Here is a 250,611-nt window from a genome sequence, read left to right on the forward strand (position 1 = left end):
GCGGGATAATGGATACCTGACCAGTTAGCTGGTAATATAGTATAAGCTTTGGTTCCACAAACCCAATGATGGCCTATTAAGGCCGGGAAGGGTCGATTGCATCCATATGTTACATAGGTATCTGCAAATGAGGAGAAATATCCTCCGAAGGGCACAGGTAATCCTCCTTACGAGGAGTGGTAATATTTGTATGGCATTGGAAGATTGTATTATTTTTACTAAGATTACTGTAGGGGGAACATGAGATTGATTTTTCTGTTTGATCCCAGGTTGAGAAAAAAATTCATATCCCCATACCCAGCCCGGCACTCTTTAGTTTTGTTTGAATAATTCCATACACCATTTGCCACAATATGCTGAAGGCAACGGCTTTTTCCCAGATCCAGCCCTGCCCCATTACACACCCAGCACCAATGACCTTTTCCCTCCACCACACTTATCTATTTAGATACATTTATTCCCACTGCTTCCCAAGTGTCATTGCTGTTCCATGTTTTGTTAAATGGACGAGGTCCTCCAGTAAGGTCTGGGGAATTCAGTGGGATAGCCAGGACAGGAACACCAGCTTGAGAGTGGGCTGGGATGTGGCTGCAGACCCAGCATTTAGAAATATTAAGGGTCTGAGCTATCCACACTTGCTGCTGGATAAAAGAATTGTCATTGTGGGCTCCCCAGATCTTAAGATACCAGCAGCCGAGGAACAGGCGCCACCAGAGATGCATGTTGGAGGCAAGGCCCTTCTGGTTCTGACAACCTCAACTGAGGGAACTGCAGTCACAGTTTTATGTCCACCAGGCAGCAGGCACTAGGCTCACTACTGCTGCTTCTTGGGCCTTGCTTTAGGTCGTCATCTGCTTCTGGCAACCCTTACGAGAGCGTAGATTGTAAGGTATTGCAGGCTGTTCCTCTACGTCTTCTTCTGGGGTCAAAACTGACTCTGCGCAGTCCTGAGGTGTTGATTGGTTCACCGGGGAGGGTGTCTTCTTACCCTGTGAAGCACGTATCTACGCTGCAATGCCAGATAGCTTAACAGCTGTCTGGATAGTAAGCAGTACCTGATGAGGACCCTTCCACCGAGGTTCCAAGGCGTGTTTTCGATGGTGATGCCGTACGTAGACCCAGTCACCTGGCTCAAGGTTGTGGCAGGCGTCAGAGGTGGGTTCCGTCGGCCAGGCGGCTCGAACCTGTGAATGGAAGTGACTTACAGCTTGCATTAATCCCTTGCAATATTGAAGGAGCGTACTGTGAGTCGAGTTCAAGTCTGGGACTGGAGTAATGGTAGCCACAGTTCGCATAGGGCGTCCCATAACGATTTCAAAAGGACTCAGTTTATGCCTTTGGGATGGAGTGGATCGCATTTCCATAAGGGCTAGTGGTAAAGCTGCTGGCCAGCTTAACCCTGTGGAGTCACAAATCTTAGCAAGTTTATTCTTAAGTACACCATTTCGCCTTTCCACAGCACCTGCACTTTGTGAGTGGTAGGGATAGTGCAGCAGGTGTGTGACATGTAATATACGATCCAGGTGTTGAACAATTTGCCCGGTAAAGTGTGTACCCCGGTCACTGGATAGAGTGACAGGAATTCCCTTGGCAGGCATAATATGGTTTAACAAACATTTAGCAACGGACAGTGAGTCAGCCTTGCGACAAGGAAAGGCTTCAATCCAACCAGAAAATAAACATACCATAACCAAAATAAATTCAAATCGTTGACACTTAGGCATTTGTAAAAAATCAAGTTGCCAATGCAAGAAGGGTGCTTGGGGCAAGCCCCGGAATCCCTGAGCCACATTTACAGGTTTACCAATATTGTGGCTTTGGCAAGTGGCGCAGGCGGCACAATGGCAGGCTGCAAAAGAGCTGAAATGGGGAGCCCACCATCCCACCTTAGTTAGAGCAGAGACCATTCCCTCCTTTCCGACATGCAAAACACTGTAGCAGGGCGGCCAGCGATGGGTAGAATGAAAAGGGGGCTACAAAGGTACTAGTGGGCTAACGCCAAAGGGAATCAGGATGTAGAGAGCAACCCTGGGCAACCCAGGAGTCTTTTTTGGTTTCTGGGGCAGAGTCCTGGAGCAGGGTGAGGTCAGTGAGGGACGGTGGTGGTATAGAAACAGAGAGGGAACCTAGAAATGCATCTGGGGAATGTTCTATGGCAGCAGCATGTTTAGCAGAGGCATCAGCAAATGCGTTACCCTTAGCAACATCAGCATCTGCCATCGAGTGGCCAGGGCACTTAACAATAGCCAGGGCAGAGGGAAGTAAAACTGCATACAGGAGAGCAGCGATATAGGGGCCGTTCTTAATACGGGTACCAGCAGATGTAAGGAAACCCCGAGCTTGCCAGAGGGTACCAAAGTCATGTACAACCCCAAAAGCATAGCGGGAGTCAGTGTAAATGGTGGCGGAGCGTCCCTCCGCCAAAAATCAGGCACGGGTGAGGGCAACTAATACAGCAACTTGTGCTGAGGTTGCAGAAGATAAAGGTGCAGCTTCTAGGGTTTCAGAGAGTGACACTACAGTGTATCCTGCAAGGAGACGACCTTGGTTGTCTCGAAAACAGGAACCATCAGTAAACAAAACAAGGTCAGAGTTAGGGAGAGGGACATCAGAAAGGTCAGAGAGCGGGAGGGTGATAGCAGAGACAGTTGCAAGGCAGTCATGAGGATCACCGTCATTAGACAAAGGAAGGAGAGTGGCAGGATTTAACTGAGAACAGCGCTTTATAGTGATATATGAGGCCGACAGCAGTAGAAGTTCATACCTGGTAAGGCGAGCGGAGGAGAGGTGGCTTGTATTGCATTGTAACAACAGAGTTTCTACAGAGTGAGGGACCATAAGAGTAAGGGGGGAGCGAAGGACAAGGGATTCAGACATTTCGACTAAGCGTGCTGCAGCAGCCACAGCACACAGGCAGGGGGGCAGGCCTTGGGCCACAGGGTCCAAAGTGGCAGAGGAATAAGCTACTGGGTGATTCCTGCCTCCGTGCACCTGAGTGAGAACTCCAAGTGCACATCCAGATTGTTCATGGCAGAAAAGGATAAAAGGCTTAGAATAGTCTGGCAGCCTTAAAGTGGGGGCAGAAGCCAAACCTTGTTTGAGGGAAACAAAGGCAGAGTCTGCTTCAGGTGGCCATGGCATGGGATTAGGCACAGAGAGTCGAGTGAGTTCCTGTAGAGGTTTTGCAAGGGAGGCATTTTGGGGAATCCACTGCCTGCAAAATCCAGCCATGCCCAAAAATTTTCGGACCTGGCGTGGAGTGCAGGGTCGGGGAAAGCTAAGGATAGCCTGGACGTGGGTGGGAGAAAGCGTACAGGAACCCTGGGAGAGGAGAAAACCAAGGTATGTGACAGAGGTTTGACAGAGCTGTAGTTTAGAGCGAGAAGCCTTGTGACCTTTGTTTGCTACGGCAGTAAGGAGCACTAAAGAATCAGTTTCTGAGGCAGATAACGAGAGGGAACATAGGAGCAGATCATCTACATATTGGACTAGAGTGGACCCAGATGGGAAAACAAGGTCAGCTAGGTCTCGGGCTAATGCCTGGGAGAAATAAGATATACCGTATACCCCTGAGGGAGCGTGGTCCATGTATATTGCTGTCCCCTGTAGGAAAAGGCAAAGAGGTACTGGGAATCAGGGTGAACCAGAACAGAAAAGAAAGCAGAACACAAATCAACAACAGTAAAATGAGTTGCAGCTGGTGGGATAGAAGCCAGGATCGTTGCTGGGTTTAGGACAACAGGAAAAACGGGTATGACAATACGATTAATGGATCGAAGGTCCTGAACAAATCACCATGATTTGCCATCAGCTTTTCGAATGGGGAGGATAGGAGTGTTACAGGGACTGGAACAGGGAACAATAATGCCTTGCTCCTGCAGGCATTATGACCGGAGCAATGCCAGCCTCTGCCTCAGGGTTTAAAGGGTACTGGCACAGGCGAGGCAGGGGTTTGGAAGAGTCAACAGTAATGCAGACAGGATCAATATTTAAGCGGCCCACCTCAGAGGGATGGGTTGGCCACAGAGAGGATGGGACCTGTGAAATTAGGTGCTCAAGGGACGGGAACAGTGGGCAACAAGGGACCGGAGTAGAAAGGGACATTTCAGACAGCAGGGAGGCTACAGAATCACTCAGGGAAGACTGGGGAATTTGTAAATAGACCCCATCCAGGGAACAGTATATGGTGCAGCCAAGCTTACATAACAGATCCCGACCCAAAAGGTTTACCGGAGTGGAATCAGAGAGAAGGAAGGCATGATCCGCAGAAAGGGGACCAACCTGGACCGGTAGAGGTTTTGAAAGGGGATAAGGGGTTGGGACTCCCGTAATGCCCACAGTGGACATGGTTTTTCCAGAGCGGGGAACCTCAGGCAGGTCGGTAGTACGAACTGCAGAGAGTGAAGCTCCCGTATCAACAAGGGAGAGAAAGATCATTGATAGTTAAACACACACTCACCCGTGGGAGTGAGAGGTAGTAAAGGGGCTAAAATTTCCTGAGGTTCCCCGGTGTCCCGTCATTGTTGTGGGGCAAAGTAAGGCTGGGGGCTGACTAGCTGTGCTGGCAGGGAGTTTAACTGGTTGTTCACAGAGTGACATTGGAAGAATGGACACTCATTCTTCCAGTGTCACGGCTGTTTACAGTAATTACAAACATCCCCATAACCCAAAAATCCAGTCCCCTCCCACGACCACGTCCCCGTCCCTGGTATTTTCCCCGTCCCTGGTACTGTTTGCCCTGCCCTGAATAATGCTGTATTTGCCAGGCCATTAACTGCTGAGCTGATTGCTCTTCCTTTCCTTTTAAAGTACGTTGGCAGTGCTCTGCCACTGTTTGCAATTTGTCCATGGTTTCGGTCTCGCATCCAACACTTATTCGTTTTAGCAGATTGCAAATAGCAGGCAAGAGGCCATTAACAAATGCACTAGCCAGGGCACCCTGTCCATTTGTATCTGGTTGCTGTATACCAGAATGTTGCAGAAAAATGTCAGTTAGCCAGGTGCGATAGTCACCCGGGTTTTCTCCCTGTCGTTGTTTACAGCTATTTATGGCCGTCCAGTTGGTTTTAGGAGTCCATACCCGAGGGATGGCTTCAAATAGATTTTTAGCTCGTTCCTTACACTTTTTTCGGTATTCAGCATTAGGACTAGTGTCTGGCAAAGTAGAGTGGCGGTCAGCAGCGAGTCAATCTGCTGCTGTGAGCCATTTTTCATGCTCACTAGGGGCTGTTACAAGTAGCTTGCACAGCTGCAGGAGGTCTGCCTCAGAGGGTTCATAGGTATCACACACTAACAAAAATTCCTCTGCAAATTTGGTAGGATTTTCTCGGGGCTTTGGAAAGCCTTTTATAATTGAAAGGAGCTCAGTTCGAGTCCAGGGTTTATAGCTTCAAGTGGAACCCCCGTCCTGGCCCCCAGTATGCAGGATTCAGAGGGGAGCCTGGATATTTTTAAGGCCCAAGCTTTTATGAGGCAGAGTGAGTCCAGAGGAATGGGCCTCGGCAGTACCGGATGATCCGGACAGGTCTGAACTGGAGATCTCTGGGAATTGTTCCTGATCTGGGAGATCTGGTAACAGTTGTTCCTGAGCTGGGGGCGTGGGTGGCCATCTATTGATTCGATGCAAGGCTGCCAGGCCAATTAATGCGTCTTCTTCATCCTTGTCCCCGGAATCTAAAAAGGGTTTTTCTTCGTGTTTTCCCACCCGGAGACAGGAGTATGAAGGGGGGTCTTCTTGCAGAACAGGGTAAAGGGGAGCACTCGGTCTAGTGGTGGGAGAGGAGGTTTCCAATAAAGATTTTAACTTATTTGAGTCTTTGAGAGAGGCGAGTTTCGATTCTGTCCATCTACGATTTGCCTCTTCCCACCATTGCATGAAACAATCGACCTCTCCTTTTGCCAATTTAGTTTTAGATTGTCTGAGTTTGTCTTTTAAGACATCTACTCGATCCTTATCCCAAGATCCTAACAGTGGCCACTGAGTTTTGGGATCTCCCTGAGTTAGCCTAGACCATTTTTCCAGAAACTTACAGAAGCCCAGATCCTTCCTAAAATACATAAAATGAGCCGGAGTTCCTTTAGGGAACTGCCCTGGCTTAGATGTCTGGTTACCCATACAGGAGGACTTCACACACCAATCACACAAGAAGGAAATTAGGGTTCGTCAAAGCGATGCCCAGTGCAACACACAAAAGGAGCCCACAGGCTACTGCCTCAATCGCCCTTGCTTTCACACTAAGGGTTTTACCCAAGGTGCGGTGCGGCTGCGATTGTGCAGATTTCACTCACTCAGACCGCGGGGACAGGAACCCCTTGGTCGGCCAATCCCTGGACGGAGACAGCACCCAGACTCAAACACTCCACACGAGGATGGATAGACACAGACAGGACAGTCCTCAGTCCGGACAAAACACAGAAATAATTACCTGACCAGATTCCTGATGTCAGATCCCGGGATCCCTACCAGAACAGAGTGGGAACCAACAGGTTCGATGGCGTAGACTTCACTGTGGTCATACGCCTTTCCGTTCTAGTGGAGGACCGCTTGGGCCAAGTGCCCAGGTGCCGGCTGCACGGTCGTCCTACAAAAACAGTCAGGAATCACACAGCCCCTGTGAAGACGGTTGCCATCTCGGTGGGACCTCCAAATTGTCAAAGTTAGAATCAGGACTCACAATTTGTCAGACCACTCTGTTTATTAGCACAGCGCTCCGCCAATAACATTCAGAATATGTGAGTGTCCATGCAAGGCCCAAACAGTCTTATTTATATAGATAAAAGAGCGGGAATTAGACAAAGGGACAAAGAAAGCAAAACAGTAAAATTCACCTGGGGCGCAGCATGCATATCCTATTTCCTTACTAACTGTTATCTATCTAAGGCTAATGCTTCACCAACTGCCCTTAAACGGTGCAATTGTTCTATGTGAATGTCTGTATTCCTGACACCTGGTTGCAACATTCCAACAATTTTGCTTAAAGGTACAGACAACATTTCTTTAATCCTTTCTATTCTTACTATATAATTCATTCTACTTTCACAGCTACAACCAACCCAGGTTAAAAAGAGTTGTTAGCATATAGATGCCATTAGTGTATCAAAAGACCTATAGTTAGAGCTGGTAAATGAAGAGGTCCACATCATCACCACCCAATGTTCTGGGTCATATAAAGACCAGCTGACAACCATGAAGAAGTGCAAGCTGAAGTGGTACAGCCATGTAACAAGATCTGGCCTGTCCAATATCATCCTTCAAGGGACAGTACAGGGGAAGAGAAGAAGAAGTAAACAGAAGCAGCGATGGACTGACAACATAAAAGAAGCAAAGAATCCTGTGGCACCTTATAATCTAACAGACGTATTGGAGCATGAGCTTTCGTGGGTGAAGAGACGCAAGCACTGACATGCAATCGTTGGGGGTGGGGGAGGGATGACAATTGGTTGATTGCTCATCAGTGATGGTGCCCTAACAACCAATGCAGTTATGGGAGTGATGATGAAAATTTTATAAATGAAGTTTGTTGAAAAAATGACCTGTTTGCAAAAACAAAATTTTGGTAAGAACTTCCTGATAGTTTTGAAATTTGGGAGCTTTTGGAAAAAACTGTGCTAAACATGTTGAAAAACTTTCATAAGCATTTTGATATTTACTGAAAACCCAGATACTGGTTATCATAACCTTAGTCCCAGATTTGGACCTTAGCGTCCAAAATATGGGGGTTAGCATGAAAACCGCCAAGCTTAGTTACCAGCTTGGACCTGGTACTTGCTGCCACCACCCAAAAAATTAGAGTGTTTTGGGGCACTCTAGTCCCCCTGAAAAACCTTCCCTGGGGACCCCAAGACCCAAATCCCTTGAGTCTCACAACAAAGGGAAATAATCCTTTTTCCCTTCCCCCCTCCAGGTGCTCCTGGAGAGATACACAGACACCAGCTCTGTGAATCCAAACAAAGTGACTCCCCCTCTCCGTTCCCAGTCCTGGAAACAAAAGCACTTTCCTCTTCACCCAGAGGAAATGCAAAATCAGGCTAGCAAATCCAACACACACAGATCTCCCCCTGATTTCTTCCTCCCACCAATTCCCTGGTGAGTACTGTGGCCTGTAGGGGGTTTATGGTTCCTCGACCCACCTGGTGCCCCAGGTAAGTCACTCTGTTTTGGCCTATTTGACACTTTTTGGCCTTAACAGTTAGTCCTGCCTGCCTGATGCGCTCAAAGACCTTTTGCAGGTGTAGTAGGTGTTCGGGCCAGGAGTCTGAAAAAATGGCCACATTATCGAGGTAGGCAACTGCAAATTCTCCCAGTCCAGCTAGTAGACCATCTACCAGCCTCTGGAAGGTGGCGGGTGCATTTCGAAGGCCAAAAGGAAGGACATTGAATTCATACACCCCCGCATGGGTGACGAATGCTGACCTCTCCTTGGCAGGTTTATCTAGCGGTACTTGCCAGTACCCCTTGGTTAAGTCTATCGTAGAGATGAACTGGGCACGTCCCAACTTCTTCAATAGCTCATCGGTACGTGGCATTGGATAGTTGTCCGGACGAGTTACAGCATTTAGCTTACGGTAGTCCACGCAAAAGCGTATTTCCCCATCTGGTTTGGGTACCAGAACCACTGGAGATGCCCATGCACTGGTAGATGAGCGGATTATACCCATCTGTAGCATGTTTTGGATTTCCCGTTTTATAGCAGCTTGGGCATGAGGAGACACTCGGTAGGGTGGGGTTCTGATTGGGTGAGCATTACCTGTATTAATGGAGTGGTATGCCCGTTCAGTCCGTCCTGGGGTGGCTGAGAACAATGGGGCGAAGCTAGTGCACAGCTCCTTGATTTGTTGCCGCTGCAGACGTTCCAGGGTGGTTGAGAGGTTCACCTCTTTTACGCCACCGTCTTTTTTCCCGTTGTAGTAGACACCGTCAGGCCACTCAGCATTATCTCCCTGGACTGTAAACTGACAAACCTGTAAGTTTCTGGAATAGAAAGGCTTGAGAGAATTAACATGGTACACTTTAGGCTTTAGTGAGGAATTGGGAAATGCTATGAGGTAGTTTACAGCTTCCAGGCGCTCTTGGACCGTGAATGGCCCTTCCCATGATGCTTCCATTTTATGGGCCTGTTGCGCCTTTAAGACCATAACCTGGTCTCCTACCTTGAAGGACCGATTTTTGGCATGTCTGTTATACCAGGCCTTTTGCTTTTCTTGAGCATCCTTTAGGTTCTCTTTAGCAAGGGCTAAAGAGTGTTGGAGGGTGCTTTGTAGGTTGCTTACAAAGTCCAGAATGTTAGTTTCTGGAGAAGGCGTAAACCCCTCCCATTGCTGCTTCACCAACTGTAATGGCCCCTTAACCTCGTGACCATACACAAGTTCAAATGGTGAAAACCCTAAACTGGGATGTGGTACAGCCCTGTAGGCAAACAGCAACTGCTGCAACACTAGGTCCCAATTATTGGAGAATTCGTTGATGAATTTTTGTATCATGGCCCCCAAAGTTCCATTGAACCTTTTCACCAGGCCATTGGTTTGATGGTGGTACGGGGTGGCAACCAAGTGATTCACCCCATGAGTTTTCCACAGTTTTTTCATGGTCCCTGCCAGGAAATTAGACCCTGAATCTGTAAGGATGTCGGAGGGCCAACCTACCCTGGCAAAGATGTCTGTTAAGGCCAGGCACACAGTGTTAGCCCTGGTGCTGCCTAGAGCTACTGCTTCTGGCCATCGGGTAGCAAAGTTTACTAAAGTCAGTACGTACTGCTTTCCTCTGGGCGTCTTTTTGGGAAAGGGCCCAGAATATTCACAGCTACTTGCTGAAATGGGACCTCAATTATGGGGAGTGGCTGGAGAGGGGCCTTGACCTGGTCTTGAGGCTTTTCCACTCTTTGGCATACCTTACAAGACTGGACATACTTGGCAACGTCCTTGCCCATCCCCTCCCAGTGGAAGGACTTCCCCAACCGGTCCTTGGTTCTGTTCACCCCAGCATGGCCACTGGGATGATCATGGGCTAAGCTTAAGAGCTTCCCCCGGTACTTAGTTGGAACCACCAACTGTTTTTGCGGCTGCCATTCTTCCCGGTGTCCACCAGAAAGAATTTCCTTGTATAAAAGTCCTTGGTCTATAACAAACCGGGATCGATTAGAAGAGCTGAGAGGCGGTGGGGTGCTGCGTGCCGCCGCCCAAGCTTTCTGAAGGCTGTCATCCGCTTCCTGCTCAGCCTGGAACTGTTCCCTTGAGGCTGGGGTCACCAGTTCTTCCTCAGACTGTGGACTTGGGCTTGGTCCCTCTGGAAGCGATGTAGGTGATGGGGTTGTTTCCGTTGCTGGTGAACCGCTCTCCGCTGGTGCACCTGAGGGTATTTTAGGCTCTGGCTGAGCCTTTTGGGTATGGTTGTTTTTTGCTTCTGCCAGTTTTGGCTCGCTGGCGCCCTCTGGCGTTGAGTTTGAAGATGTGGTTGCACTTGCTGGTGCTGGTTGCTGTTCCAGTTCCGGGCCTGGGACTGGAGATGCTGTGGCTGTTTCAGTGGTAGGCATGGAATCCGGGTCAACTACCTCTGTCTGGGTCTCTGGTAACACAGACGGGGCCTCTGTGGACGGCTCAGGAACAGGAATGGGTCTGGAAGCTTGCCTGGTTTGGCTACGTGTAACCATTCCCACTCTCTTGGCCTGCTTCACCTGGTTGGCCAAGTCTTCCCCCAGTAGCATGGGGATAGGATAATTGTCATAGACTGCAAAAGTCCACATTCCTGACCAGCCTTTGTACTGGACAGGCAGTTGAGCTGTAGGCAAGTCTACAGCTTGTGACATGAAGGGGTAAATTGTAACTTTGGCCTTTGGGTTGATGAATTTGGGGTCAACGAAGGATTGGTGGATAGCTGACACTTGTGCCCCCGTGTCTTTCCACGCAGTAACCTTCTTTCCGCCCACTCTCAAATTTTCCCTTCGCTCCAAGGGTATTTGAGAGGCATCCGGGCCTGGGGATTTTTGGTGTGATGGTGGTGTAATGAATTGCACTCGCATGGTGTTCTTGGGACACTTGGCCTTGATATGTCCCAGTTCATTACACTTAAAGCATCTTCCATCTGATGGGTCACTGGGCCGAGGTGAGTTACTGGAGACTGGTGAGGTTGAAGGGTAGGGTATCTGTGGCTTTACTTGGGTGGTATGTGGGGTCTTTGGCTGTCCTCGGTTGTAGGGTTTATGGTCTGTGTGCCCCCTGGGGTAATCGTTCCCCTTGACAGTAGCTTTCTTGCTTTCTGCCAGTTCCATCCATTTGGCTCCAATCTCCCCCGCCTCAGCGATATCTTTGGGATTTCCATCTTGTATGTACCGTGTGATGTCTTCAGGAACACCATCCAAGAACTGCTCCATTTGTATGAGGAGGTTCAGTTCTTCCAAGGTTTGAATGTTGTTTCCTGTTATCCAGGCCTCATAGTTTTTTGCAATGTAGTAGGCGTGTTTGGGAAATGACACCTCGGGTTTCCACTTTTGGGTTCTGAAGCGCCGACGGGCATGATCTGGGGTTATCCCCATTCGGTATCTGGCCTTGGTTTGAAAAAGTTTATAGTCATTCATTTGCAGCTTAGGCATTTCAGCTGCCACCTCTGCTAAAGGTCCACTGAGCTGTGACCTCAATTCTACCATGTACTGGTCTTCGGGGATGTTGTACCCAAGACAGGCTCTTTCAAAATTTTCCAAGAAGGCCTCGGTGTCATCACCTGCCTTGTAGGTGGGAAATTTCCTGTGCTGTGGAGCAATATTTGGCGCCGGGTTGTTAGGGTTGGCTGGCACAGGCAGCCCAGCTTTTGCCAACTCCAGTTCATGTTTTCTCTGTTTTCCCTTCTCTTCATTCTCTTTTTGTTGTTTTTCCAGTTTTCGGTGGTGGGCCGCCTCCTCTTCTTCTTGCTTCCTTCTGTGGGCCAACTCTTCTTCTGCTTGTTTCCTTCGGTAGGCTACCTCTTCTTCTTCTAGTTTTCTTTTGTGTGCTGCCTCTTGGGCTGCCTGTTCTCTTTGGAAGGCTGCCAGTTTGATGCTTTCTTCCTTTTCTTTCATCTCCATCTCTTTCTGTTTTATTTCCAGTTGTCGCCTGTGTTCAGCTTCTTTGAGTTGCTCTTCGGCCTCAATTTTTGCCTTAGAAGTCATGATTCCTGTTTTCTTGTGTTGGGGTGCCCTCCAGTGTTTATCTTCTGAACTGCAGGCTCTCTGTTGCCTCCTGAAGTCTGCCTAGCAACAGTGCTTTTTTCCTTTTCTCTCTCTAGCTAATGTTCAATGAAAGGAAACCAGAAAAACTACTTTATTTGCATGCATATAAGTGCTGGTACTTGCCTCCTAATGGGAGGGCTATTGCATGACAAAAGACCCTCAACAGTCTCTTAATGGCTTCTCGCTTAACATGCAAGCCACAAACTGCCAGAGAGAGCAGAAAAAAAATTCTCTCTGGTTCCCTTTTAAAACCAAACTGTTTCTCTCTGCTAAAAAGCCCTTAGCAGAGAAAAGAAAAATATAATATTCCTACTGGCTTCTGGATTCTGTCTATATCCCACCTGCTGCCACTATGTAATAACCTTAGTCCCAGATTTGGACCTTAGCGTCCAAAATATGGGGGTTAGCATGAAAACCTCCAAGCTTAGTTACCAGCTTGGACCTGGTACCTGCTGCCACCACCCAAAAAATTAGAGTGTTTTGGGGCACTCTGGTCCCTCTGAAAAACCTTCCCTGGGGACCCCAAGACCCAAATCCCTTGAGTCTCACAACAAAGGGAAATAATCCTTTTTCTCTTCCCCCCTCCAGGTGCTCCTGGAGAGATACACAGACACAAGCTCTGTGAAACTACACAGAGAGACTCCCCCCTCTCTGTTCCCAATCCTGAAAACAAAAAGTACTTTCCTATTCCCCCAGAGGGAATGCAAAGTCAGGCTAGCAATTCAACACACAGATCTCCCCTTGATTTCTTCCTCCCACCATTTCCCTGGTGAGTACAGACTCAATTTCCCTGAAGTAAAGAAAAACTCCAACAGGTCTTAAAAGAAAGCTTTATATAAAAAGAAAGAAAAATACAAATGGGCTCTCTGTATTAAGATGATACAATACAGGGTCAATTGCTTAAAAGAATATTGAATAAACAGCCTTATTCAAAAAGAATACAAATCAAAGCACTCCAGCACTTATATTTATGCAAATACCAAAGAAAAGAAACCATAGAACTTACTATCTGATCTCTTTGTCCTTACACTTAGAAACAGAAGACTAGAAAGTAGAAAGTACTTCTTCAAAGCTCAGAGAAAGCAGGCAGACTCACAAAAGACTTAGACACTCAATTCCCTCCACCCAAAGTTGAAAAAATCCGGTTTCCTGATTGGTCCTCTGGTCAGGTGCTTCAGGTGAAAGAGACATTAACCCTTAGCTATCTGTTTATGACAAGTACAGACTCAATTTCCCTGAAGTAAAGAAAAACTCCAACAGGTCTTAAAAGAAAGCTTTATATAAAAAAGAAAGAAAATACATACAAATGGTCTCTCTGTATTAAGGTGACAAAATACAGGGTCAATTGCTTAAAAGAATATTGAATAAACAGCCTTATTCAAAAAGAATACAAATCAAAGCACTCCAGCACTTATATTCATGCAAATACCAAAGAAAAGAAACCATATAACTTACTATCTGATCTCTTTGTCCTTACACTTAGAAACAGAAGATTAGAAAGCAGAACTACTTCTCCAAAGCTCAGAGAAAGCAGGCAGACAGACAAAGACCTCAGACACAAAATTCCCTCCACCCAAAGTTGAAAAATCCGGTTTCCTGATTGGTCCTCTGGTCAGGTGCTTCAGGTGAAAGAGACATTAACCCTTAGCTATCTGTTTATGACACTGGTAAACAAAATTGATAACCATTTCTGATCTTAAGACCACCTCAATGCCCACTGGCAGACATTCCATTATACTGTAACTCGTATCAGGCCTGACACATTCACTTCCCCAACACACCATTGTCATAATATGCATCTAAAAAGGTGTCATGTAAGGAAATGTATGTAAACTGGTGACATTCTAGTCCCAAAAAGAGTGTGTCATCAGTACAAATTGTATAGAGAAAGTTGTGTGTGTGTTGGAAATAAGGTATTAAAATATGTTTGGAGGCAGTGCTTACATCAAGCCTACCCTAGAGAAAGGAATGCGGATTCCCCCTTTGACTGGCTTGATTGCAGGCAAAGGACAATGAAAGCACTTATACATAAGGTAAACAAAGCAATCAAGCTAAGGGGCAGCTTAGTGAGCACACCAGGGGACATGGTCTGCACCCTGAGAATCCTTCCTGGCTCTTGATGCCAAGACAATGGACTCTGGGTAATATAAAAGGAGCAAACAGACACTAGTCATCCATCACTGATGACCTGTGTATGGCACCACTCAAGTCTGTGAAAGTTGGATTCCCTAGCCTGGAGAGCTAGAGATGCTAGTAACTTGATGTGAATAAGAAAAACTGCTTAAGCAAAGACTATAACTTGCTAAAATTAAGTTTTAATCCCTGGAAAGCATATTTTATTTGTAACAGTACCTGTATTTTTCCTATAGCTTAGTATCACTTAAATCTGTTTTTTGTAATAACAAAACTTCTTTTTATGTTATTACAAAACTAGCTCAGAGCTGTGTATTAAAGTGAAGTGTGAGTCTTCAACAAACCAGACAGGCTGATGTGTGCTCAGTCTCTTTGGAGGCAGCAAACTTAATTTGAGAGTGTACAGTGATAGGGACAGGACACTGCAGGGAGATGTCTCTGGGGAACTTGGAAACTAGGGTGCATTGATTGTTACCAGCAAGGCAAGGTTTAGACTTGAATAGTTTGCTGGCAAGGCAGACAGGCTGGTGTGCCAGGGAAGCCGACACACAGCTTAGCATCAGCAAAGCTCTCAGTTGCTGAGGCAGAGGTGCAACACAGTGGCTTATAGTTCTGGGTGTCCTGAGCTGACCACAAAGCTTTGACAAACATTTAAATTTTAGAAAAAAAGTTTTAAAATTCTCAAAACTACTTTTGGCCAGGGTCCTAGTGGGGAGCCAGCTGTGGTCACTCAGTTAGGATGAATGGCAAAGAACAGGGCAGCCAAACCCCAGAGAGCTGGTGGATATTTCAATACTTAGATTCACCAAACCAGCATAATGAGTGGGGTCCCACAGAGATTGGTTCTGTTCAATATCTTCATCAATAATTTAGATAATGGCAGAGAGAATACACTTATAAAGTTTGTGGACGATAGCAAGCTGTGAGGGGTTGCAAGTGCTTTGGAGGGTAAGATTAAAATTCAAAGTGATCTGGACAAACTGGAGAAATGATCTGAAGCAAATAGGATGAAATTCAATAAGGACAAATGCAGATTACTCCACTTAGGAAGGAACAATGAGTTGCACACATACAAAATGGGAAATGACTGCCTAGGAAGGAGTACCGCGGAAAGGGATCAGGGTGTCACAGTGGATCACAAGCTAAGTATGAGTCAACAATGTAACGCTGTTGCAAAAAAAAAAAAAAAGTGAACATTCTGGGATGTATTTAGCACGAGTGTTGTAAGCAAGACACGAGAAGTAATTCTTCTGCTCTACTCTGCGTTGATTAGGCCGCAACTGGAGTACTGTGTCCAATTCTGGGTACCACATTTCAGGAAAGATGTGGACAAATTGGAGAAAGTCCATAGAAGAGCAACAAAAATGATTAAAGGTCTAGAAAACATGACCTATGAGGGAAGATTGAAAAATTGGGTTTGTTTAGTCTGGAGAAGAGAAGACTGAGAGGGGACATAACCTTTTATGTACTTGAAAACTGTTACAAGGAGGAGAGAAAAAAATTGTTAACCTCAGAGGATAGAGCAAGAAGCAACGGGCTTAAATTGCAGCAAGGGCAGTTTAGGTTGGACATTAGGGAAAACTTCCCAACTGTCAGAGTGGTTAAGCACTGGAATAAACTGCCTAGGGAGGTTGTGGAATCTCCATCTGTGATGTTATGAGCATAATATAAAATCTCATTGAAAGGTGACAGGGCCAGAAAGAATTAATTAACTCACCTCACCGACTGACCTGACCCATGGGTGAACCTTAAGAACTGATTAGCAAGATATGTAAATGAATAGAGCTTTGAAATGCAAGTCTGCATTGTTAGAGGTAGAAGGGGAGGTGTTTGCTCAGGTCTTGGGATGCCAGCAAACAAGTCTTGTCTATTGCTATAGTTTTAATTCAAAGATCAAAAAAGGAATATTAGCATTTAAGATGATACTTGAGTAAAATAGTATTATGGTCTATGTGTCTCTTTGAAGGTTGTGGTAACCTGTATCTGAACTGTTTAATGGATAAATTACTCTGTGCTAATTGCCAGGATGTTTGGGAGAAGGAGTTAAGCCTATTGTTTTCTCAGGCCAAAAGACTGCTGGAAATCTATAAGAAGCCTGGGACACGATCCTTCATCATCTCAGATCTGCTTTGGGTTTCAAGTGGGGGAAACCTTAAGCCACAAGGATTGAGATCCCCAGTCATTGACTGGAGCCACCCTGAATATAGACATTGGACTATAACCTCTGGACTATTTCTAAAAGGATTTTTGGCTACTACAAGCTCACCTCTACAATGTATCTGAACCTCAAGAATTGAATTCAAGTCTGTATGTATATTGATCTTTTAACCAACACTCTCTCTCTTTTCTTTTCTAATAAATTTTAGCTTAGTTAATAAGAATTGGCTATAGCATGTATTTTGGGTAAGATCTAAGTTATAATTGGACCTGGGTATGTGGCTGATCCTTTGGGATTGGAAGAACCTTTTCTTTTATATGATGAGATAAGATTTTCAGGAATCATCATCATATCTGACAGGTGTGTCTGGACGGAGGCCTGAGGCTGGGCACTTTAAGGGAACTGCAAGGTTTGGACTTCTAAGTAACCAGTGAGGTACTATAAAAGCTGTTTTGTGCTGGCTTGGTAAATCAAAGTATTGGAATAACCACCAGCATTTGGGGTTTGTCTGTCCCGTTTTGTTTGCAGTTCACCCTGATTGAGTGACCTCAGCTGGCTCCCATGGGCAGCACCGTCACACCATCATTGGGGACTTTTAAAAGCAGGTTGGACAAACTCCTGTCAGGGATGGTCTAGATAATGCTTAATTCTGCCTGGAGTGCAGGGAGCTGGACTAGATGGCCTCTCAAGGTCCCTTCCAGTTCTATGATAAAACAGCTTCTTTGTTACCTTTCTGGTTACTCAGAAGTCCAAACAACACAGTTCCCTTAAAGTGATCCAGCCTCAGGCCTCCATCTAGGTACCCACATCAAATATGATGAAAATTTTTGTAAAGCTTATTTCATCAGATAAAGGAAAAGGTTCTACCAATCCCAAAGGATGGGACACATTACCTCCCAGATTAATGAATGTTTCAGATCTTACCCAAATACACACTACAACCAGTTCTTAACTAAAATCTAAAGGTTTATTTATAAAAAGCAAGGTGAGAGTTAAAATTGCTTAAAGGAATCAGTTACTTACAGTAATGGCAAAGTTCTTGGCTCAGGTTTGTAGCAGTGATGAAAAACTACTGATTTAAGTCAAGACTCTAGATTACATCCACAGCTTGGATGGGTCATTCAGTCCATTGTTCAGAGCTTCAGTTTGAAGCAAAGTTCCTCCAGAGGTAAGAAGCAGGATTAAAGATGAAATGGAGAAGATGCAGCTGTCTTTCATAGTCTCTTGCCATGCAGCCTGTGCTTCCTCTGTTTCAAACACAAGCTGCCCAGCACATGATTGGAAACCTTAGAGTTCTCTCCATAGGCATTTCCCTGCATATCTTGCTGAGTCATAAGGTATATCTGCCTTCTTTCAATGGGTTAATTGTACAGCTGATGGCCTTTAATGGGTCATCCAGCAGGCTAGGCAGTGCTGATGCCAAACTGTCTGAGGGTGTCACCCAGTGGCATAACATCAGTTTGAAATACAGACATATCTATAACTCATAATACAAAGGTGATACAAACAAACAAGATCGTATCTGGCAAATCATGACACTTTTGCAGATATCTTACACGGCATATCTGGCTGGGCATTACCCCAGGAGCCAACATTTGAAATCCAGGTATAGAGCCAATACTTACAACTTTAAATATAAAAATGATACAGCATCCAGATATCCTAATCATAACCAGCAAATCATAACCTTTTTATAGACATCTTACTCAACAACCTTTGTACAATATTTGCTGCAAATATATAATAGTAGTCGCAACAATGATCTGTGGTCATATTTAAATCACTATTACTACAAAGGGTCCTTTTTAAACACTTCAAAATGAAACAACTTCAAAATTTTAAAAATTTTAACTAATACCTTCTTATTTTGCATCCCTATGACAGCATTCACCATTGAGGGGGTAGAAGTCCTTGAAAACCTACTAGATAGACCATAATTTCAGGTCTTTGAGAAGAAAATCCTGGAAACTTGTGGCTGCAACCCACACAGTTTGAGGGTGCTGAGCCACCAGCTTCCAGTATCCTCCCCCCATGAGTGGGTGGATGTAGGGTAAATCTTCAGGGCAGAGTTAACTTGGGTGATTGGCACTCAAGGCTGAGTACTTGGGTTAGACTAGCCCAGGTGTGAGCAGTCACACCTGAGTTATTGGGGCCTACATGGTGCAGCTCCCTTGTGTATGTTACTAGAACTTCTGGTGTATGTTTACACTGGAGTGCAAGCCCACTAGTTAGTAGAACTTGAGTTGGCAGACAATGGGTTTATTAACCTAGGATTTGAACACCTACACATTTGTAGCCCCAGATTATGAATCTTTGAACCTTTGGTCCCAACCTCCACTGCATTATGCAGGCCCAAGTCCAGCCACCATATCCCAGACTTCCTAGTGCCATCTCAGAGAAAGAGCATAAGAAAGGCCATACTGGGTCAGACCAAAGATCCATCCAGCCCAGTATCCCGTCTATCAACAGTGACCAATGCCAGGTGCCCCAGAGGGAGTGAACCTAACAGATAATGATCAAGTGATCTCTCTCCTGCCATCCATCTCCATCCTCTGACAAACAGAAGCTAGGGACACCATTCCTTACCCATCCTGGCTAATAGCCATTAATTGACTTAACCTCCATGAATTTATCTAGTTCTCTTTTAAACCCTGTTATAGTCCTAGCCTTAACAACCTCCTCAGGCAAGGAGTTCCACAGGTTGACTGTGTGCTGTGTGAAGAAGAACTTCCTTTGATTTGTTTTAAACGTGGTGCCCATTAATTTCATTTGGTGGCCCCTAGTTCTTGTATTATTGGAACAAATAACTTTTCCTTATTCACTTTTTCCAAACCACTCATGATTTTATATACCTCTATCATATCCCCCCTTAGTCTCCTCTTTTCCAAGCTCAAGAGTCCTACCCTCTTTATTCCCTTCTCACATGAGACCTGTTCCAAACCCCTAATCATTTTAGTTGCCCTTCACTGAACCTTTTCTAAGGGCAGTATATCTTTTTTGAGATGAGGAGAGCATATCTGTACACAGTATTCAAGATGTCGGCGTACCATGGATTTATATGAGGGCAATAAGATATTCTCCATCTCATTCTCTATCCCTTTAATGATTCCTAACATCCAATTTGCTTTTTTGACTGCCACTGCACGGACATCTTCAGAGAACTATCCACGATGACTCCAAGATCTCTTTCCTGGTTAGTTGTAGCAAAATTAGCCCCCATCATATTGCATATATAGTTGGGGTTATTTTTTTCCAATGTGCATTACTTTACATTTATCCACATTAAATTTAATTTTCCATTTTGTTGCCCAGTTACTTAGTTTTGTGAGATCTTTTTGAAGTTCTTCACAGCATGCTTTGGTCTTAACTATCTTGAGCAGTTTAGTATCATCAGCAAACTTTGCCACCTCACTGTTTACCCCTTTCTCCAAATCATTTATGAATAAGTTGAATAGGATTGGTGCTAGGACTGACACTTGGGAAACACCACTAGTTACCCCTCTTCATTCTGAGAATTTACCATTTATTCCTACCCTTTGTTCCCTGTCTTAGCCAGCCACCCAAGAGACAAATTTCCACCCCGCACTAGCTCTCTCCCCCCGCCCAAGTCAGGAATTATAGGGCAGCCTCCTGCTCTGGCTGTGAGCTCCAGGTCTGGACATGGCCAGGCATGCGTTGTCTGCTGCAGGCAGTCCAGGGCATGCTGCAGCCTGGAGTGCATGCTCATCCCTCCCACCCCATAGGTGATATGTAGCTATGGCTAGTGAGAGGACATGTGCCCCCTCCCATTTCTCCAGATGTCTCAGGCACAGACATCCAGAAGTGAGGAGGCAGTGCTCCCCCAGGAGTGGTACTCACAGTCTTCTCCTTTTCTTCCCCCCTGCACCATCCCCTTATCCTTTCCCTACTGTCCCCTTCCCTATTCCCCATCCCCTTCTCTTCCTCCTACTCTATCCCATCCCTCTTTTCCCACTGCCTCACCCTGCCCCTGCCCCCCACAGGCACTCATTATACAGAAACAGGTCCCAGCACAGGTAGAAGATGATGACAGCAGGCACTAGGACCCAGGAGACAGCATCCCAGAGCTACCAGCTCAGCCAGGTAGAGGCACCAAGTGAGCTGGTGCAGCATGGGAAGGACAGAACCTTCTCCCCCTGCAGCTGAACAGAGCAAGCCCTGCTCAGGGGTGGGGGAAAGTATGGGGGCAACACCCCCCAAATTACACCCTTGGCTAGCATGGATTGATGACCAGCACTTCCCCCCACCCTGGCAACCCTACAATGTATCCTGCAGCACAGAGGGAGAAAACAGCAGGCTGCCAGCTGACTTCTTCCCCCACCACAGCCTGCTTCACCTTCCCTACTGGCAGGAAGCATTCCAGCAGGGCTCTGTGGTGCCCTCTCCCCCTCAGCAGGCCTGACCACTGCCAGGACCCAGAAGCAGAAAACTTCAAATGTTTTTTAGCATTCAGGTAGGCCACAGTTGTGTGCTAATGGGCCCACGGGTTGACCACCACATGCTGCATTCCTTCCAACCTCTTCATCTATTTTCTTAGGCTACTTCCCCACGGCCCCAGTACCTTCTTAAACCTTGCCTCAGGGCTTCAGCTTGCAGCTACCAGCTCTTCCCTAGGTCCCCTGGTCCCTGCTAGCAGCACTGCTCTGTCTAGCCTGCTGGCTTTCTTCTACCTGCAAGAGTTTCAGGGAGCAACTGAACCTGCCCTACCCTGTAGCTCTTCTGATATGGGCCTGCCTAGCTCTGACTGGCTGCTCCTCACAGCCCCTCTCCTATTGGCTGCTGTCTGTACAGCCTCCCTAGGGCTCCATTAACCCATTACAGGCCAATATGGGGTGGACACCCCATCACAGAGTACCTGCCTAAGTGAAAGCAGAACCTGGGCTTTAGCTTACAGCCCCAGCTGAGCCCACCAGCTCAGGTTGAAACCACCATCCAACCTGGGTCAGAGTTTTTTGTGTGTAGATGGGAGTGGGGTTAGGGCAATACCTAAGTAAGAGCCTGGGTTAAGTCTGCAGTGAAATGTTTCTTTATCTACATTCATTTAGTATGCGTTTTAATTGGAACCCATCTAAATGTAATCCACACACCTCCTGGGTGTGGTGTTCTGTCCCCTTTAGTGGCACTGAGACCACTTCGAGATTAATGAGTCTGCTACAGCCTTAGCTAAGGGCCATGTGGCTTTTAACTCATGCAGTAGAGGCTTATTCAGTTAGCGTTACAGATCCCAGGTTCAATCCCCTTTGCCAGCAATCAGGGTCTGGCGATGTTACAGAAACATGAACCAACCAGTATAGTACAGAAATTAGTTTTGTCAAGTGGCTTTCTAACGAATAAACACTGAGTGGTTTTTAGCTATAAACCCGCACCACATATGCCCATTCTAATGACTATAGTTTTATAGAGATTTTTGTTTTTTTGTTCATTATCATTTAAAATAATGATCCTATATCCGTTCAGAGAAATAACCTCCCACTACTAGACCCAGACTTGGGTCACAGCAAGAACAACATCCTTCCAAGCTGGGAACTGGCAGCAACTATTTTTAGTTTTGCCATCTTCAAGGAAGATGTACCAAAATGAACAAAATTATAAGATGGGTACACTGAAGGAAATTGGTGGTAAAGCAAATTTACAACACATTTTCTTTTTCACTTCAGTAAAAGTTACTCAAATTAATCTGTAGGAACTGGGAAGCAGCCAGTCACTCAGTCATTCTGTATGTGCACTAATGCAGGAAATTTGACCAGGGTCTGCTTCTTCTCAAAGCAAGCTACCCATTAGGCTCTGGTGTAATCACAATTTCTTATGAACAAAAGTATAATGACAGGTCATTAGTAGACCAGGCATTTTATGTACTCTTTCATTTTGGAGCATTTCTTTGCTATTGAGGTAATGCAATATCTTTTTAAAAAACATAAATAGAGACGTCAAAAAGTAAAGAGAACGTTTATAGCTCTGCAGGGGAAAGAAAAACACTTCCCAGTTTTAAAAAAACGTTCAGGTTTTCTAAACTTCATGGGTGAAATCTTGGCCCTACTGAAGTCAACGAAACTCCCACTGACTTTAGTGGGGGCCAAGTTCACCCTGTTTTATGTATTTTAAATGTACAAAGCTTGATCCTTTCAAAGATTATCAGCAGACAGAAGAAACCACAAAACTGCACAAATCTAGAGAGGGACAGTACACACGTAAATTGAATGTTTAGATACAAAAATTTCCATGGGCAATTTTTGAAATACTGTTTGAAAATGCAGCCTTACACCAATTTTCCTCTTGAAAATGCATAGAGTTAAACTTGATCTCATCTGCACAGTTCCTACAGTATAGTATGTATTTCTTTGGGAATGTGGCTTTCCATGTGTTATACCCTTTCATTGCCTGAAGTCTGTCTGCAATCAGTTTTTGCTTGAAAAGGGACTACAGGACTGAGTCCCTATAATACATGACTGCATAGTAGAATGATTTATTCCATATGTATTATCATTCCATATTTATTCCATATGTATTATCAGACAATAATTATGGATGTTAAGTTTGGAAACATTTGGGGGAATGTAATGTAATCAATATGTAATTGATTTGCCAAAACACACTAGATAGATAGATGTGTGTGTAGAAATTATGCAGAGTTTGACGATATGACGTGCATCTTGCATGGGGAGGCAACATCATGAAAGACATATTAAAAAATCAGTTGTGATGTTCTGAACAAATACTTCAGCATAAAAAGACTACAGCTGGCAATCTCTAATCATATTAAAAGTATAAAATAAAAATGTCACAATGAAATGTATCAACTGACGAGAAACATCATTCCCAGAAAATTTAGAAATTTGATCTTTTGTGCAGATTCCTAATGAAAGCACATTTTGTCATCCCAGAATGTCTTGTGAAATGGGAATTCCAGTTTCCGATCAGCTCTAATAGACAGACAGAGAAGTATAATTGTGGTGGAATTCACTTCTGCAAGCGGCCTGACATACACCCCAGTTTTCAGCTTCTCCCTGAGAGTGGAAGGAATGGGATGTGTTAGGGTATGGCCAAACTTGCAGCCATTCAGCGCTGCCGCGGGAGTGCTCCCATGGCAGTGCTTTGAAGTGCGAGTGTGGTCGCGGGGCCAGCGCTGGGAGAGAGCTCTCCCAGCGCTGCAGGTACTCCACCTCCCCGTGGGGATTAGCTCCCAGCTCTGGGGCAGTGTTTACACTGGCACTTTGCAGCGTTGTAACTTGCTGCGCTTGGGGGGGTGTTTTTTCACACCCCTGAGCAAGAAAGTTGCAGTGCTGTAAAGCGCCAGTGTAGCCAAGACCTTAGTTAATTGGAGGCATTGCTTGTTGCTGTAAGTACAGTAAGCCATGTTTTCATTTACACTAAAGCCCCTTTAAACCATCCTGGCCGTATAAAGGGGACATAAAAGGGGGAACATACAATTCACTTTCACTGTGAGGTGCCCTTTACACTGCCAGAGGAGCGTAATCGTGAATTAATGTAAATGTGAATGTGTCCCAGTGACTCTTATTCAGTGGTGTCCCTGGGTCCTGAGAAGTGAAAGCCGGCACATTTTTATACAAATAAATAAATGCAGGACTCAAGGACAACGGGCCACTCTGCCTCAAATGGGCACTTACAACATGGGTAATGTTCTGCATTTTTAGGTTTTACTGATTTTCACTGATAAATTACCAGGTTTTTAATGAAAGGAGTTCAGTTTTTATGGATTTACCCTCATTTCTCAATCGACTCCATTTTTGGAGGGCACTTATTTCTGTTAAACATTAACACTTAACGTGATTGTTGTGTCCTGCAGCTCTGAGATTGAAGCGGTTCCACAGTGTAAAACACAGAACACGCACATGCTGGAGGTCAGAAAATCAAATAATGTTAATATGCTATGATTGGCTCATGTGGAGATGCAGGATGCCTATTTCTTTGTGTCCATTTAGTGCAGCACTGAATCTAAACAATCAATCCTCCACAGATAGAGATAAGGTAAGAAGGTAAACATGGGGTGAAAGCACAAGTATACCAACAAGAAAATCAGTGCTTAGAAATTTTCAAGAGAAGTAAAGATGGGAGTGAAGAGGATGCATTGCACTGCAATGAGGCCAGTGCTTGTGCTGACGGAATAAAGGAGCATGTCCAAATTGATGGAAATGTGCTGTCTAGTCTGATTTTTGAGAAATCTGGTGCTTTGAACCATCCAATTCTTGACCCTTTGTTTCATTTTTTTATTTCAAAGCAAATAAACCTGCATTGTTTTGTGACATTCATCCCCTTTGCTGACATCTCTTTTGTTGATGCAGCAATAACTGACATATAATATGTGGAGATATACACCTATCTCAGGGAACTGGAAGGGACCTTGAAAGGTCATTGAGTCCAGCCCCCTGCCTTCACTAGGCAAGACTGATTTTGCTCCAAATTCCTGAGTAGCCCCCTCAGGGATTGAGCTCATAGCCCGGGGTTTAGCAGACCAATGCTCAAACCCCTGAGCTATCCCTCCTCCCCTATGTACCAGCTAACTAGGGAAAATGTGACCACAGCTAACACATTTTTTGCTTCCTACATGGCTAAATTCGCATGGGAGATTCAATTCAACCTGCTCATCTGATTAGCGTTGCACTGTCAGCAGCAACTGCTACATAAGAAATGAAAGACGTGAAATCTTGCATCATTGGATTTGGGGTCATTTTCAAGCATGTGAACAAATTGAAGGCTTTGTTTTACACAGTGCAAAATGAGTGCGGAGCCGATTGCCGATTATCTGTGCCTGTCATGCCACATCAGTGGATGAGTTTGTACTTCGTTGCCTATCATGTAAATAACACCTGGACTGTGCTAATGCATCTTCTAGATCCTTCTGAGTTTGTTGGTTCTAAAGCAGAAACTCTGAAGAGACTGGCAAATAACCAAAATGACCGCCAGATTCTGCACGCCAAGATAATGTTCATTGCTGAAAACTTGGAATCACTGTGTGACACACACAAGATACTGGAGTTTTCTCCAACTACTGCCAACATGTTTACCAATATAGACATTTACCTGATCCTGACAACCAAAATCTCATCTGAATTGAGCACAAAAGCTGCAGGAGAAACATACAGTCAGAAAACCCAGCTTCTTTCTGGAAATCCTTCCCACCCTGGAACATGAGAAAACCAAAAAAGCGGTAAAATCCTTCAACACAATGCTCAGCGAGAAATGGAAGACAATTGTGGCCCATAATTGAACCCTGTCACGTTTGGTCCTGAAGATTCTTTTTGGAATGTTAGCCAGGTGTTGCACCCCTTTCTCACATTGAATTTTGCAGCAGACTATGACCGTTATGCTACAGTGTTTCAATCATTTACCACTAGAGATGAAATTTCAAATCTGAAGGGAGAATTTACTACTTACATGAACATGCCTAACCTTGACAAGGTGAAAGCGGATGTACTGGCTTTTTGGGACAGTCATCAGGACACACTTCCCAACTTCAGCAAAGTGGCAGGGTGAGCTTTGAGTGTACCCCCAGGATCTATTGATGCAGAGCGCTTATTTTCAAAGTTGGACTACCTTCAAGACAGCAAGAGGCTCAACATGAATGAGGACAGGTTGAAGAAAATTATGCCAGTGTACGCAAACCAGGATTTCTGGAAAAACTACTAACTGTGAGAGAGACAAATTTGTACATAAAAAAGTTACAATTATACTACAGTAAAATGTGTATATTATGAAAGTTATTTGTTTTTCTCTTTTCCCAATTTTTAAAATTATTTTAACCTGATTTTTTTCTGGTTTTAATTTGTAAAATAAACACTGAAAACATCCTGGAATTTGCAAATAAAAACTGAAAACGTGGAACACTAAATATGTGCTAAGTATCAAGAGGTAACCGAGTTAGTCTGCATCCACAGAAACAACAAGGAGTCTGGTGGCACCTTAAAGACTAACAGATTTATTTGGGCAGAAGCTTTCGTGGGAAAAAAACCACACTTTATCAGATGATAAATATGTGCTAACTACAAATGCTAAACAATTTGTTCCAGCTTGCATTTTGCTGTGACTGTAGGAGTACTTTTCCCAGACCTGAAGGAGAGTTCCGGCTGGTTTGAAAGTTCATCTCTCTCACCAGCAGAAGCTGGTCCATTAAAAGATATTCCCTCACTCACATTGTCTCTCTAATATCCTGGGACCAACTCAACTACAACTACACTGAATTCAAGGACAAACAAGCCTTTTCATTTCAAAATGACCTGAGAGAACTGTGTAATTTCCCAATTACTATTAGTAGGTCTTTGGGGATGTGATGCAGGATATAATGATGCTGTTCACCCACGAAGTGCCTGGAGCCAAGGCAGGAGCAGGACTGGAACAAGAAGGCAAAGAACTCTCACAGCCATGGGAAAAAACTTAGAGCAGCTGCTGAACTGCTGTTGCTGCTGGGCTTAAAAGTCAGTCAGCTGACTCTTCCAACCAACCAGATGGCATAGCCAATCAGACAGCCTATTACAGGCTAACTGCATTCATCAGGTTTCCTGGAGACCAGCTCTGCTGTGGGCCCTGATTCCTGACAGTACCTTACTCCCAGGAGTGCTGTCTTGGGGGGCACAGGTGGGGGAACAGTTGCTCACTGTACTTCTGATCGAACTCTTGCAATATTTCTGGGATGTAGATGTTCTCTACTGGGTCTCAAAACCACTCTACCAGACTGTAGCCTTTCCAGTCTACCAGGTACAGGAGCCTTTACCCAGTTCACTGAGAGGCAAGGATTTGGTGCAGCAAGCACTCTTCCCATCCATCGACTGATATGGTTACAGTGGTGGGTGGGAGTGGTTTGAGTATGGGGTTCTTGGTGTAGGAATTTAAAAGTGAAGAGTGAAACATGGGGTGGATCTTCAGGGACTCAGGCAGCTGTAACTTAAAGGCCACTGAATTCACCCATTTGATCATTTTGAAGGAGTCCAGGTATTGGTAATCTAGTGTGGCAGATGGGCAACTCAATTTAAGCTGCTGGACAAAGAGTCATACCTTGTCCCCTATGGCCAGACTGGGGATCGCCTGACAGTCTTGGTCTACATGCTGTTTATAGGCTTCTTTAGTGGGCTCCAGATGTTCTTTGAGCTCCTGGTGCACCTGGTATAGGTGAGAGGCTGAATCTGCAGTGGCTGCTACTGGGGAACTCGGTCTGGGTAAAATCCATAGTTTTCAAAGAAGGGGCTATGTTGGGCTGAGTCATAGATTGCATTGTAATATGTAAATTTTCTGTAGCACAGCAGGATAAACCCAGGGGCGGCTCTAGGTATTTTGCCGCCCCAAGCACGGCAGGCAGGCTTCCTTCAGCGGCTTGCCTGCAGGAGATCCCCGGTCTCGCGGATTCGGCAACATGCCTGCGGGAGGTCTGCCAAAGACGCGGGACCAGCGGACCCTCCGCAGGTGTGCTTCCAAAGGCAACCAGCCTGCCGCCCTCATGGCGACTGGCAGAATGCCCCCTGCGGCTTGCCGCCCCAGGCGTGCCCTTGGCATGCTGGTGCCTGGAGCTGCCCCTGGATAAACCATTCATCCTGGTGGTAGCTCAAAAAGAAGCTAAGATACTGCTCCAAGAGTTGATTGACCCTCTCAGTTTGCCCATTAGTCTGTAGGTGGTAGGCAGATGAGACAAAGCAGGTGGATGAGGTGAGGAAATTGATGCCATGAAGTCTGAGAAATTCCTGCCAGAATGTGGAGATGAAATGAGGACCCCAGTCTGATACAATGACCATCAATAACCTGTGGTAGTGGAAGAACAAGGTGGGCGAGGTATTATCTTTTTTTGGATGAACTTCTGTTGGTGAGAGAGACGAGCTTAAACAGAGTTCTTTTTCAGGTCAATGGAAGACATTTTCCAGGAAGAGCTGAGCCATCTCCCATGCGGTATGAACAGTATGGCACAGGATGAAGTGCACCATCTTTGTTAGGAGGTTGAAGGCAACCAGGATTATTGAGAGGTTCTGTGATCATGGCAGTTCTACAAAGAAGTCCATTGATATAGTATAGTGGCTCTCAACCTTCCTAGACTACTGTGCCCCTTTCAGGAGTCTGATTTATCTTGCGTATACCCAAGTTTCACCTCACTTAAAAACTACTTGCTTACAAAATCAGACATAAAAATACAAAAATGTCACAGCCCACTATTACTGAAAAATTGCTTACTTTCTCATTTTTACCATGTAATTATAAAATAAGTCAATTGGAATATACATATTGTACTCACATTTCAGTGTATAGTATATAGAGCATTATAAACAAGTCATTGTCTATATGAAATTTTAGTTTGTACTGACTTTGCTAGTGCTTTGTATGTAGCCTGTTGTAAAACTAGGCAAATATCTAGATTAGTTGATGTACCCCCTGGAAGACCTTTGCGTACCACTGGTTGAGAACCAGTGATATAGTAGACTCTGGCTGCAGAGGCATGGGCAGAGGCTGACTGAGATTCTGGGGTCTTGATCATGGGTTCTTGGTATAGGTGCAGAAATTGTTGTACCTTATATAATTCTTGATGTAAGCTCATAGGCCTGGACACCAAAAGCTCCTTACAACTAGATTCCAGGTCTTGAAATGTCCTGCAAGTGATGGATTATGGCATAGTTTCAATACCTGGAGTCTCGTTTGTCCTTCTGAAACATGAACACAATCTTTGCAATAGAAGAAGCTACTCTGGAATTGAAACTTGGCATAGGCAGCATGTATAATAGGCCAGGGGAGGCTAAACCTCCTCTGAAATAGCTGCCTCCAACCCACCGCTGGATGCCTGGGCTGTGGTGGCCCTGCCTGCGCTCCGCCTCTTCCAGTCCCTGCTTCACTCCTTCCCAGAGGCCCCCACTGTCTGCCGCTGCCTGGCTGAATCTCTTCTCTCCTCCACTCCATTCCGCCCTCTCAGGAGGGCCCTGCCACTCACCATGTCCCTCCTCTTCTCGCCATGTCTCACCACTCCTCCAAACACCCCTCCCTGCGAGGCCCCCTACCCGCCACATCCCTCCTCTCCTTCAACCCCTCTCCACCATGAGGTCCCCACTGCCCACTGCTTGCCACATTCTTGTGGGTGGTGGGGGCCTTGTGGGGGAGGGGGTGAAGGAGAGGAGGGACACGGAGAGTGGCAGGGTGGAGAGCAGGGAGATTGCTGAGCGGGAGTGGGACTGGGGCCTGGGGCAGAACAAGGGTGGAGTGTGGGCGGGCTGCAGGCAGAAGACGCAGGACAGGGAACTAGACTCCTTCAAGGGAAGCTTCACCGATCACACATGGAACTTGGAGTCTGGTCAGGTACCTGCATTGTTCAGGGTGTGGCCGATCTGGGTTTTAAATGGGTCATCGGGGAGCAGATTGCAGATGGAGGATAATAGACTGCTGTCAATCATCCCATTGACAAAATTGGACTCCTTGAGCACAAGGGTTCTTTGCCAGGTTTGAGATATTCATCTTTGCAGCATAGGGCATAATGCTTGCTGTTTCTTGTCCCTGGGCTATAAGTTACAACAAAGTTGAAGAAAGCAAAAAAGAGAGACCAGCATATCTGGAATTGGTTAAGGCATCTAGCAGTCCATAGGTACTTCAGATTCTTATGGTCCACCAGGAGTTAGACCAGGAAGTGGGTTCCTTCAAAGAGGTGTGAGCACTCCTCGAAAGCCATCCTGATAGCCAGTAATTCCTGGTTCCAAATAGCATAATTGTTTCCCCACCAGGGTTAGCTTCTGAGAATAAAAAGCACTGGGGTGGAGTTGGTTGAGGGGACCCATGTGTTGAGATAGTACTGCACCTATGAAAAAATTCAAGGCATCCATCTTGATTGTAAATAGTTTATTAGGATCTGGGTGAATCAGGATGAGTGCTGTGGTGAATGCCTTCTTGAGTTGATTAATGGCCGATGGAAGTTCTATGGACCAGGCAAACTAGGCCCTCTTTTGAAGGAGCACTCTTATGGGTGCAACTTAACTCGAGAATCCTTTTATAAATCACTTTTAGAAATCTGTGAACCTGAGTAATTGCTGCACTCATTATACGTCCTTGGGTATAGCCCAGTCAGATATTGTCACAACATTAGGCAGGTCCTTGATGAACCTCTCAGGTGAGATGATATATCCCAAGAATTCCACTGCGTTCTTATTAAACTCACATTTCTTGAGCTTCATGTAGAGCTGATTCTGGAGGAGTCTCTCCAAGACAGAATGCATGTGATTGTGGAGGTCCTGATTGTTGGAGAAAATGAGATTGTCCATGTAAATGATGACAAATTTGTCCAGTATGTCCCTAAAGATGCCATTTATGAAATGCTGGAACATTGCCAAGATGTTGCACAACCGAAATGGTCTGACCAAATTCTCAAAGTGACCATACCTGGTACAGAGGGTGGTTTTCCATTTGTCTTCTTCCTGCCTCCTCACCAAATTACAAGCTCCATAGAGGTCCAACTTTGTGAAGACCTTGGACAGTGGAGTCTTTTAAACAGCTCATTAATAAGCAGTGAGGGGTACCAGTTTCAGATTTTAATCTTGCTCAGAGCTCTGTAGTCCACACGAGGCCAGAGAGAGCTGTCTTTCTTCACCACAAAGACTGAGGAGGGCCCCTTCTGCCTCTTTCCTTAAGATAGATCCAGAATGCCTGTAATTTGGATTCAGAGAGAGTTGTAAATGAATGAAAAGGGAACCTCTGGCTGGAGGTTGATGGGGCAGTCATAGCTGTGATAAGGCTGTAAAGTGTTGTCTTTCTTTTTGTTGAACACGTCGACATAGTGTTGATATGGAATAGGAATCCCTGGAGCTGTTGAGGAGGTCATGGGAGTTGCCAGGGTCACCTTTGCTGCTTTCATCATGGCTCTGAATTCTCTAGAGGACCAAGTAAGCAACAGAGGGTTGCCAGTCCCAGGGCAGCTTTTGGGAAACAGGATTATCAGCAAGATGGGGAGTAGAAGTGATCACCATCAGATGAGCGGGTCATGGGCACAGAGCAAGGGGATGTCCAGGATAACTGATGATGGTGAATTAGCCCAAACTGGAGGACTTTTGGGTGGCCTTGCAGGCTAGTTATCTCTAAGGGAACTATGTGGTGCATGATTGGTCCTGATGAAAGGAGTGACCCATCTATGGACTCCACTAACTCAGGGGAATCCTTGTGCTGGCTGAGAGTCGTGTGTGCTTTGGTGAACTCCAGGTCCATGAAATAGCTCAAGGCACCCAAGCTCATCAGTGCCCACCCTCTGAACTGTTTCATGCTCGTTTATTTTTTTTCTGTATTGCAGTGTTCGAAATTGGGTACAATAGTCTGATTTCAGTTGGATAGTTCCCTACAATAGATTATACTAGAATTTGATTTTAGGCATCAAGCTATTCCAATACACTTTACAAAGTATGAATTAGAAATCCGTAGACCTGTGACTATGTAGGCAAACTGATCAGCCGTTATGGACTTCACAGTACCTATGGCCTTGAACATTCAAACCTGGTTTTCTGAAGGAATAAACATAGGTCAGGAAAATGAGGTTATCCTCTCCTCATTTTAAAATGCGCCATGGGTTCTTTAAATATCTGGAAGAATATCAGATATATACCAAAGGGACTTCACTTTAATGTCTCATTCAGAGAATGTGTTCAATTAGTTTGAGCAAGATCCCTTTCTAAAAATAAAATATTTAAGCTGATAATAGAGGCATTAATCTGAAGAGTTGCTTATTCAGTTACCGAAATGCCCATAAATCATCCGCCTATTAAAAGCAAAATGTTTTATTTAGCTCCAAAGTAGCCTTACATAACCTTTACTCCCCAACCTTCGTGAAAGGAAAACAGTATGCTTGTGAAATATGTTTTCCAAGAGCTTAAAGCAGTATGGGGTTGAAAATATAACAGCTTAAACCTCAGGCTTTTCCACAAGTGTTGTGCTCTGGGCTACAATTCAACTTTTCAACTTTACAAATAAACATTAAAAAATCCTTAGAGTTACTCAGACACAAGCTAGAATGTTTGGATGACATGAATCAATATTGGATATTATAATACACAGGGAAGCATTTTGAACACAATTTATGGTACTTTTCAGCGAAGCAATACAGAGAATGGGCAGAAGAATGATTTGGTGAAGTTTTTGGTGAAAGACAGAAGGTCTGGGGATAATAGAGTTATTTTTTTCTCTCTGTTTTTAGGAAATAGATTTCTTAAGATTCTGAAGCTATTAAAACAGAGTTGCACATACTTCTTCGTAATTATTTGGGTCAAATTTATATTAAGGCTACATTTATAAAGAATTTACAAATGCTTAAGAATGAGTAATAGATATTACAAGCATGATACAGCTATAAATCGTATAGATCAGTGGTTTTCAAACTGTGATCCGTGGACTACCAGTGGTCCACGAGCTCCATTCAGTGGTCCGCGGACACTGCTCTACAGCCAAAATGCTTCTGAAATAAATGCAGTCCAACTTTACTAATTCTGGGTCACTGAGAATGAAAATGATGCTTAAAATTGTTGACTGGCTCTAGTTTTCAAGATATGCTATTGGGTCAGTATATACGACCCTTGACTTGAGAATGGCGGAGGATAAGTGAGTTATAAAGGGAAGGGATCTCAATTTAAACCAGAAATGACTGAAATACATCTTTGACTGGATCTATAAATAAATCTATGACTGGATTTGGATAGTACTTGCTTTTTAGGCAAAACAATGAATGATGCAATCTGAAGCTGGTATTGTGTCATACATGATATGAATTGCATCATGTTATTCCTAGAAGTCATGGATGATGCAATCATAACGAAGCTTACGTCACTCTGCTGAACAAATTGCCCTATATCAGCTCTAGAAATCATACAGTGTCGTGCTCTCTTATTTGTCAGTGTTTGATTTTGCAAAGGGACACATTTCTGTTTAGCCAAAGTGAGCAGAGATGCCTCGTACTTGTGTGAACAGTGCAGATAACTTCTGCTATGTTTGTGGTGAAGTCGCTTTTGCATCACGAAAGCGAAGTATAACCACTATGGTTAAGAAAGCTTATCACCTGTATTTTGGCTGCAAAATTGGAGATCAGGACAAGAGGTGGGCCCCACACATATGCTGCAACACTTGTGCAACAAATCTTGGCCAGTGGTTGAACAGGAAAAGGAAATCTATGCCTTTTGAAGTGACAATGATTTGGAGAGAGCCAACAGATCATACCAGCAATTGTTAGTTCTGCATGGTGCCTCCAGTTGGGAAAGGTGTGTCAAAGAAGAAAAAGTGGACTGTGCATTATCCAAACATTCCATCAGCTATACACCCAGTACCCCACGGAGAAGGACTGCCGGTTCCTGATGCACCAGAATCATTCTCACTTGAGTCAGATGAGGAAGAGGAAGAGGATGGAACTTCTGGTCCTGAACCATCAATGTCACAAGGACCACATTTTCTCCCATCCTCCTCCTCTGAACCACACCTCATAACACAAGGTGAACTGAACGACCTTGTCAGGGATTTGGAACTACCCAAGAGTAAGGCAGAGCTGTTGGGCTCCAGACTACAGCAGTGGAATCTCCTGGCAGGCTATCAGGGCAAATGGAGCCCATCAATGCTTGCAGACTATTGCTGGACAGTGACAAGAGATGCTCCATTTAATGAATACAAGAGACAAGCCAAGAAGCGCTGAGTAGACACTGAAGAGGACTAAACTATGTACATAATAGTTTTTTGCCTTTTGTTTTCATAATAAATTTTATTTATATAAGCCTTTTGCTGATTTTTAAAGTGTTACATAAACAGGACAGGCGAAATATTATCATGTAAAGCAACCATAAATACATGAAAAGATCTAGGTTTACAATTTGATTAAAACTCTACTATCTACACAATATACATAGACATAAAGTGTAAAAACTTAAACTATCTTAGAAACAGTAGCCAATCAGTTGTTTTAATTGTCATATTTGAATTCAGCACATCAAAATACATAATAAATATCACATTTTATCTCTGAAGCAGACGACTTCTCAAAAATTGTAGACCAGTGGGATAGTTCTCTCTAAGGTGCACGCCTGGGCAGCCGCACACAACAATGAAGGACCACCCACGTAATTAGTGCAGCCATGCAGGCGTAGCTCCACAAATTAGGTGCCTGGACCCTGGAGAAGATGCACATATTAGCTGAGGTAGTGGCCTTGGGGGGAATAGGAGGTAGGTGGGAGGGGGCAGTGGGACGAGAAGAGGGGGTGGGGGGAATTTGGGACCTGCAGGGCTGCGGCGGCCAGAGAAAGAGGCGACTTTCCCCAGCCCCAGCTCCGGGGCTGCCAGGGAGAGACCCCCTCTCGTTCCCAGCCCCAGCTCTATGGCTGCTGTGGTGGGGGAGAGAGGGCACATCCATTACATTAGAAAGGTAAGACTACTGATATTAAAATATGAGTTGTGTGCTTTTATTTGTAGAACAAATTTTTTTTATTATTTTTAAGGGGTTTTTTTATATAGCACTTTTATCCAAAGTGCTTTTCAATAGTTAGCTAATTAACTACATTTGGAAAGATCATTAAGTGGTCCACGGAGATCCTCAGCAATTTTCAAGTGGTCCATGAAAAAAAAGTTTGAGAACCACTGGTATAGATAGTTTAAAAGCACATCAGTGAAAACCATAGTTCTAAACAACTTGTTTACCTGTTGGATTCTATTGATTTGCTATTTATTAAGATACCTATTAATCATGAATCTATTTTACAACCCTTCCCGTTGCTAACTCTGGCTTTTATACTGGGGAAATTTTTCAGACACATCAGATATAGAACATAAATTCCACAGACATGATACTATGAGTGTTCAGAATGAGCAATCTGGAAGTGGAGTTAGATCATGATAGGAAAGACACTTTATTCCAGGGCAAATATTATTTTGTTTGACGTTTTTGTGTGAAAGAAATTGCCACAGACCTGACTGGCCAGCCAGGGGGTGCTCACTCACTGGCCTGCCTCTTCTGGACCCACACAGTGGGCCTGGATGCTTTTAAACTTCCCTTGAGTTTGGGTATGCTTGAAAATCTGGCCCTTTCTTTGGCCTTTAGGCTCACTCGCTGGGCATGGAAGTGAGACCCTGCAGGCCAACTGCTCTAGACCCTGAGACTAGAGCTGAACTTGCCCGAGACACCTGAGTAACGTAAGCGCAACCTCCCAAGAGCTTCACCCTTATGGGCACTCTGATGTATAATTTATCCCTTCAGGGACATGGGCTAATTGAAGCTAACAGACTCAGACTTTGCAGAAGGATTTATAAGACGGTCATTCTTTACTTTAGCCATCACAAGAAGTATATAGATCTGTGCAAAATAAGAATCATCTACACACTGTACCTTGCCTCCGTTTCCTCACCAGCCTTGGTGCTCTTTCAGATTTGGTCAGAGTGCTCTAGAGAGCCCAGGAGCCTGCCACTTCCTGCTGAGAAATGGATGGGTCTCCCTTTGGACCCTATTAGTGCTCCTCTTTATAATCCAGAGGGATCCCTGTTGTGTAATTTGAGACTCTCCTCTCTTTACTTGGAGCCTCTGGGGTGCTCCCCGCCAAATCATTAGTCCTCTTGAACCTCACAAAGAAATATTGCACACACACTGGGCAAACTAGTCTTCTTATCCCACCTAATACGGAACCTTTCATTACTCTCCGTCTCCTTGTATTATTTATGAGGACTAGCCTCCTCAGCTTTATCCCCTTTCCATCCTGGCAATACCTTATGTGTACATTAGGTATTAGCTGCATACACTGCTTTTCTTCGTGCTGAGATTAGCATTTACATAAATTATTATAAAAGAGCTGCTGTCTGTGCCTGATGAACAGCAGGGATTTTTCAAGTCTCACTGCTAGGGCAGGCAGGGGATTCATATCTTTCATTGGGAGAAAAGACTGATATATGCTGAGCACATTGCACCCAGCCCTAATAAAATTATAAAGATGGCTCTACAGAAAAAGATCTCTAAGAAGAAAATTCCTTACTCCCCAAAATGGAAACCAATTGATCCTTCCATATACTGTAAATAAAGCAGCCTGTGTGTAGTTTAGAAGAGCTGTTTAGAGACATGCAATGTACAGCTGACGTCAATCACAGAATGGTTGAGGCTTAACTAAATTTAATTAAAGGCATTCCCTTACTAAGGTTGGGACACCCAAACATTTTATTCATACCAGAGATTTTATTTCTCTGACTTCAATTTGTTTCTTTTTAGTGAAAAGAAAATGTTACCTTAAGAAGATTTTTTTTTAAAGTGTGCTTTCAGAAGTTGTCTTCTGAAGTCTGTAGCACTGATTTTACAACAACAGCTGGGGAATGGCAAATGATCTATAAATTATAGGATATGTTATTGGTCAACTGAAAAAATACAGGTGCCTTTTTTTTGTAGGCAGCTGGAGAGCTGAACAGCTGCAACAAGAGCTATGAAAAATATACCACATCCTTGATCTTTTTCTACATATTTATAAGGGCCATGGGCCCAGATCCTGGGATGTGATCCTGCAAGCACTAAAGCTCAAACGGTCTCCTTGGAGCTAAGGTCTGGTTTAACAAGAGAGTCTATAATAAACTAACTTGTGTGCATGTGTGACACTGCCTTCTTTGAAAGATGGTAGAGCTGACTCTATAAAACTGTTCTGTTTGTTTAGGTAGGTATTGGAGCTGTTCCTTTAGCTTAATCATGAAGAAACCTATTTTTATTTTTTATATTTTTGCACAAGTTCAAATCCTGTGATTTCCCCTGGATGATGTTCGTAGCTGTGGATCATGAGTATATAAAACACTCTAGAATTCAAAGGATAATTGAAGTTTTCAGATGAGATTGTCTAGTCCTTATTTGAAACACGGAAGCAAAAGATAGCTAGTAGGAAGTTTTCAAGATAATTGGTTACTCACTCCAAATTTACTAACCAGCGAGGAGGAAAGGAATGACTTCAATATTCAAAAATCATATAGTGCATAAAAGCTGGTTGAAAAATGAAACATTTTCTGGAACAATGTATTCTTTTTTTCAATCAATTTAAAATTCCAAAAAAAAATTCTGTTGAAGTTTTGAATTTCAACTTTTTTTAAAACCAGGTAGGACCAAATAGCACAACATTTCCCACAGAAAAAATTGTACCCTCCTCCCACCTCATCCTCACACCTCTTTTTTTTGGTCAAAATTAAAAATCTTCACCAAAAAAATTATCAAAATTGCAAGTTGAGAATTTCTGATCAGCTCCAATTTGTAATTACATGCTATTTTTAATACCACCCTTTTATTTCTAAAATATTAGCTGTAATACCATCTCAATGCAAGATGTTATGAAAGAAGAACACTATAAAAAATAGCTACTGAAGAGACATTGGATATGAGAAAGTTAGAAAATTAATCTTTTTATTCTTTCACTTCCACTCTAATGAAACCCGCCAGAATTGGAAGTCTTTGGGGGATGTTTCCAGACCACTTAACATAGTAGCCACATTGATTTTCCTCCAACTTTTACACTGTTTTTCCATTTAGTAACATAGTCTTGTGTGGCCCAAATCCTCAAACAAATTTAGGCATCTAACTCCAATTGATTTCAGATTCTTGAAGGATAATTCAAATCATCATAAGATTCCAGTTCCTTCTTATTTTCCCATAGTCTTTAGATCATTAGATAGTTTGTGAATCTCTCAAACCTTCAGTCCTTAGGCCTGGTCTACACTGGGGAGAGAGGGGAAGAAGGATTGATCTAAGATACACAACTTCAACTACGAGAATAAAATAGCTGAAGTCGACATATCTTGGATCAAATTAAAATTACTTACTTCGCATTCTCATGGCATGGGATTGATGGCCATGGCTCTCCCATCGACTTTGCTTCCACCTCTCACACTGCTGGAGGTCGGCAGTCGATGGGATAGCGATCTGATCGATTTATCGCGTCTACACTACACACGATAAATCAATCCCCGATAGATCAATTGCTACCCACCAATCCAGCGGGTAGTGTAGATGTACCCTAAGACTTGCAAGAATTTCACAGAAGTAGAACCAGGCTCCTCCCCTCATTTTGCTGACCTTGCGTCTCGTGCTTGTAAAACTCCTTGCCCATCTTGGTGCTGAACTTGAGTGTGATGTGGCATCAGAATTTACCCATTTAATATGACATGTGGTGATATCAGTACATTTATAGCCTTGTAAAAAAGTTAAGAATGAAGACTATGTAAAAGTGAATTTAAAAAGAGAAGAAAGGTTTACTTCAGTTGCAATGAAAAAAACAAAATGCACTTGTATGGAGCCCATCATAGAAGGGGGAAGGAGGAAGCTTTACAATAAAATGGGATTAAGATCATCAGCATTTTAAAAACAGCCCAAAGCAAAGGCAAACGGATATTTCCTGAGGCTATTTTTAAAAACTGTAGCAAGGTGTGCACTATGAAGAGAGGAAGTTCCATAGTCGTGCAACCCAGTTAAAGGCCTTCCAGATTCTGTACACTGACTGGTTGCATTATTATTTTGTTACCTTGGTTGGAATTAGTTCAGGCTGGACTTGCTATTTTAATTATTCTTCATAGATTATGTAGTTTTAAATAGGGTTGGTCAGAAATATTTTGCTGAAAATGCTTTGACCAACAAAAATGGCTTTTTGAATTACTTTGAAAGATTTTCCATTTGAAATTTTCCAATTTTTCAGCAAAACAAAAATTAAAAAAAACCATTTAATCTTTAATCCAAAAGTTTCAATCCCTTAAAAAACAAAACATTTTCCAGTTTCTTTTTTTCCTGCCTCTCTCCCTTTTTGCCCTCACTACCACCTTACGGTGGAACAAACGAGGGAAGGGAAATAAAAAATGAAAACCAAACATATTTCATTTTTAGCAATTGTTGAAAAAAATTCTGCAGAAAATTTCAAACAAAATGATTTCCCCTCCTGAAAATACTTACCACTTTTCAATCAGCCATAGGGTAAAGCAGTTAGAGCTCTGCAATAAGCACTCTGTACAAACTGAAATAAATACAATCAAAATTAAGTGATGGGACTAAAATGTGGCATTCCATAAAACTTTGTTTTGTTTTTTACATGTCCCTTTGATACAGGGGGAAAATCTTTTGTTATTCTCCAAAATAATTCTTACAACAGTTTTAAAATCCAAACTGATGCACTGAGCACCCCAAACACAACAAACTATGGATGCTGGAACTATTGCAGGTATGGGAGTAGGTATATGACATGAGTATGTATGTCCCTTCTGTTGCCCTCCTGCAGGCTCTATTCTTGATTCCAATCCCTTGCCAGCTCACAAGAGCAATGTTCTTCTGTGTTGGAATTTTAACACCTGAATGGGTTCAACACTTGACAAAACAGACCTGATCCTGCAGCAGACCCTGAACATGTTCAAAAGTTTTGTCCACCCTCAGCTTTCTAATCACTGCAGCCTTCACTCTCAAAGCCTGATATATCTTTTCAGACCTAGCATACTGCTCGGGGGGGGGGGGCAGAGGGGGAATTTAAAGGATGTCAGATTTTGCACCTATTAACCTTACTATTGTCTCTTTAATAGAAATGTAATTTTGAGTGACGCAAAGGGGTTTGAATTTAAACTATTTCCCTTTTAGGCATCATCTTTTATTCTGTCTTCATGATACATTAATGAAATGTATACAAACAGGTATAAGAGTCAGAGAATGCTGGTTATAATATCTCCCTCTGCTTTCCCTGATCTTTGCTGAACGGTGTGTGTGTACAGCTGGCTGGAATCCTGACTTGTCAATTACAGCAAAGAAAGCTTTATCCTTTACGTACCCTGAAAAGGGGCCACACACATAAAATGGAGAATTTGGGTTTATGGTTGTTACAAGACAGAGCTTATGTCACTTTCTCCCACCACCCTTATCACTACTGTAGAATAATGCAATAAAGAAACATTTTGTAAACATTTCACATGGTCAAAGGAGCTGCATATGAACAAACAGATCAACAGGGCATGTAAAACTACTGTTGTTTTTTTTTAGTAAAACAAATCAAAAGATTTCAATTGTAACTGTAATTGTATGGGTCAAAGAAAAACAACAAAAACTGGATAAAAACTCATGCATCCTTCCCAAGCAAAAAATGGATAATATTTCAAAGATAGAGAAACCCTTTGTGAAATTAGAAATCTTTGGACTATCAGCTATTTAATGTTTTCCCTGAGCAATAAGGATCTTCAGAAGGCAACCAGTAAAGTAATAGATCCTACTCTGACTGTAGGCAAATTTCATAAGCACTAAAGCAATTTACTCCAGAATTATTTCAGTAAATATCATGCAAGCACTTACCATATACTGCAAAGATTTTAGGATCAACAAAAGCATGCATAATATTATATAATGGCAGTAGGTCCAATTATTAGAATGATCGGGCCTCATCTGGCCTCTTTTGGCAATATGATATGCATAATATGGCATGTTAACACTAGGCTCCTTGGCAGCTCTTAAAAGATGAGATAATACAGCTGGCAGCCTGAAATGGGAACAGCTGGGAGAAGAATACATGGTTTCTACGTATTAAAACATTTGACATGTGGTATCTAAAGGGAACAATGTTTGTTTTAGAGCTAATAAATAACTCTCAAATCATGACAACTTGTAATGACAGCTTTTATTATGGTCTGCTTAATCCTTAAATTCAGCTTTGTCCTTTTGGACCATCTGCTGTTAATTTTTTTAAAAAAATTATTATTTATTTACTTTTAGCATCATGCACTTCCATCTGAGATTTTACCCAGGACCTTGTGTGCATGGATTTATAGAGCACTCCCCCAAACCACATTCGATTGATGCTGGCATATGTGCAGATCTGGTTAGATGCATTTTTCCTCAAGCATTCAAGTATAGAAGCATGGGGAAAATGCCACTTTTCCCCACTGAATGAATGTGCTCTATTTCCATTAGTGTAATTATAAGTCTCTGTCTGCACAAACTTCTAATAAGCAGATGTCAGTTTCCCAACAATGATTTTCCTGGCAGTATCCAGGCAAGGAGCTGGTATATTTCTTGAAGGCACTCCTGTTTTGTGTACATGTAGTGTTATTGTTTATGCCATGAGACTGTTGATGACTGATGTCATGCTCAGCTTTTGGTACATCTTCCAGACATAGTAGCAATACATGCTTGTGTGCATAACGCATACCAAACAGTGTCACCAGGACTGGAAAAATAAAATGGGGTGGGGGGAAGCCAGTGAAAACAAGAAAATTTAGCATAAACTCCATCCCTAAAGACTGCTTACACAACACTATGTAGAGAATGAAAGAGATAGATGGGATGGAAATTACCATAAATGCTGTGGTGCTTCTGGTGTGTGTCAGTAGATTTCTTGTTGAGAAAAAAAAAGACAATTTTGCAATGTGATAAGCTGTATTCTTGTGGGTATTGAGAACCTGAGGGTAAGAGAAGGAGCTATTTGAAACTGAAGTTTAACATACTGATGATCCTTAGGCCAGGTCTGCTCTAAAAAGTTAGGTTGACCCTAGGTTGTAAAATCCACCCTCCTGAGCAACATAGTTAAACCAACCTAACCCCATCTTAGGCCTGGTCTACACTACGCGTTTAAACCGATTTTAGCAGAGTTAAACTGATTTAACGCTGTACCTGTCCACACAACGAGGCCCTTTATATCGATATAAAGGGCTCTTTAAATTGGTTTCTGTACTCCTCCCCAGCAAGAGGAGTAGCGCTAAAATCGGTATTACCATATCGGATTAGGGTTAGTGTGGCAGCAAATCGACAGTATTGGCCTCCGGGCGGTATCCCACAGTGCACCATTGTGACCGCTCTGGACAGCAATCTCAACTCGGATTCACTGGCCAGGTATACAGGAAAAGCCCCACAAACTTTTGAATTTCATTTCCTGTTTGGCCAGCGTGGAGCTCTGATCAGCACAGGTGACCATGCGGAGCTCATCAGCACAGGTAACAATGCAGTCTCCTGAGAATCGAAAAAGAGCTCCAGCATGGACCGCACGGGAGATACTGGATTTGATCACTATATGGGGAGAGGATTCTGTGCTAACAGAACTACGTTCCAAAAGACGAAATGAAAAAATATTTGAAAAAATTTCCAAGGCTATGATGGAGAAAGGCCACACCAGGGACTCGGTGCAGTGCAGAGTGAAAACTAAGGAGCTCAGACAAGCCTACCAAGAAACCAAAGAAGCAAACGGAAGGTCCGGAGCAGGGCCGAAAACATGCCGCTTCTACGCTGAGCTTCATGCAATTCTAGGGGGGTCTGCCACCCTGGATTCTGAGGTGGGGGTGGTAATCTCAGCCATGGCTGAGGATTCTGTGGACGGGGAAGATGAGGAGGAGGAAGAGGAGGACAAGCTTGCAGAGAGCACACAGCACTCCATTCTCCCCAACAGCCAGGAGCTTTCTCTCACCCAGATCTCTCACCTCCAAGGCTAGTGGCTTGGGAGGGCTTTCTCTCACCTCCGAGCCCTCCCAAGGCACTAGCCCAGACAGTGAAGCCATGGAAGTGACTTCTAGTGAGTGCACCTTTGTAAATATAAAACATGGTTTAAAAGCAAGCTTTTTTAAATGATTGATTTGCCCTGAGGACTTGGGATGCATTCGCGGCCAGTACAGCTATTGGAAAAGTTTGTTAACATGTCTGGGGATGGAGCGGAAATCCTCCAGGGACATCTCCATGAAGCTCTCCTGGAGGTACTCCAAAAGCCTTTGCAGAAGGTTTCTGGGCAAGGCAGCCTTATTCTGTCCACCATGGTAGGACACTTGACCACGCCAGGCATGTAGCAAGTAATCTGGTATCATTGCATGACAAAGCCTAGCTGCATATGGTCCCAGTGATTGCTGGAATTCAAGAAACATCCGTTCTTTATCTCGCTGTGTTATCCTAGGAGAGTGATATCGTTCATGGTTGAAATTCAGGAATTTAAGTAAGGGGACAGAGATGGCCACTCCTACTGGGCTGTTTGCCTGTTGCTTAAAAGAAATCCTTCCTTGCAGGTAGCCAAACTGGGGGAGGGGAGGAGGGGAATAGCACTGAGCTTTTTCGAGTTTGGCTATCAGGGATCTTCCCTGCTACCAGCCACGCGGTGCGGGGGGGGGGGTGATCAGCAGTGATCTTCCATGATACCAGCCATGCGGTGGGGGGAGGGGTAAAGTGATCATCCCACAGAACTGGAGGGGGGGTGGCTTCTGCTGCTGCATGTTAACAGGAAAGAAGCATCACTGAATGGGATTTGTTTGGTATTTGGGAAAGGAGGGCACTGTGTATATGAAGGCTGCAGAAGCCGAAAGACAATGGCTTACCATGGCCGCATGCAAGCTGAATTCTGATGCCCGGGCCTGCGTCTGTGAGATCTGTAACACCAGAGCCGCAGGCACTCAATATTAAGATGCAAAATATGACCTTGTAGTGAAATCACATATGCTATGTAAGGTGAATAGTGTTGTTCACTGTGAAAGAGTATAACCATTGTTCTGTAAAATGTATCTTTTAAAATACTTCTCTCCCTTTTTTCCCTTCCTCATGCAGCTGCAAATTTTCAAGCCTCCCTACTCCATCCCGAAGGCTATCTCAGATAAGGCGGAGGAAAAAAAAGACGTGAGACGAAATGTTCTCGGAAATCATGGAAGTAACCCGCAATGAAAGAGCTCATCTGAATGAGTGGAAGGACGTCGTATCAAATTACAGGAAAGATGCCAGTGAACGTGAGGACAGGAGGGACCAACGTGAGGAGAAGAGAGACGCTCGAGATGAGAGGTGGCGGCAGGAAGATCAGCGGTGGCGGGATGCAACGCTGGGGCTGCTGCGTGATCAAACTGACATCCTCCGACATCTGGTGGATCTTCAGGAACAGCAGCAGGGTCACAGAGTGCCGCTGCAGCCCCTGTGTAACAACTCTCACCACTCACCATGTTCTATATGTTCCTCACCCAGACGTGTAAGAACGCGTGGGGGAAGGCTTCGTGCACCCGCCCACTCCACTCCCGTGGACAGCCCAACCAAAAGGCTGTCATTACATTGAAATGTTTTTAGTAGCCTTTTCCTTCCCTCCTATCCTCCTCCGAAACCACACCCGGGATACCTTGTCATTTCTCTCCCTCTTTTTATAATGACTTTTTAATAAAGAATACATGATTTTTAAACGATAGTGACTTTATTTCCTTAAGCAAGCTGTAATTGAAGGGGGAGGGTGGGTTGCTTACAGGGAATGAGTCAATCAAGGGTGGGGGGTTCATCAAGGGGAAACAAACACAACAGTCACACAGTACCCTGGCCCGTGATGAAACTCATTTTCAAAGCTTCTCTGATGCACACCGCTTCGTGGTGTGCTCTTCTAATCGCCCTGGTGTCTGGCTGTGCATAATCAGCGACCAGGTGATTTGTCTCAGCCTCCCACCCCGCCATAAAGGTCTCCCCCTTACTCTCACAGAGATTGTGGAGCACACAGCAAGCAGCAATAACAAAGGGGACATTGGTTTGGCTGAGGTCTGAGCGAGTCAGTAATGTGCACCAGCGCGTCTTTAAACAGCCAAATGCGCATTCTACCACCATTCTGCACTTGCTCAGCCTGTAGTTGAACAGCTCCTGACTACCGTCCAGGCTGCCTGTGTATGGCTTCATGAGCCATGGCATCAAGGGGTAGGCTAGGTCCCCCAGAATAACTATAGGCATTTCAACATCCCCAATGGTTATTTTCTGGTCTGGGAAGTAATTCCCTTGCGGCAGCTGTTTAAACAGAGTAGTGTTCCTGAAGACGCGAGTGTCATGAACCCTTCCTGGCCATCCCACGTGGATGTTGGTGAAATGTCCCTTGTGATCCACCAGTGCTTGCAGCACCACTGAAAAGTACCCCTTGCGGTTTATGTACTGGGTGCCCTGGTGCTCCGGTGCCAAGATAGGGACATGGGTTCCATCTATCGCTCCCCCACAGTTAGGGAATCCCATTGCAGCAAAGCCATCCACTATGACCTGCACATTTCCCAGAGTCACAACCTTTCGTAGCAGAAGCTTAATGATTGCTTTGGCTACTTGCATCACAGCAGCCCCCACAGTAGATTTGCCCACTCCAAATTGATTCCGGACTGACCGGTAGCTGTCTGGCGTTGCAAGCTTCCAGAGGGCTATTGCCACTCGCTTCTCAACTGTGAGGGCTGCTCTCAGCTTGGTATTATGGCGTTTCAGGGCAGGGAAAGCAAGTCAAATAGTTCCATGAAAGTGCCCTTACGCATGCAAAAGTTTCGCAGCCACTGCGAATCATCCCAAACCTGCAAAACTATGCGGTCCCACCAGTCTGTGCTTGTTTCCCGGGCCCCAAATCGGCTTTCAATAGCTAGAACCTGCCCCATTACCAGCAGGATCTCCAAAGCGCAGGGGCCCGCGGTTTGAGAGAATTCTGTGTCCATGTCCTCATCACTCTCATTCCCGCTCTGCCATAGCCGCCGCCTCCTCGCCTGGCTTTGCAGATCCTGGTTCAGCATAGACTGCACGAGAATGCACGAGGTGTTTACAACGTCCACGATTGCAGTATTGATCTGAGCAGGGTCCATGCTTGCCGTGCTATGGCATCTGCACAGTTCACCCAGGAAAAAAGGCGTGAAACGGTTGTCTGCTGCTTTCAGGGAGGGAGGGGTGAGGCTGTACCCAGAGCTACCCGCGACAATGATTTTTGCCCCATCAGGCACTGGGATCTCAACCCAGAATTCCAAGGGGAGGGGGAGACTGCGGGAACTATGAGATAGCTATGGGATAGCTGCCCACAGTGCAACGCTCCAGAAATCGACACTAGCCTCGGACCAGGGACGCACACCGCTGAATTAATGTGCTTGGTGTGGCCGCATGCACTCGACTTTATACAATCTGTTTTACAAAACCGGTTTATGTAAAATCGGAATAATCCCGTAGTGCAGACGTACCCTCAGACAGTACTAGGTTGATAGAAGAATTCTTCTGTGAAGCTAGCTACTGCCTCTCAGGGCTGGTCTACACTTGGGTGGGGGGAGGGATCGATCTAAGATACACAACTTCACCTACGTGAATAGCATAACTGAAGTCAAAATATCTTAGATCGAGTTAGCTACCATCTTCACAGTGCAGGATCGACGTCCACGGCTCCCCCTGTCGACTCCGCTACCACCGTTCGCATTGGTGGAGTTCCGGAGTTGACAGGAGCTCATTCGGGATCGATATATCACATCTAGATGAGACGTGATATATCGATCCCTGAGAAATCGATTGCTACCCACCAATACGGCCAGTAGTGAAGACGTACCCTCAGAGAGGTGGACTAACTATGCCAATGGGAGAACCCCTGCCATCAGTGTAGGTAGTGTCTACAGTGAAGCACTACTGTGGCATAGGTGCTGGTGCTGGGGGGACTCCCTGGCTTGAAGTGGTTTCCATTATATACATGGTTTACAATTTGGTCAATGTCTCAGCACCCCTACTATACAAATTGTTCCAGCGCACAACTATGCAGCTGTAATGTTTCAAGTATAGACAAGTCCCAAGTCATTTTTGACACTCTTGTGTAGGAGTAGGAATCCCTGATGCAGTTGCCACATTCCAACTGGAGTAATTAAATTCCCTGTCCCTAGAAGGAAGGAGGGTGGACTTATGATTGAGGCACAAGACTGAGGAAACTTGGTACAGTTAATTGCTCTTTCACAGGCTACCTGTGTGGCCTTGAACAAGTCACTTAGGCTATGTCTATACTACGTGCCTTTTAGCAGCACTGCTGTCGGTGAGCAGTGTGGCTGCTCTTGGTCGGCAAGAGAGAGCTCTCCCAGTCCCACCGACGAAGTGCTGTTCACACAGGCGCTTTTTGTCAGTAAAACTTTTGTTGGTTGGGATGTGTGTTTCTTTCACATCCCTGAACAATGAAAGTTGTACTGATGGAAGTGCAGTGTGGACATAGCTTAATCTCTCTATGCCTCAGCTTCCTCCACTGGACAATGAGGGTGAAAACTTATATCACAGTTGTAGTAACTCCCATCTCATGGATGGTGCGAAATTACATGGGCTCATGTTTGTATATCTACTGTGCACCTCAGAAGGAAAGTGCTTCAGTACATAAGTGCAAAGTATTATTTCTTATTTATAAAATTCTTCTTGCAGTTTGAAACAAATTTAGACCACTTCTTATCCAAAAAAACTATTAGTGCTTCAGAATGGCTGCTATGTTTCTTCCCCAAGGTGCTCTGTGATCCTTCAGTACAGTTTATAGACAAGAAACTATTTAGAGATGAGCCTAAATTAAAATCCATATAAAAACATGTGATGGTTTGTTGGGCAGGGATTGGATGAGGCAGTTTTTGAAATCTGAACTAAGACCTGCATGTGAATATTGCACCTGGCTCAAGCAACCACCTTAATCCAAATACTCCTGAATTGTAGGTATTCTATCTAGGGCTGCATTTTGCATCTGGTAGTAGCTTGGGTTGCCATATGCCTAGATTCCACCAGCATCGTCCCTTTTTTGGGAGTAGCCGTCCTGGGAAAACCGTAAGTCTTATCGGGACATTAAAAGTCCCATTTTTTGTCACCCGAGACCCCTTTTGGGTTGCTGCTGGGTGATCTCCTCTTCCTCCTCCTCCCTGGTGCTGCTGCTCCTCCTCCCTCTCAGCTGTTCTGCAGCTCCCCAGCAGGAGCTGTTAAGCAGCTGCTGCTGTTTCCTCCCTGACCAACAAGCTGCTGAGGGCAGTGTAAAGAGCTCAAGGCAGCACATCCACAGCACCCTGCTCCTCACTATGGTGGCAGCTGTTCCTGGCCAGCAGGCCCCCTAGTCCCTCTCCCAGAAGTCATCTCCTTCCCCCTCAGCCCCAACCCCTGTGCTCCCTATCCCCAGCTCAGGGATGTCCTGGTTTTTTGTACCATCGGGAGAGCAACCCTCATAGTAGTGCACTGTGTTTCATCCTCTTTACACTCACTTCCACTACCTCCCCAACTGCCTTAATTTAATCCTCACTTCCTTTCATTAACTTCTCCATGGTCTTTTTCTTTCAGGTGGAAACTCACCCCAGTGCAGAGGGCCCATGGCACATAAGTCCCATGTTAGGTGCTTCTAGTGGCATGGACGTCCTAGGAACCTCACCATCACGGGTGGATAAGTTTATGTTAGGGGAGGACTTTTGATTTTTTCACTATTCTCCATCTGTAGCAGATAGACGTAGACTGTGGTTAAGGAGCTAGTCTGGGGATCAGAATTCAGTTCCTGGCTTTACTACAGACTTTGTGTGACTCCCCTTTGTCCCTCAGGGTCCCTATCTGTAACATGAGTTAATAAGCTTCCTATCCCAAATGACTGTTGTGAGGATAAATCCATTCATATAAGTACCTAGACAGACAGAATGTTCAGATACAAGGTTTATTGGTGAGCCAAACACTTGTGTCCACAGAAAAGGGATTTTATCCACTGTATGGTAAAGTACAAACTTGACTTAACAATAAACATTCTTTAACTTCCCTTGGGAAAGTGCTTAAGGCTCTCAGGTAACGGTAAAGCTCTTTTGTTTTCTATGTATTAGCTACAAAGAAAGAAACAGCAGCTGGAATGTAGCTATATTTCATATAACAAAGATGGGGTGTTTGGGGTTTTTTACCTTTTAATTGATTTCCTTTGCATTACTCATGTTGCGTGGTACATCTTGCAGCAGCCGGTCCATGAAAGCTAAGTATAACAGATGAAAACAGTTCTGTCTAGTGAGCATGTATTTATTCTTCACTGATGATGAACTAAATATAACCAGGGAGAATAATTAGAGCTATGGGTGCACCTCACACTACAGATTTCACAGCACTTCGCCAGATAGTGATCAAAATGAATCAGAAAAAATTCTTTAAAAATGCTTCTGTGATGTGTAACCCAGACTGGCTGGTAATTCTAAATCTTTTTAGAAACAGACTTAAAGTAGGCCACTTATACTAGTCAGGAAAAATCAGTGTTTACATAAAAAGCCTTCAAGTAAATATAGTAGAGTAAAAAACAAACCCTCTTTTCAACTGGGGCAGATTAGACTGGGAAGCCTGCCAGGTTACGTACCAAATGCACTTCCATCTGCTATGAGAAGTTCCAAACCCACCTCAGCTTGATTACATTCGACCCACACTGGAATAGTTCAGCATGGAAACTGAAGTACTGCACCCTGGAAGGCACTTAAATCAGCTAGTGCATGGTTTCCCAATAGCATTCTCTAGTCATCACAAGTAGACAGCAAACACATTATTCCTGTGCTAGTGTAAGCTTCTCCATTCAGAGCACGCCAACACCTTTGATATGGGAAATTGTCTCACAGACATGACTAGGCATGCCTCAATATCCTATTAAGAAATGCCATACTGAAAGAGAACAATTGTTCACCTAGTTCTGTGGCCTGTCTCCCATAGAAGCCGGTGCCAGCTACTTCTGGATAAGGTATAATACCTTCAGAGTTATAATGTCAGTCAGGATTCTCAACCTAGGGGTTATGGAAGTTATCAAGGGGTTGCAAACACCTTGCCCTTCACATATTGCTAAATTGGAGAGGTCTGGGTGAGGGTGCTGGTATGAAGATGCTGGGATGATCTAGTTGGGGAATTGGTCCTGCTTTGAGAGGGGGTTGGACTAGATGACCTCTTGAGGTCCCTTCCAGCCCTGATATTCTATGATTCTATGTGGGATATTAGGAAAAACTTTTTCACTCAGAGAGTGGTGAAGCACTGGAATGGGTTACTTAGAGAGGTGGTGGAATCTCCTTCCTTAGAGGTTTTTAAGGTCACGCTTGACAAAGCCCTGGCTGGGATGATTTAGTTGGGAATTGGTCCTGCTTTGAGCAGGGGTTTGGACTAGATGACCTCCTGAGGTCCCTTCCAGCCCTGATATTCTAAGAAAGGGATCCATTATAGAAAAGTTGAGAATCATTGACATAGGTAATCACCTTTAGTAATTATTGAGAATTTATAATATAACTATGTGCAAGGGTGCCGTTTAGGGGGGACAGGGGAGGGGCTAGTGCCCCTGCCGACTTTCATACCTGTGGTCTGCTCACAGCGCATGCCCTAGACTGATAGGTGTTGGAACTAGGAGTGCTGGAGATGCTGTCACACCTTCTGGCTTGAAGTGATTTCCATCACATACAGTAGAACCTCAGAGTTACGAACACCTCGGGAGTGGAAGGTGTTCAGAACTCTGAAATGTTTGTAATGCTGAACAAAATGTGATGGATGCTCTTTCAAACGTTTACAACTGAACATTGACTTTATACAGCTTTGAAACTTTACCTATGAAGAAAAATGCTGCGTTCAATCATAATTTAAATGAAACAAGCACAGAAAAAGTTTTCTTACCTTGCCAAATCTTTTAAAACTTTCCCTTTATTTTTTAAGCAGTTTACATTTAACAGTAATGTATTTGCTTTTTGGTGTGGGCGGGAGGGAGGGAGTGTCTCTGCTGCTGCCTGATTGTGTACTTCTGGTTCTAAATGAGGCGTGTGGTTGATTGGTCAATTCATAATTCTGATGTTCATAATTGTGAGGTTCTACTGTACAAGGTTTACAGTTTGGTTCAGTGTCTCTCCGCACCCCCACTATACAAATTGTTCCAGCACCCCTGCCTAGCCCCAGATGGAGCTCTCAACTGCAACACAGCTTGAGTGTGATATGTGATGAATTCTGTGCTGCTCCCAGCTTCTGCCTTTGGGGCAGGGTGTTTATAAATAGAGGCAGGGTGATTAAGATAATAAAAGGCTTGTCATTAAATTAAGGATTTTTAGATGATCCTGAAAGCATTGCCAGACACTCCAGTTGAGAGATAGGAAACAAAGGGTAGGAATAAACAATGAGACTGGAGAAAGGTAAATAGTGGTGTTCCCCAGGGGTCTCTATTGGGACAAGTGCTGTTCAACATATTCATAAATGATCTGGAAAAAGTGTAAATAGTGAGGTGGCAAAATTTGCAGTTGATACAAAATTACTCAAGATAATTAAGTCTAAAGCTGACTGCAAAGAGTTAGAAACAAAACTGGGTGACTGGGCAACAAAATGGCAGATGAAATTCAATGTTGATAAATGCAAAGTAATGCACATGGCAAAATCTAATCCCAACTATACATACAAAATGATGAGGTCTCAATTAACTATTACCCATCAAGACAGAGATTGTGGATAGTTCTCTGAAAACATCTGCTCAATGCACAGCAGCAGTCAAAAAAGCGACCAGAATGGTGGGAAGCATTAGAAAAGGGATTGATAATAAAACAGAAAGTATGTTGCCTCTGTATAAATCCATGGCACACCCACATTTTGAATACTGCATGCAGATTTGGTCGCCCTATCTCAAAAAAGATATTAGAAAAGTTACAGAAAAGAGCAACAAAAATGATGAGTGGTATGGAATACCTTCCATATGAGAAGAGCTTAAAGACTGGGACTTTTTACCTTGGAAAAGATGGCGAAAGGGAGATAAGATAGAGGTATATAACATCATGAATGGTGTGGAAAAATTGAATAAGGAAATATTATTTATTCCTTCACACTACACAAGAACTAGGGGTCACCCAATGAAATTAATAGGCAGCAGTTTAAAAAAAACAACAAAAGAAAGTATATCTTCACAGTCAACCTGTGGAACTTTTTGCCAACAGATGTTGTGAAGGCCAACACTATAACAGGGCTTCAGTAAAAACTAGATAAGTTCATGGAGGATAGGTCCATCAATGGTATTAGTCAGGCTGGGCAGGGATGCAATACCATGTTCTGCGTGTCCCTTAGCCTCCGTTTGCCAGAAGCTGGGAATAGGCGACAGGGGATGGATCACTCAATGATTATCTGTTCTTTTCATCCTCTCTGAAGCACCTGGCATTGGTTGCTGTTGGAAGACAGGATACTGGGCTAGATGGACCTTTGGTCTTACCCAGTATGACTGATGTATATAGAACACAGATGTATCTGCCCCCTGCTGTAACCCACTAGACTGCACTCCCCTCCCAGAGATGAAATAGAACCCAGGGGTCCTGATGGGGTCTCTATCTCTCTCCAGATTTAGTAACAAAGTAAGAATATACATTAAAATTTTAAACCTAACCAGTGTCCCTTAAGTGACTTGCCACAAGATGTCAGAACATGCTAGTATTAGAGCTGAGTGGGTCTAATATTTAATTCTCTTTCTTTTATATAGGGATTAGATATAGTGCTCCTGTCAGCTAATTGCTAAGTTATCTGCCAAAAAACTAGAGTTTTCAAGTGCCTAAGTAGTCCCTGGAATCACAGTTAAAATTGCTCCCCCCACCAAAACCAGAAATGGCGCCCCTGACTATGTGCAGGCAAGGTTGAAATCAAATGGCAGCCTCTTAGGGATCTTTCCCTGAGAATTTAACTCAGTCCAGTCTCACCCAGTCAAGCCTCATTATTAATTTGATTTTGTCAAATTCAGTTTCTCTTTAGTCATCTTTGGGCATTATTTTGGAAGCCAGTATCTTGCGGCAAGCACTGTAGATGATGGGCAGCCAGTGGAAACTTGTGAGTCCTCTTCTCCCTTCAGTCAACTCTTGTCTCATCCTGATTTGTTTCTATGGCCTGGTCTTACTTCCTTGTGATTGGTATGAGTCCAGGACTAGGCTTGTTCCTTGGCTATGTTACATCCTTGCCTCTTGTGAAGCATTACGATGAACCTTGTCTCTTCTGGGAATATGTTTATAATCCTTTTCAAGTCAGGAAAAACTCCTGTCTTCCTCTCTACTAACCCCTTCTACTCAACAATCTACACAGATAGATTGCTTCTCGGTACAACAGCATATCTTTTTGACCTTTCCTTTCTTCTAATTACTTGAACCTTGCCTCAGCTCCAGAACTTTCAGCTATGCTTCCTGATCTGCCCACATTCGAGATGTAAAAAAAAAAAGAAAAAAAGAAAAGCATCTAAAATGGGCTATTCGACCACAGCTATTTACCTCACCTTGCCTCCAAGCCATCACCACCTGCCTCCTCAAAACAATCTACTCACTTCTCAAGAAATGTGTGGGGTGAGGGGGAAGGTTTCCATCCTTCCATAGGCAGGTTGTTGGAATAGTGGGAAAGCCTAGAAGGCCCACTTGTGTCTCAGGGCCCTGTTATCTGCAAAGTAAAGATGTCAGCTAATATTTTCAGAAGTAACTAGTGATTTTGAGTGCTTCCATTTTTGGGTACCCAACTTGAGATACCTTAAAGAGGCCTGGTTTTCAGAAAGTTGTATCCACCTTCTGAAAATCACATCCCTTAAAGTTTTCTCAAGTCAGGCAACGAAAAACTGAAGAATCCCAAATCACTAATCACTTTTGAAGACTGTGGCCATGTTGGTTCACATGTAAGAAGCTCCCTGTATTCTAACTCTCTCTGTTCCTGTGAGCTTATATCAAGAGCTGTGTCCCCATACCCCTTTGGGGTGGGGCAAAGGTGTTGTGGCCCTGCGGTTAAGTCTACCTGCCTGTCCTTAGCCTCAGAACAGTACAGCTCAATATTCAGAGTCAATACAGTTGCCCTTAATATCAGAGCAGTATGGCCCAATGGCCAGAGTCAATATGGTCACCCTCGCCGTCAGGGCAGCATGGCTTAATGGCTGGAGTCAATATAATCACCTTCTTCCTCAGGCTGCATGACCTAGGGTCCCCAGTCAGTATGGCTGACCTCCTCAGCACAGTTGTGCTGCCTAGTGGCCAGAGTCAATAAGGTTGCCCTCCTTAGCTGGCCTATGCAGCCTCATAGTCAGAGTAGGGGAAGTGGGTCACCACCTGGGCAGGAGGGGGAGCAACTAGGGTAAGGGGACCCAGGCCCTCCATCTCCACAAGGTCCCAGTTACTTCCTACCGTAATCCCAAATGCTGCAGTCTGAACATCTCTGGGGTTTCCAGGTTCCTCAGGCAGCACTGCTCCCAGCAGCTCTGACCTCCCTTGGATGTCCGCAAATATCCAGGTGTCTGCCTGGGTCTCAGCACCTCTGGCTTCCATGGTCTGCAGTTCTGACTTCTCCTGGGCTGGAGCCTGCAAGGTATATCCTTCCTCTCCAGCAGTCAGCCTAGAATGAGCTGGGCTGCTCCCTTTTATACTGAAGCAGCAGCTGGAGCTTGCCCAGCAGGAGCAAGGGGGCATGGTTTCTGCTGCCAGGAGTGCTGGCTTAATCCCTTCATCTCCAGTGCAGGGCAAGTATACACTGTCACAAGCTGTTAATATTCCTTGCCATTCTTAGGAAGGAGAGGATGGTCTTGTGGCCCTCAGGAGATCTGGGATCAATTCTCAGTTCTGCCAGGGACTTCATCTGTGATCATGGATATCTTGCTGAATTTCTTTGTGCTTCAGTTGCTCAGCTATAAACTGAGCACAATACTTCCCTGTGTAAGAGGCATAGTGTGAAGTTCTCAGATAGACAGGCCAGTCAGCCTCATGTCTGTCCCTGGAAAAATCATGGAGCAGGTCCTCAAGGAATCAGTTTTGAAACACTTAGAGGAAAGGAAAGTGATCAGGAACAGTCAGCATGGATTCACTAAGGGCAAGTCATGCTTGACTAACCTAATTGCCTTCTGTGGATGAGGGGAAAGCAGTGGATGTTTTATTCTTTGACTTTAACAAAGGTTTTGATATCATCGCCCACAGTATTCTTGCCAGAAGGTTAAAGAAGTATGGGCTGGATGAATGGACTATAAGGCATATAAAGAGTTGGCCAGATCATTGGGCTCAACAGGTAGTGATCAATGGCTCCATGTCTAGTTGGCAGGCAGTATCAAGCGGAGTGGCCCAAGGGTTGGTCCTGGGGCCGGTTTTGTTCAATACCTTCATTAATGATCTGTAGGATGGCGTGGATTACACCCTCAGCAAGTTTTCAGATGACACTAAACTGAGAGGAGTGGTAAAGGATAGGGATAGGATACAGAGGGACCTAGACAAATTAGAGGATTGGGCCAAAAGAAATCTGATGAGGTTCAACAAGGACAAGTGCAGAGTCCTGCACTTAGGACAGAAGAATCTCATGCACTGCTACAGACTAGGGACTGAGTGGCTAGGCAGCAGTTCTGCAGAAAAGGACTTAGGGGTTACAGCGGACGAGAAGCTGTATATGAGTCTACAGTGTGCTCTTGTTGCCAAGAAGGCTAACGGCATTTTGGGCTGTATAAGTAGGGGCATTGCCAGCAGATTGAGGGAAATGATCATTCCCCTCTATTCAGCATTGGTGAGGCCTCATCTGGAGTACTGTGTCCAGTTTTGGGCCCCATACTACAAGAAGGATGTGGAAAAATTGAAAAGTCCAGTGGAGGGCAACAAAAATGATTATGGGGCTGGAGCATATGACTTACGAGGAGATGCTGAGGAAACTGGGTTTATTTAGTCTGCAGAAGAGAAGAATGAGGGGAGATTTGACAGCTGCTTTCAACTATCTGAATGTAATTGGAATGTATTTTTCTTCAAGCTCAGGCGATATTTTTTAGCAAAGAATTAGTCAATTTTTGCATTGATGGTATTTGTGTGGCTTCTAATATTTGCAGCATGGGCAGACAAATTCAGCTTCCCCTCACTTTTCCCATTGTATTAGTGTCCCAGGAACAATATGAAACCAAAGAACGAGGATATGCAAGAACCAGAATCACACAAATAGTTCTTCACTCTTTTCTATACTGTACAAACATTTGCCACTAAGTCTGCTACTTTTTGGCAGGCATATACTGAAAAAATATCAGTTTGTAACCTACAGACAGAAGTTCCTCTTCACTATACATCACAAGACCATAGATGGAGAGTTTCATATAGTTCATATCAATTTGCAAAGAGGGCTAGGATCAGACCAGTGCTATGAAATATCTCAGGGGCTTAATCCTTCATCTCTTGGTTCCTAACCTGGATATTCACATTGGTGGTATTTATTTCAACAACTTTGGAAATACGTGGTACTGTAGTTGAAAGCCTCCATTCAATTATAGATGCCTGACTTCCTGAAATGTCACTGGACAATATCACAAACTAGCCATATTTTGCCATATCATTGCTAGAATAAGAATTACTCAAATATCAGCTACTGGTAAAACCAAAATTGAGGTCCAGAGGAAGTCAAACAGGTTTCAGCCTTTCTGGAGCTTCCCCACAATAGTCATATCATATTTTGTGTTAAAATGTGGTAGTAACCAGTGAAAACATTGCACTAGAAACTGCTTTCTAAAACCCCCTAGGACTTCGCAATTGTCAGAGTGCAGCACATTATGACCATGTCCAAATTCATGCCAATAGCAACAAGACAACTTTTCTGACATTAAAAGAAGAGACTGGAGCTAAAGCAGAATCTCTGCTAGGGCCTCATACTGTAAAGCCTATGGAACATAGCTGAGTAATTCTCTTTCCAATCAGTAGAGGGCAGTGATACACAAGCACATTAACTATTTGTTCCTTATAATATCACCTAACTCCATGGTAGGGATTATGGTAGGGCAGACCCACCACAGAAAGAAGAATCCCTGGTGTCAATCATGACATGAGCTCAGACTAGATATCATGGCAGCTGACTGCCCAACGTCTAACTAACTCCTGGCAAACTTGGATCACCAACATGGTAGCATGTAACAGAGTCACTAGCCAACTGGACCAGTTCCACAATCACATCCTTAGCTGCACATGTGACATATGAGACATTGAAATGAACATGGGTGGCTAGTGTGTGTGTATTCTGGGTCTAACGTGTCTAGAGTGTATATGTCCTGGTTCTGAAGCTAGTTTTGCATACAAAGCAGATAAGCTTTATAAAATATCTGTTCCTCTTCCTGGTGTGTTTTTATTGGGGGAAATCTTAATAAAGGCCACTTATATGTTGTTGCACAATAATTATTTCACGAACACGTGAAACCTCTTCTCTTCTCACTCAGAAATATGCTTTGACACTTTATTAATTAGATGCAAAGAAATGGAGCCAGGTAAACAAAGGTGCACCTGTGGACTTGACCTGGTGGTTCATTTTTCTTACTGGCCATTTTAGAACTATTCCAAAATATTACTTGAACCAGGCAGCTGAAAGTCTCAAGTGGCTATCACAGCTTCTGCTTCAATATGATGCCAATATTTTGTTGAGCCTAAAGCTTCAGCCTTGTTGATACAATTTTGATGAAGTGGAATAGCGGAATCCTCAGTGTCTGAGCTTACCAGCTGCATGGAACAAATGTATATCATTACATTCTATTTTAATGTTTATTAGCACAATCTGTGTTGAAATGATGTCATATCAATGGCCAACTTGTTAACAGTGAGAGTTTTGGGGCATGACATTATTCACCCGGAAGAGTTTTGCTGTTGACTTCACATGTAGGAAGTGTCCCACTCCAAAAAATGGATTTAATGGTATGTGCTCCCGTTTAACACACCAGGGATAGGATTACAATGGAAACAATTGTGTTGTGCAGGCTTCTTTGCTATGCTTCAGATTATTCAGATGAAGTGACAGTGTTTTATCTGGCTGAGGTTGTGTACAGTCCCTGGGTTTTTTAATCTGTCCCAGGGAGGATTGGTCCTGAGCAAAGTCCCAGGAGTCTGTTTTTAAAACACAACAGCTATCCTCACATGTCAGATAGTTTGGTGATGAGGGGATACAAGAACCTATATAGAATGCTCCCCTTCTTGCATAGGGAGAAGGTAACTTACAAGTTTCCTTTCTCACTTCATTAGTGTCCCTCCCCTGCAAATCTAAAACCCAGCATTGATACTGAACCCTAGAAGTGAGGTGCTAACAGGGCTGGCTCCAGGCCCCAGTGCACCAAGAGCATGCTTGGGGCGGCATGCCGCAGGGGGTGCTCTGCTGGTTGCCAGGAGGGCGGCAGGCGGCTCCGGTGGACCTCCCGCAGGCGTCCCTGCAGAGGGTCCACCGGTCCTGTGGCTCCAGTGGACCTGCCGGGAGGAACACCTGCGGGAGATCCACCAGAGACGTGGGACCGGCGAGCGGCAGAGCGATCCCCGCAGCATGCCGCCATGCTTGGGGTGGCGAAATGGCTACAGCCAGCCTTGGGTGCTAAGGCTAAAAATCAAACGTACATCTCCAACTTCATGACAGGGGAAAGCTCTTCTAAGCCGACAGGCCACTCCCAACCATTTACTTTTCACTTGTTAACGTGTTGTGTTAAAAATCACGAGACACTGCCAGGCCACTGAATATAGAGCTCCTACCTCTCAACAGGCAGCCACTCGGGGTGGCTCCCAGCGCTGCTGGCTCCCAGCGCTGCATTAGTCACAGTTCTTATTATGCCAAACCCTGTGGGAGTAGCGGCAGCACAAACCCTTTGTGCAGCTGACACTGTGCTGCGGGTTCAGGCTGATCAACAAAATGACAGATTTTACTGAGCTCCAGTCTGATGTGATTTGAACTTCTCAAAATTGTTGAATGCAAATCAGGGTCACACAGAGGTCATCTGGTGCCCTAGATAGCTCATCCCTGCACTGGTGACTTCTTTCCTGCTCCAGACCCTAGAAACAGACAAGATTCAAAATTCAGTTGTCCGTTTCAATCAAATTCTACATGAATATGTGCTTCAAAGGGATGAGGGAGATGTGAAATGTCAGAGCAAAAGGAAATATTTCAGATCTCGTCTGATCACTGGAAGTAGAAACCAGTGTTAACTAAACCTGAAGAAAATGTACATGGTAGTAAAGAATGTGTTTGCTAAGGGCATAGTGTTTATAAGTGGCTGAGTACTATAAGGAATGATTAGTTGGGAGCAAATCCTAATGTGTACTTTGCTTTTGAATAGAATGAAAAAGGAAGTGAGTTACTTGTGAAAGTTGCCAGATGACACCCACTGCATACCTGCCTTTGTCCCCAGAACAAGTACAACACAGTCTGCAGCAGCGGACCCAGTCTCTGCCACAGTACCTCAAATCTGATCTACAGGGGCCCAGATTCTGGGGGTGAGAGGTTAGGCCAGTAATTGAAGATAACCAGCCTTTCTGCTAAAGCTGCCAACCAGGGCACTAGCTGTGATGTGTGCACTTGTGTATTAGAAAAAAGCTAACTCATTTCATATAGACAAGGCTCGGCATGGCAAGTGTGACCTATATTCTGTGCAACTCCAGTGCAGCAGACTGGAAATTCTTTAGCAGCACCAGATAAATTAAAAATGGGACAGGGTGTTTGAAATCAAGTATGAAAATGATGAACACAATCAGAGCATCATCCTGCATATTATTTAATGTAACTCATTTTTTGTTGCCCCTAAATGTTTCTGTTTTGATGTGCTGCAGAATTGTGTGTAGAAAACGTGTATAAGTTGTCCAGGGGGAAGCAGGAAGTTTGGACAGCTGGGTAGGGAACAGCTGGGGCTTTTGCTATCTGGGGAGGTGAGAGAGTATATCTAGGACAAGCATATAAAGTGACTGTTTCTGATGAAATGGTGAGCACGAAACAGTCGATAATGGTAACATTTAAATTGTCATTGTTAGCTTCCAAAGTTAATACTCCCGTTGAGATGAATGGAGTAGGTCACACCTCTCGGAGTTATTGTTCAGCTGTTTGAAGACGCAGGCAAACATCACTGTATAAGTCTGCATTTGGTTCATATTTGGAAGATCTTCACAGGCTGCCCAAAGGTTTTAAAGGAAAACTGTTCATGTCAGGGAAACGTTCTCGCTTTTCAACAAAAACCAGAAAATTGTGAAACAATACAAATGTTGGTGGGAAATTTTCATTTGCATAAAAGTTTTCACCCAAAAGATTTTGACTCCCTCCACTAAAAATGTAGGGCCCGCTCCTCAGCTGACTTTGATGGAGCTCTGCCAATTTACACCAGCTGAGGATCTGGCCTATAGCTTCTTATAAAGGGAAAGCTTTGATTTTGGAGCCCAAATCTGCAGCAAGGGGTTGATTCTGTGGCTAACTTCATGGCTTCAGGATTGTGGTACACACAGGGGTCTGCATATAGACAACTGAACAGAAATGAAGCTCAAACAGCAGCACCTTTCAGTCACCATGGACCCACACCAAATTTAAGCCAGAGACCTAAAAGGTAAAGACTCTCCTTACCAATCCTGAGCTGTCATTAGACTGACTGGAAATATCACCGCCTTCCAGTTGAAATCTAAATCCCAAATCTTTAATTTTGCCATCTCACAGTAACAAACAATACATTAGACTTTATAAGGTGCTCAAGCACCACAGAGATGAGCATGGTATAAATAATCTATCAATCAATAGCCACCTAGCCCAAATGATAAGTTAAGGCTGGGATATTCAAGTGAAACTAAAAGAGCTAGATGCCCATATCCCATTGAAATTCAATGGCTGTTAGGCTCCTAACTCCTTTCTGAAATCCCAGCCCAAAATATTAGTGAGCTCCCTATGGAGTGCTGGAGCCAGATCCGTAGTTGGTGTATATCTGTCACGGAGTGTGGGGGAGTCCGGCCCTGCACCCCTCTTCCTGGGACCCACAGTGACTCTTAGCCAGCCAGTAAAACAGAAGGTTTATTGGACAACAGGAACACAGGTTACAGCAGGGCTTGCAGGCACAGTCAGGACCCCTCCACCGAGTCCTTCTGGGCTTTCAGGGTGCTTGGATCCTAGCTAGGATACCCTGAATTCCGCCCATCCAGCCCCAAGCCCAAACTCAAAACTGCTTCCCTCCTGCCACTCCCTTCCTTTGTTCCCCTTCCCGGGCAAAGGTGTTGACCTTTCCCCTCCCCTACCTAGCTCAGGTTACAGCCCTGGCATCGTCCATCCCCTAAAGTCCTCCCCTGCTCTCCCACTCCCCACACAGACAGTCCCTACTGCATCACATCTCTCCCCCCTTCGAGACTGAACTGAGCGGGGTCACTCTGCCCAGTGACCTGGGGAAGTTCAGGGCCCCCTCTCCGGGACAACGCATCCGCTGTCAGGTTGGCACTTCCCTTCACATGGACCACGTCCATGTCATAGTCCTGCAGGAGCAGGCTCCACCTCAGGAGCTTGGCGTTGGCTCCTTTCATCTGGTGCAGCCAGGTCAGGGGAGAGTGGTAGGTGTACACGGTGAAGTGTCGCCCAAAGAGATATGGCTCTAGCTTCTTAAGGGCCCACACCATGGCCAGGCATTCCTTCTCGATGGCCGCGTAGCTTTGTTCCCGGGGTAGCAGCTTCTTGCTCAGGTACACGATGGGGTGTCTCTCCCCCTTTTCATCCTCCTGCATTAACACTGCCCCCAGTCCCGTGTCTGAGGCATCAGTGAACACCATAAAGGGTTTGTCAAAATCTGGGTTTGCCAGAACTGGGCCACTAACCAGAGCCTCCTTCAGCGCCCGGAAAGCCTCCTGGCACTGCGCAGTCCAGATCACCTTGTCTGGCTTCCCCTTTTTGCACAGTTCAGTGATGGGGCCGGCTATGGCACTAAAGTGGGGCACGAACCTTCGATAGTACCCCGCCATCCCAATAAAGGCCTGGACCTGCTTTTTGGTTTGGGGAGCAGGCCAGTCTCTGATCGCCTCCACCTTGGCTGGTTCCGGCTTCAGGCAGCCGCTCCCCACCCGATGGCCCAGGTAAGATACTTCAGCCATCCCCACCTTGCACTTCTCAGCCTTTACTGTTAATCCAGCCTTTCGGAGTCGGTCTAGGACTTGTTTAACCTGGGACATGTGGTCCTCCCAGGTCTGGCTGAAGATGCAGATGTCGTCAATATACGCCACGGCAAAACTCTCCATCCCCCTCAGTAGCTGATCCACCAGGCGCTGGAAGGTGGCCGGCGCTCCCTTGAGGCTGAAGGGCAGGGTCAGAAACTCATAGAGCCCCAGAGGGGTGATAAAGGCCGATTTCAGCCTGGCATCTGCGTCCAGCGGCACTTGCCAGTAGCCTTTGGTAAGATCCATAGTGGTGATGTACCTAGCACCTCCTAGCTTGTCTAGGAGCTCGTCAGGCCTGGGCATAGGGTAGGCATCAGATACGGTGATGGCATTGAGCTTTCGATAGTCCACACAGAACCGGATTGACCCGTCCTTCTTGGGGACTAGCACCACTGGCGAGGCCCAAGGGCTGGAAGACGGCTGGATCACCCCCAAAGCCAGCATGTCCCTGACCTCTCTTTCAAGATCCTGGGCAGTTTTACCAGTGACCCGAAAAGGGGAGCATCTTATAGGGGCATGTGACCCGGTCTCCACCCGGTGGACAATCAAATTAGTGCGTCCAGGCTGGTTGGAAAACAGCTGTCGGTACAGATGCAGCACCCCTCTGATCTCAGCGTGCTGGCCCGGGGTCAGTTGCTCAGAGAGGGGAATCGCCTCCAGGGGGGAACCAGCTTTTGTCCCAGGGAATAGATCCACTAAGGGGTCATCTCCCTGCCCCTCCCAATGTCCACACACGGCCAACACCACATTCCCCCTGTCATAGTATGGTTTCATCATGTTCACATGGTACACCCGACGGTGATGTGCCCGGTTTGACAGCTCCACCACATAGTTTACGTCATTCAGTTGCTTGATAACCTTGAAGGGCCCTTCCCAGGTGGCCTGGAGTTTGTTTCTCCTCACGGGGATAAGAACCATCACCTGATCCCCGGTGGCGAAGGCACGGCCTCGTGCTGTGCGGTCATACCAGACCTTCTGCCTCCTCTGGGCTCGGGCCAGATTCTCCCTGGCCAGGCCCATGAGCTCGGCCAGTCTTTCCCGGAAGGTCAGGACATACTCCACCACTGACTCTCCCTCGGGAGCCGCCTTCCCCTCCCATTCGTCCCTCATCAGGTCTAGGGGCCCCCTCACCCGCCTTCCATACAACAGTTCGAAAGGTGAAAACTCGGTAGATTCCTGGGGTACCTCCCTGTACGCAAACAGCAGGTGAGGTAAGTACTGGTCCCAATCTTGCGGATGCTGGTTCATAAATGTTTTTAGCATCATCTTCAGCTTCCCGTTGAACCTTTCTACCAGCCCGTTGGACTGGGGGTGATACGCTGAGGCCCAGTTGTGCTGGACCCCACATTTCTGCCATAAGGACCGGAGCAGGGCCGACATGAAGTTGGACCCCTGGTCCGTTAAGACCTCCTTGGGGAACCCCACCCGGCTGAAAATTGTCAGCAGCGCATCTGCCACTGTGTCTGCTTCGATAGAGGACAAGGCCACCGCCTCGGGGTAGCGAGTGGCAAAATCCACCACCACCAGGATGTATTTCTTCCCTGACCGGGTCGTCTTGCTGAGGGGTCCCACTATGTCCATGGCCACCTTCTGGAAAGGTTCTTCTATGATGGGTAAAGGCCTCAAAGCTGCTTTCCCCTTGTCCCAGGCCTTCCCCACCCTCTGGCAGGGGTCACAGGATTGGCAGTACTGTCGGACATGGGTAAAGACCCCAGGCCAGTAAAAGTTCTGTAGCAGCCTCTGCCTGGTGCGCCGGATTCCCTGGTGCCCTGCGAGAGGGATGTCATGGGCCAGGTACAACAGCTTGTGACGGAACTTCTGGGGAACCACCAGCTGCCTCCTGATCCCCCATGACTCTACTTCCCCTGGGGGAGCCCATTCTCGGTACAGGAACCCCTTCTCCCACAGGAACCTCTCCTTGCAACCTCTCCTCATGGTCTGTACCGCACTAAGGTCAGCCCGGTCCCTGGGCTTCCGCAAGGAGGGATCTTTCTGCAACTCAGCCTGGAACTCAGCAGCTGGGACAGGAATGGGGACCGGCTCTCTCTTGCTGGCTGGGTCTGAGGCCGCAGCCTCTCTGCACCGTGCCCCTGGGCGTTCCCCGCTCCCTGAGTTAGGGTCCTGCACCTCAGGTTGAGTACCTTCCCCGTTGTCGGGGAGCAGTGCCATTTGCCGACTCTGACTACGAGTCACGACCAGGGCACTCTGGGTGTTACTAGGCCAGTCCTCAAGGTCCCCTCCCATTAACACGTCAGTGGGCAAATATTGGTGTACCCCCACATCCTTGGGGCCCTCCTTGGCCCCCCATTTCAGGTGTACCCTTGCCACGGGTACCTTGAATGGGGTCCCGCCCACGCCCATCAGGGTCAGGTAGGTGTCGGGCACCATCCGATCTGAGGCCACCACCTCGGGCCGGGCCAGCGTCACCTCTGCGCCCGTGTCCCAGTACCCAGTGACCTTCCTCCCATCCACTTCCAGGGAAACAATGCACTCTTTCCGGAGGGGCAGCCCCACGCCCACCCGGTAAACCAAAAACCCGGAACCGGGAGCATCCACAGGTGGTATGTTGCCAACCCCCCTTTCCTGGGAATGTAGCCCCTCCTCCGATTGGGTTTTTACCCAGTCCACCCTCTGCAGGTTGGGTCTGCTTGGTCTGTCCCTGAGCTTGGGGCACTGGGCCCGTATGTGACCTCGTTGGCCACAGCGATAGCAGCCCATATCTCGTGGGTCCCCTTGAGTGGGTCGGAGGGACCTGCCGCTGGATGTTCCCCTTTTGGGGGGGTTCTCCATAGGCCCCCTTTGGGAGGTCCCATGATGACTCTCTCTCTGCGTTGAGGCAGGCCTGCTCCTTCGAGACTCCTCCCTGCCATCCTCTGCCCGACTGTCCACAAATTGGTCGGCCAGCTGGCCTGCATGCTGCGGGTTCTCCGGCTTCTGGTCCATCAACCACAGCCTCAGGTTGGACGGGCACTGCTCGTACAGGTGCTCCAGTATGAATAGGTCAAGCAGGTCCTCTTTAGTTTGGGCCCCAGCTGTCCACTTGCGGGCATACCCCTGCGCCCGGTTGACCAGTTGTAGGTATGTGACCTCACGGGTTTTACGCTGGCTCCAGAACTTTTTCCGGTACATCTCAGGAGTCAGCCCAAACTCGCGGAGCAGGGCCTGTTTGAACAGTTCGTAGTCCCCTGCCTCCGCCCCTTTCAGTCAGCTGTACACCTCCTGTCATAAACAGATAGCTAAGGGTTAATGTCTCTTTCACCTGAAGCACCTGACCAGAGGACCAATCAGGAAACCGGATTTTTTCAACTTTGGGTGGAGGGAATTGTGTGTCTGAGGTCTTTGTTTTCTGTCTGCCTGCTTTCTCTGAGCTTTGGAGAAGTAGTTCTATTTTCTAATCTTCTGTTTCTAAGTGTAAGGACAAAGAGATCAGATAGTAAGTTATATGGTTTCTTTTCTTTGGTATTTGCATGAATATAAGTGCTGGAGTGCTTTGATTTGTCTTCTTTTTGAATAAGGCTGTTTATTCAATGTTCTTTTAAGCAATTGACCCTGTGTTGTATCATCTTAATACAGAGAGCACATTTGTATGTATTTTTCTTTCTTTTTATATAAAGCTTTCTTTTAAGACCTGTTGGAGTTTTTCTTTACTTCAGGGAAATTGAGTCTGTACTCACCAGGGAATTGGTGGGAGGAAGAAATCGGGGAGATCTGTGTGTTGGATTGCTAACCTGATTTGCATTCCCTCTGGGGGAATAGGAAAGTACTTTTTGTTTCCAGGATTGGGAACAGAGAGGGAGATTCACTCTGTTTGGATTCACAGAGCTTGTGTCTGTGTACCTCTCCAGGAGCACCTGGAGGGGGGAAGGGAAAAAGGATTATTTCCCTTTGTTGTGAGACTCAAGGGATTTGGGTCTTGGGGTCCCAGGGAAGGTTTTTCAGGGGGACCAGAGTGCCCCAAAACACTCTAATTTTTTGGGTGGTGGCAGCAGGTACCAGGTCCAAGCTGGTAACTAAGCTTGGAGGTTTTCATACTAACCCCCACATTTTGGACGCTAAGGTCCAAATCTGGGACTAAGGTTATCATATGAGTGGCAGCTGGTGGGATATAGACAGAATCCAGAAGCCAGTAGGAATATTATATTTTTCTTTTCTCTGCTAAGGGCTTTTTAGCAGAGAGAGAAACAGTTGGTTTTAAAAGGGAACCAGAGATATTTTTTTTTCTGCTCTCTCTGGCAGTTTGTGGCTTGCATGTTAAGCGAGAAGCCATTACCAAACTGTTGAGGGTCTTTTGTCATGCAATAGCCCTCCCATTAGGAGGCAAGTACCAGCACTTATATGCATGCAAATAAAGTGGTTTTTCTGGTTTCCCTTCATTGAACATTAGCTAGAGAGGGAAAAGGAAAATTAGCTAAAGGCACTGTTGCTAGGCAGACTTCAGGAGGCAACAGAGAACCTGCAGTTCAGAAGATAAACACCGGAGGGCACCCCAACACAAGAAAACAGGAATCATGACTTCTAAGGCAAAAATTGAGGCCGAAGAACAAATCAAAGAAGCTGAACACAGGCGACAACTGGAAATAAAACAAAAAGAGATGGAGATGAAAGAAAGAGAAGAACAGATCAAAGAGGCAGCCTACCAAAGAGAACAGGCAGCCTTCCAAAGAGAACAGGCAGCCCAAGAGGCAGCACACAAAAGAAAACTAGAAGAAGAAGAGTTGGCCTACCGAAGGAAACAAGCAGAAGAAAAGGCGGCCCACCGCCGAGACATGGAAAAACACCAAAAAGAAATGGAAAAAACAACAAAAAGAAATGGAAAAACAACAAAAAGAAATGGAAAAAACAACAAAAAGAGAATGAAGAGAAGGAAAAACAGAGAAAACATGAACTGGAGATGGCAAAAGCTGGGTTGCATGTGCCAGCCAACCCTAACAACCCGGCGCCAATTATTGCTCCACAGCACAGGAAATTTCCCACCTACAAGGCAGGTGATGACACCGAGGCCTTCTTGGAAAATTTTGAAAGAGCCTGTCTTGGGTACAACATCCCCGAAGACCAGTACATGGTAGAATTGAGGTCACAGCTCAGTGGACCTTTAGCAGAGGTGGCAGCTGAAATGCCTAAGCTGCAAATGAATGACTATAAACTTTTTCAAACCAAGGCCAGATACCGAATGGGGATAACCCCAGATCATGCCCGTCGGCGTTTCAGAACCCAAAAGTGGAAACCAGAGGTGTCATTTCCCAAACACGCCTACTACATTGCAAAAAACTATGAGGCCTGGATAACAGGAAACAACATTCAAACCTTGGAAGAACTGAACCTCCTCATACAAATGGAGCAGTTCTTGGATGGTGTTCCTGAAGACATCACACGGTACATACAAGATGGAAATCCCAAAGATATCGCTGAGGCGGGGGAGATTGGAGCCAAATGGATGGAACTGGCAGAAAGCAAGAAAGCTACTGTCAAGGGGAACGATTACCCCAGGGGGCGCACAGACCATAAACCCTACAACCGAGGACCGCCAAAGACCCCACATACCACCCAAGTAAAGCCACAGATACCCTACCCTTCAACCTCACCAGTCTCCAGTAACTCACCTCGGCCCAGTGACCCATCAGATGGAAGATGCTTTAAGTGTAATGAACTGGGACATATCAAGGCCAACTGTCCCAAGAACACCATGCGAGTGCAATTCATTACACCACCATCACACCAAAGATCCCCAGGCCCGGATGCCTCTCAAATACCCTTGGAGCGAAGGGAAAATTTGAGAGTGGGCGGAAAGAAGGTTACTGCGTGGAGAGACACGGGGGCACAAGTGTCAGCTATCCACCAATCCTTCGTTGACCCCAAATTCATCAACCCAAAGGCCAAAGTTACAATTTACCCCTTCATGTCACAAGCTGTAGACTTGCCTACAGCTCAACTGCCTGTCCAGTACAAAGGCTGGTCAGGAATGTGGACTTTTGCAGTCTATGACAATTATCCTATCCCCATGCTACTGGGGGAAGACTTGGCCAACCAGGTGAGGCGGGCCAAGAGAGTGGGAATGGTTACACGTAGCCAAACCAGGCAACCTTCCAGACCCATTCCTGTTCCTGAGCCGTCCACAGAGGCCCCGTCTGTGTTACCAGAGACCCAGACAGAGGTAGTGGACCCGGATTCCATGCCAACCACTGAAACAGCCACAGCACCTCCAGTCCCAGGCCCGGAACTGGAACAGCAACCAGCACCAGCGATTGCAACCCCATCTTCAAACTCAACGCCAGTGGGCGCCAGCGAGCCACAACTGGCAGAAGCAACAGACAGCCATACCCAAAAGGCTCAGCCAGAGCCTGAAATACCCTCAGGTGCACCAGCGGAGAGCGGTTCACCAGCAATGGAAACAACCCCATCACCTACATCGCTTCCAGAGGGACCAAGCCCAAGTCCACAGTCTGAGGAAGAACTGGTGACCCCAGCCTCAAGGGAACAGTTCCAGACTGAGCAGGAAGCAGATGACAGCCTTCAGAAAGCTTGGGCGGCGGCACGGAACACCCCACCGCCTCTCAGCTCTTCTAATCGATCCCGGTTTGTTATAGACCAAGGACTTTTATACAAGGAAATTCTTTCTGGTGGACACCGGGAAGAATGGCAGCCGCAAAAACAGTTGGTGGTTCCAACTAAGTACCGGGGGAAGCTCTTAAGCTTAGCCCATGATCATCCCAGTGGCCATGCTGGGGTGAACAGAACCAAGGACCGGTTGGGGAAGTCCTTCCACTGGGAGGGGATGGGCAAGGACGTTGCCAAGTATGTCCGGTCTTGTGAGGTATGCCAAAGAGTGGGAAAGCCTCAAGACCAGGTCAAGGCCCCTCTCCAGCCACTCCCCATAATTGAGGTCCCATTTCAGCGAGTAGCTGTGGATATTCTGGGCCCTTTCCCAAAAAAGACGCCCAGAGGAAAGCAGTACGTACTGACTTTAGTGGACTTTGCTACCCGATGGCCAGAAGCAGTCGCTCTAGGCAACACCAGGGCTAACACTGTGTGCCTGGCCCTAACAGACATCTTTGCCAGGGTAGGTTGGCCCTCTGACATCCTTACAGATTCAGGGTCTAATTTCCTGGCAGGGACCATGGAAAAACTGTGGGAAACTCATGGGGTGAATCACTTGGTTGCCACCCCGTACCACCATCAAACCAATGGCCTGGTGGAAAGGTTCAATGGAACTTTGGGGGCCATGATACGTAAATTCATCAACGAATTCTCCAATAATTGGGACCTAGTGTTGCAGCAGTTGCTGTTTGCCTACAGGGCTGTACCACATCCCAGTTTAGGGTTTTCACCATTTGAACTTGTGTATGGTCACGAGGTTAAGGGGCCATTACAGTTGGTGAAGCAGCAATGGGAGGGGTTTACGCCTTCTCCAGGAACTAACATTCTGGACTTTGTAAGCAACCTACAAAGCACCCTCCGACACTCTTTAGCCCTTGCTAGAGAGAACCTAAAGGATGCTCAAGAAGAGCAAAAGGCCTGGTATGACAGACATGCCAGAGAACGTTCCTTCAAGGTAGGAGACCAGGTTATGGTCTTGAAGGCGCAACAGGCCCATAAGATGGAAGCATCATGGGAAGGGCCATTCACGGTCCAAGAGCGCCTGGGAGCTGTAAACTACCTCATAGCATTTCCCAATTCCTCACTAAAGTCTAAAGTGTACCATGTTAATTCTCTCAAGCCTTTCTATTCCAGAGACTTACAGGTTTGTCAGTTTACAGTCCAGGGAGATGGTGCTGAGTGGCCTGACGGTGTCTACTACGACGGAAAAAAAGACGGTGGCGTGGAAGAGGTGAACCTCTCAACCACCCTGGAACGTCTGCAGCGGCAACAAATCAAAGAGCTGTGCACTAGCTTCGCCCCATTGTTCTCAGCCACCCCAGGACGGACTGAACGGGCACACCACTCCATTGATACAGGTAATGCTCACCCAATCAGAACCCCACCCTACCGAGTGTCTCCTCATGCCCAAGCTGCTATAGAACGGGAGATCCAGAACATGCTACAGATGGGTATAATCCGCTCATCTACCAGTGCATGGGCATCTCCAGTGGTTCTGGTACCCAAACCAGATGGGGAAATACGCTTTTGCGTGGACTACCGTAAGCTAAATGCTGTAACTCGTCCGGACAACTATCCAATGCCACGTACCGATGAGCTATTGGAAAAGTTGGGACGTGCCCAGTTCATCTCTACAATAGACTTAACCAAGGGGTACTGGCAAGTTCCACTAGATGAACCTGCCAAGGAGAGGTCAGCATTCGTCACCCATGCGGGGGTGTATGAATTCAATGTCCTTCCTTTCGGCCTTCGAAATGCACCCGCCACCTTCCAGAGGCTGGTAGATGGTCTACTAGCTGGACTGGGAGAATTTGCAGTTGCCTACCTCGATGATGTGGCCATTTTTTCAGACTCCTGGCCCGAACACCTACTACACCTGGAAAAGGTCTTTGAGCGCATCAGGCAGGCAGGACTAACTGTTAAGGCCAAAAAGTGTCAAATAGGCCAAAACAGAGTGACTTACCTGGGGCACCAGGTGGGTCGAGGAACCATAAACCCCCTACAGGCCAAGGTGGATGCTATCCAAAAGTGGCCTGTCCCACGGTCCAAGAAGCAGGTCCAATCCTTCTTAGGCTTGGCCGGATACTACAGGCGATTTGTACCCCACTACAGCCAAATCACTGCCCCACTGACCGACCTGACCAAAAAGACCCAGCCAAATGCAGTTAAGTGGACTGATGAGTGTCAAAAGGCCTTTACCCAGCTTAAGGCGACGCTCATGTCTGACCCTGTGCTCAGGGCCCCGGATTTTGACAAGCCATTCCTAGTAACCACAGATGCATCTGAGCGTGGTATAGGAGCAGTGCTCATGCAGGAAGCAACAGATCACAACTTCCATCCTGTCGTGTTTCTCAGCAAGAAACTGTCTGAGAGGGAAAGTCACTGGTCAGTCAGTGAAAAGGAATGCTATGCCATTGTGTACGCCCTGGAAAAGCTACGCCCATATGTTTGGGGACGGCGGTTCCAACTACAAACTGACCATGCTGCACTAAAGTGGCTTCATACTGCCAAGGGGAACAACAAGAAACTTCTTCGTTGGAGTTTAGCTCTCCAAGATTTTGATTTTGAAATTCAACACATCACAGGAGCTTCTAATAAAGTTGCTGATGCACTCTCCCGTGAGAGTTTCCCAGAATTCAGTAGTTAAAAAGTGTTCTTAAAATGTAGAAGTCTGTTAGTTATATACTTAGGAGTATATGTAAAGGTGTATGTGTTGTATTAATCTGTTTATTTTCAAGTTCTAGAAGGAAATCGCCGCCAGTGAGCTTCCCCACTGTCTGCGATTTGGGGGGCGTGTCATAAACAGATAGCTAAGGGTTAATGTCTCTTTCACCTGAAGCACCTGACCAGAGGACCAATCAGGAAACCGGATTTTTTCAACTTTGGGTGGAGGGAATTGTGTGTCTGAGGTCTTTGTTTTCTGTCTGCCTGCTTTCTCTGAGCTTTGGAGAAGTAGTTCTATTTTCTAATCTTCTGTTTCTAAGTGTAAGGACAAAGAGATCAGATAGTAAGTTATATGGTTTCTTTTCTTTGGTATTTGCATGAATATAAGTGCTGGAGTGCTTTGATTTGTCTTCTTTTTGAATAAGGCTGTTTATTCAATGTTCTTTTAAGCAATTGACCCTGTGTTGTATCATCTTAATACAGAGAGCACATTTGTATGTATTTTTCTTTCTTTTTATATAAAGCTTTCTTTTAAGACCTGTTGGAGTTTTTCTTTACTTCAGGGAAATTGAGTCTGTACTCACCAGGGAATTGGTGGGAGGAAGAAATCGGGGAGATCTGTGTGTTGGATTGCTAACCTGATTTGCATTCCCTCTGGGGGAATAGGAAAGTACTTTTTGTTTCCAGGATTGGGAACAGAGAGGGAGATTCACTCTGTTTGGATTCACAGAGCTTGTGTCTGTGTACCTCTCCAGGAGCACCTGGAGGGGGGAAGGGAAAAAGGATTATTTCCCTTTGTTGTGAGACTCAAGGGATTTGGGTCTTGGGGTCCCAGGGAAGGTTTTTCAGGGGGACCAGAGTGCCCCAAAACACTCTAATTTTTTGGGTGGTGGCAGCAGGTACCAGGTCCAAGCTGGTAACTAAGCTTGGAGGTTTTCATACTAACCCCCACATTTTGGACGCTAAGGTCCAAATCTGGGATGTCAGCCCAAACTCGCGGAGCAGGGCCTGTTTGAACAGTTCGTAGTCCCCTGCCTGCGCCCCTTTCAGTCGGCTGTACACCTCCACGGCTGTGGAGTCCAGTAAGGGGGTGAGAACTGCGATCCTGTCTGCAGGGTCAACCCTGTGCAGCTCGCAGGCATTCTCAAAGGCCATCAGGAAGGTATCTATGTCCTCCCCCTCCTTACGCTGGGGCAGCAAGTGCTTATCAAAGCTCTTTGTAGGCTTGGGTTCCCCCTCACTCACCGCAGCGGGGGCCCCACTGCTCCTCAGCCGGGCCAGGTCCAGCTCATGTTTACGCTGTTTCTCCTTCTCCTCCCACTCACGCTGGCGCTGGTTCTCCTCATGTTTACGCTGGTTCTCCTCATGTTTACGCTGTTTCGCCTTCTCCTCCAGCTCTCGCCTCTTTAACTCGAGCTCTTCCCGTCTCAGCTCCCTTTCATATTCCAGCCACCTCCGCTCCACGGATGCCGAGCGTTGCCGGGAGGATCCCCTGCTGGGGGGTGAGCTTCGCCGTGAGGCTCCCCTGCCGGCCGGGGGTGTCACGGTGCCCTCGGTATACACTGGGCTCCTCCCCACCCTTCCTCTACGCCTAGGAAGGGGGGGTCTCGGGAAGCCCTCGTCTGCCGGCTGACCACTCCCAGCGGGGACAGACACTGGTGCCTGCGCTGCCTCTGCCCGGCTGCTTCCCTCAGAGACAGGGCTCCGTTCACTCATGCGGTCTCCCTGCTCCAGCTGGGCAATCAGCTGGTCCTTGGTGCGTCTCCCCGGGCGCAACCCCCTCTGCTTGCACAGCTCCAGCAGGTCGCACTTGCGCCGCTTGGCATACATCTTCCTGCTGGCCACTCACAGGCCGGGGTGCTCGCCGCTCCCCACGGTTTCCAGGGGGATCCCTAGTGCACCAGCCCTTCTTGAGGTCACCACCTCTCTGCCAGGGTCGAGCTGCAGACTCCTCCGCCCCTGGGACCGCTCGCTGCAATCCCCCGGGGGACCCTGTTACTGCAAAGTCCTTCTCACTGGGCACACACTCCCAGGGGTTAACCACCCCTTCGTTTTACTGCTCCCCAGTCACTTACTGCAGGAAGTGCCGTCCACGGGGTGCAGTATCTCCCGCCGCTGCCACCAGTTGTCACGGAGTGTGGGGGAGTCTGGCCCTGCACCCCTCTTCCTGGGACCCACAGTGACTCTTAGCCAGCCAGTAAAACAGAAGGTTTATTGGACAACAGGAACACAGGTTACAGCAGGGCTTGCAGGCACAGTCAGGACCCCTCCACCGAGTCCTTCTGGGCTTTCAGGGTGCTTGGATCCTAGCTAGGATACCCTGAATTCCGCCCACACAGCCCCAAGCCCAAACTCAAAACTGCTTCCCTCCTGCCACTCCCTTCCTTTGTTCCCCTTCCCGGGCAAAGGTGTTGACCTTTCCCCTCCCTTACCTAGCTCAGGTTACAGCCCTGGCATCGTCCATCCCCTAAAGTCCTCCCCTGCTCTCCCACTCCCCACACAGACAGTCCCTACTGCATCACAATATCTGCATAGCTCCATTCAATGGAGTTGTCCTCAGTGGAGCGCTTCTAATTTACATCACCTAGGAAATCTGGCCCTTGGAGTTTTCACTCCAACTGCTTCATCTTAGGTCTCAATTTCCCACCCTCCAGCCTTTCCAATTTTCTTCTATAAGACAGCAAATGCATACATACAGCACTTCACTCTACAGCTAGGAAAATAGTTTCTGAGACCCATCTATTCTGGAGGGGTCAGTGCAGTGCAGTCCTCTCAGAGACAGAAAACTATTGCTCTAAAGTCAACAACATTCCCAAGGACAAAAGACTCCTGAAAAGATCTCATGTGAAGTAACCCCACTGTGATATCACCAACAAAGGGCAACTTAACATCCAACCCCTCTTCACTGTCACTCAGTTGACATTTCTGACTGTCACCTGGACTATCAGGGACAAACTGATTATATCAACATATAGCTTGCAAAAACCACCACAAAAATATTAATTTCCTATATAGCAAGATGTTTGAGGTAATCAGAAGGCAGCCAGGAGCATGACCCAAGGGCCAGAGGAATGATACCAAGTGTTTTGTGTTCCATTCCCAACTGCATCTACACAAGGGTATTCTTCAGAGAATAATATGTTACCAATGATACCAATGTTACTGTACTCATTTGAACTCGGATACCTGATGGCCATTATTTATACATAGTAAGACTATTCCATGGATTTTCTGATAACCCTGCCACATTGACTTTTAACTAGGTAATTGTCTGCAGTCACAGATCTTCTGTACAGCTCTACACAAACAAATATGTACTCGCAAGAGAGAAGTAATTGCTTTGACTAGGACAATGATTAGCTGCTTCAAAGGCAGGTTCTTTGCTGTGTGACTAAAAGGTCAAGTCAAAGAGTTCAAGCCAGTCTGACTGTTCTAGTCAAGCCACAATACTTCCCTCTACTGTACCTATTACCTGCAAAATGAACCCATAATTATTTTAAACTGAAGGTTTTGAGCAGCAGTTGTACTCCAATACCTATAACCTAAACACTGCCAGTTTGATACTTGAATCTAAATCTCAGCCATAATACTTACTAACATAGGGAGGTGATCGATCAGCATCACACCATCTTACATGAAATGGTGCATGCTGCTGGACACTGAGAACATGAATTGATGTCATGGAAAACAAGTTCTGACTCACATGGGTTAGGTCATTAGCAGGAGTGCTTGAAAGCATGAGACATGAAAAACTGTCTCAGAGTTTCTGAGATGGACTCCAATACCCTAGTGTTGGGTGGAGCAGAAATAGGTGAGATGGGTAAATAACACAAGTTGGATAGATCGGAGACTTTTCATAATCAATTCTGAGGGTGCTGGGTATGGATGATTTTGAACTTCTTCTATGATGAATGATCTAGAGGTCATGATAGCTCTTATCCCTGGGAAGGCCAATAAGGCCACAGCTTGTATGGGTGGCATGAAGGACACAGTTTAATAACTGGCACATAAATTTAAACCCCATCATCCTTTCTGATCAAGGCAGGAGGTATCTGGTGTGGTGCTGCACCTTGCTAGTAAGAGCTTTGGAGCTCAGACTGTCCATTTGCTGTGTCCCTGCAGCAGCTGCTGCTCCTCCCCAGACATCTTTATAGCATGCAAAAAACATTCAAATATGTTTTAAGCATGACGCGACAAGGCAATGTTGTGATGCAGCATTAATATGTTGGATGCTGTGTCAGGATGTCACCACCCAACATGCATGTTGAACCTGTCAGTTCAACCAAATTAAGAGTTCAGCTGGCACAGAGGAACTGGATACTGGCTGTTACTGACCAGATTAGAGATGTCCCAGCAGCATAAAGCCAACAGAATTGGCTCTTCTGTGAATTGTCTCCTAACAATGGTCTCCAACCCTAGTGGGCAAGATAAGAGTGGGAAGAAGATGGGATGTGATCAGGTGGACCACTCAAGGAGTCATAATTGGCTGCCTTGTAGACAGCCTCTCCTACACCAGGTCTGAGATGTCTTTCTCTTGGCTGCAGATCCTGAGGTGTTCCTGCAGAAATGAGAATGTGACTTAACTTTGAACAACAGACACAATGCAGGAGGAACTCTGGCATGCAATTGGACTTCTAAATGCTCTAGCAAACTTTGATTTGCTTCCCCCTCCCCCACACAATGTATTTCTACCACTGAGTTTGTTCAAAACAGCACACACTCCATGAGAGCAGAAATGTTTAATGTAATTACCTCCGATGAATAATACTGACATGCATTGTCTTTTCTTTCTGGAAGCCCTTGAATCTAAATGTTTTTACTTTTAGAAAAACTGTGGGTTTAAAAGAAGATGATCTTTTCTTTTACAGTAGCTTGTTATCCTGTAAATTACAATGCATTCTCATATCATTCTTAAGGAAGGTAATGATCTTTTGTAGAAAGGCAACCCTTTGAATTTTGAGTTTCATCTCATTGATTGTTTTCTTTGTTCACAATAAATAAATAAATAAATAAAATCCCTGAGCTCCCTGAGCCTGTTCCTGATGACATCACCAGCATGAGTTCATAATGCCATTTAAAGCTCTCATCTCCTGCTGGCCCTTCTTCCACTGATGTCAATTGCATGAGGTCATAAAAAAGGTCTTCCCGGGAGAGTGCAACTGCTGATGTTTCACCATAACCTCACCTGTTGGCCTCTTTCATCCATAAGTTGCTTGTATAAGATGGGCCAGGACTGGGGCCACTCAGAGGATTCAGGGGGCCTCGGGCAAAGCAGGAGAGCTGCAGTGCTTGTACTCACCCGGCAGCGGTCCGGGTCTTTGGTGGCATTTTGGTGTCAGAGGGCCCTTCAGTTGCTCTGCATCTTCGGCAGCACTGAAGGGCCCCCCACCACCGAAATGCTGGCCAAAGACCTGGACCATGCCGGCCCAGGGCTCGCAGGGCCCTCCAGGCCTGGGGCAAATTGTCCCACTTGCCCCCACCTCTGGGCGGCCCTGGCCAGGACCACCAGCAGCAGTGATGCTGTTGAAAATCCTTCTCATGCTGCCAGAGCTATATGACAGCCTTAAATCACAAAAAGGATGTGAGCAAAAAGAGACCTTTTAGAAGCAGACGAGGAAAGAGACAAAGAAGATTTTGCTTGCTTATTGCATTGAAAATGTAATATGAATAGCAATCTGTCATAAACAGATAGTTAAGGGTTAATGTCTCTTTTACCTGTAAAGGGTTAACAAGCTCAGTGAACCTGGCTGACACCTGACCAAAGGACCAATCGGGGGAAAAGATACTTTCAAATCTTGGTGGAGGGAAGTCTTTGTTTGTGCTGTTTGTGTTGTTCTTTGTTCTCTCTTGGGACTAAGAGGGGCCAGACGTGCAACCAGGTTTCTCCAACCTTTCTGAAACAGTCTTTCATGTTCAAAATAGTAAGTACTAGCTAGAAGGCGGATTAGTCTTTTGTTTGTTTTCTTTATTTGCAAATGTGTATTTTGCTGGAAGGATATTTTACCTCTGTTTGCTGTAACTTGTAACTTGGGCTAGGGGGGAGGTAGTCCCTCTCGTCTATGTATAGCTGAAGACCTTGTAAACATTTTCCGTCCTGGTTTTACAGAGATAGTTTTTATTTTTTCTTTCTTTAATTAAAAGCTTTCCTTTTTAAGAACCTGATTGATTTTTTCTTTGTGTAAGACCCAAGGGGATTGGGTCTGAACTCACCAGGGAGTGGTGGGGGGAAAGGTTAATTCCTCTCTGTTTTAAGATTCAAGGAGTTTGGATCACAGCGATCTCTCAGGGTACCCCAGGGAGGGGAAAGTCTGGGAGGAGGAAAAGGAGGGGGGATGGTTTATTTCTCTTTGTTTTAAGACCCAAAGGGTTTGGGTCTTGGGACCCCCAGGGAAGATTTTGGGGGAACAGGAAGTGTACCAAAACACTATATTTTTGGTTGGTGGCAGCACTATCAAATCTAAGCTAGGAATTAAGCTTAGAAGGGTACGTGCAGGTCCCCACTTTTTGGACGCTAAAGTTCAAAGTGGGAATAATACCTTGACACAATCTTTTGTCATATTCTAAGATTTTTTACTTTGCGCATGTACACACAAGCCAAATGTTCAAACCTGTGTGCATAATATTAGACTCCTAAACACATATTTAGGCTCCTAAATAAAGGCGGCCTGATTTTCATAGGTTCACAGCATCTGCAGCTCTCAATTAATCCCAGTTGCACTTCCTTGCTCTTGGAAGAGGGTTTAGCACCCCCTTTCTCTGGCTAAGAGTACTGCCCTTTTACAATAAATCTCTGGAATGCAGGGAAGTGACACTGTGGGGAAGGGTTCAGAGGTTGAGAGGGACATGTTGATTGGTGCTATGTGTGCATGGAGTTCTCAGCTCAGTGGTCAGTCAGAGAGAAGAGATGCTTAATTAACTGCAGTGATTGATTAATAAATGTTAGGCCAATCTCTTCACTCTGATTGGCTAACAAGAGCCTTCACAAAGGATACAGGCATTTGCATGCTGTACAGTCGATAGCAAATAACCATACAATTATCATACAACCCAGATCCCTTAAACACTCAGAATGCAGGGAACTGCATAGTATACATAACAACCGTCCAGCATTTCTGTGCTCAGATTGGCTGAGGCAATTACATTTCATTATATTTAACCCAGGTGACAAGAGCTATAGCGGAGTGGAAGGGAATGATGCAGACTCTGCACCAGGCAGGGAGAAAGAAGAGTTGGGAGAGCCTGAATAGAAGAGGGAGTTTAGTTGCTGGCTGTTATTGTGGATGTGCATGCTCTGGGGTATAAAAAATGAGAACAGACCTCAAGCTACGTCAACCACAGGGCTTGTGCCAGCACAGCAATAGCCCCCTACTGTAGATGTTGCACAGACCAACAGATGTTTTTCTGCTGGTATAAGAACACCCCATCCCCACCTGAACAATATTAGGTCCTGTCTACACTGGCAAGTTTCTGTGCAGTAAAGCAGCTTTCTGCGGTATAACTCCCAAAGCGTACACACTGCCAAGCCACTTATGCGCAGAAACTGTGCAGTTGCAGTGCTGTAAAAAAACACCTGACGAGAGGCGTGCAGCTTTCTGTGCCGAGAGTACTGCACCATGGTGCCAGTGTAGACACCATGGCAATTACAGCACTGCAATTGGTCTCCGGGAGGTGTCCCACAATGTCTGTTCTTGCCTCTCTGGTCACCGGTTTGAACTGTACTGCCCTGCTCTCAGGTGACCAACTGTGAGCTCCACCCCTTAAATTCCTTGGGAATTTTGAAAGTCCCCTTCCTGTTTGCTCAGTGCAATGGTCTCAGTGCATCTTTCCAGGTGACCATGCCTGCTTCATGCACCAGGCAATCCCCTACTTGGAGCAATGCCGAGCTGCTGGACCTCATCAGCATTCAGGGAGAGGAGGCTGTCAAGTCCCAGCTGCACTCCAGCCATAGGAATTAAGATCCCTATGGACAGATTTCACGATGCATGACAGAAAGGGCCAGGACTGGGACACATTGCAGTGCAATGTCAAAGTGAGGGAACTGCGAAATGCCTACCACAAGGTGCAGGAGGCAAACCACCTCTCTGGTGCTGCACCCATGAGCTGCTGGTTCTACAAAGAACTGGATGTGATACTCGGTGATGACCCCATCTCCACTGTAAAGGCCACTGTGGATACTTTGATGGCTTATGTGCCAGTCAAGGGTGGACCAAGCCAGGAGGAGGAAATCTTGGATAAGGATGTGGAGGGAGAGGTAGAGTGGGACCTAGAGGCAGAGGACGACTTGGAGGTCAGAGATGCATTCAGCCAGGAGCTCTTCTCTACCCCAAAGCAGGCCAGCCAGTCACAACTGTCAGATGTTGGCAAAGTGCAAACAGGAGAGGAGGTGCCTGGCAAGTGGCTTTGATTTTGGGAATCACGGAAGTGAGTTGCTGGGGGCAAGAGGGTTGCAGAAAGCAGACTTGTGTCTGTATGATACGCGTACCACCACATGCCTACTCTGAGTGGCGGAACAGGGTGTTGATTGACTCCCTCACTGAAGGTGACCAGATGTCTCAATTTTATAGGGACAGTCCCGATTTTGGGTTCTTTTTCTTATATAGGCTCCTATTACCCCCCAACCCTTGTCCCAATTTTTCACACTTGCTGTCTGGTCACTCTACCCTCACCTCACAGGAATCTGCCTCAGAGATCTCCAGGAAATTCTACTGGAGATACTGGGAAATCTACTACCACATGTTCTTTGGCAGAGCTGCTTTGTTTCTTGCCTCATTAACGGTAACTTTCCTGTGCCACTCTGCTGTCCCTGGGGGATGGGGGGACCATTGCCGCACACAGGCGAGCTGCATAAGGACCAGGATGGAAGCCGCAGGCTTGGAGAAGAGCCTCCCTTGATTCCCTGCTCACCCTCTGCAGCAAAATATCTTCCATAACGAACACAGACTGTGGAAAATGTGGGGACAGGAATGATTATACGGTCCCCCCTACAGTGCTGGCTCTCCCTAAGAGCCAAGTGCCCAGTGTACAGTATAATCCTGGAACACTGATTTCCACTGCCCCTGCGGTTACTTACAATTTTGGGGGTCTTGCTGCTCATGTGTGTTTGCCTGGGGTCAGCCAGTTAGTGGCAAGTATGTGACTAGTAGCTGTGTTTTAAATCAGTGGTCTCTGTGTTGCGAACAATATTGCTTCCTGTAAATTGTTGCGTTTTGGCTTCACAGAGAGGACCTTGGGAGCCCAGCCTCCCTCTTTGTTATCACCAGCTGAACAGCTGAGCAGAATTAGAAAGCAGGCAAGAAGAACTAAAGAGGACTTTCTGCGTGGGGTCATGATGCACTCTGCAGCCAAAAAACAAGAACTGAAGGAGTGGTAGGACAGTGAGAAGAGGGACCGAAAGGAGAACACAGCACGCCAGAATGAAGCCACGGAACAGTTCTTAAATATTATGGAGCGCTCAGCGGACACACTCCAGGTGCTATTAGCACTGCAAACCAACAGTTCCAAGCCCGCCCTCCCCTGCAGCTGCTGTTGCAAAAGTCTTTCCCATGTGCCCCCCAAACACCGCCAACACACTCTTATCAATCTCCTGGCTCCAGTCTATACCCATGGCATTCTACTCCTCCCTCCTCACAGTCCAGCAGTGTGGACTCCCACTACCCACTGCCAGGGCCGCCCGGGGGGGGGGCAAGAGGGGCAATTTGCCCCAGGCCCCGGGCTCCGCAGGGGCCCCCACGAGAGTTTTTTGGGGCCCCTGGAGCAGGGTCCTTCACTTGCTTGGGAGCCCCAGAAAACTCTTGCGGGGCCGGGCCCCGGAGCTTCTTCCGCTCCCGGTCTTCACTGGCGGGGGAGTCCTTCCGCTCCGGGGCGGAAGGACCCCCCCGCCATCGCATTACAGCCGAAGCAGGACCTGCCGCCGAAGTGCAACCCGGTCTTCTGTGGTAAATTGGCGGCGGGGGGCCCTTCCGTTCACGGACCCGCCGCTGAAGTGCCCCAAAGACCCGCGGCAGGGCCCCCCCCCCACCGAATTACCGCCGAAGAGCGGGCTGCGCTTTGGGGGCGGGTCCCGCTTCGGTGGTAATTTGTCGGCGGGAGGCCCCCGCCGTGGGTCTTCGGGGCACTTCAGCAGCGGGTCCCAGAACGGAAGGGCCCCCCGCTGCCGAACAGGGCCGGCTCTAGACATTTCGCCGCACAGGGGGCCCCCTGCCGCTTGCCGGTCCCATGGCTCCAGTGGACCTCCTGCAGGCATGGCTGCGGAGGGTCCTCTGGTCCCGTGGCTCCGGTGGACCTCCCGCAGGTGTGCCTGCAGATGCTCCACCGGAGCCGCAGGACCAGCGGACCCTCCGCAGGCACGCCTGCGGGAGGTCCACCGGAGCTGCCTGCTGCCGATGGCCCCAGGCCCCCGGAATCCTCTGGGCAGCCCTGCCCACTGCACTCAACACCCATCTCTTTGCAGTTTGGCCTGGCTGAAGTACAGTACCCACTGCATTGTACTCCAAAGGAGAAGGTTGGATATTATACCTAGACATACACAAATCTTTAACCATCCTGGGATCCCACTTCCTCCTGGGACCTTTGCTTCCCCCATCCCCCTTCAGTGCTGATGTGTTTTTTTGTTTGTCTCTCTCCTCCGGTTGTTGTTTTTTAACAGAAGAATTGTGTTAATTTGAAAGCAATTTTTATTCTATTAATTGAAAGCAAACAGAGCCCTACAAAGCAACAGGCAATTTTCTTAAACCTTCATTGTCTATCATCTGCACCAATCACAATCACAATCACCTCCTAGCATTACAGGCAATGCACTCCTGAGCATAGCAACAAATATTAGTGGCTTTCAGCTTCAAATTGCTGCCTCAATTGCTGCCTGATCCTTATGGCCCGTGCTGCGCCCCTGTCATAGTATAATTCCCCAATCTGGACCTTAGCATCCAGGATATGGGTACTAGCATAAAGTCCTCTAAGCTTAATTACCAGCTTAGATTCTGTAGCGCTGCCACCAATCAGGAATTCCAGGGCCTGATACCCTCTGGTCCCCCCAAAACCTTCCCTGGGGACCCCCAAGACCCAGATTCCTTGAGTCTCACAACAGAGGGGAAAAAAACCATTTCCCTTCTCCCTCCTTTCCTCCTCCCAGATTCTCCCCGCCCTGGGTACTCTAGGAGAGATAGACAGATTCCAGCTTCGTGAATCTAAACAAAGGGATTCCACCCTTCTCCCCTCCCTTCCCTCTCTCCCAGAGATAGACACAGAGATAAACGCAGAGAGCAGGTTTTTCTTCCCTCCTCCCTTTCCTTTCTCCCACCAATTCCTTAGTGAGTGCAGACTCCCTTCCCTGGAGTCTTACAAAAGATAACCAAAAATCAATTAGATTCTAAAAAAAGAGGAAAACTTTAATAAAGAAGAAAAAAACATAAAAACTGTCTCTATAATCAAGATGGTAAATATACAGGGTTTTTTTTAGCTTATAGACAATAGAAAGAAGCTTTCTCCAGCAGAAACACAATTTAAGCCACTTTCAGCAAGTACACATCTGCAAATAAAGAAAAACAAGTTAAAAGACTATGACCACCTTTGTACTTACTTACTATTCTGAATAGATAAGAGACTGTAGTAGGGAGATTGGCAGAAACCTGGTTGCACCTCTAGTCCCGTCCAGGACCCAGAGAGAACAAAGCCAAACCCAAAACACACACAAAGGCTTCCCTCCACATGAGATTTTAAAGTATCTTGTCTCCTGATTGGTCCTCTGGTCAGATGTTGCAGGTCACTGTTTGTTAACCCTTTACAGGTGAAAGAGACATTAACCCTTAGCTATCTGTTTATGACAGCCCCTCTAATAGCCCTGGTCTCTGGCTGTTCAAACTCAGCCTCCAGGTGCTGAGCCTCAGTGGTCCAGCCCTGATTGAGGCTTTCATCCTTCACTTCACAAATATTATGGAGCATACAGCACGCGGCTATAAGTATAGGAATATTGTCATCAGCTAGGTCCAGCCTCCCATATAGGCAGCACCAGCAGGCCTTTAAATGGCCAAAAGCACACTCAACAGTCATTCTGCACTTGCTCAGCCTGTTGTTGAACAGCTCCTTGCTGCTGTCAGGGAGCCCCATGTATAACTTCATAAGCCACATCATTAAGGGGTAGGCAGAGTCTCCCAGGATCACAATGGACATTTTGACTTCTCCTATGGTGACCTTCTGGTCTGGGAAGAAAGTCCCTGCTTGCAGCTTCCTAAACAGGCCAGTGTTCCAAAAGATGTGTGCATCATGCACCTTTCTGGACCAGCCTGCGTTAATGTCTGTGAAACACCCATGGTGATCCACAAGCACCTGGAGAACCATAGAGAAATACCCCTTCTGATTAAAGTACTCGATGGCTAGGTAGTCTGGTGCCAGAATTGAAATATGCGTCCCATCTTTCGCCCCTCCACAGTTAGGGAAGCCCATTTGTGCAAAGCCATCCACAATGTCAGGCGCGTTGCCCAGAATCACAGTCTTTTGGAGTAGGATGCGATTAATGGCTCTGCACACTTCCGTCAACACAAGTCTAATGGTCGACTTTCCCACTCCGAACTGGTTAGCGACTGATTGGTAGCAGTTTGGAGTAGCCAGCTTCCACAGTGCAATTGCCACATGCTTCTCCAACGACAGGGCAGCTCTCATTCTCATGTCCTTGCACTGCAGGGCTGGGGTGAGCTCATCACACAGTCCCAGAAATGTGGCTTTCCTCATCCGAAAGTTCTGAAGCCACTGCTTGTCATCTCAGATGTGCATGATGATGTGATCCCACCACTCAGTACTTGTTTCCCGAGCCCAAAAGCGTCATTCCACTGTGATCAGTAACCCCATGAATGCCACAAGCAATCTTGTGTCACAGCTACTACATGTGGCGAGATCAATGTCGTACTCCTCTTGCCTTTGTAGTTTAAGAAATAACCCCACTGCCACTTGTGACCAGGGGCGGCTCCAGCCCCAGCACACAAAGCGCGTGCTTGGGGCAGCAAGCCGCGGAGGGCACTCTGCCAGCGCCGCGAGGCAGAGGGCGGCTTGCCTGCGGAGGGTCCGCTGGTCCCGCGGCTTCTGAGGACCTCCCACAAAATTCCTAGAGCCACCCCTGCTCGTGACGTGTTAGAGCGAGCAGCATATTGGTCAACAGTGCGGTATCCATTCCTGCAGATCGAAGAGGCAGAGCGCGCAGTACACAAACCATTGAAAGATGGCACCAAATGCAGATGGAAGGACAGGGATTGCTGGGATGCGAACCAATGCATCATGGGGCATTGGGACAGGACCCAGGAGGCTCCCTGAGCCCCTCTGCCTTCCCATAACTCTTAGCGGCAAAAGAAGAAGAGAGGCTCTGTGGGACAGCTGCCCAGAGTGCACCACTCCAAATACTGCTGCAAGTGCCGCAAGTGTGAACACGCTATTGCGCAGGCAGCTGACAGTGTGAGAGCGGTTTCCCTTCAGCGCTTTCTGAGCGGTGCTCTAACTGCTGATGCTGTAACTTTGCCAGTGTAGACGTGCCCTGACTGTGTACAAAGAAATAACAGTCAGAGGCTTGGATTACATGTAAAACTTACATCGGCATAGCTACGTTGGTCAGGAGTGTGAAAAACCACATTCCTAGCAATGTAGCTATGCTGACAAAACCCGCAGCTGTGGATGGAAGAGGGCTTCTTTCGTGTAGCAGTCTCCTAGTGCTCCTGAGCCCTCATCCCAGATGCCCATCTGGCAGGATTTCTTACATCAATGTTGATTTTCTTGCAATGTCTGGGGCACCAGAGCCAAATAATGAAGGAATAGGTGACAGCTCAGAAAGTCAACACAGTCTTTAAATGCTTTGCACCCTTCAGTCTCTAACAAACCAGGAGTTATCCATTCCCTGGGAACGTTCCTCTTTTTAAAACCAGTAGCATTCAATTACTGTGCATTTTCCACGGTTCTCCCTAGTGAAGAAATGCCTGTGTACTGTGGTCAAAGGGGGAGAATGGGTGTCCTAAGGCAAAGATCTCAAGAGAGTGAGTAATCCAAAGTACTGAAAGGAAAAGAAAAACATATGGAATGTTTCCTCTTAGTCCAGTGAAAAGATCTTTGGGACTCAAACAGCCTCTTTTCTTTTTCTTTGACACTAAGGAGGGGGTGGAGCTGTGCCCTCTTATGTTACTTCACCTGAGGAATGGTTCCAGTGATTGTTTTTCCAGTTGGATTGCTCTGCATTATCAGTTGCCCTACCTCTCATCCACCCGTATGAATGAAGGCCTTTGTTGAGGGGGCCTCCAGTCTTCTTTTAATTACATGCCCAGAGCACACAGAGAAGCACAGAGGCCGGGCCATCATTTTGCCCAGTAAATAGAAACAGTCCCAATTCCTAGCTAGGTTGGTTTTCCAAAACAAGATGTTCCAATGTAACCAGACTCTTCAGGAAGAATAAGTAGTCTCTTGGTACACACACAGAGAAGAGAGCTGGGGATTTCAATTTGCAACCAAGTCCCCAATGAAGTGATTAGACAGCAGAGTGGAGTGCAGGATGTCAGTGTTGAAATCAGGTACAATAAAATGCGATGGGCCAGGCATATAGCTAGGCTCATTGACAATCGATGGACTGCAGCTGTTGCCAAGTGGAACCCGTGAGAACTGAAACAACCACTCAACCAACCTTCAAAGAGATGGGAAGATTTTATCATGAAAAGGCCTGGCTGCACATGGAGAAGGAAGGCCAGGATAAGAGAAGAATGGAAGATACGTTGTGATCGGCGCAATCTATGTGAGGGCTGAAGGACCGATCAATCCAGGTGAAGGTGAAGTAGCCTCTTGGACCACTTGCCATTGCCTTTAGTTTACTGAACTAGTCAGTTCTCTATTGTATTATATAGTATCTATTTCTTGACTGTGCTGTATAACCTTAATCTATATGCCCGGCCTATCACATTTTGCCCAGTTGTTTTGCATCATTCTCTGATTTCAGGAAAATCTCGGCATCTGGATTCGAAAAAACCCTTGATATTCAAACTCAGGTTGATATGATATTACAGAAAGAATCCATCATCCATGACCAGAGGTTTTTCTGTAAGATGGGGAAAAAGTTCTTACTGGTATACAATAGCTTTCCTCTGCAGCTTTACACAGTATGTAGGATATCATATAGAAGTTTTCCCAAGAGAACGATAAATAGAATATTGCTGCGAGGGTATGTTTGGAACTGATTCCAAAGAGAAATGGAATATTTTCCTTATGATGAACCTCAAGAAGATTTTACTATGTCCTGTTCTTTACATGACATATAAATAGAATCAGGAAAGGAGTGACTAAGTAACATAACTGTTTGACCTAAGGTTGAAAGAAAAGAATACCAAGAAACTTCAAGAACTCACCCAATTCAACATGCAGGAAAATGTCACAGAGTTGGCACCTTAATTATATGCTAATGACATTGCCCTAAGGAGAAAAGCTTCAGAGGTTTGAAAGGAAAATAATATTTGAATGAAATGGATTTATGTATAATCACAGAGCACTTTCTAACAACTGTTGTTTTCCCCCCTTATTTTTATTTTTGTTAGCATTTAAGAAACAAAAGAAGCTACATGAACCTTCGATATTTGTATTTGATTTTCAGCCTGTAGGCATGAATCAAAAAGAAAACGAATTCTGCAGCAGAGATGCTTGAATGTGCAGACTTTCAATTAATCCTTTGTTCATTACATTTTTCTGATTTACACATAACTAAGGCCGTGTCTACCTTAAGAAGACTATGTCAGCATAGCGACAGCATGGTAGCTATGCTATAAACCACAGCTAGGCTGGCATTACTCCGTAATGTAGATACCGCTTATAGTGACAAAAGAGGTTTTTCCTGTCGCTGTAGGAACTCCATCTCCCTGACTGAGAGTAGCTAGAATGCTTCCATCAACCTACCTGTATCGACACGGGGTGTTAGGTTGGCACAGCTACAGCACTCAGAGGTGTGTAGATGTAAATTTGAGTGTAGATCATCTCCCTGTGGTTTTATCTTTCTAGTTAGTTATTTGCCCCTCATGGGCCTAATTTCTCATCTGGTGTAAATTGAAAGCAGTGGAGCTGTGCTCGTTTACACCACCTGAGGATCTGGTCTTATGATTTTAGGACTCACTGCATTCCCTTTATCTCATTGCTTCTGTTTCATTGGGTGGCTTCCCAAGGGCCTCCACGCTCCAGTTGAATACTTACAGAGTCCTCTACCGATAGCAGGAACTAATGACAACATTTAACTGTCCAGTTTTTCTGACCTGAGTTTTCTACCATTTACATATTATATATTTAATAGCACAGAAACCTGGTCTACAATATGTGTTTAGGTCGAATTTAGCAGCGCTAAATCGAATTAAGCCTGCACCCGTCCACACAACGAAGCCATTTCAACATAAAGGGCTCTTAAAATCGATTTCTGTACTCCCCCCAAAGAGGGGAGTAGTGCTGAAATCGACATTGCTGATTCGAATTAGGGTTAGTATGGACGCAATTTGATGGTATTGGGCTCTGGGAGCCATCCTGCAGTGCACCATTGTGACCGCTCTGGACAGCAATCTGAACTCGGATGCACTGGCCAGGTAGACAGGAAAAGCCCCACAAACTTATGAATTTCATTTCTTGTTTGCCCAACATGGAGAGCTGATCAGCACAGGTAACTATGCAGTCTGAGAATCGAAAAATAGCTCCAGCATGGACTGTATAGGAGGTACTGGATCTGATCGCTGTGTGGGGAGAGGATTCCATGCTAGCAGAACTACGTTCCAAAAAACAGAATGCCAAAACTTTTGAAAAAGTCTCCAAGGGCACCATGGAGAGAGGACACAGTAAGAACTCACTACAGTGTCACATGAAAGTTAAGGAGATCAGGCAAGCATACCAGAAAACCAAACAAGCAAACAGACGGTCCGGTGCAGAGCCGCAGACATGCTGCTTCTACGCTGAGCTGCATGCAATTCTAGGGGGGGCCGCCCCCACTATCCCACCCCGACCGTGGATTCCGAGGAGGGGGTTACTCTCAGCCATGGCTGAGGATTTTGTGGATGGGGAAGATGATGAGGAGGAGGAGGACAAGCTTGTGGAGAGCACACAGCAAACCATTCTCCCCAACAGCCAGCATCCTTTTCTCAGCCTGACTGAAGTAGCCTCCCAACCCTCTCAAGGCGGTATCCTGGACCATGAAGCCATGGAAGGGTCCTCTGGTGAGCGTACCTTTGTAAATATTACACATGGTTTAAAAGCAAAGTTTTTAAATGATTAATTTGCCCTGAGGACTTGGGATGCATTCGCGGCCAGTACAGCTACTGGAAAATTCTGTTAACATGTCTGGGGATCAGGGCTGGCTCTAGCCATTTCGCCGCCCCAAGCACGGTGGCACGCTGCGGGGGGTGCCCTGCTGGTCGCCGGTCCCGCAGCTCCGGTGGACCTCCCGCAGACATGCCTGCGGAGGGTCCGCTGTTCCCGCGGCTCTGGTGAACCTCCCGCAGGCGTGCCTGCCGATGCTCCACTGAAGCCGCGGGACCAGCGAACCCTCCGCAGGCACGCCTGCAGGAGGTCCACCGGAGCCGCCTGCCACCCTCCTGGCGACCGACAGAGCGCCCCCCACGGCATGCCGCCCCAAGCACACCCTGGCTGGAGATGGAGCGGAAATCCTCCAGGGACATCTCCATGAAGCTCTCTTGGAGGTACTCCAAAAGCCTTTGCAGAAGGTTTCTGGGCAGGGCAGCCTTATTCCAGCCTCCATGGCAGGACACTTTACCAAGCCATGCATGTAGCAAGTAATCTGGTATCATTGCATGACAAAGCCTGGTAGTGTATGCTCCCGGTCTTTGGTGGCATTCAAGCAACATCCATTCTTTATCTTACTGTGTTATCCTCAGGAGAGTGACATCATTCATGGTAACCTGGATGAAATATGAGAATTTTAATTAAGGGGACAGAGGTGGCTGTTCCTACTGGGTTGTTTGCCTGTGGCTGAAAAGAAATCCTTCCCTGCAGTTAGCCAAGCAGAGGGAGGAAAGGGGGGGCATTGGCACTGAGCTGTTTGCATTTGGCTAGCAGGGATCTTCCCTGATACCAGCCTCACGATGGGGGGAGGGGTAAAAGTGATCATCCCAGATAATTGGATGGGGCAGGGGGTTAGTTTGGTTTCTGCTGCTGTACATTAACAGGAAAACCGCAGCACTCAATGGGCTTTGCTTGGTATGGGAAAGGAGGGTGCTGCTTTTATGAAGGTTGCAGAAGCCGAAAGACAGTGACTTACCATGGCTGCATGTAAGCTGAATTCTGTTGCCTGGACCTGCGTCTGTGATCTCTAACACCAAAGCCGCAGGCACTCAATATTAAGATGCAAAATGCAACCTTGTACTGAAATCACATGTGCTATGTAATGTGAATTGTTTTGTTCACCGTGAAAGAGTACACACATTGTTCTGTAAAATGTATCTTTTTAAATACTTCTCTCCCTCTTTTCTCTCCCACAGCTGCAAATTTTTCAAGCCTCCCTCCCTCATCCTGAAGCCTATCTTAGATAAGGCAGTGAAAAAAAAGCACTTGTGATGAAATGTTCTCTGAGATCATGCAGTCGACCCACAATGAAAGAGCTCATCTGAATGAGTGGAAGGACACAGTATCACAGTACAGGAAAGTGTCCAATGAACGTGAGGACAGGAGGGATGAACATGAGAACAGAAGGGACAAATGCGAGGACAGGAGGGATGCTCAAGATGAGAGGTGGCGGCAGGAAGATCAGAGGAGGCAGGATGCAATGCTGCAGCTACTGCGGGATCAAACGGACATGCTCCGGCGTCTGGTGGAGCTTCAGGAACAGCAGCAAGATCACAGAGTGCTGCTGCAGCCCCTGTATAATCACCCTCCCCCCTCCCCATGTTCCATAGCCTTCTCACCCTGACGCCCAAGAACACGGGGGGAGGCTCCGTGCACCCTGCCACTCCACCTCATTCAACAAGTTTTGAAGTGGCCTTTTCCTTCCTTCCCTCCTCCCTTCCGCCCACACCCCACCCAGACTACCTTGTCTGTTCTCTCCCTCTTTTTATAATCAATTAATAAAGAATACATCGTTTTAAAATGATAGTGACTTTATTTCCTTTGAAAGCAAGCTGTGATTGAGGGGAAAGGGTGGGTGACTTACAGGGAATGAGTCAATCAAGGGGGCGGGTTTTCATCAAGGAGAAACAAACAGAACTCTCACACCATGCCTGGCCAGTCATGAAACTGGTTTTCAAAGCTTCTCTGATGCGCAGCGCTTCCTGGTGTGCTCTTCTAATTGCCCTCGTGTCTGGCTGTGCGTAATCCATGGAAAGGTGATTTGCCTCAACCTCCCATCCCGCCATAAATGTCTCCTCCTTACTCTCACAGAGATTGTGGAGCACACAGCAAGCAGCAATAACAATGGGAATATTGGTTTGGCTGAGGTCTGAGCGAGTCAGTAACGTGCGCCAGCAACCCTTTAAACGTCCAAATGCACATTCTACCACCATTCTGCACTTGCTCAGCCTATGGTTGAACAGCTCCTGACTACTGTCCAGGCTGCCTGTGTATAGCTTCATGGGCCATGGCATTAAGGGGTAGGCTGGGTCCCCAAGGATAACTATAGGCATTTCAACATCCCCAACGGTTATTTTCTGGTCTGGGAAGTAAATCCCTTGCTGCAGCCGTTTAAACAGACTAGTGTTCCCGAAGATGCGAGCGTCATGAACCTTTTCCAGCCATCCCACGTTGATGTTGGTGAAACGTCCCTTGTGATCCACCAGTGCTTGCAGCACCATTGAAAAGTACCCCTTGCAGTTTATGTACTGGCTGCCCTGGTGCTCCGGTGTCAAGATAGGGATATGGGTTCCATGTATTGCCCTACCATACTTAGGGAACCCCATTGCAGCAAAGCTATCCAATATGTCCCAGAGTCACTACCTTTGGCAGCAGCAGCTCACTGATTGCTTTGGCTACTTGCATCACAGCAGTTTGCACAAATTGATTCCCGACTGACCGGTTGCTGTCTGGTGTTGCAAGCTTCCACAGGGCTATCGCCACTCGCTTCTCAACTCTGAGGGCTGCTCTCATTTTGGTGTCTTCGAGCTTCAGGGCAGGGGAAAGCAAGTCACAAAGTTCCATGAAAGTGGCCCTACGCATACTAAAGTTTTGCAGCCACTGGGAAACATCCCATACCTGTAACACTATGCGGTCCCACCACTTTGCGCTTGTTTCCTGGGCCCAGAATCAACGTTCCGCGGCATGAACCTGCCCCATTAACAGCATGATCTCCAATGTGCCAGGGCCCGCGGTTTGAGAGAATTCTGTGTCCATGTCCTCATCACTCTCGTCGCCGCACTGCCGCTTCCTCCTTGCCTGGTTTTGCAGGTTCTGATTCAGCATAAGAACATGAGAATATAAGAACGGCCATACCAGGTCAGACCAAAGGTCCATCTAGCCCAGTATCTGTCTACCGACAGTGGCCAATGGAGGTGCCCCAGAGGGAGTGACGCTAACAGGCAAAGATCAAGTGATCTCTCTCCTGCCATCCATCTCCATCCTCTGATGAACAGAGGCTAGGGACACCATTCTTTACCCTTCATGGCTAATAGCCATTTATGGACTTAGCCACCATGAATTTATCCAGTTCCCTTTTAAACATTGTTATAGTCCCAGCCTTCACAACCTCCTCAGGTAAGCAGTTCCACAAGTTGACTGTGCGCTGTGTGAAGAAGAGCGTCCTTTTATTTGTTTTAAACCTGCTACCTATTAATTTCATTTGGTGACCCCTAGTTCTTATATTATATGAATAAGTAAATAACTTTTTCCTTATCCACTTTCTCCACATCACTCATGATTTTATATACCTCTATCATATCCCCCCTTAGTCTCCTCTTTTCCAAGCTGAAGAGGCCTAGCCTCTTTAATCTTTCCTCATATGGGACCCTCTCCAAACCTCTAATCATTTTAGTTGCCCTTTTCTGAACCTTTTCTAGTACTAGAATATCTTTTTTGAGGTGAGGAGACCACATCTGTACACAGTATTTGAGATGTGGGCGTACCATGGATTTATATAAGGGCAATAAGATATTCTCAGTCTTATTCTCTATCCCCTTTTTAATGACTCCTAATATCCTGTTTGCTTTTTTGACCGCTTCTGCGCACTGCGTGGACATCTTCAGAGAATTATCCACGATGACGCAAAGATCTTTTTCATGACTCATTGTAGCTAAATTAGCCCCCATCATATTGTATGTATAGTTGGGGTTATTTTTTCCAATGTGCATTACTTTACATTTATCCACATTCAATTTCATATGCCATTTTGTTGCCCAATCACTTAGTTTTGTGAGATCTTTTTGAAGTTCTTCACAATCTCCTTTGGTCTTAATTATCTTGAGTAGTTTAGTATCATCTGCAAACTTTGCCACCTTCCTGTTTACCCCTTTCTCCAGATCATTTATGAATAAATTGAGTAGAATTGGTCCTAGGACTGACCCTTGGGGAACATCACTAATTACCCCTCTCCATTCTGAGAATTTACCATTAATTCCTACCCTTTGTTCCCTGTCTTTTAACCAGTTCTCAATCCATGAAAGGACCTTCCCTTTTATCCCATGACAGCTTAATTTACATAAGAGCCTTTGGTGAGGGACCTTGTCAAAGGCTTTCTGGAAATCTAAGTACATTATGTCCACTGGATCCCCCTTGTCCACATATTTGTTGACCCCTTCAAAGAACTCTAGTAGATTAGTAAGACACGATTTCCCTTTACAGAAACCATGTTGACTATTGCTCAACAGTTTATGTTTTTCTATGTGTCTGACAATTTTATTCTTAACTATTGTTTCGACTAATTTGGCCGCTACCGACGTTAGACTTACCGGTCTCTAATTGCCGGGATCACCTCTAGAGCCCTTTTTAAATATTGGCATTACATTAGCTAACTTCCAGTCATTGGGTACCGAAGCCGATTTAAAGGACAGGTTACAAACCTTAGTTAATAGTTCCGCAACTTCACATTTGAGTTCTTTCAGAACTCTTGGGTGAATGCCATCTGGTCCCGGTGACTTGTTAATGTTGAGTTTATCAATTAATTCCAGAACCTCCTCTAGTGACACTTCAATCTGTGACAGTCCCTCAGATTTTTCACCTACAAAAGCTGGCTCAGGTTTGGGAATCTCCCTAACATCCTCAGCCGTGAAGACTGAAGCAAAGAATCCATTTAGTTTCTCCGCAATGACTTTATCGTCTTTCAGTGCTCCTTTTGTATTTCGATTGTCAAGGGGCCCCACTGGATGTTTAGCAGGCTTCCTGCTTCTGATGTACTTAAAAAACATTTTGTTATTACCTTTGGAGTTTTTGGCTAGCCCTTCTTCAAATTCCTCTTTGGCTTTTCTTACAGTGTTTGTGCTCCTTTCTATTTGCCTCACTAGGATTTGACTTCCACTTTTTAAAGGAAGTCTTTTTATCTCTCACTGCTTCTTTTACATGGTTGTTAAGCCACGGTGGCTCTTTTTTAGTTCTTTTACTGTGTTTCTTAATTTGGGGTATACATTGAAGTTGGGCCTCTATTATGGTGTCTTTAAAAAGGGCCCATGCAACTTGCAGGGATTTCACTTTAGTCACTGTACCTTTTAACTTTTGTTAACTAACCCCCTCATTTTTGTATAGTTCCCTCTTTTGAAATTAAATGCCACAGTGTTGGGCTGTTGAGGTGTTCTTCCCCCCACAGGGATGTTGAATGCTATTGTGTTATGGTCACTGTTTCCAAGCGGTCCTGCTATAGTTACCTCTTGGACCAGCTCCTGCGCTCCACTCAGGATTAAATCTAGAGTTGCCTCTCCCCTTGTGGGTTCCCATACCAGCTGCTCCATGAAGCAGTCATTTAAAGTATCGAGAAATTTTATCTCTGCATTTCGTCCTGAAGTGAAATGCTCCCACTCAATATGGGGATAATTGAAATCCCTCACTATTATTGGGTTCTTAATTCTGATAGCCTCTCTGATTTCCCTTAGCATTTCATCATCACTATTACTGTCCTGGTCCGGTGGTCAATAATAGATCCCTAATGTTATATTTTTATTAGAGCATGAAATTTCTATCCATAGCGATTCTATGGAACATGTGGATTCACTTAAGATTTTTACTTCATTTGAATCTACATTTTCTTTCACATATAGTGCCACTCCCCCCCCGCATGACTTGTTCTGTCCTTCCAATATATTTTGTACCCCGAAATGATTGTGTCCCATTGATTGCTCTCAGTCCACCAGGTTTCTGTGATGCCTATTATATCAGTATCCTTCTTTATCACAAGGCACTCTAGTTCACCCATCTTATTATTTAGACTTCTAGCATTTGTGTAAAAGCACTTTAAAAACTTGTCCTTGTTTATTTGTCTGCCCTTTTCTGATGTGCCAGATTCTTTTTTATGTTAATGTTTATCATCTGATCCGGCCCTTACATTATCCTCTTCCGTCCTCTGTTCCTGACTATAACCTGCAGATTCCCTATCATCAGACTCTCCCCTAAGAGAAGTCTGTGTCCAATCCACATGCTCCTCTGCAGCAGTTGGCTTTCCCCATCTCCTAGTTTAAAAACTGCTCTACAACCTTTTTAATGTTTAGTGCCAGCAGTCTGGTTCCACTTTGGTTTATGTGGAGCCCATCTCTCCTGTATAGGCTCCCCCCATCCCAAAAGTTTCCCCAGTTCCTAATGAACGTAAACCCCTCCTCTCTACACCATCGTCTCATCCATGCATTGAGACTCTGAAGCTCTCCCTGCCTACCTGGCCCTGCGTGTGGAACTGGGAGCATTTCTGAGAATGCCACCATAGAGGTCCTGGATTTCAGTCTCTTCCCTAGCAGCCTAAATTTGGCTTCCAGGACATCTCTCCTAGCCTTCCCTATGTCATTGGTACCTACGTGTACCACGACCACCGGTTCCTCCCCAGCACTACACATAAGTCTGTCTAGATGCCTTGAGACTGCACAATCATGCACTAGGTGTTTATAATGTTCATGGCTGCTGCATTGAGCTGAGCGGGCTCCATGATTGCTGTGGTATGGCGTCCGCACAGGTAACCCAGGAAAAAAGGCGTGAAACAGTTGTCTGCCATTGCTTTCACAGAGAGAGGGAGGGGAAGGGGGCCTGACGACATGTACCCAGAACCACCCGTGACAATGATTTTTTGCCCTATCAGGCATTGGGATCTCAACCCAGAATTCCAATGGGTGGGGGAGACTGCAGGAACTATGGGATAGTTTTGGGATAGCTACCCACAGTGCAACGCTACGGAAATCGACGCTAGCCTCAGTACTATGGACGCACACTGCTGAATTAATGTGCTTAGTGTGGCCGAATGCACTTGACTTTTTACAATCTGTTTCCAAAAATCGATTTCTATAAAATCAGAGTAATCCCATAGTGTAGACATACCCTAAGATTACATACTGTTTGATTATAAAGAATTCTTATTTCTTCTTCTTCTTATTGTTTGGCCAGGAATCTTTGTTTAGATCGTTTTTCAAGACTCAGTTTCAAGACTCATACCCTTGCCAGGCCTAACTTGCTTGTCCTGAAGTCAATGGTAAATCTCCTATTGATTTCAGTAGGAGTAGGATGAGGCCCAAGCTGTACTTAAACTTTTGTTACTTGAAAAATCTTTCAATGAGCGCCACACAGAAGGCCCCTATACCCACACAGACTTCACCGGGAGGGAGTGGGGTGAGGCAGGAATCCACCAAACAGAGCTCATTGAAGGATAAGGGGCCTTAGATTTTGTTACCTGTTTTTTGAAAGAGGCACTGCACAGCCCCTCAAAAGGAAAACATACATGAAGTGCAAAAAGAGTCAAGTATCAATTTCTTTGAAGAATGCAAATAACAAAACAAACGACCCAAACAAAAAATAACCTGCAATCAATTCATGGAAATAATTTGAAATACTCAAAATAAATGAACAAATAAAAGTTCAAGAGGACCATCGTTGCATGCACAGATGCATAAACCAAACAAAACCAGCCATAACTACGAAAATAATTCTCCAAAATAATTACAGAGCATTCTGCTTTGTCCTAGCTCAGTGGGAAATCTTTGGGCTGAAAGTACCAGCATAGCCTCTGGCTAGCACAAGCCTGCATCTGCAGAGCCTTAGGGTTTATCTACATGGGGAAATTGACCAGAATAGCTATTGCAGAACAGACTATGCTGGAATAAAGTCCCTTTATTCTAGAATAATTAGTGCTCTATCAAATCCGGGCAATTATTCTGGAATAAAATCACTTTTATTCTGGAATACAGTATCCACGGGGGGGGAGCTATTTCAGAATAACTATTTATTCCACAATAGTTAGGCAAGTCAATTTCCCTGTGTAGACAAGCCATTATTCACCAATTGTCCTGTTGACTTCAAGGCATGTTGAAAAATAATTGTTGATCATAACTGTTGCCAATTGCTTTGGAACAATATTGTAAATAACCTGGCTTTGCTCTCAGTTTGAACTAAGAGAAGCCAATGATGGGGTTTCTGTATAGTCTAAACAAAGATTATGAGAGAAAGAGTGTGTGTGTGTGTGTGTGTGTGTGTGTGTGTGTGTGTGTGTGTGTGTGTGTGTGTGTGTGTGTGTGTGTGTGTGTGTGTGTGTAAAATACAGAAAGGAAAGCAGGCTGTTTATTTCAAGCAGCTGGAGTCAATGTGAAGGAAGACAAACCACAGGAGCCTCTATTCAAACCGAATGAACAAATGGGGTCAGGGAACTCCTCTCAGACTGTCTGCAGAATGTTTCAGTTCACACAGTAACACCAAACACACAGCTCTTCACCCCCATCTGCTTGATGGGTTGTCTAACTCTTTCCAGATGAGTGTTGTTTATTTAGCTTATTGACTAAACCAGCTGTTTCAGCTAACAGGAACTTCACATTTTCCAAAGACAGATATGAACCTTTAAAGACTGGTGACCCCCTTCCTCCTTCTTTTGAGAGAATATAAGCCACTCTTTGTAAAGAGAATTGATTTGTGTTACCCTGGGCTTGAGCAGTTATAGAATCAAAAGTCTGAAGAGGAAATGAAAGTGAGTTCTGCTTCGAGAGAATTGCTGGAGATTGTTGGGTTTTGCTATGCAAAATTACTTCCTTCCTTTAGCGTTGACTAGTATGAAAAATCTAGTATTGCCTGTAAGGGCTGGTCTACACTACGGGGGGAAATCGATCTTAGATACGCAACTTCAGCTACGTGAATAACGTAGCTGAAGTCGAATATCTAAGATCGGATTACTCACCCATCCTCACCACGCGGGATCGATGTCCGCGGCTCCCCCTGTCGATTCCGCAACTCCGTTGGGGTTGGTGGAGTTCCAGAATCGATACAAGCACGCTCGGGGATCGATATATCGCGTCTAGATGAGATGCGATTTATCGATCCCCAAGCAATCGATTTTAACCTGCTGATACGGTGGGTAGTCTAGACGTAGCCTAAGATATTGTCCCTAAACTGAACTGATTCACAAAAATCTGAAGGCTGACTTACTGAACGAATGAGGGATGCACTATACTTTACAAAATACCTTTGCTGTTGAATTGGGAAAGTTTGGAAGACAGTGCTTTAGTTTTCTGCTGTATGTAATTTAGTTGATCCTCATCTCACTAGTAATGATAATTACTTTATAATCCAGGTTTTTCCGTAGTGTTCATCACCATAGCATCTCACAGGCATTTGTGAATTTAACATCACAACATTCCTGTGAGGCAAAGAAGTACTATTATCCCCATTTTACATCTGAGGAACAGAGAGGTGAAGTGACTTGCCCAAGGTCACATAGGAAGTTGGTGGTAGATCTGGAAATGGAACCCAGATCTCCTGCATCCCTTTCCAGTGCATCCACAAGGCTATCCTTCCTCACCACCAGCCACGCCCACAATCTTTACCTCTAAGTGGGAGGAAAGGCAAGTGGCTTTCTTTGAAGGAGATGCCAACACATCTCTGTGCACTCACCAACCAGGACTGGTGTGAAACTAATATAGGACCCAACACATCTTCTGATTAAATGGGTGGACTATCGGTTCCATAACTGGGAGCAACTTCTTTGTCCAGAGATGAAGGGTCACATACTGAGTCCATTGACATAAATGGCAAAATTACCTTTGACTTTAATGGGACCACTCTTTGGCTGCAATTCCCCCAATCTGGTCCCCCTCCACTTACATTTAGGAAATGCTAGACTTGTGATGTGCTGCTGCAGAAGCAGCCTCTTCTCTCTAAAAATTTCCTAGAAATGTACAAGCTAGACCTTCAGTTCCACTATCTTTTAATCTCTTTACCCACCTTCGTAAAGCATTGTGAACTCCTTGGATGAAAGGCATGATATAAAGGCAAAGTATTAATTTATTATTAATTATTACTATTATTAGGTTTTTGAATCTTGATAATTAGTCTGGAGCCATAAAACTATATCCATGACTAATTTCCAGGAGTTTGAAGGCTTCATCTCTCTCGAATCACTTCTACTGGTTAGTCCTTCTGGAGGAAATGAGACCAGATTGTAAAAGTAATTACCTGCCATCCTGCTGGACAAATGAGAAGTCAAGCTAGCACAGGTAGCCAACTATTGGTCATGATGCCAGCCTCCATTGTCCACTTGTTAAATTTTCAAACAAGTTCCTTGCTGCTTTCTCCCATCCTGACCCTCACAATTGGAAGGAACATCCCATAAATATTCACAAAGCTACCTCTCTATCAACTTCAAATCCCTCCTTCAATGCTTCTTTGCCATGATGCTTACAAAAACCTTGCCAATGGCTAGGCTGCTGGTGTGCCAAACTCATTGCCTATTATGCTGGCCAATATTGTCTCATTGTTTGCTCATACTCCCTGTCTGTTTGTCTTAGGGTTGCCAACTTTCTAAATGCACAACGCCAAACACCCCAACCCCGCCCCTGTCCTGCCTCTCTTTGAGGCCCCACTCCCACTCACTCCATCCCCCCTCCTTCTGTCACTCTCCCCCACCGTCACTCACTTTCACTGGGCTAGGGCTAGGGGTTGGGATGCGGGATGGGGGTTAGGGCTCTGTCTGGGGGTTGGGGCTCTGGGGTGGGGATGAGGGATTTGGGGTGCAGAGGGGGGCTCAGGGCTGAAGGAAGGGATTGGGGTATGAAAGAGGGTTCAGGGTGCGGGGTCCCAGCAGCGCTTACCACAGCTCCCAGGAAGTGCCCGGCTGGTCCCTGTGGCCCCTAGGCACAGTTCCCAGCCAATGTGGGCTGCGGAGCTGGCACTCGGGGCAGGGACAGCACGTGGAGCCCCTCTGGCCGCCCATACACCTAGGTGCCGCAGGGACCTGGTGACCACTTCTGCAAGCTGCACAGAGACAGGGCAGGTAGGGAGCCTGTCTTAGCCCTGGGGCCCCCGCTATGCCCCTGACTGGACTTTTAACAGTTCAGTCAGCAGTGTTGACTGGAGCTACCAAAGTCCCTTTTCAACTGGGCATTCTGGTCGAAAACCAGACACCTGGCAACCCTAGTCTGTCTCCACCTATTGTCTCTTGTCTTCCACTTAGCTTGTAAGCTTAGAGGGGCAGGGACCTTCTTCTTGTTCTGTGTTTGTAGAGTGCCTAGCACAATGGGGTTCTAGTCCTTGACTAGGGCTGCTAGGTGCTATGGTGGCAATAAATAAATACACTATAATAAAGACATTAGTTTTATGTTAGGAGACACATACAACCTGTAACCATACAACCAAAAACCATGAGCAAGAATTGGTAGAATTCATATGAAAAATATTTAAAGTACAGCTTCTGGGAGCTGTTAACAAGAGATCCAAACAACTGTGATCCTGTCTACCTTAATAGCCTGGCTTTACCGTGTGCAGCTCCAGTTCTTGCCCAGTAAGCTCACAATGAAATAATTGACACTTTCTTGTCACATCTCTAATGAATGGCACTGAGAATTTCTGCAAATGAATATAAGGCAGGAAATGAGAGAATAGCTCTTTAAACAATCTTGCTGCTGCTTCATCATGTTATAAATGTTCCATGTCTGAACTCTGAGAGCATCTGACTGAAAGGAGTAGGAAAGACCTGTGTTTAACCTCTAATAATAATAATAAAAAGAACATCCAAAGGATGCCATCTTTGTCACAGAATGGCTGAAACAAGGAAATCCTGGAAGATAGGAAGAGAGTAAGTGGCTCAGAGTGGTGTTTCTGCTGGCTGACATGTTATGTTATGTGTCATCTTTCCCTCATTTCCAGTGACTTATACATCTTTGCTCCGATTCTTTTGCTTTGAGTTTTCTTACAGCATAAATAAGTGAACAAATGTAAAAATATTATGTTACACAATGATAATCTCTAAGAGTGCCCTTACGCTTTTCCTAATTCATTGTAGTTCTAATTCTTCTTTTCCTTCATAAGAAAGAAAGAAAGAAATAAAGAAAGAAAGAAAGATAGAAAGAAAGAAAGAAAGAAAGAAAGAAAGAAAGAAAGAAATAAAGAAAGAAAGAAAGAAAGAAAGAAAGATCTGTTGTTGTACTGGAAATGGATACAATGGTTGCATGAGCAACCACTCTGGAAGCTCATTTCAACAGAGTGGAAACTGATATGGTACCTAATCCTGCTACCAGTGAAGTCAATCAATGGCAAAATTCCCATTAGTTTCAATAGTAGCATGAAGAGGGTTACATAGCAGGCTACAGTGCACAACAGTGCCAGAATCAGAAAGTGAAACTGACTGTAAACAGAAAGCAAAGTCCACCCACCTAGTTGCGCTATTTAAAATAGGCAAAATACAAAGACCAAGCAAAATAACTGAAGTGGAGAAAAGTAAATGAGGGAGCTATGGGTGTCTGACACCTTTGAAAACCAGGTCACTTTTATTCGGCTGCCAAAACAGGATTTAGATGATGATAGTTTAAGTTTAGCCTAGGTATCCATGTTTGAAAATGTGGGCCTACCATCTTATATGCAGTCTGGTTGTTGTAGCTGTGTTACCTCACCCACCTAGCCTACCACGTTAGTTAGTTAACAAATATATTGCTTGGCTTCTAATATATACTGATGATTATACACCTGCACATGCACACACATGTATTTGATTTATTTTCTTGACAGTGTCTATTTTATGTCTCCATTTGCTCCAATTTAGTCAAGCATCTACCCAGAAGGTTGAAAAGGATGAGAAGCAATCCACCAGCTCTTTCTGATCAGATGGGGATTTTCCATCAAGCTTTCCTATAAATCTAGCTGACAGAAATAAACTCCATCAGACAACAGAAGAGATACCTTGAGTGATGGCTTTAATGGACATTGCATCAGGCCCTAGATACGATGGGCCTGATTCACAGCTGCTATAAATCAGTGTAAGTCCTTAAAAGGCAGAATGATTCTGCTGAGAATCTGGCCTCATAGGTTTGGATGCATTAGAAATCCATACATCAATTAGACAGACAACAGGTTAAAGGCACAAGTATTGAAGTCAACATTGTTAATATGACTAAAGGAAGTAGACAACTCTTTACTGGAGAGAAATACAATGTCTGAAGAGCTTGTGAACCTGCAGAGAGTTTTGCTTACCCTTTAGATCTGTTAGAGTTTTTGCCTTCAGACACAATTCACATATGTGTCCCTGCTGTCTGTGAAACAGAGCATTTCTGAATCTCATGCTAAATAATAATTAATGGCAGATTTCTTTTTTTTTTCACCTCTCACCAGGGTAATTTTAGGAAAACCTGGAAATAAATAAAGATTATTTATTTTGTCAGGTTCCATACAGTGTTGCTAACATTAGATACATTAACATGAGTTGTGTGTGGAAATAGTTCTTACCAGACATTTCCTGAACCCAAAACCATGTTATTCATTATTATCTCTCAGTATTACAACAAACAGCCTACACAACATACAAGATATTTAAGCATAAAAAGGGGAAAGCTACTAAAATGTATCCCCGAGTCACCAACAAACCGCAACCACAAACTGACTGTAGGTTTGGGTAGCCAGGAGTTTTGTTAAACCCTCCACAAAATTCCTGCATTTTTAGGTGCTCAAATGCACTCATTCTCCTTCTACTTCTCTTAAATTTCTTACAGTACCTAACAGCACTGCTGTCTTCTGGAGACCATTGATCATGATATCTTGCACTCCTAATGTGTTCTTGAGCTGCTTGTCCATATCCATAAGGATCACTCCAAGTGCTCCAATAATCACTGGGATTATCTTTGTTCTAGTTTTCCACAATCATTCCACTTTGTGGCAGAGATCTTCACACGTCACCCTCTTCTCTTCCTGTTTCTTTTTGATGTTTCTGACTGTTGGTATGGCAATATCAAATATGATAATCATGTTTGTTGTTGCTGATGTTATTATTATATCTGTGGACCACTGGCACCAAGTGACTTCAATCAGGATCAGGGCTCTATTTTGCTAGGAGCTGTACAAACATACAAAGAGCTTACAGTCTAATGGAAGTGGATGTAACAAACAAAAGGAGGGAATGCAGGAGGGATGGCTGGGATAGGAATGTGTGGTTACATAAGGAGCAATATGCATGACTTACTCACAGATTCATAGACTTTAAGGTTGATGGTTCGAAGTCAAAAAGGATCCCTGCCTAAAAAAATATAGAGATATAGCATTTATACACATACAAGGCAGCTATCAGTAGGCCCCAGTGGCCATCTCTTGCCTTTTGTTATTTGTTCACTGGATGCACATGCATAGCTTTCTTGAAAGTTAATGGGAGAAACATGCACAAATGGTGGGAATATCCTTAATGCTGCAGGGGGCGGTTGTTAACAGGCCACTCATGTTACACATGATAAACAGTGGGTCTCTAGCCTGTTCTTTGAAAATTGCACACTATTTAGTAGTGCAGAGCCAGAAGCAGGCTTGGGACAAATTTAGAAACCCCTACAACAGAGACTAACTCAGGTGACAAAGGAGGAAAAGAGAGTCCTGAAAAAGATGAGGGGAGGGGATATGAATTAAGGAAGTAGGAATGATAAAGAGAAACACCCTGAGCTCTTTAGTGGCGGTCAAGGGACTCATGGAGCCTCCCACACCACAGTGCCAAGGAGAATAAGCCCGGGCATGTTTTGGAGGGCTGGGAGAGCCTGAGATCCCATGCATGAGGGGAATGAGGGGAGTGCTGCCAATCTACCGCCCGATACAAGGTGGAGAATAAAGAGAACAACCCCACAGGGTGACCATACTGGGACAACATGTGGGCCAAAACAGAGCTGTGGGGGTCTTCTTCCACCACTAAGCGCAAGTTCTGTGGGTGGAAAATGAGTGGACACCACAAGGACGATCTAAACAGTCAGTAGACCACAGCCAGAAGAGAAGGCCCAGCAAAGGGACATGGGGATGCAGAAAGATCCTGGACTATTTTAAGGACACTGACTGAGACTTGAAGGGCACTCAGGAGGGATAAGGAAACTAAGGGAGGGTGCTGTGTGCAGGTGTTTGTTATTCTTTCATCAAGATGTATACCTCTGGTATTTTATCTGTGAGTAAAGTGTGTGTGTGTGTGTGTGTGTGTGTGTGTGTGTGTGTGTGTGTGTGTGTGTGTGTGTTTAGAAGTGCCTTTGCTAAGTCTGCAAGTTTATAGCTATAACTGACACAAAGTCCTCAAAGGGTTAAACAGTGAACTAAAGCGACCATGTGGGCTGACCTCTGGAGAGGATGTGTTTAAACTACTGGGGTGACTTTGGGCTGGGGGTCAGAACTGGTGTTGGGGCCTATGGCAGCTAGTTCACATGACCCCACATCCCAAGAAGTGGCAGCAGCATTTGAACCTGTACCCTGGGAGTGTGCCAGAAAGACCATACTTAAAGGCAGTAGGCATAAAAGCACATGAGATCCAAGGTTTGGATCTACTGCAGCAGCTTGGTGAACATCCAAGAGAGTTGCGCAGCCAGAGCTATAACAACATGATACGAGATAATGTGGTTTTTTGTTTGGGAAACTACTCATCAGGTCAGTTCCTTGTTTTATAATTAAAATGACACATGAGTTTGTGTTGGGGGTAGGGAGAAGAGAGGTCTGGAGGGGTTAGCCATGAGAAAACTAACAGAAAAAAACAGTTACCTTCTCATAACTGTTCTTTTTCTAGATGTGTTGGTCATATCCATTCCAGTTAGGTGTGTGCCCATGCATGCACAGTCGTTGGAAAGTTTTTCCTCTAGCACCACCCGTGGGGTCGGCTGTGGAGCCCCCTGGAGTGGCACCTTCATGGCACTCAATATATGATCCTGCCGACCTGGCACCTCCTCAGTTCCTTCTTGCCGGCTACTCCGACAAGAGGGGAAGGGGGCAGGTCTGGAATGTATATGAGCAACACATCTCGAAGAACAACAGTTATAAGAAGGTGAGTAACCGTTTTTTCTTCTTCAAGTGCTTGCTCATATCGATTCCAGTTAGGTGACTCCCAAGCTCTACCTCGGAGGTGGGGTCGGAGCTATGGTACGACAGACTGGAGTACTGCTCTGCCAAAAGCTGCATCATCTCTAGCGTGCTGGGTGATGGTGTAGTGAGTGTCAAAAGCGTGCATCGAGGACCATGTTGCCACCCTGCAGATCTCTTGAATCGGCACCTGAGTCAGGAACACCATCGACGAGGCCTGTGCTTTTGTGGAATGAGCCATGAGAGTTGGGGCTGGAATGTTGGCTAATTCATAGCAGGTGCGCATGCACAAGGTGATCCACAAAGATCCTCTGCAACGAGACTGGGATACCTTTCCTACGGTCTGCCACCACCACGAATATCTGGTTTGACCTTCAGAATGGCCTCATGCATTCAGTGTAAAAGATGAATGCTTGTCGAATGTCCAGAGAGTGGAGCCTCTGCTCCTTGCTGTTCGCATGAGGTTTGGGATAAAACACAGGCAGAAAGATGTCCTGGCTGGAACTGGGATACGACCTTTGGAAGGAAAGCTGGGTGAGGCCTGAGCTGCACTTTGTCTGTGAAGAAGACCTTGTATGGAGGGTCAGAAGTGAGGGCTTTGAGCTCTGAGACCCTCCTTGCCGAAGTAATGGTAATTTGAAAAGCTACCTTCCATGATAGATACAGGAGTGAGCAAGTTACCAATGGTTCAAAGGGTGGTCCCATCAGCTTGGAAAGAACCAGGTTGATGTCCCATGTAGGGATCGGCTGCCGAAGCTCCAGGCCTTTGAGGAAGTGGGCAACTATGGGGTTGGCAAAGATGGAGTGCCTGGCTGCTCCCAGGTGAAATGCAGAGATAGTTGCCAGGTGTACCTTGATGGAAGAAGCTGCAAGACCTTGCTGCTTGAGGTGTAACAGGCATTCCAGGATGAAAGGAATGGGCCCTTCAACAGTGGAGTGTGGCCCTGGGAGCACCAGAGTGCAAACTACTTTGCCACATAGGTGGCTGTAGCAGAGGGCTTGCTGCTACCGAGCAGAACTTTCCTGACCGGCTGCGAGCACGTGAGCTCCAGGGGGCTTAGCCATGAAGCTTCCAGTCTGTGAAGTGGAGAGACTGGAGCTCTGGGTGACGAAGCGACTGTGGTCCTGGATGATCAGGTCCGGTAACAGCGGCAATGTGACCAGAACATCCATTGACAGCTTCATGAGTGTGTTGTACCAGTGCCGGCATGGCCACACCAGCGCTACTAATATGATTGCCACCTTGTCCCTACGGATCTTGAGCAGGACTTTGTGTAGGAGCGGAAATGGGGGGAATACGTACAGCAGGTGGTCCAACCATGATAGGAGGAAGGCATCCATGATGGAACCTTGGCTGTGGTTCTGGAAGGAGCAGAACTGCTGGCACTTCCTGTTGCTTCGAGTGGCAAAGAGATCAATGATGGAGAGTTCCCCACCTCTGGAAGATGTATGCCGGATGGACCACTCGTGGTTGTGGAAGGACCTGCTGAGGTAGTCTGCCATCTCATTCTGAAATCCTGGGAGACATGTTGCTTCCAGGTGAATGGAGTGGGCTATGCAAAACTCCCACAGCTGGAGGACAGTGGTGAGCTGGAGCCAGTTCCCAATGGTTCGCAAGAACCAGCTGTTAAAATTAGACGCCGGTGTAGAATTGGCTGTTAAGGGGCAGGTGGGTGGGCAAACAACTCTGGTCCACGAGCCTCATCTGGCCCGCGGGACCATCCTGTCCCCCACCTGAGCTCCCAGGAGTCCCAGCTGGGGAGGCAGAGGCTCCCCCGGCCCCTCCCCCGCACAGCGGCAGCATGCTGAGCCGCGGCTGCTGGGCAGCTGAGCTCCCGAGTCCTGCCACTTTGGGCAGCCACCAGCAAAGGGGGGGGGGGCTGTGAGCTCCAGGGCCACCCAGAGAGGGGGGCAAGTGGGACAATTTGCCCCAGGCCCTGCAGGGGCCCCCGGCCCCACGAGGATGTCTCCGGGGCTGAGCTCCTCCCATTCAGAGCCGGCAGGCTGAGCAGCAGGAGCTCAGAAAAGCTCTAATGTTTTGTTGGGTGTAAGAAAAACATCAACAGCTACCTCGCAATTATTGGGGGGAGGGGGTCAGGGGGAAGAAAGCTAGAGGGGACAGAGAGGCAGCCTAAAGAGCCAAATCTGCTTGCAAGCTTTCTAATTAAATAGTGTCACTTCCCTCCACTAGTTACTTGGGAGGTAAGCGGCCGATGGGAGAAAGTTGTATATTTTTGCAATTTAAAAAAATATAATTTCCATTATAGGGACAATGTTTTAGAATTGTTGGTCGTGAGTATTTTAATAATTATATGTTACGAGAAAAACTGTGGTCAGTGCTTTACTAAAAAATAATATGGCGCTTGCTTTTTTCTATCCCGGTGGCTGTTATCGTGTACTACAGTCCTCTATCACTACTGTTTCCATTTCATAAACTAACAACACTATTCAGAAGAAGGGCGGGAGTGAGGGGGGGTAAATGTCCTTCCACTATCCTGCAGCTGCAGCCCTCTTTCACCTACTCAGAAAAATCTCTAGCCGAACTTACATCAAAACCTAAAATCGGTGTGAACGTGTAGGGTTTTGTTTTGTCCAGTGGGACATTTTAAAACATAAATTATAAGATTATTTTTCTCTTTTGTATCAGTCACTGAACTGTTCTTCACCGATCCCTGATAAGCCCCTGATCCAGTCTTCTGACCCCACAAATCGTCACGGTTTGGCTCATTAGGACTTATTTTTCCCAGGAACACGCGATTAATATTGTAATAAACATGTAAAAAAATTTTTTTTATTGTTAAGTATGACTCCCAATGACTCAATGCATTGCCATTTCTTATGGAGAAAGGTACAAAAAAAAAAAAAACATACTGTGGAACATCCCTTAAATCAGAACTTTTTATAGGGAACCGGTTGTTAAGATTTTGGCAGCTCATCACTGCTGGAGGGCTTCCTGACATAGAGGAGAGGAATGGGCTCCACTCTGTTTGTTTATGTAAAACATCGCAGTTGTGTTGTCTGTCATGATTCCCATGCACTGACCCTGCAAGGGCACCTGGAAGGTCTGGCATGCTAGCTGCACCGCTCTCAACTTCTTGATATTGATTATGGAGCGAAAGCTTGTCCTGGGACCAGAGGCCATGTGTCTACAGGACTCCCAGGTCAGTGCCCGAATCCAGGACTGACGCGTCTGTTACCAGGGACAGGGAAGGCTGAGGCCTGTGGAAGGGGCACTCTTTGCACACCTCCTTCTGATTGAGCCACCAGTTGAGGGTCTGGAGGACCTGCACTTTTAGGGTGACCACAGAATCCAGTCTGTTGCATCCTGGGTGAAAAGTTGATGCAAACCACTCCTGGAGAGGTCTGAGTCGCATCCTGGCGTGTTGCACCACATATGTGCAAGACGCCATGTGGTTCAGCAGCCTCATGCATCCCCTTGCTTAGGTAGTGGGGTACTGTCTGAGACTGCATATGATGTCTGAGATTGCCTGAAACCAGGCCTCCAGCAAGAACACCATGGCCCGAGTTGAGTCTAGCACTGCCCCGATCTACTCTATTCTTTGAGTTGGTATCAGGATCGACTTGCTTTCATTGAGGAGGAGGCCTAGTTTGTCAAAGGTGGATTTCACCAGTCGAATCTGCTGTTCCACCTCATTCCTGGACCGCCCCCAAAGCAGCCAGTCATCAAGATAGGGGTATACTTGCACCTGCCTTCGATGAAGGAAGGTTGCTATGACCAACATGTACTTGGTGAATACATGGTGGGGAGACTGTTGACAGGCCGAAGGGGAGGACTGTAAACTAGTAATGGTTGTGGATGACCACAAATCAGAGGAACTATCTGTGCGCTGGACGTATGGATATGTGGAAGTAAGTGTCCTCGAGGTCCAGGGCAGCATATCAGTCTCCCAGATCCAAAAACAGAATGATGGTGTTCAGGGAGACCATGCAAAACTTCAGCTTCTTCATGAAGAGATTGAGGCCTCACAGGTAGAGAATGAGTCTGAGACTCCCTTTGGCTTTGGGGGTTAGGAAATAACAGGAATAGAACCCCTTGCCCCTTAGCTGCTGAGGAACCAACTGCACTGCCCCTGCGGCAAGAAGCATGTGCACCTCCTGGATAAGGAGTTGCTCATGAGAAGGGTCCCTGAAGAGGGACGAGTAGGAGGGGTGAGGGGTGGAGCAGAATTGGAGAGAATTTCCCACTTCTAGGTGAAGAACCCAGTGGTCCGATGTTATTTGGGACAAAGCATGGCAGAAATGGGACAGATGATTCAAGAAACAAGGGGAAGGATCTGGTGTCATGGCTGGTGCACCATCCTCGGGCACACCTTCAAAAGACCTGCTTTGAGCCCGACGATAGTTTGGTCAGGCCTTGGCTCTGCCCGGGTGGGGGATGGGATGGCTTGCACCTGCCATTCCTACCCCACCTCCTATAGAAATCCTGCCTTGGCCAAGGAGGATAGGAGCATTGCTGCTGTGTTGTGGCTTAAAATGTTCGCGTTGAGTTGCTGGGGTGTGCATGCCCAACAATTTCATGGTAGTCTGGGAGTCTTTTAGGTTGTGCAGCCAAGTCTGTTTGCTCTGCAAACAGGCCTGCCCCATCAAAGGCAGGTCCTGCAGGGTCTGTTGGACCTTAGGTGGAAGCTCCAAGGCCTGCAGCCATGAGCTATGCCTCATGGTGATTCCAGAGAACAAGGTGCGCACTGCCGAGTCTGCTTCGTCCAGTGAGGCCTGTAAAGAGGTCCGTGCCACTGCGTTGCCTTCCTCAACGATAGCTCCAAACTCATCCCTGGAGTCTGCTAGCACCAGCTCCCTAAATTTTAGTGTATAGTTCCAGGAGTTGAAGCTGTACCTACTCAGGACTGCTGGGTGGTTGGCAATCCTGAGTTGCAAATGCCCAGTGGAGTACACCTTGCACCTGAACAGATCCAGGCACTTGGAGTCCGTCGACTTAGGTGTGGGACCTTGCTGCTCCTGCCTCTCCCTCTTGTTCACCGCAGCCACCACCTATGAGCAAGGTTGCGGGTGGATGTAGACGTATTCGTACCCATTAGAGTGAACAAAATTTTTCCTCTCCACACCTTTTGCAGTTGGAGGGATGGAGGCGAAGGTCTGCCAAAGAGTCTTTGTGTTGGCCTGGATATTTTTAATGAGGTGTAGTGCCACCCTCAATGGGCCTTCTGGGGCTAGGATGTCCACCATAGGATCCTCTGACTCTACCACATCCTCGGCCTGCAGACGCATGTTTTGTGCCACCCTGCGCAACAGATCCTGGTGGGCACGGTAGTCTATGGGGTGCAGCTCTGAGGTGGAGGACCCCGTAACCTCGTCTGGGCAGGATGACAAGAAGGTTAATGGGGGAACAGATCCTCCTGACCCTTCTGGTCCCTAGGGGCCTCCTGCCCTGCCTCCTTTTCTGGACCAACTACCTCAGAGTCTGGTCCAAGAACAGGGGTCAACTCTGGGGGAGGTAGTGTGGCCAGTGTAACCTCGGTACCCCAAGGGGTGGGGTGACTGGCTGATACCTCCGGCACTCTTGGTTCGGATACCACCAAACGGTAACCCTTGGATTGGGTGCGCTGGGCTTGGTGGTATGCCCACAGAGTCCAAAATGGCCACTGCGTTGGTCTCTGCCACTGCACAGGCCATGGACCTGCACTGACATTGGGCCTTCTATGGGCTGACCGGTGCCAGCTCCACTCTGAGTATCTAGACACCACATGCAAGTCCAAAGACGAGGACCGGGACTGTGATGGCCAGGGTGGTGCTGAGCAGAGCTGAGCTGGGGAGCAATGCTGCAACCTGGAGCAGTGCTGGGGGTAGGGTCTGTGCGGAGATGCTGACCGGTGCCAAGACGACTGGTGTCGAGATGACTGGTGCCAGGAGTGGGACCTGCTGCATGATGGGGACTGGTGCCATGAAGATCAGTGCTGTAATTGGGAGTGCTGACGCAACCCAGAGCGGTGCCGCAAGTCCAACTGGTGCTGCGAGCCACAGCAGTGTCAGGACTCTAAGCAGTATCTTGACTCCACTGGCGGTGCTGAAGGAAGAAGCATCACCAATTTGCCTCGAGATGGTGCCGCACGTTGTGGCACCGGAGGCTTGTCTTGGAGCACCAGGGACTGTGGTGCCATCATGGTGATCAAGTCCCTCACAGCCTTGAAGGTGCCCGGGGTGGACGGCAGCTCCACTTCATCAGCCACCTGGCTTGGGGAGTCCAACAGCACTGAACTTGATGGTCCTCCTTGCAGGGCTGAAGTTGATGGTGCCAGGTCCAAAGCTGTCGGTGCTGGGTGCTCCTCCCTGGGACGTGCCCCATTGGCCGGCTCCAAAAAGGTGGGTCTCAGAGTCGGAGATCCTCTCCTCCCCTGCTCCTGGTGCAACTTCTGTAGTGCTGGGGAATGGGACTGATGCCAGGCCATTCCCACCAGTTTTGGCCCCGGGGAGCGGCAGTGCCACAGGTCTCTGTGCCTACAGTCCTTCCAGGGTGCTGCTTCTGCTATGGATGCCAGAGTGCTGTGCATCAATTAACTCGGTGCCAGGTCTTGCCGTGCCAAGTCAGGTTGTAGTTTCAAAGCCACCTCCATAAGGAGCTGCTTTAAACAGAAGTCCTGATCCTTTTTTGCTCTAGGGTGAAACCCTTTACAAATCCTGCACATGTTCATTTGGTGTGCCTCCCCCTGACACTTTAGACAAGCATTGTGGGCGTCGCCTGTTGGCATGGGCTTATTGCAGGATTTGTAGGGTTTGAACCCTTGGGACTTAGGCATGCCCCGAGTTCCCAAGGGGGAATATGTGGTGGGAATGGAGGGGAAAACCCCATTCCCAACAGCTAACAGTAGTGACTACAGTAAAACTAAAACTAAACTAAAATTAATGCTAAACTACACTAAACTGAAAGGTTAGGGAAAATGAGAACTTGCTAAGCAAGTGTCATAAACAGATAGCTAAGGGTTAATGTCTCTTTCACCTGAAGCACCTGACCAGAGGACCAATCAGGAAACCGGATTTTTTTCAACTTTGGGTGGAGGGAATTGAGTGTCTAAGGTCTTTGTTTTCTGGCTGCCTGCCTTCTCTGAGCTTTGGAGAAGTAGTTCTACTTTCTAGTCTTCTGTTTCTAAGTGTAAGGACAAAGAGATCAGATAGTAAGTTCTATGGTTTTCTTTTCTTTGGTATTTGCATGAATATAAGTGCTGGAGTGCTTTGATTTGTCTTCTTTTTGAATAAGGCTGTTTATTCAATATTCTTTTAAGCAATTGCCCTGTATTGTGTCATCTTAATACAGAGAGACTATTTGTATTTTTTCTTTCTTTTTTTATATAAAGCTTTCTTTTAAGACCTGTTGGAGTTTTTCTTTACTGCAGGGAAATTGAGTCTGTACTCACCAGGGAATTGGTGGGAGGAAGAAATCAGGGGAGATCTGTGTGTGTTGAAGTGGCTAGCCTGATTTTGCATTCCCTCTGGGTGAAGAGGAAAGTACTTTTTGTTTCCAGGATTGGGAACAGAGAGGGAGATTCACTCTGTTTGGATTCACAGAGCTTGTGTCTGTGTATCTCTCCAGGAGCACCTGGAGGGGGGAAGGGAAAAAGGATTATTTCCCTTTGTTGTGAGACTCAAGGGATTTGGGTCTTGGGGTCCCCAGGAAAGGTTTTTCAGGGGGACCAGAGTGCCCCAAAACACTCTAATTTTTTGGGTGGTGGCAGCAGGTACCAGGTCCAAGCTGGTAACTAAGCTTGGAGGTTTTCATGCTAACCCCCATATTTTGGACGCTAAGGTCCAAATCTGGGACTAAGGTTATTACAGCAAGCCACCACAGTTCCAACGACCGTCACAGGTGGGAAGAAGGAACTGAAAAGGCGCCGGGTTGGCAGGATCATATATTGGGCGTCACGAAGGCACCACTCCCGAGGGCTCCACAGCCGACTCAACATGTGCTGCTAGGAGAAAATCTTCCCGATGACTGTACAAGTGGCGTGCACACACCTACCTGGAATCGATATGAGCAAGCACTCGAAGAAGAAAAAGTGGATTTTCAGAACAGATTTGAGGAAGAGTGAGGCTGCCATGCACAAAACATTAACCAAAACAATCAAAAGCTGGACCAAAGCTCAGCAGCTCTCAGTTGGAGAGGTGAAACTCAACCCACTCTACCACTGCTTTAGAAATCTGGACATCATCAAAAAGCATGCTCATGGATTTTTCAAGCTGATGCAAGTGCACCTTTGGGTGTTTTGTTTTTTTAAATCTTTCCAATTGCTGTGACCCCACAAGTTTATTTGTGCATGAGTGTGCATGTGTGTTTTCATTCTTTTGCATCAGACCTCAATTAACACAAGAGGTGGAGAAATTATTAGAAAGAGCGCTCCACTCACATGTGGCTATCTGCGACCCAGAGCAGCAAAGATAGACAATTACAAATGCAAACACACCCAGCCACATTTCTACCAAGGAGCGTGACTAGCAGCCCAGGAGGAATATGGCCTAACTATCTTCAACAGGATGACTCAATATGGATCACTTCTGCTGAATAGAGCCTTTGGAAAGAATTTTCTTCCTTTCCTATGGGTTTACTACCTTCCAAGTCAAGCAACACACCTGATTAGACTGGAATGTCGAGTGCAAGTTCTGATTCTAAAGGCAGCTCCAGTTACTCAGTCTTTACAGTTACCCAAAGGACTTGGTCAGTACTTGAATAGGGACCCTCTTGCGTCTAACAGCCAAACCGGACAGTCTCTACGTAAAAGAATAAATGGACACAAATCAGACGTCAAGAATTATAACATTCAAAAACCAGCTGGAGAACACTTCAACCTCCCTGGTCACTCGATTACAGACCTAAAAGTCGCAATATTACAACAAAAAAATGTCAAAAACAGACTCGAATGAGAGACTGCTGAATTTGAGTTAATTTGCAAAATGGACACTATTAAATGAGACTTAAATAAAGACTGGGATTGGATGGGTCATTACACAAACTAAAACTATTTCCCCATGTTTATTCCTCCCCCTCCCCCGCCCACACACACTGTTCCTCACAACTTCTTGTCAACTGCTGCAAATGGACCATTTTGATTACCACTACAAAAGTTTTTTTTCTCTCCTGCTGATAATAGCTCACCTTAACTGATCACTCTCGTTAGAGTGTGTATGGTAACGCCCATTGTTTCATGTTCTCTGTGTGTGTATATATATCTTCCTACTGTATTTTCCACTACATGAATCCAATGAAGTGGGCTGTAGCCCACAAAAGCTTATGCTCAAATAGATTTGTTAGTCTCTAAGTTGCCACAAGTATTCCTGTTCTTTTAACAGTTCTCTGTAATAGATAAAGCAACAGCTATTGCTCCTAGAATTTAGCAGCTTCATTATGATAGGAAATTTATGTAGCTACGGGACCTAAATCCTATGTATTTTGGGTGATGTTTACACAGACCCTTTAAAAAAGATGAATTCTGATAGCACACAAATCTAAGAAAGTAAATATTAAATAAACCTCCTCCAAGGCTTCCTAATTCCTTTTCAAGTATGAAGCTTCATAAGCTTATCCTTTCTTTCTGATCAGTATTGTACTGCTTTCAGAAATGCTATGCTGTCCTGACATAACTTGGATATTTACTTATGTAAGGACTATAGAGCAGTAATCAAAAAACAACTCTAGTTTTAGGGAGACATTGACTTGCAAGGATTCTGGCTTAAATCGAGGGCCTTTACAGGGAGGCGTGTTACTCATAGCTGGGAAGAAGACTAAAGCAAGTCCCAGAAATTGGTGGTTTGAAAAACGAAGAAAACAATTTAAGTGTGAGCAATGAGGAGCCTATTGTTAATCCTACAGTCCTATACTTAATTGTCTGAAGTCACTGTGTCCCAAGATATTTTTAAATACATATTTTGTGGGTAGATATTTTAGTCCTGTAAGGAATAGACTCATTCAGAGCATATTCAAGATTTGCCATCCAACCAGAAATGTTAATTATTCAGTGGTTAATGGTGAATAGTGTCATTCAAAAATTAGGTTGTGAGCTTCATTTTCTAAACAGAAGACTAATTCTGTCAGAAAATACTAGATTACAGGCTATCTGTAAAATCCTTAACAGGCAAGTCTTTGTGACTCCTACCTCAGCCTATTTCTCTCTCTAAAAAGGGGGAAATCATTTTTGTTTGTCAGACCATAGACGTTTTTTTCTTTGACACACAGATTTAATGTGTGCTTAATACATTTTGTTGCTTCTGTAATATCTTATACATTTGGAGCAAAATATAGTGGTGAGTCTCATTTTACTTTAATGATTAGAAAAATCTTTATTATGTCTGTTAATGTTCCTTAGAGAAGCCATCAAAGGAATAATAGTGCACCCTGCGTAAGGAACTTCCAGGGTTAATATTAGATGAGATTCCAGGGGATTCTCCTTTGTGGCTCGGTCATAATAGTAATGGAATCTAAATGGTATTCATTAACCTTGCATCTCCTGCCTAGCTAGTAACAAAACAGGGCAGTTGGCAATCCCCAGATAAGCCAAGCAAACCATCATTGAGAAAAGAAGGCAAGAAAAGAAGTGCTGTATAGAATGAACCTGAGTCACGAACAAACAGAATAATTTACTGAGAAAAAAGAAATCCTCATTAACTCTGCTAAGAAGAAATCTCTTATGGACTTTTTGAAGTTGAAATGAAAACAGCTCTGGAAATAAATGTTAAATAACTCACACAGTTATCAGTTTGGATTTGGCTGAAAGTTTGACAAGCTAATATCTACAGTCAAAAGAAGGTCAACTGTACAATCTACTTCAGGGAATGGCGACAGGAAGGTTGTGAGACTTGTAAAGGGGAATAATTAGATGGTGGAATATGCCCCCTTGTGTTCCAACTAAGAAATAACAGGACTGGTAAGAATTGCCAAGAAGGAAATTTATATTACGCGTGAGATCTTGAAGTCACTGCCCAGTTAAGGGCAGGTTAGAGACCTTCTCAGATCAGAGGTGCTGGTCTCAAGAAGTCTGAAAAACCACAGGTACATTAGCCAATAAGCTAGATATTGAGTTGGTCACACTATTAACAAGTTAAAACATTAGGGTTAAGATTTTTTAAAACGGTTGCCTGAAGTTAGGCTCTAACATGAATATTTAGGCACCTATATAAGTGAACTCATTTTCAGAAGTGTTAAGTACATAGCAACTCCCCTGGACTTAATTTGGAGTTGCTGGGCTCTCAGTACCTCTGAAAATCAGGCTCTGTATTCAGATGCCTAAATATGGATTTCAGATCCTAACTGTAAGCATCCATTATTTAAAATCATGACCTCAGAGAAGAAACCTGAAAAGGATTACTTAGAGTTCAAAAAGAAAAAAAAAAAGGGGGGGGAGGTCCCTATAACTCTAGAGCCAAAGACAGTATCTAGATTAGAAAACCTTCAATGCACCAAGAACCTGAACATCCACAACATTTGAGCACATAACCTACATAGATTTTAAGGGCAGAAAGGACCATTGTGATAGTCTTGTCTGACTTTCTACATAACACAGACCATATTAGTCCCTGAATTAGTTCCCTCTTGAAATTGAACAGCTGTGGTTGAACTAGAGGATATCTTTTAGCTAAACGTGCGATTTTGATTGTAAAATTTCCGGTGATGGAGATTCCATAGTCCTTAGTAAGTTGTTTCAAAGGTTAATTGCCCTGTTAAAAAAATCACCTATTTTTAGGCTGTATTTCCTTATCTTCAACTTCCAGCCATTGGCTCTTGTTATATCTTTGTCTGCTAGACTGAAGAGCCCTCTATTATCAAAATTTTGTTCCCCAACAGGTACTAATAAACTGTGATCAAGTCTCTCTCTTAACCTTCTCTTTTACAGGCAACACATGGGGTGAAGGGAGGGAAATGGAGGGTCAAGTGCCCCCCTCCCCCCATGGCCTGCCAGAGTTGGGGAGGGAGAGAGGCTCTGTCCTTGTTTCCCTGTGCCTCCCCCAACATATTTGCCAGTCTCCCTGGCTGCCAGGCGAGAACAGGACAGAACAAGTTCTGCTTGAAAGAGCCTGGCTGGGAGGCAGTGGAGGCCTGCCCCCTGCCCGGGTTTGGCTGCAGGGGACAGGGGCTGAGCCTGCCAGGGGAGGAGGTGGCTCTGGCTTGCTTGGCCCCTGTCTCCAGCAACAGGACCTGGGCAGGGTGCTGCCCGCTGCCGCACCAGCTTCCAGGGATATGGGCTGAGTGAGCCAGAAACATGAGGGGGGAGAGGGAAGGGAGGGAAAGGGCTCCAGCTCACTCAGCCCCTGTCTGTGGCAGCTGGGGCAGCAGCAGGATGCTCTCCACCCAGGGGACAAGCAAGGCGGAGCCCCTCCTACCTCCCCTGGTGTGCTCGGCCCCTGTCCCTTGCAGCCAAGCCACTGCTGCCACCCCCCCAACAGGCTCTCTCAGGCAGAAGCAGCTCCATCCTACTCCCTGCCCAGCTGCCAGGGATGGTGTGGAGGCAGGTGCAAGGAGAGAAGGACAGGCACATATCCTCTTGCAGGTAACATGGGGTGGGAAGAGCGTGGAGGCCATAGGCTGGACAGGGTCACTGGTTTGGGGGGGGTCATTGGTCAGGGGAGACACTTGGGGTGGTCACATGTCCTCCCCTTTAGATTGTGCCCTCCCCCCCCAGGATGGGGAGGCACAAGTCATCTATGTATCTGATAGATTGAGCTCCTTACATCTTTCACTATAAGGCATGTTTTCCAATTCTTTAATCATTCTTGTGATTCTTTTCCAATTCCTCTCTAATTTTTCAACATACTTCTTGAATTGTGGGCACCAGAACTGGACATGATATTCCAGTAGCAGTCCCACCTCTCTGCTCTCACTCAATATTCCCATTTATACATCCAAGGGTTGCAGTAGCTGTTCAGGCAACAGTGTTGCACTGGGAGTTCATGTTCAGCTGATTATGCACTATGACAGCCAAGTCTTTTTTAAGAGTCACTGCTTGAAGATGTTAAATCTGAGTTGCTAATTATTTAAGGTTACAAAAGCTTAATAAAACAACATGTTACTCAGAAGGTTTTGAGCTGCCCTCCCATTTTTTACTGAACATTTTTCCTGTCCTTCCTATGAGCCTAATCCAAAGCCCATTGAAGTCAGTGGAAAAACTCCCATTAATTTCAGTGTGAATCAGGCCCTTCTGAGGCAATGTGGAGTTTTGTGACCCTTAGGCTATCTATGTTACAGGCTAAGGGTGCAATTCGCCTGCTCGCATACACATATACTTGCAGTAGCTCAAGGAAAGCTAGCACAAATCTAAATAGTAGTGTAGCCACAGTAGCACAGGCAGCAGCAGCACAGCGTAGCCATGCTGAGTAGAAACACTCCTGAAACCAGTGGGTATGTACACGGCCTGTCTAAATCATGCCACTTCTGCCCATGCTACCACAGCTACACTACTGTTTACACCCACAGTAGCTCTCATCAAACTAGGGGATCACAGTCCTAGCCCGTAGTGTTGATGAAGCCTTAGACCAGACGTGGGCAAACTATGGCTCACGGGCCACAGCTGGCCCTCAGGACCGTCCTGCCCGGCCCCTGAGCTCCTGGCCAGGAAGCCTAGTCCTTGGCCTCTCCCCCGCAGCCATGCCACCACATGGGCTGCACTCTGGCCTGCCACTCCTGCTGGGCAGCATGGGGAGTGCAGCTGGCTCTGTCTGGGTGTCGCAGCTGCGAGCTCCTGCTGCTGGTAAGGGGGTGGGGAGCTGGGGGGGGGGTTGGGTAAGGGGGCGGGAGGTCCTGGGGGGCAGTCAGGGAGGAGGGGACAGTTGGATGGGAAAGAGGTTCCAGGGGGTGGTCAGGGGATGGGGAACAGGGAGCGTTTGGAGTGGGAGTTCTGGGGGGCCGGTCAGGGGGCAGGGATGTGGATATAGGTTGGGACGGCAGTCAGGGGACAGGGAGCAGGGGGGATTGGATAAGGGAGTGGGATCCCAGGGGGCAGCTGGGGCGGGGGGTCCCAGGAGAGGATGGTCAGGGGACGAGGCGCAGAGGGAGGTTGGATAGGGGGGTGGAGGTCCCGGGGGGGGGCTTTCAGGGGGCAGGGGTGTGGATAGGGGTCAGGGCAGTTAGGGGACAGGGAGCAGGGGGTTTGGCTGGGGGGAAGGGGTTCCAGAAGGGGGCAGTTAGGGGACAAGGAATGGGATGGGGGTTGGATTGGTTGAGAGTTCTGAGAGGGGCAGTCAAGGGGTGGGAAGTGGGAGGGGGCAGATAGGGGGAGGGGCCAGGCTGTTTGGAGAGGCACAGCCTTCCCTACCTGGCCCTCCATACAGTTGCACAACCCCGATATGGCCCTCGGGCCAAAGCGTTTGCCAACCCCTGCCTTAGACTCAGCTCACGTCATTTAAATCTTGTATATCACAGGTTAACCAACAGGAGGAGCACTTCAGTATCTAATTCTCACACGTTAAATTCTTTATCTGACGACAAAGTAGGATAGCAAATGATTTCAAAATGTCTAATGCCAAGCAGTTACACTCCTGGAGTCAAGTCATGGTGGTGTTACACAGCAAATGTGCTGTCCCTTTTCAGCAGCCTGGCCACGGAAAAGCCAATTTTAAGGACAAATGCTCTTTTCAAAACACATTTAATAGTTTTTTTACAAGTTGAACCTTTCACTTAGTGCACTGAGAGAAATGGATAGAATTTTCTCTTGGTTACCAAAGATTTGTAACAAATCTCCTGTTTCCCTAGCAAAAGAACTTGCCCTAGTAGTGTAGCAGGGGACACAGAGTTTGTACACTATTGGAGAAGGGAAACAATGTGCTCTTTCCCCACTTCTGCCCCTGAATCTTTCCTGTTATAAAATTATACAGGTTTGATCTCCTGGGAGACTGGGCTGAGCCTGGAGTTCTTGTTAATTTAAAGGAAATTAAAAAAGCTGATTGCATTGCTGTGCTTATGTACAAATTCAATACTCTGCTCCAGTCCTCTCAACAGACTAACAAGCCAGTGGATAACAGATATGGGGAAAAAATTGCCCAAGATAGGTTAAGCCATTCTCAAAGTGTGTAAAACCGTCCCTGCTTCCACAAACTCTGTTAATGAATTTATTTTCAATGAAAAGGTTATACAAAAATCCTACTGGGTTGTGGGCCATTTTTTTTTTTCTGCTGATTGCTTCAGTATGAAGTTTTCCAATTGTTTTATTTTATTTTATCTTTCTCATTTCTTTTTGACTATAGAATGTATTCTCCTGTGATTCTGTTTTTCCTCTTAAATCTGTTGGCTGAGATTTTCAAAGGAACATAAAGCTTTGTCTACATGAGGAAATTGACTGGCATAGCTATTGCAGTATAACCTATTCTGCAGTAGCTATTCCAGAATAGTTCCTCGTGTGAACATTCTATTCCAGAATAAAAGACTCTTTTATTCAATAATCGTTACTCCACTTTGTGAGCTTATTCAGCATTAACTACACCGGTCAAGTTCCCTGTGAAGACTAGGCCTTAGGGCAGAGGTCCTCAAACCGTGGGGCACACCCCCTTAGGAAAAGCATGGAGGACTATTTGAGGGGGTGCAGTGGAGCCTGGGCCAGCCCCATAGGGGGCAAAGAGGCAGTGTCACCCACCCCTGCTCCACTCCCACACCGGCCCCGCTCCTAGCCCCACCCCCAGACTCAGTACTGCCTCCAGCCTTGGCCCCTGGCCATGGCTCCGTTCCTGGCCCCGGGCCCAGACACACCTCTGCCTTGGCCCCTTTACCACTTTCTGTCTCCCCCAACCCCCTGGAACCCCAGACCCACTCCCAGCCCTGGCTTCAAGGGGGGTGCAGACAGGGGCAAGGCAGGGCACACACAACACTGAAGTTTGAGGACCACTGCCTTAGGGAATTACTTGCTTAACTTTCATTGGAATTCAAAAGGATTTAAAGTGCCTACCGCTTTCACATGCCTTTCAGAATTCCAGCCTGTATTTTCTGTTGTTCCCACACCGTTTGTTCCCCCTCTTGTTCTTCTCTTTTCATATACTGTGTACTAATTTTCTTTCCTTTACCTTACACTGCTTTGTCCCCTCTGTTCTGGCAAACTTCTTGCTGTGCAGGCCCTTCCTTTTCACGACAGGCTATATAAGTCTTGTTAGAAAAAAAAAATACCCACGCATTGGGACCTTCTAGGCTAATGTCACCAAGGGTTCAGTGAAACTGCTGGCCATCAGTGGGAATTTTTTCTCTGAACTTCCTTAGTGCCCCTTCTTTCATCCGAATGTTTACCCCTCTTTTTTCCTACTCTCTCTGGGTGTAGTCCTAGCCCCACTGAAGTCAGTGGGAGTTGTGCCATTGACTTCAAGGGGACCAGGATTCACCCTGCCTCTTTTCCTATTTTATTCCTCTCCTGTCCCCTCATGTTATTTCCTTGAACCCAGGATTTCCCCTCACCCCTTCTCTTAATCTTGGCACCAACAGTTGTACTGGTAGGACCACTACTATTGCTGGCTCCTGGAGTTCCATTCTGCTGCATCTCCACTACCTGCTAATTATAGAACTCTTGTTGCACAACCAGCTGTGACTGTTCTTTCTGATCCCATTCAAAACCCAACACATATCCAAGAATGCTTGTTGCTTGCTTGTATCCAGCTCAATCTCTTTCTTGCTATTAATATGCTGAAACAAGGTCTATTCCAGACAGGAGTCTATATCTAATTTTGAGAAGGTCAACTTTTAAATCTTTCATGCCTGAAGCCAAGAGCTAAAACTATTTCAATTATTAGCCAAGAACCACTTTTTTGGGTACTGCCTATTTTGGGCAGACATTCAAAGGGCAGGTTATGAGGCTGTAGCAAAAATAACGTTGGCAGTTTAAAAAACAATGATAATGAGGTCATCTTCAGTGGCCTCATTAGGCTGACCCTGAAATCTTTATGTGAACAAAAAGATTCAGTCCTAACTGTAAGTGCAGTCCATGATAGATAATTATGACCCTAACTACATCACAGTCAAATCTATCAGTTGCTGCTACTATTCTTCAGGATATTTAGCTATACTTGGCAGATTGTCTGAATTTGTATTAATGCCTTTTGAAGCAAAATTCATACAGGCACTTAGGTCAAAGTACAACAAGGGTTACAGGAAGGTAAATCATTCATTTTAAAAACATTGCTCCACTGATTACCTTGACTTTGTCTACACTAGTGTTTTTCTAAAAATCTCATGGCAGCTTAGCCAGAGGCATCCTCCAGACCTTCTCTGCACAGAAGTAAAGACTATGGTGGTTAACATGCCAGAAGATGCACTATACTAATTATCCTATTGGCACACCACCATTGGAGTCGCAATGGGGGCAGGGTGATAGTAAGAATTAAAAAAAAACCAACAGCTAGAGCTTTAAAGATGCCAACACTACAGTCAACACTTGGGGAATAGTGGCAGCTAATTGAATAAGGAACAAGTCAGGAAGGGAACAATAGGACAAACCTGACCACCTCAGAGTGAGATAGTGTTTGCTGTGGATCTGGGCAAATTAGTATTTCTTTCCCACAAAACTGCTGCTCCAAAATTTGTTAAAGTATGGTGATAAGAAAATGTTCAAGATCTGCTTTAGGAGTCATCTGCTTGGTAATTGCACTTCTTATTGTAATATAAATTCTCCTTTCTATTCCTCCAAGGTGTTTAGAGTATCAACCTTATCTAAGTTAATGTGTGCTTCTCTTTCTTGCGTAAGCGCATTGAGGAGTTTTAAGCATGTGACATCTTCTACACATCTATCACTATTTCCTAGTGAATATTCAATACTCTATTTATTCACAAACAATGAAGATGTGATAATCTACCCATTAGACTTATCTTCTTTATGCAGCTAACACCATGGGTATAGTTTGGGGGGAAAGTGGGGAGAGGTGTTGCCCCCCACAACAGGGCCTGCTTTATGGGTGGGTGCTATGGTTACGGAGGCAAGACTCAGTGCCCTTTACTTAATGCAACAGGACATGCCCCTGCCAGCAGCCCACCTGACCCCCAACTTCCTCCTCTTTGCCCCCTAGCAGCCTGGGGTGCTGGCTGTTTGGCAATCCAAGGTGGAGCCCACACAGGGAAGCAGCCGCCTGGCATGCAGCATCCCTGGCATGAAATACCGCAGCAGGCCTGGGAAGCACCAGAAAAAAAGGCAGCAGTAAGTCCAGCTGCAGCAGCTGGTGCCAGAGCAGCTGTAGCTCCCACACTCAGGTCTCATAGACTTTAAGGTCAAAAGGGTCCATCATGATCTAGTCTGACCTCATGCACATTGCAGGTCACAGAACCTCACTCACACCTGAAACAGATCTCTAAAGCATGATTTGAGGACATCAGTAACTCAGCCAGAGGTTAAAGACTTCAAGTTACATAGAATTCACCATTTAAGCTAGTTTAAGCCTGCAAGTGACTTGTGCCCCATGCTGCAAAGGAAAGAAAAATACTTGCATGGTCTCAGCTAATCTGACCACAGGGAAAAATTCCTTCCCAACCCCAAATATGGCAATCAGTTAGACTAGGGGTTCTCAAACTGGGGGTTCAGGATGCCTCAGTGGGTCACAAGATTATTACATGGGGGGGTTGCAAGCTGTCAGCCTCCACCCCAAACCCCCCTTTGCCTTCAGCATTTACAACGGTGTTAAATATATAAAAAAGTGTTTTTAATTTGAGGGGGGGGTCACACTCAGAGGCTTGCTATGTGAAAGGGGTCAGCAGTACAGAAGTTTGAGAACCATTGACTTAGACCCTGAACACCTGGGCAAGACCCACCAGGCAATTACCTGGGAAAGAATTATCTGTAGTAACTGAGAACACTCCCTATCTAGTGTCCCATCTCCAGCAGTTGGGGATTTTTGCTAGTGGCAGTCACAGATGAGCCACTTGCCATGAGACCATTCCCTCCAAAAACTTATCAAGCTCAGTTTTGAAGCCAGTTAGGTTTTTGATCCCATTGCTCCCCTTTGAAAGGCTGTTTCAGAACTTCACTTCTCTGATGGTTGGAAACCTTTGTCTAATTTCAAGCCTAAACTTGATGTTTATAGCCATAGCGGACAACAGCAGCAGGGAATCCCCTGCTAAACCAGCCCATGTCCTGTCACCACCAACAAATGCACAGCCCATCACAGACACAGGAGCACCCACCACTCCAGCCGGGAAGGAGAAAGCCAGTGATCCAGGAGAACTGGCTTCAGCATGTGCAAGATGTGCTGTGTCTATGTGTACGGATATTCAAACATGTTGCTGGGTCAGCCCCCCTCTCTCACTTTGCATTTCTCGTGCAAACAGGGACACACTAATACATGCACATGCATTAGACACAAACATACACAGTTCCACTCCCTCTTGTCTTGGCCTGGCAAGCTGCACCCACATAACCAAAAAGGGTCCTTGTGTGAGACATCAATGAACTTTGGGACAGGCGCCTGGCTCTGCAGACCAACGGTGACTCCACTGCAGGCCCAGCACTGCAAGCCTCAGAGAGGCACCAAATTTGACCCCCACACACAGCCCCGTTGGCCTGACTGGAGCTGTCCCCCCCAAATATAGAAGTCAAACTACACCTCTGGTCAACATCTTCCCCAGCCTCATTTCTTTCTGGTAGTGGATTTTACTACCTGTATTCCAGACCAGATCACTTCCTGAGACTGAGATCTCAATATGTAATCCTTCTATCCTCTGAAGAAGTTCTTTTTTTGACATATCTACTTTTAGATGCACATACTCAAAAGATGAACTACAAAATAAAACATGCCCACGCTGAAATCACTCGTGTCAATTGTACAGAGTTTTCAGGGCTGACCAAGCATAAATGACAATCATAGACATGTAAGGATGATCTCTTGAGGTCCTTCCAGCAAGTCCAACCCATTGGAGAGGCAGGACCAAGTACACCTCTACCTTGATACAACGCTGTCCTTGGGAGCCAAAAAAATCTTACCGCATTATAGGTGAAACTGTGTTATATTGAATTTGCTATGATCCACCGAAGTGCGCAGCCCCGGCCCCCTCTCCCCCCCACGGAGCACTGCTTTACTGCATTATATCCAAATTCGTGTTATATTGGGTCACGTTATATCGGGGTAGAGGTGTATACCTAGGCCATCCCTGACACGTTCTCATGAGCACATAGGATAAGTGCAAGAAATTTAGAATAGCAAATTTTGAATGTGACCCACTTCATAAAGCTGAGCTTACTTTTGTTTTAGGAAATTGAATAGATGTCAGTTTATCCTGGGTTCAAGGATAGAAACTGAGGAGGCAGGAGAGAACTAAAACAATGTTGCCCAATAACACATACTGCTTATCAAGCAAGGAGCAATACCATAATTTCAGAGACAACATACCATGATTCACAGTATATTGAAAGTGATAGCTGTAACTTTTAAATAGAAACATGTGGGTCTTAACTCATGAACATTCGAAATCTTAAATATTGTAGTTGTATTTACTAAAACAGTTTTACATCTAAACAGAACAATGTCTTTGGACATTACCTTTAATCTGGCTGTTGCATTAACTAATTAACTGAAGATGGAATTTACTAGTTGGTCGTTGTGATAAATATGTACTTTCAACTACAGAGAATACTATATATACACATACCCATAGCAGATCTGAATCTAGGCTGTTAGTTGTACACGTCAGCAGAACAGCAGCTGGCTACACTGACACTTACTGGAAAAGCTACCTCAATAAAGTCTGATTAAGTTAGTGGGTCTAGATCTCTTGCCTTTTGAGTCCGTGCTCGCTCTTCCCCCATAAGCCCTGAAATTTTAGTGGTTTGCCAAGGAAGAATCTTTAGAAGCAGTTGCTTCAGAAGCGCAAGCAGAAAAGGCCAAAGGGAGCAACTTTTTTAAGATGGGTGTTCTGGATTTTCAGTCCCAGCCACTCCAGGGTCTGAAGGACACATTGACCTTTCTAGAAGTAACTTCAGGTGAAATTGTCTAGCCTTTTGGGTTCCCTTTGAGGACACTTTACAGAAGTGCACCTCACTATAACAAAATCTGGGTAAACTTCTGAAGGCCGTACATTCAACTTGTGGCATTTCTTTTGTCTGTATATAATGTGATAAACCTTGAATGGACAAATCCAGTCAATTCCAACATTTTAGGGAATGTACTAGTCTAGGCATCAATGGCTGGAATCCTGATGATTTTGGGGGGAAAAAAATCAGAAAACCAGGAGAAAAACGGGGGACACCTGAAGCGCCTGCTGTCTATTTAGCATAACCATAGCTTCAAGCACCTCTGCAATTCTCTATAGATCAAACTGATGGCACCCATTAATGTCTGGCAAGTGAGAAGGAACTGAGGGGCAGTTTGGGTGGTCTGACCTTTTATGCCATCAGGTATGAGGGACAAAGACACTCAGGCCACAAGTGTGGCCCAAAGAATCCAGAGTGAATTGGACACATGCTCACCAACAGTGGAACACAAATAGAAAAGCACTTGAAGCAGCTTCTAAATATTATCTGACCACAAGACAAGTTCAACTTCAGTAAAGTAACACTAAGGAGGGACAAAAATAATCACTATGGGGCCATGATAGTTGATTACTCAAGAAGAGTATTTAAAAGGGTACGAGGAAAAGTAAAAAACTGTGGTCAGAAGATGATGAAAAAAATCTTACATGGCTAATGCTGAAGGAAAATAAATTTCACTCAAGTTTGGAGAAGTTGTATAGCAATTCCTACTAGTGAAATAATTTCACTGAAGCAGTTAATTTGAGTTGCACCTTATGCAATGCAGCCACAAATTAGCTATAGCCCAATTATAATCTATGCACTCAATCTATCAGAGAGCCTTTCGCAAATAAATTGGTGTTCATTGTTTATTTGAAATAGAAATAGACAAATGGAAATAAATAGCATGATTTGATTTCACTGATTGGTTATGAATAGAGCGTGCCGCTGCCTGCTGACAAATCTGTGTTAACTACCACAGCCTAGGTTATACTTGGAACAAAAAAAATTTGTACAGTTTGACATTTTGCCCAAAGTTTCAAAGGACAAAAAGTGCACCAAGTCCTGAAGTAAGAAAGCCAGCAAATCACTGATGTAATTTCTTTTTTAGTTTTATTAGAAATGTATTTACAAGACTTTAAACATTTCACATTGATTGCCCAAGTATCTTGGTTTCATAAACAAATTTATAAACTAATTCTAAGTTTTGTAATATATTAGAACACAAGCCTTTAAATAAAAATCAAACAATTACAAAAACGATATCAGAACCAGGTAACACTCAGACTAGAGCACTTAACTAAATGTATTAAGTTTAGCTTATATTTAAGCATACATTTTTAACTTGTTCTTCATCTCAAACAAGGTTGAAGGGCTATTCACAATATTTTTTTAAGCTTCACAATAACTGCATTTTTTCCCCCAAGATGTTCTATGCAAAGTCTGTTGTGTTTTTTTTTTTTTTTAAGTCTCCAGTAAAGAAAAAGTTAATAAATTCTGGCTGATCCAAGGCTAGAATGCAGAACCTGCTACATTTAAATCCTACTGCTCAATGCCTAGCAGCACAAGTCAAGGAAAGGCTGTAAAAATAAAATGATGAACAATTCAATCATCATTTCTCCAAGAAAGTTCAGGGTTAGCTTGTTACTTTAGTTTTAGGAAATTGAATAGATGTCAGTTCAGCAGATAATTTTGGATGACTCTCTCAGATACTGGCAAAAGGGCTACCCAAGTTATACCATGATACTAGTCATGCCTGCTGAAATCCAAACAGCACTAGTCAGCTTCAGAACCTATTTAACTACCCTTTTAAGTAGAAGTTGCCCAGAGCCTGGGCAGGGAGACAGAAAAACATATATACCAAATATATTAGTAGCATGGATGTCAGCAGAAGGGAATATTTTAATTTTACGTACATCATCCCACAAGTCAGTGTTTTATTCCATTAGAAAGACTGATGAAGCTTTTGTGCTATTCACTGGAAGGCTTCTGCAGCAATCCAACAGATTCTGGAGATTATGAAAGCAAGCTTTCCATGAAGTGTTCCCAGTAATCAGCTACATACATGAAGTTTCTTTCAGTTATTATGACGTGATGCAAAACTTGATTCAACTACAGACAATCTTGCCTCTAGTGCTTTCAGTATGGTTTCTGCCTGTAAATAAATTGGAAAAAATCTCCCAGAAATATGAATTTACAAAAGAAAACAAATTAACACCACAATGATAGCTACATAACTAGTATTGACCACAAGAGATCCATTACATTTCTGTTTTCAATCTTTACTCATCATCCTCACTAAAAGTAAGAGTTTATATAATGTTTGGAGCTTTGGTTAATTCTGACAACCTACTGTAGCAATGTAGCCACCGCATCTATCCTAGAGTTATCTGACACTTGGCTGAAAGTTTCACTGTGTTCATCTTTTGTAATACAAGTTTAGCTTCTCTCAGAGGTTTTGTTCATGTGTTCTCTTAAGTATTGTCCTGGCTGCAAGATTATGGAATGATAGGAGCCCAGACCTCTCCAAAGCTCAAAAGAAGGCATTTCTATAATTAAAAATATTTTGTATAACACTGGAAATATATTTCAAGTTTGCTTAAATATGAGAAATTATTTTACTTTATGACTTCAAACCAAGCTGGTCAGAAATTCAAAAAAGCATCAGTGACAAGGTTTTTGTTTGTAAAAACTGCATCTAGAGAGAAATTCTGAAGTACATACACACAAAAGGCTATAGTTAACTATATAAAAATGAAACATGACAATATGCATGAAAATTAAAATCAGTTTGGCTGAACTCATATGTGATTAGGGAGATTTACAGCCAAATCAAGAATAATCCCACTTAAATTGTAGTTAACTCTGAATTACTTAAAACAAAATCTTACCCTTTCTATTGCCTCTTCTAAGCCAGCTCGACTTTCAAGAGTTAAAGGTTCATCATCAGTTACAGCTTGTTTTTCTGAGGATCCTAGGATGTAACTAATATGGTAGAGTTACAGTTCACATGATTGTCAGTCATAATGCAAAACAAGGAAACCAATTTACAGAGCTACTTTTATTGCAAAATGGTTCTTTATGACAGTGTGAAGTACTGCAGTAATCAAAAAAGCATATGCTATTAATCAATGTGAGCAAAATATTGATTTTTTTAAATAAAAACAGAATTAAGTCATACTGGATTATTTTAACTAAAAAAACTATTTAAATTTTTAATTATGACAACTTATGTTAAGGCCTCAACTATCTATTGTCTATTAATCTAAATTGAAGTAATTGTAAGCAGAACATGGTTGCTGTGAAGTTTTAAAGAATGTCAAACCACTGAATTAGTGGAAGTCACTGCATAAGTAACAGCCTGCTGAAATGCTAAGCCATCTTTAACAGTAGAAGCCTCTTCTGCAGGTGCAGAGAACATTTTCTTCATTTCGGTTTATCAATCTAATTCAGTTCAATGACTGATTCATTCAAAGTTAAGAAACTAGTTGGGAGTTGAAAGAATAAGGACACAGTTTTCCTCTTCCAATATATTAATAAAAACTAGGTATGAGAGAATGAGATAGAATGGTTACTAACCTTTCTGTAACTGTTGTTCTTCGAGATGTGCTGCACATGTCCATTCCCATGTAGGTGCGTGCATGCCCTGAGAACAGTTGCTGGAAATTTCACCCCTAGTGGTATTCATCAGGTCAGCTCTAATGCCCTTTGGTGCTGTATGCATACAGCACTGGTATAAAGGGGACTGCTTACCCCATTCCCTTTCAGTTTCTTCTTGACGACCGCCTCCAAAGAGGGGACAGAGGGTGGGTCTTGGAATGGACATGAGCAACATCTTGAAAAACAAGTTATGGAAAGTAACAGGTTTTTATTCTTTGCATGCTTGCACATGTCCATTCCCACACAGGTGACTCAAGCACTTGTATAGGAGGTGGATTTGGAGTTTAAGGACAGGCTGACTGCTAAACTGCCTGGCCAAAGCCAGCATCCTCTCTAGCCTGTTGAATAATGGCACAGTGCATCATTAGTTCACGACTGGATGACCAGATCGCTGCCCTGCAGATGACCTGAATCAGAACTTGCACTAGGAAAGCTACGGAGGCAGCTTGGGATCTTGTAGAGTGAGCTGTAAGGATAGCCGGGGCGGGATGTCTGCGAGCTTGTAAAACACCTGGATACACAAGATGATCCATGAAGAGAGTTTCTGTGCAGGGATAAGGAGAGCTTTCGTTCTTTCTGCTATCATTATGAATAGTTGAGAAGACCTGCAGAACAGCTTGGTCCTTTACACATAGAAAGCTAAGACCCTCCAGACATCCAGTAAGTAGAGACGCTGTTCTTCTCTATTTGCATGTGGTTTAGGGTAGAATACCAGTAAAAAGTTTGTCTCAGTTCCACTGTAGTCAAGCAACTTTAGGAAGGAACAACTGATGTCGCCACAGCTGTACCTTGTCCTTAACAAAGATTGTGTATGGAGAATCCAATATGAGGGCCTGGATCTCAGTGACAATGAGCATGACGCTAATGGTTCAAACAGGGGCTCAGTGAGCTTTGATAGGACAAGGCTCAAGTCCCAGTCAGGATGGGATCTCTGGAGCAGCTCTTGATTAACCAGTTGTATAGATACAGAAAGACACGGACTCCTTTTTTCTGAGAAAAGCTGCTACCACTGCCACACATTTGGTGAAGATTCATGGGGCAGCCGACAGGCCAAACAGGAGCACCGAGAACTGATAACAAGCTTGATTCAGTATAAACCTTAAGAAGCATCTGTAGCAGTGGAAGATTGAGATGTGGAAATTAGTTTCCTTTAGATCGAGGACAGCATACCAGTCCCCTGGATCCAGCAAGGGGATGATGGAGGCCAAGGAGACCATGCAGAACATTAAGTTCTTGAGGTAACAGTCTAAAATGTATCTGAGCCCACCTATAGCTTTGGGATTAGGAAGTAAAGGGAGTATGACCCCTTCCCTCTCACGTTAGCCAGAATCTCTTCTAGGGCTCCCATGCAAAGGCGGGATTGACTTCCTGTTGCAACAATAGCTCATGAGAAGAGTCCCTGAAGGGGGACTTAGGGGAGGGGAAGAAAGAAATTGGATGGTGTAACCCAGTCCTATTGTGTTAAGGACCTAGTGGTCCAATGTAAGCTGAGTCCAGGCATCCAAGAAGTAGGAAAGGCGATTGAAAAATAAGGGGGGTAGCTGGTTCCGATGCAGGGGGGATAGCGGTGCCAAACCTGGAGCATCTCGTCAAAACAGATCCCAAGTGCATGGGTCCTGGTTGAGTGAGGCCTGCTGACAAGGTCAGGGGAGGAAGTCTGTGTCTAAACACCCTATATTCCCTCGTATGTTGGTCCTGCCTAGGAGGCTCACAGAAGTAGCAGGCTGTCTGTTGTGGCCTGTACTGCTTTCTTCACTCTGCTGGCACATTAAGTCCCAGGGATTTCAAGGTTGCTTTTGAGTCCTTGAGGCCATGCAGCCTGTGATCCATTTGCTCCAAAAGAGTGATGTTCCCTCAAACGGGAGGCCTTGAATCATTTCTTGAACTTTTTTAGGTAGCTGTGAGGACTGCAACCACGAACTCCTCTGCATTGTCACCACAGTAGCCATTGATCTGGCTGCAGAATCAGCAGCATGCAGGAAGGCACAAGCCAGTTTTCTCTTCCTTAACAAGGGAGGAAACAACCTACATGGAGTCCTGTGTGAGGAGAAGGTCCTCGAATTTAATCATGGACTCCCACATATTAAAATCATAATGACCCAGCAAGGCTTGCTGGTTTGCTATGCAAAGATGAAGACCCCCTGTGAAATATGCCTTCCATTCGAACAGGCGCAGTTTCATTGGTTCCTTTGCCTTAGGCATAGGAGCAGTCTTTCCCTGGTGGTCCTTCTCACTGGCAGCTGCAACAACCAGGAATCCCAGTGGAAGGTGAGAGGGGGAAAATACTTGTAAAATACTTGTGCTCTGTGCGCTTTGCTGTCAGAGGGAGAGAGGCAGGGGTTTGCCACAGTGCCTTGATCGGTTTCATAGTGGCATCATGCAGAGGTAGGGCCACTCTAGAGGGTCTCACAGTTGATAAGATGTCCAGGAGTCTATGTGTAATCTCTTCAAGTTGGAGGCTAACCGCTTTCATAAGATGTACAAGGATTTGTTGTTGTCTTGCAGATGGGAGGACCTTGGTGTCACTAATGCCTTATCTGGAGAGGACATTAGGATAGACTGCAGAGCCTCTGTAGGTTCCTCGGTTTCTGCCAAGGCCCAGTGGGCTTCCTCCCAAGGCACAGTACTGCAGAAGATGGGGCCATGGTATAATATGAACAACCCAGAGAGCCGCAACGTCAACTTTTTCAGACTTGAAGGTCAGGTCCTATTCCTCTCCTTGACAAAAGATACTGACCTGTCGTGTGGAGCCGCTGGGAGCCAGAAACAGTTTAGTAGGCAAACTTGTGGATGATAATAGGGACTTCCCCCTAGACTGTGGTCACAGCCCCAGGTGAGGCTCAGGGGGTGGCTCCCTGCCTCTCTGTGGCACTGGTGGTGCAGAGTTTCGATCCTCCGGGGATCCCAGTACTGGTAGCGTGAGAAGGTCCTTGGCTACTGCGAACACCTCAGGAATTGACAGCACCATGAGCTGGCTAGTGCGTTGTCTATTGTGACATTGCTCCTCTGTATGTGTCAAGAGAAGCTTGCTGTGGCATTGGACTTGCCAACACCTGATGCTGTAGTGCCAGGGGAGACAAGTTCAGATCTTGTTCTCTTCCTGTCTCCCTTAGATTTTGGCAGCGGAGACCTGGTTTTCTCTTGTTCCTTGCAGTGCTTCTTAGGCACAGAGGAGGGCAATCAGTGCCAAGAGTATCAAGTCAATGGAGAAATGCTCCACACTAAAGCTGAGGTGCTTGATGCCGAGTCCAAGCACAGCTCCAAACCAGGCTTTAAGGCTGCATCCATGAGGACCTTCAGTTGGGCCACTTGCTCCCTTTTGGTCTACAGCCTGAAGTCTCTGCAGATTTGGCAGCAGCTTTCCTATGAGCTTCCTGCAGGCACTTGAGACAGCTCAAGTGGGGGTCGCTCAAGGGCATAACTTACAGCAGGCAGTGCAGGGCTTGAAACCCGGGATGCCCTGACACTAGCAAGGTGGACAATCCTGCAAGCCAAGTGTGGAGGTGTCCAAGCGATCTAAAACTACTAAAAACTATTAACTTTAATCACCATTTACACCAAAACAAGCATGAAAAACCAATAGGAGAAAACTGCCTAAGAGCAATGAAGGATTCCAGCCAACCGTCACAGGCAGTAAGAAGAAACTGAAGGGAAATGGGGTCGGCAGGGCCCTTTGTACCAGTGTCATGTGCATGCAGCAACAGAGTGTGCTAGAGTCAACTCAATGGATACCACTAGGAGAAAAATTTCCAGCAACAGTGCTTGAGGAATACATGCACCGATGTGGGAATGGACATGTGCAAACACTCGAAGAAGAGCTATTAGTTCTAAATTCATGAAGAACGTGATGACCAGAACCAATCAGTTCAATTCACTAACTAAAGCTAATACTTCCTTTATTAGGGGAGTTGTAAATGCAAAAAAAACTCTTAATAAAAATATCTTACATATCCAGCATATTTAAGGTAGTTTTATTTAACTAAAAGAATTCAAAAAGCTATTTTGTGCATCTTAACTGAATTTGAATTTCCACAGAAATAGTGCTTAAATCACAAGTAAAAAATTAACAATCCCAATAAACTTATATTAAGCTATATAACTGGTTAAACATACAGATAGCATATGCTCCTGGTTAGCAAAAAGCACAAAAATTAGCTGCAAATCAACATGTTTTAATGGTTAGCAACTAATAAGAATGAACCTTGCCTTAGGAAAAGAATTAATCTTGTTTTGCCTTTGTATTTTTAAGAGACATTTAAAATCAGTCCACATTGTTAAACAACTTAGTCCAGGATTTAGATACTGAAGAATGTTTTAAAATCAACTATTTAGCATAATGAAAAACATTTTAAACATTGTAGCTATGTTGGCACCTGAACTTCCAGCTTTAAGCACAAGGCCAATGCATCAGCACACCCACATTTCACCACACTGTCATCCTGCTAACTTTGTCCTTGAAGTTAGATAGAACAATTTTTACTTAAGATAGATCTGAATCCATTTGCACTTAGTGACCAGTCACTGTGATATCTATGAGCAGTGTCTTTGGAATGAGACTGGGAGTAGAGGAACCTTCTCACTGTGTTGGGTACCTAGTATAATTTTATACACTTGTGAGTTGTATTCTATAAAAGAACACCCAAAATATGTAAATATCAGGTCTTAGGCAATATTATATTGTACATGGAATGTTTTCACAACTGAAGTGCTGTGGTACAGGAGACATTAACAGAGAACACTGCTCTTGAACAAAAGGAATTTAGAGGGGTAATCCATGACCTTCTCCAAATACCCACTCCCATCCTCTCCCTCACACAAGTTTTGCACAATTATCTGATCACTAAAAGTGTTAGTAATGATCTCAAACTACTTGGCACTCAATCTAAAAGACAAAAACCAATTCGCATATTTGTCTGACCACTTGGACCATCAGGTCTCATCCTTACCTTTCAATAGAGTCAACAGTGAAGCAAAATAAGTCTCGCTTATAGTCAAGATGTTTTGGGGTGCATCTGTAGATGTTCCCAAGGGTCATTGAACAGCCAGAGCAGAATAAAGTTTCAATCATGCTGTAAACAAATATGTAACCACTTCTTTAGAAAACATTTAAATTGATTCTAATTCATTCACTCATAGTCTTAGAAGAGATTTATATATATCTTTGTTTCATTTGTATTCCAAACATACCACCTTTGAACCCTATCCAGGATCTTACCAAGGAACATTCCTCATCTATATAGCAGTGTACATTAGACTATCCTACAGAAAACTGACTTCCAAACTGGTACTTTGCTTCAGCTTACCCTGTCTCCCTCCCAAGCAGTATTTTGTCATATTAAGCAAGCTCCTTTGCACTTGCCCTATGCGGGGCCTTATAGGAGAGTTTGCCTATTGCTCAACTGAGATTTGTTGGGCCTTTTTGATCATAAACTAACTGAACAATTTCTTCCATGTTTGTTCCCTGGTTAAGATTTGTGAAGCAGACACTTTGAAGTCACCGAGCCAAACTCTTCGGATTGGGAGAGTCTCTCCAGCAGCAAGGCCAACAGCCGCACCAACGCTGCACCTTTACCAGCGGTTTCAAACACAGCGCGCAGCTGCCCCGGGGAGTCGCCGGCCCGAGGGATCAGAGAGTGGCTGAGGCGGGGCCGTGCAGGGGATGCTCTGGGCAGATCCCAGCCGTGACTCGGGGCTGCCGGACTCCCCTAGGCCTGGGGCGCCCCGCGGTCACTCACCATCCGCACTCGCCGGGCCGGCTGGAGAGTTTCTGCTCCTTCTCCACCGACACGTTGGGGGAGGCGCCTGCAACAGACAGACGGGGACCAACCGTCACCAACGGTCGCGGGGCGCGGCGGGAAGGGGCTCGCACAGCGGCGCGGCGGGGGAGGGGCTGGAGCCGGCACGCGCCGGGGCACTCACTGCGCAGCAGGACGCAGCCGGTCTCCTCGTCGTTGGCCACCCAGCCCAGCGTGTCCCCCACAGGCCGCTTGCAGCCGGCGCACAGGAACACCATGGGCAGCTCCTCCTGCTCCTCCGGGCCCGCCGCCGCCGCCCCGGGGCTGCTCTCCGCCTCCAGCAGCGACAGCGACGCGTCCAGCCCCGCGCCCGGCGGCACGTACTGCGCGCCCGCCATCCCCGCCTTCAAACCGCCCGCCCGCGGCCAGCGCCGGAACCGGAAGCCACACGCACGCGCGGGGCCCTAACGGGCAGAGCCCCGCCCTCTCCCCAAGGGAGGGGACAAGGAGGAGCCCGGCTGGGAAAGCCCCGCCCCCTTTCCTGTCTCGGAAGGGCGGGGACGGAGAAGAGCCCCGCCCCTTCCCGGCTGTAGTGTGGGGGAGGGGCTGCCTTGTCGGGTGTCTGCGCTGCAGCCGCTGTACCCAGAGTCACATTGGGCCCCCTGTGGCCGGGGCGGCTCAGGCGCAGGCTGGTAGTGGCTAGTTTCTACAGTGAAAACAAGAGGAGTCCTTGGGGCACCTTAGACACTAACACATTTATTTGGGCCTAAGCTTTCATGGGCTAAAACCCACTTCATCAGATGCATGGAGTGGAACATACAGTAAGACGTGCAGTGAGAGGCACAGGGAGGCTGCAGGGGGTGCCCAGCAGGGACTGCCCTGCGAAGGTTGCGGCTGCTAATCGCCTCTGGAACATTCTTCCAGTCTGCTCAGGAACAGTGGCCTGTGCAGAAAGCTGCAGGCAGGGACTTTCTTTCAAGATCACAGTAGGGGATGTGGAAATGCCCACAGTACTCCTGGGAGACCTGGCTTACCCCTTACAGCCCTGGCTTATGAAACCTTACACAGGGCACCTGGACAGCAGTAAGGAGCATTTTAACAACAGGCTGAGCAGGTGCTGCATGGTAGTCGACTGTGCCTTTGACAGTTTGAAAGCTCACTAGCGGTGTCTCAATGGCAGGCTAGACCTTACTGAGGATATTATTCCTAGGTAATACACAGAAGAGGGATTGTTACAGTCCAGCAAATGATTGAAACATTTCAGTAACAAGGGCCTTTTGCAACATAGCAATCACTTTCTCACTGACTCTAGGCACATAGCTCTGCAAGCGCCCCAGTCATGGTGAGTGTCGGGAGTGTGGGGAAGGCAGTTGTGCGTACAGACAAAATGGTCACAGCTTGCAGGGCAGCTTTGCAGGGAACTAATTCTAATATTATCACACTTTTCCACAGGTGGCCAACTTGCTTGCTGACATCTCACTGCTGCGAATGAGGAGGGAAACCAGGGCACAACTACTGCATGCTTGCGACTTTCACCCCAGTCTATATGCAGCTCAACTATGTGCCGCTTTGGTCCCAGCTCCAGTGATTGCTAAATGGCATGGTACAGTTTCCTACAGTGGGAGAGCTAACAAGGCTGGAATCCCTTGGAATCTGCCGCAGAGGATTAACATGTATCTCTTGGAAACTTTCCAGAGCCTCTCTCTGGAGGATTCTCTGCAGGTCTCGATGTCCATCAACACCCTGGCCATGCAGATTAGCTGCATAGGGCAATGTCCAGCTTACATAAAACACTTCCTGCCTCCCACTTTTCGATTCCCTACACAAGCCACAGCAACTTATCCAACATCTCATTGGCTTCCTGCTTCCCACAGAGCACTTATGGAGTGGAGAAAAGTTCCTGGCTCCCTGCCCCACCAGGTCAGGTGACCCCACTGGGAACCTCACATCCTCTTCTACTTCTTCATCCTCCAGGTTACCCTCTCTTTCTGCTGCCTCTGATGTATCCACGGGGCTATCGGTGATGGAGGTGGGGTCACCACCTAGGATAGCATTCAGCTTCTTGTAGAAATGGCAGGTCTTAGGTGCACCACAGGAACGATGGTTTGCCTCCCACGCCTTATGGTATGCCCGCCTCGGTTCCTTTATTTTCTCTCTTCATTGCTGTGTGTCCCGATCATAGCGCTTTTCGCACAAGCCTCGAGAAATCTGCCCATATGTGTCCCGATACCTACGGTTCAATGGTAGCTGTGACTGAACAACTCCTCTCCCCATATACTGATCAGATCCAACAGCTCAGCTGTGGTCCAAGTGGGAGCGTGTTTGATGCAATAGCCAGCCATGCTTACCTGGGAAGCCACCTAGGAAGCTCACACGGGAAGCCAGCAAGCAGGAAATGAGATTTAACATTCCCAGGGCTTGCGAAAGGGAAGGGTGAGTTGGCTGCAGGGCAGCGGAGTTCAAACCGCTGACCAGAGCAGCAGCATGGGAATTGTGGGACACTTTCTGAAGGCCAATAAAATCATGGAAAAAAAACATGGCGTCTACACTGGCTGTTTGTCGACAATTAAGGGAGAGGAAAAGGCAAAAGTCACTCGCAGGGGTGGAAGTTTGTCGCCAAAACTGGGCGGGTTTTTTTGGCAAAAGTCCCATTGCAGTGTGTACGTTATCACTGTTTTGTTGCCAAAAGGCAGCTTTTGTTGACAAAACTTGCCAGTGTAGACAAGCCCTAAGGATGTAGCCATACCTCATGTGGGTCCAGGAGCAGATTGGGAGGAAAGCAGGGAGCCGTGAAGGAGCTATGAGCAAGCCACTGGGACTTGGGAGGGTTGAGGGAGGGAAACATTGTTCAAGTTTTTCCTCCAAATAAGCCAGCATTTTGGGGCTGATGGTGCAATGTAAATTTTAGGTTATTTTTTCTGTTTTCCCTTCTAAACAGAGTGTAAGCTAACATGCACTAGAATGCACACAGAAATGGTGACCTCATGACTTATTTGAGGACTGGTCTGTGCACACTTTTTCACATGTTCCTAACAGCTCAGCGGGACCAGGGCCGGCTCCAGGGTTTTTGCCACCCCAAGTAGCAAAAAGAAAAAAAGAAAAAAAAAGCCACGATCGCGATCTATAGCTCTACAGCCACCGCTTCAGTCTTCGGCGGCAATTTGGGGGCTGGTCCTTCACTCCAACAGGGAGTGAGGTACCCGCGGCCGAAGACCTGGACGTGCTGCCCCTCGCCATTGGCCACCCCAAGCAGCTGCTTGCTGGGCTGGTGCCTGGAGCCGGCCCTGAGCAGGACAAGAACCTTACTATTGGGTGGGGAAAAACAGGCCTGACAGAAGAAAACTGAGTTAAAAGGAACAAGCAACTTAAGAATCAAACTGAATCAAATGATTTTACCTTCTCTTGTACAAACTACTTTACTGTAACTAAAAATGTTAGCGGGAAAATAATTCTTTCTGTTTTTTTTTCTTTTTTGCATACTTCAAACATTTGATACAGCTTTATTCAAAGTCACTTTCACTGCTTCTCCTTCTCAGTCAGTTTTCCCTGGGTCTTTCACAAAGCTGCAGGAGAGAGAAAACATCTTAAAGATAGGACAGTTATGACTGTAAACTCATAAAAACTGGTAGGGAGAGTCTCAGGAAGGAAGAATGGATCAGTGGTTAGAGTTCTGGCCTGGGCTGTGGGAGATGTGCATTCAATTTTTGCTCTGCCACAGACTTCCTGTGTGACTCTGGGCTAGACACATAGGGTATGCCCAGTGGTGAGCTGGAGCCGGTTCCCACCGGTTTGCGGGAACCAGTTGTAAAATTTAGAAGCCATTTTAGAACTGGTTGTTCCGCGAGAGGGAACTGGTTCAACAAGGGCTTTTAAATTAAACAAAAGCTCCAGCAGCTCCCTGCCCTTCCCTTGGCCCCAGCTTACCTCACTCCGCCTCTGCCTCCTCCTCTGAACACTCCCCCGGCTTCTCCTCCCTCTCCCCGGCTTCCCGCAAATCAGCTGTTCTCGTGGGAAGCCTGGGAGGGCTGAGAAGGAAGCAGCAGTTTTCCGCAGGTGAGCTGGGACGGGGAAGCGAGGAGGACTCCAGGCGCCGCATGGCTCTGGCCTGGACCCCGACCTTGTCCCCAGGCAGCGCGGCTCTGGCCCAGCCCCCGGGGCCGGCCCCAACCGCAGCCAGCTGGGCTCCCAGGCTCCGGCCCGTGGGCCCGGCCCTGGCCAGTTGGGCACCCCAGCCGGCTGAGCCGCTCCAGCCCGGCCCCAGCTGAGCGGCTCCGGACTGCAGCCCTGTCCCAGTCCCCACCTCCAGACAGCGTGGTAAGGGGCAGGGAGGGGGTGTTGGATAGAGAGCAGGAGAGTTGAGGTGGTAGATTAGTGTCGGGGCTGTCAAAGGGCAGGGAACAGGGGGATTGAATGGGGACAAGGGTCCCGGGGGGGGGCAGTCAGGAAGGGGCAGGGGTTGGATGGGGCAGTGGGGGGCAGTCAAGGGTAGGGATTCCAGGGGCAGTCAGGGGACAGAGAGAAGGGGTGTGTTGGATGGGACAGGGGTCCTGGGGGTCCATCAGGAATGAGAGGAGGGGTTAGATGGGGCAGCAGGGGGCAGTCAGGGGACAAGGAGGAGGGGGGCTGTCAAGGAACATCGGGGTTGGATGGGTCAGGAGTCTCAGGGGCGTGGGTGTGGGCATGACGCCCTCTTGGGGTGAGCGAGAGGGAACCGGTTGTTAATATTTTGTCAGCTCATCACTGAGTATGCCCATGCTACAGTGCACAGCTATGGCACTGTAGTGTAGATCTTTCCTACATCAAGAGGAGGAGGTTTTCCATCAATGTAATTAATCCACCTCTCCAAGATGTGGTAGCAATGTCAATGGAAGAATTTCTCCATCAACCTACTCATGTCTACATCAGGGCTTACGTAGACCAAACTACAATGCTCAAGGCATGAAATTTTTCACAGCCCCAAGCGACTTAGCTAGGCTGATCTAAGGATAGAGCAGGCCTCAGGCCTGGTCTACACTAGTAGGGGGGATCGACCTAAGGGTATGTCCACACTACCCGCCGGATCGGCGGGTAGCGATTGATCCCCAAACACTCTGCCGTCAACTCCGGAACTCCACCAGGGCAAAAGGTGAAAGTGGAGTTGTCAGGGGAGCTGTGACCATCAATCCTGTGCCATGAGGACGGGAGGTAAGTCGATCTAAGATACATAGACTTCAGCTACACTATTCTCGTACCTGAAGTTGCGTATCTTAGATCGAACCCCTCCCAGTGTAGACCAGGCCTAAGATACGTAACTTCAGCTACAAAAATAACGTAGCTGAAGTCGACGTATCTTAGTTCGACTTACCTTGCGTCCTCATGGTGCGAGGTCGATAGCCGCAGCTCCCCCGTCGACTTTGCTTCCGCCTCTCGCAGAGCTGGAGTTCAGCAGTTGACGGGAGAGCGATCAGGGATCAATTTATCACATCTACACTACACGCAATAAATTGATCCCCGATAGACTGATCACTACCCGCCGAGTCGGCGGGTAGTGTAGACGTACTTTCAGTCTCTCTAGCCCAGATCCTCAAAAGAATTTAGGCACCTAACTCCCATTGATTTCAATTGAAGTTAGGAACCTAAATATCTTTATGAATCTGGGCTTCACTTATCCATCTGCAATATGCAGGTAATGTTATTTCTCTACCTCTCAGGGTGTGTAGTGAAGATGAATGCATTAAAGATTATGAGGTGCTCAACTACTGTGGTGATGGGGACTATATAAGTACATAAATAAACAAGTAGGTGCAGTACTTTGAAATGAACAGATTTAATTTTAACTAATCTGCTTCCTACTACTGTATTTGTGATTCCTTCTTCAGGCTGACAACAAATGCTCCTCTGCAGTCTGTCTTAGAGAGAATCGTAGAGACCCTATGCTACACAGATATCAAAAGGAAAAATCTGGCACTATTCAGACATCACATTTAGTATCTATCAAACTCCTATCACCAAATATTGTGTCTTTTGAGATGAAGTTTTCTGGGACCTTAGCCTGAACAAACAGCCATGTCTGACTGAGACAACCATAATGTATAGTGTAGTTCTTAAGAATACATTTGAAAACTGATGGAGGATCTGTCTTCCTGTTAATGTTAGCAATTTCTCTTCTAATAAAATGTTTTGCATATGCACATATGTGTTTGTGTAGGGAAAGCACTGAATCTCTTCTATTTACATTCTGCCTGGGGCCTATTTTTACATCATTTGTTGGGGATGGCTAATGTTAAGGCAAATCATTTAAAATATTTGATACACAATGTCCAGCTGTTCCAATACTGTCTTTTATTTAAGGCGTAATTGATCAGGCCCTCTGGGATATATTTGTCATAGAGTCATGATTAATTTTTAGGAAAACTCTTTTCAGTGGGTCAAGAATATGTGTTTCATGCTGAGGGCTTCACTGATGCTAGTTACTCATTGGGAATAGTTTATAAGTCATTTTGGCTTTTGTCCATTCTATTACTGTTTACTTGACATCCATGTCAATACATAGCAGGGTGGAAAATAGCTAGTATATAATTGCCCACCAGCAACAGAGGTTGTTATTAAGTGTATGTCATAGTCTGACGTTCATTTCTGCTAAATGGTATCTAAGTAGTCCTTGAGTTGCAGGATATGAGGACTTTCAGAATGATTTACACAGGCATCAGTTATGCAATCTCTATATGAGGACAGTGAAGTGTTGTAGAAAATAAAAGAGTATTAGACTGGAGTTCTGAGATGATTAAAATGTGCTACTGAAATGGCTATCAGAACAAACTCATCTGAGTATTATTGGTCTTATGAATATTACTGGGACTATTTGGATCCAGTTCCTGTAGATGAAAGGAAGTTGAAGGCTAATAAATGTAAGTATTGCGTAGTAACAGCTTCTGATCTAGTATATGAAGAGTTAGATAGGAACAAAATAGGTTGAATAATTTCCCTTAATATCTTCACTATCATGTTTCTCTTTGTAACATAGACTATAATGGGTTATGTATATGCAATTTGTATAGATAACCCTCTGTATTTCCAAACTCTCACAACACTTATTAGGTTCTAATGGCAGTTGATTCTAATACTGCAATATTATTTAATTTACTGTACAATGTATGTATTTGAGAAAGATTTTGATACTAACCTATCTAATTGGAAAGAGATTTTTAAAAAAACAATTTACTAAATGGAAGCCTATTCTGAGATGTTAATCAATAGTTTGTTGCACTCCTGTTTGCATAATAGAGTAACAAAATAATCTTTTGTTACTCTATCTAGTTTTTTGTTGGTGATGGTTTTGTCAGTAATAGTTGTTTTCTTCATGGAATGCCAGGCTTGCATTAAAATGTATGTAAGTTTTTAGATCTTAATAGAGAAAGAAGTTACATTTTGATTAATCAGTAACAAGAAGAAGCTGAACACACACACACTTGGTTTCTTATTTCTTTTATCAGACATTCATCTCTAACTAATCATACGGATATTTATTACCATAACAAAAATAATGCATTATAGTGGGCATCATTGGATGCTGTGCGAACCTAAGACCAAGTGCTTGTATGAATCATATCTACAGTATGGCCATGGAAGTAGATTCCTTTAGCCTTTGATATTTATTTTCAGTTGATGAAGAAATAAGATGTCACTCATTTCATCCAATTATAATAACTCCGCTTGGAGAAAATAAGAATTTCCATGTTGAGCGTAATAAACTTTAATGTAATTTTAAATTATTACCTAACATAATAGGTCAAATTCATTCCTAGTATAATTGCATAGCTTCATCTTATGGAAGCCAAAGGATAAATTCACCAAGGATGAATTTAAAACCAATATGTATTGAACAGGTGGAATTTATGGTTAAGTGACAAAAGACAAAAATATATTATTACATTATTGGGTCCTGTTTAACTTACTGTTACCAAAGACATTTTGGAAAATACAAGTACAATATTAAAGTTTCAAAGAACTTTTCACATTGTCATCCATGATCTAGTCTACAAAGAATAAATGATAGTCTTGAAAGACTTTTGCTTATTTGTATAACAGCCGTACAAGAAACATTCTCTGTAGCCAAGTAATTGATAATATTGAAACTGTAAAATTTGAAAAATCCTGGGCTTAACCTCCAGGTGGAGCAGAGCAATGCTATAGGCACCAGGGAAGGGCAAGGTCATCGGTGGCTTTACATCAGTTTTCAGCTTCTCCTGAGACTTAGGAACTGCTAGGGGCTGACCCACCCTTGCACAGGAAGAGAACTGCTGTGACAGACTGACAGTATCTTGCTATACCCTAAGTAAACTTTATTGAATTAATTTAAACCTTAATGAATTAGATTTAATACCTTTGTGTATGTTGTATTAAAAATGCAATAGTGTATGTTTACTGTGGAATTATATGTACCTTTTCTAGTAGGGAGGGGGATGCTAATGTATTTCCTCTGTTATCAGCCCTTTGAAGCCACCCCTCTGGTGAGGTTTGCATAGACCAGTTCAAATTTGATTCTCCAGGGGCTAACAGACAAAGAAAGGGGTTTTGGATAACTAGCCTAATTTTAAACTGGCTCAGGCATTTCATCCTGATCCAGCAAATGGACAAGATCCCTGGTCCACAGAGGACCCCAATCCTTAGGGTAGGGCTGGACGTCTGGGTGCTTGTTCCGAGCTGCAGCTGTGATGAACGTGTAACCACAAAGGATCTCCTTGGGTGCAGAAACTGAAGGAGTGCTCCTGCCAGAATCCCTGTTAGAGTGAATTGTGGTAAACATATTAGCATGTGTTTAGGGTCTTTTATTGTTTTTAATATTTCTCTGAAATGCTTTTTACCTTAAGAATAAAGTAGGCTTGTATAGGAAGTGCTGTGGGGTAACTTATAAGTGTAGCAATTACATCTGTTAACCATCTATAAAGAGAAAAAAAACAAGTGTGTGTGAGTGACTCTCTGCTGGGAATAACACAGTGAAGGCAGGGATGCATGTCTCCACTCGAGAGAGGCAACAGCTTGGGAGCTGGAAGCCTGACAGTGGATGCCCTTGCTACACCACTGATGAAGTTGCCTTGATCTGTGACAGCTGCTAACTTGTTGGCAGACAATGGTCCTCAAGTCCCCATTGTGCTCTGACCCTGCCTTGGAATGTCTCGGTGCTGGAGGGATGAGCAAAGTTGAGGTTTACCTTAGACTAAAGGAACCCTCAACTGCTGCCAAAACCAGCTGTAAGTCCCCTTTGCACTGCTGGGTCAGCAAAAATGGGAGAGTAGCCCATCCAATCTGAAGCCAGTGGGCCTCACATGCAGGATTATATTAAGCACATGCTTAAGTGCGTTTCTACCTCTGATCTTCAGTCTCTTGTGAGTTGTCATAATATCACTAGTTTTCTAGTCGCCAGCGTTCTAGAGGAGACTAAACCTGAATTTCCAACTTCAAACAAACAAACAAAGCAAAAAAGGGAACAGCCAATTTTTTTCTCCTGTGCAGGTTAATTTTAGTGCCAACTTTTGTTCCTTTGGTCCAATATTAATAACACATTACAGGGCTGAGCTTTTCTAACTAATGAATCTGAAGCCAGCCATGAGGACAAGAGGAATGATGCATCACTTCAGAGAATTACTCAAAGATTTTTCTTTCTATTAACAGCATTGGGCAGTGTACCCATTTTTTACTAAAATAATAATAATAATAAATTAAGCTGACCGTGTAATTGAGTTATAAAAGGCAGGTGAAAAATATAGTCATAAAAAAATCTTTTCTCAACTGTTAGAAAAAAGTCTGTTGTTAAAGAAAAGAAGAAAATCCCAACTGGTGAAAGGCTGAAAACAGGAAACGTCTACTGTATCTCCCAAGTTCAAATACCACCCTGAAATCCAGAGTAATGTTATCCTCCATTACGTATGTAAACAGTTGTACCTTGATTGGTTTCAGTGAGTTCCACATATAACATTTTCTTATTAAAGCTGGACAATCCCCTCCTCCTCTCAAGTTCTGGTTTGCGTAGGGTTTTCTGACTCCAAACTGCCAGATGCAGTTCACACTGTTTTTCATCATTTCAAGCCCTTGAGGTTTGCTTGGAGTATGAACACTCTGTCTCTCCCAATACAAGAGCCGCCCCCACCACCCCTTACTTTAAAGACTTATGGGGGAGAGGGGCCAGGCCAGTGCTCTGCAATCCCCTCTTCCCCATCTAATATTTCTGAGTCACTGCCTGGCTTGTTTATCACATGTCTGGCATCTTCAGGTGCTGTAGAAGGCTGCTTCCCCAACGTCTGTCTTCAAGGGGCTGCATTATATGTGCTTTATACCTCCTCATAGCCTGGCAAGGGTCTTTTGAAGGAGCTGTACAGCATCCTGAATCTGAGTCAAACCTCTGAGCCTTGACTCCACTCGGCAATTCCTTCTTTATACCTGGGTTGAATTTTGCTTTCACAATGAAAACCAAAATGAGTTGAAACTCTAGCAGGCTTGAAATTTTCTTGCCATCATTTTGCACCATCCTGTTAGTCAGTGGCCCAAATCTAGTTAGTGTGTCCAAATCTCAACTGCCTGATAAAAATCCTAATAGGTGAGCTCTAACTTAAGGTTGTTAGTTTAATAGGGAATAAAATGGGTACTCCTGGTCAATTAATTAATGACTCTAATGCTGATACATTCCAGGTGTTTTCAGTAGAAGCACGTACTCATCCATATTGAGTTTATTTCAATGAACGTCAGTGTTTTTTGTTCTTTGAGGTAAAAAAATATTTTATCTTAGTAAACATTTGCCTGTTGACCCTTGTTTTTCAACTCAACAGAAGTTAACATCTGCTTATAAATTCATTACCCTTCACAGATGTGCTGCCCTTGGCACCTCACAATATTAAGGCTGGGTAGCACAGTTCCACACTGACCCCAAAAGAGAGCATCCAGTCCCAGAAATGCCATCTAAATATTAAACACTCTTCTGACGGTTAAGCACGTGCTAAAGCTACTTGAAAGCTACTGTACAGAATTTTCCATGGGACTGACACATTGCTAGGCTCACAAGTGACATCACTTTTCAACAAGCTGTTCCCTCCATCCTTGAAAGGTCAATTTTAACATTCCTGGCTGGCAAGAGTTTCTTAAGGGTCACATTCCATCCTGTGAATGCATGCACAGAGCTCCTATTGAGTTCAATAGATATTGTACTCATGCATCTAAGGGCAGAATTTGCTTCATAGACTGTTAGGCTGAGCAATATGGGTACAGTTTTCCTTTAAAATAACAAGTGTGTGCACTGGAGTTCTGTGATTCTGCTGTAGGAACTGAGTTGTGTAATCTGCAAATGGATAAAATTCTCACAGCCTTCTTATGTGCAATATATTGCTTTCCCAAATCTATATGTAGCAGTGGTCACACTAGTGATTAAAGCAAGGGGCTAGGATTAGGATTGCTTTATTTTATTCCCACATACACCACACAGTGGTTTGCTATATGACTTTGGACAGTCACTTAATCAAGTTGTGCCTCAATTTTCCCGTCTTGAATAGAGAGAATAATATCATTCAGTGGTGGTGTGAAGTTTAATTAATTAAATGGTATAAAATGTTTTGAGATCATCAATTTTATCTGCACATTTTTTATTTGATACTGTATCATTGATGCTGTATGCTTCTTTTTTCTTTTTTACCAGATTCAATTGTCATAGCCTTTTGGGTTGGGCTTGCTGCATTTGTGGTATTTCTGTTCCTTATATTGCTCTACATGTCCCGATCTGGGTCAACACCAGTCAAGTAAGTAAGGCTGTTATACTGCGGATGAGGTACAAACTGATAATGTTTAATTCATGTTATAATCAGCATGTAACACTTTTCACAGTTTCAGGGTAACTGCACTTGTATCCCACCTCCGTGGTCCACTCCAGGGGTGCTCAATCAGGTCTCAGGTTGCCAGCTGTCACTTGTCTCTGAGCAGGGACCTTTGTCCCACTTCCTTCAGACTGGGATGTAAAGACTGTTCAGTTCCCTGACATACTCTGTGGTAGCCTCAGCAAGTCAGTTTATTTAAATGCCAGCACCGGTCTGTGCTTTCTTTTCGAGAACAATGCCCAGTATGTACCAGCAGTTACAAGTATCATACAGTTCTTCCAAAGCAAAGTACATTTATTCACATGGCAGAACCACTACAGAGACAGCACAACACATATAAAAAACAGCACAAGTTCCTACATACACCTACTATATACATGCATAAACATACCAGAAATCACCCACCTTGCATGGTGAGTCTGGTTGGCCAATATCCCTTCCGACCCTTTGGCAAAGTTTGAGGTCTGCTTAGGACCTAAGGTCCTGTCCATTTGCTGAATGAGAAGGAAGATCGTGATTCCATTTAACCCGTGGTAACACTCCAACATAGAGCAGAACACTATCATGCTAAACCATTCATAAATTTAATCCAATGGTCCCCAAAGATACTGCATGGGTTGCAATGTCTGTCACAACCCTGACTCACCTTGAAATGATGGAATGACTACATTCTTAATTATATATAGCAGTGCATGAAGCGTGACATGTTGTTTTTTATTAGCTAGCCTATGGTTCTCAGCCCAATGTTATTCAATATTTTTATCAATGGTCTGGAAGAAAATATAAAAGCACGATCGACAAAGTCTGCAGACGAGACAAAGATTGGGAGATAATGAAAAGAATAGGCCACTTGTTCTGAGCCATTTGGATTGCTTGATGAGTGTTGCTATCATATAATTTGCATTTTAATAAAGCGAAATGCAAAGTCATATGTCACGCAAACAAAGAATGAAGGTCATATGTACAGGATGGAGGACTATATCCTGAAAAGCAGCATCTAAGAAGGAGTTATGAGTCACGGTGAACAAACAACTATCATGAGTTCACAGTGTGATGCTGTGGTTAAATGTTTGTGATAACTGAATGGATAAACAGGAGAATATTGAGTAAGAATATGAAGGTGATATTACCTCTGCATACAACATTGCTTAGACCACTACTAGAATATTGTGCCAGTTTTAGAGTACGTACTTTAAAAAGGATGTTGGAAAATTACAGAAGATTCAGAAAAGAGCTATAGCAATGATTTCAGGTCTGGAAAACATGTCTTCCTGTGAGAAATTTAGGAAACTCAATCCATTTAATTTATCAAATAGAAGGTTAAGAGGTGACTTGATGATTTATATGCACATACATAGTGAATAGATTTCTGCTCGATTAAGGAGCCCTCTTGCATCAGTCAAAGACAATACCAAAATCTAGCAGCTGGAAGTTGAAGTTAAACATGCAAAGTGGAAATGGCACACATATTTTTCAATGAGGATAATTAATCACTGGAACAATTTACCAAGGGATGTGGTAAATTCCTCACCACTTGTTCTAGTTCACCTGCAAGTTATTGGGCTCAATCCTTGAAAATGGGTGAAATTTTATGGCCTGTGTTATGCAGAAGGTCAGATTAGATAATTATAGTAGTCTTCCTTCTGGCTTTAAATATATGAATGGGCCAGATCTTCAGCTGGTTTAAATCACTACAGCTGTACTGAAATCCATGGAGCTCTGTTAATTCACAGTGGCTTAAATTCTGGATCAATTTCTTTTGTTTTGGGGAAGATGTCTTCCACATGACCTAGCACAGACCTAAAACTCCCTCCATTTTCCTTGCTTTAATCTCCCTCCCCAACATCACAACCTACATCTCAGCTACTATCCTACATGCTGAGCAGGCCTGGAAAGGACTCCCTCTTGAGGCAGTCAAAGATGGTCCATAATCAGCTGGAGTGGTTGCTGTGAAATTCATTTGCAGCATTTGCCCACCATAACCTTTGTTTCCCAGAAGCTGGGAATGGGTGACCAGGGATGGATCATTCAATGATTGCCTGTTTTGTTCATTCCCTCTGGGAAATCTGGCATTGGCCACTGTTGGAAGACAGGATACTGGGCTAGATGGACCTTTGGTCTGACCCAGAACGGACATTCTTATGTTCTTATAACTGGAGCTGAGTATGTTGCCTCTGTAGTATTCACAGTCCTGGTCAGCCTGGAAGTGAAAGGCTGCATTTCAAATTGGGTTTTCTTGCAAAAGAGTGTAGAAAACTAAACACTAAATCAACTCATTAATAGCCTCTAATGCTCAAAGGCCTGATTTTATCACCCGTAATCGCTTTGAGTAATTCCTTATGTATAAGATGTCCCATTTCAAAGGGACTACTTGCAGAACAGGGTACTACTACTCAGTGTAAGAGAGGTAGAGCCAGGTTCTGAGCTAGTGACACAGCAGAACATAACAGCTTCCTCAGTCTCATGAGTCTGGGGGCTGGTCTACACTAGAGGGGGAAATCGATCTAAGATACGCAACTTCAGCTAAGTGAATAGCGTAGCTGAAGTCGAAGTATCTTAGATCGAGTTACCTACCGTCCTCACTGCGTGGGATCGATGTCCGTGGCTCCCCCTGTGGACTCCGCTACCACCATTCGCGTTGGTGGAGTTCCAGAGTCGACAGGAGCTCGTTCGGGGATCGATATATCGTGTCTAGATGAGATGCGATATATCGATCCCCGAGAAATCGATTGCTACCCATCGATACGGCCGGTAGTGAAGACGTAGCCTGGCTGACACTGAGAGAGATCACAAATTGACTCATGGTGGCATTATGCAGTTCATCATTTGAGTCATGTAAAGCTAGTCTTGACAAAGTAGGTGACAACTCTCCAGGACAAGTGGGTGGACTAAGGTGAAGCCATTCATTTCCACCTCTAACCTCTGTGACTGTGACATACACTAAAAGAAAGCAGTGTCCATTGACACACAGCACTGATTTGTTTAGTGGGTTCATAGACCTAACATTACTGGAGATTTTGAATTTTGCCCTAAGTAAGGTTTTTGTTTGATGGAGTCCACATTTAGTTTGCTTTGCTTGCTGCTGGTTTCCTTGAGCAAACAACTTTGTGCAAACATGGATGAATTTGGAAGGCTGTGCCCACTGCTTTTCATAAGCTGATCAGGAGGCAAAAAATTCAGCCCAGCAATTAGGCAGAGAGAAGTTCAAGATTAGGTCACAAACAAGCAGAGACAAACAATAGTGTAACATAGTAGTAAAAGGGAGTAATAATACAGTCTAAAATATCAGCACCCTAAGGCCTTTGGGACATTAACAAAAGGTAACAACAATATACAAAGGCAACTTCCCCAAAGAAACCGCAAAGCAAGAGGCGAACTAATTTTCAGATAAGACATAAATAATACAAGAAACACAACCAACATAAAATTATATGGTTACAGAGGCAAATTCCCTTTAATTTACTGTGCCTAAAGAACTGGCAGGAGAAATTGTATACAAGTAATATTCTCCCAGGAAAGAGAGATTCCTCATTGTAAACAGAGTACTTGCAAGACCTACACAGAAAAGAGCTTTTATACTGTGCCATTGAGAAAGAACACATAGGACATGTATTGTGCAGTATTACAATATTGCCATATTAATCTCTAGTGTAACTGGCATTTCTGATGTAACCCTTTGAAAGTGCTATCGTAGCCAATTAAACCTTAGGGGCATGTTATACTGCCCATAGGTGTCAATAATTGAAAGGAACACTGGATGATTGAGTGTTTATTTAGAGTTTGAAGTTCACCTTGCGTATTGTTTTTCTAGATGTTAGAACATACCATACGAAATTTTAGGAACAGGAGAGGCTATCCAGCCCAACACACCTGCCCTTTTTTGATTTACGTTCTACCTGTTTTCATGCTGGTTCACCATATGCTCCAGTTCTTTCCAACTATCAGAAGAGTTGGTAGCAATAAGGACAAAGATCCTCCTGCTGCCACTGCTAGACTGTTAGGGTAAGGTTAAAAAAACAGCCAGTAGCCAGGGGAAAAGGTAGCAGAAAACATTCTTTAGGGCCCAAGTCCAACAATTGGATGGGTGTGGCACACCCCTTTATCTGAGTGGGGCTCCACTGAAGTCAGCAGATATCTCCACATAGGTGTAGGGTTTGCCTGCAGGCAGGCAGTTGCAAGATCAGGGCCTAAAGCTTCTAATTAATACAGAAATGTTCTCTTTCTGTGAGCAATAGCAGATATCCAGAGCCTTGCAGACTGGTTTCCCCGTGGAGATGAAATCAGTGATATGGCACCTCACTATTATGTGTTAAGAGTCACTGGTTTGATTTGCACATATACATCAATCCTGGAACAGAGGTGGTCAGACAGTTTTCAGGGCAATCCCTTCTTTCAGGAATCTCAGCCCAACACCAAAGTCAAGTTCCCAGGGAGCAACCCTGCCTCAAGAATTTACTCTAAGGAAATTCTTGTGTTACTTGCACAGTTCCTTCTACCCAGAACAAAAGTTAACAGCTACACAGCATGTCTTCCCAAGACCAAACGTTTACTTGCACACTAAGGAAAATAGTCTTGTAAGACCGTGCCACCTGCAATAACAGTATTTTTAAAGAGTGGTGCAGTCCTGAAAGGGAATTGTGTAGGAGGAAAATAGTACTGGGGAACATCAGAAGGTGCTATAACGTTCCATTAATATTAATCACAAAACATCTTTGATTTTATTACTAAAGTGTCATGAACAATGTCACTGTTTTTAAATATTAAAGTCCTGATGGCTGCAATTAGGGTCGGTTCCAGGCACTAGCGGAGGAAGCACGTGCCTGGGGTGGCACACGCTAAGGGGCGGCATTCCATCCGTTCTTGGGGCAGCACAGTCCAAGCAACGTTTTTTCTTTTTTTTTGCTTGGGGCAGCAGAAATGGTAGAGCTGTCCCTGGCTGCAATTGCCAGCACCTGTGCAGTCTGACTTCAGTTAGACTCAGCAGATGCAGCAGCAGCAGGCCCTTGGTTTTCAGTTTCAGGATCACAGCCTGCAAAGACTTTTGAAAACTTTTGTCAGTAATAATATAAAAGTTTCCCCCAGAATCTATGAAGATAAAAATACAGCTCTAAATTCCCCTTCTTGCTCTAAACCAATGAATTCTCCTTCCTTGGCAATTCAAGATATTGTCAAAACTTATTAGTGTTGTAATCGGTGCTTTGGACTTTGCAACAAGGTATAGAGGGTAGAAAGGAAGGGTTTGGACTTCCTAGGGAAGTGTACTACATTTCGAGGCCTAATAAGGATATAATACTTGGTTTCTAATATTTTCAGTCCTTTCCTCTCCATCCTTCAGAACAAGACAGCAATGGTAACTGAAATATGAATAGTCTTCTGGGTAGAAACATACTCTAAATCCGGATCCCTTTCCTTAATTTTTTCTGTTTTATTTTTTCACAGGAATGGCAAGCTGAAAAAAATGTTTCTGTGGAATTATGCATAATATATCCAGTAACACTGAAATCACATACTACCCAGGGTTTCATAGAGTTTGTGGCCAGAAGGGACTATTAGATAATCTAGTCTGACGTCCTGTATATTACAGGCCATTACTAAGGCTATGTAAGGTCACAGGCAGTAAACGAAAATCATAGCCCATGACCAGTCCACGACTTGTACTATATACTCCTGATCAAATATTGAGGTGGCCCAGTGCTCTGTGGGGAGCAGCCGGGGGGTGCCGCAGGTGCTCTGGGGGAAGAGGCAGTGTACGGCCCAGGACACCCACTGTTGCTGGGGTTTTTTTTTTGGCAGGACTGGCAGGCTCCCTACCTGGCTCCTTGCAGCTCCCCCCTAGGCAGAGGTACAGCCAAAGGGCTCTGTGCACTGCCTCCACCCTGAGCGCCGGCTCTGCAGCTCCCATTGGCTGGGAACTGCAACCAATGGGAGGTGCAGAGCAGGCACCTGTGGATGGAGGCAATGTGTGGAGCCATCTGTTAGGAGCTGAGGAAGGGACATGTTGCCACTTCCAGGGAGCCCCCTGAGGTAAGTGCCACCCAGCAGCTTCACCCCCTCCCACACCCAAACTCCTGCTGCTGCTGTGGGGGAAGGGAGGGAGTGGCCCGAAACTTCCCCAGCAGGGGCTGATGCAGCTGGCCCGGGGGTTGCCTAACCTGCCCAGGCCAGCCTCAGTGCAGAGGTGACAAACTCGCTGCCATAGCCATTACATCTCATCCAGCTATCCCTGTACTGAGTCCAATAAGATCTGTTTGACTAAAGCATAATTAGCATTTGGCTCAAAGTATATCTTCTGGAAAGGCATTAGTCTTGATTTGAAGACACCAAAAGAAGCAAAGAATCCTGTGGCACCTTATAGACTAACAGACGTTTTGGAGCATGAGCTTTCGTGGGTGAATACCCACTTCGTCAGATGCATGTAGTGGAAATTTCCTGCGGCAGGTATATATATGCAGGCAAGCTAGAGATAATGAGGTAGTTCAATCAGGGAGGATGAGGCCCTGTTCTAGTAGTTGAAGTGTGAAAACCAAGGGAGGAGAAACTGGTTTTGTAATTGGCAAGCCATTCACAGTCTTTGTTTAATCCTGAGCTGATGGTGTCAAATTTGCAGATGAACTGAAGCTCAGCAGTTTCTCTTTGAAGTCTGGTCCTGAAGTTTTTTTTGCTGCAGGATGGCCACCTCAAGGTCTGCTATAGTGTGGCCAGGGAGGTTGAAGTGTTCTCCTACAGGTTTTTATATATTGCCATTCCTAATATCTGATTTGTGTCCGTTTATCCTTTTCCGTAGCGATTGTCCAGTTTGGCCGATGTACATAGCAGAGGGGCATTGCTGGCATATGATGGCGTATATTACATTGGTGGACATGCAGGTGAATGAACCGGTGATGGTGTGGCTGATCTAGTTAGGTCCTGTGATGGTGTCACTGGTGTAGATATGTGGGCAGAGTTGGCATCGAGGTTTGTTGCATGGATTGGTTCCTGAGCTAGAGTTACTATGGTGCGGTGTGCAGTTATTGGTGAGAATATGCTTCAGGTTGCCAGGTTGCCTGTGGGCGAGGACTGGCCTGCCACCCAAGGCCTGTGAAAGTGTGGGATCATTGTCCAAGATGGGGTGTAGGTCCCTGATGATGTGTTGGAGAGGTTTTAGCTGGGGACTGTATGTGATGGCCAGTGGAGTCCTGTTGGTTTCTTTCTTGGGTTTGTCTTGCAGTAGGAGGCTTCTGGGTACACGTCTGGCTCTGTTGATCTGTTTCCTTATTTCCTCATGCGGGTATTGTAGTTTTGAGAATGCTTGGTGGAGATTTTGTAGGTGTTGGTCTCTGTCTGAGGGGTTAGAGCAGATGCGGTTGTACCTCAGTGCTTGGCTGTAGACAATGGATCGTGTGATGTGCCCGGGATGGAAGCTAGAGGCATGAAGGTAGGCATAGTGGTCGGTAGGTTTTCGGTATAGAGTGGTGGTAATGTGACCATCACTTATTTGCACCGTGGAGTCTAGGAAGTGGACTTCCCATGTAGATTGGTCCAGGCTGAGGTTGATGGTGAGGTGGAAGCTGTTGAAATTGTGGAATTTTTCCAGAGACTCCTTCTCATGGGTCCAGATGATGAAGATGTCGTCAATGTAGGGGAAGGGGCGTGAGTGGACGAGAGCTGAGGAAGCGTTGTTCCAGGTCGGCCATAAAAATATTGGCATATTGTCGGGCCATGCGGGTGCCCATAGTGGTGCCACTGATCTGGAGATATATATTGTCATCAAATTTGAAATAGTTGTGTGTGAGGATAAAGGCACAGAGCTCAGCAGCCAGTTGTGCTGTAGCATCATCAGGGATACTGATCCTGACAGCTTGTATTCCATCTGCGTGTGGAATCTGTAGAGAGCCTCTACATCCATGGTGGCTAGGATGGTGTTTCTCTTCAAAGAGAAACTGCTGAGCTTCAGTTCATCTGCAAATTTGACACCATCAGCCCAGGATTAAACAAAGACTGTGAATGGCTTGCCAATTACAGAACCAGTTTCTCCTCCCTTGGTTTTCACACCTCAACTGCTAGAACAGGGCCTCATCCTCCCTGATTGAACTACCTCATTATCTCTAGCTTGCCTGCATATATATACCTGCCGCTGGAAATTTCCACTACATGCATCTGACGAAGTGGGTATTCACCCACGAAAGCTCATGCTCCAAAACGTCTGTTAGTCTATAAGGTGCCACAGGATTCTTTACTGCTTTTACAGATCCAGACTAACACAGCTACCCCTCTGATACTTGATATCAAAAGAAGGAAAATCTATCACTTCCCTGGGTAGTTTGTTCCAATGGGTGATCACTCTCACCGTTAAGAATTTGTGTCTAGTTTCTAATTTGAATTTGTCTGGCTTCAGCTTTCAGACAGCTTCTTGTTATGCCTTTCTCTGCTAGATTAAAATATGCTGTAGTAGCTGGTATTTTCTCCCTGTAAAGGCATTTATACACTGTAATTAAGTCATCTCTCAATCTTCTTCTTGATAAGCAGATGGAGCTGATATTCTTTAAGTATCTCACTGCAAAACATTTTTTCCAGCACTTGAATAATTTTTTCTCTCTTTTTTGCACCCTTTCCAATTTTTCAACATTCTTTTAAAATGTGGATACTATACCACATTTCAGTGGCACTATTCCAGTATCAGTCTTGCGAATGCCATGTACAGAGGTAAAATCATCTACACACACACACACACACACTCTCTCTTTCCTATTCACTACCCCCATTTATGTACCCAAGGATCACCTTAGTCCTTTTTGCCACAGCATCACAATGGGAGCTCGTGTTGAGTTACGTTCCCACTATGACCCCTAAACCCTTTTCAGAGGCACTGCTTTAGTCTTGCATTCTGTAAGTGTAGTCTGCATTCTTTGTCCTAAGGTGTATAGCTTTGCATTTAATTGTATTATAAAAGCATTTTGTTTGAATGGACCCACTTTACTAAATAACCAGATTGCACTGTATGCCCTATCCTCATGATTTACCATTCCTCCACTCTTTGTGTCATCCATAGATTTTACCAGCAGTGGTTTGATATTTACTTCCAGATCATTGATGAAAATGTTGAATAGCAGGCCCAGTACCTTTCTCTGTGGAACCCCAGTAGAAACACCCCCATTCCTTGAGGATTCTCCATTGACAACTACTTTTTGAGATCTAGATTTTAATCCTTTTAATGTGTGCTTTATTGTTATTGTCTAATGCTAACTTTTTAATCAAAATGTTGAGTTGTAACAAATCAAAGTATATTACATCTGCACAGTTATCTTTATCGACCAAATTTATAATCTCATGAAATCATGTTTGTTCCTTTTTGAATACTGGCAGATTAGCACTCTTCCAGTCTTCCGGAATTTCCCCAATATTCTAAGATTTATTTAACATCAGCAAGCCGTAGTTCTCTTCAGCCAACTCTTTTAGGACTCTTGGGTGGAAGTTATCTAGGACTGCTGATTTCAAAATGTTTATCCCTACTAGATGTTGTTTAACATCCTCCTTAGTTACTAATGGATTAGAAAATACTTCATCAACCTCATGTGATATGAATACATCATCCTGCTTCTTTCCAAATACAGAACAGAAATATTTATTGAAAATGTCTGCCTTTTCTGCATCATCATTAACAATTGCACTATATTTACCTAGTCATGGGCCTATGCCATTGCTCAAATTTCTTTTGTTTTTAACAGCTGAGCCATGGATTTTTCCCTGCTGTCTTTAACTTATTATTTTTCACACTTCATAACTTCTAACTTACATTGATTGATATCAATTTTCCCTTTTTACATCTGTTATATGTTCTTTTTTTATTTCTTACTGCTGCCTTTGCTTTGCCACTGAACTTGGAGGAGCTTTTAGCCAAAATCATCCTCTTGATTGTGGAATCATGGCTTTTGGTCATCTAATAAACTCTTCTTAAAGAACTTCCTGTCTAAAATTTTCCTCCCAATCAATTTTGCTCATAATTTTCCTCCATTTTGGGAAATTAGCCCTTCTGAAGCACCAAGAGCATATATTAGTGGTTTGGACTGTCCTCTGTGCACCCATATTGAATGTAATCAGGTCATGATCACTAGTGCCTAGACAACCAACTAACTTCCAGTCCAGTCATTAATTCATCTTTATCCATCATAATGAGGTCCAAAACAGAGTTCTCATGTTGGATGCAATACCTTTTGTGTTAGAATATAATAATGTATAATGTTTATAAACGCTAATTATATTTATATGAGATCTGCAGCATGTCTCTAACTACACATTTTTTTTTCTTTCAACACATTACAGACAAGTGCTTGCAGGTAACCGGATAGAACATCTGGAAGGAAGTAGCTCCAATGTTGAGCGGCTGCATTGTGATGATCTCAGCAGTCCGGACTCAGACTTGATCGCTACTGAACCACATAATTCTCTTTCAGATGAAACTGGCATTCATGGAAGTATCTCAGCTTGAGTGAGAACTGGAAACAGATTCCTTAAAAACCAATCAGTGATTATGACAGTGGGAAGATACAAGAATAACCTTGATATCTGTTAGGAGCTTTATAAAATTAAACTAAATTACCCCTGAAAAAGAGAACAAAAATAATTTTAAAAACGAAGACTAAAATTCAAAATTCTCAAACCTAGATGCCTAATGATTTAGGCTTCTCAAGCCATTTAGGCACCTAGCTAGATTTGCTGTTTATTAGAGGTGCTGAATAATCCCAGATCTTGCAAATGTTGACCATTGTCAAATTACTAATGTACTAGATGTAAGAATAACTTAAAAAAATAATCAGGGACACATTCTGCTCTCACATTCTGGTTGTAAATCTGAAGCAATGCTTCTGTAGTCAAGTATATTAATCTGATTTACTCCAGTGTGGCTGTGAGCAGGGACTGTTCCTGCAAGTAGAGGTAGATAAAAGTGGTTCTCAATCTTTCCAGACAACTGTACCCCTTTCAGGAGTCTGATTTGTCTTGTGTACCCCAAGTTTTACCTCACTTAAAAACGACTTGCTTACAAAATCAGACAAATATGCAAAAGTGTCACAGCCCACTATTACCGAAAAATTGCTTACTTTCTCATTTTTACCATATAAAATACATTGATTGGAATATATTGTGAAAAAGTGTAAACAAGTCATTGTCTGTATGAAATTTCAGTTTGTACTGACTTCAGCTAGTCACCTAGAAAAGTTAGTGCTTTTCATGTAGCCTGCTGTAAAATGAGGCAAATGTTTAGATGAGTTGATGTACCCCCAGAAGACCTCTGCCTGGGGTTCGCCCAGATTGAGAACCACTGGTGTAGAATACCAAAGTAGATTCCAATCCTGCAAACTGTTATGAATTGAGCTTGCCTTTATGCACTAGATATCATCTTCAGCTGAGCTGTTCATGTGCATGGAGATAAGATGTGTAAATCTTTGCAGGATCAAAGGTTTTATTAATTTGAAGAGAACCCTTTGATTGTATTGGACAGCTTAGATTTAAATATTTTTCCTGCAATACTTATTCCTTATGAGCTCTATCATGACCATAGTCATCAATTTTATTTCCTCAGGCACCTGTCCTCAGCTCATCTTCTCATTGCCAACCTCATCTTAGCATATGGCATTTTCTTCTGGCCACTTTGCTGAGGACAATTTTAGAGCAATGTCAAATTTAAAAGCCTTGTGACTGCAGAGCAGAGAATTGCACCTGGCTCCACTGGCTTCAAATTCAGCTATTTTTTTAAAGTATAACAGAATGTGTTTTATTTACTTTGTTTAATATTTTAAAATTTCCGGTTACTTTAAAAAAAGTTTACCTGCTTAGTTTAGCCAAATGGTCAAAAGCAGCATTTCTTACCATAAACAAACTGAAGTGTATTTGTAAACAAAGCTGGCAAGTGACACTAATCATGATCTAGTAGCCAAAGGTTTGCCTTCTGAAAGATTGTATAAACCAATTTCTAGTCTGCTTTAATACCAAAGTAATGACCAGGAGGAAAATGTTAACACTGAAACTCTGCCATTACTTGATTGCCACACTGGTATTAAAGTCAGATGAAAACTTTGCCGTCTTTTAGTTCTGTTTTATCATCAGCGCAACAAAATAAGTGTTGCCAACTCTTGGGATTTCTTCACAACTAACGTGATTTTGTCTGGCGATGACATGAAATGCTCCAACTCTCCATCTGGAGGAAAAGTAAAACCCTCCCCAACTTTCCTGCTGTCTGGGGAAGAGCAGCCAATCAGAGCTGCTGCAGAAGATAGACATAGCTTTCACTCCTCCTCCTCCTCTCAGAAGCCAAATAGGTTTTTGGGTCAGGTAGGAGTGAGAGGGAGCACCATTCTTACAGGACAGAATTAGAGAGGAGGGACCAAAAAGAGCCCTACAGCTTAGGGCAGCTCCACTTCCTCTTTCCTCCTGTGAACAATGGGTCAGGTCAGTCTGGTCTCGGCTTCTCCTCCTCCCTGCTCCATCCCTGCAACACCAGGTCTGGGAAGGAAAAGGTAGCTGAAGATCACTGGAGCTGCCCATCCCTAGGCTTAAGAAGGGGAGGGGGAAGGGCCTGGGAGAGAGGGGTGAAGAAATCCTAAGACTGCAGGATGAGCAGAGGCAAGGCTAAGAAGATGTGGGAGTTAGGGAGCAGTACTGATGTGAGGGTTGCATAATTAATGGCTGGGCTGGGTGGGACACAGAATTAATTAATTAGAACTGTGGGGTTTGGAGAGAAGCTGGAAGCTCCATACCCTCAGGCAGGTCACCGGATCACCATACTCTACAAATCTGGGAATTGGCAACACTAATTGTCTCTCACATACTAAGGATGGACAAGGGCAGTTCAAAAATCAGAGACCGAACAGACAACATAACCTTTAAAAACAATCTCATGTCTCATGATTTAATGTTGGTGCTTGGCGATACTGCAAACAGTATTGTAGAACATTTTTTTAAGCAAGTCTATCTACCAGCAATAGACTCAGAAACACCAGGGGTTAAAGTGGGTTGAGTCAGACTGAGTCATGGACCAGGTGGGTGGGTGTGGAAATGACTGCAGGAATTCAAGGCAGGTTATTAGCTAGGAAATGTCAAAGCACCTCACTTTCTAATAGGCAAATAGATATGGCCACAGCAGCCTTCCCCTTTTTCTCAAATATGCTCCTCTTTTATTAGATTAGAACAGTGGTTCCCAAACTTGTTCCGCCGCTTGTACAGGGAAAGCCCCTGGCAGGCCGGGCTAGTTTGTTTACCGGTCACCTCTGCAGGTCCAGCCAATTGCAGCTCCCACTGGCCGCAGATCACTGCTCCAGGCCAATGAGAGCTGCTGGGAGCAACGCAGGCCGAGGGACGTACTGGCTGCTGCTTCCAGCAGCTCCCATTGGCCTTGAGCAGCGAACCACAGCCACTGGGAGCTGCAATCGGCCAGACCCGCAGACACAAACCAGTCTGACCTGCCAGGGACTTTTCCTGCACAAGCGGCAGAACAAGTTTGGGAACCACTGGGTTAGAGAGTATTGCATGAGATACTTGGCAGGGTTCATGGCTGACATAATAAATAAGTATTTGGGGTGAAATCCTGGCAAAATTCCAATGTCTTCAACAAGGCCAAGATTTCACCCTGGATGTTTTCCTGTTTAAGTGGCGCTAACAGATCATTACACCAATTGCCCTGCTCAGGCCTTCAGTCTCACAAACACTAAGGTGGACTTCCTCCTCATTGACTAATGGTAGCCTGTGACAGACATCTACTTGATATCAGGAACTGTTCACAATGGCTGCATTCCAAGGGGATTGCTGAAGTATGTTAATCATTCTTAATCATTCCTTGATCGCTGGAGTTCTCTTTTTTAGTCACAATGTGGCATGATTCAAGCACAGACCCATTGAAGTTACTTATACTTTTTATTATTTCCTTGACATTATATGTAACAGTTCAGCATAATATGGAAACCAAAGATGGATTTTTTTTTCAAGAAAGTCCATAGAACAAGGAAATAAAATATGTTTTTAAACTACTTTAACAAAACAATAGCTTTATATGCATATATATAATTGAAAATTATCACATTTTAAATGGCTGTCAAAATTTAGGCCTAAATTATGTGACTATACAACCCCGGATGGGCCCTTTGGAATAAAATATATTTTCACTGAACAAGCAAAGAGAATGTTTCTGTATTTTTAAAAATAATCTTCAAATAGACTGATACTATGAATAAAAACAAGAAAATAAATTTTATTTCAGAATATATTAACATATGAAATATAATCCCACACCATGATGTGAATGTGAAATGTTACACTTGTATTAAAAACAGATTCTATAAACATTAAATGGAGTGTGTATATCTGACTTTACTTCCCGTTAGAAATCTGTACAAAGCACCCATGCATAGCACATATGAGGCATTATAACAAACCTTGTTTTACATTTCAAAGCTTTAAATGCAGTATCTGCATGTTTGCGTATCTGAAATGGTACATTAAATTGCCCCTTCCAGGTCTTGTTCAAAAAATCTTTAATTAGATTTCATGGACAACATGCAAAATAATACCATTTTATTTGATGAGGAACAATTCATTCAGGTCCTGTTTTGGTCAATTATACTATTTTTTGTCTTCATTTGAAGAAAGCAACCCTTGGATTTAACATAAGTGAAGCAGTACCATAGCGTTGTGCTTTTACTGAGAAAATAGGCAGAAGGACCAATCGTTATCCTACTGAAATCTGAGTCTTTAGACTGTCCCAGTCGGCAGTAACCTGGTGCATGTTACTATTACACAGGAGACTCAGGTTCACATTTTTCCCTCTCTCTATGATACAGAAGTTGGGTCTGCTTCGGAAACACTCATCCCCACTCTCTGGAAAAGCAGGGGTTAGGACTCAGATAAGCACATAGAAGACCATCCCTCATCTCTTCAGAGATGTGAGAAGACAGGTCTTTGCCACAGTTATGTCTCCTCCTGGGTTCTGATGTCTAGGACTTGTGTTCTCTGGCCAATGGGGAAGTGAAAATGAGTCTGGAAGCACTGCAGTAATCAGCAATTTTTCTTTTTAGTATTCTAGAAAGTAAAAAATGTGCACAGTATGAATTACTTCATAGCTCCAGCGTCCCACCTTGCCCTTGTCTGCCAAAGAAAGAGCAAACACTGCTTGGATATTCTACTGCTTGATTCTCCATGCAAAGAATTCTTTTAAGTCTTGCTCTCTTTTTCTGAGCTTGTACAAGTGTATGGAAAACAAGTTAGATTTGTACATAGACAAATCTAAGAGGATTTCATGGTTACCAGCAGTGATGACACAGGATCTGACATTTTGAATATGAGTCAACATAGAGAATTAGTGCCCCAAAATAGCTAAATAAATGTCTTTGCAAAGAGACACCATAGCTTCTTCCGCTTGTTTGTGCATTTTCTTGTCATCACCATTTAATTTACCATCTGTACCACCACAGATCAATTTGACATGGCTTATAAACATATCTGGTTCCTGTTCTCCAAGCCAAATGTCCCCAATGTAAACAGAAGCCAGGAATACACAAGAAGCTGTGAAACAAAAGTGAGGGAAAAAGGAATCAGAATACTCTGCAGTTTCAAAACAGTAACATGGAAAAATCTATTTTAACCCAATTTCCCTTCAAAACTGTTTTTTAAGCTAGTGTTTGCTAGTCCTTTGCTTTAATGGGAAATCTAATTTTTTATGCTCATTTCAGACCATCCACTCCCCATCACTAATAGAAAATACCCTCTTTTTAATAGAAACCTCAGACATCTTTGAATCTAGCTAATTATACCCTTAGCAACCACTTTTGTCAACAAATGGACAGAACTGGTGTCATGCAAACCAGAACCTGTAATTTGACTTTTGGTGCAAGAATATTTTCCCCATACAATTTCAGATATCCATGTATATAATTCAGCAAGCCAAATTTAATCCAAGACAACAGTTTCTTTTGGGGACCCGGACTAATGTTATATCAAATATTCTTGTGAGGTGAAGACCATATTCTATACTAATTAATGACACTAGGCTATCTTCTTGGGAAGGACTTAACTTTCTGAAGTGATGATCCTCCATCTTAGCAAAGACAGATTTAAAAAACATTTGATGAATGAAAAATATTTAACTACACAACTACTGTCATCTACTCCTCTTCCTTGTTACTAAGTGTAAACAAAAAAAGGACAAGTTACCTTTCTTGATCTCATCCGTTTCTTTCATTGCTGACAGGCAGAATGTTTTCACCACCTTATGACAACGGGCGTTAGTCAACCCCTGAGTATCCAGAAAGCGAAGCATGATTACACTAAACAAACAGAGCTCTTCAATGTTTGATGACTTCTCTTCGTTGGCTTCACAGATTCTGTTGTAAAGCTTAAAGATACTGCTCTTCAACGTGGCATCCCTAAGAATCTCCTGCACTACCAGAGGGTGTGGCAAAATGCTACTGTTTAGCCACTTGAGAGTCAAAAATACATTTTGTATATTGAGGCTATGATCAACCATGGATTTCACTAGCCATTTGGTTACTATGTAAGCAGTTGCACATGTAAGACTGATAGTTTCATTCTCTGGATCAGTAGATTCAAGCTGTTCCTCTGGAAGTTTAGCAAACGGGGCTGGATAAACAGGCTCCCAATGAACCAATATGGACTCCAGATGGTCTCTGCATTTCTCTAAGTTTGAGACCTTCAGCTCTGAGTCAGTTTCTTCTTCTCTTTCTACCACATCCTTTTTCCAAACATGGCGAGATGAAGGCCGAAATGAGACATGACCTTTGTTCTTTTCTTTAATATTTTCTGTAAATGGGAAAAATAAAAAAAAATTTCAAGTCCTCCAAAAATTCTCTTGTCACTTTAGAGCAATAAAGCAGGGAGCATGGCCTTGTGTGATTACAGCTGCTGGGAGACTGCTTCTGGCCTGATTAAAAAAAAAAAACATATTTGTGTGCTTAAAAAATCAAGTTACATGCTTAGGTACCTTGTTGAATTAAAGCCTCTGTCATAAACTGATAGTTAAGGGTTAATAGAAGAGGAGTACTTCATGTCTTTTTTGCCTGTAAAGGGTTAACAAGTTCAGTGAGCCTGGCTGTCACCTGACCAGAGGACCAATCAGGGGACAGGATACTTTCAAATCTTGAGGGAGGGAAGGCTTTGTGTGTGCTGTTAGTTTTTGGTTGTTGTTCACTCTGGGTTCTCAGAGTGACCAGACATGCAACCAGGTTTCTCTCCAATCTCCCTGATACAGGTTCTTATAGATTCAAAATAGTAAGTACTAGGTAGATAAAGCGAGTTAGGCTTATGTTTGTTTTCTTTATTTGCAAATGTGTATTTGGCTGGAAGGAGTTCAAATTTGTATTTTGCTGAAAGGATTTTAATTTGTATTTGTATACTTAGGCTAGGAGGGTATTCCCAGTGTCTATAGCTGAAAGACCCTGTAACATATTCCATCTTAAATTTACAAAGATAATTTTTACTGTTTTTTCTTTCTTTAATTAAAAGCTTTTCTTAAGAACCTGATTGTTTTTTTTATTCTGGTGAGACCCCAGGGGACTGGCTCTGGATCCACCAGGGAATTGGTGGGGAGAAAGGAGGGAAGGGGGAGAGAAAGGTTAATTTTCTCTCTGTGTTAGGATTACTTTCTCTCTCAGGGAGAGTCTGGGAGGGGGAGAGAGAAGGAGGGGGGAAGGTGAATTTTCCTCTTTGTTTTAAGATTCAAGGAGTTTGAAGGGGAAGCCTGGGAGAGGCAACGGTAAGGGAAAGGGTTTACTTTCTTTGTGTTAAGATCCAGAGGGACTGGGTTTTGGGGGTCCCCGGGCAAGGTTTTGGGGGACCAGAGTGTACCAGGCACTGGAATTCCTGGTTGGTGGCAGTGCTACAAGTACTAAGCTGGTAATTGAGCTTAGAGGAATTCATGCTGGTACCCCATCTTTTGGACGCTAAGGTTCAGAGTGGGGAATTATACCATGACAGCCTCTAATTGCAAAGAGTGCATTTACTGCACTAGGACCCTGATCCAAAGCTCAACAAAGCCAATCAGTGTCTTTCCATTGACTTCAGTGGGCCCCACATCCACAGGAAGTAGTTTGTCACTGATCTTGTGAAAGCTTAGACTTTTATGTAACATTATGTGAAACTTTTCAGTTCAGTTCATTGCTAGTTATATTATCAAAGCAGTAAAGCTTGTAAAAAGCAGCAATGCATTTATTCTACTGCATCACTACTGAATGGGGCATCGTCAGAGATGCTAATTTTGAAAAATCTGGAAAGTCATCAGAAATCCCAATTATTTTGCAATAAATGAAATGGATTTAAACCAATTTCGATTACTAAAAAAAATTAATATCAACCTCAGCAGGTGATTTTAACAGTAACATTTCACGTCAAAGGGAATTTTTGTGACTGTCTTATAGACTGCTGAAGGCTGGAGGATGAAATTGGACACAATAACTGATTGTTAACTATACAAATGGAGACAAATGCAAACGTAATTCACTACACTAAAATTATATATGTTAATAATATGGCACAGGCAAATATACAGAATCCCTAGAAATAGCTAAAAAAATATTTTAAACCTCTTTTAAATTTGGTGGCCTTTTAATATATTGTATATACTCTGTTAAGTGACAACATATTCTGTAAAAACTACAGTATCACTGATCCTGGTGCACTGGATTAAAAAATATACTCCTCTTCCTCCCACCTCCCTCCAAATCCTTATATATTATTGAAATGGAAAAAGCGGTAAAAAGTCTAATTTGCTTTTCACTCATTGTGCTGTTCCTTTACTTTCTGTATTCCTCTCAGTATGGACAATGAAAATAGACGAGTCAATTTCATTTTTGATTTATACTCAGTTTCAAATCAATTTCATTTTTAAGTTCTCAAGCACTCTTAGAACACTGCAAGGCTTTGGCTGCAAACGCTGAGGACCATTGTATGTTTGTTTATAACACTATTCCCACTGGCATTTTGTTTTTTGTTTTCTTTTTAATTCATAAAAATATTTGTATATAATCTTCAGTTTTGTTAAAACTTATTTTTACAAAATGGACATTTTGGAAAATGTTCAACTCTTCAGTGTCCTTTAAAAACATGGAAAGAAATGCATATTAACCTATCCATAAAGTGTTGTATTCTATTTTTATTAATATAATTCCTTAATGTCGTGTTATGAAAGCAAACAGGTGAAAAACTAAAATCCACTCTGAAGGAAAAAAAAGTGAATTTAATACTGATATAAAAATAATTTTGATGTAAGGTTCTTGAAAGGTATATACCAACTATCTGAAATGAGACAAATTTATTAAATGGAGGAGACCAACCAGTAAAACTGTTTGGGTCAGAATTTCATCATTCCAGCTGATTAACCCATTGGCTTCTTGATCCGATATTTCTGTTGCAAGGTTTATATTCACTAATAGAACATGCAACAGATACAAACAGGCTGCCAAAACCCCAGAAAATATTGTCCACACAATCTGCCACAGTCATTATGCCATTCTGTTAGATAGAACATTTTAAAAACACTTTTAGTATATTATGGCAAGCTGATGACCAAGCCTCCACACAATTTTTAAAAACTGTATTTACTTTCAGGTTAAAATATAATAAAATATATTCTTACAAACCACAGTACTTGATTTATCATTGATTTTTTTTTCTTACTTTAAAACTGGTTTCCTTTGGAAATATCGGTTCCTAAAAGCTCTCAGAATCCCCTTTTATTTGTTTAAACAAAGTTAAAAATCACTGCAACCAATGCACTCTTAAACCAACATTTTTAATACTTACTAAGCAACTCTTTGACTTGATATTTTTGAGCAGTTGTTTGCACATCTTCTTGGAGCTGCAGATTTCTTTCAATGATGCTCCACTTATGCAAGAGCATTAGAACATCTTTGTTTGAAAAGACACTCTCATTTACAGTAAATCTGCCCATTTGCCTGAAGGCCTCAAGAACAGTAGCTCGGTATCCAAGTACAGAACTGAACGTACTGAAAAACTGACTGAGCGTGGCAAAATCCAAGTTGGTTCTATTTCAAAAAGAAAAAGCAAATTTAAAAAAATTCATAAAATATATTTTTCTACATGTTAACCACAAGAAAAAAAGCTAGAAATACATGGCTATTTAAGTCTTCTGATTTTTGAAATTTAGTTTCTTAGGATGCAAGTGACATTTATTCTCACTCAGGCTGAATTTCTGCTGCTTAGTGCCTGGTGAGACAGACAGACAAAAAACAACTCTGCTCTACAGATTACCTTCAGCCTGGAAAAGGTAACAGTAAAAGCCAGACAGCACACAATAGTGTGGGAAATACTCTGGTGCTTCATCTAAAAGTATTTATTTTACATGAGTTTTCAAACTTCAAGAGGGAATAACAATACATTTATTCTTCATGATGTGACAAACACCCATCTGAATGAATGGCTACGGTAGAATGAGACCACTGCTTATTGTACCAAACATCCCCAGTTTCCTTGTAGTCTCTCCTTGCTCACCATGACCTGGTTTGTCTGTTCTCTCAGCATAAATGTCAAAAGACAACAGGGGAAGACTGTAAACCCTTTGAGAAAGGGACTGTCTTTTTATCACACCTGTATTCTACACCTCGCACAATTACTGTTATTGGTTAAGATTTTTCAAAGCCAACTAAGTGTGTCAGCCACACTACTCACTGAAGCTCCACTGAGTACGGAGCTAACTCCCCTAGTGTCAGCTTTATAAACTTAACCATGACTATATTTATTATTTGTATGGTAGCAACTAGAGCAGGGGTCAGCAACTTTTCAGAAGGGCTGTGCCAAGTCTTCATTTATTCACTCTAATTTAAAGTTTCACGTGACAATAACACATTTTAACATTTTTAGAAGGTCTCTTTCTATAAGTCTACAATCCATAACTAAGCTATTGTTGTATGTAAAGTAAATAAGGTTTTTAAAATGTTTAAGAAGCTTCACTGAAAATTAAATTAAAATGCAGAGCTCCTGGGCCGGTGGCCAAGAATTGGGCAGTGTGAGTGCCACTGAAAATCAGCTCGTTTGCCGCCTTCGGCACCCATGCCACAGGTTGCCTACTTGTGAACTAGAGGCTGAGATCAGAGCCTCACTGTGTTAGATGCTGTACAAATAGAGACAGTCCCTGCCCTTAAGGGCTTATGATCTAAACAGAGAAGACAAATGATAAATAATAGTAATAAATCCTCTTCCTCTGTCAGTCGGGCAGATGGTAGTCAGCCCAGAACCAAGGAAATTTGCACCCAACCCCCTTCCACCTGCCAGCACACAGACAGGCTTCCACAGGGGAAGAACTGCCAGAGCTGGAGAAAAAATTTGGGTAACATTTTCAAAAGTGACTCAGGCACCTGGAACACTTTGTCATTTTTGAAAATTTTGCATTGTTAGCTCATACCTTCCTATACCATTTTGCCTGAGCCTGATTCCCCTCACACAGACCACTTGCTAACCAAGGCTGCATCAGATAATGAATGCAAACCCAGTCACTGGGGTCTTCAGATGCTATGGACTGACTCCCAGATCCTCAGGGGTATTTAGGCACCTAGCTCTCATTGATTTCAGTGGGAGTTAGGTGTCTAAATATCTTTGAAGATCTGGCCCAAGCATCAACTAGGAACCTAGCAGAACTCATCCACGGAGACTGTGACCACTGCTCAGGCAGAGTGAGCTTGAAGCTTTTCAGGGAGGAGGCCTGCCAGAGAGCTGAAGTGCTGGGTTCAGGCTCTGATCTAGCAGGAAAAAGACAAATTACATAATGCTGCCTTTTTAAAAACTAGCTACCCAGTACTTAGAACATGAGTCACCTTACAGTCACCACTTCATTGTTAATATTTTTAAAAGCAAAATCTTTCTGCAGAAGTTTCTGCACCCGGGTTCATTTATCACCATTTAAAATTAAGGGGAAAGAGCTAATTTATCAGAGATTAAGTGAATTCATGCTGGCCTAATATATTTCAAACTGAATAACAATGTGATCACATAAGCCTGGAAACCTGATTGGAAATGACTTACCGAATGTGTTTAACAAGCACAATCAAAACATACAGAAACTCATTTATAAGCTGAAGAGGAAGGAACTTCTGATTCTCCTGCGGCTCTTTTTTGCAAGGAGTTTGAAGTGGCATCACTCTTCCTTTCTTTCCTAAATTTGTTATCCACAGAGTGTGGACTAAGGAGATTACATTGGTTAGCACCTTGTTTTCCAGAAACCTGAAAGACAAACAAAAATGCCTTTGTGGAATGCAGAAACTGACCTGGTCACCAACCAATCCATCTCCTAGAAGGAGCCACATGTTAGCACTTGGGGCCCTGAACATGCAAGCAGGCCTGAAGTCAATGGAGCTCCAAGTGGGCTATCCATGTAGAATTCGTTGCAGGACTGAGGATTTGGTTGCTAGTTTTCACCCATACATTGGGAATTCCCAACATTTCCTGTTTGGATGCCACAGAATAAAATACACCTCTGTGGGTGGCAGTGTAGCCTAGTGAATACAGCATTGTTCTGGAATTCTGGAGACCTAGGTTCTATTCCCCACTCTGCCACTGGCCTGCTGAGCGACCTTAAAAAAGTCACTTTGCCACTCTGTGCCTCAGTTTCCCCATCTGTACAACTGGGACACTGACCTCTTGTAACACTTTATAAGAGCTATGTATTATTAATTAATTATTATTATTATTATTAATATGTGGAATTGACAGAGCTTTCTGGCAAAGGTCCATAAATAGAACTGATGATTTTTGACTCAGCTATACCTTTCATTAAATCTGAGTATTTTTCCAAAGCAATCCATAAAACTGCAAACTATACAACAGCCACCATTTGTTTTAGATCAAGTATGGTTTGTATTAAAGATTTTTCATTTGCAGGTGACACCAAGATCGGAGGGGTTGCAAGCACTTTGGAGGACAGGATTAGAATTCAAAATGACCTTGGAGAATTGGTCTGAATTCAACAAGATGAAATTCAATAGAGACAAGAGCAAAGTACTTCACTTAGGAATGAAAAAAACCAAATGTACAACTATAAAATGAAGAATAACTGTCTAGGCAGTAGTACTGCTGAAAAGGATCTAGGGGTTACAGTGGACTACAAACTAGATATGAGTCGTCGATGTGATGCAGCTGCAAAAAGGTTAATATGATGCTGGGGTATATTAAAAAGGATGTCGTATGTAAGACATAGGAGGTAATTTTCCCATACTACGTGGCACTGGTGAGGCCTTAGCTGGAGTAGTGTGTCCCGTTCTGGGTGCCACAATATAGGAGAGAGTTCAGAGGAAAGCAACAAAAATGATAAAAGGTTTAGAAAACCTAACCTATCAGGAAACCACAACTGGGCATGTTTAGTCTTAAGAAAAGAAGAGTGAGGTAGAACCTGATAATAGTCTTCCAATATGTTAAGGGCTGTTCTAAAAAGGACTGTGATCAATGGCTCTCCATGTCCACTGAAGGCAGGACAAGAAGCAACGCGCTTAATCTGCAGCAAGGGAGTTTTGGTTAGGAAAAATTTTCTAACTATAAAGATATTTACGCTCTGGAATAGGCTTCCAGGGGAAGTGGTAGAGTCCCCATCGCTGGAAGTTTTAAAAACGGACAAATTGGCCAGCGCCGCTTCCCATAGTTCCGTGAATGGCGAATCACGGCTACTGGGAGCTGCGGGCGGCTATGCTTGCAGATGGTCAATGTAAATAAACTGTCTTGTTGCCCGCCAGTGGATTACCCTGACAGGCTGCAGGCCACAGGTTGCCTACCACTTCTTTAGGAGGACAGGTCATCAATCTTTCTTTTTCCATTAAAAGATCTATTACAGGTGTCAGCACGCTGATCATTAATCGATTGTGTGCATTTTATTAACACAACAAAACCTATTCTTATGTCAATTATTCATTACCTTGAAGGTCAGTGACCCATCCCACATAATTAGAAACAATACCCCTGTTGCTTGATCATAGGCAAAGAAGATGCTTTCTAATCTAATCACAAAATAAGTATTGTGCATACTGGGTCAAATCCATGCTTCCACTTCCAGATGGGTGTGAAGAAAGACACCTACAGGGTTTATACTCAGCAAATCTATCTGCAGGTGGCGGCTCGGAGTATGCTCAGTCTGTTTTTAGCACAGATTCTCCTGATTCCTCGTCTGTAGCTGGTAAGAATTATCTGTGCAAAAGATAGGTGTGTGTCTGTGTGTGAGTGAGAGCGAGAGATTGAGATTACAGCCAGTTCAGGATAGAGGATCAAATTAACAGCCATGCAGAGCTCATTGCAGGATTGGGCGTCTAAGGCAACCTTTGAAGAAGTGAATGGCTAATGCGCTATCCTAATATGTTATCTTGATAGTACATTCCTGAGAAACTTCTAAAAAACATTTCCCAAAACGTAAACAACACTAGGAAACATTTTAGAGTTCAACAAGTTCTTTCACCCTAAGGATGGCATTTATGTGTGGAAGTACCACAAGTACTGACTGGACACCTCTATGTAAGTCTCTTTCACACACACAGACAGGTGAATAAACCCTTTTATTTTCGTTTTCAATTGCACAAATACTCCCTTTAAACACAAAGAGTAACATTATTTCTCATTACAACATCCCCCTTCTATGCACCTTTTCTCCAGAATATATAATATCCAGGTTAAGAGGCTATGGTCTCGTATCAGTTCATAGGCAGCTTTAGTGATATGTGCAGCATTTTGCAGTATTTCCAGAATGTGACTCTGAAACAGAAAACAAAATATACTTTTATTTCAATAAAATATGGCTGTGGGCTAGTTCACTAGTATAAACATTTAGGAATGATAGAATAGTAATCTAATTTTTGGTAAGCTTTTATTCAAACAACGACAAACAGGGAAAATGCCAGACTGAACCCTATAACCTTCCACACAGACATCAGCCAGAGCCTCTTAGTTTTGATGATCTATCGCAGAGATGTAGGCACCCGTTCCTCACTGAACTTAAACAGATAAGCAATATCAAAGCACGAGTCAATGGGACTACTGAAGGCTAGGTACATGTTTAAGTACTTTGCTGAACAGGGCCTGTAACAGGGTGCAGGCTAGGAGAAACAAGCCAGTCCCATTAGCCCGGTTCCAGAGGGGAAAGGGTTAGTAGGTGAGCTGGCTGAGAGGCCACATCCTAATTACCAGAGAGGCTCCACCTGCAGGCCTATAAAGCTGGCTAAGAGACAGGAAAGGGAGGAGTGTGGGCTCTAGATCCCTGCTGGCTGGGAAGTTAGTGGTCTCCAAGAGTGTTGGTCTCTATAAATACTTGTAAATAGTAGGTGGTGGGAATGGACACAAACAATAAAAGGACATGGGTGCTGCACCTTGGTTGGTCTCTGGGTGTTTGGGGGGCCTAGCCCGGCAAGGGCCAGGTTACAGGGCCATAGAAAGGAAGTCTGTCTAGAAGTTAAAGCACAGATTAGGGAATCAGGAGACATGGCTTCTATGTTTAGCTTTTGCTATGTAACCGGAGGCAAGCTATTAAATTTCAGTACATCTCAGGTTTCCCCATCTATAAAATGGCAATAATGATACCTACCTTGCAGGGGTGTTGTAAGGCATAATGAGTTAATTTTTGTATAGTGTTCTGAGATTTTGTAAAGTGCTTGGATTGCAGTGTTATAGGAGTTCAAGGCATTTATTATTGCATCACTTGTGACATTCCTCTACTGGGAATGCCAATTGTTATACATCTTGTGATATGAGTAAACAAAAATGTTTTTAAAATGTATTTTTAGAGGGATAGCTAATAGAGGCAGCTATTAAAATACCCATTCATATAGGAGTAAACATAATACTGAAATAAAAAATGTGAACTATTTAAAAAAAATTCTTGGACAGTATCTAATCACATAAGACAAACACTGTAACAAAACATTTCAAGTTCTTCAGAACAGCCATAGAACAGCAGGCTTTCTAATTTTGAAGCAGATATATTAGAATCATTAAAGAAAAGCAGTGCCCAGGAAACAAGATAATTTTTTTATTTTTAGGCCAAGATTTTCAAAGGCAACTAGTGATTTTGGAAACCTCAAATTTCTGAGTGCCCAACTTGAGAACTACAAAGGACCTGATTTTCCAAGGGTGGATGCTCCACATTTTCTGAAAGTTAGGCTTCTTTAAGATGACTCAAGTTGACTCCAAAAATCGAAGAAACAAAATCACTCAGTTTTAAAAATACTGACATAAGCCTCCACTATTCTCCATTGTAAGGATGCCCTCTATGTTACTGGATCAGATGCTCATCACAGAAAGAATGTCCCCAATATGCTTCTATTCAGAGATAGGTAAAATTAATGAGGGAATTAGAGTGACCTCATTAAATTCACTTTGGCTGCTTCCCCAGGATATAAAACCAGTGCATTAGCTCACCATGTCAGCTGGCCACTCCATATCTACCTACACCATGGAGGAACGACTCAATCACCTATAGGACTGAGCCCTTCATTTCTGACAAACTTATAAAGAGGCTGCATTTCAGGTATAATGACTCAATACAACAAAGCAAGCTATTAATATTATTACTTTAGGCTAGCGTTTAGGGTAAAGTGATGGTGGAATGCTGGCATCCTAGAAAGGACAAAGACCCAACTACGAAACTGAACGAGCACAAATTACAATTTTTAAAGTTAGTTTCACTGGTGTAGATGAGGCCTTTGACCATTAAGGTCAGCTGGTGAAAAATGGTAAAGGTCCATGATGACAATGTGGCACATATCCACTTATATCAAGACTATTTCCCCCCCATACAGTTGAACAATAGACATTTGAAAGAAGAGCATCTACATATCCCTTCTTAATTTGCTTGAAGTTTTACATTTTCTTTCCCTTTTAATTACCTGGGAGGCTTCATCACACAGTGGACTATTGAAGAAGCACAAAATGACATGGAAAATCCTCTGATAGTTGTACAGCTCATAGCAGTGATTATCTCGCAGTCCTTCTCCAAGAAGCCTAAGAACCCACTCACGTTCTGTTTTGTGCTGGAAACCACACAGAAAAGTACCAGAGTCACTGATTTCAAAGTAAAACATGCTGGGAAAAGCCTCAGCACAAACAATACAGTTTCCTACAAGTGGCAATATCAACTTTTCCGGACTTCCTCTTTTCAGCTTTTACCACCACAAAATGTAACCAACAGACAGATTTCTGCAGGAATAATGGGTCAATGGGGCAAATGTGATCAGAGACAAAATTTAAACAGTTACTATTTCTAAAATATCTTCACTGAATTCAGCATTAATAACTAAGTTAGACTATCACTGTAAGCTCTTCAGCGCAGGGACTAGATCTTCATTCTGTGTTTGCACGGTGCCTGGCACAGTGGAGCTTTGATTCCTAATTGGGACCACTAGGCACCGTCACAAAAGAAATAATAAATATTTATATGAAAATAAAAATGAAACAAAAATACCAGTAAATAATTACAAGTGTTGAGTAGAAAACTGATGGGATTTTTTGGTTGATTACTAGACATTAACACCCTCAAGTCATAATACTGGCTAAGCCAGGCAATATATTGCTCTCTTAAGTTTATGAAACATACAGGACATGAATCTCACATTACCTCTAAATCAAAGCTGTAGAAAAGCTGATAAAATCCCGGTACTTTCTTCAAGTCCAAGTATTGATGCGACAGAAGGAATTTATTTATCTTTGTGTACATGTGCTCCTCTGTGAACAGAGTTCAGTGGTTATTGCTGAGGAGGGAAATTTAAGTGTGCACATTCAAAACCTCACTGATGAAGTGGGATCTACAATTCATATTGCCTCGGTAGATGTCAGAAATATTTCATTGTGTGGCAAGTATGATGTTCTCATACTGTAACAGTGATTGTATTATTGTTAACTATTAATTTTACTTAAAACAAAAATAAACAACCAGAGAACGCAAATGATCACATGAATCTTTAACACTAGTCAATTCTCAATACTTCCAAAGTTACCCTTCACTCAGAAATAAAAATCTACTGCAGAGTTAAAAGCAAACCCCACAGTGAAATTCACAGATAAGCCCCAGGGAATCTCATTAAAAAATACAGGATACTAAGCATGGTGAAGTGTTACAGGAAAAGCCAACTCAAAATCATGAACAAATTCCAGACCATGCAATCAACGGTTTAGCTTACAGGAAAACATCAGTACCAAAGAAACACATCACTGAAACATTATGCAGTTATTCTACATATTATATATTTGATAAAAATAGCCATTTAGGGCAGGGATTCATCAACATTTTCCATGGTGTGAACCGCAGCTTAGAAGAGACTGTCTTGTGGACACCTCTGATCCTACTTGCAATATTGCAGACAACCTCTCCTCCCATACATGATCCTATAAACATTCTTCTGGCAATTACAGTAACTAATCAAATGGAAAAGTAATACAAGGAAAGTATTTTCTTATATTTTTAGATGTAAACACAGAGGAGAGCCAGCACACCATGCAAATTGCCAAGTCTCCACAGACCCCATTTTTTAAACTTTTGTATTATGACCAAATCTGGAGATGCACGCATTAATGCCTGGATTTAGGTGTGCAAATATCCCACCTGGCTTGCACAGACATCAGGCTATTTGCATGACTAAGTCAGGCATGCACACACAAATTCTAAGTCCCAAAAGGACCATTAGAGTATCTTGTCTGATCTCCTGTATAACACAAGCCATTCATTTTCATCCAGTTATTTCTGTATTGAGCCCAAAATTTGCGAAGAGAATATTCACCTCCTCTGCAACAGATTAGATGGGATCTGAACTGGCAACTACTTGCACACAAAGCACGACACTTTCCACTCCTCATAAGATTTAGATTCTAATGAAGGTTTTTCCTCAAAACAGTTCAAGGCATGCGGGATAGGGCACATAAACTCTGTCCCTGACTGGAAAGGGTTAAACAGCAACTTGAGGCTTAATTAGTCAAACCCTGCTACATCAGGGTTGGCTGTTAAGCCTGAAAAGGGAGTTTAAAGAGGGAAGTCCAGCAGTGGAGCCTGGTGTGTAGGGAGTACAGCAGACAGGCTGTCCTGTGGATGGCAAGGAACCTGACTGAAGACAGGAACCTTGATGACCTGTATGCCTGAACCCCTGAGCAGAGCCGGTGCTAGGCATTAGCAGACTAAGCAATTGCTTAGGGCCCCAAGCAGCTCAAGGGGACTCCCATTCGCTTTTTTAGTATGTGTTGGGGAAGGGGCTCCCAATGGCCCAGCACACTTCTGCACTGAGGGAGGAGAGGAAAGCGCCAGCCCCTCAACAGTGGGGTTGTTAGGGACACAGGAGCCTGTCCCTCAAAACCTATAGCAGCTGAGGTGTGCCTGTGAGGAAGAGGGGGCCTGTTGAGCCTGGCCGGGTTATATATTTTTGTTGGCATTTTTGTAAGAGTCTCTAAGACACTGGAAGGAGCTGAACTCCCTAAAGTGGTACGGCCAGGCTACGTCCACAGCTGGAGCAGGTAGAAGGACAGTGGAGGAAACTGAGGTAGAGTTGCAGCATCGATACATCCGGTTTCCAGGGGAAATGCTGGAGTGGAGATTGTGCTATAGCATGTCTCATGGTTGCTATGTTTACCAATATGCTTTGATTCTACAGCATCACTGAAACTAATCGTTCTATGCAATGTTGTTTTCCCTGCTTTAGCCCCAGAAGCTAAACCATAGAACATACAATTTAATCCACAATACCTGGCTTCAGCATTTGCTGCACCATTCTAGCAACGAAGAGGGTCAAAGAGAAAGTAAACCTGAGATTCGGTTTTCTGATTCCATTTTGCACAACATCCATAAGATAGAGAAGCTGTTGCACAAGAACAAGGAAGAGAAAGCTCTAGTATTACTCATCATCAGATAATACAGCAGGATGTTCCTCAATGGGAGTGTGGCAAAATAGACCTTAATTGTATTTTACAAGTAACAAATCAAGCCACAATCCCAGCAGAATGACTGTTCTAAGAATTCAAATGTGTTTGTTTTTTTTTAAAGCTCACAGATTATAATCATAATAAATCCAGAAAGAAGAAAACAGAATAGGAAAGATGATAACAGATCTTTTAAAAGAACATTATATTAATTCAATCAGCTCTTAAGTACACATCTCTATAGCTGGGAATTGCTAACTTTGGAACAAGTGAAAGTGTGCGAGAAACACAATCCCATCTTTGAGGACAGATTAATAATAATACTAAACACTGAACCAAGGCTTGAGAAACCTGTTTGCTCACCCACCCAAGGGCAAGTAGGAAATTAGAGGCTGGTGAAAGAGTCCCTTCCAGGAATTAATTTGCCCTAGGGTGCCTACCGAGGCAAGTTCTAATATCATGGATAAGTTAAATCTAGAACATTTGTACCTGTCTCTGTTCTCGAAAGCGAGCTCCTTCCAGGTGAGAACGAAAGGAACACAGGACATAGTACGCTGCTGCTCGCATATTGGAATCATAGCTGCTAAGGGCAGCTACTGTTAGGCCCAAAGCATTCACTTCCACAAATGCATGGCATGCCACTACACACTCTGTGGAAAGGAAAGACGTTAACATTTGTAAAAACAACAACTACGAAGGACATGTGGCAATGCAATTCTTCACATTAACTTCCATTTAAAAACATCGTTTCTGAAAGTTGAACTAGAAACTGTAAGTTTAATTGACTGTAGCAATGTGTTGTGAACACTCCAATATTCGGGTTAGGAAGGGACATTCTGCACACATGCATCTAAACAGGAACATTTCAGTTTCCTTGAAGTCATGTTGGCCAGTTCCTGGTGTGCTGGGATACACCAGAGCTCATCTTCAAAGACAACTCAAAGAATTCCGCCTGGTGCATGAAGCTGGCTGGGCCTGGGATCAGGCAGAGTGGCTTGTTCAGCTCAAGTTCTTAGCTTGCCAAACAACTGTAAGGAAGACCAGGCTATAGAACAGGGGTTGGCAACCTTTCAGAAGGGCTGTGCTGAGTCTTCATTTATTCACTCTGATTTAAGGTTTCGCGTGCCAGTCATACATTTTAATGTTTTTAGAAGGTCTCTTTCTAAGTCTATAATATATAACTAAACTATTGTTGTATGTAAAGTAAATAAGGTTTTTAAAATGTTTAAGAAGCTTCATTTAAAATTAAATTAAAATGCAGAGCACCCCCAGACCGGTGGCCAGGACCTGGGCAGTGTGAGTGCCACTGAAAACTTAACTTGTGTGCCGCCTTCGGCACACGTGCCATAGGTTGCCTACCCCTGCTACAGAATAAAACAAAGAACAGGGCAGAATTTAACTACCAAACCAACTCTTGCCCACTCCTTTTTTTTCTAGTGCTATCTTTTCTCTTCTCTTGGTCACCATTGATTTCAGTGGGTCTGGAATTGGGCCTCAATTCTGTAGCTAGGAATTGTAGTCTTGTGCAACAAGTATATTGAGTCAGGTGAACAGTGTTTCAGTGTTTACGGGCACCTATCCATAAGAGGGCACCCCCAAAATCAAGAGGTATTACAGTTTCAAATGGCCTTATCTAGATTTCATTCCTTGCAATCTGCTGTACCTCTGTAGATTTTGTCATTTTTGGAATGATGTACTCACCGTAGCACGGTCAGGGCACTTGTCCCTTTATGGCACAGCTTCAAGTTAGAGTTAGCATGGAGCTGCCTTGCTCAAGGGGGAGGTTTAAGAAGCTCTGCTGATGTGGGGGGGCGGGCGGAAGAGAGGGCAGTTTGGGCCATGGCCCTGCTCATTTCAGAGTGTTGTGCACCTCAAGAGCATGCAGAGGGAGCAGTCCAGCAGTTCCTACATTGCAGGGACACAATCTGTGCCCCAAGGCTGCACAAGAAGAGGGGGCTCCCCGTGCCCAGCCTCTTGCACACTTAGAGTGGCAGGACACTATCCAGTGCTCATTATTTGGGAAGGATATTGCCATAAGTGGAAGACCATGTAAAGTTATGAGTAAGTTCTGGAAAGACTCTATGGAGCTCAGTGTTTGATTCATGTTAACCGTAGGGAAAAAACGAAACCTCTTGGGCACTCCCCATATCCTGCGTCTGAATGACGAAACAGTGGGGTGAGTAAAAGCACCTCCAAGATAAGCATCCTTTTACTGAAATGGATATCAGAATAAGACATGGATCCTCCCTCTTAAGCTATTAGCCATGGTCAAATAATATAGTTTACTAATTTGAACAACAATACAGGACCATCAGTGACTTTAACATGTAGGGCACTTCCTAATTTAAACCCAATTTACACCCCCTTTAACTTTCTGAATAAACCTGCTGTCTGCATAAAATTTCTCTTGCGTAGTTCCTCCTCACCTGGGGCTGAATTTTTTAATGGGATTTTGAGGTTAATCAAGCCATTTTTAATGAGGTTTTGAAAAAGTGGTGGCATTTCTATCCACTCATAACGCAACACCAACTTGATGTAAACACTCCAGGCTTGTTGTCTATGCTAGTCTTCAAGGAGAAACAGCAGCAACAACCTATGAAAGCTTTAGTGAATGTTTACCAGCTCTGCTCCCCCTAAACCAAGATACCTAAGTATGTTCCTAGACCTTTGATCACTGAAGGTTTATATTTGTCATGGCAATTTCTCCTCGGTGTCCCCTCAAAATCACAGATTATCTATGTCCCCATCCCAGCAGCTGTGCTCATTCCCTCCTCAGCTGCCAGAACACCTATCTCCGTCTCTCGGCTGGCATGTTCTACATATAGCTCTGCTGAAGATGGGACAGCCAATGGTAGAATTTTCCCCTCCCCACACTTCACCCTGGCAGCTCTATTCCACATGACAGAGTGATAACCTGTGCAACAGCACTACTGGAAATGCATTTCAAAACCATCTGCTGGAGAGAGTCAACAGCTGTTCTCAGCACTAACGATTCCTGTACATTTCCCCATGAGCCTCCTGGCTAAGTTAGATCCATCATACTGAATTGGTAGTACTCAAAATACCTCAGTCTTCTCCCTCATAAGGGGCTCGGTCATGAGCCTGGATGCACAGCTGTGCAGGGGAGCATAAAGAGCCCCCTAACTCCTCCGCATGGGATGTCCACATCGCCGGAGTCTGTGCAGGGCAGGAACAGTAGCTGCGGCCAGGCTGCTCTCGCATAGGTTGGGAGGAAGCTGGAGGACCTTTGGCTCTTCCCCCGTCTCCCTCAGCACCAGGGGCACCAGAAGATAGCTGGCAGCACTTCCTTCCCTGCTGGATTCTCACTCATAGTCTATTCTCTGCCCTTTTCCTGGGGTACAGTGGCTATGTGCCGCCCTTACTCGGCTGGGTTGCAGGGTGCCGGTACAGCCCAAGGTAAGGAACCTTTCCTGGTGCGTTTAACACACACACACTTCAGAAGAATGATCTGAAGCCTACCAGTCTGTGAAGGGTTTTCTATCTCTCCCCTTAGCAGTTGCTGATCCAAAGTTCTTGTCTGAAGTGCAAATGCGAGGCCAGAAGCTCTTTAGAGTAGGAACTGTGCATCACTATATGCCTGTCCACAGGCCAGAACAATGGGGCCCCAATTCCAAGCGGAGTCTCTGGGTACTTCTATCATATACGAACAACAAATGATAATTTCCCATGGTCATGTCTCATAATAAAATCCTATTTCCTTATTTCAAGGGTATAATCTATGTAACTCAGAGGAGGATTTATCTAGAAACTCCTCTTCCACTGTGCACATGGCATGGAAACATTTTCAACCAAGCTGCCCTTGGAAACAGCAACCAAATAATTGATGTGAAATAACAAGCTATTGAAAAAAAAACGTTAAATGTATGTTTGACATCCAGTTTGTTTAAAGAACCTTGGGAACCACAGTCGGAAAGCTTCTGATAAGATGCTTATCAGATCTAAAGTTAGAGAGAACTGGGTATTTGCACAATTCAAGGCCTTTACTCAGCAAGCAGTAATCATTTGTATGTTTATAATTATGTACCGATGCACTACATAACATCTGTGCACATGATGCTGTACAGCAAGTGCAGGAAGCAGGCACAAAACAGTAGGTGTGAGATTCTTGAAAGTGGCTTAAGTGACTTAGGAACATATTTGGACTTGGGATCCTAAGTCACACAGGCACTTTTCAAATCCCACCTTTAGTCAAACAGCCAAAAACACTGGGCCATCTAACACTGATCCTGTTAGAACACAAGGGGCATTCTGAATTTCTATAGCCTTTTTTTTTTTTAAATATACACAGGATGACTATGTTATTATTACTGTCAAAAGCATATTGGTCAATTTGCAACACCAACTTAAAACAGCACCTCCCTTCCCCTTCGTTCCCACCTACACAGGTACTGTATTACTCAGGTTTATATTTCCTCTCTCTTCATCTGCACTTTTTATTCTACCTTTCAAAGCAATTATATTATCAGCTTGCCGCTTATTTGAGAAGATGTTATTGCTATAGCAAACAAAAGCCGGCTGTAGCAATCCAAAGTTTACCCAGAAAAGAACATCATGATGGACATGGGAGGGAGGTGGTTGGTAAATTCGCTATGATAAATGTTCCACTTTGATCTTTAAACATTTTATAAACAGACACAAAGCCTCTTCTGCAAATATAGCAGTTGGGTGTACAGGGAAATTGTGTCATATTAAATTAGAAAAGTAATATTGAGCAAGTGATTATCAGCACACACAGAGATATAATCTAAACTTCCCATTGACTTGGGAATACAGGCATAACACGATGATGAGTTTTTAAAAAACACCTCCACTGCTGATGAATTACTTGGCCAAAATTACACTTAATAATGGACCACTATATGTGTAACTAACGAGTAAACACATATAGATTTTAACTCACAAATCATGCACACCAAGAGGTGCCAGTGCTAAGTAGGAAGTGACTAGTGGCGATTACTTGTTACTTATACCCAACCACTGCGTAGTTTATGGATAGTTCTCTTTCTTTTCACATCATACACCTGCTTTTCTGTGAACTCTCAGCCTCTTTTGATTTGAATAGTAGATGCTCTCACACATCCACATAGATGGATTTACTCAGAGGAGCCGATATCTGACGAGAGTTATTCTAAGACACATAAAGGAATGAACCTTCAGTAGCTGTAAACTGGTGCAGTTACACTGAGGTCAACAGAGATCCGTCTGTTCATACCAGCTGAGGAACTAGCTCCCCAAAAAAGCTGACTGCCATTTTTAAGATGGAGAGCTTCCTTCAACACAATGGGGCAGATTCTCAACCCAGGCCAAACTCTGCTCTTAGGGGCAGTGAAGAAGGGGGCCGAAGGGCTGCTGTTCCCTGATTCTCAGCCGCGCAACCCTGGTGTAAATTAGAGCTGTACTGGAACAGCTCTATCTTACGCCAGTGGAGAACTGGACATAGTGGATATCTGTTCCACCATGTGCCCCACCATTCCTTCCTGCCATGCTCTGCTTTGTGCTGAGATGGGGGGAACGGAGCACAGTGGTGACCACAGGAGACCTCTATGACATCTCCACCAGCTTTACATCAGTGAAGAGTTCTCCTAGATTGGAGAATTCTCCACTGACCATCTCCAGCTCTTTCATTTGTGCCCCTTAGGTTGGGCATAGTGACTGTACACAATTTGGCCCTATGAGCAGACAGTATCAAGCCTGGCTTGCCTCATGCCCTTTTGCCAAGCCACTTCAGGTTATAATTTAAAATCTTCCCACTACAAGCCCACAGGCAGCCCTTCCTCCGTATCCTCACCACAGCAGCAATGATTTCTCGCAACTGTATTTTCCCCTTTCTTACCCCTCCCCCTGCCCCTTATTTCATAGGGGCTGTCATAAACAGATAAGTAAGAGTTAATAGAACAAAAGTGCTTCATATCTCTTTTACCTGGATAGGGTTAACAAGAACAGTGAGCCTGGCTGTCACCTGACCAGAGGACCAATCAGAGGACAGGATACTTTCAAATCTTGAGGGAGGGAAGTTTTTGTGTGTGCTGTTAGTTTTTGGTTGTTGTTCACTCTGGGGGCTCAGAGTGACCGGACGTGCAATCAGGTTTCTCTCCAATCTCCCTGATACAGGCTCTTATAAGTTCAAAATAGTGAGTACTAGGTAGATAAGGCGAGTTAGGCTTATGTTTATTTTCTTTATTTGCAAATGTGTAATTGGCTGAAAGGAGTTCAAATTGGTATTTTGCTGAAAAGATTTTAATTTGTACTTGTATACTTAGGCTGGGAGGGTATTCCCAGTGTTTATAGCTGAAAGACCCTGTACCTATTCCATCTTAAATTTACAAGATCATTTTTACTGTTTTTCTCTCTTTAATTAAAAGTTTCTTGTTTAAGAACCTGATTGTTTTTTTATTCTGGTGAGATTCCAGGGGACTGGGTCTGGATTCACCAGGGAATTGGTGGGGAGAAAGGAGGGAAGGGGGAGAGAAAGGCTGATTTCTCTCTGTGTCAGGATTACTTTCTCTCTCAGGAAGAGTCTGGGAGGGGGAAAGAGAAGGAGGGAGGAAGGTGAATTGTCCTCTCTGTTTTGTGATTCAAGGAGTCTGAATCACAGTGATCTTCCAGGGTAACCGCAGAGAGGGGAAGTCTGGGAGAGGTAACGGTGGGGGAAAGGGTTTACTTTCCTTGTGTTAAGATCCAGAGGGTCTGGGTCTTGCGGGGTCCCTGGGCAAGGTTTTGAGGGGACCAGAGTGTACCAGGCACTGGAATTCCTGGTTGGTGGCAGCGCTACAGGTTCTAAGCTGGTACCCCATCTTTTGAACGCTAAGGTTCAGAGGGGGAATTGTACCATGACAGGGGCCAGTCATGGGCACATGGGTTTGCGTATATAGAGCAGCTTGCAGGATCATGGCCTCAAACTAGAACTCTATGTATGTCTCTTGTATGTCCCCAAACCCCCATCACTGTGCTTGTGAGAACTGGAACGCCACTAAAACTAACTACAGAAATGATGGACTATTTAGGAAATTGCTTCACTGGCCCTAGAGCTTTTTCAAAATCTTTTCTAATTACTCTGAAAATTATTAAACACCACAATAGACTGGATAAATAACGCAAATATCATAATCTCTCTCCTCTCAAAAATGGTGCAAACTCTTTCTTTGTAATAATGTTGAATTCTTCCTTCAGATGCATGCCTGCAGTTCCTGACAGTTTGGCCTAAAATGTGAGATGAATATATATTTTACCTGGTCTGGTCAATTCACTGAAGAGCTGAAGTAGAAAACAGGGGTCATAGAGATCACCAAGATCCTTCTCACTTTTATCTCTATACAATGGCACTTGTCCTTCCTGAAACAAAACCCAAAATAGAGAGATACTACTTGAATTTAAACCAGCTTCATTTCAAACTGCCCTGACAATATCATCATGGCCGCTCACAGTCAAGCTCTGAAAATACTAGGTGCAGAATCATGCTTAACCACTGCTGTGTTTAAATATTGCTATTGCTGCCATGGTTCCAGCATGTTTGTCCTTGACCAATATAAGCAGACTATACGAGAGACTAAACTAGAGAACCCAGTGCAACTGTACCGATGCGCAGATATGGTTTAGACAGTCAAACGTGGTGAGTCACTAGATGCCAAATTCTGATCTCGGTTATATTCTGGCAACCTCATTAAATTCAGTGGTGTTGCACAGCTTTAATTACAGGCAAGATGTGATCCTAGACTGCAATTAATATGAAAAAATATAAATAAATACTGGTTCAGTTGGAAGTAGAACAGTAAAAACATGTTCTGTGAAGTGATACCAGCTAATTAATCTTAGCCATCTTGTTACGTATTTCTGACTGCAAACAACGGACTATATCACATTAACAACGGCATGATTAATAAAATTACTAAAAGGAAAGGGGCTTTTCCACATTAAAAGAGAATAACCAACAGTTGATCCAAAGCACCTCTGGTGGCAGGAGACGGCGATGTTGAGGGAAATGTAGGATAGTCTTCATCATCTTCTCTTTATCTAGCAGACACAAAATTTCCTCCATGCTTGGCTGCTGCCATAGTGACTTCCCCAGACTCTTGCAAGTCTTGTGATGTTCCACAGCTGCTGGTCCCCACAATAGAATCCTTAAATATTGTTAAAAATAAGCCTTTAGTTAACAGATAATTAGCATGGTGAGAAAGGCAATTATAGAGATAGATTCAATTTATAAAAGGATATAAATTAGTATTTAAAATTCCCCCTCACTTGTGCTTATTATCCAGTGGGAACTTGAAACTAGAATCTGTTTCCCTGGCAACATCTTTCTCATCCTCTCTCAAAGGCTTTCAAAATTTAGCCTGATGGTGTCCCTTTAGCCAACAAATCAAAGCCTTTACACACCTCAGGAGACTGATTTATTGACAGTGTCAGTGCCTACCACCACTACCTCCTCACACACTGACCAAGACTTGATCAAACTATACAAACCTCAGAATGTCTTGGAGTTCAATTAGTTTTTCAAGCCAGCACCAAAATGCCTCCATGACCCACTAAACCAGCCCTTTCACCCTCTCCTTAGAAACCCACTTACTGTGCTAAGGTTTATTGTTTATTATCTATATAGACCTACAATACACTAAGTACTTTATGAAGTAGTAAGACCACAAAGACAATGCCACTAATCACTTACAAGCTATACAGACTCCCATCAATGACTGACTACGACTCTGCCTACTCCCAATCTCAAGCATGTTCCTTGGATTGGTCTGTATTCCCTGCATGCCAGGGCAGGAACCACGTCTATCTAAGGGTCTGACTACTAATTTATTTCAGAATTCAATATTAAAGTGTTGTTTCTCACCTATAAAGACCTATATGGTTTATGCTACTAGGTACCTTAGAGGCCATTCTTTGCCTCTGTGATAGCATAGCAGCTGAGCGGCATGAGATGACTAGTGGCAGGGTCCTTGACTCTAGAATTAACTTCTGTCCTTACTTCACCAAAGTTCAAATATGCCGACCCTCAGGACAGGTGACAAGGCTTATTTGTTCCCACAGGCTTTTCCATGGGTGGGATGGGGTTGAATGGATGAGACAAAGGAGAGTCTTTGGTCTGTTGTACACTAAAATGTTAGGGTGACCCAGATAGGTCACTCGGGGGTGAAAAATCCACCACCCTGAGTGATGTAGTTAAACCAACCTAACCCCTCTGTGTAGAAAGCACTAGGTTGACAAAAGAATTCTTTGCATTGATGTAGCTACCACTCATCTCAGGGAGGCGGAGCAACCACAGCGACAGGAGAGCCCCTCTTGTCAGCATAGGTAGCGTCTATGCTGAGGGGTTGCAGCTGTGCCGCTGTAGCATTTCAAGTGTAGTTTTGTTGGTGACAGGAGGCGAGGGGGTTGGACATAGGTTGAATTTGTACTTTGTATGCACTTTGTTAGCAATGCTTATACAGGTGAAATGAAGGAAAGGTGCATTTAAAATAAACAGAATGAATAAGCAGCAAAATGCTAAAGGCAGCAGAGCCATTAAAAGTGCTAACTGCAAAGTGGGCTGGCTCAGCAGCAGACCAAGGACTAAAAGAACTGGGAGACTAAGCAATCCTTTCACCCCGCAATGTGGTCTTCCCTATCCCAGTGTAGTGGCACGAGGGGGAGCTGAAATGCTGCTGTCTGTTCTGCACCTGCTCTGTGAATAGTGCCCAGGTTCTATTAATCCAGCTCCTTGCACCAACATTAATTTAATTCCCATTCTGAGTTTTGGTCCTCAATTCAAAAATAAGGTGCCAGGCATATATTAACTTTCAGATTGCTTATATGGCACATGTGCTAACAAAACAAAAGGCGGCAATCAACTTACCTAAAGTTTATAAGACTTAGATCATTCTTCTCATATAACTGAAGAAGCAGTAGTATTTTCTGATCTAAAAAATCAGTAAGACATACATTAAGCATTTTAAAAATAGATCCAATGGAAAATATATTTAACACTCCAATACACTTACCGACATCACTTAGCGTTGCACCATAGGATCCTAGTAATACAGCGAAGTGGCTGCTCTCACAGACTGAGGGACTGAGTTTCACTATAGTTGACAATATATCCACTAATGCCTCTGAAACAAATACGAAACTGTATTTTTAGTTTTTGCATTCTCTATCAGATGGTAGCCAGAAAGAGAACATTTAAACAAACACCTTAATATTTTGCATTAATATTTACACTTGTGACACGACATCGGCAAAACATTTCTCCATCAGCGCTGTAGGCCAGATATGATACAGTAGTTTCAACTGGAACAACCTTTTTAAAAGCCAGCTTGGTATTTACCATCCTATCTAGGTATTTACATAGACCCCATCACTGCAGGATCTGATTGCAGAACAAACATTAGTGAATTTATCCTGTGACATGCAGAAGTGTTACCATCCCCGTTTTAATGGTGGGGAGCTAATGCCCAAATAAATGATAGACAAACTTGCCCCAAGACAAACAGGAAGTGTGTGGCAAAGATGGGAATTGGACACATGTTTTGAGTTGCAGTCCATTGCCTGAGCCAAAAGCCCATCCTTTCTCCCCTACCTGCCATGCCACATCATAAATCAAAGCAAAACAGTGACAACCTCTTCATTAGAGTTAGAGTTAGAGAAAGATCGAGGTAAAGACGAATGAACTCATGACAGTAAACTTCTGAATTACTGAGGCTAGCTTCTTTGAAAGAGCCTGTCTCCTTGTCCTATGGAAATATGGTCCAACTGACAAATGCATGAAATAACGGATATACTTTCACAAAAAATATAAGCAATCCCTTCCTCCTACTGCGTCACTGGAGCTTTCTCATCTTGTCAGGCATTTAAAAACCTTAGAGTCTGCCTAGATTTTGCTCATGACTATCGGCGTTGGCAGTACAAATTTGTCATCAAACTGTTCCACTTACAATTTCATCATCATCTCATATATAGCAATTTTTATCAATGTATCTCAAAGTGCTTTATAAAGGGCAGCTAAATACTATCCCCATTTTACAGTTGGAGAAACTGAAGTGCAGAGCAGGTAAGCGATTTGCCCACGGTCACAGAGCAACTCAGTTCCAATGCCAAGAATGGAACCCAGGTCTTCTGACTCCCAGCCCAATACTCTATCATTAGACCTTGCTACCTCTTTCAGGTTAGGATTTAACTAGATTCCTCAGAGGAGGACTGTTCTATCAAATACACAAGCTAAGAAATTAAAATTTGAAATACAACTAGCAAAAAGTAATATTAAATCCTCTATATTAGTGGTTCCCAAACTGGGGTTCGTGAACCTCTGGAGGTTCATGAAATATTACAGGGGGTTCTCGGGAAAACAATTCCCTAATAGCGGACAGAGCTGTCCATAGGGACATCAGCAGCCCAGAGCCTTGGGAACTTCCAAGAGCTAAGCAGATCAAAGCACGCATATCTATCCCACTGAGGAGAGTTAAACTTCAAGACTCCTTATAAGAAATGGAAAGGGAGGTGGATATTTTTGGCTGTTTTTAAAAATAAATAGGCTGCTAGTGTTGTTTAAGCTTTGTTGTAACATGGGTTGTTTGCCTGGACTGCTGAAGACCTGAATGCTTGTGTAGGAGGAACCCTTTAAGTTGGCTTCTTAAATGCCTACATGCTGTTTCATATCTGATATTCCTTGATGAAACATAGGAGCCAGAGGCGCCAGTGGGGGGGGGGGGGAGGGGAGGGGCGCAATGAGAGTCATGTGCCGACCCCACGTCAGTGTGCACACACCCCCCCCCCACGGGTCCCTCTCCTTTTTTCCCGGCAGCCCCCGCACCTGCCCACCCACTTTTCCAGCGGGTCCCCCCCCCCCCCGACCCCAGGGTGCACAGCGGCTCTGCCCCCACACCCCTTTTTTCTACTGGCATCTCTGATAGGAGCCTTGTCTTGTAACAGGATTAATCAAATTTGATACCAGCTACAAAAGTGGTGCCGTTTTCATACTGTAATAAAAATACTGTAATAATAGTGTGTAATAAGCATGTCATAAAACAAATTTTATATTTCCAAGATCATTGCTTTTATAATTTATGCAGAGGTAAGGCAGAAAATCCCTGTAAATATTCATTTTTAGGAAGAGGTTCACAAGACTTGACATTTTAGTGAAAGGGGTTCACAGGTTGTTAAAGTTTGGGAACCATTGCTCTGCATCAACACAGATACTTATTTTAAAATTAATGTCTCTTATGTAAGCACATTTTAAAATAAATACTTAGCCAAATAATATTTCTACCTTCTTGATCTAATCTACATCAAGGACAAAATTCTGGTCCTACTGAAATCAATGGCAAACTTCCAATGACTCCAGTGAAGTCAGGATTTCACCCCAAGTCTTCAGCAGTAAGAAATAACACCAAAGAATGGCTCTAACAGATATTAATGTTTAAAACTGGCATTTGTGAGGAAAAATACAACATTTAAATTCAAGTAGAAGAGAGCAGGCAGGCTTTGATATGAAATGCTAATAACAATTTGGGAGTTATTTGAATAGCTTGGTAAATATGTAGATAGGTAGGAAACTGGATGGATGGAAAACAAAACTGACAAGATACTATTACTATATATAGCTGAAGAAAAGAAAGAGAGATACCTCTTGTCTGAATCTTCATGTTATCTTCTTCTCTTGACCTCAGCATAATTGACAAAAATAAAGAGTGCTGCGTGATCATCATGTAAAGCATGGAGAGCTTGACTAATCTCTGACTAAGAGGGCTCTCTTTCGTGTACAACAATTGCACAGCAGCATTAAGAGTTTTCAGAAATCCATGATCACTGTAGTGATACCTTCAAAAACAATGATCAAAGGAAACTCAGATTTCAACCAAAGGCAAATTTGCTATTCAAAACAGTGAAACACAGTATGGAAAGCAAATAAAAAAAACATAGCCCAGTTTTTCATTCAGCTTTTGTGAACTAACCACATCTTAAACTTCGGAAGAAAGGACTATTCACAGTCAGAACAGCAATCAGCTGTATTCACAGTCAGAACAGCAATCAGCTGTACAGACTTCATTAAAGGTTAGCATTTCACAAATTTTATATTAAAACCTTCATTTGATAGAAATGTAAAAAGCTGAGAGATTACTATCTCCACCCAAGCTAAGCCTCCCCCAAAATATTTATTTCTTCTCATCTCTCTTTTTTACTGGCAAAGGAAAAGTGCCTGATCTTGACTTCATACCAGAGTAAACTGGGAATATCTTTAATTAAAAATCACGGGTTACACTAGTAGTAAGAAAGTAGAAGCAGTTCCAATAATTTGCCACACCACACTAACTGAAGGCCAAGTCTGGCCTCAGTTGTACATGAAGTCAATGGAGTTGTACTGAAGTGAATGGAAACTGTGCCTATCTACGGGGCTAATCCTAAAAAGTGACTGTCATCCTCAAGTCCCACTGATTTCTGTAGAAGTTGAAAGCACTTAGTACCTTTTAGGAAGTGCTTAGTAGACTGTAGGATTGGGCCCTAACTGATAGAATACGGCCCAGTGAACATTACAGAGTGCCTGCTCCATCTTTGCTTCATCTCAACAGCAATACAAAATTACTTACTTAAGTCCCATCTTCACAAGACTGTTCCAGTCAGCCGGAACCACTTCATTAACAAAATGCTGTACGGGCAGTAAACAACAAGTAGTGATATATAACATCCAATATGAAGCAGAGCAAAGTTTCCATAGAACATCAAGACCCCCATTTTCTGTTGAACACTTTGGAGCCATGATAGCAGAGTTCAACCTGTTTCAAGGGTTTCAAAAGTACCAAAAGAAAAATACAACTGTTCTGCTTATGTCAAGCCTTTTTTTTTTTTTACTACCTGGTACTCACCGGTCTTCCCATGTTTCTCAAGCAGTTGTCTAAGGCTATGTCTACTCTACAGGTCTTACAGCAGCACAGCTGTGCCACTGTAAGGTCTCCTGTGTAGACGCTCTATGCCGGTGGGAGAGAGCTCTACTGCTGGCATAATTAAACCATCCCTAACGAGTGGCGGTAGCTATGTCAGCAGAAGAGCATTTTCTGCCAACATAGTGCTATACACACCAGCCCTTTTGTTGGTGAAACTTTTGTTGGTCGGGGTGTGTTTTTTTCACACTGTTGACCAACAAAAGTTTTACAGGTAAAAATGCTAGTGTAGACATAGCCTACGCCGTTATTTCAGATAAACACAAAATTTCAAAGGCACTTTATCAGGCTCAGGACTATTTCCATGAGAAATGCAATAATGTAAAAAAGCAAAACATTTTTAGAGCAAAATTACAGATATGAAGTTGGGACAACATGGCATCTGCAGCCAACCTCTGCCAGAAAGAAACTCGGTGTCAGGGTGGAGGGGGAAGACTACAGGGTATTCCATCTTCATCCGCAAAGGAATTTTCATACCGCAGCACTTCAAATACTAATTACACCTTTTGTTTTAAGTGATACGTTTCCCTGCCCAATTACATTGCAAGTATCAGAACCTCCTCTCACCTATTCCTTCTCCTTGGGACCCAAAAGAATAAAGGGCTGATGCTGTGAGGTGCCAGATGCTCTCCTTTCCCGCTGATGGGTGGGATTTGAGGGTGTTCATCACCTGTTAAAACTGGGCCTTTTTTTTTTGTTTGTTTGTTTTTTTACAGCTCAGCAAGAAGGAATAGGTGAGACATTACAATACTTGCAATATAACTGGGCCCTACAAACAAAAGCATAATCCAAATCACATTGGCTAACATGAGACAGCAGCAATTCTGACTTCCTTAGAACAGAAGTTTCCAGCTTATGGGTAATGTAGCCCACCACTATAATGCAGCACCCGCTTTGACTATCGATATGAAATAACACTTCATTTTGCCGCGGGAGACGGGATCTTTAGTCAATTTAGATAACAGAACATTACAAGGATACATCTGAGTTTATCTGTAGATCAGTTGTGGAAATCTTTAGGTGGGATCTACAGTGGACATGGAGCGGGTATGTAATAATTTTATGAATGTCATGTGTGACAGTCATACAGATACAGTATAGAACTATGCTGGGTTAGTGGAATGTTTATTATATGCTTGTATTGCTTTAAGTCAATGGGAGCTGTCTCCAGGAATAAGACAATAATTCCTGGATAAGAAAAGAACATTCCAGCACACACTTGAAAGACAAAGGAGAAAGCTATTAGTTTCACGGAGGCTACATCCAACCTCAACTAAGTTGCAAGTCTTGTTTTGCCAATGCTGGTAGCTAACGGTTAAAAAGTTACATGGTGCCTGCAAAGGGGAGGACAAGAATGGAACAGGATTTCAAGACACTGTCCCTGAAGGAGAGAGAAGAACTGGTTTGGGGGCTAAGAGAGCAAATTATGCTACCTGACACAAGGGCTCTAGGGGTATCTGTAGGAAGTTTGGGCCTACCAGGATCCCAAGTGGAAGTTGGATAGACACCTGGTAAGCTAGATATACATGTAGTTTACTTCTTGTTTTAAGATACTTTTTTCTGAAATGTTTCAGTTCTAAATAAACAATACTTTCCTTTATAAAGCTGTCCAGTCACAGGGTAGCATGGGTCATAGCTCCAAGAGAGAAGTGCACAGCAGGTGCTGAACACAAGTCAGACCTGCTGAGGTGATCACCGTTAGTACCAGGGCCCTGTTTGAGTGTGGGAGAATTGTGTATTTACACCCCCAGAGACAGGTGATGCCCGAGAGGGAGTGCACACAAAGAAACCAAGAGGGGCAGTTAGCCCAACACCTGTAAAAGCATCTTTTACTTTTACTTAGGACCTGACCTGTATTCCTCACACACCTAAAGAAAATTTGAGATGCACAGATGATTAGGAACTTATGGCATTGACCGGGCTGCCACTGAAGTCAACTGGATGATTGTCGTTGACTTCAGTGGGAGCAGATTCATGTACTCTGGAAGAACACTTCTACTCTTACAGCATTTTTTCCTCTCTCTTTAAAAAAAAAAAATAAAAAAATTATCATCAGGGACTGATCTTGAGAGGCACTGAGTATCTCAAAATCCCCCTAACTTCAATGGTAATTGCAAGTGTCCAGGGCTTCTCCCAACAAGACCCCAAATTATTTTGCATTAGAATCTTGCAAGGCCAGTTACACACTGTACAAGCTGCACACAAAATACCAAAGAAACCAAGACAAGTGCAACAACTTCATTTAAATAATACAGAAATAGAAAACCACAATAAACGTTCTGCTGCAATAAGAAAAGTCCATACAACCAAGATTTAGATTAAAGCAAATGGAAAGGAGTCTCACCAATAACTCTTCTAGTCTCAGCAGCATGGAACTCTCTGTTCCTTGGTCATTTTCTTGTTCTTTACTGATGTTATATGTGGTGATTAACCACTTTATACAGGCTGCCAAGAGGCTTTTCTTCCAAGAGTGCAACTCCTCAGCAGAGTTCTCCAGCGCTCTTGATATGGAATCTGCCACAATCCAACTGCAGACAATTCAAATGTTAGTAGAATGTTTTTGTTTGTGTTAATTTTACCATGATTTTCTCTACACATTTTTAATCATTTGATTTTATGCCTAGGGACACCTAAGCCCCAGATGATCAAAGAATCACTATCTTCTAAAGCTCATGATAACCATGCAATAAGTTATTCACCCAGGAATTTACATGGCCAGTCCTTCCCTCATGTTCCCCCAGAGATGAGTACTGTCACATCCGTTATAAACTCAGCCACCATCAGCTTAAGCCGGGATAGAAAATGTTTCAATCACTTGCCCAAGAACAGAGCTTGTGAAAGTGTACTGGTCAGAAATTTTACCGGTCCGAGCTAAGTACTTCCAGACCTTCACGCATAAGTCCTTACAATAATTTGTGTCTCTCTGGTTATTATGCTATTGAATGTGAACTTGAAAAGTGCCTCAAAAGTTCCACAAAGTTTAGATAAAACTTAATATGGGTAATCTGTAGCCTTATTCTGCTGTGCTATAAACAGTTATTTCTGAAGCACACCAATGAAATTTCCCCACACACATTTAATTTCACTGAACCACTGTACAGCTTCATGAATCAGGAATGTTTTATTTAAAGTTTTGGGGGACATTTGCAATTTTGTAAAAATATTTTCACATGATATACATATATTAAAAGACACCTCGGTTTAAAAATAACATCACACATAGACAGTAGGTTCTTTGAAGCAGGGGTAACAATGTTTTATGCAACAAAATGACAATTCCAGGCATTACATTGCTTAAAATGCAAAATCTGGAAATAGGACTTGCCTACCTCTCGTAATTTTCTGCTCTTTCAAGAGTTCCAGGTAACTGGTCAATTAGATTAGTTAGTGCTTCAATTTCGGAAGACTGTACCAGCTTGGAAAACACCTGCAACTTCACTGCTGTGAGTTCTTCCGATGGTTCTGTATCTAGAATTTTTTTTGACAGTTCTTTCCACAAAGCTACTCTCAAGACAGGCACAACAGCTGAGGAGACTGTAGGAAGAAAGAGTGCAAAGAGATGCAGGGATGTCATTGTAAGCTCTCTGGCAGTGCTCTCAACTCAAACTGCTTCATGTGTTCAGCGGAATGATAGAACAGACTGTGGGCCTATCGTGAGAAAGCACACACTGTGTGGGACTGTAACAGATTTACGAAGTGTTTGAAAGACAAATGTTCTGTAAAGTGTCTGGTATCTCTTTCAAACACCTACTAGTCAGAGGATTAAAATGAGTAGTTACAGGCAAATATCACAGACCTCCAAGGCACAGGGGCAACATCCTGATGAGAAGCCCAGCTCTGATCTGCTAGACAAGGGTAGTAGTAACCACTCAGATTCTTACCAAGATGCTGACACTGGACTCTGATCAGAGGCTTCTTCTTTCATTTCAGCTCTCAGATAGTAAAGTGTCTGATAAATCTGAAGCTAGCATCATTCTCTGGGTAATGGAATGGAGAAAGATTTCTCTTCCTCTTCTGGCCCTTCACCAAGCAACACCTCTCTTGAACCTCCTGTAAGCTGGGTCTGCTACTCTATCCCTCCCAGACTTCGTTGGCTGCTGCTGAGGATTCGCCACTATTTTATACCACTTCCAGACATGTATGTCCTTGCCCATCAACAGATACAGCGTGTCTGCCTCTGCTGTTGCCTGCAACCTTCCTTATCAGTAGAAGAATGAAACAGGCTTGGTCCCGGTTAGTTTAATTGTAGCATCTAATTTTCTGAAATGCCAGGGTGAAACTAACCAGATTTTTGTCAGCTTAATTCTGCTGTTGATTGGAAAAACTTAGAGCAGCAGCACAGCTACTGGAGCTGTGTGAGGTTCAGGAAGGCATCACTGTATTGATTTATACTTGGAAATTTATTTTTCCACCTATAGGGCTAGAACTTTTTTTTTTTTCACGACAGAAAATTCTGCTGAAATGGATAGTTTACAACATTCCATTCACCAGATAAAATATTCTCTTTGCAGTTGGAAATATTTTTTTTCACACCCAACCACTACATAGATAGGGTTTATTCTAAACTGAATAGATGATTATCTAGACAGATTTTAAGAAGTGTTATGCTTTGACCAGCTGCTCAGGGCTCAAGAAGAGCCCGGGGCAACTAGCAGTGTTCTATTTGAGTCAATTTGGCCCCACTTGGTTGTGGCCCTTTAAGCACTACTGCAATAATAGTCTAAAGAATAATCATAAAATGTCTCTGATTTTCTTTATCAGCTGTTCCATTCATGGTGCGGACAGACTGATTCATAGATTTTAAGTCCAGAAGGGATCACTGTGATCACCCAATTCAATGTCCTGCATAAACACAAGCCACAGAAAGTCACTAAAAAGCTCCTGCATGAAGTCCATCTTCTGGTTGAGCTAGAGCAGTGGTTCTCAAATCCCAAAGTGGGTCATGTCCCCATTTTAACGGGGTCTCCGGGGCTGCCATTAGACTTGTTGGGGCCCAGGAACAAAGCCTGAGCCCCACTCCCCAGGGCCGAAGCCCAAGGGCTTCAGCCCTGGGTGGCAGGGCTCAGGTTACAAGCATCAGCCCCTGGCGGGCGGCCTTTGGGCTTCTGTTTTGAGCCCCCCCAGCCGGGGATGATGAGGCTCAGGCTTTACTCCCAACACCCACCAGGTGCAGTGGGGCTCAGGCTTCAGTCCCCCCTCCTGAGGTTGTGCAGTAATTCTTGTATCAGAAGGGACTCGAGGTGCAATGAATGTGAGAACCCCTGAGCTACAGCACACTGAGTGTTATGGTCATGTTACAGCATTTGGGATGCAGGCAAATGACTCAAATGTTGCTGGGATTCCTGCTCACAGATGGTACGCATCAGCCTACTTATTAATTTTTGTGTTATACTTTCATTTAATTTATTAGGTTGCCTTTGGGAAATTACTGCTACTATACGATGGAGAGTTATGAGGTTAACTCTGCCAGGCGATGAGAGCACAAAGAGGGACAGGGTCACTTTGCCATCAAAAAGAACTGCAGAAAGACACAAAACGACCAGAGTGATCAATGTCACTGCACTGCCTTGTCATGAAACACATTTCTCACATACTGAAGCAACACTACAATGTAAAAATGACAATGAAACCTCATTGCTAGGGTGGACTGATTTATTCAAAGTAATTTAAATAAATGATTTTAATAATTATTTAGATCAGCAACTAGGAAACCTTGACTTAAATCATTAAGTGTGTTTTGCATTTGTACTTTTTAGTTATTTGTCCAAAGAAAAGTTGATTCTCACTAGTTAGTAACCATTAATACATCCTGATTTGCAACTAAAATTAGGTTTTACAATAAATTTGGTACTACTTTTTGTTAACCAGGGCAATACACTATATGTATAGATATTTATTTAAGCAACTATATAGTTTAACATACATTTATTCATATTATTAATTTTTACAATTTATTATACTAGAACCTGATGAATGATGAATTTCATATGTACTAGATAAATAATTTTTTACTTGCAATTTTTTGTCAAGTTCTGTTCAGGAAACAAAACTGGAATTGTATAAATGCCAAAAACAGAGTTTTCATTTTTATGATATCATTGAATAAAATTACCCTAACTGTGCAGGATATACTGAGAAAAAGTTAAGTTTATCAAAACAAGTTTTGCATTTAAAACTAACTGGTTTATTAAACAAAGGAACAGTTTAATATAAACTATTATCTGTAGTTTGGGAATTGAAGAGACTGTTTCTGGTCACCGTATTAAGATTTTAGAACTAGTATATCTCATCCTCTCACGCCTAGTTTTTATTCATAAATTGGAAGAGGAAAACAAGCTTTCCTGATTTTTCAACCCCCAATCCATTTTTTAACTTTGAATGAACTACTCATTGAGCTGAACTAGATGAATGAAAAGAAAATATTCTCTCTGTACCTGCAGCGGAGGCTACTGCTGTCAAAAGCTGGTTTAGCTCTTCAACATTGCTGGTTCCAGGCGCTCAGCCAATGGCTTCTACGAGTTCAGTGGTTTGATTTTCTTAAAAACTTTGACAGCAAACATGCACTGCTTAATTTTTTTTTAATTTAATTTAAATTATTTTAAATAGATGATATAGTAAGTTTAGACCTTAATATAGGCTGTCTATTTCAAATTCAATTTTAAGGAGGTTTATTTTTAAAAATAAAAATGCATATACATTTAAATTTATTTAAAATTTCTTTTAAAAAGTGATTTTTATCCACCCTGCTCAGGACACTAATCCGAGATTACTTTATAGGATTCTACTATGCCATTCAGCACAATATTTCCAAGCATTCCTGTAAGATAACAGCAATGAAAGATCTTTCCTCTCTGCCTCCTTCTTGTCACCTTGAAGAAACAGGAAGTGAGCTCTGAGTCATCTGATTAGAATACCACAGGGGTCCCCAACACAGTGCCCATGGGCGCCATGGCATCTACCAGGGCATCCACATGCACCCGCCTACTGGCCACCGGACAAGCAGCCGGAGAAATGCTGCCAAGAAGTGGCAACGTCAAGGAGCACTACAGCCAAAATCCCGCCGAATTTCAGCGGCGACGCCTCTTGACGTTGCTGCTTCACGGTGGCATTTCAACAGCTGCTTGTCTGGCAGCCACAGTTCTCGGCAGCTAGTCGTCGGCACCTGCCCCATGAAGAAGGCTGGGGACCACTGGAATACCATGTCTATGCTGCCTCATGTGTCCAGCCAGGAGGAGGCCTGCTAATCAGTACTTTAGTTGCTCTTCATGAGATTAAATAGAACAAGAAGTGTACCAATCAAATCTCTGGATTCACTGAGAGCTACAGCAGTGCTCCAAAGAGCCACATGAAACTCTAGAGCCACAAGGGCTAAGTATCACTAAGCTAATGGGCCAATAAAACTTACTTTGTAATTTTCTATCAATACACCTTACGAGCCATCCTAGTTCAGCAAATTCTACATGTTTTCAAACACTTTTTAAATTTGTATTTATATGACTGGCAACAATACTCACAGCATTCGCTGCAGATAGCACTTTTTATTTCCTAAGTGATGAACAATCAGTTAATAGCCAACATGGAAGGAAAGTTATCTGCATTTTAAAAAGATGGCAATGGAAAGAGGCCTGATGACTTGACTTCAGTGCCTTGTGCCTGGATATGTCAGTGATGGTCACATGATAAACACCCATAGAATCAGACAAGACTAGACAGAAAAGAGCGATTTTTGTAACTGGTTAATAAAGTGAAGAATCCTAGCTTTTCAGTGGATAACAAGTATTGATTTTAGCACTAAAGATTTACAAGATAATGGACTTCTAAAATGTCACTGGTCCTCAAGTCTAACAGTACCTTTTGGGGGGCTAGTCCAGCACTGAATTAGTTAAGTCCCTGACCTTAGGCCAGTGAAATTTTCATTCTTCCCAATGCAACCAATGACAGACATATCATTTTATCTGAACACTGGTGAGAAAAGTTAAAAATCCCCGGACAATATTTACATCATTAATATTGATCAGTTGTTGGTTTTACCTTTTGATGGCCGTGTAAAGTCATACTGCTCTCTACTCTGCAAATATACATTGATGAGTGGAAGAAAGATGTCCATATTTTTCCTTAGGTACTTTCCAGTTGTACAATTCAGACACCACAGCTCAAACTGCAGCAGATGAGTCCTACAATGCCGGATCAACAAGGCCACAATGGCAAGGGAAGTTTCAGTCATGTGGTTAAGGCAGTAAACATGTACATCTACACCAACTGCATGGGCAAAGAGGGGCTCTCGAGAAAGAGCATGCAGGAAGACTTTTTCCAGATCCTCACTGTTTGATGTTGATAGCAGAGTCCCCATCCCTTTAATGTGCTCTGTTGATAACAGCAGCTCTCCTTGAATGGTCTGTCTTTGGTAGCTTTCTGTGAGGAGCTGCACCAGTGTCTTCCCATAGAAGCTTAAATGTTTCTCTTTTTTAGGGGAATTTTCAGATTTTTGAGTGGTCAGGCTTGCTGCAGGAAGCTGGAGCATGGTTAGCGTGACTTCTTTTAACTGAGCCGCATCCATATAAACATGTAACTGCTGCAGAGCCTCCAGCTGCTGGGACTTTTTGGGAGATACCTTGTTCTTTTCTTTTCTTCCAGCACGTAACTCTTCCAAGATGCTTTCAGTGATGGCTTCAAAATACTTAGACAGCATGTCTATGTGCTTCATATTTTGCAACACTGGAGCACTCATCTTCAGTAAGTGAAGGATGCCATTATTTACATGAGCTGACAAAACCTTCACCATGACAGGGTTTAAGTTGTGTTGGGGAAGAGAATGTTGCTCTAAAGCCAAGAACCAGGTCTCCAATGTAGGATGTTTGAAGATCAACATGAGCATATCTTCTAGCATCTGCAACGTACATAGTTAGGAAGAGATCACAAAAACGATAACAATTTAAAATAATTTATCTGCTTCTACCTATAGTGCATGCTTACTGAAACCTAAAAACCTGTAGTTTTGGATATTAAATTGCCTATTACTGGTCAAAAGAATTAATGAAATACAGGTACATACAATAAAGTTTATGGCATGGTTAAAAAAAAAAGATTCTAAACATTAAACAACATCTCCAAGTTATTCATATCAATTTCTATTCTGCTGCTTCTGGGATAAAGCCAAATGCTTAATTTGTTCATTCAAACAAGCATGATTGACTCTTTCAAAGTCTGTGGCAAAATTTTACACAGACATTAGAATGACTTAGTCCTAAGTCAGAATATCATGTGAGGGAGCAGACACCACTTTTACCTATCACAGAATGTAGCTTTATACATTTCCATAAGTTTTACTATGTTCCAGGGGAGGTATCACAGGTTTTATCAACTAAACACATGATATTCTAATCTTCTCAAGTCCAGGAAGCAGACTCGAGAAGGCAGGGATAGCTCAGTGGTTTGAGCATTGGCCTGCTAAACCCAGGGTTGTGAGTTCAATCCTTGAGGGGGCCCCTTAGGGATCTGGGGCAAATCAGTACTTGATCCTGCTAGTGAAGGCAGGGGGCTGGACTCGATGACCCTTCAGGGTCCCTTCCAGTTCCAGGAGATAGGTATATCTCCATTATTATTATATAAAACTAACATTATGGGGAAAATTCATCCCTCCCTCCACAAAAAGTGGGCAACAGAGCTTTGTGCCAGGGTCTAAAAGGAATGGAGAAATAGCATTCACTCTCCCAATATGCAAGTGAGCTGAATATCTGCAGTGCAGCCATTTCCACAGCCACTATTCTAGCCTGTGGGTTAGAATAGTAGAGGCTGCTGCCCAGCCACACACCTGTATGGTAGTTCAGAGCAGTGGCTCTCAACCTGTCCAGACTACTGTACCCCTTTTCAGGAGTCTGATGAGTTCTGCGTACCCCTAAGTTTCACCTCACTAAAAAACTACTTGCTTACAAAATCAGACATAAAAATACAAAAGTGTCACAGCACACTATTACTGAAAAATGGCTTACTTTCTCATTTTTGCCATATATTTATAAAATAAACCAATTGGAATATAAATATCGTACTTACATTTCAGTGTATATAGAGCATATAACTAAGTCATTGTCTGAATAAAATTTTAGTGTCTACTGACTTCACTAATGCTTTTTATCAAGCCTGTTGTAAAACTAGGCAAATATCTAGATGAATTGATGTACCCCCGAAACACCTCTGCGTATCTCTGGTTGACAGCGACTGGTTTAGGCACACTGGATGCATGTTCTCATAGAACCATTGGTCTCTCTCCCAGACCTCCTTCAATGGCACACCTCTGCACTGACCTATCTGTGTCTGACGCAAAGACCCCTCTGTGGAACACTATGTCTGAAGCCAACTATCCATGTGGCAACAACCGACCTGCATCCCACCCATCACCCTACACAAAGCTACAGTGGTGCTTCCTCTTAGTGTGCAGATCTTGCACAGGCCTTCAACAAGTGATTGCATGTTTCCCTATTAGACAGGCATCACCTTTAATCCTAAATTAAACACCCTAACACAAATAAATACTAGAAAGAGTCAAATCCTCACATTCCACATCAGACTGTAGCATTCACTGAAGCCTCCTTTCTTTCTTCAGCCTCTATCACACTGTGTGTATCAGTAAGAATACAGGTCAGCTCCATGCTCTACGCTAAAAGTTTATTTCAACTACCAATGACAATTAGTTATATAGTTTGCACCCAAGAGCCATTTGTCTGTTTTGCCTCAGTAAACAGTTCTCCAAAGCTGATGAAAGACCTCCTAGAGTCCAATTTAATTTTGCTGACTAATATGACAGCATTCATTATGAGTGTACCGAGGGGTTTATAGCTAAGCTTGGAAGGATCAAATTTTTTTCGGTAATTGCTGCTAAAAGTTGATTTCACCACACACACAGAAACCGACCAAAAAAATATATTTCCATTGATAGGCCAAGTAAAAAAAAGTGCTGCTTGAGAACTAAAGAGTCTGATTTGATGATACTTACTTTGTGTACTTTGGCATGTGATGTTGACAATTTGTATTTTAAGGGTTATAAAGCTTTACATTTTTTAATCTCAATGTCTACTGTTATTAAATAATTATTGTATGACCCTCCCCCTCCATAATTTTGCACACTTGTGAAAATTTAAATTAATACCAATTAAAAAAAGTCTTAAAAATAAACATTGATATGATCTTTTAAAATTATACAATAAATAAATAAAAATTGAATTCTGCCACGCCTATTTATACCTTGTCATTTGCAGACTCCACTGTGGCCACAGACTCTAAATCCATAAAGAGATCTGATTCAATTTGGGCCCCTTCTTGTTTCTGCTCGTTGCACAACTTCATCTGATCACATCGGCACAGCAAGCTGCTCAGCAGGTCCATGTAGAGATCGAGAAGGCAAGGACCAGAACTTTTACTGAGCTGTGAAAGTAACACACTAGAGGATGAGGAGAAAAGTGGAGGAGGCTGGAAAGAAAACTATGCAAGAACAGGATTAAATTAATATCTTCTTAGATTGTAAGCTCTTTGGGAAAGGTATCATATACAATGGCTCCCACAATAGGAGCCTGATCCTGATCAAAGCTTCTGGGAGGCTAACACAATATTCATGTATTTTAAGGGCAGAAGGAATCATCAGATCATCTTGTCTGCTTCCAACTTAACACAGGTCAAAGAATGTAATCACAGCTAAAGCATATCCTCCAGACAGACATCTAGTCTTGATATAAAGAGGAGATGGAAAGAAAGCTGCAATTCATTTGCAGTATACACAACACAACACATTCATAAAAAATCCTATTGTAAAGGCAGTCAGTCTCAACAACAAGGGATACAATTGCTACAATCTGGGTCAGATTCCTCAGCTGCTCCCTAACTTCAGTGGGGGCTGTGCACATGGAGAGGCTACACAATCAAAGTGCATTTGCACCACTTCAGTGTGCTGTACTTAGAACCCAGCGTTACAATAACGTATTCCTTACACTGCCGAAGGTCTCCACTGTGGTTTTTAGGTACAGCAGCACGTGCTTGACTGCTAGCAAAAGCTGCTGAAGCTGGAGCTGGGAAGCTGCCTCTCTCAGCTTTGCTTGGACACCATCTTCCAGCAGGACAGCACCACCTCTCTCAAAGGCAATCTTCAGCATGGAGGGGAACGAAGAATCTGGTGGCAGGATAGGCTCCCTGCTTATGCATTCAGTTTGTTTCAACTGCTGAAAACCAAAGTAATGCAGAGAGGCGAAAAAAAAGACACAATGTGTATGTCAATCTCTTAGGGCTAAACTGTGCTCTGACATAGGCTGGGGCAATTCCCATTGAAATAAGGCATGTAACCGGGCACAGAACCACGCTCTCAGGGCCCAGCCCTGCAACCACAATGCACAGTGCAATACTGCTGTATTGTTATCGGTGCATACAGATCAATGCTGGCCGAAGTGCCCCTCATACGCTCTCTGGTTGGCTCAGGGAGCAAAGCTGCAGCTTCTATCACGGATGGCCTGTGTGCTCCTAACCCGCTCCCATCTAGCCTGCACAACCTCAATCACTGCTGCACCAGCCTCTCCTATTGGGAGGAGATGGGGAGCACCCACAACCATTCTACTCCTTGCCCTTGTGGAGATGCTCCTCATCCACCTGCCTCCGCATTTGGGGAAGGGACACTCGTGCCTACTACTTCCTGCTCTGAAAGAAATCTGAAATAATTAAAATTAATAACAAATTAGAGTTATAAATATTACTTATTCACACCAGTATGACACCTGCAATAGTTATAACTAACACAGAACAAATAAATAACAAACCCATTGAAAAAGCAAAAACACAAAAAAACCTGTTTTTAGCAGGATCTGAACTTGCAGCAGCCTAGCACTCCTGGCAGGCACCATAGGGCTGCCTCTGACTACAAGCACTCCCTTCACAGGGTCTTGACTGATCTGCTCACTCCATGATAGGAGCTGCAGCGATGCTCTCACTGGGGAAGGAGGACTGTCCAATGGTTAGGGTACTAGCCTTGGACTCTGGAGACCGGCTTTACATCCTTGCTCCACCAAAGACTTCCTTTGTGACCTTTGGCAATTCCCTTAGTTTCTCTGTGCCTCACCTCCCCATCTGTAAAATGGACAGTTCCCTTCTTTCCAAGGGCCTTGTGAGGATAAATACATTAAAGATTGTGACATGCTCAGATACTACTGCAGTGAGGGTAAGCACCACAGATAGAAAGTAAGCACCACAGATAGAAAGTAAGATGGCTACTGTCAAGGTATTACAGCCATTTCCTTACTTTTTTTCAAACTCAGGCCACTGGTGCATTTAAGTAACTTTCCTGAAACTTGCTAAAAGTGATTCTGCATATAAATCATTGTTGCAACTTGATAAGAAGTTGCTGCTAACGTTAAAGTAATTAAGAATTCAATTAACATTTTGACCTTGCAACAGCTAAAAAGAATTTGCACCTCATTTAAAAGTCTCCAATACCTTTCAATCCAGCAAAGGTTCTGCAACACATTAGAAAACGAGGATGCCTAAACTCAGGTTTGGAAGACAAAAGCCTAGATGTACTGCACAGTGGAAATGAAAGCCTTCTACAATCTACTGGTCTTTTAGCAACCCTAAAGCTAGCAATCAAATGATTTTATGCATCCCTTACCAAGGTTTCCTTAGCTTGCTGTGGTATCCAGAGACTGTAGTACTGGTTAAACTGGTAGAGCTGAGGATACTGAGATGCATTCAGTGACTGGAGTTCTTTATCGAAGAGCTGAAACATCAGACAGAGAGCCAGGGGATCTCTCTGACTATGCAGGAGATCAGTAAAAACAGCAACAAGATACTCCACTATACTTCCTCCTACAAAAGCAAACAACAGGTTTGAGGCAGAGGTTCTCTCACTGGTAAGAATCGGGGAAAATACAGTAACTCTAGCCACAATGCCATTCTCACCCACCTTACGTGAGCAGTATTTACATAGCAATCACTTCGATACTACAGCGTGGGATTTTCATATGTCCCTAAGGAGCACAAATCCCACTGAATGACAAATGGATTTATGCTCCTAATTTCTTGAGGTGCTAGTGAAAATCCTACATACTGTAATTCTTAGTAAGGTAAATGGTGCCAGATTACACTCCGACTTGCTACTGGGTTCAACCCCCAACCTGGCACAAAACTAAGAGCTTTTCGCAGTGTTATATTATACCTGTATTCTGGCTGGTCATAGGCCCCAGCACAGCTGCACATAAAAGCAGGCATAATCTGCATGCAGGAGTGCAGATCAGAGGGTAGCTGTGTATAAATATGTAGATCTTGGCCATTAGTCTCTCTGGATACTCAACAGTTCACCATATGCAGGACCTGGAGAATGTCAGCTTTGTGTGTGGGGCATGGGAAGAGAATCCTGATCTGTGCATAACAATTATACCAACAACTACCCATCGTGGCTCTCTCTTTTCTCACATATATGGCTGGGTCAGTCAGAATTTATACCTAAAACTTCTAACTCGCTGAAGTTGTATACAAACAAAAACACTTCTACCTTAAGTCTAGCATTTAACCATATTTTGCCAACTTCTGTCCTAAAGTTACTAAATTCAGGTCTGAGCAGTGTTTAGCTCATTTTGTCATTTATGCTCCCAATGCACCAAAAAAGATAATGTTGTCATGCAAGGATTAATATGTAAGTTTTTTTTTTTAAGTTAATTTCTTCCCCCATGGGTCCAATTCTCCAGTCCCAACTAACTGGTTTCAATGGGAGAGTTTCCCACTATTTGTTATACCAAACACAATCCTTTAAAACCATTCAGCTCTATTTCACTTAAGAACATCCTTTTCCCAGTCACGGCTATTGTAACATAGTCGTCATAAGCATCATCAGCGTGCTTTTAAAATGTGAACTTGCAGAATTCCTCCCCCAGATGAAATGAGTGTGGGGGGGGCAGAGGAGAGGTTTGGTTTTCTACATTTTCCATAAGACTACAAATTATTGCGAGCAATACTGCTTCCTACATGGCTACACTGCATAAAAGGACAGGAACTCCAGGAAGTTCCTTTGGGTGACTTTTGTACATGTTCCTACCTCAGGAGCAAGTGAGGAAGGCATGCATTCCTCTCTCACAAAAGAAACAGGGAGTAAAGGTTTATGCTGCGAGAATCTTGGGGGCTTCTCAAGCCAGGGCTATCTAAGCTCAGGCACTTTGCCTCTCGCCTGGTTCCCAGCCCCTTGTCAGCAGAATTGTGCTTACAGGGGCTCCCTTCTCTGGCCACTGCGGTGGGTTCCACAGCATCAGAGGATAGGTGGGCTCTTTAATTCTGATATGACCTATGTAGCTTTCCTGCAAGAGTTCCACAGAGTTGTCGGTGGTGGAACTAATGTTGTGAAGAGCAATCATCATCCTGATACTGCCCTCTTGGCTCAGGCTCTGAACTCCATGCATCTTCCTTGGGGTCAGAACCTTGTACCCTTTAATGCTTCTCTGAGCTAGGATCCCTTGGATCTGTATTTCCTCCACTTGTAGAAACAGAGGGCATAATAGGGCTCATTGATTTTCATACACAATAACCAGAGTAACCACTGCAAGAAAATGATAAAATATTCCTCCCCCCCTCCACATACAGCATGAATCTTTTTAGCCACTCCCAGGGACATATATAAACACAGTAATTACCCATATCATTTTCAGTCTGAAGCAACAACTTATTCCTGGCTTCTAACGCTGCAGGGACAACAGCACTGAATGGAAAGGTGTGTAGAATCATGTCTTCATTTAAACTGAATCCAATTTCTTCATCTAGGCCTTTGCTGCCCTCCACAAGGACATCAACCATATCCAGGACATCTAGGTTACCAATGAAAAAATGTCAGGGTTCTGAGTTCAAGCAGACACTACTTTTAGGATGCAAGTACATAGGAAATAAGAGGAGATTTAAAGGCGTGGGTAATTCAGGAGAAAATAAAGGGTCCATCCAATGTTAGTGCTGTAGGCAAGTGAAAGGGACAATTTAATACAGGTCTGGGGTACAACAACCCAGGGATAATAAGATGTCTCTTTGAATATACATTAACGGTACAAATCAGACAAAGGGTGAAAGACAGGTATATCTGGCTCCTAATTATGGTAAAATAGATGGCACTCACAGCATGTTTACACTGTGGGTTGCTTTCAAAGCTGACGCCCCATTAAGAGAAGTATAGAGAAAGGGGAAATAGCACCAGCAGCAGTGGATGAAGGCATCGCACCAAAACATCTGCAGTCAGAGCACCTCTGGAGGAGACAGGCGAGCGCGTACAGGGGAGGCAGCTGCCAGGATGGATAAAAATCAATGATTTAAAAAAGAAAAAAAAATTAAAAAATTGGATTTCTTTGAAAGGTTTCTTCCTCAAAAAGCATTTATCTAAAGATAGTTTTAATTAAGATACATTACAGCTCAAAGATATCTCATCATGGAATAGGGATATAAATGCTAATTCTATAGTGTGAGACAATACATTCATGTCATGTTTAAGAAAAGTTTTGTAAATGAGTTCCAACAGTTCATGGATTAGGGACCCAATTTTACGGGGTTCCAGCGGCTTCTGTATAGATTATTTAGGTTAAGCTTTCTATCTACCCAATGTGACTCAGTGCTCAGTCTAGAAGATACCATCAGAGATGCTTAGTTTTGCAGTTCTCAAACTGTGAAAGTGCCTCTCCAGAGATAACACACTTGTTAATAGCAAAAATGTTTTAAAATAAATAATATATAGTGGTGAGAAATAACAGACCTCAACCCTATTGTCCATCTCCAAATTTGTGTACACAGAGTCAATCCCTTACCTCTCTCTAAAAGTGCAGTTTCAAAAATTTCAATGAATAGAAGATTTTTGGGGGCGGAATAGATCTGGACAAGGAGATAAATGGAGAAAAAAGGTAAAAGCAGCAGAAGCAAAAGTTTGAGCAGCATATTCCAGAAGTCTTGAGGTCTTTCTGAGACATATGTTTGTTAATGATGTTCTAAAGGAAGTCACACCAGTGAACTGGTGGAAGTCACTTTAAGCACTTGGATTCAGAGACTGTTGAAGTGATCATCTCACTTTTCTTCTGCCAGTGTAGAAAGAATATTTTCTTCCTTTGGACAATTTATTCCAAACTGAGAAATTGTTTGGGTCCTGAAAAACCAGGAGGGTGAAGATGACTGAGTCAGCTGCAGAAGCAAAAATTTTAAGTTTCTCATGTTGACCTGGCTGATACAGTCGACTTAATTTGTTGGGTTTTTTCCTAAATATTTCATTTAACTATTTTAGTTAACATTTTTTAACAAAAACCTGATTTAAAAAAAGAGTGAATCTTTAACTAAATTAAAAAATTCATATGCTTGTTTTGTTAAAATATTATGAGTTTGCTGTTGAAGAAAAAAATCCAAAATACATAACGTTGTTGTTTTACTTAAATAAAACAATTTAAATGTCTGTCTGGTGATGTTCTCCTAATAAAGCATGGCAAGAAAATCCTCCAAATATTAATGATTAACCTGTTAATTGAAGATAGTTCACCTCCCAATGACTTCATAAATATTTGCTTCAATTAGTTTTGGTAAATACAATAACCAAACCATCATTCATTTTCTAATATAGCTGTAAAACTAATCTGAAAAGTTTTCAAAATAAATCACTTAAAAAACTTACAGTGTGTACCTTCTAAAAATGAAATCTACATCTATCTCTGAGTTGTGAAGAATATGTATTAAGGTTACAACAACCAACAAGAAGGCACTTTTATGTAGAAATCCATGATAAAATGGAGTCTTCCTGACTAGTGATTTACATCAAATCCACCCTGGCAGCTGCTATATTCTTAAAAAAAAAAAGGGAGGGGGGTGTCATGTGCTTTCTCCTGAGGCCTGAATTCCCTAAGTGGAACTAACACTCCCATGTCTGTATGCTCCCTGGCCAAATCCTGGTCCCTGAAGTCAACAAGAATTTTGACACTGCAGTCAATGGGGCCAGGATCTGGCCTAAAGAGCACAAGCAGCAAGATTCCAGCTCCCCCTGTGTATAAACACAAGAAGTGGGAGGGGCTCTGGTCAGGACCGGTGCCAGGGTTTCTCGCGCCCTAGGCGCATGGCCATTTCACCGCCCCCCACGCTGATCCCGCGGCTCCGGTGGAGCTGCCGCAGGCATTCCTGCGGAGAGTCCACTGGTCCGCGGCTCCGGTGGAGCTGCCGCAGTGGTGCCTGCGGGAGATCCACCGGAGCTGCGCGAGCAGCCGACCATCTGCAGGCATGCCTGTGGCAGCTCCACCGGAGCCGCGGACCAACGGACCCTGCGCAGGCATGCCTGCGGCAGGTCAACCAGAGCCGCCTGCCGCCCCTCCCCCGACAAAATGCCGCCCCCTCAATAATCCTGGCGCCCTAGGCGATTGCCTAGGCTGCCTGAATGGTAGCGCCGGCCCTGGCTCCGGTACGATCCTTGCCTTTGCTCATATATGCAGGGGGAGCTGGCCCTGACCCTGTGGTTTAAAAGGAAGCATGACTGCAATGGATTTGACTTGGATTAAAAACTGGTGCTGTGGGACACTGAAAGCAGATCAAAAGTAAGATTTTACTTGCAGTTTTAAAACTGCAAAGCTGTGTCACAGATTAACTTCTGGTGCGAGGAGACATCCTGGTCATTTAGGTGTTTACTTACAGAGCTGAATACAATTAAAAGGCCTAATCCTGTAGTTCCTTACTCAGGCAAGAGTTCAACAGACATCAGTAGCAGGTTTGCCTGATTAAGGACTGCAAAATTAGATGGAGCAGACATCATATTGGGATCATCACATACCATCAATGTGAGAGATGGGTATGCTAACACTATCCACATCTTGTTTAAATAAGTTGACTTGGAGCATACTGGCTTCCTGGACAAGGTCTGCGGCTTTATCTGTGTATGGATAGGGGTTTGTCACCAACTTCATTAAAACCTGCGAACCAAGATAAAAGTCAGTCATAGACCCATGAACAAGCGCGTTCATTGCAATTCTATACAGAAAATGCAAGTTTTAGGGATATTAAGCGAAACAAATAGAAGAGCTTGGAAATTTAACATCCACAAACGGTGAGCAGGAAGAGAAATGTTTTCTTTTAAAGATTAGCTTTTATTGGAATTAGTTAATTTTATCTGGGAGTTTCAAAGGAGCCTAGCGGGTTGGATGCCTAATAATCTTAGCCTCTTTTCTCCTCATATCAGCACTGCTCTGGTAACAATATATCCTATGGGGAGTCAATTCCCCCCAACTCTTTTCATCCACCCCTTCACCAAGGACAACAGATATGACTTCTGTGTAAAGGATTTAGTCACTGCCTTTCTCAGAATTCATTCACAATCCTTTGAAAAGATTTTCCTCAATAACAGCAAAATAATTAGCTTCCCATTAATGCTATTCTTGACATTGTTCAAATTAGTTAGATAAACAATTACCCTCTCCAAAAACTGAATCACGGCTTCCTTTTTGTCTTCTATTGTATTATCCAAGTGTTCCAGCCACAGTACAAGTTCCTTCCACGTGTACTCAAATACTCCACTGTCATGCAAAACCTAAATGAAAAAGCAGCATGAGAGAAAAAATAAATAGTGTATATTTATAGCTTTTTATACAGCAGCTTTCATTTTTATTTCTTTTACTAAAGACAGAATAGCAGCAAATTGCTGAACACCAACATTGTTCCCCTCTCTAACTTCTGACAAAAGGGACCTGATTCTTACATATACCAAGGTTGCTTTAGACCACCGTAGTTCCACAAAAGGGCCCCAAAGTGGATGTAAATATTATTTACTGCCGCTTTACATTGCCAAAGCTGTGTAAAGTGGCCTTGATGTAAATGAGAATCAGGCCTCATGTCTTTGTTCATGCTAATCCCTTTGCTGAAAGCAGCCATCTTCTCCTCCAAAACTTTTCCCAACACACACTTTTCTTTCTGCCTAGCTTTATACAGCTCTCAGATACAACTCTAATTTGTTCTTAGTCTTGCACTTATTTTCTTGGATTCATGCATTTTAAGCCCTGATCCTGCAAACAGCTACACGCGCAATTAATATTATGCACACAAGAAATGCAGTTGAACAACATGAAGCTACTCATATATGTAAAGTTATTCATAAGGGCAACTGTTTGCAGGACTAGAGTGTTTGTAACTTTGGGGAGGCAGGGACCTGGCTAAACTACAGCCTGATTGCGACCTCACACCAGTATAAATCAAAAGTAATTTAGGCCTGGTCTAAACACAGTTTTTGTATCGATTAAACTATTTCAGTTATAAAGTGGTGGGGTGTTTTTTTAACCAAAATGATTAAATTGGTAAAACACCTAATGGGGACATAGTTTTACCATTGAAAAGGTGCCTTATACCGGTATAGGTTATTCCTAGAAATTATGGGTAACAAGCTATAGGGATGCTATGGTGATCAGTTGTAAGCCAATATAGTGAAAGCAGAACAAAAACTGTACAGGCAAGTTCTAATTCCACTGAAGTCAAAAAAGTTAAAACAGAGTTAAGTGAAATCAAAATCAGACCTTTTGTGTTTAAAACAGCAGCACGGGTAATCATGTAACAAATAAACTAACTGAAGTTACTGAAAGAGAGAGGACACTATTATACCAAAACTCAAATAACAAGCTTATATATAGTTTTATGAGCTTTGTCTTTTGCAAAACATATATTGAAAACAGTTCTCTTTCAGGGCTCAGTTTGTTCAGCTTTCACTCTGTGTGCTACACTGGTAGATACAAAAATAGCATCTCTGATTACGAATCTGACATGACAATTCATCAAAAAAAATGATTCACTCTTAAATAATTAACTACTTCTGGCAGATTCTCAAAAAAAGAACAGTACTTTCAGTCCTCACGAAAAGAGGCAGGAACAGAATGCAAAATTTGAAAACATATCTGCAATTTATATTCCATTATGTTGAAAAATAAAGCAAAAAAAGACATTAACGTCTTTTTTTTTTTAAGTTAAGAATTTTGAAAAGCCCACTGGAACTGATACAATTGTCCTGACCTCATTGCTTATGTCTCCCTTTCAAAGAAAACAGAATGAACTGAAAGGAGAAAATGAATCAGGCAGCCCAAATCTCTGCTCATCAATCAAATATACCACACACTAAAATAAAAAACAAAACCCACGCTATTGCTTTTAAATGTAAATATGTTTAAGCACCAGAGGCTCACACAAGAGGCGCTTACCCACCACCATTAAGGACTGCACATTTTCGAACCAGGCTTTTCCTATGCAGCTGCCAAGAGTAACTGTAACAGAAATTCTACTGGGTCCAAATTCCAGCTCTGATCCTGAACCCCATAACATCTGTGGGAGTTCTGTCATTGTCTTTGCTGGAAGCAGGTTCACTGTTTTTAATCCTCTACAACATTTTGTACTGAATCCAAATGGCCCCAGATGTGGTGTTACCATGCAAGCATTAAAATCCAGAGGCCGCTGAACTCAGTGTGAAGGCCCTCACTAGCTCCAACAGGTTTTGGATTGTAGCTTAAGTCCTTAAAAATTCATCTGTGATCTGGCACCTTGCTTTGCTGACGGTGGCAGCCAACGCTAGTGCCATGAGCGGGAGGAGCACACTAGTGGGTAACAGACTCATGTGCATCTCAGTGGCTGACATGAACTATACAACAGAACTCCTTATGTAATTTCTCTGATAAAAGCAGCTGTTTCCAGCTTTCAAAATGCAACCTGTGATAAAACTTGATAACAGTAATCACATGCCAGATTTAACTTTTAAAAAGCCATATCATTTTGGTTTGTGAATGATGTTACAACTTGGCACCCGGGGATAAGCTCCTGGACCTGTGCAGAAGTGACGAGTGCTACGCACAGTCACAACGATCCACCTGCATGGACCTGATTGCAGAATCAGGGCCTAGGAACATCTAGGCCAGATTTTTTTTAATTTAGGCTCCTAAATCCATATTGAGGCATCTAACTAGAAGTGACCTGATTTTCAGAGGCACCAAACTCCTGCAGCTGCCATTCACTTCAATGGGATTTGTGGGTGTTCAGCACTTCTAAAAATCAGGCATCTTCTATTTAGGTGCCAAAATGTAGATTTTTTTATTTGTTTTTTAAAGAGTAAATAATATTCACTGCTATTCAGAAAAGACTGTGGCCAATGAGACTATTCATGTGAGCAGAAAAGGCTGGCTGTCAGCCATGCTCCACGCAGGAAGGAGTGAATAATTATAGTCAAATTAAATTAGAGACTCTTTAAAATCAAAGTGCTAAAAAAAACACCTTAGCGTGATCATCATCAAAACATTGCTGTTGGCAGGAACTATATAAATGTGTTTAACTAATTGAGGCCAAAGAAAAAACTTACCTTGATGATCAGTTGTTTTGTTGACGTTTTCAGTTGTGAATGGTTACTTGTTACAAACATTTTCATCAGTAAATAAAATACTGATCTTTCACCACGAACCTTTTCTGCTTCTGAGACATCCTAAAAGAATAATGGGTTTAAACCTCCCTTTGTGTGACAACACTGGACAGGAATAAGTTACACTGTGGCAGCAGAATAGCAAAAACTGTTTTGCAGGCCATACTTTTTTGGGCTGGCCCAGTGGAAGTAGCGTGATTTGAACGAATTCTGCAATTAGTGGGTGAGCAAGATAAGTATAATAGTCTTTGAGCAGTGGAATGAGTGTATCTAATAGGAAAACTAGCTAAGAGAAGGGTCTAAGTAGAGCAGTCTCCTCACCACACCCTTTAACTTTCACTCATCGTCAATAATCCTGATGTCATACTAATACTGACTCAAGCGGAAATAAATCCATTTATCCCAGGGCTGAATTTAGCTCCCAAAGAACAAGAAATCAGTGTAAGACGCTTCTGTTCTGACAAGTGCCAAATTATTACAAAATGTGCACTACTTTACTGCTTATTCTACTTTTCTGACCAACCCAATGTGCAAAATACAAAAACTCTTTGCATCACTACTGAATGTGGCCTTCTAACTTTTCCTTTAAGCACTTGCCTAACACTAGTAGCGTGCAAAACAGAAAAATTACACTGCTGTTGAAACTGGTGGTGTCAGTAGTTACTGGTGTGGTGCTCTGCTCTTGTTCGATGATGATAACAGTTGGCCGTGTGCATGTTCCCTCTGTGTGCTGCCCCCGCTCTGCGCAGAGAGCTGACACAGCAAACCCCGAGAGAACCCCCAAAGACCACAGGCTCTAGTAAGGTACAAAGGAACCCAAGCCAGGTTTATTGTCAAACGAAGCACAGTAATAATTTCTCGTAGACTCTACAAGACATACTACGAATTTGTGCCCCCTGGCAATGGACCAGCTCAATCAGTGGTGGGACTCTCCACTGCCCCCTAGGCCAGACAAAGATGTGCACTCCAGGACCTACCTTTATACAGTTATAGGACAGATTACTCATCCCTACTGACGTATTGAAGTACAGCCCGTTGGCTCATTAGGGTGCTGTCTCCCCTTTGATCATGTTATTTCAAACAGATCTATCCATCATGCTGTCCTTTTGACCCTGTCTTTAAGATGCAACTGCCTGTTCCCCATTATCTCTGTGGAGTGTCCTGATGTCATCTTGGCACAAGTTCCTCTTATTAGCACTTATGTGTGGATGCACCTGCTTCTAGCAATGCTCTTCTTGCCAACTTCTGTGAGTGCGGCCTGCCTCTGGCTCACAGCCCAGCTTTTGCTTAGCAATGCCTGGAAGTACTTTGGTTCAGGCTTCAGGCCTCAGACTGGGCTTCTGACACAAGAGTTTATGTTTCAGGGCTTCACCTCACTACAACTGGCAAGAAAAATTTTTTTTGCCAGTTTCAAATATCTTTCCTGCTCCCTCTTAAGTCTCTTCCCTGTTCTCTGTGGCTGGCTGAATATGATGGAGAATCTGTTATCATGGAGAGTTCCAACCAGGGCAGCCTTGAGTCACTTTTTTCCCCCACTGCCAACTCTCACAAGGCAGGTTCAAATCCTTTCTCCAGCCAGCTGTAGGAGGTTCTCTTCCTATATGTGCTTGGAGTAAATGAGAAGAGAGGGCAGCTTGTGAAAGCCTCCACTCGCATAAGCAAGGAGCCACCTAGAGTAAGGTTCTTCTCCAGCAGGTGTTTAGAAGCAGCACCCTGCTCATCTCCTTGATTTGCAGCCACAATGCTTTCATCCCTCGGTGTCCAGAAGATTCTCACTCTTGCCTCTGGGAGCAGCAGATTTTAGGATGCCTATTTTAACCTTTCTTACGAAAGGAGGGAATTTCTATTCCCACAGATAAAGGCCCTAAGCCTTTGTTGAGCCAATGAAAACAGATGCTCTTGACTAACGGAAACAGATGCTGAAATGATAGGACTGGCACTAAAGACGTGCAGCATCAGAGACACAGATATGACGGCAACTGGCAAAAGAAACAGATAAACACATCTGCAATTCTCCTACCTGTACTCTGAACCAGGCAAATTTATTTGCCGGCAGTTCCAGGGCCACTTTCAGTATATGGTGCTGTAGAACAGGAGGGATCTCCTCTCGGAGTCCTTTTTCAGTGACAATACCTTGGGTTGGAAAACAGTTAGTAATAATATTACTTTGCATTTCTAGACCTCAGAGAGCTTCACAAACATGCATTATTTAAGCCTCAAAGCACTCTGATGAAGTGAGCAAGCAAGAAATTCATAGATTTTAAGGTCATGATTAATATCTAGTCTGACCTCCTGAGTAACACAATCCAGACGACCTCACCTAGTTCACACTGTAGGGATCATTAGGCCCACCCCTGACAACAGAGCCCCTTGGGTTATCACGCAGCAACTCCAAACAGCAATTTTACATAGCAAGTGAAAAGGAAAACCCAGGTGCAGTTCGGACTGCAGTGGGAAATTTAGCGAAGACTACAATGTGGAATTTGACCTAAGAGTCTGGAATAATACCCATATTGTTACAAAATGTGATATGGCATATTTACTAACTGCAAGTGAACGTTGGGCTTTTAATCATTTGTTTGCAACAAGTGGTATTTTTCACCTAAAGCAAAAAACAGACTGAGATGGGATAATTTATTTTTCTAAATTAACCAGAGATCAAATTCTACCCATATAATTCACAAAACTAGTGATGCTACCATTAGTTCACTGAGCACAGAGTGGGAGCTGCCTCATATTTTAACTCTACTCTGGTATGCACGCTATACTCTCATTTTCTATGGGGCAAGCTCAGAGTTCTCTTTTCTTGTATTGTGTAATTTGTATATGGGACAGCACATTAAAAAAAGATAGCAGAACTAACAACTCCAACGTTCCACCAGCAGCAAAACCAAACAAAGTGGGATCAGCTGGTAAACATACAGATTGTTACAAGTCAAAAATAGAGTGCCTGTCTTCAGTCTCACTGGCAGACTGCTCATTTTGTGCAGGAGGATGGGAGATTTGTGACTAATTCTCAAGGTACTTTGCTGCCAAGAAATGTGAAGTGCTAAAGTTTTATGCCTTGTGTCACATTATAACTAAACACAATACCAAGGGGTCATTGCCTTATCAAGATACATGTTCCTCTTTTTGTTTTTTGGAAAAATCAATCCATTATGATGCAAGAAATACTGGGACACACAGGACACATGATTTTGTGAGGCAGCCACAGAATAAACTAACCATGGCTCTGACTGGGGGATGAGAAGCCCATGCATTAGTCTGTTTATTTTAAGACTTTTGCTCTCCTTTTCTTGACAAACTTTTAATTTATGTAACTCCTACTCTTATACATCTTACAAGGGACTGCACATAGTACAGATAATTATTCTAGCTCTATGGTACAGAAAATTTATATACTCCTCTATTCAGTTTTGCTGCACAAAGAAACACTCCTTGGGCAACTGTTACATAGGAGACAAACCATCTCATTTTACTGCTAATAATTCTCCTATTATGATCTTCCCTCAGAAGCAACACCATGTAGAATTCCATTCCTCTTCCCTTGGACTGCAGGAAGCATGACTGAAAAAACAGAGCAGTGGAAGAAGAAAGGGTTACTTCTGACACCTTCCAGAAGAGACCACTGCACTTGGTAAGTGATTTTTTTAAACCTCTAATGAATTACCCTGTCCCTTTAAGAGATTACAATGTTGCTGCAAATATGAAGAGTTCTAAAATAAATTTATTTAGGCTGGGATTGTCATCGGGGCCTGAGAGAGTTAGGCACCCATATCCCATTGAAAGTCACTGGGAATTAATAGGCAGCAGGCTTAAAACAAACAAAAGGAAGTATTTCTTCACACAACGCAGTCAAACTGTGGAACTCTTTGCCAGAGGATGTTATGAAGGCCAAGATTATAACAGGGTTCAAAAGAGAACTAGATAGATTCATGGAGGAAGGTCCGTCAATGGCTATTAGCCAGAGTGAGCAAGGATGGTGGCCCTAGCCCCTGTTCGCCTGAATCTGGGAATGGATGGCAGGGGATGGATCACTTGATGATTGCCTGTTCTGTTCATTCCCTCTGGGACACTTGGCACTACCCACTGTCCAAAGACAGGACACTGGGCTAGATTGACCTTTGATCTGACCCAGTATAGCCATTCTTATGTTATGTTCTTATGAGTTAGGCACCTAGAAATTTCAGATTTTTGCAAGTAAATTTTCTGTAAACAATATCAAGAAGTAGATTAGAAGATTATTTTTAAAATTTAAAAATAGGAGCAGATGTGACAAAACAGATACGGAATTTAAGAAAAAATGTCTTTTTCCTGTTGTGACACTGGCAGGCCAGGTACCAGCACTTGCCAAGTCTGAAGGCATCAGCTGAGCACTGACAAATTCATATCTGGAAACCAGACCTATATACAGTATTAGTATTGTTCAAAATAGGTGTTACCTAATGTCTGTATACTATGCTGTAAGGTAATATGAAAGTTTTGTTTTATAATTTAAAAAATGCCTGCTATGAACTTGTGAACCTCAGCAGGAAGAGGGGTTCCCCCGCACACCAAGAAGGATTATCCAGGCCATCATAGGACAGAAACCCATGAAGAAGTTACGTACAGGAGCTCTTGTCCCACCAGTTTGAACTCTGGGGGAAGGGCATATAAAGCTGCTCTCAAGAAGAAATAGTTATCTCTTTACTGTTTAGACTCTTACAAGGGCTGGAGCTAAGAAACAAAAGCAGAGATTCCCCAGAGTCAACCTAGGTTAGCCCTAAAAGACATTAAAAGGACAGATTACTACATCTCTGTCACCTTTCGGAACCACAGACTGTAACTCATTTGTGTTTATAAGTTGCATGCTTTAACATGTAAATAATTCATTTTTTCCCCTAGTTAATAAATACTTTATTAGTTTATTACAGGATTGGCTACCAGCATTGTTTTTGGCGTTAGATCTAAGGTACATACTGATCTGGGATAAGTGACTGGTCTCTTGAGACTGGGAGCAACCTGAATATTTTTGATGTTAGTGACCATTCATCACTAAATCCAGCTTGCCTGGGTGGCAAGACAGACTGAAGTGCCCAAGGGGCTGCCTGTGACTCCATGGTAACACTCTTACAGTGATTCAGGAGTTCATATTTGTTACTGGGTTGAAGAAATCTAACTTTAGAACATGGCACCAGCTTGCCCTGCTTTTCTGACAGACTGCCCAGAGGCTGGAACTTACAATCGTGAACCACTCCAGATAATGACATCCCGTAACCCTTAATATTTATAGTTTTAAAGCTAAGTGCTTGGGGCAGCAATCTTGTAATTTTACATTTGTTTGTGAAGTGCCATGCCCTGCACAAACAGCAAAATGAAATGGTGATGTAATCGAGAGTCTAAAACAGGTTACTCTTTTGAGGACACTTCTGTTCCTTTTACTAAGTAGAAAAGCAATCAACCTCTCCTGCTAGAGCAGGGGTTCTCAGACTTTTGTACTGGTGACCCCTTTCACATAGCAAGCCTCTGAGTGCGACTCCCCGTATACACTAAAAACACTTTTTAATATATTTAACACCATTATAAATGCTGGAAGCAAAGTGGGATTTGGGGTGGATGACAGCCCACGACCCCCCCATGTAATAACCTTGCGACCCCCTGAGGGGTCCGAATCCCGTTTGAGAACCCCTGTGCCAGAGGCTTTTAATGCTTTCATTAGTCAGCTGAAGAACATTTAAATACCCTTAACATACCTTTTAGCAGTTTGCTGAAATCAAAGTTGCTCTGAGCTACTAAATGGGGAACAACCTTCTGACAAAGGCATATGACCTGAAGAAACACAGCTTTCAGAAGAGTGGTCTCTGCATCATCTGAGCCTGAACACAGATAGAATTAACAATTTGGTCATTTCTCCTACAGACAAAGGAAACCCACAATCTCGCAATGTTTTAACACAGTGATACACAGACTGAGGCGCTCAAGCCGCAAGTGGCTCTTTAATGTGTTTCCTATTTGCAGCACACGATATTAAAATACTGTGGGATTTACTTAGTTACCAGTCAGGAGCTTTTTACTATGTTATCAATCAATTCAGTTATCAACTTGCCTAAGTCATTAACTTATTTGCTGTGAGAATAATATATTTTATTATAGTATATTTCAATATACACACACACTAAATATTTCCCCTATAATTCACCTTACCGTGGCTTTTTTGGGTAATGCTGATTGCTAATTTGGCTCCTGAACCACAGAGGTCTGACTATCACTGCTCTAACCCACATTGTAAATTATTATTTGTATTAATCAGTAGCATCCACTATGAGCGAGGCTCTGTCCAGCTGACTAATAAAAAGAAGCAAAACTGGATACACACTCCTTTCTCTGTTTTAATATTTATACTTTTAAATCTGGATTAGTTTATCAAATTCCTACATGGGGACCTGTCATTTTTAAATTTGCCTGTATAGTGCCCCCCCCCCCCATATGAAGATATAATCTCTTTCCTTAAAAAGCATACAATCTATATCATTCATCGATCTCTAAAGTTGAATGACAGAAAGAAATAGGAAAGTGAAGAATCCAGCTAACCAATACCATTGCTTTTTATCATTGACATTGGGTACACTGGTGTTGGATATACAGTATATACTGGAAATGTATCACTGTTTATTTTAGCTAAGGTTTCTCTCCCTTTGCTGTTTTTTAGATAATAATCTCCAAATGTGAAGCCTTAGAACGAGACCATTTAGTGTCTGTAAGATGTGGAGCAGGTACAACCGAAACACCATCATTCATGTACAGCAGCCATCCACTTACAAGAAAAAGGCATTTCAGCAGCCTAAATTGTTTTTCTGGTTTATTGACAGCTGAATTGATGCGAGGCTTCATAAAGGCAAATTGTTGTACAGCTGCTAGTGGAAGTAAATAAATACAGTGTAAAAAGAGCTGAACAACTCTTTAAAACACTTTTTTTCCTGTTGGCCAACGTTTACCACAATGTGGAACATCCCCTCGCCCCCTAAGACTAGATGGGAAGATGAGGACAGACCTCTTTACTGTTATCCACATGCTCAGCTTACAGTTTTTTAAAAAATGAAATCTCTATCTGTAATGGCTGCAAAGAAAACCTTGAAAACATGACCTGTGAGTAACTGATGCAGCAGAGCCTGTCTGAGTTTGCAGAGAGCCTGAAACAACTTCTTTTCAGGTGTGAACTCCCCTGTTTGTTATGATAGGTGCTCAAGTATCATCACTGGCCTCTGATTTAAGCGTCAATATTAACAACTGTTTCGCTGCTCATATAACTCCTATGAAAGGAGATGAAGTTTCATATTGTGAAGAGCTACACAAGCATTTCTCTCAGCATTGGACATGCCACCCTGAGAGGTCACAAAGTAAGAGTGGGTGCACAGAAAACATATCAATTAAGACATGTAGGCCATTAGCAATACTTGGCTAGTCTGCAGGGGGCATGCCTGGTTTCATTTTCCTGTAGAGCAGTGGTTCTCAAAGCCGGTCTGCCGCTTGTTCAGGGAAAGCCCCTGGCAGGCCGGGCCGGTTTGTTTATCTGCCGTGTCCGCAGGTTAGGCCGATCGCGGCTCCCACTGGCCGTGGTTCGCCACTCCAGGCCAATGGGGGCTGCAGGATGTGCTGGCCGCTGCTTCCCACAGCCCCTATTGGCCTGGAAAACCGCAGCCAGTGGGAGCCATGATCGCCCTAACCTGCGTACGCAGCAGGTAAAGAAACCGGCCCGGCTCAGCAGGGGCTTTCACTGAACAAGCAGCGGACTAGCTCTGAGAACCATTGCTGTGGAGGGACTCAAGTTTTAAAAAATGTTGGAACACAAAGACAAAGGCCCTTGCCAAAGGACCAAACTGACTGAATACCAAATACCAAGGATAAAATCCAGGCTCCAATGAAATAGTGGCAAAACTTCCATTGATTTCAGTGGGGCCAGGATTTCACCACAACTGTTTATATACATATAAGATGTTATGCCTACAAATATTTTCCTACCGTGCTGTTCATTGGTTTCTGTGATCTCGGTCATTTCCTCCTCAGTGTAAATGGTGTCTCCCCTTCTCTCCCCATCATGTTGTTCTTCCTCTTGTTTTAGAAGTGTCTGCCAGACCGCCACTATGCTGTTCATGTCAGGTAAAAGCTAAAGGCAAAATATATATGCAAGAAAAAAAATCAACAGCTCTTCAGTGCTGCACAATGCTGTAATGATGCAAATATTCCTAACACACTGACAAGGAGAACTGCTTACACTATGCAATCTGAATACAGACTGAAATCAGATTTTTATTTTCAGCTCTGCAGAGAATAAACACATGAAAGCAGAACACTGTATTAAAAACAGATATGAAAAGTTACCAAGTGTTTAGCATTTTTTGGCTGTTTGGATTTCAGTGTAATGAACATTTTCAAACCAAGGACCAGTTTCTGCTATAGATTACCGGAGTGTAACTCTGAATGAACTCCACTGACTGCAATTTACTTAAAGTGAAAGTAGAATTTGGTGCCAAATTATTAAAAAGCTGCTCTCAATTTTAATAGTTTTCCTCAGTACTAGCACACCAGCTGCCAGTGTTATGAATTCATCTGTGGACAGAATTTTATTGGCATTTCCACTGACCAGATATATTAGTTACCATGCTGTACTACAGTACTGGTTATTAACACTTAATAAAAATGTCTATAAAATACCTAGGAACTTTTATGGATCCCAGGATACAATAAATCAGGGGCAGAGCGCCTTAGTGCGCTGGCGCAGTTATCTGCTGCAAACCTGTAATTCTAGACCCTTGCTGTTTTTTAATATCTTCTCTTTTGTACCTTGCTAAGGGCTTCTCTGTACATTTGGACAAATTCCTGCATCATCAGTGGAGTGTAGATTTCTGACTTTTGCCATATTTCCTCATTCAAACAGTGCTCAATATTTTTCAGGGCTCTTCTCAAAATAGTTGACATAAGGGACAAGATGGTGTGTTTCACTGTTTTGCTGGGTAACTAGAAGAAAGAGAAGCTGAATTAACAATACAGTTACAGTGCGTCTTCCCTATCCATTGTATTCAAACTAGTTATTTTGGAGTATATGTTGAAACTTGTAAACAAGATAATTTTTTCTTGAAACTGGGTTGTTAGGTGGGTTCTTTTACCACATGCATTCTCACTGCATGCAGTAGAAGAAAATACCAGCCCTTACAGCCAGTGAGCAGTTGCACAGCTGTGGCTTACAAGAAGTTAATGAAAGCAACAACCAGTAGGACTTAATTACATGTTTAAGTGCCTTCTTGACTTGGGGTCACAATTTGGAGCATTGAGCATAAAATCTGATAATTAACGGATTTTAAAAGTTACTTGGATGATCCCTTTCACACTCTTAACCCTAAGGAGGTAGTTTGGGAAAAGCCACGTTGAGACAATAAAATGCTCTTACATTTAATCCTTGGGTGAACATAGTTTTATTGCACACCACAGGAACTGTTGTTACCATCACCATAGAAAGCAATCTAGGGAGTGGAATAAACTCTGCAGTTTTAAACGAGTTGGAAATCTCTGGTTGAGCCTCATAGATCTGAAATAAAAATAATAGAGTTTAACCAAGACTGATGTAATCATGCGGATTTGCAGCTAATTCTACAGAATACATTACAAATACGATATTATTTGTCAAACAGTACTAAATGTCAGGTTCCACACAAAGAGAAGGGCACTTGAAAGTTAACCACAGAGCATACATACTTAAAACATAGTCATTCTACAATGATGGTTACTAATGAGTAGCAGTATATCCTGCAGAGCACACATCAACTTTATGCTCAGTTATACAGGAAACCTGCAGAAAATTGCCTATTATCCTTGGAAGCCCTGCTCTATTCAACAGATGGCACTTTATACACCACTCAGCTATTTTAAGATTAAAAAAAAAGACAGAGGAGTATACAGCCAGGACAAAAGGATTCTCTAGCCATTTGTTTTTGTGTCTTGAAAACCAAAATCCTCACTGGGATTTTTCTCAGACTGTAATGCCAACTCCTTCTTTCCCAGTTTAGCTAAATGTTTATACCTCTTCCTACTCCCAGAATGGCCTTTTACCAAATGACCTTCTCATTCACTTTACATCTACACTTCTCAAAGCTGCCATGGCTTCAAGCCACAGCTCATTTTACTCAGCGTTCACAGAAAACAGGATGCTACTTTTTTCTTTACCATCTTCAACATTTATTTTACAACATCCTGCCTCTTCTTTCCTAACATAACATCAATTACTGAAGGTATTTCAGAACCCTTATGTCCTTCCTGTTTAGGTCATTTAAACCACAACAGTTTACTTTCTGTGTAGCTGGGCCTTTGGATCTCGTTTGATTTTTAAAATAAATTAATTATTTAAAAGTAAGCGCCTTGCTACCTTTTTGGTGAGGGAATGTCACTAAACAGTGTGTGTACACAGCTGGGAACACACTACATTTTCACCCACTAGAGCCTCAGCTTAGGCACATTCTCCTCTGACACCAAACTACTGATTCTTTCAATTAAGAGGCCAGATCCTCAGCTGGTGCAAATCAGTTTAGCTCTACTGAAGTCAACATAGCATCCTCAATTTACACCAGCTCATGCCAAGGTCTTCAATCTGAAGTCACATACAAAAAAATTATTTCCACAATATAACTAACTGGGCCCATGTATTGCATGGCACCCCAAGAGTGGTAAATTTTAGTACTTAGAATGTGCTGCAATATCCAGCTGTAACAGGTGGAGTTAAGGGCAAATTGTCCAATATAGCATTGAATTTCCTTGTTAAGTCGCTTTAGGTAGGCTATGAGTGTTTGAATTTTCTGTCATTTGTATTACACAATCATACAAAATAAGAGTACTTGTTTAAACAGAAAATGTTGATCTTTAAAAAAAAAAAAAAAAAAAGCTTCAAAACTGGGCTTTTCCAGAAAGCATACATTTTTCATCTCTTTCTTACCTTTTTTAGCAATTTGATATTGTCTAACCAGGTTGACTTCAGTCTGGGAATGAAGGAATACTGGGTTTCCTTAAAGTATTTATTCAGTAAATCTGGGCACACTTTAAGAATATTCACCATAAGATTAGCAACCATCTCATCCTCTGTTGCAGTTTTTAAATTAAGCAGAAAGCGCAGAAGCACCAAATTTCCTCCTCTGTAAAGACAAATTTTGGGAGCAGAAAAGTCACAATTTTAATATTTTTAAGTATTCCACTAGTTCAGTAACTCCAGTATTAATAATGTTATAATGCTAGAGGTCAAATTCTGCTCTACTGTCATTTTTGCTGGTGTAAATCCAAAGTGACTCCTCTGACATGAATAGAGTCACTATGGATTTATATTGGTGTAACTAAGAATAGAATATAGCTAAAGGTCTCTTACATGACGTACTGTAGCTAAAACAGAGCCCTCATCAACACAGTATCACTGAGATATTCCAAAAAATATTCTAACCAAATTTCACAAACTTGAAAACATAGAATTATAGCATTATATTGAACTGTAAAATATTTTTCTGTAGACTCCCTTATGAAGAGAGGTTATTTTAAAATCTGTTAAGTCATGGCATTGCAGATGGCTTCTTCTAAACGACCCTGAGCAAAGTGAGAATGTTGCAAATGCCAAGGGAACAGCTCTTCAAATTTACCCCAAAGAAGGAAAACAATTTGTGTGAATATAAGAGTTATAAATGGACTTCAGCCAACTGGTTTGTCTAGCAATGAAGCACTACATCACTGTACCCGCCTCCCTCCATGGAAACATAAAAGTTTAGATTATTTTCCCTGTTGGTCATAAACTGGGTGCATAAGTATTTTATCCAGTAAGCCAACAGTGACTGTGAGACAAATGAGAAAGCTGGGCAGGTGTTATGAACCAAATTCTGGTGCCACTGAAGTCAATAGCGAAACTTACATTAAATTTAGGGAGACAAGGATATGTATTTGTAGTTCCATAAACCAGTAAGTTAAAAACAGACACTTCAGGGTGGCAAGGTCAACATTAGCAATTTCATCTTTGTTACTTTATGCTAACATAAATGATTTGAGGTCTGGGAAAACCACCTTACAGTGAAAGACTTAAGGTACTTAATCTATTTAGCTTCTCAAATACCTGATGGTTAAGAGGCAACTTAATCACAGTCTATAAGAACCTGTTCAGGGAAAGGCTACCTGATCCTAGAGGGATCTCTAATTTAGCAGACAAAAGTATGAGATACAATGGCCGGAAATTGAAGCTTAAAAAATTTAAACTGAAAACATTTTTGAACAGGGAGGGTAATTCTTGGAACAGATGCCTAAGAGATGTGGTTTATTCTTCATTACTTGAAATCTTTTAATTGAAATTGGATGCCTTTCTAAAACATATGACTTAGTTCCACCCAGTTATTGAGCTCAATCCAGGAATTACTGAGTGAAATTCTGTGGCCTGTGTTATGCATGTGGTCAGACTAGATTATTAGAATGGTACCCTTCTTGCCTTAAAAATCTACGAAATACAGATGGGAAACTCAATGCCCCCCTAGTCCTCCCCAAATGAATATAGACAAAAAAGCCCTGGTAGTTCACCTGCCAGACGTGCCAAGGCTTCGATCATAGAAATTAATGCCATGTTTCAGAGAACAACACAGGTCCATTAAGAAGTTATGAACCAGTTCTCTTACCATGACCTTTCCTGCCTCTTCAGGATCTTGAGTAACCTACAATGTACAAGAGGATTGTGAAAAACAAACATTTTAATCGTTAGTTTAATGAAAGAAAAATCTTACAACAAATTCACTTTTATCTGTATTTTATACAACTTGATTTATACACAGACAACTCCTACTTCACTCACTTTAATTTTTGGTTAGGTTAACAAGGCAAGTTTTAACCTGTGCATTTAACACATTCAATAATATAGGATTCCTTCTATTCATAGGACTCAAATTGCATACCTTGGGAGTGTTTTTATTAATTACAGGGCATTGCCACCTAGGGCTTTCTGGCAAGAAATAAGGACAGTAAAAAGAACCAGGCCAGATGAACAAAGACAAAAATGAAGCTAAATAGAGATGTAAGTATGTTACTTTTATAAAGGAATTACGGCCAAACAATGTGCTGGCACCATAAGAATTAAGATTTAAAAATTAATTTGAAATGTCTACTTTCAGCCTTACTACTAAAAATCAGTGCAAGAAAGCTGTCATAGAAATCACAGATGCTATCAGCATGAAGCATACAAAACAAATAACATGTTCCTTGGGCCAATTTTGGGTCAAGGTGTTGGCCACACCAAGAACAATTTTAATACAGTACATGAAAGATGGATAGCTAACAATGTCCTGCACATGCTAACTCTTCAAGGATGAAAAAGCACGAATTCCATTACAGATACAGCAAAAAAGGAGAGGAGAGAACAGACCAGCTGTATTTATCAGGTCAATGACTCGTTACTTTAACTCTTTAGATATGGCAGAGTAAGACTTCTGCAAATGCAAAATTCATTGGCAAGTTATTGTTGGGAAAACACAAAACCTACTGACAAAGCAGCAGTTTGATCCACACTGCAACAGTGTGAATAATTCACAGCTCAAATGCATGTAGAGTCATGTGCGTGCATGGCTCTGTACTAAACACAGAATGGAAACAGGTCCTTGTCAGGAGTTTACAGGCTTCTTATAACCTGAACTGCATATACAGTAGGTACCAGAATAGGAGCTGACAAAGAGACAGCCCATTAATGGCAGAAGTTTTCATGGAGAGGGTTGGTTTTTTTAAATCTATGGATACTGATATAAAGGCCTGATACAAAGCCCATTAAAAGCAATGGGAGTCTTTCATTCCATTCCATTCCATAAACTTTGCATAAGGCCCAAAGACAATTTAGATACAACACAACACAAAAGTGGAACAAAAAGATAACGTGTAATTCTTGTTATGTAAAGTAAAAACGAAGTGACTTACACAGCAGCAATGCAAAGCTAGCAGGTACTAGGTTTCAGAAGAATAACTCTTAACTCATTAAAGACAGTTTTATACAAGCATAGCATCATTTGCTGGTGGAAGCAAGAGCAGAATCAGCCCCAGAGATGAGGCTGCTCTTTATTCTGGGGTATTATTTCACAGTCAGTCCAGTCTGATGTATGGAAACTGGGTATATGGAAAGGATATTGAGAGAGGCACTGCACATTCTAGTCTTTGCTCTCTCCTACTCTGTCTTGCCCTAATGCAGGGTGCAAATTCTTCCTGGCAGTCAAGCAGAGAAGAATGCTGAAATATCAGCATGCCCCAAAGGCAGCACTTCTGCTCTGGAGCTCCAGAAACTGAGGGACAGAAAAGAGGGCCCCCCCAAAGCAACATGAAGGTAGAGGTCCCTCCATACCCATCAGAAAAAAGGGGCAGCCCTACTGCCACTTGTTCTAGGACTGAAGCACTAGTAGTCTCCAGCCAAGGCAAGTCGTTTGTTGGTTTCTTTAAAGCAGTGTATGGCATGGCTCTCTCCTCTTTTGGGGATCATAAATAGAGGTAGCCCTAGCCCCACCTGTCTATTCCTCCTGTTTGTAGGGGCACAGATTCAAGCAAGGAGAGTGAGGAAAGAGGTACGGGATCGGGAATTAGGAGAAACATCTTATGAAAGAAATTACCAGACCTTGACATCCTCTGTGCTGACATCGGTAATTCCATTCCAACGGTAAAGAGAAGCAATGTGACTTAACACTTCCACAGTAAAAAAACGCACCTTCTGCGTCTTACTGATACTTTTATTTTGAACCACCTGAAAACAATAAACATGTATTGCAAATTACAATGAAATGGAAAATAACAGTCTCCATCATGCCTTGCACTGGAATTGCTTTTGCACAGCTCCCTCTCCTCTACTGGAACAGAAGCGTTTCCCCTTTTCTCCTTGGCTTGGGGAAGCAGCCCTCTCCCACCGCGCCCCTTCCTTCTTGGCTAGTGTACCACGGAGCAGCCTCTCCTGTTTCAATCTACTTTGAGAAATGAGAATATTAAGTGTTTGCAGGACTAGAGCCAGAGCTTCCAGCACCTTTGGAATGACAAAACCCCATTAGCTCCAGACAAGGAACTGGAAAGCTACTAGAAACACTGGTAGAGCTTGCTAGCTGTAGAATCTGAAGAGGAGGGAGTGTTAGCTACACATGGAGTTTGTGTATGTTGGAGGCTCTACTCTCAATACAGGAACTGACAAAATCCACTAGGGGAAGCTGGCAAGAGTTGTTACCAGAGTAAACCAATGAATGTACCAAGCAGATGTTAGCAACGGGGCAACTGGTTTGCTCCAGGCTAAGAGATAAGCTTTGCAGAATCAGAGTCTTCTGTAGCTCTACAGGACCTGAGCTTCAGTCAGACCTTCAGGGGACACATCTGACTTTTAGAGAACCAAGAGTTTTGGTTAAGCAAGATTTGGATAGCTGAGGCTTGTCTGTAGCTGCAGTTCAAGGAATTTACAAGCTCTATGAGAAAAATCTGAGGAGCGTATAAATTTCACACAACAAACTGTTCCAGATGCCTCCTCCCCACTTCCCTATTGCAAAAACAACCACTAAAAAACCAAAACCTTGCAGCAAAAGTAAATGTAAAAAATTACTGTGAATATAGTGTTAACCCTGTAACATCCAGCAAGGAAATTCCAAAAATTAATGGTTTTCCCCATGCTTTCTCAGCTTCATTTTTTTATTCCTGTTTTCCTTGTTAAATTTTAAACCTCATGTATTATGTTATTAATTCAACCATGATACATATCAAAATAAGACATGCAACACAGACAAGCTAACAGTGCAAGAGAAAAATTCATTTCTGGGACTCCCTGATTTCTAAGGTCCTGATTTTGCAATCACGATGCTAGCTTTTTTAAAGTTTAATTTAATGTAAACAAAAGCACAGTTTTCATTTATATTGTCAGTTACCCTTTCTTGTTAGGGTTCTTCCGTATGGAAAAGGGACAGAAGGGGCAACAGAGCTCAAAATGTGGCAACTGCTGATACACAAGGGGATACGGCCATAGCTGCTGAAGATAACTGATTCTACAGCAATTCTCAAATACTTCTCTTATCAAGCTTCCATAGCAGCCTTGATGTAACTTAAATCTACTTTCCCCACCCCATGATAGACCCAGACGACACGACACTCCACCACAGAACCAACTTCTCCTTTCTCTTTCAATGGGTTTACGTGGCACATGGAAAGTAGTCCTCCCTCCAGCAGCTTTCCATGTAGCCGTGGGTTTTTACTAGAAACCTTCATGATAAAAACCACCATTTCCCTCTTGTCCATCAAGAAACAGCTTTGCCTGGCAGACTACATCACTAGCCCCAAATCAGGATACTCCCAGTCTCAACTGCAAGCAGATCCACATTGCAACAGTTATCTCTGGTCAGGAGGTCAGGATGAGGGATGCTACAGAACCCTATCAAGACTATGTCTTTAATTGGAAACCTATAGTAAAGGTACTTCTGCACCCCATTTGCCCCAACAGCCCCCAATATAAAAGCAACATAAAAGCTCTGTTCCTTCTGGCAGTGAGGCAGTGTGTTCAACAGCTATATTTTCGAAGTAAGAGTAATAAGTTATTGCGGCTATACCACCTCACTTCTCCTGGAGGTAAATGAGATGGGATGCATGAGAAATGTTACATACAAGCAACAAGTAGCTTTTAAATTCAGCAGTGTGGTCATTTCATTTAAAATTCTACTTAAAAAATATCACATTACAAGCTTTAGCCCTGAGACAATTTTATGGCCAACATATAAACTCCCGATGAACAAGCTCAGCAACAGAAATGCTGATGATTCTTTGCAGCACAATGCCAGAGTAATAAATAGGTGTATATTCTTTGGGAATGCATTGCAAAGCTGTCTTCAGCAGCAAGAAAAACAGAAAGCAAGAGACAAAGCCATTTCAAGGGCATACCAGACCTTTGTTCCCAGTGTGGAAAGCAGAAGATTGATAGTAGAAACTTTATCTTCCTTTAATCCGGTCCTAAGAATATCTGGAATGAAATCTAAGCACATATTTTAAATGTTAGAGTCGTGATCTGAAGACAAGCAGTATTTGAATATGAAATTAATTTCAGGGAATTTGTACTTGTTTGTTCTCAATGTCATGTCACTCATCTCTGCGTTGTATTTAAAGATGAACAAAAATATCAGTATTAGCATGCATGGTGAACAGTTAATATAGTGATAAACAAACTGCTCTGATATTGCCTTTTATGAAATACCTATTGTAAGGATTATTAGGCAGTTAGTTAGCGCAGTTATTATTTAATATTTATATTGAGCTAGCGCCTAGAGACCTCAATCGAGTCAGAGCTCCATTGTGCTAGGCTCTGTGTAAACAAATAGTTAGTGACAGCCCCAGCCCAGAAGGACCTACAATTATTGAAGTCAATGGGATTAATTATAGGGTCTGATCCAAGGCCCACTGATATCAATAGTATTCCCATTAGCTTCAATGAACATTGGGTCCAGTTCTTAGTATGTTAAGTCAAGTGCATAGATAAGTCTTTTCAGAAGCAGACCCTAAATTAGCTAAAAACCCTGATTCCTTCTCTAGTGCAATTCTGTGAGCTATTCTATGTGGGGCTAGTACAGCTACCTCTTCCTCAACATATGGGGGTTGTACAAACACCCTCTGATGGCACTTTCCTGCAGATCCCAAATGAAGGGCTTACAGAGTACAGCAGCCAGAGACAGTGGCCATTCGACCCAAGGACAACCCATTCTAAGGGCTTACATGGGCCTCGCACAGGCTATCTGCACAGAGATGAATTTCACTGTGTTCAAAAACTAGATCTTGCCTGATTTTTAAATATTTAACTTTAAAAGAAGGCAGCACATCCAATGTTATTACATTCTGGACAAGCTTAAAAGCCATAAAGTCTCCTCTGTTATCTGACCTTTGTGGTTCTGAAGGTACTATAAGCTTATTTATCAAGAATTGGGTCATCTAGGCCTTCCTATTTATCCTGCAGTCTCTTTGCGGTCAGCATAAGCAACACCATCACTGTTATTTTCAGCCAGTACAGTCAAGTGTTCTGGAAAGCATAAGCTTATTTAAAATCAATTTTTAAAATTTAATTTCCTTTGTCTTGTCAATGCTGTTTAATTGGTTTATATTTTTAAACATGATCTTTAAAAGATGCTCCTTTAACAAAAGCATTAAGTGTGAAGTACCTTTTAACTCTAGCACTTGTACTAAAATAGTGTTGTCACCAGCAATTAAAAAGGAGAGAGCAAACTGAATATATGCCATGCGGACATCTGGTTTCCCCTAAAAGAAAATTAAAAGACACTTTTAGCATATAGCTTGTACACAATTGCAACATTTTTACAGCAGCAGTTTATCATAAAATATGCAATAAATTGTATAGATATGTTTTATATAAACACATCCCCAGTATATTAATCTGAAAAACTATACGAGTTTGTCAACCACAGTCTATTAACCTGTGGAGATTACTTTCATATCTTAGCATCTAGTTAGGAAGGCTGGTTGGTTCACTAATTTTTCAATTTTGAATACCTGGGCTAGGTCACAAACGATAAGTGGTTTGGCAGTCAGACTCTAATCTCCATTTACGCACATCACCAAACCACCACAGACTGTTGAGCTATTAAGACAAGCCAAGGACCAGACTAATAGGGTGCTATGCTCAGGACCAAGGTATATTGGCATTGTTACACAAACTGACAGAAGTTCGGTCTGCATAAGGCCACAAGATCTGACTGTAAATTATGATTATTTTTAAAGATTAATTATTTAACTTCCATCTGGAAAATGAAATCCCTAGCCCGTTAGTGTAGTGGTTCTCAACCAGGGGTATGTGTACCCTGGGGGTATTCAGGTCTGCCAGGGGGTACATAAACTCATCTAGATATTTGCCTAGTTTTACAACGGGCTACATAAAAAGAACTAGCTAAGTCAGTACAAACTAAAACTTCATAGACAATGATTTATTTATACTGCTCTGTATAATATACACTGAAATGTAAGTACAATATTTATATTCCAATTGATTTATTTCATAATTACATGGTAAAAATGAGAAAGTAAGCAATTTTTCAGAACAGTGTGCTGTGACATTTTTTGTATTTTTATGTCTGATTTTGTAAGCTTTTAAGTGAGGTGAAACTTGGGGTACACAAGACAAATCAGACTCCTGAGAGGGGTACAGAAGTTTGGAAAGATTGAGAGGCACTGTGTTAGTGTGTGTCATTTAAGCTATATGTAACCCCCCCCCCAAATAAAATATATTTACTGGGGTACAATGTGAAACAGCTTTCCCTTTAAAAGTGACTTGTAAAAAGGGGGAAATAAAAGAAAAAGCAGTGGGGACAAGATTTTGTCCAAAAGTTAGGTAGTTTGTTGGTTTTCTGCTTGATTTTTACATTAGAAATTCAGGCTTGGTCTAGCCTGAGACACTATTACCACTGGAGAACTAGTGAAATGATGACATCACAATGGAGTGAAATCTGAACAACTGAGGGTACGTCTACACTACAGGATTATTCCGATTTTACATAAACCGGTTTTGTAAAACATTGTACAAAGTCAAGTGCATGCGGCCACACTAAGCACATTAATTCGGCGGTGTGCGTCTATGTACCGAGGCTAGCGTTGATTTCTGGAGTGTTGCACTGTGGGTAGCTATCCCATAGTTCCCGCAGTCTCCTCCGCCCCTTGGAATTCTGGGTTGAGATCCCAGTGCCTGATGGGGCAAAAAACATTGTCGCAGGTGGTTCTGGGTACAGCCTCACCCCTCCCTCCATGAAAGCAGCAGACAACCGTTTCGCGCCTTTTTTTCCTGGGTGAACTGTGCAAATGCCATAGCACAGCAAGCATTGACCCTGCTCAGATCAAGACCGCAATCGTGGACATTGTAAACACCTCGTGCATTCTCGTGCGGTCTATGCTGAACCAGGACCTGCAAAGCCAGGCGAGGAGGAGGCGGCAGAGCGGCAACGAGAGTGATGAGGACATGGACACAGAATTCTCTCAAACCGCGGGCCCCTGCACTTTGGAGATCCTGCTGGTAAATGGGGCAGGTTCCAGCCATTGAACGCCGATTTGGGGCCCAGGAAACAAGCACAGACTGGTGGGACCACATAGTTTTGCAGGTTTGGGACGATTCGCAGTGGCTGCGAAACTTTTGCATGCGTAAGGGCACTTTCATGGAACTCTGTGACTTGCTTTCCCCTGCCCTGAAACGCCATAATACCAAGATGAGAGCAGCCCTCACAGTTGAGAAGCGAGTGGCAATAGCCCTCTGGAAGCTTGCGATGCCAGACACCTACCGGTCAGTCGGGGATCAATTTGGAGTGGGCAAATCTACTGTGGGGGCTGCTGTGATGCAAGAAGCCAAAACAATCATTAAGCTGCTGCTACGAAAAGTTGTGACTCTGGGAAATGTGCAGGTCATAGTGGATGGCTTTGCTGCAATGGGATTCCCTAACTGTGGGGGAGCGATGGATGGAACCCATATCCCTATCTTGGCACCGGAGCACCAGGGCACCCAGTACATAAACCGCAAGGAGTACTTTTCAATAGTGCTGCAAGCACTGGTGGATCACAAGGGACGTTTCACCAACATCCATGTGGGATGGCCAGGAAGGGTTCATGACGCTCGTGCCTTCAGGAACACTACTCTGTTTAAACAGCTGCTGCAAGATAATTACTTCTCAGACCAGAAAATAACAGTTGGGGATGTTGAAATGCCTATAGTTATCCCGGGGGACCCAGCCTACCCCTTGATGCCATGGCTCATGAAGCCATACACAGGCAGCCTGGACTGTAGTCAGGAGCTGTTCAACTACAGGCTGAGCAAGTGCAGAATGGTGGTAGAATGTGCATTTGGCCGTTTAAAGGTGCGCTGGCGCACATTACTGACTCGCTCAGACCTCAGCCAAACCAATGTCCCCTTTGTTATTGCTGCTTGCTGTGTGCTCCACAATCTCTGTGAGAGTAAGGGGGAGACCTTTATGACGGGGTGGGAGGCTGAGGCAAATCACCTGGTCGCTGATTACGCGCAGCCAGACACCAGGGCAACTAGAAGAGCACACCACGAAGCAGTGCGCATCAGAGAAGCTTTGAAAACAAGTTTCATCACGGGCCAGGGTACAGTGTGACTGTTGTGTGTGTTTCCCCTTGATGAACACCCCCGCCTTGATTGACTCATTCCCTGTAAGCAACCCACCCTCCCCCTTCGATTACAGCTTGCTTAAGGAAATAAAGTCACTATCATTTAAAAATCATGTATTCTTTGTTAAAGAGTCATTATAAAAAGAGGGAGAGAACTGACAAGGTATCCCGAGTGTGGTTTGGGAGGAGGATAGGAGGGAAGGAAAAGGACACTAAAAATATTTCAAAGTAATGACAGCCTTTTGGTTGGCCTGTCCATGGGGACGGAGTGGGCGGGTGCATGAAGCCTTCCCCTACGCGTTCTTACACGTCTGGGTGAGGAAGATATGGAACATGGTGAGGGTAGTTACACAGGGGCTGCAGCGGCACTCTGTGATCTTGCTGCTGTTCCTGAAGCTCCACCAGATGTCGGAGCATGTCAGTTTGATCACACACCAGCCCCAGCGTTGCATCCTGCCACTGCTGATCTTCCTGCCTACACCTCTGATCTTCCTGCCACCACCTCTCATCTCGAGTGTCTCTCCTCTCCTCACATTGGTCCCTCCTGTCCTCACGTTCATTGGCATCTTTCTTGTAATTTGATAACACGTCCTTCCCACTCATTCAGATGAGCTCTTTCATTGCGGGTTACTTCCATGATTTCCGAGAACATTTCGTCTCGCGTCTTTTTTTTCCTCTGCCTTATCTGAGATAGCCTTCGGGATGGAGTAGGGAGGCTTGAAAAATTTGCAGCTGCATGAGGGAGGTAAAAAAGGGAGAGAAGTATTTAAAAAGATACATTTTACAGAACAATGGTTATACTCTTTCACAGTGAACAACACTATTCACCTTACATAGCACATGTGATTTCACTACAAGGTCGCATTTTGCATCTTAATATTGAGTGCCTGCGGCTCTGGTGTTAGAGATCTCACAGATGCAGGTCCGGGCAGCAGAATTCAGCTTGCATGCGGCCATGGTAAGCCACTGTCTTTCAGCTTCTGCAGCCTTCACATACACAGTGCCCTCCTTTCCCAAATACCAAGCAAATCCCATTCAGTGATGCTTCTTTCCTGTTAACATGCAGCAGCAAAAACCACCCCCCAATCCAATTCTCTGGGATGTTCACTTTATCCCTCCCCCCACCGCATGGCTGGTATCATCGAAGATCACTGCTAATCATCCCCCTTCCCTCCACACCGCGTGGCTGGTAGCACAGAAGATCCCTGCTAGCCAAACACAGAAAAGCTCAGCACCATTACCCCCCTCCCCTCCCCCAGTTTGGCTACCTGCAAGGATGGATTTCTTTTAAGCAACAGGCAAACAGCCCAGAAGGAATGGCCATCTCTGTCCCCTTAATTAAATTCCTGAATTTCAACCAGGTTACCATGAACGATATCACTCTCCTGAGGATAACACAGCGAGATAAAGAACGAATGCTGCTTGAATGCCAGCAATCACCAGGACCATACTCAGCTAGGCTTTGTCATGCAATGATACCAGATTACTTGCTACATGCATGGCGTGGTCAAGTGTCCTACCATGGTGGATGGAATAAGGCTGCCTTGCCCAGAAACTTTCTGCAAAGGCTTTTGGAGTACCTCCAGGAGAGCTTCATGGAGATGTCCCTGGAGGATTTCCGCTCCATCCCAGACACGTTAACAAACTTTTCCAATAACTGTACTGGCTGTGAATGCATCCCAAGTCCTCAGGGCAAATCAATCATTAAAAAACGCTTGCTTTCAAACCACGTTTTATATTTACAAAAGGTACACTCACCAGAGGTCACTTCCATGGCTTCATTGTCTGGGCTAGTGGCTTGGGAGGCTAATTCCGTCTGGGTGAGAAAAAGCTCCTGGCTGTTGGGGAGAATGGAGTGCTGTGTGCTCTCTGCAAGGTCGTCCTCCTCCTCATCTTCCCCGTCCGCAGACTCCTCAGCCATAGCTGAGATTACCACCCCCACCTCGGAATCCACGAATAGGGGTGGAGTAGTGGTGGCGGACCCCCCTAGAATTGCATGCAGCTCAGCGTAGAAGCGGCATGTTTTCGGCCCTGCCCCGGACCTTCCATTTGCTTCTTTGGTTTTCTGGTAAGCTTGTCTGAGCTCCTTAATTTTCACTCTGCACTGCACTGAGTCCCTGGTGTGGCCTTTCTGCATCATAGCCTTGGAAATTTTTTCAAATATTTTTTTCATTTTGTCTTTTGGAACGGAGTTCTGTTAGCACAGAATCCTCTCCCCATACAGCAATCAGATCCAGTACCTCCCGTGCGGTTCATGCTGGAGCTCTTTTTCGATTCTCAGGAGACTGCATTGTTACCTGTGCTGATGAGCTCTGTGTGGTCACCTGTGCTGGTGAGCTCTACATGCTGGACAAACAGGAAATGAAATTCAAAAGTTCGCAGGGCTTTTCCTGTCTACTTGGCCAGTGCATCCGAGTTCAGATTGCTTTCCAGAGCTGTCACAGTGGTGCACTGTGGGATACCGCCCGGAGGCCAATACCGTCGATTTGCGGCCACACTAATCCTAATCCGATATGGTAATATCAATTTCAGCAGTACTCCTCTTGTTGGGGAGGAGTACAGAAACTGTTTAAAGAGCCCTTTATATCGATATAAAGGGCCTCGTTGTGTGGATGGGTGCAGCGTTAAGTCAGTTTAACTCTGCTAAAATCAGTATAAACGCGTAGTGTAGACCAGGCCTGAGAAGAGAAGGAATTTTCAGGCACTGTCTGCAACTCTGTTTTGGTTAATAATATCTAATTTGCTCCCATGACTAATGAACACATTGTTAAATGAATATCCTGGATAAAGATTTAACACCCAAGTCTTTCAATTAAGATGTGTGAGTTCACAAAGGTAGATCCTGCAGCAAAACACCACACTTGACACTCCTAATAACTTAACATAAAAAAAAACCCAACCGATTTGCCCCCAAAACCATTAGTTACAATTTCCAAAGCAGAGTGTAGTTTTTTCATAAATATTGGGTGAAATCCTGGCCCCACTGAAATTGATGGCAAAACTCCCACTTGACTTCTACAGGGCCAGGATTTAACCTGTTAATTTTAGAACTGGACAATTTCCACCACTCTGAAACATAAATTAAAAGCATTAACACATTGCCTTTGCCTTCATTCCATTCTAGCCTTAACATGTCTTGTCTAATGGTAGTTTTTTCCTGTGGCCACCAAACCACATAATAAGCCATGATGCAGTTTCATAACAAACTAGGCCACCCAATACTATGGCAGCAAAACTCAATCAGTTTTCCCTATGGCATTATAATCTTCAGGCACTCCACTTCATCAGGGTAGCAGAGATCAAGGAGGCATGGAAATGAAATGAGCAACTCCTATGGGTGCCAGACCTATGTTACACAGATCTCCCATAATGACAGACACTTAGAAACTTAAATGACCCCTGGGTGTTTCCCATTTAAGTGAATGGGAAACTGTTCATAGATCAGCACGAGTGCCTATTATAAACAATCAGACAGAAAAGGGGAAGGAAGAGGTGGAGAAGCAGTAGTGGATGAAAATACAGTGGAGTCACATTAGCAAGTTTACTTTCAAAATTAGCAAAAGTAAACCAAAGATACTTCCATGGCAGCTCATCTGACCTCTGCAGATACTTTGCTCACTTTACCTTCTTATCTCTTTTCTTCACTAATCCAGGCAGGAATTTATTATTAAAATCAAAATGACTATAGACATCCCGTGCAGAATCTGGCCCCTGTGCCACCATGGCCGACAGCAAGGTGAGGCATACTCGAGTCATCCTATATGAATAAATAGGGGGGGAATGCATGTTATTGCAGAAATGATGGTTACACAGGCATTATAATGTGAGAATTTATACCTCTCAAACCATCCAGGGCCAACTTCCACCAAAGTCAGTGGGAGTTGCAGGTACAGAACAGCACTCGGAATCTGTCCTAACATGCGTAAGCAAGCACAGTCAGGAAAGCTAAGCTCTAATCACACTGAACCTGATCCTGTATTCCTACTGCATGCAAAGCTCTCAAAGTCCATGGCAGTCACGGCTCAATAAGGAATGCAAGATCCAGCAGCTTTACAAAGCAACCACTGTTATTCATTTAGGCAAAATGCATGCAACTTTTCCCTAATTCACACAGAATTCTGGCCAATCTTATTTTCATATTGCCTGTTTTTAAAAGTATGTTTCTCAGATCAAGGCCCTGAGCCTGCAAATTCTTATGCATGTGCTTAACTTTAGTATGGGGAACAGAACCATTGGAACTACCCCTGGCAGAAAAGTTAAGCACCAACATAAGTATTTACAAGATCGTGCCTTCATTCATTCCTATCAAATTGTTTGTATTATTATTGCTTATTATTATTTTCTTTGTTAAAGAATGCAGAAAAAGAGCTGTATTCCTGTCACTGGACCAAACTTTGAAGTCCTTACTAGTTTTCATTCAAATTTTATACTCAGTCCTTACTGACTGGAGCGGAAGTCTATCTGAGTAACAAAAGGAAAAAGTCAGAGGTACTTATGTAGAGGGATTAGGCACAAGGGAATGTACAGCTACATTGTTCCTATCAACTCAGCTTACACATACAAATATACTGGGAGGCAGGATGTAGATGTTCCCGAATAAGGGGGAGAGTGCCAGAAATGAAGGCTCCAATCCCTGCATCCACTGATGTCAACGGGATTTTGCTGTTAACTTCAAAACTGAGGCCATAAGGGCCTGATTCTGCAGCCCTTAATGATGTATGAAGACATGCCATTATTAATGGTTGCAGGATCAAGCCCTAAAGTTCCAATATTGAAATATTATCATTCATAAAAAATCCTGAGAAGATGCATACGAAGCAGAGATCCTGCCTCCATATGCCACAACAATACGATCTCTTTATGCTTCAACTGTACAACATATGTTCTCAGCAAATTATTCTAATCATTATATTCTATGCCCCATTGGTGCAACTGACACATGAAAATAATTGTTTTGTGACTGCCAAACCCCTTCGCCTTTCCATTTGGCCAATGTAGCTATGAAAAGTCAAAACACTATCTGAAATTCAACAGGGCTGTTTCCCTTAGGCAAACTCTGGAAGGATTTCTCCAATAGCTGTATTTTGGGGTCATTATTATGAGGATACATTATTTTGTTGGTAGTATTATTGGAACTATGTTGATCCCAGGATATTAGAGAGACAAGGTAGGTGAGGTAATATCTTTTATTGGATCAAGTTGCATTGGTGAGAGACACAAGCTTTTGAGCTTACATAGAGCTGACGAAGAGCTCTGAATGCCACAGACAGGGTCTTTGAACCAATAAGCACCTTCCTTCATCCAAATGACACATTGGGATGTAAACCAAGAACCACTCACCAAACCTCAACTGCCAGGGAGGGACAAAGCAGAAGAAATGGTTGTGAAAGTACCTCCTTTAGACTTTGAATTTATTTCTAAATTTATTTATAATCTATCAAAACAATTAGTTGTCATATTTAAGAGACAGAAAAAGGTGTTGAGAAAAAGTTGGGCTAATTGAGAAATTCTATTACAAACGTGTCGACATTTTGTGAAGAGACTAGGAAAAAGAAGCAACAATCAAACTCAATATTTCTTGCCATTACCATGGTGTTCTGCTCAGCTTTGGTGAGCAAGAGAAAAGGAAACCTCTGTCTGCACCTCCCTGGCACCTAAAGCAGGTGTCATATCACAAATGATATAGTTAGGGTAAACAAAGCAAGCAGAGGAAGAGAATGGAAAATTACAGACTTAGCTAAAGTCAAGTGCAGCACTACTCCCTGCAACATTCCTGCAAACACTTATATGTATGTGCCTAAGATTATACACTGTGAGCAGTCCTCCTAAAGTCAGTGGGACTCCTCACATTGCAAACAGTTCAGCACATGCTTAGGATGGTATCCCAAGGTAGTATATAGGGACTATGTCAGAGCAACCAGTACAGGTTCTCACTCTGGTATGCAGTAGACTTACCTGTGACTTTCAGAATACAAAGCAGCATAGATTAATCTCATATAGCTATTAATCAACTTCTTTACTATGTTCATCCCCACAACAGAAAAATGGCACAGGTCACTTGCTGTTCTCAACAAGATGGCTTCCAAAGCTTGAAAAATTAACAGCATCTGCAAAATTTAGAGATATTTTAAAATATTGTTGCCATTACTTTCCTCAAATATCCCTATACAAGCAAATATAAATAAGAAAATTAGATCATAAATAATGAATAACTGTGCAACAAGAGGAAATGCTTCCAAAATGTGAAACTCAAGGTAACACACTGATTCTCTTCCAGATGGTTAACACTGAAATAATGTGCTTGAGCAGAGGCTTCCATGCTATGGTCTATGGATCATTACTGAGCAGCAAAGATGTGGCTGGTCACAAGGTACCAACTCTCCTCCTTGTTTCCAGCTGCAAAAGTCATGAAATTCAGTGTTGATAATGGAAAGACAAAGTATATCAAAGAGAATCATTTGAACTATTCATACACTTACTCTATTCTAAAGTAGCTGTAACCAGGAAAGATTAAGACCTAAACCTCAATATGGACAGCACAATTAAAATATCTGCTCATAGTGCAGCAGCGTTCAAAAAAGGAAGCAAGACACTAGGATGCACACGTGGATGAAATGGAAAATAATACTCAAATATACAGCAGAACCTCAGAGTTACAAACACCAGAGTTACAAATTGACTGGTCAACCATACATCTCATTTGAAATCAGAAGTACACAATCAGGCAGCAGAGACCAAAAAAAATTAAAAAAGGCAAATACCATACAGTACTGTGTTAAACGTAAACTACTAAAAAATAAAGGGAAAGTTTAAAAAAAAAAAGATTTGACAAGGTAAGGAAACTGTTTCCGTGCTTGTTTCATTTAAATTAAGATGGTTAAAAGCAGCATTTTTCTTCTGCATAGTAAAGTTTCAAAGCTGTATGAAGTCAATGTTCAGTTGTAAACTGCTGAAAGAACAACCATTATGTTTTGTTCAATTACGAACAACCTCCATTCCTGAGGTGTTCCTAACTCTCAGGCACTACTGCAATGCCATTATATACAGAGCTCAAAAATTTTACCTAAGCTCCAATACTGCACTGAGCGCCTCACAGTGAAACCCTACATACACACATACACAACCCTACTGCAGCATCAGGGCCTTACAAATTCAAACTCTATGTTTTATCAGTACCTGGAAGAATATCTACACAGCAAGCAGCTGACAAAGCAAGACACAATGTATACATAGTTTTTCTGTTATGTAGACAGAGAGGATACTTTAGTAAAGAGTGGTAGTTGTGTTAGTCTGTATCAGCAAAAACAACAAGGAGTCCTTGTGGCACCTTAGAGACTAACAAATTTATTTGAGCATATGCTTTCGAGGGCTAAAACCCACTTCATCAGATGCATGGAGTGGGTGCCACAAGGACTCCTCATGGTTTTTATTAAAGAGATTGTTTATTGGAAGTTAAAAAGGGCTCTATCAATTTCAATCAGTTGTAAACAAACTCTTCTTTACCTAAATTACTAATAAAGCCTTAGATAATTAGCAGTAAGAGAATTCTATAAATTCAGTTTATTGGTCACTATTTATACTCTTGTTTATGTTTTGCATTTCTCTCAGCTCAGACAATAAGTTTTACCTTCAGATTTTTAATGCTGCAATAGCTGGATATCAAACACTACAAAAGAAGGCTTATTTATCTAAAAACAAATGCTTTTATTAGATTTGTGTGTGCGCACGTGTGTATAAACATTTCTATTGGTCTTGAGTTTTATAAAAGCTTTTCTTAACAAAATTCAAAGGCCTCAGTACTACAGAGCTTGACTTCAATGGGACTATTCAGAATATATTAGGTTTAGCACATGTAAGAGGCTTTGCAAGAGGCCTTTACATTTTATGACAAACTTATAAGGCAACTGACAACTTAACCGATTTTTCTGCTCCTCAGATCTCCAAATAAATTATTTTATTCTGTGTTTATACTACAATTATTAAAATGTCCTATTCAGTGCACGCTCCACTGTCCATTACAAATGCAATACATGTGGACAACTTACTTCACTTTCAGGCCTTCTTTCACCATCCAAAAGTCTGAAAATTTCAGCACACTCCACAGAAATTTTTATATATCCCTCTACTACATCATATAGTTCAGTAGATGGTAATGTCTCAGCCGTGGAGACGAAGTTTTCTAAACCTGAAAGAAAACAAGAATTTTCTTGTAACCAAAAGCATGCTTTTCAAATGACTGCTAAAACCTGTATTCCAGCTTCACAAACCCTGTACATTGCATTATAATTTGTCAGGGTTCATGGGAGAAACGTCTGGTACGGAGAACGTGACATTCAGCGGGGTAAGAAACTTAGACCAATATCATCTATTTGTTAACATTTCCTTTCCCACTTTATGTTCATCTGAGTGCTAGGCATATTACTGCCAATCCAAAGGTACATCCACTAATATAGAATGGGAAAGTTACAAGAGCACAATGTAAGCAACTACACTTCTCTGAATAAATCCCCACAAAGGACAGAATTTATCCAAGAATATGTCTATCCTGAACACTGAATTACTTCATAGCATTTCAAGCTCATTTAAACATGCAAAAACTGCAAAACAGTTTGAGAGAGTAATAAAGGTGCGCCCCCCCATTTTTTTGTGCATAAGATACAGGAATATTTGTATACTAAATACACATAATGCACCCAACTACATCCAAGGCTGCTTAGTGAAAAAGTAAAATACAGAGAGAGAGAAAATGCAAAATCTTCGTGAATAGTAACAGAGAGTGACTCACAGTACAAATGTAACAATAATTCATTTATTACTGGGGCACCTGCACTAAACAAGCTCTTAGGTGTGGGTCTCAATCCCGCTCCCCTCCCCACAGGGATGGGCCATAATACATGAGATCTGCATGAACGGAACAATAATGCACTTGGAGCAGCACGGGGAGCAGTGCAGTGTGGGCGGACCTGGGAAATAATGCAGGGCAAGGGGGCGAACACAACAGGAACTCAGCACACTTTAAAGAGTGCAAAGGCAGCAGCACGAGGGGGCGATGGCCGGTGACAACTCAAAGAGCACCATGGGGACACCCCACGCTGGTGCCCCGCCAATGCCAGTTCAAGGGCGGTAGCAGGGTGGTGGTGGTAATGCCCCCAGCAGTAGGAGCACGGGGGTTAATGCCCCCAGCAGCAGCAGCAGCAGTGACGGGAGCAGGCTCCCCCGCGGGAAGCACGTGTAAGCCGAGCCCAGCTCCCGCCCCGGCTCACCCCTGATCGCGGTCTCTGGGTCCCGCAGCAGAGATTTGAAGTGGGTGCCCGTGAATTCCCCCTCCGCGCCGCGGGCTCTCTTAGTCTGCGCCGCCCCCGGGCCCGGCGCCGGGCTCTTTCGCTTCTGGGCGCCCATCGCGCCCGCCTCCAGGCCGCGCTCGGCGGCTACACGCGGCGGGCTGGTCCGGCCTGTGCTCTACCGGAAGCGGCCCGCGTCCGCTTCCCTGCTCGGTCCTCTGGAAACTGCAGCCGGCAGCGCTCCGGCCCAGAGCGCCCACTTCTGGCTGAACAAGCCGCAGGCTCCCTCCCAGCCCCGGGGTGGGGCACGCGGCCCTGCCCTCCCTACACCCCTTGGACATCCAGCGCACGCCCCTGCTGCACACCCAAGCACCCTCTCGGCCACCTGCATTCTTCCGGAGCACATTTACCGAGGCCCGGGAGGAGGCAGGGAATTAGGCCCCACTGCTGTTTTAGGCCTTCAGTGCCTAGTCCATCAGCCTGCAAAGGGGAGCCAAATGCTGCTCACAGTCAGAGCAGCTCTCATTGACAGGCATGATGGTAAAACACCAGCGGGCTGGCCCTGCTAGGGCTCGCCTTCGACCATTGCTCACCAGTGTAAGCAATTGCAGGACGTTTTAGAAAATGTTCCCTACAAGCCTCTGAGAACAGCAGGGAAATTCCCCTAAAGATCCTGCTTTCTGGCTGTTGGCTAATCCAACAACAACAGCAAAAATCAGTGGAATCCAGTGGGTGTCTGCTTCATTCTTCTTCAGTGAGAAGCGCAGGGCCATCCTTGCAGGAAAGGTTATCGCAAAAATGTGTGTCTGGTATTTCATCAGAGAGACATTTTGTACAGGCTGCTTTAATCTTAATCCCTAAAGGCAGGGCTGATACTTAATATTGTTTTATTCCTCAAGGAGTCCAGCTAATTTCAACGGACAATTCAGCAAGAGTAAGGGCAGCTAAATCAGGGAGTTGAAACATCTCTTACTCATAAGTACAACCGTATGAGAATGGGGGGGAAGGGGGCATATTCCATCTGTCACTACTTCACTGTCCTGTAAATATCTATCTGTTAATACACATCACTGTAGTATGTGAGCCTCTGAAGAAACCTGAAGGAGCCACTCCTGGATCCCCCCCATCCCAATTTGTTGTACGTGGCTGCATCTTTACTAGTCTCTTTCCCTCTTTTATACTGTTGTTTCTCTGGGACTCCTCTCCCCCAACTCTCCATCTTCATTACCCCTCTTTCCTAGGGTCTCCTAAACCAGTGGCTCTTAACCTTTTCAGACTAATGTACTCTTTTAAGGAATCTGATTTGTCTTGTGTACCTCAAGTTTCACTCACTTAAAAACTAATGCTTACAAAATCAAACATAAAAATACAGAAGTATCACAGCCCACTATTACTGAAAAGTTGCTTACTCTCTTTTTTATCATATAATTATATAATACATCAATTGGAATATGAATATTGTCTTTCCATTTCATTAAGTGCATTTTCATATAGAGTAGTATAAACAAGTCTGTATGAAATTTAGTTTGTACTGACTTTGCTAGTGCTTTTTGAGTAGCTTGTTGTAAAACTAGACAAATATCTAGATGATTTGATGTACCCTCTGGAAGACCTGTGCATACCCCTAAGGGTATGCAGTACTTCTGGTTGAGAATCACTGTAAACCCCACTCTCACTTCCCTTTCCTCCCAAATTCTCTGCCCCTTTGGTCTTCTCTCTCCTTGTATTTCTCATACCCCTGGGTCTCCAACTCCCTTTCCTATCTTTTGAGGATTCCCACCCCTGGAATTCCCCCATCTAGGAGTCCTTTTCCCACCTCCCGGTTAGGTGTCCTCCTGGTTAGGTGTCCCAGCATTAGTGATGCTTCACTTGTGTCTGCAAATAACTATTTTTTCAGGATCTGGTCATACAACCTGTTTATATGCACACTGCATTCATACATACACCAACTGTTACTTTAAGGAATACAAAAGCTACTGAGCAACCTATTAAAATGGATGATCTATTTCTATTCCAATACTCCTTTTCTTTTCCCTTACCCTCTACTTTTTTTCGAGGAGCTGGAGGGGTGCAAAGGCAGCACCTGAAATTTCCAGTGGTGGGTTATCACTCAAAGATGATTTTTATGTTGCTAGGGTTGGGAGCTTGTGAGCGCTACAAGGGAGAAAACAAAAATGCCAGGGAGTCATCAGCATATGTCCAGCATCAAGAAACATACAAGATCTGCTGGTAAAAAAATGGCCCAACACTGTAGCATTTAATCTCAGAAAGGGGAACTACACACCAATGAGGAGGTTAGTGAAACAGAAATTAAAAGGTACAGTACCAAAAGTAAAATCTCTGCAAGCTGCATGGAAACTTTTTAAAGACACCATAATAGAGAATCAAATGTATATCCCTATTTAAAAAAACATAGTAAGAGAACCAGAAAAGAGCCACCGTGGTTAAACAACAAAGTAAAAGAAGCAGTGAGAGGCAAAAAGGCATCCTTTAAAAAGTGGAAGATAAATCCTAACGAGGAAAATAGAAAAGAGCATAAATTCTAGCAAATGAAGTGTAAAAATATAATTAGAAAGACCAAGAAAGAATTTGAAGAACAGCTAGCCAAAGACTCCAAAAGTAATAGCAAAAATTTTTTAAATACATCAGAAGCAAAAAGTCTGCTAAACAACCAGTGGGGCCAGAGAGCACTTCAACCTCCCTGGACACTCAATTACAGATCTAAAAGTCTCAATTCTTCAATAAAAAAACTTCAAAAACAGACTCCAACGAGAAACTGCTGAATTGGAATTAATTTGCAAACTGGACACCATTAAATTAGGCTTGAATAAAGACTGGGAGTGGATGGGTTATTACACAAACTAAAAACTATTTCCCCATGCTAATTTTTCGCCTACTGCTACTCACGCCTGCTTGTCAATTGTTTGAAATGGGCCATCCTGATTATCACTACAAAAGTTTTTTTTCTCCTGCTGATAATAGCCCACTTTAATTGATTAGTCTCATTATAGTTGGTATGGCAACACCCATTTTTTTATGTTCTCTGTGTATATATATCTTCCTACTGTATTTTCCACTGCATGCATCCGATGAAGTGGGTTTTAGCCCATGAAAGCTTATGCCCAAATAAATTTGTTAGTCTCTAAGGTGCCACAAGTACTCCTCATTTTTTTTAACTCTCATCTGTAACCTAGCATTTAAATCAGCTTCTGTACCAAATGACTGGAGGATAGCTAACGTGATGCCAGTTTTTAAAAAGGGCTCCAGTGGTGACCCTGGCAACTACAGGCCAGTAAGCCTCACTTCAGTACTGGGGAAATTGGTTGAAACTATCATAAAGAACAAAATTGTCAGACACATAGGTGAACATAATTTGTTGGGAAATAGTCAACATGGTTTTTGTAAAGGGAAATCATGCCTCAACAATCTTCTAGAATTCTTTGAGGGGGTCAACAAGCATGCAGACAAAGGACATCCAGTGGATATAGTGTATTTAGATTTTCAGAAAGCCTTTGACAAGGTCCCTCACCAAAGGCTCTTAAGCAAAATAAGCTGTCATGGGATAAGAGGGAAGGTTCTCTCATGGATTGGTAACTGGTTAAAAGATAGGAAACAAAGGGTAGGAATAAATGGTCAGTTTTCAGAATGGAGAGAGGTAAATAGTGGTGTTCCCTAGGGATCTGTACTGGGCCCAATCCTATTTAACATATTAATAAATGATCTGGAAAAAGGGTAAACAGTGAGGTGGAAAAATTTGAAGATGTTACAAAACTACTCAAGGTAGTTAAGTTAAGGCAAACTGAAAAGAGTTACAAAAGGATCTCACAAATCTGGGTGATTGGGCAACAAAATGGCAGATGAAATTTAATGTTGATAAATGCAAAGTAATGCACATTGAAAACATAATCCTAACTATACATATACAATGATGGGGTCTAAATTAGCTGTTACCACTCAAGAAAGAGATCTTGGAGTCATTGTGAATAGTTCTCTGAAATCATCCACTCAATGTGCAGCGACAGTCAAAAAAGCGAACAGAATGTAGGGAATCATCAAGAAAGGGATAGATAACAAGACAGAAAATATCATATTGCCTCTATATAAATCCATGGTACGCCCACACCATGAATACTGCATGCAGATGTGGTCATCCCATCTCAAAAAAGATAAATTGGAATTGGAAAAGGTTCAGAAAAGGGCAACAAAAATGATTAGGGGTATAGAACGGTTTCCATATGAGGAGAGATTAATAAGACTGGGACTTTTCAGTTTGGAAAAGAGATGACTAAGGGGGAGATATGAGAGAGGTCTATAAAATCATGAGTGGTATAGAGAAAGTAAATAAGGAAGTGTTATTTACTTCTTTTCATAATACAAGAATAAGGGGCCATCAAATGAAATTAATAGGTAGCAGGTTTAAAACAAACACAAGAAAGTATTTTTCATGCAACACACTGTCAACCTCTGGAACTCCTTGCCAGAGAGTGTTGTGAAGGCCAATACTTTTATAACAGGGTTCAAAAGGGAGCTAGATAGATTCATGGAGGATAGATCCATCAATGGTCATTAGCCAGGATGGGCAAAAATGGTGTCCCTAGCCTCTGTTTGCCAGAAGCTGGGATTGGGTGACAGGGCATGGATCACTTGATGATAACTTACCCTTTGGGCACCTGCCATTGGCCACTGTCAGAGGACAGGATACTGGGCTTGATGGACCTTTGGTCTGACCTAGTATGGCCATGCTTATGTACTGTTGTCTGTTATGAAGGAATACACATGAGGATGCACCCTTAAAACTTTGTTGCAATTTTCAGGACAGATTATAGATTCAGACACCGCTTCTGATCATGTTGACTAATATTGTCTCATTTTTTCCTTGTACGCCCCATCTGTCTGTATCAATCTGTTATCTATGGTCTTATACTGAGACTGTAAACTCTTTGGGACAGGGATCATTTTTTGTTCTATATTTCTACAGCACCAAACACAATAGGGTGCTGGTCCATGACTGGGGCTCCTAGACACTAAGGTAATAAAAATAATAATAATTAATCATAAATTTAATGTTAATTTTTAAAAAATAATCCAGATCCAGTCAGAGAACAAAGAAACATTTTTTACAGCATGTGTCCTAGCATTTTATAAAAGCAGACACTGTGGCAAAACTACACTGTTCCCAGAATATAACACTGCAAGGCCGTAAGTGCTCATTGCTTAAAAATAGCCATCATGCCACATTAAAAACTTGGGATGTTGCACCCAACTTTAGAAACCTGTGCTAAGCGATATGATTTTATAATCCTGAAAAGTCTGTGAAGGACTATTTGGTTCAGTCACACTGTGACTCAATTAGTAATACTCCTTTCAATATTCCTTCTTCTACAGTTAATCTAAAAAATGGGCAATGTGTACTTGGTAGAAATGCTCTTATAACCTTTATTATTAAAGAATTCTATTTAGAATTTTAACACATGTAAAGAACACATTGCCATATACACATTGTCATATACACAATAGATGCCTTTATAGTTCCCTCAACAGTACATCAGCAGGACTAAAATACAATTAAAAGCAATGGATTACTCCAAGAAATACATCTAGGAGAGCTTTTTGCCATTTTGGCACAAATTTTAATCTCTTTAATGGCAAACCTGTTTCTTTGAGATTTATTAAGGTTGAAAAGGTTAAATTATCATGCGTGCATGGTGTTCAGAACACAAAATCACTTCAAAGGGAGGCTTTGTGAATTCCTACTATGGCCACAATACCTTAGAATGTAGAAATACAGACCACGGACTTATGTATAAATAAGAGTCAACTCACTCTTTGCTTCTCTACTCTGTTTTCCCTCCCCCTGCTGACCCGATTACCAATATATATTTGCTTCAGGAATACCTCAAGCAAAATGACAGTATTTTTATTTCTCTGTTCCAGATAGATCCCAACCTTGCTACAACTGAGGTTGATTGAAGTCCCACTGATCTCAGTGGGTACAGGACTGCAGTGGAGATCCTCAATGGGTGTAAATTGCCATAGTTCCATTGGCTTCAATGAAACAACAACATTTTACACAAGTAGAGACTGTTTGACGTGCCAAGATTTTGACTAAAATAATTGTAACCTTCTTCCAGTGTTCTGGTTTTTGAGTGATGATTAAGAGCTAGATCCTGTAGTGCTGAGGTAGTCAAAATTCCTGTTTAAGGCCCAAACTCTGCAGATGCTTAGGCTTGTGGTTAACTTCAGTCATGTCAGTAAATCCTACTCACTTCTAGTGCTTAAAGTTAAGCATATTTTTGTTTGAAGGCTCTGTGGCTTAGTCAGTAGGACTATAACTGTCTAAGGACTGCAGGAATAGGCCCAAAGGGTTTATTATAGATGCTGGGATGCAGTGTAGTGGAAAAAATTATCCCTTCATTGAAACAATACAAAAAAATATAAGAAAGAACTTCCTATTTTTTCAGTCTTAAAAAAGATGGAAATCGTGAGAGTTTGGTGCATGCGATAGTGACACAATTCATGCTGATCTCCTTAGTAACTTAATATTTAGTGGAGATATAGCCAAATGTTGCTTACTTTGTTCAGTCATAGACTTCTGGGGGACTACATGTGTAAAGTGAAGTGAGCAAGGTTTATGACAAATAAAGTACAGTAATGTTTGTATATAGACTATAACTATGTACCTTTGGTCTTTTTTTACAAGACATTTGTTCTTAGGTAATTTTTAATTTTCTAGTTCTAGGCATTTATTATTTTTGATCATACCATTTGTAGGGATATATTTCTATTTCTATTACATTGACACTCCCTCTCAGTTGCTCTCGCTTCTGCTAAGGGAGCTATTGCTTTTTCGCTCCCATTTTACAGAAAGATCTGGTTTGATATACTGTCGATATAAAACATAGGGAGCTAAACCAAGGGTGAGATATATAGAAGACGTGATGTTGCATTATGATTGTACTGAAAACAAAAATTAAGATACATTTCTGTCCAAAATAGGTTTTTTAATATTTAAAAGTAACTAATAAAAACCAAAAGCACTAATTTTCAATTTCTGTGCTAGTCGTGTCATCCTTTCCCTCGAGTGCCTGAGCAGCTGCTGCAGTTACTGACAAAGGAAGCAAGGCAGATCCTATTAACTATAAGAGTTGTTTTCAACCCAGACGGCCTTTTCCTTTACTGCTCTCTTGTTCCTCCATCACTGGTTTTCTCCACTCACACCTACACTATCTTTTCC

At 43.7% G+C, this 250,611-nt stretch overlaps 3 protein-coding genes across 6 annotated transcripts; 1 reads left to right on the forward strand and 2 right to left on the reverse strand.

Moving 5' to 3' along the window:
- Positions 1-126,633: 126,633 nt before the first annotated feature.
- MIS18A (MIS18 kinetochore protein A) lies at positions 126,634-135,342 on the reverse strand. Its single transcript, XM_050962168.1, has 5 exons — positions 135,117-135,342; positions 134,933-134,999; positions 134,144-134,266; positions 128,429-128,522; positions 126,634-127,692 (listed from the first exon to the last, which is right to left on the reverse strand). The coding sequence occupies exons 1-5, from the start codon at positions 135,328-135,330 to the stop codon at positions 127,615-127,617; spliced, it is 576 nt and encodes a 191-aa protein (XP_050818125.1). The 5' UTR covers positions 135,331-135,342; the 3' UTR covers positions 126,634-127,614.
- A 6,350-nt stretch (positions 135,343-141,692) lies between these two features.
- Positions 141,693-157,940, forward strand: MRAP (melanocortin 2 receptor accessory protein). Its single transcript, XM_050962538.1, has 3 exons — positions 141,693-141,819; positions 146,595-146,694; positions 157,069-157,940. Exons 1-3 carry the CDS (start codon positions 141,714-141,716, stop codon positions 157,232-157,234), a joined length of 372 nt encoding a protein of 123 aa, XP_050818495.1. The 5' UTR covers positions 141,693-141,713; the 3' UTR covers positions 157,235-157,940.
- A 2,694-nt stretch (positions 157,941-160,634) lies between these two features.
- On the reverse strand, positions 160,635-243,504 carry URB1 (URB1 ribosome biogenesis homolog). 4 transcript variants are annotated; one of them, XM_050956004.1, is made up of 39 exons: positions 243,360-243,504; positions 242,142-242,281; positions 240,052-240,203; positions 237,721-237,853; positions 231,132-231,228; positions 229,872-229,957; positions 227,585-227,710; positions 225,523-225,653; positions 224,033-224,111; positions 222,380-222,517; positions 221,776-221,949; positions 220,954-221,098; positions 218,688-218,810; positions 214,976-215,088; positions 212,899-213,018; positions 209,986-210,102; positions 209,350-209,488; positions 206,213-206,383; positions 204,202-204,398; positions 202,541-202,768; positions 201,801-201,980; positions 198,594-199,449; positions 193,892-194,096; positions 192,907-193,090; positions 190,212-190,270; positions 189,251-189,444; positions 186,630-186,740; positions 186,485-186,548; positions 184,595-184,766; positions 183,879-183,981; positions 177,118-177,278; positions 176,456-176,567; positions 174,344-174,450; positions 173,616-173,759; positions 171,380-171,489; positions 168,784-168,981; positions 166,549-166,790; positions 162,946-163,551; positions 160,635-162,297 (listed from the first exon to the last, which is right to left on the reverse strand). In XM_050956004.1, exons 1-39 carry the CDS (start codon positions 243,493-243,495, stop codon positions 162,092-162,094), a joined length of 6,759 nt encoding a protein of 2,252 aa, XP_050811961.1. In that variant the 5' UTR covers positions 243,496-243,504; the 3' UTR covers positions 160,635-162,091. The 4 variants fall into 4 exon arrangements, with proteins under 4 accessions (XP_050811961.1, XP_050811957.1, XP_050811950.1 ...); XM_050956000.1 differs by having other exon boundaries at positions 202,541-202,765; positions 223,916-224,111; XM_050955993.1 differs by having other exon boundaries at positions 223,916-224,111.
- Positions 243,505-250,611: the final 7,107 nt, after the last annotated feature.

The sequence above is a fragment of the Gopherus flavomarginatus genome, chromosome 1 (assembly GCF_025201925.1).
Source record: "Gopherus flavomarginatus isolate rGopFla2 chromosome 1, rGopFla2.mat.asm, whole genome shotgun sequence".
NCBI classification, from domain to species: domain Eukaryota; kingdom Metazoa; phylum Chordata; order Testudines; family Testudinidae; genus Gopherus; species Gopherus flavomarginatus.

What these genes read in the sequence shown, in the direction of transcription:
- MRAP (XM_050962538.1), top strand. Translation starts at nt 141,714, where the DNA reads ATGGCTATCAGAACAAACTCATCTGAGTATTATTGGTCTTATGAATAT. An exon ending in GAAGTTGAAGGCTAATAAAT is followed by an intron (nt 141,820 to 146,594) that starts GTAAGTATTGCG and finishes CTTTTTTACCAG; the next exon opens with ATTCAATTGTCATAGCCTTT. An exon ending in TCTGGGTCAACACCAGTCAA is followed by an intron (nt 146,695 to 157,068) that starts GTAAGTAAGGCT and finishes AACACATTACAG; the next exon opens with ACAAGTGCTTGCAGGTAACC.
- MIS18A (XM_050962168.1), bottom strand. Translation starts at nt 135,330, where the DNA reads ATGGCGGGCGCGCAGTACGTGCCGCCGGGCGCGGGGCTGGACGCGTCG. An exon ending in CGGCTGCGTCCTGCTGCGCA is followed by an intron (nt 135,000 to 135,116) that starts GTGAGTGCCCCG and finishes TGTCTGTTGCAG; the next exon opens with GCGCCTCCCCCAACGTGTCG. An exon ending in TAGAAGAGGCAATAGAAAGG is followed by an intron (nt 127,693 to 128,428) that starts GTAAGATTTTGT and finishes ATTTATTTACAG; the next exon opens with GCAGAAACCATACTGAAAGC.
- URB1 (XM_050955993.1), bottom strand. Translation starts at nt 243,495, where the DNA reads ATGGGCGCCCAGAAGCGAAAGAGCCCGGCGCCGGGCCCGGGGGCGGCG. An exon ending in TGATTCAGTTTTTGGAGAGG is followed by an intron (nt 209,489 to 209,985) that starts GTAATTGTTTAT and finishes CTTGGTTCGCAG; the next exon opens with GTTTTAATGAAGTTGGTGAC. An exon ending in CTAAGTCTTATAAACTTTAG is followed by an intron (nt 184,767 to 186,484) that starts GTAAGTTGATTG and finishes ACAATATTTAAG; the next exon opens with GATTCTATTGTGGGGACCAG.